The 288,358-nt window shown below is 34.2% G+C and overlaps 1 long non-coding RNA gene across 1 annotated transcript; it reads right to left on the reverse strand.

The window, feature by feature from the left end:
* LOC110260015 lies at nucleotides 19,888–236,225 on the reverse strand. Its single transcript, XR_002342722.1, has 4 exons — nucleotides 235,920–236,225; nucleotides 230,882–231,273; nucleotides 76,869–76,928; nucleotides 19,888–20,229 (listed from the first exon to the last, which is right to left on the reverse strand). It is a non-coding gene; the product is annotated as an uncharacterized LOC110260015 (long non-coding RNA).

Consider the following 288,358-nt stretch of genomic DNA (forward strand, 5'->3'; position numbering starts at 1 on the left):
ACAGCAAATATAATACTCGATGGGGAAAAACTGAAAGCCTTCTCACTCAAATCGGGAACAAGACAGGGATGCCCACTCTCACCACTGCTCTTCAACATAGCTTTGGAAGTCCTAGCCACAGTAATTAGACAAACAAAAGAAATAAAAGGCATCCATATAGGAAGAGAAGAGATCAAACTGTCACTGTATGCAGATGACATGATACTATACCTAGAAAACCCTAAGGACTCAACCCAAAACATACTCGAACTGATTAATAAATTCAGCAAAGTAGCAGGATATAAGATTAACATTCAGAAGTCAGTTGCATTTCTGTATACCAGCAATGAAACATTAGAAAAGGAATACAAAAAAATGATACTTTTTAAAATTGTACCTCACAAAATCAAATACCTCGGAATACACCTGACCAAAGAGGTAAAGGACCTATATGCCGAGAACTATAAAACTTTGATCAGAGAAATCAAAGAAGATGTAAAGAAATGGAAAGATATTCCATGTTCCTGGATTGGGAAAATCAATATTGTAAAAATGGCCATACTACCAAAAGCAATCTACAGATTCAATGCAATCCTGATCAAATTACCCATGACATTTTTCACAGAACTAGAACAAACAATCCAAAAATTTATATGGAAGCACAAAAGACCCAGAATCGCCAAAGCAGTCCTGAGAACAAAAACCAAGGAGGAGGCATAACTCTCCCAGACTTCAAGAAATACTACAAAGCCACAGTCATCAAAACAGTGTGGTACTGGTATCAAAACAGACAGACAGACCAATGGAACAGAATAGAGAACCCGGAAATAAACCCTGACACCTAGGGTCAATTAATCTTTAACAAGGGAGGCAAGAACATCAAATGGGAAAAAGAAAGTCTATTCAGCAAGCATTGCTGGGAAACCTGGACAGCTGCATGCAAAGCAATGAAACTAGAACACACCCTCACACCATGCACAAAAATAAACTCAAAATGGCTGAAAGACTTAAATATACAACAGGACACCATCAAACACCTAGAAGAAAACATAGGCAAAACACTCTCTGACATCAACATCATGAATATTTTCTCAGGTCAGTCTCCCAAAGCAATAGAAATTAGAGCAAAAATGAACCCATGGGACCTCATCAAACTGAAAAGCTTTTGCACAGCAAAGGAAACCAAAAAGAAAACAAAAAGACAACTTACAGAATGGGAGAAAATAGTTTCAAATGATGCAACTGACAAGGGCTTAATCTCTAGAATATATAAACAACTTATACAACCCAACAGCAAAAAAACCAATTAATCAATGGAAAAATGGGCAAAAGACCTGAATAGACTGTTCTCCAAGGACGATATACAGATGGCCAACAAACACATGAAAAAATGTTCAACATCGCTGATTATAAGAGAAATGCAAATCAAAACTACCATGAGATACCACCTCACACCAGTCAGAATGGCCATCATTCATAAATCCACAAATAACAAGTGCTGGAGGGGCTGTGGAGAAAAGGGAACCCTCCTGCACTGTTGGTGGGAATGGAAACTGGTACAGCCACTATGGAGAACAGTTTGGAGATACCTTAGAAATCTATACATAGAACTTCCATATGACCCCGCAACCCCACTCTTGGGCATCTATCCGGACAAAACTCTACTTCAAAGAGACACATGCACCCGCATGTTCATTGCAGCACTATTCACAATAGCCAGGACATGGAAACAATCCAAATGTCCATCAGCAGACGATTGGATTTGGAAGAGGTGGTATATATACACAATGGAATACTACTCAGCCATAAAAAAGAATGACATAATGCCATTTGTAGCAACATGGATAGAACTAGAGAATCTCATCCTGAGTGAAATGAGCCAGAAAGACAAAGACAAATACCATATGATATCACTTATAACTGGAATCTAATATCCAGCACAAATGAACATCTCCACAGAAAAGAAAATCATGGCCTTTGAAAATAGACTTGTGGCTGCCTGATAGGAGAGGGAGGGAGTGGGAGGGATCGGGATCTTGGGGTTATCAGACACAATTTAGAATAGATTTACAAGGAGATCCTGCTGAGTAGCATTGAGAAGTATGTCTAGATACTCATGTTGAAACAGAACAAAGGGTGGGGGCAAAAAAATGTAATGTATACATGTAAGGATAACTTGATCCCCTTGCTGTACAGTGGGGAAAAAATAAATAAATAAATAAATAAAAGACATCCAGAATTAAAAAAAAAAATAAATAAATAAATAAATATTCAATTTTCTTATTTGTTATCATATCACTTTTTCATTCCTTTAATGACATTTTTGAAATGAGTTATTTTTTAGTTCCTTTACTTTTTTATTAATTTGGTAATCACATCTATTTTTTAGTGATAAAAATAAAAATGTTAACTTGCATGTAAAATATGAAATTTGATTATTTTTACAATATAAAATTAAAATTTAGCATTTCCAATGACTTCTCTATAAATATGTTGGTTATTTTTATGATAGCCTTATTTCCTTTGGGTCTATGTTGAAAATTATCTCATCCAAAGTTTATTTTTTTTAAATCGATAAATCTACTTGAGTAATATTTTGAAGCTTTTTTAATATTTGCAATCTATTAAGACCTAATTATATTAAAGTTTATTTTCTTGCTCTTGATAGCACCTCTTCCTCTCCCACCTTTCCCTAAACAAAGCCAAATCTGAAAAGACTAGTTTTCCATCAGTCTTCTTTGTGATGAATGTATTATGAATCACTGAAAGTGACTGCTATTCAGGGATCTTATTTTCTGCTGGTGTCTCCAATTTGGCTTCCCAACTATCCCACTGTCCTGTGCTTATGGTTTTATTTTTTTTTTTAATTCTATTTTTTACTATTTTATGTCTTACATGTGGTCCATTAAATCTGAAACTCTAGGTAGGTCCACACAGGCAGTCTGTTGACTTCACCACATATTTACCTCTCCAAACTTTTTCTTTCCTACCATTTAAATGTATTTATTACTGTAGTGTTGATAAGAAGCTGTCTAGCATAGTTAAAGAGTAATTCAGAGACCCAGATCCCAGCTTAGATGATTGTTATCTTTAATCACTTAACCGGCTCATAATATGGCTTGTCAAGTGGGGAAGAGCATTTTATGAAATCATTTGTTATAGTTCTTTGGAAGAAACTGAAATCTTAAACCATTTTGCTCTATTCTTACACTGATGATACTAGTAAATAGGAAAACATCAATATAGTTTGAAAAGCTCCACCTCCATTTATTTGGAAATTCATTATGCTCTGTATTATGATATTATTTGCATTGTTTTACTAAACCATAATTACATTTGTTTATAATTTTGTTTAATATTTCACCTTTACAGGAGTTGTCACTCCAACTAGCTCATATATTTACCAACAAAAGTGATGAGAATGCTACATCTTCTCATAGCCCACAAGATAATGTATCAAACATTTTACATATTAAAAAATACTTGTAGTTAATTCACAGATTTTAATTGTATTATTTGATATACTTAAAGACTGTATCATCTATCATTCTCTGAAATCAAATGAACTCAACCTATTCAATATTCTCCACAGTATTCCTGTATTAACATATCTGCTACTACTCTTTCACTAGCTTTTAATTTCTTCAAATATGTGGAGATTATAAAAGGGCATCATATTTCAATAACTATAGCAGGATGCTATATATAATAAAATGATTACTTCCTGAATCATAAGATTTTAATTTCCTTCATACATTCCATAATCTTGTTAACATCGTATGCCAACAGCATGACTGATGAACAAGATGTTTTTAGTCAGCAGCCTACAATTTATCAATGATGTTCTTTGGTCAACTGAGTCATTTCCTATAATGACATTACTTTCCTCTCTCATCATTCACCACACACACACATACACACACACACGAACACCCCCCCCCAAAAAACACATCAAACATAAATGTATGGTTCATAGCATGCCAGTCTGATTACGGGCACTTTGTGGTTCCATATTATAAGTGGAAACACCTTTATTTAGAAAGAATAAGAATATATAAAAGGAGCAATTATTTTGGAATTGGTTCTAATACACAAGTAAATAATAACTAAATGAGGAATTAATATGTATCCCTAGTTTCTAACCTTTCTTAAGCCCATTCTAGATCTTCGGAATGAATAATAAATGGCCTTCTAGTGACTCCAGCATCTTTTATAATAAAATGGCGTGTGTGTATATATATTTAAAGCTTCTCTAATCATCACACATACATACATGCTATATATAAAGTTTTGATTTGGTTTAATTTAAAATCAAATTGAAGGTTAATTTAAATGTGGTGAAATTATCAAATGATATTTCTCCTTTGTGATGTTCAAGAAGATTTCAGGTAATTGTATGGCCTGCCAATTAATTTCATACTCTTCATTATTTCAACTAAAATATTGCTTTCCTATTATTTTTTCTCATAAATTATTGCAGTTTCTTCAACCTTCACCTCTATTCAGAGAATGCTGGTTGAGACTAATAAAAGGAACAAAGAATTACCTCTTAGGATAACAGAACCATATATAAAACAAAAGAGTTTCATAGAAAATAAGAGGAAAAAAGAATTCTGAAAAGTAACAACAGTGTTTAACATCAGGGTTGAACAATATAAATATATTAAGTAGTATGAGAATTAGGCACACACAGTTATATTTAGGATTTAGTGACCTTATTTGTAGTCATTTTCTGGGATAATGAGGTAGAAAGTGGAATACTGTCAGCTGGAACTAAATGAGAATTGAACTAAGAGTACTATGTCAAGAGGTTTTGGCTAAAGAAATAATACATAGCAAGGACAAGAAAAATTTGCTCAGCCTTTTTTTAAAGGATTGTATTTGTAGACCTTAAAAACAAAATCCAGAGGGCAGAAAAAAATGAATATTGGAAATAAATAATTCATTAGGCTTGTGAAATGATTAGATTTATGGTGGATGTAGAGGGTGAAGAGAGAGTAAAATGTTACTCTTTTTTTAAAGTGATTTTTATTTTTTCCATTATAGTTGGTTTACAGTGTTCTGTCAATTTATTCTGTACAACAGTGACCCAGTCACACATAAATATATACATTCTTTTTCTTACATTATCCTCCATTATGCTTCATCACAAGTGACTAGATATAGTTCACAGTGATATACAACACGATCTCATTGATTATCCACTCCAGATGCAATAGTGTGAATCTATAAACCACAAGCTTCCAGTGCATCCCACTCCCTCCCCCTTCCCCCTTGGTAACCACAAGTCTGTTCTCCAAGTCCATGGGTTTCTTTTCTGTGGAAAGGTTCATTTGTACCATATATTAGATTCCAGATATGTGTGATATAATGTGGTATTTGTCTTTCTCTTTCGGACTTACTTCACTTAGTATGAGAGTCTCTAGTTCCATCCATGTTGTTGCAAATGGCATTGTTTTTTCTTTTTATGGCTGAGTAATATTCCATTGTGTATATATACCACATCTTCTTAATCCATTCATCTGTCAATGGACATTTAGTTTGTTTCTATGACTTGGCTATTTGTGAGTAGTGCTGCAATGAACCTTTACATGGGGGCATGTGTCTTTTTCAAGGAAAGTTTTGTCTGGATATACGCCTGAGTGTGGGATTGCTGGGTCCCATCGTAATTCTATATTTCATTTCCTGAGGTACCTCCATACTGTTTTCCATAGTGTTTGTACCAATTTAAATTCCCACCAATAGTATAGGAGGGTTCCCTTTTCTCCACACCCTCTCCAGCCTTTGTTTTTTGTGGACTTATTAATGATGGCCATTCTGACTGGTGTGAGGTGGTAGTTTTTATTTGCATTTCTCAGTGATATTGATCATTTTTTCATGTGCTTGTTGGCCATCTGTATATCTTTTTTGGAGAAATGTCTATTCAGGTCTTTTGGCCATTGTTCAATTGGGATGTTGTTTTTTGTGCTGTTGAGTTGTACAGATTGTTCGAATATTTTAGAGATTAAGTCCTTGTCAGTTACATCATTTGAAACTATTTTCTCCCATTCTGTAAGTTGTCTTTTTATGTTTTTTAAAAATGGTTTCCTTTGCTGTGCAAAAGCTTGTCAGTTTGATTAGGTCTCATTGGTTTATTTTTGCTCTTTATTCTGTTGCCTTGGGAGTGTTACTCTCTTTGAAAAGTGGAAAGGGTGGGTGTCATTGCAGATTTTTTTTTTTCTGATTGAATTGGAGGACTTTAAGGAAATATATGTAGAAAATTTTCATGTTTTTGTATATTAAAAGCAGTTTTAACTACTAAAAACTAAGGGTAAGCATGTCTCAAGTTTTTCCTACTGAAATATCTAGAAAACTGCACAAATAATTCTAAATATTTGACAATATATAGTGCTATTCTGTGGTGTTGAGGGAAAAAGGGAAACAGGAGTTCCCATCATGGCTCAACAGAAATGAATTTGACTAGTATCCATGAGGACACAGATTCAATCCCTGGCTTGGATCAGTGGGTTAAGGATCCAGCATTGCGGTGAGCTGTGGTATAGGTCGCAGACATGGCTATAATCCCATGGTTGCTGTGGCCATGGTGTAGGGAAGCAGCTAGAGGTCCACTTCAACCCCTAGCCTGGGAAACTCCATGTGCTGCAGGTGCGGCCCTAAAAAGATAGAGAAAAAAAAAAAAAAGAAAAAGGTAAACAAAGTGAGTCCTTATTTTACTCTAACTTCTAATATGGAAGCACATACTGGATCTCCAAGTAAAAAAGGGTCTGAGTTTTGGAGATGATGATCAAAGTACAGCATATCTGAGGATATTGGAATTTGTAGAACAATGTTAAGATTATATAAATAACCTCACAAATCTACAAAATGGTCCCTTGAACAGCTGCTAAGTACTAAAATGTGCCATGTGAAATTTGAGAGGGTGGACAATGAGCAACCAGGGAACATTATGCTCAACGGTGACTAGATTCCAGAGTTGGGAGACTTTTTATTTTCCATCAGCCAGACTGCAGAATTGCTGATCACTATAGAAGTGCAATCCAGACCAAAGAAGGAAAACACCCTCTGTGGCAGAGTACTATTTATCCTAGAGTAATGTCCTCCCTAGAACTGCCTTTTTAATTTTAATTTTTTATATAAAAATATAGTTAGAACTGCCTTTACAGAGTTTACAAACAGATCTCAGAAGCAAACTGCATTTTACACAGATTGATTTCCTGACAGAATAAAATCTGGTGTTAAGTGATGCCAGTAAAATCAAGATACTTACTAAGTAAAAATGATAAATATCTAGCATCTTCAGAAATTTCACTAGCTATTTGAGGTAGCAGAAAAATGTGATCCATAGTAACAAGAAAAATTATTTAATAAAACCAAGCCTACAGTGACGATGGGATTAACAAATAAAGATGTTATAATAGTAATAATAAAAATCAGCTGTTTAAATGCAAATATGAATGTCATGAAAAAAATATATAAGACACAAGAAAAGTGAAAGGAATGTCTCGATAAAACAGTATTTTAAATCTTAAACAGATGAGTTAAGAGCAAATTAGACACTCTAGAAAAAGTAAAGTGTCAAGAAGTTTGATTTCTGTGTATATTGGTTCTCAGAATGATATGGAAAGTACAAAAACATCTGAATAAATAATTGCCAGTATTTTCCAAATCCATATGAGAACTACAAACCCAAAGATTCAAGACCTCAATAAGCCTCGCCGGAGAAACAAAGAAAATCACAAAAAGACCAACAATAATCAAACACATGAACATCTGTGATAAAAAGGAAATCATAAAAGCACTGACAGAAAAATATACATTACATACAAAATGCATATTAAGAATAGTAAGAATTGAAAAACATCTTTAAATATGTTGAAGGGGAATAAAGTCAAAGTATAATTCTACATGAAGTTAAAATGTGATTCAAAAATGAAGATGAAATCATTATCTTTTGAAGAAATAAATGAAAGAATTCATTAGCATTAAAACTCTGCTATAAGAAGTGTTTAGGAAAGGTTTTACAGCAAAGGAAAATGATACTAAAAAGAAAAGTGGATATGGGAACCTCCATATGCTGCAGGTGCGGCCCTCAAAAGACGAAAGACAGGTTTATTGGCTCTTTTTACTGTAACTCTGCCTTCTCCCACTACCAGTTAGGCAAAGCAAAAATACCAGCATTATCATTGTATAGGTACCTATACAATGGAATGTTATGTAGCAATAAAAAGAAATGAAATACTGACACATTCTACAAAATGGATGAATCTTAAAAATATGCTAAACGTATGACTTTTCTTAGGCTGCTGTAACAAATTACCATTAATTGGCTAATTTAAAACTGCTGAAGTTTTTCTCTTTTAGGTCTCAAGACCAGAAGTCCAAAATCAAGGTGCTGGAAAGGTTGGTTCATCCTGCAGGCTCTGAGTGAGCATTCATACCACGCATCTTTCCTGCCTTCTAATGGCTGCCATAAATTTAATGTGCTTTTTCACTTGTAGATATATCACTTTAATATCTGCTTTCGTCTAGGTATCTTCTGTTCTTTCATAATGACACTTGTCATTCTGGATTAGGGTCCAACCTAATTCAGGATGATCTCATCTTGAGATCCTATATTTTATTTATTTATTTATTTATTTATTTTTGTAAAAAGTATTTTATTCATACTAAGGTTTTTTGGTTTTTTTTTGCTGAGACAAATAGGAAATTTATTCTATACTTTATCCCAATTTTATGGCTTTCATCTTTACTACTTAGTTTTATCTATTACATTTCAATTTTTCTTTAAAAATTAGCATTATATTAAATTGTCATATTATGCAACTAAAATTTATAAAGAAGAAAGCCTTATATACCATTAAATATTTTATATAGCATAGTAAAAAGAATAACTTAACTGGTAAGCGTAACAAAAATAATACACCCTCTGAAAATAAGTACAATATAAAATGCATAAGTTGGTTAAAAAACAGTGTACCTATATAAATATGTCCTCACAATTTGTTCCATCTCATTGATTCTTCAATAAAGGCATTACACCATTCTAGGTGATGTGATAAACAAGACATTATACACTTTACATTGTACCATGGAGAGAAATGGTTATTAATAATACAATTGTAGAACTGTATTATTTAATTGTACAGTGGCATTATTTAATTATAATTACCATAAGTTCTTTTGATGGAGAGGAAATCAGAATCAGATCTAAGAAGACTTCAGCATTCCAAGAATGATGTCAAATGACCCCCTTCATGGTGGATTATGCACTTATCTACTATGAAATATATTTCTTCTCCAGAGATTCCTTGTTTGTGTATCAATTGTAGATTTTTGGTTTGCAGTTATTCTGAAGATTTGATGTAAGAGTCTATATGTATATGAGATTGTTTTAAGTTGTTGTTCTCGTCATTGCAAGTTCATCTCCAGTATCCCACATTTGTACCCACCTCTTCTCATGATTTCTGATTTTGATGGTATAATTGTGCATGGATGATTTCATATCTTTACTGTATATATACCTTTACTGGTGAGCCTTGTCATTTGTGGTATTTTTGTTTCTTGTTGCTGATCTTTTCTTTCCTGCCTAGAGAAGTTCCTTTAATATTTGTTGTAAGGCTGGTTTAGTGTTGTTGAATTCTCTCAGCTTTTGCTTATCTGTGAAGGTTTTGATTTCACCTTCAAATCTGAACAAGAGCCTTGCTGGGTAGAGTATTCTTGGTTGGAGGTTTTATCCTTTCATCACATTAAGTATATTATGCCACTCCCTTCTGGCCTGCAGAGTTTCTGCTGAAAAATCTGCTGATAACCTTATTGGGGTTCCCTTGTATGTCATTTGTTTCTTTTCCCTAGCTGCTTTCAAGATTTTCTCTTTGTCTTTAATTTTGGTCAGTTTGATTATTATGTGTCTCGGGGTGTTTCTCCTTGGGTTTATTTTATATGGTACTCATTGTGCTTCCTGGATTTGAGTGAGTGGTTCCTTTCCCATGTTAGGGAAATTTTCGGCTATTATCTCTTGGAATATTTTTTCTGTCCCCTTCTCTCTCTCTTCTCCTTCTGGCACCCCTATAATACGGATGTTGGTGAGGTTAACGTTGTCCTAGAGTTCTCTGAGACTCTCTTCATTTGTTTTCAATTGTTTTTCTCTTTTCTGTTCTGCATCCATAATTTCTCCTAATCTGTTTTCCACCTCCCTTATTTGTTTTCTGCCTCCTGTATCTGCTGTTAGCTGTTTCTAGTGCATTTTTTCTTTCAGTTATTGTATTTTGCATCTCTTCTTGTTTAAGTTTTATATCGTGTATCTCTTTGCTCAGTGTTTCCTGTAAGTGATCCATCTTTGCCTCCAGTTTATTTCCAATGTCTTGCATCATCTTCAGCATCAACAGTCTAAAGTCTTTTTCCTGGAGGCTAAGAATCTCCTCATGGCTTAGCTGATTTTATGGGGTTTCTCCTTTCTCCCTCATCTGAGTTATAGTTCTCTGTCTTTTCATTTTTATAGGTTTTTGGTGTGGTGAACTTTTTACAGATAATAGAGCTGTAGCCTCTCTTACTTCTGGTGTCTGCCCCCCTTGTGGCTGAAGTCGGTATGGGGGGCTTGGTGTAGGCTTCCTGATGGGAGGGGCTGATGCCTGCCCCCTGGTAGGTGGAGCTGATTCTAATCCCTCTGGTGGGTGGGGCTTAGTCTCTGGATGAGATTAGAGGCAGCTGTGTGCCTGAGGCTCTTTAGGTAGCCTGTTTCCTGAGGGGTGGGGCTGTGATCCCACCTGGATTGTTGTTTGCCCTGGGGCTTCTCAGCACTGACTGACAGGTGGGGCCAGATGTTCCCAAAATGGCCACCTTCAGAGAAAGGCAGCTGCTGAATATTCCCGAGAGCTTTGCCTTCAATGTCCTTCCCTCACAACAAGCCACATTCACCCCTGTTTTCCCATGATGTCCTCCAAGAACTGCAGTCAGGTTTGACCTAGGTTCCTGTGGAGACCTCACTCTGCCCTGGGACCTAGTGCATGTCAAAGTCTGTGTGCGCCTTTTATGAATGGGGTCTCCGTTTCCCCCAGTCTTGTGGAGCTCCTGCACACAAGCCCCACTGGCCTTCAATGCCAGATGCTCCAGGGGCTCTTTCTCCCAGTGACAGATCCCAGCAAGTGAGAGTTTGATGTGAGGCTCAGAACTCTCACTCCTGTAGGTGAGTCTCTGTGAGCCAGTCTGTGAAGCTTCCCACCCGGGAGGTATGGGGTTGTTTATATCATGAAATCACCCCTCCTGTGGATGTGGCCTCCTCTTTTTCTTCTGGAGTATGGTATGGGTTTCCGGTCCATTTGGTTGGAGATTGCTCAGTCTTTAGTTGTGAATTTTGTTGTTTTTAGGAGAGAAGTTGAGCTCCAGTCCTTCTATTCCGCCATCTTAATCCCTGAATCCTATATTTTAAATGGCTGTCTTGTGTCTTATGCGAATCATAATTCAATATGCTTCTTTAAAAAGTAAAAAGATCTATAATAAATGATTGAAATTTCCATCTCAAAAATACAGAAAAATGGGAAAATAAACCTCAGTAAGAAGAAGAAAGGAAATAATAAACATGATCATAGGAGTTTCCATCATGGCACAGACAAAACGAATCTGACTAGGAACTGTGAGGTTGCAGGTTCGATTCCTGGCATTGCTCAGTGGGTTAAGGATCAGGCGTTGCCATGAGCTGTGGTGTAGGACTGCAAACACAGCTGGGATCTGGTATTGCTGGCTGTGGTGTAGTAGGCCAGCAGCTATAGCTCCAATTAGACCCCTAGCCTGGGAACTTCCATATGCTGCAGGTGTAGCCCTAAAAAGCAAAAATAAATAAATAAGATTATAGAAATCAATAAGAAAAAAAGTTTAAATAGGAATAAAAAATCAATGAAATTGAAAACAGACTTGTAAAAGATGCATAATATTGATAAAAACAAAATCAGACCAATAAGAATAAACAAAAGACACAAATACCAATATCAGAAATGAAAGAGGAGATACCACCACTTATCATAAAACATTAAAATATAATAAAAGAATATTATGAAGAACCCATAAATTAGACAATATAGAGTATATGCAAATTCTTTTTAAAAGTTGCCAAAATCCATTTATGAAGGAGTGTCTGAATAGTTCTTATCTAAGAAATAGAATTCATAGTTAAAAACACTTCCATGAGGAAAACAGGGGCTGATGTCTTTCATGAAAAATAACATCCAATAGATAAAGGAGAAATAATACCAACTTGTGCATACTCTTCAGGGAAACATGAGAAACAAACATTCTCTAGGACATTTTCTAAGATTGATACTGACTCTGAAGAAGATTTCAAAACAAAACAAAACAAAAAAAAAAACGAGAAAACAAAACTACAGATGAATATTCCTTCTGGACAGAGACACAAAAATCCTTATTAACTCATTAGTGAATAAAATCTTACAATGTATTCAAAGTTAATAAATCATTATGACGTGTGGTTCATTTCAATAATTAATTTCAGTAATTTTTAACATTCAAAAATGAAACAATGTATTTCATCATATTAATGAATAAAGAAGAAAAATCACATGAGGAGCTCAGTATAGGCAGAAAAAAGCTTTTAATAATGTTAAATATCCATTTGTGATATAACATCTTTTTTTTTTTTCTTTTTTTTTTTTTTTGTCTTTTTGCTATTTCTTGGGCCGCTCCCATGGCATATGGAAGTTCCCAGGCTAGGGGTCGAATCAGAGCTGTAGCCCCCTGCCTACACTAGAGCCATAGCAAAGCAGGATCTAAGCTGCGTCTGCAATCTACACCACAGCTCAAGGCAACGCTGGATTGTTAACCCACTGAGCAAGGGCAGGGACCGAACCCACAACCTCATGGTTCCTAGTCGGATTCATTAACCACTGCGCCACGAAGGGAACTCCTGTGATATAACATCTTAATAGTTTATACTATCATGAAACATTCTAAATCTGATAAATAGCCTAGAACTGGGATGGTTCTAAGAGTGTGCAGATAAATCCTCTTATAAGTAGGATGCAAAAGTATAAACTGTACAAAGGGGAGGCATAAAGGTAAGAGTGGAATAAACTGAGAAAAACCTTCTGCAAATTAGCTTTGATTACAACTCAAGTTAATATTAGAAAATTTAGGAGGCCAGTTTGCCAAATACCTTTTCTACCCACAATTTTACATTCCCCCTTTATATAGTTCCTGCCGCTCTTCCAATGTTATTTGCTGTTTCTTGCTATTTGATCCTATTGAGGGGTGAGGGTTAAGTCAGGGCGGTATTTCTCCTTTGTATAATTCTCAATGTTACACAATGCCATGCTTTAGGTTTTGGGAGTACAGTGTATTCAATGCTCCTGCCATTCCCCAACTGTAAGTACAGTAATCCTCTACCAGAGGTAGTGATTTATTTTTCTGCTTCCTTCTCCAGTTGTAATGGTTTTTCAGCTGTAACCCAAGGGCAAATAACACTTCTACTACTATGACCATCGAAGCAGGTTAAATCTTTTGATCCCTAGGAGAAAGGTTTGGATAGAAATTTGTGTTCCTCCTGCAGCAGCTATTGTCCCTTTACTCTAGGCATGAAAAAAGAAGGAAGTTTTCACAGGACACTCACCAAATGATGTTGTGTGTGTGTGTGTGTGTGTGTGTGTGTGTGTGTGTGTGTGTGTGTGTGTGTCCGCCTTGGGATTTATGGAGTAGTGGAGTTCTCCAAGAGAGTGTTAATGCCACATTTTTTGGGCCATGCCCTCAGCACTTGAAAGTTCCGGGGACATGTACTGAATCTGTACCACAGGAGGGGCCTGAACCACAGCAGTGACAACATGGGATCTTTAACCTGCTGAGCCACCAGGGAACTCCAACACCACTTTCTTATATGTGGCTCCTGAGGGCTTCATATTCTCTCAAAATTCCATACTTAGCCTTAACCATTTTTTTTTTCTGGTGGCACCCCCACCATGTGAAGTCCAGTGCTCAAACCCATGCCATAACAGTGACCCGAGCTACAGCAGTGACAATGCCAGATCCTTAACCTGCTAAGCCACCAGGGAACTCTAGCCTTCACCAGTTTTTAATTATTCTAACTGAAGTCTTCTTGCTGGCATCTCAATGCATCTTCCCCAGGTAAGCATGTGCTCACATCTTGCTGCTCCTTGCAGATGCTTGTCTCTCCTGAGATTTCAATTTAATTGATTACCTTGTGAATCAGACCTCTGATACATCTTTTGATGTCCGTCCATATTTTTGTCATTATTGTAAGGATGGAGGCATAGCTCTCTTCAGCTCTCTGTAACCCTGAACAGAATCCCAAGGTACTATATCATACTGCTATTATTATTTTTTTGGTTTGTTTTTCTTTGTTTTTGTAACCCTACCTGATTACTTCAATAGTTAAAATTAAATTTTGTTTATTTTTTTATGATTTTTATTTTTGTCATTATAGCTAGTTGACAGTGTTCTGTCAATTTTCTACTATACAGCAAGAATACCCAGTGACACATACATGTATACATTCTTTTTTTTTGTGGTTGCCAAAGGGGAGGGGGACAGAGTGGGATTGATTGAGAATTTGGGTTAACAGATGCAAACTATTGCCTTTGGAATGGATAAGCAATGAGATCCTGCTGTATAGCTCTGGGAACTATATCTAGTTACTTATGATGGAGCATGATAATGTGAGAAAAAATTAAATTTTAAATCTTATTTTAACAGCTTCACTACCAAGCATAAGATGAGGTATATGTAGCCCTCAATAAATTTGAGATTCATCAAATGAAGTAAAAGTCTGAAAGGGATATAGTTACATAATTAAGAACAATGTCTTAAACTATTCTTAGCATTGGACTCAATGAATTTTTTGTTTCTTCCATAGGATTAGATTTTATTCTCCTATTGTATCTTTCCCAATTAGACTTATATATGGAATGGTAATTAAATGCCACTGAATGATCCTCCCTATTATGAAAAGCATTTTTGTTCTGGAAAAGCCAAGTATGGTGGAAGGTGTAAAAGATGATTTTATGTAGTTACCCTGCATTCTGCTTTTATCACCTATGTTATTAGCTGCTTTAACCAATAACTGAATCATCTAGAAAGCTATTAAAACACTGACTTGACTCCATCCCAAAAATAAAATTAGAAACTTTTCCATGTGATTCCATCCTGTAGTTAGGAAGGATAACCATTGTACTAATTTGCCCATTAGAAATCAATATCATGTGTATACTTAATTATCACAAGTGCAATCCACCAAAATATGAATGACTAAAACTAAAAATTTAACCAAGAGTCAAAAACTAATTATTCAAAACAATTTTTCAGTCATTGATAAAGTATTTAACAGAATAGAATCTTCCATAAGTTGTTTTAAACACATGATAATATTAGGTTAACCTATCTCCTAAATACTTTGTTGCAAGACCTCTGATTTTATCTGCATAAACTTAGGATGAGGGTGAGATAGAACAGTCAACAATGTAGGTGAACTATGATATTAGTCTTAGTAATATCATTCTAATATCTGTTTTTCCAGGGAAGACCTACACACTCTTACTCCCATTATCACATGTATTCTTTAGTTCCAGTGATATTTTCTAAGTTTCATATAGGATAGGTTAAAATATAGGTTAATTTGTCTTGTGGCAATAAGCCAATCAAAATTTCAGTGAACTAATCTCAACACAACTTTCTCATTCCTACAAAGCCTGCTGCACATCTTCATGATTTTATAAAATAACTGTCCTCTGTACCTATACAGTCAGATATCCAAACTTTAGTGGGTGCCATCATTCTACGGCTGAACTATTTCATACCCATAGTCGATGCACTTGAAATGGCAGAGAATTGGGAATGAAATTTCTGCTCCCTCAGCCCAGAAGTGATCCATGTTCATTCTGCTTATTGTCCACTATATAGTACTAGACACAAGGGTTACCTCAATCACAAGGAATTGGAGAAAATGATATTGTATGATGCTAATCATTTCTTCCCCAAAGAGTATGGATTGTTCACTACCAGGTTTCTAATTCAATTGTCAGTTAATTTTTTTTCTTTGCAAGTGGTAATTTCTCTAATAATCAGGCTGCATTGAATTTGTGTAATTCCATTTCTCTGATGTCTAGGCTTTGTGTTTTATAAATCAAATTTCCATTTGATGATTGCTTCAAATAAAATGAATATACAGCATTAAAACACTGTATAGTCACCTCATACTAAAGTATCTTAAAATATGAAAATTAAATATTCCACAATATTAACTACTTACCACACCTTCTTTATACATATTCAAGCCAAGATCAAACCATAGACTATGGTAATATGAATCAATTGCTAATCATAGAATTAACTTCCAGATTCTGGTCACTAGACCCTTCTTTTTTCCTAAGGTGTCCAACAGAAATATCCATAAAGGTCCTGGTAAAGCTCTGCTGGTTATTAACAATGAAAATTTTAACTGGTGATTAAATGTGAAATATAGAATTTAAATTTCAAAATTATAATCTTAATTTCTCAGGGGTGCTTCTTTTTTTAAAAAGTCATGTTTTTTAAACAAATACTAATCTTTTCTAAATGCTGTGGATTTAACAAATACCATCATCTAAAGCTTTGCAATGTCTATTATGCAGTAAACATTACTTAAACACCAAAATATAGTACCATGTGGCCAAAAATCAAGCTAAAAATAATTACAAACATACTTACTGATAGTGGAGTTAGGTGACCAAAATTAGTATGTCACAGTAAGAATGAAAATGTATACAAAACAGATTAAAAGACAATTATGCCAGAAATTTTGAATTTCTAAAAACAAACAAAGACTATGTAACTGAAAAATGCAATTTATAAAATTAAGAACTCATTATATGGATTTAAATAGCAGATTAGACACAGCAAAAGCCCAAATGAGAAAACTGAAAGACACATCAATGAATACTTCTTAAACTGAAGCAAAGCAGGAACAAAGAAAGTATATAAAAGACTACTAGGGATATATGGGCCAGAGTAAAATAGCCTATTACAGATTTAATTGTAGTTTGAAAAAGAAGGAAAAAAGAAAGATATGGTGCATCAACCATATTTGAAGAAAGAATACTAATTAAATATACTAGCTCATGGATTCAAAAAATTATAAGAACACCAACCACAAGCAAATAAAAAAACACTACAGAAAGGCACAACATAGCAAAACTACTGGAAACAAGACAAAACAAAATTTAAAGGTGTACTCAAAATCCTCCTGAAAAAAGACACACTGCCCTCCAAAATAAATCAAAAGACTGACAGCCAGTAAACAATGGAATAAGACCTCTGTAAAAATAAAATAATCTCTATCTTAGAATTTCATGCCTAAACAATAGCTTTAAGAAGTAAGGTGGAATAGAAACATAATGAAACCAAAACCAAATAACAAATCAGTCAACCAAACAAACAAAATCCTGAGAAAAAGCATCAGCAGCAGAACTTCACTATAGATATACAGAAGGAATTTGTTCAGACAAAAGGAAAATAATTACAGAAATATAGGAAGGAATGAAAACCAACAGAATAAATATATGAATTAATGTAAATAAAGATTGTTATATACACATAAAAAGGTATACAATAAAAATGTTAACTCTATAGACTATTGTAAGAAATAACTGAAATACAGTATTCTAAGTTTTTAGTATTTTCAGACACATTTTAACATTATTAAATTGTATATGATTATAAGATATGTTTAATCCCTAAACTATTTTTAAAAACAGTTGCTCAACAAATATAAAGTTAATGCAAAATTGGTAAAAAGGGATATGGAATAACAACATATAATCTAAAACACAGAAAGATGGGAGAGGAGGAAAAAAACACAAAATAGAAACACAGTAGGTATAAGGTCAAATATATAGTTTTTACATATATTATTATTGTAAACTGAATATCTCAAAGCAGATCTTTTTTTTCTTTTTTTTGTTTTGTCTTTTTAGGGCCACATCCATAGCATATGGACTGTTCCCAGGCTAGGAGTCTAATTGGAGCTGTAGTCACTGGCCTATACCACAGCCACAGTAATGCCAGATCTGAGCCACGTCTGTGACCTACAGCACAGTTAATGGCAATGCAGACCCTTACCCCTGAGCAAGGCAGACCCTTAACCCCTGAGCAAGGCCAGGGATCAAACCTGTGTCCTCATGGATACTAGTCAGATTTATTTCCTCTGACAAGAACTTCTCAAAGTAGATTTTCAGTATGAATACGCCAAATATTTAAAAATAAAAAGATTTAAAATACACTACAAAAATAGTAATCAAAGAAAATTGGTATAGCTACACCATACCATATATATATATACCCACAATATCAATGAATTGTCTAATAATGTAGACAGTAATGTCAGAATTACTAGAGATAAAGATGGATATTTTACAATAATAAAGATTTCAGTCACTCAGGTAGATACGGTGATGATTATAAACATATGTCTCTAGTAGTTTAATATAGATAAGCAATATTAGACATAAATAAATGAAATGAAAACAGTAGCCACATCTATAATTACTGTGGGTGATATTAAAACACTTATCCCACAAAACTTATACAACAAATAAATGTAGTGAAGGTAGAGAAAATACGAGCATGATTAAAAATATGTTTTAGCATGATGATGTGAGAAAAAAGAATGTATATATATGTGTGTGTGTGACTGGGCCACCTTGCTGTATAGCAGAAAATTGAGAGAACACTGTAAACCAGCTATTATGGGAAAAATAAAAATCATTTACAAAAATAAATGAATAAATGCGTATGAAAAAAGTATTCACATCCATGTAAAAACCTATCCAAAAGAGATAAAAACATGTTCATAATTAACATTAGATATATATTTTTATATATTTTGGATCATAAAGTGTATCTAAACAAAATCAGTGAATAAGATCATAAAGTATAATTAAACAAAACTCAAGATATTTTCCAACTATAGAAAAATAAATAACAAAAAGTTAATTAGAAAGTCTCCAACTGTTAGGAATTAAACAACTTACTTCCAAACAACCCATGGGTCAAAGAAAAATTTATAATAGAAATTAGAAAATATTTTAAACGGAAGGGAAATGAAGATAAGAGAATGAGAACATTTGTGGAAAATAGCAAAAACAATGCCTACAGGGATATTTATAACCATAAGTATATATTAGAGAATAACAAAGACTGAAAATCAACAATCTAAGCATCTACCCTAAGATGTTGAGAAATGTATGATAGCAAAGTAAAAGCAGAAAATAATAAAGATAAGAGAATTCAATGAAAGATAAAAATGCATAAAATAATACATTTACATAGATGTGGTTCTTTGAAAATATGGATGATTCTAATAAAATATTAGCAAGGTCAATCAAAGAAAAAATGAAAAAAAAGCTACAAACATCACATACAAAGTCTTATCACTCTGGATCGTATACATATGAAAATTAAAATAAAAAGAGATTAACACATTACACCAATACATTTGACAATTATTGAGAAAAATGTTGGAGTTCCTGTTGTGGTGCAGCGGAAACAAATCCAACTAGGAAACATAGGGTTTCCAGTTCAATTCCTGGCCTCGCCCAGTGGGTTAAGTATCCACTGTTGCTGTGGCTGTGGCTGTGGCTGTGGCTGTGGCTGGAAGCAACAGCTTCGATTGGACCCCTAGCCTGGGAACCTCCGTATGCTGCAGCCCTGACAAAAAAAAAGAAAAGAAGAAAAATCTTTGAAAATTATATTCTGAGACTGACACAATAATAGGAATATGAATATTGCTACATCTACGAAGAAAAAAATACAATTTACTATTTAAATCCTCTTAGTAAAAAGACTACTTCACCAAAAAATTATTTCAAATATTGAAGAAACCAAGCCAAACTTGTAACAGTAGTGTAGATTGTGTGTGTTTGTGTGTGTGTGTATACAGCAGTCATTGCAAACCTTGATACCAAAATCCGAACAAGAAGATTTAATTTTTTTCTCAAGCAACTCTCCATTTTAAAAATTTCTTTACCTGAATATTTTAATCATAATTATTTCAAAGTTTTTATCAGTTAAGTCCATTATCTAGATCATCTATGAGTGAGTCTGTAAATATCAAATAATGATTCTCTTGATTTTTACCTTGATTTCCTCATCCTTGGAACTTCAGGTTTGTTTGGTTGGCTCTTTTAAGTCATGTTGCATAAAAATTGTAGAGGTTCTAGATTACACAGTCTTTCCCCAGCGGAGGCCCACTCTTCCCTTCTGTAGGTAGATAAAGCAGCAAGGGAATCAATTTGATCCTATCTTAAATAGACTTTAGTGGAAGCAGGGTTGCAGTTTTAGGCTCAATTTACTTCTCACAATAAGCAAGTCCTTGGGACATAGATTCCAAAGTTTTCAGGTTAGAGTTTAGTCGACTCACCAGGAGGACTGCTTCTCTGGAACATCCAGACTTTGTATTACCATGTCTAGGATACTTTTAAACATTTCTCTGCTTTTCAAAATATTGTTGTGCCTACCAATCCACCCAGATTCAGAATCTGTCTATTGTCTTGAAAGAGAAATTGGCAGTGTGTCTAAAGCCATTCAAATGTCCAAAGTTGTCTCTTTCGCCCAAGTGTCAGTGAATTGTAGCCCATGAGCCTAATCCAGTTTACTAACTGTTCCATAACCTATGAGCTAAAAAAGGTGCTTACATTTTAAACGACCGGAAAAATAAAAGAACAATATTTCATGAAATGTGAAATTATTCAAAATTAAAATCTCATAGTGCACTGGAATACAGCAACACCCTTTCACATCTATCATCTAGTGCTACTTTGGCTACAGCGGCAGAATTATCTGCCACAGAGAAAAAAAAAACTTACTCTCTGGCCCTTGACAGAAAAAATAAAAATTGTTACCCCCTATTCTAATCTATAAAACCTCCAGAAGTTCTGAAAGTTTCTGTCCAAGCAAGGCCCAGATTCTCATTGAAAGCCTATAGGAAAAAAAAATTGGTTTCAGATTGTAAATTCATCACTCATATTTCTCTCATTCCAAAATCTGTACCCCCAAAGTGTTTTTTTTTTTTTTTTTTTGCTTCAAACATGCTCTGATTTCTTTAAATAGATACATAGTTTTTTTTCTTTCATCTACCTTTTGCTACTTTATCTGGTTTTTCTTGACAGGAGCAATCATATACAACAAACTCTAACACTCTATTTGCAAATGGAAGACAACCATTAATTTTAAGAGCTGGGTTATTGACATTTTTCATTTTGCTTATTATAAGAGGTATCCAGGGGGAAAAGCCAAAAAATACTTAGTCATTGGAGAGTTTCTGGTTTGAAAGGAGCCAACAAATCTGGTTCAATCCCCTATTTTGCAGATTAATAAATCATGGCTTATCAAAAGGTTTGAACAGTTTGTCAGGATCTACCTTTAGATTTTAGTAGTCAGGAGTTGAGTCCTAAACCTCTGGATTTCAGAGACTTTTCTCTGTTGCCCTCTGTCCTTTGTGTGACCTTCACTGAATATGTGCATATGTGTATACAAGTTTAGTTAAAGTAGTATGCTTGCTGAGTGTGAGTATGACTGTGTGTGTGTGTACACTTACCTTTCAAGATCTATGCACATTTTTATTACTAAAACAATTGGATAACTCTCTGACATTTGAAGTTATTGAAAGTTATCTTTAAGCTCTTTTGTTTGTTCTTCCCAAGAGGGAATATTGTCTTCCTACCTTGTTTGGTAAAATAAAATTATCGAGGATGTTTTTAGGTCAGCTTCAATTTATCCAAAGGGATTTAAATATTATTTTTGAAGTAAAAGTGCAAAGTGTCATTTAAAAAATACCGTTAATGAGAAAAATTCTGACAGATTCCCAGCGATAGTGTCACTGCACACTAGCTCTTTATTCAAGGCACCAATTAAGTAAAAAATTACATTGAACTTGTCAGAAAGAAATATTTTAAAAATTTTTATTCAGCTTTTATAATTTTAAGCAGAGTTGATCTTCTAACGCCAAATAATATATGCTTACACTTGCTTCCATATACTTAGTGATCTAAGTAGACTGACATATCCTGTATAGAATACAGTGGAAGCACTAAAATAAATTTATTTCTTATTGTAGAAAACTAACCAAAAAATGAGGCCAAGAATGATACCAAATGTATCTTATACTACATCAACTTTTTCACTGGCACTAAATAACATTTACTAAAAGTATTATGTTGAATATTTTTAGCATCCAAGACAGATGTATCAGACTCTCTTTGCTAATATACTTGAGTACATTTATATTTAAAATTTACACAAATTTTCATATTTTTCATGAAATCCTTTAGAATTAAATATTCTAGCTATTTTTTACTATTAAAATTTATTGCAATAGGGCAGAACTCAGGACTAGGCATAATTATTTTGCTAGTGTTCTCCTTTCTACTGACAGTAATAATCCCTAACAAATATCTATTATTTAAATAAAACCTCTCAGGCTTAGCTAAATATCTTTCGTCTTTTATGCTAATAGTAATTTACTCTCAAGGTTAGCATAATACCCACATGGTTAAACTTAGTGGGACAACAACTGATGGTTTTCCAGTATTTGCCACTTTTACTGTATTGACTTATACTATCATTGAAACAGAACATCTTGTTTATATTTGGATTTTTTTTTGTATAAACAGAAACTTCTGAGTAGATTAAAATAACTTATTACTTCAATTTCTGTAAAAGTTTGTAGAGTCTTATGTGCCCAGTATTGGAAGAAAAAATATCAAGCTTCCTTTTTATACTGATCTTCCTGGAACTGGAAAAGATAGGAGAAATGAAGCAGGGCGCAAGTTTAATCCAAGATAGTCCTCAAAGTAATATAAAATGCACCCACAAGACAGATACAAATGTGGAACAAACATATAGATTCTTAAGTTTACATGAAATTTATTTAATTATTTCCCACAGTCATGAGCATGCTTTAAATACTGATCAAACAATTTTCTTGATGAATCACAATAGCATGTTGAGTAGGCATACAATAAACAGTCATTGAAGGACTGCCTGATTTAATGAATGGAAGCAAAATTATAAAGAACAAGGTAAATATGAAATGTTGAAAAGAAAAAGATGGGATTAGTAAGTAGCAAAGAACCACTTCCTGGTTTTGAATTCTGTGACACATTTTAAATGATTGTTTTATATATATAAATCTCACAAGAGGTTAGATATGATGCAACCAAGAATAATGATCAAATTTTAGTGGCTTAAAACAACAGATCACCATTACTAGCTTATCCTATCTGCTCAACACGTACATGTTGGGAACTTACTATTTCAGGTAGATGAAGGGCTTATTTTGTGTGTTTCCATGATCACCATGGAATGGGGAACAAGGCTATAGGATGCAGCACCTGATGTGAAATGCCTCAGTCCAAAATTTGGTCTACACCTATATGGCTACTCACATGGTCCCACTTAACTTTAAGGGGCAGAAAAGTACAACTATTTGTGTGTCTGGGGGAACTGTATAACAGAGTGAATGGTAATGTCTGCCATCGCAGGGCATTTTCTAAATCAGGAAAGATATGGCACAACCAAAGACTAAGAGCTAGAATTTATTCAAAGTAGAAAATAAACCTCTAAAACAGCCTTCCATCTATCAAGAAAGATCACATGGTCTATGAGAGTCTGAAAATCTGCCACTTATTAATTATGAAGTTAATGGATTTGGACTTGACACAATTAGTAACAGAGAATAGATTTTATAAAATAGTGAAGTAAAAGGATGAAAATATCAACCATTACCATATACGCATTCGGTGATTGATAATGCTGGTATTTTTGCTTTGCTTAACTGGTAGTGGGAGAAGGCAGAGTTACAGTAAAAAGAGCCAATAAACCTGTCACAGTAGTTCAGGTAAGAAGTAAGATTTGGACTTAGGTTTGTAATTCTGTTAAGAAAATGGGGGGAAAAATGCCACCACCACTGCCACACACACAGGAGAAAATCTAGACCTTTTTAATGAATGGAGATATCCAAAATTTGATAATATATTTAATTTTAAAGGAAAAAAAGGAGACTTAGAAACAGAGTTCAAGGTTATACACTTTAGGGGTTGAGAGAAAGTGTATTAGTATGTTTATACATGAGTACAAGAGAGCCAATACAATACAAACAATTTTTTAAACAAATCCAACCATTTGAACAATTTTACCATTAGTGAAAATCATATCAATGTAGAAATAAGGTAAGACAAATGAAGATTCTCTATAGGCTTTGAATAGCAATATGAAATTAAGGGTGAGATAATTTTCTATTCATGGAAGTTATTCTGCTTTGAAATTTACTCATATGCTCAGATATGTTAGAAAGGTAATGCACTCTCTAATGTGGTTTTTAAAATGCACAGCGTGACTGGCATGGTTTAAACATAACGTTTAGTTGCAATATCACCCCAAATTATCTTAGCAGGGAGAGCTGAGGCAAACCACCAATTTTGCCTCCACATGTATTCCAGATATATAAAAATGGATAAATTGGCTTCTTTTGTGCTCTCCTTGCTACATGTCTTTATGAGCAGTGAAATTGTGTAGATGGAGATTTCAGCTCACAGAGAGGCTTCTAGAGCAAAGCCACAGGAGTTAGCAACTCACAGGGCAACCTGGACAGCAAATAGAATCCAGCAGTCATGCTGAAGAAGGTGTGTATAGATTAGAAGGTAGAAGATAGTTATTTTAAGCAGCAAACTTCAAGTATCTGTATTCCCATGGGGGAAAGAGAAACACTATGAATAGTGGGCATTCTAGGAAAGATTAATTTGGATTTTCAAACAGCAGTTTCTCAAAATGTTATCAACAGGTTCCTAAGACTTGATAAGGAGTTATTTTACAGTTTTCTATCATTATAACTGTATGATCTTTAACAAGTCACTTAACCTCCCTGCACCTCAGATTCTTTCTCTGCAAAATAGGAATAATGTCTGAAGATCAGAGAGTAAATCAGCAGATCACATGAGATTTCTCCTCACTTTAGGATGTATAGTTCTACAGTTCACAAAGGCCGCTATCCATGTGGTGCACAAAGGCCTATACCTATAATGAGTCTCCATTATAATTCTTTAACCTTTAACAATATTCTGGATTCTCAGCTAGCTCTGCCCTGACTTGGGGATGGCTAGGAATTAAGTACCTATTTCTTACTGTGCTAAAAGAATTGAATATAAATGGATTAAATTCTTAACCTACTGCTTGATGTATAGTAACTATTCAATAAGTATTAGTGTTGGTGGGAGTGTTGACAGTCACACTGAAATAGTCATTGTGCTAATGGTGTTTTCAACCTTTTTGCTGATCCAATCCAACATAATATACTAATTCTCCAGCCAGTAACAAGTGCCATAAATTTATTGTCCCCAAGATCCTGCCATGCATTATTATTCCTTATCTTGCTTTCCTCTTTTTCCCTTGGTCTCATTTCTTGTATTAGATCCTAAGTTTGACTTACCAGTTTTTACAGGAACAAAGATCTGTGCAAGAACTCTAAGGAGTGTGGTATGGTTGGATTTTTTTTTTTTTTTTTTTTTTTTTTTTTTTTTTTTTTAATGGCTGCACCCATGGTGGCATATGGAAGTTCCCAGGCCAGGAACTGAATCTGAGTCACAGCTGTGACCTAGGCTGCAGTTGCAGCAATTCAGGATCCTTTAACCACCGAGCGGTTAGAACCTGTGCCTCCATAGCAACCCAAGCTGCTGCAGTCGGATTCTTAACCCACTGTGCCACAGCAGGAACTCCTGTGGTTGGATTCTTAATGTCTGCTTCAACCTTACTGATGCAGGTGATCATGTGGACCTCTACTGGCTTGAGCCTGTAACCCAATGTTCTGCAATATCCTCTCTTGCCTCCAGGGCACCATCAATCTCACTCTATCTGTACAGTTTTTACTCTTTCCAGGGAAGCTGATAATAGATCACACTTTAATCCTAATTTTTGAAAAATTCAGAAGAGAAAAGAGAAGACAGAATACCACCTTTTACATGGTGGATGTTGGAGATTTTGGGTTTCAGTAAGAGATAAATGAACTTCCTAACAAAGAACCTCAGAATCAGACAAGCCCAAATGGGAGTAGTTGCTGCTGGAGGAAATAGTATTGAAGAGGAAAACAGTGTCGGGCTGAGCCTGGATGTCCCAAATATGCCAGTAGGAGAAGTGAATAAAGGTGAAGAGAGAGATTAGAAGCAATCTTAAAGGGAAAAGTCCCTCATTGGGGAAGCCAGAAATGGCTCTCTTATAGTTGTCTGTCTTTCCCCTCTGAAGACTGATCTCTACATCTTGGCCACATTTGAACTAAATTCTGTAATAGTTATTAAGACTTTCTATATTTTATTTGTGATAGCAGTAAGGGAATAATGTAAGCCCTCTATAAAACCTTTACTTTTTATGGAATTCCATATTAGAGTAAATGGAAATACAAATTTGTGTTGTTCATAATATGGATTTAGCAAACATAATATTTGGTGTTAATTAAAAACAGACTCTGGAGAGAGCTGAAAGTGCAATATTCTCCCTTAAGACAAAATAAAAGAACATTTATTTTTAAAAATAGGCTTATATGAGTTTGTATGTAAATATAAGAGATAAAGAAAATAATTTTTTGAGTAACAGGCATTTATTCACTATTTGTCATATTTCCCTATGTTATGATAATATCCTTTAAAATATGTGACTTAGGTATCATTTCTGCTGCTTATTTGTCACAGTGTTATGTCCTCTAAGAACTTTTTTTCCTTGTATATAAGATAATGCTGCTGGTCATCATCAAGCACTTTCAGGATTTGAATTCATTAAAATATTTTAATAAGGATGAAAAATATTTCATTTTGAAGTGTATCCTAAGGGTTCCGCAGGGATTGGTGGCAAATAATAAATTAACAGAAAAGGAACTTAATATAATGTCAGGCAGTAAAACAATGCAAATAAATTATACAGGTTTCATCTCTACTAATTATGAGTTAGAAAAATAGAACAGGAAATCTGACAGGACTTGCTTTTTCTTCCCCTTCTGTTAAAATCTCAGTGGCCTTGTGGTGGTGTTGGTGGCGTGTACATCACTTGAAAAGGTGAAGGTGATCTCTACTCCTGCAACTATATTCTTTTTATGCATATTTATAGCCACTGCCAACGTTCCAGAGATGTTTCAGAGGCACACAGGACTCTTGCAGCAATATAATAAGGAGACTTCACTAGGCACTAGTACTGAAAAAAACATGTGCTAAGCAGTTTATGTGGGCATCTCCTTTAATCTTTCAGGTATTCTAACATGGGTACTATTATTAACCCCCACCCTTAAAAAATAACTTTTTGAAAAACAAGAGGTTATGTATCTTTTCAAGAACACACTGCTGAAAGGGTCAAAGATAGGATTTTAAACTCTCGTCTGTTTGGCTTAGCCATCCCCTAAGCCAGTGGATTTCAAAGTATTCACAAGGGGATAAGCAAATAGATATACTAGGGAGTAGATAAAAAACATTAAGAAACATACTTTTTAATTTAATCTCATCTTTTAAATTTTTATTTTTGCATATGCTTTAGACAACAAATGACATTTATTAAAATATTATATACACCTATTTATAAGGTATATATATATAAATTTAGTGTGTTCAATTTTTGTTATATTTTTATTTTATTGATACAGATACATGATAAATGATACACAGAGAATGGGCTAACCAATTAGTTGCATTTGCAAGATTAACAAAATAATTATTCAAGGTTTACCCTACCTCTTTATGCTTCTTCATTTTCTGACATACTCACTTTCCTAATCTCTAGGCAGCCAATATCCTCATGTTATGTGCCAGACATCCACATATGCCTTTGGTGTCCCTTAACAACCTCCCTTTCAGTTCAGGTTTTTCCTTCTCGTGCTATTTCCCTGCCCTGTCCTCAATAATGCTCCCTGGATCTCAGTGTAAAACAAACAAATGATCCATTAATGTAATGACACAGATTGCTGATAAATAATGACATTACCTGTTTAGCACATCTATATTTAAAAGTGAGGTCTCTTATGTAAAGTAAAACTCTTGAAGAGTGGAGGGAAAAAATCATTCTTTTATTCATTTCTTTACCAAAGATATGGATACCAGTTACTTGGATTAGTCAAGGACTGTACGAATGCATGTTTTTGAATGGTATTTTCTTTTTGCAACATTAGTGAAATCCTATAAAACATGCATTTTTTTTTAAAATGAGGTTATCCTAGATGCCGTCTTCTCTCATATTCATCTTTTCTCCAGTTATTTTTCATGTCAAATTTGATAATTTCTGTGTGAACATATAATAATATTTTTAGCATTAAAAAAATTCAAACTGCCAAAGACTCAATGAAGAATATTCTTAGTCATATTTTTTACATGGCAGGAATTAGCTTCCAATCATTTAGGGCTTTAGGAAAAAAGACCTACAATCTCTTCGAGATATCAATGCTATGTCAGTTTGTATTAGTTGTGAAAATGATCACCAGGCTGAAATGAAAACAACTAGATATTTGATACATTTTGGTTCCTATGAATCCTCTTTACTTATAAATCCACGTGCTGGAGAGATACTGAAGATACTACCAGTGAAAGCAGAATTTTTCTGCATTGTCTATGGAGAGAGAGAGTAGAATAAAACAATGGAAACTATGAAAAAAGATTATAAATAATGTGAGTGAATTCAGCTTATATCTGGTAGGATTGTTCAATTATTTGCAAACTCTGATTTAAATGTAATTCCCTTTTCTTCTTTTTGGGAGAAGACCATGTTCACTGCCATGCTTCCAATGATCCATCTCAGGGAGCACTATAATTTAGCACTCTAGACATCATAGATAGGAGAGACAAAGAACTGACAAAACATTCCCATAAGAGGCTGTGCTCAATCCCAAAGGTCTTTTCTATATGTCAGAAAGTTAGACTATTGAGTCAAGCACAGAAATGGGTTGAAAACAACACACATGCAGAGATGTTGAATACTGTATATTAAGGACACATAATGAACATGTGGTGCATTACACTAGAAACATATTTCAAAATGTTATTGTTCTTCCAAGGTTTGTCTGTATCAAAATATGAACTACATTAATCCTATTGGTACATTATGCTACTTAATCTCTTCTGCATCTTCCAAAAGGTCAAATTACTCTCTCAAAAGATTTAAAGCATTGAAGCTATATGCTGACATATTTATGTATTTTTTTACTTTAAAACTTAAAATGTTGAGATTTGAGTTAGGCTATTAATTTATGTCTTAGAAGAGATAGACAAATTTTAACTAACTTCAATTCTTTACAGAATAATTCCTCCTTTTTTGATCTAACACCATTTATCATTAAAAGAACAGTTTGTATGTGTGTGTCTGTGTGTGTTACATAGTTCTGTCTAGATAAATTGGAATAGGAAAAAAATCCTTCTGTAGCCAGTCTCTCTAATGAAAATAGATTTTTCTGTATTTGTTTACTGAATGAGAGGCTAATTATCTCCATGTTCACGTGCCTACAGTTTAAATTTGTTAAATTCTGAGTTGAGCACAAATTTGTAGCCACATTATTTTATACTATCATACTGTTTGTTACAACCTTTTTACTAAATATATTATATGCAAAAAGGGTGATTCTCCTCCTAATTTATAGATGTGCATATCAATAAAAAACAAACTTCGAAAATACAAAGTCATATTGGAAGACTAGTGAAGAACCAATTATAAATGGAAAATCATTGATATTTGTTGTTGGGATGAACATTACTTATTTATATACATTTGTTTTATCTATTTGCATGTGAATCAGGTTTATAAAACCATAATTTATTTAAGAGAATAAGGAGAATCAAGCAACACTAACTTCAAAACATTGATTATTCTATACTTTTGATTGTGAAATAAACCCATGAATCCATTTAATAACAGACTCAGATTTATAAGTTATGACAGAATGGTTTAAAAAGTTTTTCACTCAAGTAAAAAAAAAAAAAAAAATCATTAAAATGTTTTTTCCCAAAGTAAGAGACAAAACTGGTTTACAGGAGACACCTTTAAGATGAGTTTTCTTTTTGTGGGCTTCTGCCTTGGGAAAGAAATGGAATAGCAAGAATCTAAAAGTAAAGGATTTTCAGTCCTTTATAAAAAATAATCTCTACCAATTAAAGGCAAACCTGTCATATTATCTCAATGGGAGGTATTTATGTATTTACTTTAATAAGCCATAAAGAACACTACTGATCTTTTATGAATTTGAGTTTACTTTTCTTGAGTGTATTTTAAAATTATACTTTCCTTACAATTAATGAATGAATACTTATACATTATTATTAAATAACTCCACATTTGAATCAGGTTTCTTTTCTTTTCACTTAATTTTTTCCGCTGATATTTTCACTTAGTTGTCATGTCTCTTTAGACTCCTTTGGTGGTTACAGTTTCTCAGATTTTTCTGTTTTTGATGACCTTGACTGTTTTGAAGAATACTGGTCAGACATTCTATACAATAGCCCTCTATTGGAATTTGTCTGATGTTTTTCTCATGGTTAGATTGAGGTTATCAGTTTTTGAGAGAAAAGCAAAAAAAAATAAACTACTTTTTCATTATATCATATTAAGGGGCCATACTATTAAACATGATTTTTCACGTCTAATGTTATTATGACCACCTTGCTAAAGTAATGTTTTTCAGGCGTCTCCATCATAAAGTTACTCTCTTTTTACCCCCTTTTTCACACTATACTCCTTAGAAGGAAGCTTCTATGCCCAGACCATACTTAAAGACTGGGAAGTCATGCTCTTTATCCTTTAAGGTGGAGTATTTATATAAATTATTTTGAATCCTTCTGTACAGCATATTTTTTTATCTCAGATTTATTTATTTACCCATTTCTTTGTTTAAATCAATATGGATTCACGGATGTCTCTTTTATGCCTTCATATATAATCTAACTAATCTAACACTACTTTATTATTGTTATTTAAGTGTTTTCCAGTTTCATCCATTGAGTGTTCTTTCAGACAGTTTCTGTGTCCCTTTGACTTTCACTCATTGTTGTGTTTCATTATTATTTTGAGAATTTTTTTACTTTCTAGCACTACAATATCTTTGAAACTCATATATTGTACCCCAGTCTCAGAATCAGTCATTTCTCTAAGAAGTTCTTCCTTTAAATTGCAGAATGTTCTTAAAAATCAAACACTGGATGCTGGATATGCTTGTTGTTACTGGGTTTTCATAGCAGTTGAGTCATCTTCACTGACAATGCAAGGAAATACATGTCTGTACTAGCTCTGTATGGTACTATAATGGTGGATATATGATGTTATCCATCTATAAATATTTATATGTAACTGTGTCTAAATAAGCTAAATATGAGCTTATATTGATGTCTCCAACTCTAAACCATCACTATATGGATCATTCTTGCCTCTTCCTCTTGTTTATTTGTAAATTATCATCCTTACAATGAGTAACCTGGCTCCTAGCATCTGCCATCTATTTCTTAATTGTTTGAATTCCATTATACGTATGTAGAGTATCAGAATTGTTAACCCATTCCCAAGTTGGGGGGGGGGACTTCATCACTAAAGAACACTGCTTATGGGCAATTTGTTTTACTTTTAGTCTCACAGATCCCACTCATTTCTAGTTACTTAGATCAGTATCTTTTCTTCCCACTCAATTCAGTAAAGTTGTTTCATGTATTTGTAATACAGTTATATTGTTTTGTCATGCTGAATTTTTCCTGGTATTTACCCAACCTCCTAAATGTTTTTAACTGCATTCAATAAAGTTCACTTTGTAAAGTTCTTTGGATTTTGATGAATGGATAACATCATATATCCACCATTATAGTACCATACAGAATAGTTTCATCATACTGAAACTACATGCTATAAATTTTTTACTGCACTAAGAAAAATTCACTGTGCCTCATTCATTCAAATTTCACGCTCCTGCTTTGAACTCGCAGCACCTCTGATCTTTTTAATACTGTAGTTTTGCCTTTCCGGGAATGTCATGTAATTGGAAACACACCATACATACCCTCCGCAGGTTGGATGCTTTCACATAACAATATATATTTTAGGTTCATCCAGGTCATTTTGTGGCTTAATAGCTCATTTCTCTTTGCTTTTGAAAAACTCCACTGTATGGCTGTACCAGTTTGTTTATCCATTCATCTGCTAAAGGACATCTTGGTTCCTTCCAGGTTGGATACTATATGAATGAGGCAGCTTTAAGTTATAGTGTTTGTGTGATGACATAACTTTTAGAATAGTTCAAATACCCAGAGAAGTAATCACTGGATCATATAGTAAAATTACGTTTGGCTTTGGGAGAAACTACCACACTCTTTTTCAGAGTGTCCATGCATTTTGCATTCCTACCAGCAATAGATAAGTGTTTCTCTTGCTCCATAATCTCATCATCAACAGGTATTATCTGTTTTTTTTATTATTATTTTAACCATTTTAATAAGTATGTAATCAGATCTTATTGATTTTTACTTCAAATTTTTATTTTGAAATTTTCTAATTATAATGAGATTGAGCTTAATTTGTCATATGCTTATCTGTCAGATGTATATCTTCTTTGGTGAGGTGTCTATTCAGATAGTGCCCATTAAAGAAAAAGGATTGTCTATCTTCCTACTGTTGAGTTAAAAGTTCCTTGTTTCTTTTAGGTAAGAGTCTTATACCTGATGTGTGTCTGGCAAAGTTTTTTTGTTTTGTCTTTCCCCCCAGTCATGTCATTGACTCTTGTGGCTTGTCTTTCCATTCCTTAATAGTGTCATTTTCAGAGAAATTTTTATTTTAGTGAAGCCCAATCTAACAGTTTTTTTATTCTTATATTACCCCCATTTACCTAAAAAACTTATGGCCAATGACATACCATTCCACATTTGCACTAGGTGGCTATGACGACAATAAGGAACTAATAGTAGTAATGGAGAAAATATGAAAAATGACAAGTGAAAAATGGTACAGCCGCTGTGGAAATCGTTTGTCCATTCCTTGAAAATTTATACACAGAATTCCATATGACCTAGCAATTTCACTTCTAAGCATAAACTCAAAAGAACTGAAAACAGATACTGAAGCAAATTCTTATACATGAATATTTATAGTAGCATTACTCACAATGTCCATTAACACATACATGAATGAATAAATACAAGTGTCATGTTCATAAGATGGAATATTATTTGGTTAAAAAAATTAATGAAGTACTAACACATTCTGTAGCATGGATGACTGTTGAAAAACATGCTAGATGAAATAAGCCAATTATAAAAGATCATATATTATATAACTCACTTTCTACAAAATATCTAGAAAGGTAAATTAAAAGAAATCAAAAGCAGATTAGTGATTGTAGATGAATGGGGAGTGACAGCTTAACCTATACAGAGTTTCCTCTTGGGATGATTTAAATATTTTGGAACTAGAGATGATGCTTGTAAAAACTGTAAATGTACTAAGTGTCTGAACTATACACTTTCAAATGGTTAATTTTATGCTGCGAGAATCTTGTGTCAAAAAAAAATGAAAGGAAGAAAAAGAAAACAGATTGCCAAATCCAAGATAATTTAGTTAATCTTTTATTTCAGAAATTCTATAGTTTTGTCCATTTTTATTTAGTGAGTTATTATTTTTAAATAATAAATGCCCCAATTTATATACATACCTAGAGCATTCTTCTTTGTTACCTAAGAAAATAATGTAATTTTGTACATTCATTTTAAGAAACTCAATGTGATTTGAACTTAATAAAATACATTTTATATTTAATTTTATTGATCTCTCTTCTTTATTCTAATATATCCATATTTGGTTGTATAATAAATAATTTCAAAAATTATTAAATAAATTCTGCTGTATAGCACTGGGAACTGTATGTAGTCACTTATGATGGAACATGATGGAGGATAATGTGACAAAGAGAATGTATATATCTATGTGTTACCAGGTCATTTTGCTGTAGAGAAGAAAATTGACAGAACACTGTAAATCAAGTATAATGGAAAAAATAAAAATCGTTAAAAAAATAAAAAAATAAGTGGGAAAAAATTTAAATAAAAGGTGAGCTTATAGGGCAATGTATGGAGTAAAAACAATTATATTACAGTGCCTATTATATATTAAAATATACAGAAATGGAAGCTTTATGATTGCCATAATGAAAAAGTTTAACATTTTCATTGATTTTGTTGATTAAAAATATTTACTTTTCTTTATATCTCCCTAATAATTGGGTTTGTATTGCAAGCATACAAAATTAAAATTATGAAGCCACCATCACCCTAATACCAAAACCAAAGATACTACCAAAAAGGAAAATTATAGTCCATTATCTCTGATGAATATAGACACAAAAATTCTCAAAAAATTTTAGCAATCCGAATCCAGCAACATATAAAAAAGATCATACACCATGAACAAGTGGGATTCAACCCAGGTTCACAAGGATGGTTCAACATACACAAATCAATCAACATCATAACCACATTAACAAAAAAAAAAGTTAAAAACCACATGATCATCTCAATAGACACAGAAAAAGCTTATGACAAAGTCCAACATCCATTCATGATAAAAACTCTTACCAAAGTGGGTATAGAGGGAATAAACCTTAACATAATAAAAACCATTTACAACAAACCTACAGCAAATATAATACTCAATGGAGAAAAGCTGAAAGCCTTCCCTCTAAAATCTGGAACAAGACAAGGATGCCCACTCTCACCACTTTTATTCAACATAGTACTGGAAGTCCTAGCCACAGTAATCAGACAAACAAAATTTTAAAAAGTTACCTAAATTGGAAGAGAAGATGGCATGATACTATATACATGCAGATGACATGATACTATATACAGAAAACCATAAGGACTCCACACAAAAACTACTCGAACTGATCAAAAAATTCAGCAAAGTAGCAGCATATGAGATTAACATTCATAAATTGGTGTTTTTCTGTAACAATGAAATATTATAAAAGGAGTATAAAAATAGAACACCTTTTAAAATTGCACCCCCAAAATTAAATACCTAGGAATAAACCTGACCAAGGAGGTGAAAGACTTATATGCTGAGAACTATACAACATTAATCAAAGAAATTACAGCAGATTCAAAAAATATGGAAAGATATTCCATGCTCCTGGGTTGGAAAAATTAGTATCATAAAAATGGCCATACTATCCAAAGCAATCTACAGAGTCAGTGCAATCCCTATCAAATTACCCATGACATTTTTCACAGAACTACAACAAACAATTCAAAAATCTGTATGGAACCATGAAAGACCCAGAATTGCTAAAGCAACCCTGAGGAACAAAAACCAAGGAGGAGGCATAACTCTCCCAGACTTCAGGCAATATTACAAAGCTATGTTAATCAAGATAGTGTGGTACTGGTGTGAAAAGAGACATACAGACCAATGGAACAGAATAGAGAACCCAGAAATAAACCCAGACACCTAGGGTCATTTAATCTTCCACAAAGGACACAAGAATATAAAATGGGAAAAAGTCTTTTCAGCAAGCGGTGCTGGGAAAACTGGTCAGCTGCATGTAAATCAATGAAACTAGAACAAACCCACATACCATGCACAAAAATAAACTCAAAATGGCTGAAAGACTTAAACAGAATACAAGACACCATTAAACTCCTAGAAGAGAACATAGGCAAAACATTCTCTGACATCAACCTTACAAATGTTTTTTTAGGTCAGTCTCCCAAGGCAACAGAAATAAAAGCAAAAATAAACCAATGGGATCTAATCAATCTGACAAGCTTTTGCACAGCAAAGGAAACCATAAAAAAAAAAAAAAAAGACAACCTGTGGAATGGGAGAAAATAGTTTCAAATGATGCAACTGACAAGGGCTTAATCTCTAAAATATACAAACAACTTATACAACTCAACAGAAAAACAAACAAACAAACAAAAAAACACAATTGAAAAATGAGCAAAAGTCCTTAACAGACATTTCTCCAAAGAAGATATACGGATGGCCAACAAGCACACGTAAAGATGTTCAGCACGTTCAACATCACTGATTAGCATAGAAATGCAAATCAAAACTACCATGAGATACCACCTCACACCAGTCAGAATGGCTTTTATTAATAAGTCCACAAATAACAAATGCTGGAGAGGGTGTAGAGAAAGGGAACCCTCCTACATTGTTGGTAGTAATGTAAATTGGTACAACCACTATGGAAAACAGTACAGTGGTACCTCAGAAAACTATATATAGAACTACCATTGGACCCAGAAATCCCACTCTTGGGTAAAAGACTATCCTTATAAAAGATACATGCACCTGTATGTTCAATTCAACACTATTCACAGTAGCCAAGGCATGGAACAATCTAAATGTGCATTGACAGATCAATGGATTAAAAAAATGTGGTATAGGGAGTTCCTGTCATGGTTAACGAATCTGACTAGGAACCATGAGGTTGCCTGTTCGATCCCTGGCCTCGCTCAGTGGGTTAAGGATCCGACGTTGCCGTGAGCTGTGGTGTAGGTTGCAGACGTGGCTCATATCTGGCATTGCTGTGGCTGTGGAGTAGGCTGGCAGCTACAGCTCCGATTCGACCCCTAGCCTGGGAACCTCCATATGTCATGGGTGTGGCCCTAGAAAAGACAAAAAAAAAAAAAAAAAAAAAAAAAAAAAGAAGATGTGATATTGGAATGCTACTCAGCCATAAAAAGAACAAAATAATGCCATTTACAGCAACATGAGTGGAACTAGAGACTCTCATTCTAAGTGAAGTTAAGTCAGAAAGACAAATACCATGTGCTATCACTTATATCTGGAATCTAATATATGGCACAAATGAACCTTTCCACAGAAAAGAAACTCATGGCCTTGGAGAACACACTTGTGGTTGCCAAGGAGGAGGAGGGAGTGGGATGGACTGGGAGTCTGGGGTTAATAGAAGCAAACTATTGTTTTGGAGTGGATAACCAATGAGATCCTGCTGTACAGCACATGGAACTATACCTAGTCACTTATGATGGAACATGATGGAGGATAATGTGAGAAAAAGAATATATATATATATATATATATATATATGACTGGGTCACTTTGCTATACAGTAGAAAGTGACAGAACACTGTAAACCAGCTATAATGGAAAAAATAAAAATCATTTAAAAAAAGAAAAAATTATAAAATTTTTATGCATCAAACCAATTCAAAATAATATTTTTTTTCCAGTTTGACTTTTCTCTTTAAAATAGAAAAGAACCAGAATTCCCGTTATGTCTCAGTGGTTAACGAACCTGAGTAACATCCATGAGGATGTGGGTTTGATCCCTGGCCTTGCAGTGGGTTATGGATTTGGCGTTGCAGTGAGCTGTGGTGTAGGTCACAGATGCGGCTCAGATCGCGCATTTCTGTGGCTCTGTCATAGGCCAGTGGATATAGCTCTGATTCGACTCCTAGCCTGGGAACCTCTATATGCCACTGGTGTGGCCCTAAAAGACAAAAAGACAAAAGTAAAATAAAATTAAAATAAAATAAAATAAAATATTAAAAAAAATTATAAATGTTAAATGGATGTACGGAAAGATCAAAGCCAATTTTCCATTTTACTTTACATTGGGAGCCTGGAAATTAATATTAGGAAATTTGAGCCACCATCAATGTGGTATAAATAAGTCACTATAAATTCATTTTAATATTGATTATCCTTTAGTCATATTTTTTTCTTCTTCAATGTAAATATGTGAAATATCTAAAACATTGTATTTTGATTTTTGGATACACAATTAGGTTCATTAAAGTTAGGAAAGGAATAGAAAAGACTCAAAATAAGGAGCAGAGTAATATTATCAGAGTTAACTTCTTTACTGCATTCTAGCTAGAACAAATGGCAGCCCTTTACTTGATTACAGAGCTAGTTCACTGGGTAATTTGTAATTTCTATTGAAAATTTTATTTGAGACTGGGTTATTTGGGGTATTAGTAGTTTTGACTCAATGCCTGCCAAGTTTTTCAGAAGTCATGAAGATATTAATTTAATTAATTAAATAATATGTTTTTAGTGATATAAGAAAGATACATTAATCTAAACAAGGCTGTTTCATCATGTACAGAGGACAAAATATTTCGAGGAGAATACAGATAATTTTACTAAGAATGCATATGAATGGTAGCTTCAACAACAGGAATAAGGGCAGCTAGCTATATCAGTAATCCTTAGAAATAAAAGATCTCAGAATACCTCAGATTTTTCAGACTCATTATCTATACAGAATTGTGAAGCACTTTCTGGCATGTTGGGCCTAATGAGTCTCACACAGCTCTTTGGCACATGCTATTCTTGGCAGAAATCATATACTATGACCTATGAAAAACCTCAGCTTTGCTTGTTTCCTTGCCTACCCCACCCCCTTCCTTATTTTTTGCTACGACCAGCTTCTCATTTGAATTTAGTAAAACGTCATTCCAAAATTAGACCTGTTTCCTTGTTAAGGTCTGAATATCAAATACACAATGTCTTTATTCACTCTGATCTACCAAAAACAGTAAATTGTTCTCCTATGTTACTCCTTATTTTGTTTGCTGGCATAGTTACTTCATATCAGAGGTTCATGATAAGGAATTAAAATGTGATCAAATCCATAATGTTCGAATCCTACTTTGAACAGCATTCATTTCTGTTTCCAATACATGCCTATTCTTGCTCCAAATTCTCAGCAATTATTGACGTCTCAGAGAGACAATAAATATCATTCTTCTTCTGCTTCATAATTTTAAAGTAATAGAAAGATGAGGTCATGAGAAGAGACTATTTTCCAGATGAAGACATTTCCACTGCCACCATTATGCTTGGTTTTAAGAGTATACATTAAGCTTGGCCTGATGTAGTTGGATCTACTGTGATGACTAATTCTGGCACTCAGGCATTTCTTAAGCTGAAAGACCACATGACAATGCAATAATACAGACTAACCCTTTCAGGGCAGCACAAAGCAAAAGGTTCAGAAGTAGCAATGTGAGTGATCCAGGCACTTAGAGTTGGGAGTAGTTACTAGCTTCCCCTTTGGGTTAATTACCCACCAGCCTAGCCCAGCTTTACTGAATACTGTGAAAAAGAAAGACTGAACATCACACACCCATAATGTCTTCCTGCATTTTAAAAACAAAGGGAGAGATAATCTGATTTTAAGTGGGTTACCTCCCCTTTTCAATAAACTGAATATATAACACAATCATAAATTTGAATCTCTCACTTTGACAATAACGAACTAAGTGCTGCTTGTACTAATAGGAGGGAGACAGAGATTTTTGCAAGCCAGAGATCTGTAGCAGGTGTGTCAATGGAACATACTTCCTGTTTCTAATACAGCTGCGCATGTTTCTGGAAGGCAGTTTGAATTTGTGCCCCTCAACCTCAGTGATTTCATCTTGCTTGGCTCTAGATTTTGGCATGTCTGTGCATAAACTGTCAACTTTATTAGAGCTATAAAAGGCCTGAGTGTTAACATCAAGCATGCAGATGCAGAGCTCCCTTAGCCAAGCACACTTCCTGACCACCACAATAGTGCAGCTGCAACCATTGTGACCATTAGCAGTGACATTCTGTAAATCTTAATCTGTTAAACAGTGGCACCATCATGAGTTGATAGAAGGTAGACACTTACTATTCAATTAGCTGATGGGCAAATCTCTAAAACTATGCTTAGAGGCTGTTATATATTTGAAGACAAAAATACTGTTTATAAAAAATAGCTCATTCATAATTGCTTATTAAGCAATAATTTGGTGACTTTTTTGTTAGCTCGTGTCTTTTGATTTATCAAAGTATTTCACTTGAAAAGTGGAAAATTATTTTGAGGGCAGAACTTCTATTTTATCTGTTTCTAATAATACAGAGACTTGCTATCCTTGAAGGCAAAATTTGTGAGTCCTCTTTATCTTTTTGGTTCCTGAAAACTGACTCACATTTCTTCAGATCATTCTGTTGAATAGTGCCATGATGATAGAATCAACCAAGATATGGTAAATTAATATCACTTAATTATAATATAAATACTATAAGATATCAGTGTCTGATTTTGATTAGTAAAGAAGCAATAAGCCAAACATGATCATAATACTAATTTATTTCAGGTATTTACTTAAATATTGATGGTAAGGTGACTGAAAAAGAATACTAATGGCCTGAAGGAATTATGTTCATAAATTTAGAAGTTACTAATACAGAGATATTTAATATGTTAATTGGATACCATAAGATCTGTTATTAGGGCATTCTTCCCCAAACTATTTCTATTTAACTTGATATGTGTTATTTACATACTATGCCCAGGGAATACAAGGATAAACAAAATATACGGAACTTGTCCTTGCTCCTGGAGCTTATATTCAGTCTTATAGTCTACGATGGTTACTAAAATAAACCCTGAAATTCATAGAATGTCATTTCTCTAAATATGATTGTAGTCGCAATTTCTACATCAGTAGAGATTTATTTAAGTTTCCTAATGCTGCTATAACAAATTACAAAATGTACTGGCATAAAACAGTATACACTAATCTTACAGTTCTGGAGGTCAGAAGTCCTAAAATCAAGGTGTCAATATGCTATGCTCTCTCTGGATACTCAAGAAAAATAAGTTACTTTCTTGCCTTCTGTATCTCCTAGAGAAAGCCTACATTCCTTTTCTTGGCTTATGATCTTCCTCCTCTATTTTCAAAGTCAGAGAAGGATAACACCTTTAAATTTCTCTCTCTCTCTCATCTTAGCTTCTACTGTCGCACCTTCTTTTCTGACTTTGGCCCTCCTGTCTTTTGCCACGTAGTTAACATATTTGTAGGTCTCAGGGATGAGGACGTAGACATCTTTGAGAAATTATTATTTTGCCTGTCACAAATTCTCTACACTAGGGTGACCCACTCATTTATAAGTTGATAATCTATATATCATATATTAACATAACAATGTGGATGAAAAGTCAAGTTATCAAAATATTTTTCTTAAATATCTTACAGTCTATAATTTTAGGGAATAACTTGGATGATGGGTTAAAGCTTAATTTTTTTTTTCTCACAAGTTGGCTTATGCAGTGCTCATGCTCTCTCTCGCTCTCGCTCGCTTTCTCTCTCTCTCTATATATATGTATATATATATATATCTTTATAGCTTTTGATATGAAATCATAAGAAAAATCATTGATGACTCCAAAGTTTATTCTTTAATTTTCACAATTCATTATCATGATGCATGAATGTGCCATTTACCTTCTTGCTTACCCGGCTCCTTTTTCAAGGTAGTTGAGTAATAATATGAGGAAACTAAATTACATTAATTTCATTAATACTAGAAAAATCGAATTTAAGTTAACTATTTTAGTTATCTCCAACTGGGATAGTTAACTTTCTGTGTCAAGTTGGATAGGCCATAGTACCCAGATATTTGTTCAAATATTCTACATGTTTCTGTGAGGATGTTCTGAGATGAGATTTATATTACTGTTTTCCATAATGTAGATGAACCTATATTTAAAGAAAGCCAATCAGCTAAAGGTTTGAGTAGAACCAAAAGCTGACCTGTGAGAAAAAGGCAATTCTGCAGCAGACTGCAGCTGAACTTGAAATGCATCTTTTTCCCAGGTCTCCAGCCTGCTGGCCTCCCCTATTAGATTTGGAATTCACCAAGCATCCACACTTATATGAACTGACTCTTCAAAGTAAATCTTTCTATGTATATACACATCCTACTGGTTTTATTTCTTTGGAGAACCCCAACATACCACCTGATATTAAAGTTATCTGTAATATGTGGTAACATTTAAATTATTATAAAATAACATATTAGAGTCATATCTTACTAGTTATATATTGCCACATAACTAAGTATGCCAAAACATGGCAATAATCATCATTGTCATACAGTTTCTGTGGGTTAAGAATCTGGAAGCAGCTTAGCTGGCTTGTTCTCATTTAGAGTCTTTCATAAAGCTATAATCAGGTGTTATATTAGTCAAGACTACAATCATTTGAGGTTTGACTGGGACTGAAAGTGTTCTAAGTTCACTCACATGGCTGTTGGTTGGAAGCTTCAACTCCTTGCTGCTTGAGGCTCACCATATAAATGCTTAACATTTGTCAGCTAGCTCTCTCAGGGCATGTGGTCCAAGAGATAAAAAACAAAACTATACTGCCTTATACAGCCTAGTGTTCTAGTCACATACTGTCACCATGGATTAGTAATTCATTAAAAGTGAGTCACTAAGCCCAGTCCACACTCAAAGAGGGGGGACTACATAAGGGTATAAATATATAAAGGGTAGAAATCATTTGGGGCCATCTCTGAAGTTGGCTACCAATACTTTTAAAGAAGTAAAAGGCTTTGAAATGTTTAATAGTTATGCCCTGTTTTTTATAACAATAATGAACAGCAGTTGGCAAACTATATCTTCAAGCTATTAGGCTTTTTTTTTTTTTTTTTTCTTTTCATTGTTAGAGGGTTAAAAAAATAAGAAGAATATGTGACAGGGACCATATGTTGGTTAGAAAAGCTTAAAATATTTACTATCTGGTTCTTTGTAGAAAATTCTGCCAATCCCTAGTTGTCAGGAATAATATTTGAGGCAATATCAATATCAGCATAGTTATCTGAAACAAGTTAAAGAAATATAAATATGCTAACTATATTATCTTAGGCCCCCATTTCTGTTTTCATTTATACAAGCCGACAATAAACTTTTGTTAATATTGTTGGGGTTTTTTTGTTGTTGTTTTTTAAATGTTTGTAATACCACCTCATATTTGTAATTAAGGACACTGCTGTCAACTAAAAAATGAAAACATTCGTTTTTAGGAAGGCTTTGGTATTAAATTCACAATACATTTCACTATTTCTTCAGCAAGGCTACCTCAAGAGTGGAATAAGCACAAAAGAACCATAACTATTACTGCTCTCTGTGCTTCAGAATTCCTCATATACAGATCAATCCTTCCCCCTAGTCTCTACCACTCTCCTTTGGGGACTACTATGTTCATAGAGTCTTCCTATATTCATTTCTCAGAATGACCATTACACTGTGGATTAGTATTGCAGAAACCAATTTTCATTCCAAAGACATTCACTCCTATTGATCCTAGATGCTGTACTATATGAGATATTTCTCCACTGTATGGAATCAATCATAAGGTCAATCAAAATATATTTACTAAAAACTGTATGTTAAATAATATTTTGTGCACTGCGGGTATCTCAAAGAAGTAAAAGGCTCACAGTGAAATCCATAGGCCAGTAGGAAAGCAAACCTTGCTAATGTAACATCAGCTAATAACCAAGCCAATATGAGTGACATGCTAAGTCAGTGCAACTGAGAAAAAAGGTATAGAAAACATGTCCAGTTGAATCTCTTGTACTTTAAAAGTAGGTCACTGTGTGATGTTTGAGCTCATGGCCACGTTAGAATTTTGTTAAACCCATTAAGGCTGCACCTTCTTTTTTTGTACTGAAGTAGAGGATCGAAAGCTCAATATTTGATTTTGCCTTATTTACCTTTAATGTTTCCTTTACTATCAACAGCCCAGTATGACTAAGAATTTAACTGTCCCAAACTTATTTCCAATAAGTACCTGGTAATTATTCATAACATAAAAATCAAAGATAACAGCTACTGCTGTGATGATACCATGAATATTTTTCTATTTTCATCATCCTTATACAGATGTCCAGCCAACATAATGTTACTGAACTACTGAGAAATTAAACCTCTAGTTGTTGCAGATGCTATGAATGAAGCCATGAGAGACTATCAGAAAGAATGAGAGAAATTATTATTTAAAAATGACTTTGTGTGTGTTTAATTATATTCCCTACATACAGTGGTAAAAATGTCTATGTTGAATTGTTTCCTAAAACAGTAATACAAACACTATTCAGGCTTATAAAAGCTGTATTACTTTTTTTGTTTAAAGTTAGCAAATTTATTTAGTTTCCTAAGGTAGAGCTCCATTATATATTTGATGTGCATGCTTTTGTGAAACTGAACACTTAGAAAAGAGCAAGGAGGTTGCAAGAAATAAAAACTTTTTTCCATTCCTTTCAAAATTTAGTTAACTTTCCTTCCCACCTTATCAAAGCAATTATCTGATACAAGTGAAAGTTAAATTGGTGTAAGTATAAACATATATTCGCAGGTATACCTAAAATTTCTATCTGATTTGAACAGTGGAAATGCTTCAGTAAAAGGTAGATTTGTTTGTGGCCTTCTTAGGAGAAAACTTAATGTCATGCATTTATTTCAGTAGAAAGAATTTTCTAAAAAGAACACTGAAGAACTAAAGGCATGATGAAGTATTCAGTTCTAAAAGTTTCCAGACAATTTGAAAATGTCAGGACACACATTATTCTGTTTATATTAAACAACCTGTCAGCCCAGCACATTTGTGAAAAATAACAGTGGTTATTTGTTAGGTATTTATAATATCTCTTCATTTAACTCAAAATGCCCCTCCTCCACTGAGACCATTAAAAAAATATTCTTTATCGCCATGTAGCACCTTCCAGTCATTTAACACACTAATGTTTAAACTAGAACAAAGCTGGTGATATTGCCCTTACTATAAACTGAATGTTGTGTTCTCCCAAAATTCCTATGCTGAAACTTAATCCCCAATGTGATAATATTTGTTGTAGAATCTTTGGAGGTGATTTGGTCATAAGGGTGTAGCCCGCATGAATGGGACTAGCACTCATACAAGAGTGTTAGAGAAGAGACCTTATACAAGAGTCCAGAGGCTCCCTTACCCCTTTTCTATGTGAGGACACATCAAGAAGACTGATGTCTATGAAATAGGAAGCAGGCTCTTGCCAGTCACCAAATCTGCCAACACCTTAATCTTGGACTTCCCAGATTGCCGGATTGTGAGAAACATATTTCTGTTGTTTATAAACCACTCATACGTGGTATTTTTTTATACGCAGCCTGAATGGACTAAGACAGCCCTGCAACTCAGAGAAGTCAAATAAATGTACAATATGAATAGAAAGTAACATCACAAAATAGAGGATCAATCTGAAGAAAAAGTGGTCTTCATATGACACATAGGGTCTAACTATTGGTAGCGTGAATGTACGCACACTAGTTATTATTAAAATATCTAATCTAAATTCACCTAATAACCTTTTATAATAATGCAGACTGTCTTGTTTTAACTGAACTCATGGGTATATGTTGCGAGACATGTTTTTATAATATTTTCTTAGCCTCTTTGCTGAAAACTCCCTCTTGTCCTTCCTTACTTTGTCCCATCTTCCAGCTTGAGAAACAGTCATGGTGATGGTAAATGACTTAAGCTTAAGAACAAAGACCTAAAGGCATGGGTTATTTGCGGGGTCAGCTGAATGAGGACATAATACAATGGTCTAGGCGCACCAGACCTGTGCGGATTGGCACGCTATTTGCACAAGAATGATATGTCCTCTAAAGAATAAGAGAAAGAGCCTCATGGCCAAGTGGTTTATGAGTGTTCATTAACAGAATATGCATTAGAAAAGAGAACCAAGGTGCAAACCTAGGCACATAGGGTTGCTGCAAATAGGCATGACTTTTGCGGAGGCACAGTGAGGATTCTCTGAAATGCTATGCATAGATAACTAACTCAAATGCTAATGATTCTTAAATGCCTAAAGTCTAGAGTAAAAGTTTAACCATCTACCAGCTAAGTGACTTTTAAAATAATAAAAGAACTTATAAAATAATAAAAAAAACCTATATCCTGCACTACAACCCCCTTTTCACTTGACTTAATCCTCAAGAGCACAATAAAAGCAGTGTGGTTTCTTGAGGCAGGGCTCTTGGTCCCTGAGACCTTGAGTCCCCAGGTTCCCACCTTTGATTAAGATAAATGTCTCTGTGTCTTGTTTTATGTTAACTTTCTTTCCTTAAGTTCCACAGCACCCGTTCTTCAGCCCCATCCTGCTGTGGTCTAGGCAGGTATAATTTTCAAATCAGTCAGTTAAGATGTCTTAAGAGTTATACTCTAGTTAAGACATCATACTAGATAGACACTATGGAGGAAACAGAGGTGGGCTCTTTAAGACACGGTGCCTGGCTTGTCAAGCTGAAATCACTAGAAAATTGAGGAGAATAGAAAGAAGTCAAAAGCCAGGACAGCTGGCCAGCATATAAAGGCAGGAGGTTAGATCTATGATGTTCCTAAGAATTGAGGTTAAAATGAAGGAGGATATAAAGTCAGAAACTGGATTTTCAAAAAATATCTACGCATCATGAACCATACAATATCTTTCGCTTCTTTTAATGAATAGTAAATATTCTGAAATATCCTGCAGGTGAAAATTAATCCTTTGAAAATGGATTTCACCATATTTTACCATATAGCCAGCAGATTTTTAAGAACACAGCTACATTCACAAGAAACTTAAGGGAAACACATAAGGACTTAGGACCTTTGCACTGGTGGCATATAAACAACAAGCATTTATTTTTCTCAGTTCTGGAGGCTAGGAAATCTCAAATTACACAGATATGTTGGGGGCCAGTTTTCTATTGACTACTAACTTCTTAATGTAAACTCAGATGCAAAAGAGAAAGGGATCTCTCTGAGGCCTTTAATAAGGGCACTAATCCTACCAAAACAGAGATGGAAACGAAAACTAGAATGCTAAATTGATTCTAAATGGTTGATTCTATTGTTGTCCAAGTGTCGGGAGACATGTTTCTACAATCTTTTCTTAGCCTCTCTGCTTTTATTTTCTATGCTGAAAACTCCACCTTGTCCTGCTTTACCTTTACACTATATTCCTGATTGAAAAACAGTCTCAGTGCTGGTAAATAACTTAAGCTTAAGAACAAAGACCTAAAGGCATAAGTTATTCATGTGGTCAGCTGAATAAGGACATAATGCTTTGGTCTAGGCATGCCAGACCTGTGCAGATAGGCACACCATTTGCACAGCATGGTATGTCCTATTAAAATAAGAGGAAGAGGAGCCTCAAGGCCCCAGGGGGTTTATGAGCGGTCCTTAGCAGGACATGCACCAGCAAGGAGAACAGAGAATGGAGAACAAGGTGCAAACCTCAACACACTGCTGGCTGGGTTGCCTCGGATAGGCACGTGTCTGCAGAAGCACAACAGTGATTCTTTAGATGCCATGCATAGGCAGCTGACGGCCGGGCTTCCTCAATGCTAATGACTATTAAATACCTAAAGGTCAGAATAAAAGCTTAACCAGCTACCAGCTATGTGACTTTTAAAATAATAAAAGAACTATATCATGCACCTACAGTCCCCTCCTCACTTGACATAATCCTAAAGAGCACAATAAAAGCAGTGTGTTTTCTTGAAGCAGTGCTCTTGGTCCCTGAGACCTTGAGTCCCCAGGTTCCCACCTCTGATTAAGATAAATGTCTCTGTGTCTTGTTTTATGTTAACCTTTTCTTAAGTTTCACAGCACCCATTCTTCAGCCCTCACTTGCTGAGCTGGTCTTGGCATCCAAGGACTTTTGCTAATTCCAGGAAAGCAAGAAGTTACAGCCCTGGGTTTACTATGTGTTTTGTGTCAAGAGTCTTGACCTGAGCTAGCAGGAGAACTGAGCTGTTGCTTCCAAGTTAAGCCAGAGCCATGGAAGCCACATAGCATACTTAGTGAAAAGCAAACTAAAGAATAAATTTTAAAATAGTCTTTTTCCCAGAAAAGGAAGAATATAAAAATCTTTCCTGTTAAAGTTACTTTTTATAGTAAATACTGTCTCCTCAAAAATGACCTGAGAATGAATTTACATGATCTATGATGATTCAAGCTGAGAATGAAACTAAAATGGTTATAAATTGTTGGCAGTCTAGGGAGTCTGGCAAAAATTAAACAAACAAAGCTGGAAATACTCCTGAAAGAAAGTTGACTGCTGGTGATATCAGATATTGGAATTACTGATTAAAAAGTCTAAAATAATTATGGAAACTAAAAAAAAGATAAGGTTCAAAGATTTTAATTCTCTTTCTCAGTAAAATTTTTCACTCTATTGCAAGCTTTCAACAAAGGAGAAAAATCCATCTTATGTATCTCATTTTGGATTTCATTCTTCATAATGCTTTATATGTATTCAGGGACCAGATTTGGAATATTTGCAGGCTAATTTAATAAGCCAATCCACATACCTTATTAGCTGTTTCAGAGTTCATGAAAATGAGCTGGCATTTAATGAGTAAATACAGATTCTGCTGCACTGAAACATCTGGCAATTGCTTCTTGAGGCTCTCTTATTGTTGGAACATATCCCTTTGGTTTTACACTGTGTTTTTTCTTAAATATTTGTTTATATCAATAATAAAATGGTATTCTTTCTTAATCCTTGCTTGGGGCCTTGAAAAACACACATGGTCTTTAAAAAAAGATGTCTTCATTCTTTCACACTTTTACTTTTGCTCTGGTTATGACTGAAATAGTTTGGATTTTAAAAAGTGATTTATTTTCATAAATGCTTAAGGGAAAATACTAAAGACAAAACAATTATTTTATCTTCTACGCAGAATGGTTCACAATAAGTTCATGTATCACAGGTTCTATTGAAAAATAATAAAACATAAGGAAAAAAAAACTACAACCTCTGATGATATCTGAATTTTTACACCAGAGAAGTCATCTGCAATTTTTGGAGTACTTCTACATGCCAAGCAATTTCCAGTGATTATCTTTTTAATCCTCTAATTAATCCTATTGGAAAAGTATTATCATTTCTATTTCATAATGGAAAACTATAACTGAGCAATGTTAAAATAAATTGATGTCATGAACAGTAAGTAGTGGCATGTAGAAACTGATTAATTAATTATGTGTTATCTATTTTTTAACAGGTTTTCGCATTGGGACCATTATGAAATTATAGGTAGCAGAACTTTTTTTTTTCTTATCCTGTGTGTTTCACACAGGGCTTGAAACTTAGTAAATAGTCAATAAACATAGCTTTAGTTAAATAAATGAGATGGATAATTGTCATCTGCTTTAAAATCTGAAAACAGCATATAAGATGAATGTGACTAGAGAAGCAGCAATAATAATTAGATCTTTATGGTAGTACTTTGAGTGTGAAACTGTGAGGAATTTTAACCAAGGTCACTTCAGTGGGAATGGAAAAGAAAGGACATAAATAATTTATAACATTGGCAGCCATATAGGATATCTGTCTGGCTTATACCTCACTGAAGAAAATAACAAAACTGAGCTACTAGTTTTTTGGTACATTGATTACACTGCAATTATTTTGCTATCTTTGTTATATATTGTCATTGTACTACACATAACTTATTTTATTCATCACATCTTTACTCTGAAACTCCCAAAGACTCTCACTTTTCAGCAAGCTCTCAGTCTGGAATATTTTTGTTGATAATGTGGATAAAAATTCTTCAAAGAATTTACTGTGGCTACAAAAAAAAAGATACAAATAGAATTGAGATATGGCTCTAGTTTAAGTCCTGTTGGTATTTCCATGCCTAACATAAAGCCCAGACCTTCAAGAAGCACATTTATTTATTTCACTTTATATTTATAATTCCTGGACATGGTGTGCTGTTTGCAAAATAACTTTAGTTGTTTAAGTGAAGTAATATTTTTGGCTCTTAAAGGGTATTTCTCAAAGACAGCTAATTGATGCAAAACTTGAGTATCTGAGTTAAAGGAAACCATTTTCCTAATATCTGAAGATGTCTGCATGGGAATTCATCATTATCATTATCACTAGGCTGTGTGCTGAGCAACAGAAAAGCTAGATATTATTCACTCTGAAAGCTTTGAGGGCACACTATACATCACCTCGTTGCTTTTTAATAGACTTAAACATAGGAATCGGGTGTGTGGATAACAAGAATTGTGATATTTTTCCATATATTTAGAACTTTTATCCATGAATAGCACATATAAAATAGACACTGCTTTTCCCACCTGATATAAGGAGAGAAATATAAACAGATCCACTTTTTATCATGTTGTCTAGTGTGTTGTCAAGAATATTAGAATTATATTTGAAAGTTAGATTGACTATACTGTTTTGTTGCAACAATGAAGTTAAAATTTAAATAACATAAGTTCCTTTTGGGTGTCCATTCCTTATGGCAGAGTGGACATAAATTTCCCAAGTATTGGTAACATTGGAAAGTAATACATTTTGGAACTAAGTTAATTTTGGAGAAGAAAAATCTGAGATAAATAAGCTATCTGAACAACTTGTCATGACTGTTTATGAAAGTTATCAAGTTACGTATGTTTTGAAACTGGCTCAGGGAACATGATATGTAAACTATGGCTAGCAGTTGATTTAGGAATCATCTTACTTTGCAATATCTTTTCTTATCCCTATATCTGATACTGGAGAAGAAGCTCTGCGGTATTTACTTGAACTCTACCTCACTCCTCTTTTTTTTGGGTTGGTGATTCTGAAACTTTAATGCATACAGGAACCACCCAGGGAGCTTATAAAAATCCCAGTGCCCAGGCCACATCTCATGTGAATTAAATGAAAATCTCTGAGGACAGTTCATAAGAGTCAGTAGTTTCTAATGTTTCCTAGATGATTCCAATATGAAGCTAAGACGGAAAACCAATGCTCTAGATTCTGAATTACCTCTTTCTCAGGTGAACTGTTTGCATAAGAATATTAAATGCTTGATATAAAGCTAAAGGTCTAATTTCCATGTTCAAGTAACATGTCAAAAGCTCTGAATCTTTTATCCAGATGCTCTTGCTCTCACACTCCTCATTTGCCTCATCCTAAGGCAAACTTTTTGCTAGGGGTGAGTTTTTTATTCTTAAGGCATCTGAGATAAAGAAGACACACTGTTCACCTTTCTTTAGTAGAAAAGAATCTATCTGTGTTAGACTTCAACTACAGTTTTTAAGAATTGATTATATCGAAATAAATAAATGAAATGATCATCAACTAATGCCATCTTGAGGCTGGAAAAACCTAATTCCAAATGTATTTAATTTCAAACATATAGCAATTGAAATAAATGCCAAATATCTCTATGTCAGACGCCAGATTGCTGATAACGCCTCTTTCTGTGAATATTAACTTTTGTGTTCAGACTTGAATGAAAATGTAAGTTGCCACAGGAAAAAAAATGTAGAGTAGATATCAAATATGCTCATTCTATTTTTTTAATCTTTTATTACATGAGCACAGATACTCTAGTGAATTTAAGAGTAAAAATAATAATATATGCCTGGCATAAAACATTTCCTAAGTGCCTGGCTGTGTGCTTAAGTGCTTCATATTTATTAATGCATTTACTTTTATTACAATAATAATTTCCATTTTATAGGTGAAGAAACCAATGTTTATAGACCATAAATAGCTTGTCTTCAAGAAATTCTCTGGCAGATCTAGAATCTAAACTTGATGGTGTATAACTCTAAAAGTACTTCTATGTAATCACTATATATATTAACCTTTATTTAAGACAGCCTACTTACCATGAAAAATAGTTTGTAAGTACAAATAGAGGATAATGAAAAAGATGGAAAACTTACATGGTTTTCAATATTCTCCACAATTTTAGGTATTTTTATCTTGTGGGTGTATAAATCCATTTAACAAACATGCATTAAGCATCTATTCACAGGCACAATGTCAGATTTCAGAAAAACATGGATAAATACAGGGCTTTTCCCTCAAAGAGCTTTAAGTTGTGAGGGAGATAAAAGCTTGAAAGAGCTATTGCTCTCATATGGGACTGTTTGGTGTAAAATGAGGACAAATACAATCCAGATGGCATAGCAGACCTACCTTGAACAATTAAAGGTCATTTAATCCACTGGAACTCGGTAGAAGAGGAGAATTTGGGTACAGGATGGGACTCCATAAAACTTTCCCATTATTGTAAGCTATCTGGAGGATAACCATTATTGTCAAATATAACAATAAATACAAAATTCAAAAAGAGGCATGAAAACACACATACATGTATATGGTGAAGTACATTTTGAATATGAAACTGGCCATTTGGTTTAATACACATGAAAAAAATTCTAGAATTTATTTTTTATTTTTAGTTACTTTTTAATCCATGATTGATTGATTGATTGATTGATTTTTGCTTTTTAAGGCCACACATGTGAAAGTTCCCAGGCTAGGGAATCAGAGCTGCAGCTGCTGCCCTATACCACAGACATGCAACGTAGGATCTGGGTCATATCTACGACCTATACCACAGCTCATGGCATACTTAATGCCAGATACTTAACCCATTGAATAAGGCCAGGGATTGATACTGCATCCTCATGGTTACTAGTTGGGTTGGCTACTCCTGAACCACAAGGGGAACTCCTCAATGTATAATTTAAATGTGTTAAAAGTTGTCATTTTGAGTGTACAGTTTTATGAGTTTCAAGAGGTACCAAATCATGTACCACCACCATAGTATTTTTTTTTCAAATTTTTGTAATTTTAACCATATGGGTCTCATTCCTTATTATGAATGTGAAAAAACAGAACAACAACAAAAAGTATTTCCTGCTTTTAATCTAAATCACAGTCAAAAAATACCGTGTGAGTTTAACATGAGGCAAAATTCAATAATTAAGAAAATTAGACTTTTTTGATGGACATAAATTATCATACATGTACTACTTCTATAGAGCTTTTTTGAGACATCAACAAGTTATCTTAAGAGAATACAGGTTCTTTTAAATTAAATCTTCTAAATAAAAGAATATTAATATGAACCAAGAATATGGGGTGTACACATGACCTTATAAAATAAGAACAAAAGCAGAATTTGAAAAAGTAGATTCTAAGTCACTGGCCATATTTTACTTTAGTACTAGACAAGGCCATGGACCTACATCTTAGCATGTGACATTAAAAATCATCTCCACTCCTTGAGATATATACATAACTGAAAACAGGGGGATTGCTGACCATTGCAACATAGACTCATATCCATTTCTGGTCAGTCAAAACGTTACTTCTTCCTTTTGGCAGTCATTAGGATATGCTTTGCTCTTTAGAAAGTAAGTTACTTGTCAGGTGAAAGTCTCTTTTTTAAGTTACTTATTTTTATTGAAGTACAACTGACCTACAATACTATATTAGTTCCAGGAGTACAACATAGTGATTCAATATTTCTGTACATCGAAAAATGATCATCACAGTAAGGCTAGTTACCATTTGTCACAATACAATATATCGACTATATGCCCCATGCTGTACATTTCCAACCCACCACCAATTTACTTTATAACTGGAACTCTGTACCTCTTTATCTCCCTCACTTATTTTACTTATCTCCCCAGCCCCACCCAGGAAAACTTCTCTGATGTGCTTGCTCTTTGACTTTACACATTATTAGCCTCAAATCTTGGTATTATGTATAGATATACCAATGCTTATGATAAGGCAGCCAAAGCTACATTTAAGCTCTTTGAAACTGTACTAACATTAAAGAGATTTGTGATTAAGGTATACAATCTCTGATATGGGCTCCATGGGCCAGGTAAAAAGCTGTAGCCGTGAGGAAAATAAGACCTTAGGGCATAAAATTTTTATTAAAGTATCTTTAACCACTCTGCAGTTTACTAATGCATGCTCTTACAGAAGCAAGAGAATCAACAAAACTATTTACTTGACTTCTCACTACAGCTAGATTTCCCAAATGGAGTTGGAGGCTATTTTCAAATAAGATTTGTCATCCACTCCGACAAATAAGCTAATCATTCTATTTAGCCTCACGACTGTTACTTTTAATTTGCCAGTCAGGAAACTCTGCATTAATAGTCTGCTCCTGAGACTTTGTACCTGCTATTCTTTCATCACAGTGCTTTTAATATCTTTGGGACTCGAGGATACTCCTCACTTTAAAGGGTAGACCCTATATCCTTGCCAAGTAAAAGTGCCAGACTTAGTTACTTGCTCGTAACAAATAGAATAAATGTGTCAAATGATGGTACATGACTTGAGACTAGGACAAAAATGAGTACCTTCTGCTCATTTCTTACTTAGCTTGCTCATTTAGGGGGAAGTCAGTTGCCATATCAGGAATATAATCAAGATATACTGTAGAGGGGCCATATGGAAAGAAACTTAGATTGGCTAGTAACCAGTTCCTTGGTATGTGTGTTGGCCATCTTGCCAACCATACAGCATGTACCCATTTCAAATTGGCTTCTTTCACTTAGTAATATGATTTTTTTTTCTTTTTAGGGCCGCACCTGCGGCATATGGAGATTCCCATGCTAGGGGTTGAATTAGAGCTACAGCTACTGGCCTATACCACAGCCATAGCAATGCAGGATCCAAGCTGCATCTATGACCTACACCACAGCTTGTGGCAATGCTGACTCCTTGACCCACTGCGCGAAGCCAGGGATCAAACCCGTAACCTCATGGTTACTAGTCAGATTTGTTTCTGCTGAGCCACAATGGGAATTCCAGTAATAAATTTAAGATTCTTATATAATTTTCATGAGTTGATAGCTCACTCAAAACTAGTCACTATTTAGGAGTTCCTGTAGTGGTGCAGTTGTTAACGAATACAACTAGGAACCATGAGGTTTCGGGTTCGATCCCTGGCCTTGCTCAGTGGGTTAAGGATCTGGCGTTGCCGTGAGCTGTCGTGCAGTTTGCAGATGCAGCTCGGATCCCGTGTTGCTGTGGCGTAGGCCGATGGCGTAGGCCGGTGGCTACAGCTCCGATTGGACCCCTAGCCTGGGAACCTCCATATGCCAAGGGAGCGGCCCTAGAAAGGGCAAAAAGACAAAAAAAAAAAAAAAAAACACAAAAAACCAAAAAACTAGTCACTATTTAAAACTTATGATATTCTATGAAACTTCATGAAAAATTCATGTTCTAAGGAAAAAAAACTATTAAATTTTGAGACAAACTCATCATGTGTATAGTTATTGACAACATTATTAAAAGAACCATCACAAAATTCCATTATCTCAAAATTCCATATCTTTTCATTTTCTAAAAAAATGGAAAAGGTACAAGTATTTTAATATATGTGTTTTTCACCATTGGTGTAAACATACTTACTAGAAAGTATTGTGTGTGCATAGCTACAAAGGTTCCAAACAACTCATAAGCTGTTCTAGGTGTAAACAAAATACTAAAAAAAAAAAAATCTTAGAAGCATCATATCTCACTGACATAAAATGATGTCACTTTATCTATCACCAAACTAAACTAGTTCTTGAAAGAAATCTCTTTTTCAATTTATGAAACACTTTTATTGCCAGTGGTGACAAGCTACATCTTTAGAGCATTATGAGGATAAAGTTTTAGACAGAGAATTTGGGCCTCATTTTTATTGCTCTTAATTTTTCTCCATCCTTTGGTGAGAACAAATTTTTTTTGCACCTATTTTAACATTTTGTTCTTTTAAAAAATAGACAAATGTTTAAACATTAATGAGAAAAAAATTCATTGTATTCTTAATCTTCAATCTCAATTTGCAAACCCTCATTCACACTCTAAAGCATGAATATTTTTGAAAATCTGTATACTTACACATATACACACAATACAAGGATCACACTAAAATTTTGCCCTAGTTTAAACAATCCCTAAACAGACGTGTTCCCGTGTGTGTGGTTATGTCTATACTAACTGGGTGTGGAGGGTGTATAGTTGACACTGAGGCAGCAAAATACATTGAAAATAGAAATGTAAAATAATTTAAATTTCTCTTTATTTTATAGGTCTCAAGCAGAAAAAGAAGCAAACTCTATACCTTAAAATTTCAAGCATTTTTCATTCTTCTCTAATCTATGATGTTTTTCTAATGCATATTTTTATTTAATTGGTTGGATGTGAGAAAATAACAAGAAAAGAATTTTGACACTGGCAGATCAGAAATAAAATTTCGAAACTTTTCAGAGAGAGAATTTAACACAAATTTCCAAATAAACTAGATTTAGAATTTCAAATATACATACTATTTTCTGAGCTTTGAATGAGATGTCAAACATTTATAAGTACATTTTTTTTTACCAGGTTTATTTTTAGTTTTCACATGGATAAATTTTGTAGTAAAACACTCAGGGACTATTATGTTATGAAAATTACTTGCATTTGTATAATTTCATATGCTTTAAAATGCCATGTTCACATACACCATCATATGATCCTCTCAGTAAATTTGTAATTAGGAAGCAGATTTATACACAAACTTTATACATGGAATAGCTAAGGCCCAGTGGGAAAAAATGGATATGTAAATATGTATTTATAATGTTAACCATTTTTAAAATGCACAGTCTATGGCATTATACACATTCACTTTGTTGAGCAATCATCATCACTGTCCATCCCTAAAGTTTTTTCCATCTTCTCAAACTGAAACTTAGTACTCATTAAATAGTAATATCCCCTGACACTTAACCCAGGTAACCACCATTCCATTTCTTTTTCTATGAATTTGCCTATTCTAGGTCACATACAAAAGAATCACACAATCTTTGACCTTTTATGTGTGGCTTATTTTACTTAGCATAATGTCTTCAAGGTTCATCCATGTTGAAGCATAAGGCAGGTTTTCATTCCTTTTTAAGGATGAATAACATCTCATTATATGTATATACCACATTTTGTTTATCCACTGATCTGTCAATGGACACTTGCATTACTTCCACCATTGGCTATTGTGAATAATACTGCTATGAATATGGGTAAACCAGTATCTGTGTGAGTCCCTGCTTTTAATCATGGATATATACCCAGACATGGCATTCCTAGACCACATGTTAATTTTCCATTCAATTTTGGGAACCACTGTATTGTTTTCCACAGTGGCTGCACCATTTTAGATTCCCACCTGCAATGCAAAAGAGTTCCAATTTCTCCATAGTCTTGCCAACATTTGCTATTTTCTGGTTTTGTTTTTGTTGTTACCAGTCATTTTTCACAGTGGGAAGTGGTATCTCACTGTTGTTTTGATTTACATTTCCCTAATGATTAATAATGCTTAACATCTTTTCATATGCTTATTGTCCATTTGCATATCTTTTGTGAAGAAATATCTAATTAACTCCATCTATTATTGAATAAGGTTGTTTATTAGGGTTTTTTTTTGAGTTATAGTTCTTTATTCTGGATATCAATTTCTTAACAGTTATATGATTTACAAATATTTTCTTCCATTCCACGGGTTGCCTCTTCACTCCATTCCTTCGAAATACAAAGGTTTTTCATGTTGATGAAGAACAACCAATTTATATTTTCTTTTGTTGCTTATATTTTCAGTCTCATATCCCAGAAATCATTATCAAGTCCAATGTTATAAGGATTTATTACAATATTTTCTTTAAGAATTTTATTGTTTTGGCTCTTAATTTTAGGTCTTTGATTCATTTTGAGTTAGTTTTTGTATATGATGTAAGGTATGGTTCCAAAATGATTTTTAACATGTGGATATCCGGTTTTCTAAATCATTTGTTAGGAAGACTTTCTCTTCTCCATTGAATGATTTTAATACCTTGCTTGAAATCATTTAGCTATATCTGCAAAGTTATTTCTGAGCTTTCAATTCTCATTGGTTTATGCTTGTCTTTATACTAGCACCACACTATTTTGAAATCGAATAGTAAGTTTTGAAATCGTGAAGTGTGAGATCTCTACCTGTGTTATTCACTTTCAAGACTGTTTTGGTTATTTAGTTGCTTATATTCCACATGAATTTTAGGATGGGTTTTTCTACTTCTGCAACAGATGTCATAAGAATTCTAAAAGGCATTGCACCAAATCCATATGTCACTTCAAATAATACTGACATCATAACAGTATAAAGTATTCCAACCCACGTACATGTGATGCCTTTCCATTTATTAGTGACTTTTAAAATTTATTTCATCAATATTTGTTTGAATCATCCTTATATTTAAAGAGTAAATCCACTCTAATCATGATGTATAATCCTTTTGATATGCTGTTGAATTCATCTGCCAGTAACTTGCTAAAACTGTTCATCAAATTAATCAGGAATACTGGTAGTTTCTCTTTCAGTTTCCTTTTTCTGGCATTGGTAATAGAGTAATGCTGGCCTCATAAAATGAGTTTGCAAATGTTTTTACCCCTCAATTTTTTTTTTATTTTTTATTTTTTTTGATAACTTAAGTATAGCATACACAATATTTATTTATTTATTTATTTTGTTTTTTAGGGTTGCACCCACAGCATATGGAGGTTCCCAGGCTAAGGGGCCAATTGGCGCTACAGCTGCCGGCCTATACCATGGGCGGCTGGATCCTTAACCCACTGATTGAAGCCAGGGATTGAACCCGCAACCTCATGGTTCCTAGTTGCATTCGTTTCCACTGTGCCATGACGGGAACTCCCCCTCAATTTTTAAAGATGTGGTACCTTCTGCATTTATTTTCATTTGTCTCAAAGTACTTTCTAATCTCCCTTATATGTTCTTTTATCCATTGGTTGTTCAGAAATGTGTGGTTTAATTTGCAAGTATTTGTAAATTTTCCAGTTTTCCTTTTGCTGGCGATTTCTACTTTTATTACAATATGATTCCCAAAAGATATTTTGTATAATTTAAATATTTTGAAATATTTTAAGACTTCCTTTTTTGCCTGACAGTTGTTTAGTCCTTGAGACTGTTCCATGAGCACTTGAGAAAAATCCATATTCTGTTGTTGGTGAGTGAGGTGTACTATATATCTTTTAGGTCTAATTGGTTTATAGTGTTTCACTAGCTTTTTATTTCATTATTAATCTTCTTTGAGGTTGTTCTACCCACTATTAAAAGTGAGGTGCTGGAGTTCCCATCATGGTGCAGCAGAAACAAATCTTACTAGGAACCATGAGGTTGTGGGTTCAATCCCTGGCTTTGCTCAGTGGGTTAAGGATCTGGCATTGCCATTAGCTGTGGTATAGGTTGCAGACACTGCTTGGATCCCATGTTGCTGTGTCTGCGGCATAGGATGGCGGCTACAGATCCGACTGGACCACTATCCTGGGAACCTCCATATTCTGCGTGTGCAACCCTAAAAAAAGACAAATAGACGAAAAAAAAAAAAAAGCGAGGGAGATCCCATCATGGCTCAATGGTTATCGAGTCCAACTAGGAACCATGAGGTTATGGGTTCAATCCCCGGCCTTGCTCAGTGGGTTAAGGATCCGGCGTTGCCATGAGCTGTGGTGTAGGTTGCAGATGCGGCTCAGATCCTGCGTTGCTGTGGCTCTGGTGTAGGCCAGTGCTACATCTCTGATTTGACCCCTAACCTGGGAACCTCCATATGCCTCGGGAGCAGCCCTAGAAAAGGTAGAAAAACAAAAACAAAACAAAACAAAAAAAGTGAGGTGCTGAGGTCTACTATTACTGCAGAAATGCCTACTCTTCTTCAATTTTGTCATTACTTGCTTCATACATTTTAGAGCTCTGATAGTGTATATACACTTATAATTGTTATATCTTCTCAGTGATTTGCTTCTTTTCTCCTTATATATGCTCCTTCTTCGACAATTTTTTTTTTTTTTTTTTTGTCTTTTTGTCTTTTTGTTGTTGTTGTTGTTGCTATTTCTTGGGCCGATCCCACGGCATATGGAGGTTCCCAGGCTAGGGGTTGAATCGGAGCTGTAGCCACCGGCCTACGCCAGAGCCACAGCAATGCAGGATCCGAGCCGCATCTGCAACCTACACCACAGCTCACGGCAACGCCGGATCATTAACCCACTGAGCAAGGGCAGACACCGAACCCGCAACCTCATGGTTCCTAGTCGGATTCGTTAACCACTGCGCCACGACGGGACCTCCCTTCGACAATTTTTAATAGTTTTTGACTTAAAGTCTATTTCCCACTACTAGTACAGCTATCTGTGCTCACTTTTGGATACTATCTGCATGGAATACCCCTTTGCATTCTTTCAGTTTCTATCTATATAAATACATAGATCCAAAATGATCTTTTTTAAACATCATACGGTTGGATCATATTTGTTATCCATTCTGCCAATCTACATTTGATTGGGAAATTTAATCCATCCACATTGAAGTAATTACTAATAGGGAAGTATATACTTCATAATTTTCTTATTTTCTGTGTAACAGCTTCTTTGTTCCTAATTTTCTCCCTTACTGCCTTCTTTTTGGTGTGTTGATTTTTTTTTTGAAGTGACATATGTCCACCATTGAGACTGTCTAGTAAATTCTTCATTTCACTCACTCTATTTTTCATCTTCTGTATTGCTGATTTTTTTTTCTATAATTAATATATAACTGTTGATAGTGACATTTTCTTCATGTATTTCAAGAATTCCTTTAGGAGTTCCCATTGTTGTGCAGCGAAAATGAATCTGACTAGTTACCATGAGGTTGCAGGTTTGATGCCTGACCTCACTCAGTGGGTTAAGGATCTAGCGTTGGCGTGAGCTGTGGTGTAGGTCACAGATGCAGCTCAGATCCTGCATTGCCGTGGCTGTGGCATAGGCTGGCAGTTGTAGCTCCAATTTTACCCTCCATAGCCTGGGAACTTCCATATGCCATGAGTGTGGCCCTAAAAATTAAAAAAAAAAAAAAAAGAATTCCTTTAGATCTTTATCCGTATTTTTAATTCTTTGAGCATATTTAAGACAGTTGATTTATATAAATTTTTCTCTAATAAGTATTATATATATATATATATTCCTTCAGGGAGTGCTTTTGAAGATTTATTTTGTTCTTTGGAATAGGCCATGTTTTCCTATTTGTATTTCCTGTGGTGTTTTTTTAAAAATTATTAGGCATTTGAAAAAACAGCCATCTCTTCCAGTCTTTTGCAGACTGACATAGAAGACCTTCACTTTTTAGCAGACTCCTAAGCTTTGTGAGCAGTCTTGAGTAAAGACTTCAGGTCTTCCATTTGGTACTTAGTGTGTGATTTATCTATTTATTCATCCATTCATTGTTTATTTACACAGGCTTTTGTTAATTTCCTAATTTCCTAATAGTTTTACCCCAGCTTGTTCTCAGTATCTTAGATGTTATATTGTTTTACACTTCCTAGAGTTTCTTGCTCTTAGGTGTCAATCACTCTGCCATCTTTCTGCAGTTTTGACAGAGCTCATGCCCATCAATGTTTTCTGTATTTCTCAGCTTAAAATTCCAATTATACCTCCATTCATTGACAGAGTTCAAGTCAACTAAGATAGAATCCAGTCCTGAGGTCATTCCATAGTTTAAGAACATTTCATACAAATACTACTCAAGTCTTTCTATCTTAAGGGAGAGAACTAAGAACTAGTCAACTTCAATCAGACAACTCTACGTCAGAAAGAAATAAGCAAGTGTAGATAAAAATTCTATGAAAATTTCTACAATTTGAAAGCAGATTTTTTTTTAATTTGTTTTTGTGTAGTGGAATTTTTGTCTTTTTTTTCCTTCTAGTTTTATTGAGACATAATCGATATATAGTACTGTATAAGTTTAAGGTGTACAACATGACATACATATCACAAAATGGCTATCACAACATGCATAATTTCACTGATACAAAATTAAAGAAACAGAAAAATATTTTCCCTGTGATGAGAATTCTTAGGATTTACTCTCTTAACAACTTTTATTTGTAACATATAGTTGTGTTAATTATATTACCATGTTATACATCTCATCTCTAGTACCTATCTTATATTGAGAATTCATATCTTTTGACTGCTTTTCCTTCCTTCCTCCCTCCCTCTCTCCCTCCCTTCCTTCCACTTTTAAGGCTGCACCTGCAGCATATGGAAGTTCTCAGGATAGGGGTCGAATCGGAGCTGCAGCTGTTGGCCTACATTACAGCCACAGCAATGCTGGATCCAAGCCGAATCTGTGTCCTACACCACAGCTCACGGCAACGCTGGATACTTAATCCACTGAGCGAGGAAAGGTATGAAACCACCATCCTTATGGATACTAGCTGGGTTCATAACCCGCTGAGCCACAATGGGAACTCCCTTCACTACTTTTCTATAATTCAACTGTCCCTCCCCAAACCGTGCCTCTGGTAACCACATCTGACCTCTCTTTCTAATGACTTTGTTTGTTGTTATAAGTATAACTTACCTACAACACCAAGTTAGTTCCTGCTACACAGCATAGTGATTCAGTATTTCTGTACAAAATGTATAAATTTCCGTATTTCTATACAAATGCACAAAATCACCATACAAAAATATTACATAATTTTGACTCTATTGCCTACACTATACATTTCATACCCTTGACTCATTTATTTTGCAACTGGAAGTTTGTATCACTTATATCCCACACCTGTTTCTTTTCCCCTCACCTCCTTCTCCTCTGGCAACCATGTGATTATTATCTGTATATGTGTTTCAGTTTCTGTTTTGCTATGCTTGTTCATTTATTTTATTTTATTAGATTTCACATATAAGTGAAATAATATATTTGTCTTTTTCTGTATGGCATATGTAATTTAGCATAGTATCTTCTATGTTCATCCATTTTGTCACAAATGGCAAGTTTTCATTATTTTTTTATGGCTGAATAATACACCATTGTATATAAACACAACCTCTTCTTTATCCATTTATCTACTGATGGGAATTTAGGTTCCTTCCATATTTTGGCTATTGTAAATAATATTGCAAATAAGAGATGCATGTCTTTTGCAATTAGCGTTCTTTTTTTAAAAAAAAAAAATTTCTCTGGATAAATAACCAGGGATGAACTTGCTGGATGATATGGCAGTTCTATTATTAACTTTTTAAGTAATCTGCATAGTGCTTTCAATGTTGGATGTACCAGTTTACATTCTCATCAATAGGAGTCCCTTTTCTTCACATCCTTGACAACACTTCTTACTTCTTGTCTTTTTGATAATAGCCAATTTGACAGGTGTGAGGTGATATCTTACTGTGGTTTTGATTTTCATTTCAAATGAAAAGTGATGTTGAGCTTCTTCCATATGTCTACTGACCACCAATATGTCTTCTTTGGAAAAATGTCTATTTAGATTTTCTACTCATTTTTAATTAAGTTTTTTTTTTATATTCAGTTGTATAAAGTCTTATATTTTGGGAATTCCCACTGTGGCTCTGTGGTTAAGGAACCCGACTAGTATCCATGAGGATGTGGGTTCAATCACTGGCCTTGTTCAGTAGGTTAAGGATCTGGCATTGCCATGAGCTGTGGTGTAGGTCACAGACCTGGCTAGCATCCTGCATTGCTGTGGCTGTGGTTCAGGCCAGCAGCTGTAGCTCTGATTCGACCCCCAGCCTGGGAACTCCATATGCTGTGGTTGTGACCCTAAAAAGACAAAAGAAAAAAACAAAATGCTTATATTTTGGATATTAACACCATATCAGATATATTATTTGTAAATATCTTCTCCCATTTAGTAAGCAGCCTTTTAATTTTGTTGATAGCTTCCTTAGATGTTCAAAAGCTTTCAAGTATGGTGTAGTCCCACTGGTTCACTTTTTGCTTCTGTTTCCCTTGCTAAAGATACATAACCAAGAAAGTATTACTAAGAATAATATTTGAAAGCATGTTACCTATGTTTTATTATAGAAGATTTATGGCTTCACATCTTACATTTACATCTTTCATCCATTTTGAATTTTTATGCATGTATGAGAGAGCAGTATAGTTTGATTTTTATATGTAGCAGCCTAATTTTTCTAACACTATTTATTAAAGACACTGTCATTTCCTCAGTGTATATTCTTGTCTCCTTTATCTATTTATTGTTCATATAAATGTGGCTTCATTTCTGGGTTCTCAATGCCACCAATTCTTTTTTTGCGCCAATAACATACTGTTTTGGTGAATGAAGATTGGCAGTATAGTCTGAAATCAGGAAATATGAAACCTCTTGCTCTGTTATTCTTTCTCAGATTGTTTTGGCTATGTGGTGTCTTTTTTGTCTTCATACAAATTTTAAAATTATTTGCTTTAATTCAGTGAAAAAGATCACCTTTTTAATTTTGATACAGATTGCACTGAATGTATAGATTATCTTGGGTAGTGTGGTCATTTTAGCAATATTAATTCTTCCCATTCATGAATATAGTACATTTTTCCATTTGCTTGTGTGGTTTTCAATTTCTTTCATTACTGTCTTATGGGTTTCTGAGTGCAGGTCTCTTACTTCCTTAGATTTATTCCTAGATACTTTATTCTTTTTGATGAGGTTGTAAATGAATTTTTTAATTTCTTTTTTGCTATTTCATTGTTAATGTATACAAATAACAAAATTTTGTATATTAATTTTGTATCCTACTGAATTCATTGAATAATTCTATCATTTTTTGAGTCATCTTTCCGATTTTCTACATATATCATCATGTCATCTGCAAACAGTTAGAATTTTACTTCTTCAACTCTAATTTGCATTCCTTTTATTTCTTTCTCTTCTCTAATTGCCATGGCTAGGACTCCAATACTACATTGGATAAAAGTGGTGAGACTGGGTGTTTTGTTTGTTTGTTTTTTTTTAGATGAAATGCTTTCAGCTCTTCACCATTAAGAATGATGTGAGCTCTGGTCTTATACACTGGCTTTATTGTGTTAAAGTATGTTCCCTCTATACCTATCTGTTAAGAGGTTTTTATCATAAATGGATGTTGAATTTTGTCAAAAGCTTTTTTTTTACATCTATTGACATGATAATATGATTTTTATTCTTTGATTTGGCTAAAATGGCTTATCACATTTCTTGATTAGTGGACACCGAACCATTCTTGAATCGCTGAGCTAAATCCCATTGATTATGGTGTATGAACACCTTTTTTGTGTGTGTCTTGTTAGGGCCACACTCATGGCATATGGAGGTTCCTAGGCCAGAAGTCCAAGCAGAGCTGTAGCCACTAGCCTATGCCACAGTCATAGCAACATGGAATCTGAGCTGCATCTACGACAGACCACAGCTCACAGCAATGCCAGATCCTTAACCCACTGAGAAAGGCCAGGGATCAAACCCACAGCCTGATATATACTAGTTGGGTTTGTTAACCACTGAGCCACGACAGGAACTCCAGTATCAACCTTTTAATATATTATTAAATTGTTTGCTAATATTCTGTTGAAGATTTTCTGCATCTATGTTGATCAATGATACTGGCCTGCAGTTTTCCTTTTTTGCGATATCTTTGTTTTTTGTAGCATAGTGATGCTGGCCCTATAGAATGATTTTGTAAGTATTTCTTCCCCTACAGTTTTTAGAATAGTTTGAGAAGGATAGATGTTAACTCTTCTCTGGCTTCAGAACTTTGGGGTTCCCAGTCTTAGAGGCTCTGGGGCTGATGCCTGCCCACTGGTGGGATGGCAGTCTCAGATCTAGTGCCAGCCCACTGGTGGCCAGAGTCTCTGGGTGCAGGAGTCTTGTGCATGGTGCTGGCACACTGGCATGTGGGGTCAGGTCATACATCCTTTGGTGAACCAATCCATGTTCTAGGGTGGCCGTGGGCTCATACAGTCTTAAGGTAGCTGCCTACTGATAGGTGGGACTCTGTCCCCACCCAGGTAGTCACTTAACCTAAAACATCCCAGTACAAGTGCCTACAGGCTGGTGCGTGAATTTGGATCTCTAGACTCATAAGACAGAAAAAAGCTTCCAAATGGTTGAGTTCCCCAAAAATGATTTTGCTAATGTCTATGACCACATGATAAGCTCCACTTCCCTTCTGCCTCTTCAGGATACTCTCCAAGAACAGCAGACCCCTTTCGAATTACTGACTATGCCTTGGTTCCTGGAACCTGTGAGATTTTGTGTTTGTCCTTTAAGAGCGGAGTCTATACTCCCCATACTCCTCCATCTATCCTAAAAGCAAGTATTCCTGGCTTTCAAAGCCAAATGTTCTGGGAATCCATCTTCCCAGTGCAGAACCCCTAGTTAGAAAGGCCAGTATGGGGCTCAGGTACTTTACACATTGGGGAAAACATCTGCAACTGTAATTATCCTCCTGTTTGTGGTTGCCACCTGAGAGCACTGGTCTAGACTAACACATTTCCACTTCTATCCATCTTGTTGTGGTTCCTTCTTTATATTTTTAGTTGTAGAAGATCTTATCTGTTCCTCTTCCAGTTTTTCTCATCAATAGCTGCTGTGTAAACGGTTTTGATTTTGTTGTGCTTGTGGGAAAAGGCAAGTTCAAGGACTCCCTACTCTACCATCTTGTCCATTTTCAATTGTGTTTTTTTCTTCATTGGGTATTTGCTTGATTTAGGTAGGACTTTGTTTTCCAGTGTCCCTATAAAGTTTTTATTTATTTATGGTTGTCAGATATTTTTATGGAAGAACAAAGACCTGATACTTTTTAGCCTACCCCTCACACACACACATACATTTATAGATGAACTGAAGTTTGGCACTTGCCATCTGACTCTACATGGATTAAAACATGGGCCACTACAGCTGCTGACCTGAAGCACCCCTGAGTAGATCTCAGGGTGAGAACCAGGAGAGAGGCACTCTGTGCTCTGGGAAAACTGGAAGAACAGGTCTTCAGACAGCTGGATACTTTTAGGAGAAGATTTTATCAGTCCAATTCTTGCATCTCCTCATATCTAAAAAACACTTTTAAGTCTTTCATGATGATGTCTGCTCCTTGTGACTAGTAATAACCTTCATGAGACCATAAGCAAACTTATAAAACATCTGCATGACTGCACGCACCTTCCCCTTCACCACATAATCATGTATACACTGATATTATTACCTCCTGCCTCTGTGGAGTAGTTTCTCAGGGCTATCTGAGAAACTGTCTCCAAAACTTAAGTCCTAATTTTGCCCTATACAAAACTTAACTGTCAATTTTTAGGTTGTGCTTTAAAATATATATATATATATATATAATATATATACATAAATATATATACATAAATATATATATATATAAATAATTGGTATGAGAACAGAGTGAGAATCTTATATTCCTGAATTTAATAGCCATAGAAAATACAAAGAATTTTTTTTTTTTTTTGTCTTTTTGCCTTTTCTAGGGCCGCTCCCACAGCATATGGAGGTTCCCAGGCTAGGGGTCTAATTGGAGCTGTAGCCACCGGCCTGCACCAGAGCCACAGCAACACGGGATCCGAGCTGCATCTGCAACCTACACCACAGCTCACGGCAACGCCAGATCCTTAACCCACTGAGCAAGGCCAGGGACTAAACCCGCAACCTCATGGTTCCTAGTCAGATTCATTAACCACTCCGCCATGACAGGAACTCCAAAGAATATTCTTAAGTTTTGAATTTGAGTGTCTTTTATGTCAAGGAAATAGTTATGTTTTAAATCACAGCCTAGCTCTAAGTTTTATGCCAAATACCATAACCACATCCTGATATAAATAGGTACATGATGTTTTAAAAATCTATAAATCTCACTTTATGCATAGGTGAGTGATTAAACATTAGGACTTCTACACCAAATATCTATTACCCAGAAACCAGTAGCTTGGTATATTTGGCATTTATATATCCCAACAGTCCAAATGTTTTCAATTTAGACTGTGATCATCTGGTCAGTGTTTCTGGTGTGGCTGTGTTCACTCAGATATTGTTCTGTCTTAAACTGTAGATTACCTTACAATAGATAGATGTTGGCTGATTTTGGTTGATCCTGGCTGGGACCAGTTTTGTGATTTGGCTGTGTTCCATATAGCTTTCATTTTTCAGCAGATTAATCTGGGCATGCTCTCATGATGATGGCAAAGTTTCAAGGAAGAAAAACTTGGCACAAAAGCTAATATACCATTGGAAAAAGCAAGTCACACAGTTGAATCCAGTGTCAAGTGATAAGGCAGGCCTCTTCAATCTCAAGGGTAAGAGACTATGAGGTTATGGGGGGAAATGATGGCTAAAGGAAAATGAAAAACTGAGAATATCATTGCTATCACTCACAACCTGAGAAGAGCTTTCTTTAACAGTAAGCTACCTCAAAAATGAATTAGTAAACTTTTCAACTATTGAAATATTTTTGGTATATCATCTGGTTCCATTTGGTAATCTAATTAGCTTTAATATTCTTAATCTGAACTAGTAGTTTAATTCCCTATCTTGGTCCCTTAGCTCATAAAAGCAATTATTATTTTTCACTAATAATAATACATAAGTAAGTAATGACTGGAAAGAAAAGGAGTCAGTATAATATTTGTCAACAGTCTGTCTTTCATCCACATAATTCTCAGTTCACATTTTAATTCAGAAATGTATTATTGATTTTTGTTATTTGCTTTAGATTAATTGTGTACCCAGTGAACAGGAATACATGATCTTCCTTCATCTTACTTCTTGACTCAGGGACTAACCTACATGCTTACATTTACTATGCCCATGCATTGACTATCATACAATGTGGATGTCGTGTTTAACCTTGGAAGTGTTCTCACTGAGATAGCTACTTCATTAAGGAAAACCTTATTTTTATATCTCCTGAAGATGTCATATATTAAAGAGGAATAATGTAGCTGAAACTAGTGAAAGTGAAAAGCATGTAAAGTATAACAAAAAATATTCTATGGATGCCTGATCAATTGAAAATAAACAGTTATTTATTCTGCATTTTTTTCTCTGCCAACACTGTACTGTCAGAAAACCGTACTATATTAGAAGAAAAAAAAACATACAACATAATTGAATTGTAAACCTAAAATAAAATTTGTATTTCATTTTTATTAGAAGAGCTTATTTTCTCCTTCAAAGAAAATAATAAGCAGGAATCAAGCTACAAATGAGATAAAAGTAGAGAGGCTTTTTGAATCTCTACTCATTCAATTTCCTTTTACTCAATTTTCCCCATGCCAGGACTCAGAACAATTCAGCAAAACACAAGTATGAGTAAAATGCAACTTAAAAAAAAAAAAAAAGGAAACATAGAATCTGTTGTGGTGTAGATAAGAAGCTAAGTAGTAGAGAAAAGATTAAGTGACCTAAATTAGCAGGGCTATTTACTAATAGAACTGGAAATCAAAGGTAAGGTATCTAACTCTTGCTTGTCATTTATTAAGGAATGCTAAAAGTACATTGATGCTTTTATTTGGTTTTTGTTTTATTGGCCATAACTGTCATTTCTTTAAAGCTTCTTTTCTGAGAGGTAATTGCTATGAGGTTGTTCCGAGTAACTTAAATTATAGGACTGCTTGAATGCAAACTAGAGTAAAAGCATTTCATATTTCAGATTATTTGTTGATTTTTTTCCCATATGAATTCTCACTTAACTATAAGATCTTTGGTTGGGTTGACAGCATTCTGGCTGACACATACTTCACTCTACAAATTGCTGCTCTATACCTGGTTACTGACACAGTTGAATGAATAGAAAAACAGTAATGTTCTGTCCTCCTTCCAGGTGTCATTTCTAATTTGTACTCTAGATAAATTCTTAATTCCTTTAATAGCTTTGTTTTACATTAATTCTGATATTTGAAACTGTGAAAATCAGTAAATAGAAACAGACTAGGAGTTTTGAACTCAGTTACATTTTACCTAATTTGCTCTTTTTGGAGAAAATTTATCGTCTTAGAAAGCACCTGTTTATCAAAGGATGTTCCATATAAGAGGAGAATATATGACTGATATGATACTCAGCATAACAGTAAAGCCTAGATGAAAATGTTATCACTAAAGTTGTAGTGGAGTCAATTATGACCCAAGGTTAAACTGGCAAGTTGTGAGTAAAGTGGATAAAAAGATATTTTCATAGAATGTTGTATTTAATACACATATAAAAAATAAATAAATGATAAATCCAGCAAAACAAGAAGCAAGACTAAATAAGGAAGCCTTTGTAAATGAATGATCCTAAGAGGTAAAACCACTTAGAATTTGAATTGAGTTTAGCAATTTAGAAATTTGCACAATAGAATAACTGTAAAATGAACAGTATAGACACAAAATCAAGATATAAGGGCAGGGTGTTTGGAAGGGTTGTGTGTGAATCTCTATCATTAAAAGTATGTATATATTAATAACCAACTATGTTAAAACATTAGTTTATCAAGTACTCTAATCCCTAATTATTTTCATATTTTTTCCTAAATTTAGAGAGTTTTTCCTTGAGAAAAGAAGAAAAATCACTAAGTTATTCTCAATCTATCATTTTTTTAGTTCAGTTTTTCTGTTTTTCTTTTTAACAGTTTGACTGAAATATAGTTGATTTATAAGATTGTGATAATTTCTGTTGTACAACAGTGATTCATTTATGCATATATACACATTCATTCTCTTTCAGATTCTTTTCCCATGTAGATTCTCCCAAAAGAGTGGGTTGAGTTCTCTGTGCTATACAGCATGTCCCAACTTATCTGCTAGAGCTCATCAATGAATTGAGTAAAGTTTCAGGATACAAAATTAATAAACAGAAATCTATTGCATTTCTATATATTAACAATGAAATATCAGAAAGAGATATTAGGGAAACAATCCCATTTTCCATCACATCAATAGGAATAAACCTACCTAAAGAGACAAAAGAACTTTACTCTGAAAACTGTAAGACACTGATGAAAGAAATCAAAGATGACACAAATAGATGGAAAGATATACTGTGCTCTTGGATTGGAAGAATCAATATTGTCAAAATGAGCATATACCCAAGACCATCTACAGATTTAACACAATCACTATCAAATTACCAATGGTATTTTTCATAGAACAAAAAATTTAAAATTTGCATGGAAACACAAACGACCCCAAATAACCAAAGCAATCCTGAGAAAGAAAAATGGAGCTGGAGGAATTAGGCACCCTGACTTCAGACTATACTACAAAGCTACAGTCATGAAAACAGTATGATACTGACACAAAAGCAGAAATACAGATCAATAGGATTGGATAGAAAGGCTAGAAATACACCCAAGCACCTATGGTAAACCAATTTAAGATAAAGGATGGAAGAACATAGAGTGGAGATAAGTGATGCTAGTAAAACTGGACAGCTGCATGCAAAATAATGATATTAGTCCATTCTCTAACACTATACACAAAAATAAACTCTAAATGGATTAAAGATATAAATGTAAGTCCAGATACTATAAAACTCTTAGAGGAACACATAGGCAGGACACTCTCTGACACACAACAATATCTTCTTAGATATACCTCCTAGAGTAATGAAAATAAAAACAAAAATAAACAAATGGGACCTAATTAAATTTAAACATTTTTTTTTTGCATAGCAAAGGGAAACCATAAACAAAATGAAAAGATAATGCACAGAATGGGAGAAAATATTTGCAAATGAAATGACTAACAAGGAATTTTAATCTCCAAAATATACAAACACCTCCTGCAACTCAATATCAAAAAATGTATTTTAAATTCAAGATAATATTAACCTAATAACTCTAATACTACATATCTAGAATGATCCTTTTCTAATAAAAACAATTTCTCTCCATTTATTTTATAGCCATAAATAAACTAATAAAGAGAGAGACATCAATAGAATTCTGGAATCAGGTGTGCCACTTGTTACAACAGCTTTCTCACAGTAGTCGGTTTAGGGGCCATTTTTTTCTATGATTTTTTTCCCTTTACAGTACTTTGCATTTTAAATAACTGTCACAAAATATTTTTAACATAATTAAAAAACACTTCTAAATCACTAAATTTCTTTTTGTCAGAGTCTACTTCAAGTTAATACTGTATGGTTTGAAGGCACAGTCATCCAGACTGCCAAGTCTGCTCAAAGCTTTGGACATTAACTTCAAGGAGTTACTGTACAAATACACGGTTAAAAGGAAGAGTTCACAATAGATGACCATCACTTATGACAACAACTTTAAATTCATTGGGAGTGTGTGCGTGGATGCCAAAAATCATGCTCAGCTTTGAAGCTTTTATTTTCTCAGGAAATGTTTCCTAATGGAATTGATGTTTGATGATATGCATGGAAATTCATACTAGCTTCAATATCCAGTTATTATTGGAGCTTTATGGTGGTTTACTGCCCACATGGTTGAAGTAACAATCAACTGATAAATGCGACCCAATATCCCTACCCTAAATCACATGGTTGTTTTTTCTGACATGGCCAGTGCCACCCTAAGACTGTCAGGCATAGTCAACTCTCACTCTAAATCACATTGTCACTATATACCCTAAAGATTCCCAGGAAAATCAAGATTACCTTCAAGGAGATAGGGCAGCTCTCCGTTTGGAGAAGTTCACATTATTTCCTGCACAGAGCCCTACTTTATGAATCACTTAAAATTTTTACTTCTCCAAAGAACTGCCTATACTTAAAATCTCCAATTATTCATCTCCCTTTGACTCATCTAATTATAAAATATAGCTTGTCATTATTCACCATCACCATCATTAGCATCATTACAACAATATATACTAAACAAGTAATGCATACCAGACAGTGATCTATAATTGCTAACTCAAAAGTATCAATTTCCCAATAACCTATAAATTATTATTACACCATTTTACAAATGAAGAAACAAAGAAAGAAAGAAAGAAGTTAAATTACATCATTAGTCACATAGCTGCTAGATGACAAAGCCAGAATCAAAATCCAAAAGTCTGACTCTGGTGCATACATACTAACCTATACACATTAAACAAATGGGATAAAATAACATTTCCAAACGTCAATAGCATTCATGGTACTAAATCCAATATGCACTTCCATTTCTCAGTTTAGTTATTCTTCTACTATATTTGGTATGCGCACATGCACACGCAGGCACACATACACAGACACACACAGACACATACACACACTCAGGCTTTGAACTCAAATCGTCGGGTTTTAATATTTATTCTGAGATATGCTAAATGACTAAGGAGAAATCCTGTAAGTTCTCATATTTGTCACATCAGATTTCTGTGAGAATGAAATAAAAGATTACTGAATTTCATCCATTCTATATATTATTTATATTCCAAATCTTTCAACAAGCTCTTCACCTCCACCTCTATACCATGGGCCAAACCACCATTATCTCTCACATGACATCCCTCAATTGCTTTTTCTTATTCCTATTCCTGTGTGGCTCTTTCAGAGAAACTGATTGCACTTTATTAAAAATAACTACATATAGGAGTTCCCGTTGTGGCGCAGTGGTTAACGAATCCGACTAGGAACCATGAGGTTGTGGGTTCAATCCCTGGCCTTGCTCAGTGGGTTAAGGATCCGGCGTTGCCATGAGCTGTGGTGAAGGTTGCAGACGCGGCTCGGATCCTGTGTTGCTGTGGTTCTGGCGTAGGTTGGTGGCTACGGCTCCAATTCGACCCCTAGCCTGGGAACCTCCATATGCCGTGGGAGCGGCCCTAGAAAAGGCAAAAAGACAAAAAAAAAAAAAAAAAAAAAAAAAAAACTACACATAAAACACAAAACTTATCATGTTACAACTCTGCTTAAGTATTTTCTTCAAATGCTTTCTTTGGCTATTAGAATAACATGTCAAGTCCTTAACATAGTCCACAAATTTCCATCCTATCCAGCCATGGCTACTTTCCCAACCTAGGATATTCTTTACTCTTTCTGTGCTTCTGACATACTTGTCATTGTTAAGATCTTTGAAAGTGGCAAGGTCTGGCCAGTCTAATGATTGTCACTCTGAGTATGATACATGCTCTCCCCATTTACCTTCATATCGATAATGCTGATTCACTATTGAGATCTCACTATTGAAAGGTTAGTATTTACTGCCTCAAATATATATATATATATATATGCACACATATGTTCATGCACATATATGACATCTACAAAATAAACATATATACATACAATATACATAAAACACTATATATATGTATATATATATTTAAACAAATAACTGCAAAAATAATTATAAATAATTCCTCTTAGACCAAGATTTCTCTAAGGGGGTAGAAAACATGTCAATTTTTTTCATCTATTAGTTTGTAACACATATCAAATAGTACATGATTAAAACAGTTGTTAAATAAATAAATAAATGTTCACAAAAAAGATGACAGATAATTCTCCATTCTGTTTGGGCTCTAGTAAGAAAAACAAAAACAAACAAAAATCTGCATATCCCAGATCATCCCAGATTTGGGATGCATCCCAGAGGAGGTGGGAGTGGTGGCTAATGAATGAAAACATACATAAAAAGTCATGGAATCCAAATATCTGATTTGGGATTTTAGAAACTTTCTCTTTATAGCAATTTCTATTGGCTATATCCTATATTTTACAAGTATTCTGAGACAATATCTGGTAAAGATGAAAAGCAGATGCATAGCAAGAAGAATGGACTAGATGTTCTTTATAAAAACACTTTCTGCCATTTCTGACCCACTCGGTCCTTTACTTTCTGACAGAAAGCTATCGTGTAGTTAAATGGCTACTAGTTATTAGCTGCTTCTGTCAAACAGAGGCAGATACTATCTTCAGTTTGTAGAACAATAGGGCTGGTTTTACTGCAAGATTTATAGATTTGAGATAAAATCATATAATAAAATACAAAAAAATCTCTTTTTTAATTTCTTAACATTTTAGGCTGATTTCTCTTGTAGAATATTTATTATCCTATTTATTTCCAGAGACTTCATGGAACTAAAGTGAATAGATACTATCTACTTAAAGAGAAGCATTTCCAAGTTGTTACTACTAGATTGTTACTAATAAATACTAAATGTATTTATTAAAAAGAAAATTACAGAATTGGGTGTCTAATTTGGTCACTATCTTTATAAGTTAATGCAAAATGTATATTCACTGTTAAAAAACTAAAATTGGTGCATCCATGACAAAAAAATGCCAGGGTAATCTTGGCGTTTGTTAAAAATTAAAAGCCTATGGTTAAGGGTTGGGCCAATTTATATCTGGGCCTAAACTTAAAGAATTTTTAGTTTAGTAATCTGTATACTCACAGCAATATCACCAAGAATCACCAGATCCCTTAATAAATTAGTAAGCTATCATACTAACTTATAAATGCTTATATAACACACAAGATCATCAAAACAGCCAGTGAAAATAGCAGTTAAATACCCTCCCGAATTTATATATTTCTTATTTAACCAATAAAATACTGCAGAAGAACACAAACTCACAACATGGAATGGGCTATACACAGTTTATTGGTAGGCTACTTCATGTTTCCTGATGATTCAAGTAGGACTGTTTTTAACACAACCTTATTCCCCTTTTTATTATTTTTTGGAGAATTTTTTTCTCAGTTTCCCACAGCTGATATTTGTATTCTAGTATGCTATTCATTTCCTGTTTTTTTGTGGGGACAGCAATACCCTGATTTTTTATTTGGATTTCTATGCCATCTTCATGAAATTTGTGTATTCCTAGAGAAGCTGCCCTCTCCCTGATGTTTCAATCATTCAGCACAATCCTTTACTAGCTGCAAATGAGTACATAATGACACGGACTAAGGAATAGTTCAGGTAAGTTTTTATAAGTTTGTGTCAGCCTTTAATTGTATAGTTTGCACTCTAAGTATAAAAAGATTACCTACATTGCACATATTAAGAGTTTTTATATTAAGTGTGTAAGGGTAGAAAGTAAACCTATAACCCTTAATTCTAAAGTAAAATATGAAAATACAAATATTAACTTTAATTCTACAGGTAAATCTAAATTTATAGAAATTTATGGCAATGCTGGCAATTAACTATAATAGAATTATTCTCATCAGAGGACAAAACAGGCTTGCTCATCACTATGCTGGCTCTAAGCCCTCATAACTTAATGAATGCTAAAATATTAAAATCTCATCCAGTTTACCATGGAGCCATAATTTACACGAATAAATGCATAATAATCCTTTGGACTTCAGAGGTAATTTATGAGCAATATTCTCACAGAGGATGATGATAATTCACCCTCAATTAGCCCAGCTTGATTTAAATCAGTGATTGTCCCATGTTTAATAATAATTTAGTAATAATGAAATTAATACCTCTTATTTTTGGATAAAATTATTAAAGGATCCATGGTGAAATTTACCTTTAAGCATGAATGCTTGTAAATATCTTCTTGCAACTTTTTTATTTAGGATTGGTTTCTCCTTTCAGGTACTGAAAACTTTATAGGAAGAGTTTGATTTCTTTGAAAATGTTGATAATCTAGGCATTAAATCATGTCCTATCCCTGTATTTAAGATATTCCCAGATGTTCCAAGATCAGGTCTTCAAGGGTCTGATTCTTCCAAAATTATGACCACAATATTCACTTTCAGGGATTAGAAAAAGACTTTGGTAGCATTAGCTATTTTTTATGATTTGACATTTTCAAAAAAAGGAAACAGTTTACAAATTAAAAAATAATAATTACAGTATATTTTGAAATGATTATAATCAATACCAGTTTCACAGATATTATTCTTATTCTGATGAAATAGGCTTATTAAATAACATATATTCAATAATTTTAGCAAATGAAAAATTATCAAAAATGACAATATCTAATGAGATTGGATTCATTCTAGCTACACTATGGATTTTATTTTTCATTTTTTTTTTTTTTGTCTTTTTGCCATTTCTTGGGCTGCTCCTGCAGCATATGGAGGTTCCCAGGCTAGGGGTCTAATCAGAGCTACAGCTGCCAGCCTACACCACAGCAACACAGGATCCAAACTGTGTCTGCGACCTACACCACAGCTCATGGCAACGCTGGATCTTTAACCCACTGAGCAAGGCCAGGGACTGAACCCGCAACCTCATGGTTCCTAGTCAGATTCATTAACCACTGAGCCACGACGGGAACTCCTGGATTTTAATATGATGTTTTCTTTTGTTCACGGTTTGAGTACTAATTTAGAAAACACAGATATAACACATTCTATCTGTGCAAGTGAGGTGACGTCCCTTGGTTCCATATTTTCTTATGAGTTGAGACTGAGGAAAATGCTATTATAGCCCTATGTAACAAAGGAAATAAACCCTGATGGTTACTCAGGTTTGATTGGGAATATCACTTCCAGAATAAATTTTTGCCACAATCCCTGTGCTTACCTGATAAGTTTGACAGCCTCAGAACTTCATACTTGATTCCTCTTTAGAAAATTACAATGCCTGTGGAAAAATACAAAGAGAATAGTAAAATAAGAAAAAATAGGAAAAATCAGAGTGCAGTTATTTTCCCTTACCTGGAAGCCAGTTAGCAATAGAGAGGAAAGAAAGATCACTGCATAACGTCACAAAACACTTGAGTTCGTCTCCTGTCAAGAAATTCTCCTCAGGGCATCAGTTGCTTTTTATAAGGAGTGGAAGGAGGTGGTCAAAGAGAGCAGAATTTCTCAACTAGGAGCATGCATCAGTATCACATTTTGAAATTAAACAAAATGCAAGTGTTAGAACTTTACCACAAACATACTGAATTAAAAACTATATGGCTAGAATTAGATAAGTTGTATCAAAGCATACAATTGTTATTTCTGAACACACCTGTGGAACACATAAATCCCTGATGTTCTTTCTAGCCCTGGTTTTTTTTTCCTTCCTATAATATTAATAATTTTAATTAATAGGGTAGTATAATCTGAAGATAGTAACTAAACTACAAAAAGAGAAGAGATAATTAACTCTGTAACAGATACTCTGCTAGGTGCTGCAGATAAATACATGAAATATTAGAAAGAAACACAGGAAATTATTTTCTACTCTCAATTAGTTCAGTCTACTTGAATGACGAATATAATAGACAATCATGGAAGAAATTGTTAAAATGACAGGTGAGGCACAGCAATTTAGAAGATGGTGGCACATCCTGTTGTTATGGAATTCAGGAATGCTGTTGCAAAAGATTAGGTGGAACTTTTTTCAGGCAAAAATATAAAGATAGACTTTAGGTGTAAGACGGTTCTGGCCAGGCAAAAATTATACAGTAATTGGGAACATTTAAAAAAAATCACAGGAGTTTCCATCGTGGAGCAGAGGAAATGAATCCGACTAGGAACCATGAGGTTACAGGTTTGATCCCCAGCCTCGCTCAGTGGGTTAAGGATCCAGCATTGCGGTGAACTGTGGTGTAGGTCACAGACGTGGCTCGGATCTGGCCTTGCTGTGGCTTTGGCGTAGGCCGGCAGCAGTGGCTCCGATTAGACCCCTACCCTGGGAACCTACATTTGCTGCGGGTATGGCCCTATACAGACAAAAGACAAAATAAAATAAAATAAAATAAAAAAATTACAACGTTGAGAAATGTATCTCTATTGATATTCTGAGGGACTTGAAATCAGTGGGTAAAATTCAAACCCTGGAAAATTGTTGAATATTTTATTATAAAATATGGAATCAGCATTAAAAATGGTTTGAGGGTATTAGCTGGAAATTAAAACAAGAAACTTAATTTCTTGAAAGTTTACTATATGCCATTTTCTGTGAAAACTTGGGGTGTTTTTGTTTATTTAATACGGCAATCATTTTTGGTTGGTGTTATTCCTCCAGTTCCCTACTGAGGTTCAGAAAGAACATAATTTCATTACAGTGAATCTAGCTATACACAGACTTTTTTCTATTTATAAATCTAGCAGTAACTTACCAAGACTTTTTTTTATGTTAGAAACATGTCCATATTTAATAAAACTAACATAAATTGTTACTTTAAAATCATTTTTTTTTTTTTTTTTTTGCTATTTCTTGGGCCGCCCCTGCGGCATATGGAGGTTCCCAGGCTAGGGGTCGAATCGGAGCCATAGCCACCGGCCTACGCCAGAGCCACAGCAACGCAGGATCCGAGCCGCGTCTGCAACCTACACCACAGCTCACGGCAACGCCGGATCGTTAACCCACTGAGCAAGGGCAGGGACCGAACCTGTAACCTCATGGTTCCTAGTCGGATTCGTTAACCACTGCGCCACAACGGGAACTCCTAAAATCATTTTAAAATTATAACACCCTTTCAGTGATCTCATCTATTCCCTTGGCTCAATAACCATCTTATGCTAAAGGTATATACCTCTCCTCTTGAAATATAAGAAAATAAATTATCTTTATTTAGAAATGTAGAAGAGCTAAAGAGAAAAGAAAGGAGGTTCCTTGTCCTAATTCTCAAAATAGGGCTCCTGATATCCAGTCAAGATAGGGAGACTCTCAGGCATGCTTCTTAAATGAACTTCCACTGTGTTTTCCTAGGGAACACTTTCTGTAAGAGAACACTGTCACACTGTGTGTGACAAACAAAATCCACAAGGTCAGAGTCTAAGTTTTTTTGTTAATGACTGTGTTCTTACAAACTAAATGCTTATAAGTGCTTGGATGCTAAATATATAACTAACTACTGAGATGAGATATATTCCCATTCTCAACCAGGCTATTTCATCAATTAAAAACTAAATTTTTTTTTTTTTTTTTTTGCTTTTTTTAGGGCCACACCCGCAATTGCATATGGAGGTTCCCAGGCTAGGGGTCAAATCAGAGCTATAGCTGTTGGCCTACACCATAGCCACAGCAATGCCAGATCCAAACCGCATCTGCAACCTACGCCACAGTTCATGACAATGACGGATCCTTAACCCACTGAGCGAGGCCAGGGATAGAATCCACAACCTCATGGTTCCTAGTCAGATTTGCTTCTGCTGTGCCACAACAGGAACAATTTTTTTTAAAAAACAAAATATATTTTCAATCTCCTTTTCTTTTTCCTTCTGGAATCCCTAACATTATACATAGACAGGCACATTTTATGTTATGCCATAGATCTCTTATATTGTTTTCGTTTCTTCAAGAAATACAAATCAAAACCATAATGAGGTACCACCTGACACTGGTCAGAATGGCCATCATTAATAAGTCTATAAATAACAAATGCTAGAGAGGGTGTGGAGAAAAGGGAACCCTCCTACACTGTTGGTTGGAATGTAAATTGGTACAACCAGTATGAAAAATATGGAGTTTCCTCAAAAAACTAAAAAATAGAACTATCATATGAACCAGCAATTCCACTCCTAGGCATATATACAGACAAAACTTTTATTCAAAAATATATGCACCCCTATGCTCATAGCAGCACACAACAGTCAAGAAATGGGAACAACCTAAATGACCATCAACAGATGAATGGATTAAGAAGATGTGGTGTGTATATACAATGGAATACTGCCCAGCCATAAAAACGAACAAAATAATGCCATTAGAAGCAACATGGGAGCAACTAGATATTATCATACTAAGGGAAGTAAGTCACAAAGTGAAAGTAAGATACTGTATGATCAATTTATGTGGAATCTAAAATATGGCACAAATGAGCCTATATACAAAACAGAAACAGACTCACAGACATAGAGAACAGACTTGTGGTTGCCAAGATTAATGGCAGGCAGGGGGAGGGAGTGGGATAGACTGGGAGTCTGGGGTTAATAGTTGAAAAGTACCACATTTAGAATGGATAAGCAATGAGGTCATAAGGTCATACTGTACAGCACAGGGGACTATATCCAATCTCTTGGGATAGACCATGACAGAAGATAATATGAGGAAACAATTGTGTGTGTATGTGTGTGTGTGTGTATATGCCTGGATCACTTTGCTATACAGCAGAAATTGGCACACCATTGTAAATTAACTAAACTTTAATAAAAATAAATAAAATAAATGCATTACTATAAAATACTAAATAAGGAACATTTTTTGTTGTTGTTAATTCATAGATACTGATTACCTCATGTCTTAAATGAAATTATAAGATTTGGGGATACATTGTAAAGAAAACGTTCAGGGTTTTTACCTTCACAGATCATATAATCTAAGGAAGAAACATATATTAAATACGTTAATACAAAAGAACAGTTATACAAAATTTAGTGAAGAGAATAAACAGGAGAATAAAATAGAAAGTTGATGTCAGAAATGGAATGACGTTAGTTACAGTACTTTGTCTTTTTTTGGCGGGAGGGCACACCCACAACATATGGAGGTTCCCAGGCTAGTGGTTGAATCAGAGCTGCAGCCATTGGTCTACACCACAGCCACAGCAACAATGGGATCCGAGCAGCTTCTACAACCTACCCCATAACTCATGGGACCACTGGATCCTTTAACCCACTCCACGAGGACAGAGATCAAACCTGCATCCTCATGGATACTAGTTGGGTTTGTTACAGCTGAGCCACAAGGGAACTCCAGGTAGAGCAGTTTGAAGATGGAAACTTTTAATTAAGGTGTGGATGATATGAATGAGCTCAAACTTACAGGCATGGAAACAGGGCATTCTAGTCAAGTATACAGTTTGTAGGGGGGAAAAGTTTGATGTTTAAATAACAGAAAAGGAGGCCTGAAATGTAGTTCATAAAGAATGTAATGCTATAGGGCTAGATTGGTAAAGAAGAGTCATATCACACGAGGATATACATCTATCTTAAAGAATTTACATGTTAGTCTGAGATCCATGGAAAATCAAAGGCATTAAGCATGGTTTGAGTTATGAGTTAAACATATAACTCTTCCTGTTGTACAGTGGATGGAGTATAGTTTCATAAATAGCAGCAGGGCTAAAAGTCCAAGTAATCACAAGTAGATGACAGTAATTTGGACTTGGGTTAATATAATATAGCAAACTCACAGAGAATGACACCTTCCTTTGGCACTAACCATATTCTGGTATAACACAGAAAGATTTTCTTTTTTTTTTTTAAGCAAAAATCACTCACGTTTCACATTTCATACTAAGTAAATCACCTTTTGTTTCTTTCCTATTTTATTTTCCTTAAGCATAATACATGTTTATATTAAAGGAAAAATCAAAACAGTATAGTAAGTTATATAATGAAAGGTGACTCTCCCTCCTAACTCAACTAAATATATTCTGATTTTACCATGAATTTCATGGAATCACTCGTAAGCTGTCCCTTCTGAAATAATCTATGCTCTTCTAGCCTTCTCTCATGAATCTTTACTTATAACTCAATTTGACATGAGCCTATGATATATTTTCTCATTTTCTGGTTGTAATACAATCTGAAAGTTTATTCCATGGCTTTCTTATCTGGAAACTTTCTATGTCCTTGGCTTCTGTACTATTCCATTGTTCTAATTATTTTGTGATTATTTTCTGTTATCATTTTTTGATTAATTTACCTCCTTTAATCTACACCATCAACGAGATCATTTTACTATTTTCAGTGCCTAACTATCTTCTATCTTCTCTTTCAATCTTCCACATTTATTTCTACACTTAGTCACATCCAGAGTTCTAGCTTACATTTCAAACTCTTTCTGGATATAATTTAAGTTCAATATGTTCTCAAATTAGGTTCCTCTAAAACTTTATGTTATAGGTTGAACTGTGTACCTCACCAGTTATATGTTGAAGACCTAACCCCCAGTATATCAGAACGTGATTGTGTTTATGTCAACTGGGGCATTTAAAGAGATTTAAAGAGATTAGTTGAAATAAGACCCTTGGGTGGACCATAATCTAATCTGACTGATGTCCTTATAAGAGATAGCAGATGAAAGTATACAGAGAGACCACTACTTGAGGACACAGGGAGAAGGCAGCCATCTGCAATTTAACAACTAAGGTCTTAAAAGAAACCAAGTCTTCTGACATCTTGATCTTGGACTTTAGGAATCTAGAACTCTAAGAAAATAAAATTCAATTGTTTAAGCAATTCCGTATTTTGTTATGGCAGTCCTAGTTAACTAACACAACTTGCAATACAGAGGATATAGGATTGTTTACGACTACTCATTGACAAGAAGTTTGCTCCTATGTCAAAACATTTATGAATCAGCAAATACATAGTAATAAATATATAACACTGCAGCAAATAAACCTGGTTGCATGTATCAGAATTATGTCCAAACTGGCTGTAGTTCCACTCCAAGGAAGTTAGAAAACTAAAGTTAGCTTGTGTAATTATACAGTATTATTGTAATTATTCTAGGAAAACAATTTTGAGTACAGAAGATGCCAGGTATATCCCTATCTGGAATTTTCTGTCAACAAATTATGATCTCACCCTGATGAGGCAAAATACCATTGCATCTTTGTGAGAAAATCAGGCAGATACGAGAAGCCATGTTTTATGAACATACCCTAATATGATATGATTGTTATCTTTTGCAAAATTGTATTCCATTGTATACAAAATAGAGCTTCTATATATGTTAGTTAGCTAATATTCACCAATCTTCAAACCCTTTCCTCTGTATGACAAATTCATGACTGTAAGATTACATTTTACCAAAGAAGACTTGAAACAAGACAGTATCCAAATTGAAAAAAAAAACGCATTATCATTTTCAATTCACATCTTAATCAATTTCAGGTAGAATAAAGATCAAACTGTAAAAGCGAACCTTAAAACATTTAAAAGAACATACGAGATAATGGCTACATGACCACCAAGTGTAAACGTTCTTAAGAACAACTCTAAATTGCAAAAGAAATGCTTGAAAAATTCAATAAGAATTATACATTTTTGCTTAGTAAAAGGGACAACAGAAATTATAAACATGAGTCACAAGCTGGGCAAAGATGTTTGATATTATAAACCAACACTGAATCTTCATAATATAAATTGGAATTACACAAATAAAAAGAGGAAAATAGACAACATGTAAGAGAGGAACAGAGAGTTTAGGCTGAGCACATACTCTGGAATGACTAGGCTAAAGATTACTACTCTAAGAATCATAAGATTTTCTGCTAGAACACTGAAGAGTTTACAAAGAAATTTCAGGAAAAGTTACTCATGGACTAAAATCTGCTGTGATTAATTTCAACACACTTTAACAGACCCAAAACAGTGGATATCATAAAACCTGTACTTAGAAATGGAAATGTATTTGCTTTTGGCAATTACATATTTTTATTTTTTTTATTTAATCAAGGTTGTTCTGGATAACATAGAAATTATTAAGCACTTAAGACATTTTATACTAAAATTATTGAATTCATTAAATTTCTTCTAATTGAAGAGAATGAAATTATGGAAGATACTCAGATTCATTTTCTTATGTCTATTTTTTTGTTGTTGTTGTCTTTTTTAGGGCCGCACCCATGGCATATGGAGGTTCCCCAGGCTAGGGGTCCAATCGGAGCTGTAGCTGATGGCCTACACCACAGCCACAGCAATGCCAGATCTGAGCTGTGCCTGTGACCTACACCACAGCTCACAGCAATACCAGATCCTTAACCCACTGAGAGAGGCCAGGGATCAAACTCACAATCCCATGGTTCCTAGTCAGATTCGTTTGTGCTGTGCAACAATGGGAACTCCATATTTCTATATTTTAAGTTTCTTTTATCAAGAATGTCTTGATTTTGCAAACAAAAAAATAAGGCTTTAATGAAATCTTTAACAGTAACTGTTTAAAATGAAAACTAATAAAAATATAAAGACTAATTCTAAGTGAATTCATGCATATTAGAGTTTAGTAATTAATTTATAAATATGTAAGCCAACATTTACATAATTACCAACATTTCTGCTGAGGTATTCATTTTTTTGTGCATGTTCTGTACAAAATTGTCATTACAGTCAATATCCTCTATATGTAAATGAAAACATCTCTGTTGGATTATTAAATGAAGTATTTCAAATGGATACTTGGCAGTCTATAACTGACACTATACATGAATATATTTTACTTATAGCATAAAGGAAACATAATGTCAAAAATTATATTCTGAGAAACTAAAGCATATAAATGAGGAACATATTCCATATAAAGAACAAAATATTGAAACTTTTTTTGATTAAGGTAAACACCAACAAAATGTGAAACAATGAATATTTACAACACAGAAGCACATGCTAAGGTGGATAAATTAATCAATTTAGCCAATGTGTATTCCATATAAAGAACAAAATATTGAAACTTTTTTTGATTAAGGTAAACACCAACAAAATGTGAAACAATGAATATTTACAACACAGAAGCACATGCTAAGGTGGATAAATTAATCAATTTAGCCAATGTGTACCTAGATCACATTAAGGTTCACATTTATCAGTAGCCTTCAATAAATTTAAGATAAATTATTACTTAGAGGAATATCTTCTATATGTGTGTAATCTAAGCAAAAGAAGATTTTGCTCCATTCAGAAATCAAGACAAGTAAATAACAAAAGTAGTCTTTGTCAAAATGGACATATTTGAGATTGATAACCTCTAATATTGGACTCTGTTCCTTTAGTCTCTTTCTAAGTTTTGTGTTAATGGATAAATCATCCCTGCTAAAATCATGAAATCAGAACACATGGAGTGCATTTCAAGCTGGCTGCATGATTTTCACTTTGTTTCATATAAGTCTGTTGGAAAGTTTAACATAATTTATTTTGCAAACAAATTTCAGGACAAGAACTATGTTTCTAGTTATTCAATCATGTCCCTAACCCTATTTCCCATGGCTATGATTACCCATGAGCTTGATAGTGGATGACTACAGGATGCAGTGTTCACAGTAACTGGGGGGAAATTCTGAACTGCCAAAATGCCCCTTAAGTAGAAACTATTGAGTAATTGTCTGTAAGAAAGGAAAAAAAAAAAGGATCAAAAATTAAGTATTGAAATCCAGAATTTCATTGAATTTTAAGGATCCAGATTTTATGGTATCAAAATATTCAAGAAACATAAATAATGTCTTGATAGTATTCATTGTGCCCTTTTGGTTTTGAAATCTATCACTGCAATCACTGGTAATGCATTTCAGCAAACTCTGTGTCATGTATTCATCTATTATTTTCCTATTTTTGTTGTACACCTACTATATTCCATACACTGTCCTAATTATTGAGTATGCAGAGTTGAAGCAAAAGGAGATGGATGACCTCTGCCTTTGATAATAAAGTGCTATCAAGAAAAAAGTAATGGTGCTGTGAGCTATCAAAGAGAATAATTACATAAGTGGTGACAAGCAGGGATAATATTAACTCAGACTGAATATCAGTGAGGGACTCTCTAAGGAAAGATGCAATGTTAAAGCCTAGATATAAAGAAAGGTAATAGTTTTCTAGGGAGACATTCAATGTATAGGGGCACTATGAATAGAGTTTCAGGTATAGAAAATAATTTGGAATGTTTTAGCAATTGAAATAACACATGATTCCTTTAACATAATGAAAAAGCAGTGAAATGAAAACAAGCTTAGGTTGAAGTAATTCATAGAAATTGGTCAGAGAAGGCATTTTTAGACCACATTTTCATAGTGTGATAGATAGCCTTCAAAGTATTTAAGAGATGTGGTGAGTAACATTCAACTTAGATTTTTAAAAAAATCACTCTTGTATGGAAAATCAATAAGAGGGAAGCAGAATGGAATGTAAGGTGTTTATTTAGGGAGAATGTAAAGTGTTTAGTTATTTAAAATTTCAGAGGCAGTGGTGAGTGATGACAGTATATTTCATGTTACTGAATTAGAGGTAAAGGGGAGGGGTTAGCAGAATTCTGGAGGTAGACTTTGGCCACATATTGCATTTTGGTAATGCTGGGTGTAAAGAGGAAGTAACCCAAGTTGCCACCTGAGTAACGGAGTGAATAGAGATTTTGAAGACTGAAGGAAGATAATAACTTGGTAAATAAAATTAAGCATTCAGTTTCGGATGTTTTAAATTTGAAATTTGCATCAGACATCCAAGGAGAGATAACAAAATCTGTTGGTTACCTTAGGTTTGACCTGAGAAAATAATTTTGATATAGAAGTAGAAATTTTGGAAATGGTGAAATGTAAATAGTATTTAAAGCTGAAGATGTATTATATATCTACTTTATAAAAAATTCCTGTGTTCAATGTCCTTACAATCATCAGGGGGATAATGTGTGCACATAGAGAGTTAATACCAGCCTAAGAGAACAATTCATAGCTCACTATTGATTTCTGATTGCTTGTTAGGAATACGTTTGTTTCAAATAACAAAAAGTTGTACTACTACAGCTTAAAAAGCTAGAGGCTTAATTGTCCAATACCACAAAAACATTAGGTAGAAGGAAATCCAAGGATAGTATTTTAGCCCAATACACCAACAGTGTACAATACTTTCCAATCCAATGTACCTCAAAATGTAAACCTTTAAAATAATACTACTCAACTCAACATTATCAAATGGTCATTTAACATGCAGGGGTCATGTCTGTATTTCTTTCCATAATTACTTGAAAAGACTAGTCTTATAAGGCCATTCTTAGATACACAGGAGCCTGCAACACTAAGCATGTTTAAATGAAACCCATTAAAATACTATGTTTTATCCATAAAAATGAAAGGGAGGAACTTCCATTGAATAGATAACTTGTAGTCACTAACACTGGTATAGTCTATGGTATAATACTGTTAAAATTTGAGGATCATAATTCAATTCTATTTTAGTACTTTTAAGTCATTTCCATAATATTATTTCTACTCATTTGAATTTTTCTCATACTTTGTACTTTTCATTTTGTAATGAGTTGGAATATTCATGAAACTTATTATCTGATTAATATATTATAGAATGTTGTTGCTTTTCTATAACAACTAAAATATATACACCAATGCTGTTCATATGCATTGAATAAGTGTGACATTATCTTAAAAACTAAAAAGGATCTAAATTTCTACCAGTGAAAAACAAATTAATGTATAGCAATGCAGAGTGTAAAATCAAATAAATTAAATGACTAAAATATATATATATATATTTTATATGCTGACCTAGAAAAACACTAAAATGACAAGAGTTAAGTGAAAAATGGAAAAATATAAGCCACAGATAATTAAGCAAACATTTTCTGTAAAAGATCAGATAGTGGATGCTTTAGGCTTTACAATTTACAGTTAGTTGCAACTACTGAACTCTATCACTGTACCATGAAAATAGTCATAGAAAAAATATAAACAAAGTGGGACAACGGTTTACCAATAAAACTTTATTTATAAAAACTGCATTTAGCCCACAGATGGTGTTTTGCCAACCCCCAATGTAGAAAATGATTCTAAAAGGAAAAAAAAATTCAATAAAAATGGAAATGATAGATATAATTATTGATGACAGACACATTTAGTGAAAGAAATAAGGAAAGACAGAGAAGAAAATTGGTTTTCTTTTGCACTGAAGAATTAAAGGAGTTCTGCAAAGAGAATGGAGAGTAAGGAAACTAATTTTTTTCACTTCTTAATTCATATAAAATTTTAAATGATAATATGTAATTTTTATTTGTGCATTCATTCTTTAAAAATAAAAAGCTCTTTTAAAACAAACATGATTTTTGAAACTATATTTATGGCTTTACTTGAAAACAATGGACAATAAAATTAGTTATCTGATGCTTTCATTTGAACTACAAAATGAGATCTCTAAGTTCAAAATTGATAACTAACAAAAATAGTTTTTTTCCTTAGTTTTTCACATAGTTGTTATATTTGTAGTTGATGTACAGTACTTGTATAAGAATATATTATACATGTTATGGAGTAAACATTACTTACAATTCAAGTGTAGAGGCACAAAATGAATTCATAATGAATGATAACAATACATTAATAAACATTATAGAATCAAGAACAAAGTGAATTATGCATTTCTTCTTAATACTATCACGGACGTCAGTCCACTGGCAGCCCCACACTTTATTCAGTTAGCAACATCAGACTTCCTGTGCCCCCTATGGCCTTGTTACTTGAAAATCTCCTATAATTCTTACTCTGTCTCTAGGATCTAGATCTCAAATTGATTATTCCAATCAATTTTCATCTTGTATTTTACATCTCATTTTGTATTGTCCTTTTCCTACACCCCTTGAATACTCATGAATTCAAACAAATTATTAGTGACCACTAATTCCCCTATTAAAATGGCTATTGTTACTCAGTATTTACTCTGAGTGAAATACTTTGCTAAATTCTTTATATGCATTCTTTTATTTCATCTCCACATAACCCTGTGATATAGACACTCTCATTCCACTTCTGCACTCAGGGAATCTAGAGTTTAAACATGGTAAGTATCTTGCCAAAGTCACATAGCTAGAAAGTAAGAGCAAAAATCTGACCCAGAACAGCAGGATTCCAAAACACATTCTCTTCGTTGCCCATACTTTCTTGCTCATACTGACACTTTGGCTGAGAAAAATCACTCAGGCCTACAACATATGGTTACACAAATCATGTTTTTTAACCTAACTGGACCTTAAGGCCACCCAGAAACCTTTTACTATCCAGCCAACTTCTCCCTCTTAGTTTCTACAACCATCACTGTAGGCAGGTCTTGTCCTGTCTCCAATTCCACTACCCTCATGCTGAGACATTATTGTCTCTATTTTACAGAAAAAATAAGGAATGACAGGTGGAATTTCCTAATACTTTCTGCTCATCCTCATGTGAACATCTTATCTGCAACAGCATTTAATTTCACTCCTTTTTATTCTGTCATGATATTGTCCTCAACTTAAATTCTTCCATCTCAATTTAGGATTCCTTTAACTTCCAAAGGAAGTTCCACAAAAGGTAGACTTTGTTCCCTCTTCCTCCTTACTGGTTCTCACCTCTTGGGCATAGGATTGGTGATACAGTCTTGGATTAAAATTCTAGCCTTGTAAAATATAACAGGTTTTTAACACCTCCAAGCCTAGCATAAAAAAGGAATGGACAGAAAGCACATAGCAGGCCTCATTAAGAAGGCATAACGTTCCTCCAGAAAGTCACCTAACAAAGTCAACATATGATTGGCTTATCATCAAAATTCACTTACATGGCAGTTCACTGTAGATGATGTTTTGCTAAAGGTGGTATTTGCAGAGGGAGATGTAGAGCCAATAACTCTTTTGTGAAAGTTAGATAAAATTTGTAGTCTTGTTAATGGTTCTTTTTTGTTCTCTATGTTTTAATTTTTTTGACTAGAGATTTGTTTCTGCATTATTAAGGTTCTTTTTACTGTGTTGTGGCAAATAAGCCACTTTTTAGCCTTGACATTATTTGGCTAGTGGAATAAGATGATTAGAAAATGTTTCCTAGTTTTGAAGAAAAAAAAGGAAATAAATTTATTTCGAAGAGGAAAGCTGGCCATGAAATGGACTACTATACTTGGGCACCCAGCCCAGCCCCTTTTTATTGGGCTCCCAGATAAATTTCTTCTCTAGAGATGTGTCCTTTTGATATCATTACATTTCAATAATTATGAAACAAATCAATAAGTTAGTTAACCATTTGCTATTTATTTACTTTAATTTATTTAATTTTCTTACATATTTTAATACCAGTTTCATCAAAGCTTATATAATACCAAAATTCTCTATAAAATATTTCCAATACAGAAGTAAAATTAATCACATAATATGAAGGTCAGTGGGTGAAGATTTCTGTATCTCATTTGGATAACCAGTCTAGGAAAGCTCTTTTTATTGAATTGCTAAAGGGAGAAATATAAAATTCTGTTTCACAAAAATTATAAACATATTTTATTTCACATCTTACGCATCAGTTAATCATTCAAGGCTCTCCTCAAACCAAATTTCTCCCATGAGCACACCTTCACAGACATGTCCAATAAAAAAATCATCTCATCCTCCAGTGTTTTCACATTGCAAAGATTACTTCTCTCAATAATGGTCTGCCTACTGAAACCTTGTATTTCCCATTAGTAACTTAGATATTTGGCATTGTGTAAAGACAACTGCATATCCTATATAGTGTCTAACACAATGTTGTATTTGTAGTAAATACTAAAAATCATGATGACGGATGACTAAAATACATTAATTTTGAGTATGTAAGACTTAGATTTAGGTGTTGAGAAGCAATCATTCTAGCGTGCCCTTTGAGCACCTATCAGTTGATAAATCAGAGAGGGAAAAACTTCTAAGGGGGTGATTTTGGCAGTAGAATGAATGAAGGAGTGTACACTTGGGTTGTATTTTGTTTGAAACCGTAAGAGATATTTTTTATAGACATCTAAGTTTTTAGTTGCCTCAGTAACAAAGAAGCTTTTACATAATGAGTTAGGTATACAAGCACTGCAAATAATCTGCATTGTTAAGTTGGACTGATAACGCTCAGCAAGAGATGGAATGAAAGTATTTAGAAATCTAATTACCAGTTAGCAGTGGAGTGTGTCTGATCTGCAGACTTTATAAGACAAATGTATTATGTAAAAGTACCATGGAGAATCATGCTTTTATGGCTTCAAGCACCAGATTAAAGTACTTCTTCTAACCTCAATTAAGAGGTAAATGTTTATAAAATTTCTATTTATATAAAGGTAAAAAGATATGAACGTCATGGTAACATGAGGGTATATTTCCTGAATTTCAGCTAACAGATTTCAAACTAAAACATGGGCTTACAGGTGTTCTTTGGTGTCAAAGAACATACTTTAGAAAAACTACTGTGACAATATGAAGGCAACAGTTCAGATTGGTAACACCTCCTTTCCAGCCTAGACAACCTATCTCTGTACTCTGAATTAAAATGATAAGCATGTAATGTATACTTTAAATTTAGTCTGGCAGGGGGATAAAGAAATTATGAAAAATAAAGCATGAAAACAATACAGAAAGGGGAAAAAATGAAAGTAGAACTCTACCTTACATCACACACAAACACACATTCACAAAACTTAAATGTAGGGTTGACAAATGTAGTAAACAAATATAGAAAATACCCAGTTAGGTTTGAATTTCTGATAAGGACTTTAGTGTATTTATGTCCCAAAAAATATCTAGAACATAATTATATAAAAAGACATACTGTCTATCTGAAATCAAATATACCTAGGGGCCCTGCATTTTATCCAGCCACCAATCTTAAAATGTCAAAAGGAAAATACTGGAAGTGACATCAGAATCATAGCAGCACAAGCTATTTCTCACTTTTGTTGTTGTATCTTTCTTCAACAACAAAAATTTGGCATCTGTCATGAACAAAAGTGGCTCTGATGGAGCTGTGGGATCTAGCACCACACAACACAGGACTGGGAAGGAGTCTTGTCTACTTGTATATCAAAGCAAACAGACCTCAGTTCTGGCTGTGGACCCTGCAGTGGCTCATGAACAGGTTGAATTTCTTTTGTCTGCAATCTTGGAGATTCTGAAAAAACTGTCCTAGACAATCACCCATGGGTGAGAAAGGCTTTGAGTAAGTACAGTTTTCCAGAGAATTTTCAGCACACCATTACAGCACCATAGAAATAAGATGGATTTATAAAGACCGGAACTACTGTATGTACTAGCAATCCAACTTCTGGATATGTATCTAAAGGAAATGAAAACAATCTCACAGAATATCTGCACTAAAATGTTCACTGCAGCTTTATTCACAATAGTCAAGTTAAGGAAGTAAACTAAGTCAATGGATGAATGAATGAAGATGTGTAGATGATGTGACATGCATACATGTGCACCAGTGCACACACAATGCACACATAAATATGAAGTGATTAATATTTATTCCATTATAAATGGAATATTATTCACACATAAAAAGGAGGAAAACCTGTCATTTGATTTGTGATAACATGGAAGGTCCTTAAACACATTATTGCTAAGTGAAATAAGTCAGAAAGACTAAGATAAATACTGTATGATATCACTTACATGTAGAATCTTAAAAAAATAAAACTCATAAATAGAGAAGAGTGGTTACAAGCGGTTGGTTCATAGAAGAATTGGAGAGTTATTGGTCAAAAAGTAAAAAATTTCCAGTTAAAAGATGAATAAGTTCCGGGGATCTTGTGTGCAGCATGGTGACTAATGTTAATACTATATCACATATTTGAAAGTTGCTAAGAGAATAGATCTGAAATGTTCTTACCACAGAAAAGAAATCGTGGGGTTCCCACTACAGTGCACTGAGTTAAGAAACTGACTACAGTAGCATGGGTCACTGCAGAGGTACAGGTTCGATCCCTGGCCAGGGGCAGTGGGTTAAAGGCTCAAGCAGGTTGTCAGTTGCAGCTGCAGCTCAGATTCTATCCCTGGCACAGGAAATTTAAGATGCTGTGGGTGAAGCCATAAAATTAAAAAAAAAAAAAAAAAAAAAGAAAGAAAGAAATGGTGATAATGTGATGGAGGTGTTAACTAACACTAGGTGGTAATCATTTTGCATACGTCGATCAAATCAACATATTATATGTCTAATACTTACACAATGTCATATGTTAATTATTTCTCAATAAAGCCTGGAAAAAAAGAAAATATTAAAACACAGGAAAATACATGATGTTTTTGAATGAAGGTTTTGAAAACATTTCTTAAAGTGTTTACAAAAAGAACCTAGAAAGATTGATAAAGCTGATTTAGTTAAGAATGATGTTTGAGCAAAATACTTAATATAGAGGGGAAAAAATAAGTTAGAAAGAGGGAGAGGAGTGCCTGCTGTGGTGCAACAGGATCAAGGCCCTCTCTGAGGAGCCAGGATGTAGGTTCAATCCCAGCTGGTACAACCAGGCCAGCAATACACAGCAGTACAGCTATGCTGTAGCTGTGGCATAGGTCGCAACTGTGGCTCAGATTTGATCCCTGGCCCAGGAACTCCATATGCCGTGGGGTGGTCAAAAAAGAAAAAAATAAAAATAAAAAAGAAAACAAAGTGGGAGAGGGTCTTTTTAACATGTATAAATTACAAAGTTTTAAGGAAAGATAAAAATGGACAGAAGACATAGTCTTTTCATTAGAGAGGAAATACATAGGCTAATAAACAGATTTAGTCTAAAACATAATCAAGAAATTTTAATAAGCAAAATAAAATACCATTCTACCTTATCAAATAACAAAAAATGAATTCTAAAAATACTAAACGCTGGAGAAAACGTGAATTATTAAGTTTTTCAAATAACTGCTGGTTTCAGCAATCTGATGGAAGAAAATGGTTTCTCAGTATTTTTTTGTCTATTATTTTTATTTATTTTTTTATTTTTTATTTTTTTTTTTGGTCTTTTTGCTATTTCTTGGGCCGCTCCCGTGGCATATGGAGTTTCCCAGGCTAGGGGTCGAATCGGAGCTGTAGCCACCAGTCTACGCCAGAGCCACAGCAACGCGGGATCCGAGCCGCGTCTGCAACCTACACCACAGCTCAAGGCAACGCCGGATCGTTAACCCACTGAGCAAGGGCAGGGATCGATCCCGCAACCTCATGGCTCCTAGTTGGATTCGTTAACCACTGCGCCACGACGGGAACTCCTGTCTATTATCTTTAAAAATAATTCTGGGAGTTCCCGTTGTGGCACAGCCAAAACGAATTGGACTAGGAACCATGAGGTTGGTGGTTCGATCCCTGGCCTTGCTCAGTGGGTTAAGGATCCAGCATTGCCGTGAGCTGTGGCATAGGTCACAAACACAACTTGGATCCTGTGTTGCTGTGGTTTAGGCTGGCAGCTGCAGCTGTGATTTGACCCCTAGCCTGGGAACCTCCATCTGCCGTGGTGCGGCCCTCAAAAAGCAAAAGACATAATAAATAAATAAATAAATAAATAGAAATAATTCAATTATTGTGATTGAACTTGAATATTTTTTCAAACACTTAAGGGTTGATTACATACACACAAACCCACACACATAATGCTTTAAAAATTGTCTATTCTTGTCTTTTTTTTTTTTTTTCCGGTTTTCCCCCCACTGGCTTCCAGTATTTTTTGCTTAATTTTTTGTTCATATGAAATCATACATTTAGCCACTGATCTCCAGGGACTCTTAAGCTCAAAACCAGGTTGTAGACAGATCAATCTTTTTAGAAATTCCTTTTTTCTTCTTGTAACCAATTAAAATATTTTTCTAATAACCAATTCCCAAAAGATATATTCAACTATAAATTAACTATGGTATTCTGAAAAACAAACTAAACAAAAAAGTGACCCACATTTATCTGCTTTTTTCCCTGCCTTTTCAACTTGAATTGTTATCTTACACTGTAATATCTGAACACTCTGCATTGTGCCTTAAACATTTCCTGCCTTTCAAACTATATTTCATGTTATAGAACAGTCTTCAAGCTTTAGGTGTTTGAGATACAAATTTGAATAATGAGTTTTTGCATGGCCAGCTAAAGGGAGTTATATTGTAAGCAACAGTTTGAAAAAATAAGTTTAGACACTATTGCAAATACTTTTCACATTTATTGCGTTTTTCACCTGGTCACCATTCAGCAGTATATTACCTCTGAGTAAAATACAGTTTTAACTTGCCCTGTACTTCCTTACATATTAATAGAAGTATTTCCTGATTACTGGTTGATCTCACATTTTGCAGAAAGTTCTACTTCACCATATCCTTGTATTAATGGCTTAATAAAAATGTATACATTGTTAAAAAATTGGCTTTAGGAATTTCTGTTGTGGCTCAGTGGGTTAAGAACCTGCTAGTGTCCATGAGGATGTCAGTCTGATCCCTGGCCTCACTCAGTAAGTTAAGGATCTGGCATTGCTACAAGTTGTGGTATAGGCCACAGACGCAGCTTGGATCTGGCATTTCTGTGGCTGTGGTATAGGCTGCCAGCTGCAGTTCCAATTCAATCCCTAGCCAGGGAGCTTCCATATGTCAGGGGTGCGGCAATAAATAAATGAATTTATACGTATTTAAAAAAAAATATATATATATACATATATATAATTGGCTTTATACTTGGGAAGATTTTGCAAACAAAGTAAGTCTAACTATTCTAGGAAACTAGAAGATATAACCTACATTTTCTGGCCAGAAGGACTTGCTAATGAACTGTATACTGGGAATCAGATTAGAGAAAGTGAAAAATAATACCTCAAAAACTATTTCACATTTCCACTATATTTTTATGTCGTTCAGCATTTTTTTGTTTGTTTGTTTGTTTTTGTTTTTTGTCTTTTTGCCATTTCTTGGGGCATTCCCACAGCATATGGAGGCTCCCAGGCTAGGAGTCTAATTGGAGCTGTAGCCACTGGCCTACGCCAAAGCCACAGCAATGCGGGATCCGAGCTGCGTCTGCAACCTACACCACAGCTCACGGCAACACCAAATCGTTAACCCACTGAGCAAGGGCAGGGACCAAACCCGCAACCTCATGGTTCCTAGTCGGATTCGTTAACCACTGCGCCACGACGGGAACTCCAACAAAAGATTTTTAAATAGGGAGTTGGAGAGTTTTGTCCTGTGTGAGAACTTGAGTAAAGTCTCCAAGGAGCAATAGTATTTGGAGAATTAGGAGACACAGTGCACTAGCTGGATTCGTTAACCATTGAGCCATGACGGGAACTTCAGGTTTTTTTTTTCTTTGTTTTTTTTTTTTTTTTTTACATTTTATGTAATTATAGTCAATTCTCATTTAGTTCCTCATAATCAAGTTTTAACCAATGTATCTCTGTCTTTTTTAGGGCCGCAACCATGGCATATGGAGGTTCCCAGGCTAAGGGTCCAATCGGAGCTATAGCCACCAGCATTTGCCACAACCACAGCAATGTGGCATCTGAGCCTCATCTGTGATCTACACCGCAGCTCACTGCAACACCGGATCCTTAACCCACTGAGTGAGGCCAGGGATCGAACCCGCGTCCTCATGGATGCTAGTTGGGTTCGCTAACCGCTGAGCCACAATGGGAACACCATGATTTCTTAACGTTGTTTCATAGTTTGCATATATCCTCTTCTAAGGAGGAAAAAAAAAGGTGAATATTTAAGAGATATTATTAGCTTTCAGTGCAGCTTCAATGATCAGTTTGATAGAACTGTGAAATAATATTACCACAAATGAAACAGTAGCTATGACAGTGGAAATATCTCTTGGAAAAAAGAAAGTATAAATAGAAAACATAATGTTAGATTAATCTTATGTAAATTGGCATTCAAATAATGGTAGTGAAATTTTAGGAGGTTATTTACCTGCTATGTAGCAAGCATTTGTGCTTGTGTTAATATATTTTGTATATTGCTACTGATTTTAATCCTTAAAATAACATTTCAAAGATAAAACTGTCCCCAATTGACAGAAGTGGAAAATGAATGCAGGAATATTAAAATAACTGACTCAATGTCATATTGAGTCTGCTAAAGGAAGAGGTAGGATTAAAAGCTGTAAACTCAATGCTATTTCTATCATAACTTGCTGCCTCACTTAAATAAGGACATTTATTTTTATTAAGCACAGGTTACAATGAGTAAATGGCAAATTCTGATAGCACAGGCACAGTTTGGGTACGAGTAAGACCAGAATCAAGTTTATTTTTGAAAGATTATATGTTCAAGTTAATTAGGTAAAGTAAAGAATCATACTGAAATAATTGACCTTTTCTGAAATAATAGTTAATTTTATTTGCTATTAAAATAGTATTATTTATGTTACTTTGAATTACAGTTTACATTATAATTTACAGCTTTATGAAGCATTTTGTAAAGATATATCTGTAATTTTGAACTGGGTATTCTTTGATACTAGGATATGCAAATCTGAGTCTGTCAGATAGTTTATTCTTTGTTATCATATAACTGACAACTCTTCATGACAGAAGCATGCTAAATTAGCCTACATGTGAAAAGACGGTGAGAGTCAATATAACATCTTCACAAAGGGTACAAAGGAATGACAAGGAAGTTATATCCAGGCACCTGGACTTTCCTATAATTTCCCCCAGATATCCTTGTTAATAAAAGAGGCCCTAGATTAAGATAAAGGACAATATTAACATATCACTGGGAAGAACCTGTTTCCTTAGCAGCTCTCTGAGCAATCAGCAATCTATCACTCTAAACTTAAGGGATGTTCAACACAGACCAGGAAAATTAAGATCGTTCAAAGAGATTTCCTTTCTATGAGGTAGCCCTGAATTAGACTCTCATAGAAAGGTAGCCCTGAATTATTTGGTTGAAAATTTCAACCAAATAATAACTGAATTTTCAACCAAATAATAACTGAAACCACCTTGTCATAGGGATGACATCTTCCTTGTCTCCAACTGTTTATGAGAAGCACAAGTTTCACAGAATATAATTTTACATGAGCAAACACCTTTGAATGATTTGTAAATTGAGTAAGCAAGAAAAGAGAATAGCAGTGGTTATTTTTAGACTGGTAGTATTAGTTCCCAGAAATAACATCTTCTAATTAGGATGCTACAGGTGAATATTTAGCACAGTTATAGAAAGCAAAGTGAAAATATTTGTAAACATTTGCATCATTCAGTTGAGAAAACTGAAAATATGATTTACAAAAAATTATGTAGTCTTTTTATGTTAAGATTAGCAAAAGTATTTAGAGAACACTATACCACAATGGAATTCACAAACAACAGAAACAAAAGTTTCATTACTGGAAGGAATGTAAAACACAAGCTGGGTAAAAAGTAAATATTCAAAGACTTAAAGGGAAATGTTCCCATTATATAAGTGAAGCAACTGAGGCTGAGAGAATTTATGTAATTTCTTATCATATAAATATATATATATGCAGCAAGTTAGAATAAATGACATAGCTTTTGTTGTTTCACACTCACAAAGCTGGTGACCAGATACTGGAAAAGAAATTTGACTAGTGCCTCAACTTACACCTGCCTTCCAACATCCAGAATACTGAAGAATGGATGCTTGAACATTGCTTTGAGAACACTTAATTCTTCATATTTGCATGACAGAAGAAAAAAAGCTAAAAGGATAGGTAGATACCCACTGTCTCACTTCTATTTTCCAAATGCTTGCACAAGATCACCTGATTAGCAATTCTGATATCCACCCAGAAACAAAGCTATGAAGTTTTAGTCCTGGCTCTGGGGATCTGTAACATTGACCTTACCCAAATAACTCAGACTTAAAGAAGCACACAGATGAAAGAGATGTTCAACCATGTTTTTCAACCAGTTAAAAATGCCGTGCAATTATGAAATATTAGGATGTATTTAATGCAATTCCTATTCATCAATGATTATAACAAATCAAGACAACAGTGATAACAGCAATGATAATGATGAGGCAATGTCAGCAGACAGCAGGAAAAAGCTTTCCTAAGACCCTTTCTTTTGGAGGATACCAAAAAATTTCCTTTTCCCCCAGTTCTTTCTAACTTACCACATCTGCTTCTTCAAACTGCTATCTTTTTTTTTTCTCTTTACATGTATCAACTCACTGAACTAATATAAAAAAATAACAAAAACAAGCAAATAAGCAAACAAAACCACTACTAATTAAATGTCTCCAAATTTAGCTGATCTTTTAGCTCTGACAATTCTTTAAACTGTTCTTGGTCATTGCTTTCTTTCCCAATATCCCTAGTAATTTCTGCAAATCTTAACAATGTATCTCCAATCTGTCTCCATTCTTTCTAAATTGATGACTTTCTTACAGCTTTATGGAAAAATACAGGACATTAATAGTGATTATTCATATTGTTCCACCTTTATAGGCAACAAATTTATTACTGGGATCAGGTCCTAACAGCTAAAAATATTAAGTCAGCCTTCAGGGATTTTTTTTTTTTTTTTAATGATTTTTGACTTCACATAGAAGTAGATATCCAAAAACAAATGGAAAAAATTTAAAACTTTTTCAGAAAACTGGGAAATTAAATAAAGTAGTATTTACCTTTTAAATTCATTCTACTTTCAAAGTAGAATGCATTCCAACCCTTGCTCATTCCTTACCTCTCCTTGAAGCCAATCCATGTAAACATTTTGGAGACCTGCTTTCTTTGTCCATGCTGACTCTCTCTTCTGTGAACTCAATACTTTCTGAGTCTACTTGAGGGCTTCCTGTTGTCCCAGCCAAGGGTTACAACCATAAAAGATGATACCCCTCTAGCTCTGTGAAAGATGGCCAGATTCCCAACACCCCTTTAAGACCAACTAAAATAGAAACAAACACCTGGTCAGATAGAATAATCAAGAAAATATCCATAATTTATCTGCCTGACAGAGCAGCACAATGTTTTCAGAATCATGTGAAAGGAATTCTGAACTTGCTTTTCAATATAGGAACCAATATTCAGAAAATGTCATACACAGAGGGCCCGGGGCAGCAGTGGGGGCAGAAGAATGTGGAACTTTATACTATTTCTTGTGGAAATAACAATGCCATACATATTTCTCTGTTCCTTATGATCTCTGTTGATTCACTCATAGGCCTGATTATTCCTGCTCAAAACATTGGGGGGAGTGGTTATTTTCTCATGTCAGATCCAAGTCACATCTTTGGCCAAGCCATAGCTGTGGCAATGCCAGATCCTTAAGCCAGTGTACTGGGGGTCAAATCAACACCACCACACAGGCAAGCCAGATCATTAACCCAATGCACCACAGCAGGAATGCTTCCTTCCAATTGATTTAGAGAAATGTACTCATTCCACTCTGTCTTTCTATGAATTTATTCCTTGCCTTTCTTTAAATGTGTGAAATGAATGACAGTTGTGTTCTTCTTAGATATACAGCACCCCCAGACCTAACATGAACCAATCTCAATAGCTGAAGACAAGAAAAAATAAGTAGATGAATAACTCTGAGAAAACAAAACATGATGTGGTTGTAAAATAAATGCTTTTTAAGGAAATTCCACACCCTAAAATTTCATAGGATATTACATCAAATCTTCAAATAAACAGATAATTTCTTTAATATTAAAAGCATTATATGGCAAATAAAAGATCCTGAATATCTTTACAAGACCTAATTGTACTTACAGGAACTAAAAACTAAATGAAATGCACATCCTAATTAAAATAACAGGAGAACGTTTCTTAAAATCACAATGTATTACACACAAATTAGGATCACTTCCATTGGCTGTTTTAGGTCATCTTTTATTAGAAATACATCATAAGGTAAAGGGAAAAATCCATTTTCACAGAGGATATCTTGTTTGATTATGTTTGATATTCTTTCCTAGTGAAAACATGTGATAAAATAGAAATTTTGAAGGGAAAATTCAAAAATGGCATAAATATCATTTCTCCTAAATTTTATCAATTACATGCAGTATGAATCAGAATCCTAATGGACTATTGGGGAGTTGTGGTAATTTTCACATTATGAGTAATAAAACATGACAAATAGATGAACAAGTAATTATCAGATTACTTCCCTTCTAAAGCATCATTTGCCTCATAATATGATGCAATAGGAAATTATGCAACATTTCCATTAAAATATCCTTGCCTACAAAATTGAACTAAAGCTAAACTTCTACATAATTATCAGAAGAACAAGTTAAATGACACCACTGTTTTGAATTGTCTGTCTTGGGTCCTAGGAATATGTTTTTGAATCTATCTAGTCATGTAGGGGGAAAAAAAAGCAAAAATACATAGATGGGGCCTAACCAAATGTAAAAGCTTTTTCACAACAAAGGAAACTGTGAACAAAACAAAAAGCCAACTTACTCAATGTGAGAAGATATTTGCAAATGATATGTCTGATGAGTTGGTATCCCAAATATATAAAGTACTCATACAACCTAATATCAAAAAGCAACCTGATTAAAACCTGGGTAAAGGACATGAATAGGCATTTTCCCAAAGATACAGATAGCCAACTGGCACATGAAAAGATGCTCAACATCACTAATCATTAGGGAAATGCAAATTAAAACTACAATGAAATACCACTTAACATCTGTCAGAACAGCTATTGTCAAAAAGACAATAAATAACAAGTGATGGCAAGAAAAGAGAACCCTACTATATTACTGGAAATTGGTGCAGCCACTATGGAAATCAGTATTGAAATTCCTCAAAAAATTAAAAATAATATTACTGTATGATCCAATAATTCCTCTCCTGGACATTTATTCAAAGAAAACAAAAACAATAATTCAAAAAGATATATTTACCACAATGTTCACAGCAGCATTTAAAAGAGCCAAGATATGGAAGCAACCTAAATGTATATTAATAGATAAATGTATAAAGATGTGATTGTTGGGGAGGAAGACATTTTCTTTATCTTTCTACATTCTTCTGACTGATCTAAGAATTAAATTGACATGAGACAGACTAATAGGAGAAAATCAAAATTTAGTAACATGCATACATGTGAAAGATGCAAAAGAACTGAATACATCACCAAAATGGCTAAAAGTTTTACCTTAAATAGTATCTTCAGCCAAAAAGAAAACAGTATGTTGGGGATATTGGTTTGGGACCTCAAAGCAGAGGAATGAATTCACATGAGGATGGAAAAGCTAATGTTTGGTAAGCAAATATTTGTGGACTTGCCAGAGTCAATGAGACACAGAGAGGAATTTTAACAAATGAACTTTGCTTGGCCCCTCTCTGTCTACCACCTAATTCATATAATAGTTATGCAGAATGAAAGCTTCATTCCTGGAACAGATCCTCTATCCATATTCTTTAGGCAATTAGGTGGAATGTCAAAGTTTCTTCCTGAGTCTTCTGTGCCTTGACTGTTTTCAGCTAAAAATAATCTCCATGCTAAGATATTTTGGAGTGGCAAATTTTATTTCCCTATATCATATATATGTAACTATCATTTATACTCTTATCTTATACAAACACATACACTCATTCACATGTACATACATATGTATACTCCAAATGCATACTCTAATCTCACATGTTTCTCCAGCCTTATCACTAATCCCCTGCCTCTTCTCCTTTAAATTAACTGTCCACATAAAAACTACAGGGCTATGTCTGAACTGCAAATATGATATCATACTCCTAACCAAAATCCTCCAATTCCCTCACCCACCTACAGGATCCATCTACTTCACATTAACAGTGATGATCTGCATGCTCTTTTCTTTTTCTCTTTCCATTCTTGCCTCATGTATTACTCTCTAGGACTACTGAAACTCTACACAATTTATACTTCCTTCCACATTGTCTTTTTTGGATTAGTCTAGTCAGTTTAGAATTATTTAACATTTTTCCTTCCTTTCTTATATTCCTCTTTCCCTTACTCTAATTGGAGATTTCTATTCGTTTTGTTGTTGTTGTTGTTGTTGTTTTGTTTTGTTTTTGCTTTTTAGGGCCGCACTTGCAGCATATGGAGGTTCCAGGCTAGGGGTCTAATCGGAGCTACAGCTACCAGCCTAAGCCACAGTCATAGCAATGCCAGATCCAAATCTGAGCCATGTGTGCAACCTACACTACAGCTCACAGCAATACCACATTCTTAACCCACTGAGTGAGGCCAGGTATCTAACCCGCAACCTCATGGTTCCTAGTTGGATTCATTTCCACTGTGCTAGGATGGGAATGCCTATACCACCTTTTAAATTTAGCTGGTTGATCCTAAATTCCTTGTCTGTTTCTTTAAATGGTGGATGTACTGAATTTTATAATAATAATCTTCTGGGGTTCATCTTTTGCACTACATTTTAATTTCTTTATAGACTAGGTCTCTGCCTTATCCTGTTCCATGGGAAACACATGGAACATAGAGGCTTTCCAAATAATCTTCAAGCTCAATAAATTGATTACTGGAAAAATCTAATATTTCTAAGTGATAGCTTTCCCAACTTGTAAAAAGATATTGTTAATAACATCCTTAGAGAATTGTTTAATATAATCAGTACCTTCAAGCTATTGTGGTATCTAACTCATATAAGCAGAAAATAATATTAGCCCCTGTGGCATATTACATTTTCCAAAGATGGGCACACCAATAATACTCCATCCTATATGCCTTCCTTAAATATAGGAGTTGGGAATCTCCATTAAGAGGTGAGATCTATGTGAAAATGAGAAATTATATTACACAAAACATTTGGCTTCTGCATACTAGAGAGATAAGTTACTTGGAGAGCCTATAAGCCCCAATTCCTTAGCTCTCCCAGCTCCAGTATTTTGGTTATACTAGCTGAAATTCCAGATACTGTGGATCAGAGATGTTTTGTCTCTGCTATGAACTAGCCAAATACCTGAGCCACAGAATGTATGACCCTAATAAATCTTTACTGTATGTTACTGAGTTCTAGAGTTCTAGATTATGTGGACATAGTATATGAAAGAGTTCTTCACTCATTTTCATTAAACATCACCTCTTACAAACAGCTAAAGGATTCTCTTTCAATGCATAAAATCATGCCCAGTTGTTCATTTAATATGTAAATTCTTAGGCTACGACCCAGACTACTGAATAAAATCAATGAGTATATAGCACAGGGAAATCTACTCAATATTGTGTAAATACTATATGGAAAAAAAAATCTGAAAAGGAATGGATATACATACATATGTATGTGTACATATATATAATGTATTCACTCTGCTGTATACCTGAAACTAACACAACTTCCCAAATCAACTATACTCCAATAAATTTTTTTAAAAAATCAATTATAGATAAGGAAAAGTAACAACATTTTAACAAGCAATTAGTTACTTCCAATATTAATCGCCTATATTGTATATTATACAAACACTGAGGGCGGTAGTTTTGACTTTGTATCTCCGTTATTACATAAATAAAAAATAGACTAGCAAAGACTATCTGAAAAACTGGATTAGAAACACATTTCTAGTAAAGTGGATACAAATCAGTATACAAGAGCATTAACTTTTTTTAAAAAGTTACAATTGGGAGTTCCCGTTGTGGTGCAGTGGTTAGCGAATCCGACTAGGAACCATGAGGTTGCGGGTTCGGTCCCTGCCCTTGCTCAGTGGGTTAAGGATCTGGCTTTGCCGTGAGCTGTGGTGTAGGCTGCAGACGCGGCTCGGATCCCGCATTGCTGCGGCTCTGGCGTAGGCCTGTGGCTACAGCTCCAATTCGACCCCTATCCTGGGAATCTCCATATGTCATGGGAGCAGCACAAGAAATAGCTAAAAAGACAAAAAAAAAAAAAAAGTTACAATTGACCTACACTTTAGAAAGATATGTATCCCCAATGACATTTTGATAATTAGAAAGCTAATGCTCAAATGCTTAAAAGATTAATTTTAGTAGAATCTAGTATTCTTTGATTATACTAAATAATGTATTATTATCAACTGAGCACTGGTTACTACTTGATATAACATCAATTTCAGTGAATTTTCAAATCATTAGTGAGGAAAATGTAATAGTGCTTCAACACAGTACTAATTTTATACCCCAATATATCTAAAAAGATAAATAACTCTTTTATAAAATTCACTCTGGCCAACATTTGCAAAGAGGGCTGAAACATTTTGGATTAGCATCTGAAAAAAATTTCAAAAAATGAAAGTTTTTTTCAAGACAAACAATGTAACTCTTGAAAAATAGATTTATTCCATGGTCGTCTCCAGACCACTGCAGGTAAGGATTCTTACATTCATGCAAAAAAACAGGATTTGGAAGTCTCTACTGATCTATTTACATGAGAGTATGGAAGACAAATGATAGAAAACTGGTGGGAATGCCTAAGAGAAACCCTGTTTGAAAAATCTGACTTTGTCCCTATTCTAAATTAATGTGTTGCCAACAACCTTTAAGGATAATTCGCATCAACTGCAAAAGAAATGTGATTACAACTTGTATAATGACGGTTTCGATCATATACCCAATGATCTAAAATAATGCATTTTTACAAGGTAGGTGCTATTTTCAGACATTTTATATTAATTTTGGAGAATTACATTCATGTGAGTAAATTTTCCTGTCAAGAATCCTAAAATAAAAACACAGGTACATTGCCAAGGAATCACAGCACTAAGGCAACATTAGCAGTTCTTTGTCTTTTCCCTTTCCTAAAATAAAACCATTCTTAAAAAAAATCTGTACTGCTTTAAAATATTCTTTTGGTTATTTTGGGAAAATGTTGAGCAAATTCTCCTAACCTTAGAGAACATGATTAAAAATGAACAGTTTTTATTTTCATAATTTTAAGAATGTTCACATTTTAAAATTCTGTTAATTAACTAGCATCCTTTATGTCTTTCCTTCTTCCTTCTTTCCTCACCTACTCCATTTTATCTCCTTCACTTTCTCCTTCTTACCATCCCTCCTTTCTCTCTTACTTATATTTTCTCTGTCTGCATTCACAAGAAATTGTGGAGATTTTAAATGAATCCTTTTAATATAATATAAAAATTAGGCACTGGGTCCATAAAAGTTGGGAGATAAAATAATATTTTATTTTCAAAAACTAAATTCAGGTCATAATATCCACTACTACTATTGTACTTAGAAAAAAATACTACAGAAAAACTATTAAGATTATTAGAATCAAATATATATGTAATTGCATGTATACATGTATAATCTCTATACAATTATATATAATTTTAATATATAACTGTCTAGAAGCAGATGTATTTTTTCTTAACATTCGCAAACTTTTTATTGAACAGATCTCTACTGCCCAAAGTTAAATGATTACTACAAAATGGGAAACTAGGTAAGTATACATACTATACACACTGTTACACAATGAGAAGGAGGTGTTACCTAATATCATGGTGACAATTAGTTCGCAATAGTGACATATTTTGTACCTTATGTTATTGGTTATATGCCAAATATATCTCAATAAAACGGGAAATAAAGTTTTTGTGTGGACATTTATTTTTACTTTTCATAAGTAAATAAAATGGGATTTATTAGTAATGTGGCAAATGTATATTAAACTTCAGGAGACACTGCAATACTGTTTTCCAAAGGTGCTGTTTAATTTTTCATTCATATAAGTGGAATCATGTAATATACAGGCTGTTTTGTTTGACTTCTAGAAATGTATCTGGATTTACTGTTTCTCACCATAAGCAAACTATGGTCTGTCTGTCTGTCTCTCTCTCTCTATACACACACACACACACACACACACACACACACACATTTTTTTGCTATTCTTACTTGTATGTAGTAATATTAAGTTGTAATTTTACTTTGCATTTCTCTATTCACTAGTGAATATTTTTTTGAGATGTATGTGAACAAAATTTTGCCTATCTGAAATTGTGTGTATGTATGTGTGTGTCTTATTATTGAGTTATTAAAAGAAATATAGGACTCACTGTAGAAATGGCTGATATAATGGCTGGAAAAACAAAAATGTAAGATGAGCCTGAAGCAAGGAAAAAAGTGCTTAAAAATCACATAATGTTAGTATGTTAAATGGAGGCAGAGATTAATCTGAAAAAACTACCAAGGGTTAAAGCTGGAGAATGTGGGGGGGGGGAAACACATAAAGAGATTATAACCCAATGTATTAAACAAATATACAAAAATTTAAATGATATAAACAAACAAATAAATCAAGAACTGACAATGCTTCTTTACAGAAAAATTCTAAATACTGTGTATAAATATGCCCTCTCAATAATTGAGAAATCAAATGTTTACTTGCAGATGACATTTATATTGGCTCATTCAACTAATATATACTGAATAAATTTCTCATCTTATATGCCAAGAAAATAAAAAATAATGAGATAAAGCCCCTGACCTCATCAGGAAGATGTTTCCTTTTCCTTATAATTTTTACACTTATGCCTTCTATTTTTTGAAAAGTAACTGAGGACCAAGAAGATATTTTAGTTAATTTTTAAGTCTTCAGCATTTTAGTGCAAAGCTAAGCATGCTGGCTCAGCAAATATTTGACAATAATTCACATAAGAGTGAGAAATGAACAAAAAACAAAATTATTTCATATCTCTGGTCTTGTCTTTTCACAGTATAAATTAAGAAAGAACATGAATCCTGATTTTGGCAGATATGCAACATACTGTGTATTCAATAGAATTTCTGCTAAGCAATGAAAAAAAAATATTCCTATTTAAAGGACTCTGTAATTACCTTAACATTATTAATATAGCTATATTCCCCTTAAAAACTCCTTCATATATATGAAGTCCCATTGGAATTTGTTCATTATTTATTTCTCCAGAAATGATAGTATTAGATCCAAGACTAGGTATACAATATCCTGTTATTTTTAAGAAATAACTGCACTTGACTGAATTCTGAAACTAAATTTTAATCTATGATTAATTTGAATAAGTATAACACATTTGAGAGAGTATATATCTGTATTTGTTCTCTTCTTGAATTTTGTGATATTTCATAACATTTTAAGAATTGATTTGACAAAACATATTTTTTGTTTAAAACTAATGATAAATAATATTAAAAAATGAGATTCCATAAGCTATTTGATTAGTAAACTTTTCTACCAAAAATGTACTGTAATCTCCTTATTTGGTGAAATAATTTCATTGTATTTTTATTTTCCATTGTAATGATTTTTTATTAATTAAATATATCTGTTTCTCTCACTTTTATGATTAGTACAAGTTAGTCTAAACCCTAAACTAATGAAGGATCATACATCTCTATTCCTTAACTATCAAAACATTCTTTCTGTTAACTAAGTACACATCAAAGCATTTTATTTATGTGCTTGTATTGCATGTATGTATGTATGTGTCTATGTATTTTTTTTTCATATTCTCCAAGAATGTTTCTTACTGTACTTCAGATATTTTAGACTTTTTTGAGTATGGAATAGATGCATGTAGGAAGTAAAAGTATTTTTTTAACTGTTATTCATTCAAAATTATGACTTTCACAAAGATGTTCTTCCCCAAATCTTATCTTTTGTAAGAAAATTAAATATTGCAACCTTTAAAATGACATTTATTCCAGGACTGATAGAAAGGAATTACATATATCTGATTTTGTTGCCTTTCACTGAAGAATAACTTACTAAAATTTTTCAACTTACATTTTATCTTTTAAAAATGAAGTGTAATATTGTTTATAGCATTTTTTTCTTGTACCCTTATATTTATCATACTTGGCAACTTCTACTTTCTTTAGCAATTTCATCTAATATTGTCAGCATCACTTTTCATAGAAAGGGAAGGGGCTTCTAATATTCTGCCGATTTTCATTTTGATATAAGTTTGACTCGAGCGATTTAACCTAGCTGTCTAAAAGCATGAGTTCACCTGTTGTCTAATATACATTCCTTTTCAATGATTGAAAAGCTTTTTCTGGTAAGTAAATAGACGGCAGAGCATTTTATCTGTTGGCTGCTAGAATAAAAATAATTAATTTCCCAAATAACCTACTATTATAAATCTTTTTAAAAAATTTATAGCATTTCTCATACATTCACTTCTTTATTTTTTATTGCCAAACTGTGAGCTTAGCCTGATACTGTTTTCAGGTAATTTCAGCATTTTCCTTATTTCTACCCCAATTTTGAAGGTTGTTTTTGACAAGCAACATTTTTTTTTTTTTTTTTTTTTTTTGGCTTTTTAGGGCCGCACCCAAGCTAGGGTTCAAACAGGAGCTGTAACCTCTGGCTTATGCCACAGCCACAGCAACGCCACATATGAGCTGTGTCAGTGACCTACATCACAACTCATGGTAACGCCAGATCCTTAACTCACTGAGCAAGGCCAGGGATTGAACTTGTGTCCTCATGGATACTAGTCAGATTAATTTCCACTGAACCATAATGGGAACTTCTTTACCATAAATATTTAAAAGAGAATTTGGCTATGTGAACATTAGCACTGCTAGAAAATATTTTTTTTAATTTTTTGAGCATATAATGAATTAAACTTCCATCAGCATTCATATATATAGATTTTTGTGTGAATATAAATTTTCTCTATGATAAATGTCCATTATGAAAACTGCTGTGTTGTACATTAGTTACATTTTAATTCTTTAGAAAACTGGAAAACTGCAGAGGGACTCTATCATTTTATATTCTCACTAGCAGTTTGAGTGTCCAGTTTCTTTACATCTTTGCCAGAAGCTGTTGTTGTCACTACTGTTTTTTTGTTTGTTTGTTTGTTTTTGGCTTTTTGCTATTTCTTGGGCTGCTCCCGTGGCATATGGAGGTTCCCAGGCTAGGGGTCGAATCGGAGCTGTAGCCACCGGCCTGCACCAGAGCCATAGCAACGCGGGATCCAAGCCGCGTCTGCAACCTACACCACAGCTCACGGCAACGCAACGCCGGATCATTAACCCACTGAGCAAGGGCAGGGACCGAACCCGCAACCTCATGGTTCCTAGTCGGATTCGTTAACCACTGTGCCACAACGGGAACTCCCACTACTGTTTTTATTTTAAGCTCTCTGATGGGTGTGTAGTTATCTCCCTTGTGATTTTAAGTTAAAATTTTCTTAATGGTTAATGATGTTTAATATACTTTCATATGTTATTTGCCCCCCCTAGTTTACCTATATATTTCTTTGAAAAATCTATATACATCTCTTGCCTGTTTCTCATATTGGATTTTTTTTTTTTTAACTGTTCAGTTTTTAAAGTTCTTTCTGTTTTCTAGATATAAGTTCCCTGCTAGGTAGGTGATTTGCAACTACACTGTTTTAGGCTATAGCATGTCTTTTATCCTTTTTACAGGGTTTTTTGGAGAGCAAAGGTTTTAAATTTTGATGATGTCCAATTAATCAATGTTTTCTTCTATGGATTATGCTTTTGGCATAAAGTCTAGTAACTCCTTTCCTGGTAAAATCCTGAAGATTTTCTTCTACGTTTTTCCAAAAATTTTCATAGCCTTATATTTTACATTTAAGTTGGTGATTCAATTTGAGTTCACATTTGCATAAGGTGCAACACTTGGTTTAATGTTTGTTTTTGTCTGTGGATGACTAATTGTTCCAACATCATTTGTTGAAAATGGTAACTTTCCTCTACTGAATTGCTTTAGTACCTTTTTCAGAAATGAGAAATTCCATTGATCTATATGTTTATCCCATCATTAATATATCAATCTTCATTATGAAGGCATATAGAAAGCATATATTAGACTGATTCCTCCTACTTTATTCATCCTCAAAATCATTTGAGCTACTCTAGTTCTTTTGCTTTTTTGTATAAATTTTAGAACAATCTACATCTACAAAAATTCTCACTGGGAATTTGAAGGGAATTATGTTAAACCTGTATATTTATTTGACAACAACCAAATAACCATATTTTTCCAATCTATAAACACAGAACTACCTCCCTTCTTGATCTTTTTTGGCCACTACTTCACAGTATAGACCTTTGGAAAATGTTTATGCAGTTCCTATTATATTTCAGACATCATGTTAGCCCTTTTCATTTGTTACCTCATGCGGTCCTCAAAAATACTTTCAAATTATTTATTATTTCCTCTAATTTTCAAATGAGAAAATTAAGGGTAAATGATGTCAACTAACCTGTTACACAGCTAAGTAGCAGAAAAAACATTTCAAGCAATATTTGATTCATTCTGTATTTCATGCTTTTTCTATGTACCAAAGATATCCTTGGAGGAAACTAACTTCTTATAATATATCCAGGATATATCAGTTATTCTCAGTTTTTTTTTATTGTTCCTAACAGTCTTTTCCCCTCATTTAGAATAATATATTTCTCCACCTGGACCAAGCCTAACCATACATTACTGCTTAGAATGTTTCACCAATTACATTAATATTTCTATCTACTTGACCCAACCAAATCTCTACTTTTCTGTGATCTAATTTTGTCTCCAATAAATATAATATATAATTTAGAAGTTATTGAGCATCAAATGACCTTATTTGTTTATTTTGCATCTAATTGGATGCTAAGAATATTAAGGATAAAAACAAGTTATTAATTTTCACTTTAATACCCAACCTCCTCCACCTGGCACCAGAAACTGGTATTAAAATGATAAAGTCTCAGCACCAAAAGTGATTTTAGCAATAGTCCTCATATTATTGCTGATTTGTGTCCATAAGATCTATGTCAATCCTGCTGTCATCTTGTCATTTCCCCTAAATGTGTGCTTATGAATTCATTTCATGCTTCTCCATTTTGGGCCAATGCATGCAATAAAAGACTAAACGAAACTGGAAAAACCTGTAAGATCTTTTTTAACAATTAAAGAGCATGAGAGTAAAATTATCTGAGATGTAACAAAATAATGAATTCTTTAGGCGCTTGAGAATATATGCACCACCATGAATTTTGTCATCACTTTCAATAACAGTTGTACATGTGGCTACATAAAACACTACTGGTTAACTGTTTATGTGAATTTTTTTGGATTTCTTACACTCCCATATGCTAAATGCATGAGGTTTTACCTGATTTTCTATAAAGTTTTCACCCTTTCACCCAAGTGCACACCTTTATGTTTAAAATTCCATTATTTATTGGTTGAATAGTGTGCGATACTCAGTTTTGGAAACATTATATATGTTTTAACTTTTTACCATTTTTACAGGAATCTTAATTTTCCCCAAATTAGTATTTTATTTGCAGAGGGAATAAAATTGCTTCTTGGTCCATTCCCTACAAAGTGTAAAGTATACAGCTTACTATTCAATTGGTAAGCAGAATATCTGATACCTTACACATATTTTTCATTTTGAACAGATTAAGCAAAAGACCAGTGTTCATACTGGAATGGAATTGTCGTACTAAATCTTATGGGGACTTAGTGCCAAGGAAACAGGTCTGTTAATATGCATGACTTTATTGGAGGGAACTGAAAGAAAAGCAGGATGCTAATTAACTATCTTCAAATTGATGTATCACCTCCATGTGCCTTTCTATGAAAGTTTGCAATAAAGGTGAAAGTTAATGACAGTCCAACCAGGCATGAATACTGGCATAGATCAAGAATGCCATTTAGCAGCAATGAACCACAACTGCACCAAAGGATTCCTTGAAAAACAAGGATTTTAGGTTTGGGAGCCTCAGAAAATCAATTTGACCATGTACTTTACTGACCCCCAAGGAACTAGATAAAAAAACAGTAGAAATACAGGAAATTATCATTTACTTTATAAGTGTTAACCTCCTACGCTCTAGAGGGAAGAGCAAATAGCAAATGAACATAACAACATTTCTTTAATCTAGAAGTCCAAGTAAGAATGGTAATTAAGAAAGCTGAAAAATCTAGTAAAATCAAAATTACTTTCACTTTAAATGGTAATTTAGACATTACCTTTTGGGGAGATTACATATGATATGAGTTCATGGGTTTTTTGGAAACAAGAAAAAGTCAAATAGAAATATAAGTCACTTGCAATAGGACATATGTATTATAGAATTCAAATTACAAAATTGTAAACAATAAACATTTAAAAATATTAATACCCACTTTTGTTATTTTCAGTGCATTAATAAATATCAAAAGAATACACAAGGAAAGGTGATGACATAAAAAAAATCATGAGAATGAAATTTAAAAATGGGAAATAAAATTAGAAGAGCATGGAAGAGGAGGGTGAGATGCCTATACATGAGGGGAAAAAAAAAAATAAATGAAAATGGAAAGGACAACTACAGAAGATAAATGAAAACTTGGTATTATGAGCCATTAGTAGTCACTTTTGTTAGTTCCCCCCATTTCACTGAATTATAGGTTACCCTGTATTAACACTTCTTATCTTTACCCTTTGAAAATATAATAAACTCAGCCACACGGCTCTACAACTGTTCTCTATCTTTAAACACATTTGCAGGTCCCACATTGAATAATAAGGCTATAAAACTTACCACACTCTCTCTAGTTTTGAGTTTATAATAATTTCAAAGTGTTTATATTTAATGTTAAATGGTGATTATATTTCTCTATAAACTATTTATTCACGACAAAATTTCATAAAAAAGGACTATAATTTTTGTAGGTACTTTTAAAATTTGAATAAATTCTTAGTTAAAAAATATTGATAAAAAGTATACAACGACTAATTAAAAAAAGTATATGGAAAAATGACATCTTCATCTCATTTAACTGTAACTAATTCCCGTGAGTTTTTATACTAGGACCGTAATAAAAGTGTCTAACTACTATTGAGCATTTATGTGCTTTACATATATTAGCACATTTAATCCACCACAAGTTTAGGAGGTAGGTATGACTTTTGTTTTCATTTTGTAAAGCAGTACACTAAGACATAAGAAGGTTTAATAACTTAGCCAAAGAAATGCAGTGGGAAAGAAGCAGCCTTAGATTGTGCAGTTTCAAGATCCTGTGCCCTTAATCAAAGAAAATCATTATCTTAAAATTTCTCAACCTAATTAAATAATAAACATTCTGTTCTCTATTTTTTCTAACATAGGTGTTTGCTACTCTATTTCAAATTATTTTCTTTCAGTCCATGAGTCAACTAATTTATTGTGAAAAGCCTAAATCGTAAAAACAGATTCTTCACTGAGGATACTGGGATCCATGCAGCCACAGACAAATAACATATATGCACTGTATATACATTATCAGTGTTTGATATTAATATTTTACCATAAAATTCAGATAGGTGGGTTAATTTCAATATACCACAGAAGAGCACTTAACCTATGTATATGAGGCCTAAAATATATATTTAGATCCTCAGCTAGCCTACATTAATAAAAGTAATTAGAACTGTTTTATATTGGAAAGGACATTCAACACAAAGTTATAAAGTCCGAGTTTTCTCCCCATGTCTGCTAGCATAATGTTGGATATGCCAGGCACATACCCCCCCATCTCTCTGTTTGCTTATCTCTATTTTGAGGATAACCCTGTACAGTAGTATCCATTCATACTATCTTTCTGAGCTCTCGTGATTATCAACGTAAGAGTTAGCCTCTGAAAAAGAATGGCAGTTAACTTAAAAATAAAATTTTAAAAACATTATCTATAAAAAATAAAAGCAGTGATTCAGAAAGATATGCACCTTAAAGTTAATAGCAGCATTATTTACAATTGCCAAGATAAAGAAGCAACCTAAGTGTCATCAACAGAGGAATGGGTAAAGAAAAAGTGGTGCATGTATACAACAGATATTACTCAGCCATAAAAAGAACAGAATTTTGCAATTTGCAGAAACATGGATGGGCTTGGAGGGAATTATGCTAAGAGAAATAACTCAAACACAGAAAGACAAAAATGTGTGACATCACTTACATGTGGAATCTAGAAAAAACAAACAAACTAGAGTTTATAACAAAAAAAGAAACAGACACAGATATAGAGAAAAAAAAACTAGTGGCTTCCAGTTTATTTGAGAGAGATGATACAGGTGTGGGGGACTGAGAACCACAAACTACTGGGTGTGATTTGGCTCAAGGCGATATTATACAACATAGGCATTATAGCCAATATTTTGTAATAACTCTAAATGGAAAGTAACCTTTAAAAATTATACAAAAATTTAAAAAAACCCTCAAAAATAGTCAAATCCTAAACTAAAAGCAAGGTTTGATTTCAGAACCATATTAATTTGTATTTATTTCTGTCCAAATTATATAATTCCATGGTCTGTCTCAGTTGGGTTTAATTCATACAAATACCCTGTATAAAACTGCTCTTATTATTCAAGAAAGAGTACCTTTATGAAATAGGAATGTTAACAATCCCTTTGGGCTTCTCTTCAGTGAAGGAGAAAGATACGTGTTCAGAGGTAGCTTGAGTGACTCTTAGAAGTGGAAGGATAAGCTAATAAATCTAAAATTAAATATTTATTGTTGCCTTATTGGCAACAGATAAAACTTATCATCACGGTATATAACATAGTTGCTAACTGAATGCCTGCTAACACAGCTTTCTACTCAGCAACAAATCAGAATAGGTAGTCAATGCATATCTACTGCCATAATGATGACTTGTTTCCATGAGTCATGATTTTTATATAATTTCACTTTTACAAATTATTTCCCTATGTTTTAATAGTATGTAAAAATTTTTGTCTCTCAGCTTAGTGATTTTAAAAAATCACTTGATGTGAGTGATTTAAATTTAAGAATTTCTTCTTACGGATTTCATTATTGGGCTTTTGTTGACAGATTAGAGGAGTTTTTATGCTTGGTGAATTTTGTTTCAAATACATTTAATTACAAGAAAGTGACTTTCAATTCATCCCAATGCAAAGTATGCTTGGGACACCAGGGAAACTGATGGAGAAGGAGGAGGTAGCATGCAAGCTCTGTCATACAGTAGCACCTAGGGAAATCAACTTGAGATAAAAGCAGAAACTGTATAGAGTCTGTAGGAGCACCATGGGTTTGTAACCCTTGATTTGAGAGGCTGCTTCAAAGGTAAAATTTGTAAAAATAGAAACTTCCATAAGGACTTCCAAAATTAAAGGGAAAGGACATAAATTATATGCATATTTAATCCTCTCCTTCTTTCCTATAACAATTTAGAGAATCTTTGTCTCCTAGAAGCTTTGTCAGTTAATAATTTTTATATTTTAGCAACTTGTCAGATTTCACAGTACTCGTTGGTTGAGATGGTGGGTAAAAAGAGCACCGGAGTAAGCAGAATAATATACAAAAAGGAGGGGTAAATTACAGATATAAAGAATGTAACATGGAGACATAGAGGGTAGGGAAATAATTTTTGCTAGGGAAATCAGAAGAATTTTTATGAAGTGTAAATTTGAGCAACACATGGAAGGGTTGGTGAAAACTTTTCAGGCTGAGATGGGTGTGAATCAGCTTTGTATAAAACGGAAAAACTTAGCATATAATAGCCATAAATCAAATTCAACTAACAGCCTACAGTTTATATCTTATCATCTGGCTATGTCATTTCTTTAGTTACATTTCCACTTATGTAACAAGAGATGCAACCTATGATCTTGCACCTTATTTTTGAGTTTGACTACTTGTCTAGCTTTGGCCGACTGTTAGCAAATGCCACATAAAAAGTGCTTGGGAAAGTGTGTGTCTTTCTGGAGAAAGCAAAATCATTATTGTTTGCCAATATATCTTTCAATTAATTATATTTCAGTTTTATATTTGTACATTCTTATGTTTGGTTGGTTTGAATTCTCAGTAAGTTTGGAGTATATGCAAAAATATAATATATTAAATTAATTCAAAGTTTGTAAGCTTGTACTTAGGTTAAGGCACTGTTCTGGATGCTATGGACACAGCAATGAATAAAGCAAAGTTGCTGTCTCCATTGATTTTATAAGAAACTTGCATCAGAGCAGTTATTATTTTCTTAGAGAGAAAAGAAAAAAAACATATCTGAACAAAATCTGACACAAAGGCATAAAATCAATGTAAAGGATCCAGGGAATCTATGTTCTCTTGCCATGTGCTGTCTATATTTCATCTATAAATTTACTTGTTTAGAAGGGTAGTGCTACTCAAGCTTTACCATTCATGAAAATCAGTAGGTCTTGGATGGTGCACCTAATTTCAAATTTCTAACAAGCTCCCAGGTGATGGCCTTACCTGAGATGGAATAATTTACTAGGCTTTTTTATGATTTTAACTATAACAAAATATATATAGTTACAAAATTAAATTTAGGCAACAGACCCATATTCATCACACTTCCTTCACAGACTGTCTGTTAGAGGTTTTCAAACTTATTTTTAAGATTCCAAGAGTTATTGAAATGTGTGTCTCACTGCTGATTATGACTTGAAAAAAAAAGTGTTCCTTGGATGACCACTTTAGAATCAAATGTTGTTAGGTGTTATCAATGCCCATGTTTCCTTTGCCCTCAAATTTTATATCTAAATCTTGGACCTTTCTATCAGCCTTGATGCCTCGGCTTTTGCCTTACCAATCTGGACTACCCTCATAAAATAAATGTAACTTGGAGCATGTAATTTATCCATTCAAAACTCTCCAAGGTCCTCCCATTTCACTTGCTATTACCTACATACTACTGCATCACCTGACCTTTATCCCTTTTACTTCATCATCTACTACTCACCACTTGCTCACTCTATAGCAGTGTCTCTCTGTTACAACTCAAGCAATGGCAGTAATAAACTGTAGTCTCAACTACCTTTTCTTCTTCCTAATACAGTTCTCCCTCTTATCCCCTTGGGATTCTGACTCAAAGGTCTCCTTTTCAATAAAGCCTTCCTTGACCACCCTACATATAATTTCAATGGTATTTCCCAAACACTCTTTATCCATCCCTTATCACTGCTTTATTTTACTCCAAAGCAGGCATCACCTTATAACATACTATATTTTTAGTTTAATGCCTTAATATCTGTTATCTCTATAGAAAGTAAGCCCTACAAAAGCCAGGATTTTTGTGTTTTTGTTCACTTGTTTCCCCCTAGTGTACTGACTAACATAACATAGTTTTTTTAAAAATACTTTTATGTAATTTTTGGCCATCTGTATATCTTCTACGGAGAAATGTCAGTTAGATCTTCTGCCCTGTTTTATTGGGTTGATTGTTTTTTTTGTTTGTTTTTTTTTGTTTTTTTTTTAACTGAGATGTAGGAGGTGTTTGTATATTTTGGAGATTAATCCCTTGTCAGTTGCTTCATTTGAAAATATTTTCTCCCATTCTGTGGGTAGTCTTTTTGTCTTATTTACATTTTCCCTTGCTGTGCAAAAACTTTTAAATTTAATTAGGTCCCATTTATTTTTATTGTCATTACACTACAAGGTGGATCTGAGAAGATATGCTACTGTTTATGTCAGAAAGTGCCCAGTCTATATTTTCTCTAGGAGTTTTATAGTATCCAGTCTTATATTTAGGTCTTTAGTACATTCAGTATTTTTTGTGCATGGGGTTAAAGAATGTCCTAATTTCTTTATTTTGCATATAGCTGTCCAGTTTTCCCAGCACAATTATTGAAGAGACTGTCTTCTCTCCATTGTATATTCTTACCTCCTTTGTCATAGATTAATTGACCTTAGGTGGTTGGGTTTATTTCTGGGCTTTCAATCCTATTCCATCGGTCTATATTTCTGTCTTTGTGCCAGCACCATGCTGTTTTGATGACTGTAGTTTTGTAGTATAGTCTGAAGTCAGGGATGCTCAACATCACTAATTTCTAGAGAAATGAAAATCAAAACTGCTATGAGGTACCACCTTGCACAAGCCAGAATAGCCGTCATCAAAAAGTGTACAAATAATAAATGCTGGAGAGGGTGTGGAGAAAAGGGAAATAGTGAAATGTATATTGATGCAACAGCTATGGAAAACAGTATGGAGGTTCCTCATAAAACTTAAAATAGAACTACTATTTGATTCAGAAATCTCACTTCTGGGCATCTATCCAGAGAAACCATAATTTGAAAAGATACATGCACCCCAATATTCACTGAAGCACCTTTTACAATAGCCGAGACATGGAAGCAAACTAAATGACCATCAACAGAGGAATGTATAAAGACGACTGGTACATATACACAATGGGATATTACTCAACCATAATAATTAATGAAATGACATCACTGGCAGCAACATGGATGGACCTAACGATTATCATACTAAGTGAAGTAAGTCAGAGAAAGACAAATATAGTGATAACACTTATACGTGGTATCTAAAAAAATAATACAAATGAACTCATTTACAAAACAGAAATAGACTCATGGACATAGAAAACAAATTTATTTTTGCCAAAGGGGATAGCGGCAAGAGATATAATTTATAAGTTTGGGATTAACATATATGTACTACTATATATAAAATAGGTACAAAACAAAGAGCTACTGTATGCCACAGGGAACTACACTCAATATCTTGAATAACCTATAACAGACAGGGATCTGAAAAAGAATAAATATATCTACATATATACATATATATATACACACACACACATACATATACATGCACACATATATATGTATATAACTGAATCACTTTTCTGTACTCTTAAAACACAATATTATAAATTATTCTACAGTAAAAATTTCAGAAATGCAACTATTTGTGTGTTTCTTCAAAACAAACAGCAATAAAATTTTATTTGACTTGAATTTATATCTCATTGATACTCATATTCTTTTGTATTGTTTACATTTTTGTTCTGCCTTCAGATTTTTTTAGTATTTTTGAACCTCTGTGCATCAGTAAACAGGCATCCTTGAGAGGATTCTAGTCATCTTATGGCCTTATCTGTGACTTGCTACCAAAAGGAGCATTAAGGATCAACCTGTTATAATCTTTTTACTTAAATGGTTTTCAAATAATTTTGGAGATGAGTTTCCATTGTGGCTCAGCAGAAATGAATCTAATTAGCATCCGTGAGGATTCAGGTTCAATCTCTGGCTTCACTCAGTGGGTTAAAGATCCAGCACTGCTGTGTGCTGTGGTGCAGGTCACAGGTGGCTTGGATCTGGCATTACTGTGGCTGTACTGCAGGCCAGCAGCTTCAGCTCTAATTCAACCCTAGCCTAGAAATCTCCATATGCCATGGGTGTAGTCCTAAAAATAAAAGACAAAAAAAAAAAATTTTTTTTAAGAGAGCTAAATTGTTTAACATTTAAAAAAATTTTTCAGGTTGTATTCTCTTTTCTTCTCTTGTTTTAAAAATTTCACCTTTTGTGGAGTTGGCTATTAATCATCTCAGGTTTTCTGGCAAGAGACTAATTATTTGTTTCCTTTACAGAATATACTTTATCTTTCTCACTTATTCTTCTCTATTGCTTTGTGATTTCTGTTTTCTTTTTTCTTCCATGTGTACGTGTATACATTCCTTTAAATGGAAAAAATACTGTTTTAAGTCAATGGAGTGAGCCAAAGTGGGCAGAATCGACTTCTCATCCTTCCCCCAGCCTGAGATTCAGATAGCTTTTTAAACTGTTCGTTTAGGGGGAAATATCCCTCCTTCTCTTTATTTCTGCTACCCTGTGTGGTATGTGTGTGTGTGGGGGGGTGTAGGTGTGTGTGGGAGAGTGAGTAGAGGAGAAGGCAGGAATTAACCAGAGAAGAATTGTTTTAGCCATAAGTCTTGTTCCCATAGCAAACATTATTAGCAAACTGTTTCTCCTTAGGTCAGCAAAGAATTTCTAATGTAATTTCCAAAAGAAAGTGACTTGATGAAATCTGATTTTTTAAGATGTGCCAAATTTCTAGTCCATACCATCTGCTAAGCCAATTGGTAGCAAGGAAAAATACAGTTGTGAAAATGAATATTAATACTGATTAATTAACCTCCAGGCAAGTGCATTGAGACCTTATGACTTTTTCCTATTATTAGATCTAACACCACAGCCCTTTTTGTACATGGTTGTCATAAAAGAGTTGAAATTCTTTACTCTTTCCAGCTCTAAAAGGGGCCTAAAAAAGTTTCAATGGAAGGCTAATTTAAGCTTAATATTCCTACTAGATTTACGGAAGAAGATAGAAAATAATTTAGTTTCACATGGTTCTGTAATTAGGATGATAGGAAATAACTTTTCTTCCACAAATAATTGACACCTCCTTCTTTCATCTTTTTTTATCAGAGCTACAATTATGTAACTTAAAGAACTGAAAATATGATGAAAATGCATTGACTCTGTATAACACTGAATACATTTATTAATTAATTTAATAAATTGTCTGGGGAATAGTAAATAAGTCATCAGCTATGGACAGTGGTGGTTATCTAGTTTATTTGATAAAGTATAGAGATATTTCATTTATTCCATTTTGTAAAACAGGTCAGATCACTGTGGTTGTTTAGATAATAATTTGTCATAGCATGGGGAAATGTCTCTTAGTACTTGTTCAATGCTCTATTTTGGGACATAATTCTTAGTCTCCCACAACATTTGTTTATCAAGCTTACTGTAACTTTTGTTTCTGATTATTCCCTTTTTTGTTGTTGTTGTTGATCCATCTCCCTCTCTCTCTGTCTCTCTCATTGAAACTCACTGTTTGTCACATAGATTAGTTTTCATAATTGCTTTTGTAAAACTTCCTAGAACTCTGGAATAGCCAAGTCATAGGACATCTTACATAATTTAGTTCAAGAACTCTTGAGGAATGCGAAGTTCATAGCATTTAAGTTAAGTATTTGCTGAAAGTGAGAGACTATTTAGTTATCTAAGATAGCATAAAACAAAACTTAAAAATATAATAGTAAAATAAAAATTATTAGTATTGTTAAAATCAAACACAAATGGAGATCAAACCTAAAAATTCTTTGGGCATTAAAAACTAGGTTAGTCATACAAGAAAAGCTTAATTTAGCTTATTTTGCAATGTGAGTTAGGTTAACTTGAGTCACAATCTTGCTTCTGCTGCTGAACATCATAAGTGAAACTTAAACTGTTCTTCAAAATTGATAAATGGTAACCATTAACTAATTCCCTTTCATTTAAGAAAATTCCAATATTCTAGCCAATCACTGTGAAGAATAATTAGTCGCTGCCTCCACACAATATAAGCTGCTCATCTCATTCCATGTTTTGGTTTGAGTGCTCCCAGTTTACAAAGTGATTTTGTAGTGTCTGTACAATAAACTTTCACTAATTACTAGTTCAGTGATTCACTGGTTTTACTTCTGCTTTTTTCTGAACTCTTGATGAACTCTTGGCAATACAAATAGGACATCTTATTTGACATGTTACATTTATCCTCAAATGGTTATTTGGGAAAAAAGCTATATCTATGCATAAAAAGAGAATATTTGCGGTGCAGCAGGTTAAGAATTCAGTGTTGTCACTGCAGTAGCTTGGGTCATTGCAGTGGTGAAGGTTTGATCCCTGGCCCAGGTACTTCCACATGCCTTGGACATGTGCTCTTGAGAAGAATGCATAATCTGCTGCTTTGAGATGGAATGTTCTATAAATATCCCAAAGCAGCAGAATATACATTCATCTCAAGTATACCTGGAACATTCTTCAGAATAGATCACATCTCGGGCCACATATCAAGCTGTAGCAAATTTTTTAAAAACTGAAATTATTTCAAGCATTTTCTCAGATCACAATGCTGTAAGACTAGAAATCAACTACAAGAAAAAAAAAAAAACAACAAAAAACACAGACTCCTGGAAGCTAAACAATACGCTACTAAACAAACAATGGATCATTAAAGAAATTAAAGAGGAAATCAAGATACTCAGACACAAGTGACAATGAAGATATGACAATCCAAACTTATGGGACACACAAAAGCAGTTGTGAGAGGGAAGTTCATAGAAATAAAATTTTATCTCAGGAAACAAGAAAGATTTCAACTAAACAACCCTTACCTTACACCTAAAACATACTGAGAAGGAAGAACAGGAAAAACCTATAATTAGTAGAAGGAAGAAATCATAAAGATCAGAGAAGAAATAAATGAAATAGAGACAAAGAAAATAATAGAGAAGATCAATAAAACCAAAAGTTGGTTCTGTGAAAAAATCAACAAGAATCATCAAGAAAAAAGGAACAGGGTTCAAATCAATAAAATTAGAAATGTAAAAGGAGAATTTACAATTGACACCTAAATACAAAGGACTATAAGAAGATTACTATAAGCAACTATAAAACAATAAAATGCACAACCTAGAAGAAATGGATAGATTCTTCAAAGGTACAATTTACCAAGATAGTAATAAGAATAAGAAAATATGAATAAATCAATCAAAAGTACTGAGATTGAAACAGTGATTAAAACACTTCCAACAAACAAAAGTCCAGGAACTGAAGGTTTCACAGGCAAATTTTATTTAGCATTCAGAGAAGACTTAACACCTATTCTAATTAACTCTTCAAAAAAAACTGAAAAGAAGAAACACTACCAAGCTCATTCTATGAGGTCATCATATAACCCTGATACCAAAACCAAAGATACTACCATAAAAGAAAATTATAGGCCAATATCACTGATGGACATAGATATAAAAATCCTCAACAAAATATTAGCAAACCAAATCTAACTATATATTAAAAGGATCATACACCATGATTGAATGGGATTTACCACAGGATGCAATCATTCTTCAATATCTTTAAATCAATCAGCATGATCCTCTATGTCAACAAAGTAAAGAATAAAAATCATATGATCATCTCAATAGATGCAGAAAAAGCTTTTGAAAAAATTCAACACCTATTTCTAATGAAAACTTTCCAGAAAGTAGGAAGAGAGGGAACCTACCTCAGTATAATAAAAGTCACATATGACAAAATCACACCTAACATAATTCTCAATGGTGAAAAACTGAAAACATTTCTGCTAAGATCAGGAAGACAAAGGTGTCCACACTTACCACTTTTATTTAACATAGTTTTGGAAGTCCTAGCCATAGCAATCAGAGAATTAAAATAAATTAAAGGAATCCAAATTGGAAAAGAAGAAGTAGAATTATCACTGTTTGCAGATGACACAATAATATATCTAGAAAATCATAAAGATCCTACCAAAAAGCCATTAGAACTCCTCAATGAATTTGGAAATGTTGCAGGATACAAAATTAATACACAGAAATGTACTACATTTCTATATACCAATGATGAAAGATCAGAAAGAGAAATTAGGGAAATAATCCCATTTATCATCACATCAAAAACAAAAAAACAAAAAAAAACTAGAAATAAACCTACCCAAAAGGACAAAAGACCTGTAAACTAAAATCTGTAAGACAGTGATGAAAAAAGTCAAAGATGACACAGAGGGAAAGATATACCATCTCTTGGATTGGAAGAATCAATATTGCCCAAATAACTATATATAATCTATATATTCAATGCAATCTCTATTAAATTACCAATGACATTTTTCATAGAACTCTGACAAAATATTTCAAAATATCTATGGAAACACAAAACACCCCAAATATCCAAAGCCATCTTGAGAAAGAAAAACAAGACTGGAGAAATCAAGCTCCCTGGCTTCAGACTATATTACAAAGCTAGAGCCATTGAAAAAGTATCATACTGGCACAAAAACAGAAATATAAATCAATGGAACAGGATAGAAAGCACAGAATTAAACCCAAGCACTTATAGTAAAGTAATCCATGACAAAGGGGTTAATAACATACAGTGAAAGGAAGATAATCTCTTCAATAAGCAGTACTTGGAAAACTGGACAGCTACACATGAAAGAATGAAATTAGAACATTCTCTAACACATAAGTAAACTCAAAATGGATTAAAGACCTAAATGTAAGGCCAGATACCATAAAACTCCTAAAGGAAAACATAGGTAGAATGCTCTCATAAACCGCAGAAGTATCTTGTTTGATCCACCTCCTCGCATAATGACAAAAAAACAAAAAATAAACCAATGGCACCTAATTAAACTCAAAAGCTTTTGCACAAAGAAAGCATTAAAAAAAAAAAAAAAAAAAAACCAAAAAGACAACACAGAGAATGGGAAAAATCTTTGTAAAGGATGCATGCAACGGACAAGGGCTTAATCTCCAAAATATAGGAACAACACATACAACTTAACTACGATGACAACAACAACAACAAAACAACTCAATCAAAAAAGTGGGCAGAAGACCTAAAGAAATATTTCTCCAAAGAATACATATGGATAGCTAATAAGCACATGAAAGATGCTCAATATCGCTTGTTATTAGAGAAATGCATATCAAAACTACAATGATATAGCTACTACTGGACATCTGTCCAGACAAAATCCAAAATTCAAAAAGATACATACACCCCTATGTTCAACGCAGCAATATTCACAACAGCCAAGACACAGAAACAACTTAAATATCCATGGACCATGGATAGATAAATGGAATAAGATGTAGTACATATATTACAATGGAATACTACTCAGGCATAAAAAAGAATATAATAGTGTCATTTGCAGCAACATAGATGCAACTAGTGATTCTAATTCTAAGTAAGTATAAAGAGAGACAGATACCTTATGATATCACTTACATGTAGAATCTAAAATATGGCACAAATGATCCTACCAACAAAACAGAAATAGACTCACAGACATAGATAACAGACTTGTGGTTGCCAAAAAGAGGAGAGGGGAGGGAGTGGATGGATCTGGAGTTTGGGGTTTTATAGATATAGACTATAACATTTAGAAAGGATAAGCGATGAGTTCCTAATGTACTGCACAAGGAACTATCTCTGATCTTTTTAGACAGAACATAATGGAAATTAGTATGAGAAAAATAACATATGTATATATGTAAGATTGCATCCATATCATACAGCAGAAATCGGCACAACAATGTAGATCAACTATATTTCAATTTAAAAAATATATAAAACTAATTAATTAATCAAGGAGAATATTTCTGATGCATGATCAACTCAAATTTTTGTTTCTCCTAGAGGATCATGTTATAGGAGAGAAAATTATAAAGAATAAACAAAAAATAAAAGTATCATTACTATATTAATAGCACATAAAATATTTTACATGATTCTGCTATAAACTTTGTGATTAAAATTGGCATATCAATTTATCTATAGTTTTTATAAAGATTATTTAGTACCTATACTAGTTTTCTAGGGCTGTCATAACAAAATACCAAAGACTAGATGGCTTAAACAACAGAATCCATTTCCCCACAGTTCTGGAGTTTGGAAGTACAAAATTAACGTATTAGTGGCTTCCCTTCTGAGGCTTTTCTCTTGGCTTGAAGATGGCTGCCTTCTTCTTGTATACTCACATATTTTTTTTTCTCTGTGTTCATGAAGCCCTGTCTCTTAGTATATTCAAATTTCCCCTTATAAGGACCCCAGTCTTCCCCTAAAAGGCCTCATTTTTAACTTTAAAGGCCCTAGACCAAATGTAATCACATTATGAGGTACTAGTGTATAGGCCTTACTACATGAATTACATAATTCAGTCCCTAAGAATATCCATGACAACTTGGAGAAGAGACTTGTGGTTGCCTGATGGGAGGGGGAGGGAGTGGGAGGGATCGGGAGCTTGGGCTTATCAGACACAACCTAGAATAGATTTACAAGGAGATCCTGCTGAATAGCATTGAGAACTATGTCTAGATACTCATGTTGCAACAGAAGAAAGGGTGGGGAAAAAAACTGTAGTTGCAATGTATACATGTAAGGATAACCTGACCCCCTTGCTGTACAGTGGGAAAATAAAAAAAAAGAAAGTGAAAAAAAAAAAAAGAATATCCATGACATGATGAGTAAAACCAGAATGGAAGAGATAAATTAGAGGAATGCTAAAATAATGGCTTTTTTTAAAAAAAATAGTATTAACTATTAAATTCCAATAAAAATTAAAATGTTAAAGTTTTCATAAGAAGTTAAAATTTGGAGGAGAGGGAAACTTAAAGTAGCTGCCTGTTCTTTTTATAGTCAAAAATTGGAGAATGACCTGAAAGGTTCTACAAAACTCCTCTTTGTTGAAAAAAAGACATTTTTGTATCTAACTTATGACTTCTCTCATTGGCAGCATATAAATGCAAACAGACATAATGGTTACCTAAATATTTCTACATGTGCTGTTCCCTCTGTAAGAAAGTCCTCTAAATAAAGAACCTAGTTATTAGGTGAGGGGTATAGGATATCTACAGATCTTTAAATATGCCTTAGTCTTAGCCTATAACCAATAAGGGTAGGGCAATAAAGATAAATTAACTGCCAACAGATTCAAGAGATTCACATTTTAGACTGCTTTTCATGAATGGAAAGTGACTGAATCATCACTATGAAAGGAAATTCAAAATGGCATCAGCACTGTTAAGAGTTATTTATAAAAAGGAGATGAGAGGCAATGGAGGAAGTGCAGTTTATGTATATCTTAGGAGGAATCTGAACACTGACCACCTTTTACCTTAACATGGGCATCCAGAACATCTGTCCAATGTTCCAGAAACTCAAGATACTTATTGGACACTTACCCTAAAATAACTCCTGACAGTCTATCCCTTATGGGCAAATATTTATTTTCTTGAATCAGAATCAAATTACAATTCTTAAAAAACCTTTATATTTTTGCCTTTATAACCCCATAACTCTTTTTCTTCCTAGGAACATTTTTTGTTTTACCTGAATCTATGTCTCCCGAATTGTAATTCTTAAAACCTCCAATAAAGCTCTTTGTTCTTTGCAGCCTTGATTCTGATTGTTCAACACCATTCAATCACTATTTGCATAATATTGATATCTGAGTTTATACACTGGTCTAGACAATATTTTGCTGCATAATAAAAACAGCTGCATTTATCATAACACAGAATAATCACTACGAGCAATTAATTCTTTTTTGGAATACCATTCCCACCTTGGCCTCCCTGTTGTCCTTCTTTACTTCTGTTTGTTCTTTAGGACTCAACTTGTACCTCATCTCCTTAGGGGTGTCTACCCAAGCAGTATAAGGTAATAAGTTCTGTTTGGGCTAGTTTTTAAATAAAGAAAGTATCCTGGGCATCTCACAGAGCTTTAAACACCCTATTCCTATATCTTTCACATGAGAAAAAAAGTATTATATAAACTTTCTTGACCCTGGCCTCAACAAATTAGCTTAAGAATATTCACCTCTGATTATGAGGTAGAGAAACTACCTACCTCATAAGACTACCTATCTCTGTAGAAAGACTCTCCCTAGTATGAAATGCTATATGAAATGCTGACTGATTCATCCAATCAGCTCATTAATTAAGGGATTATGAATATTAAACTCACAGGAAAAGCAATAGAAATAACAAGCAGAAAAAGTATAAGCAGAGAAAAGTCCAAAGTTTGAGATAAAATAAGAAATATGAAAGAAGTAGGGGAAACTTGGGAATGAAGAATATCCACCTTTCAGAGAAAATTCAAATTGCATTCTTGCATTGAAACCTAAAGGAGCTTTGGTAGCAGAGAAAACACACTCAAATGTGAGAGTGAGGATGTTACCAGCCCAACAATACAATGGAATAGACTCAAAGTAATTGAAGAAACAGGAAAAAGTATAGGATATTGTATAACAATCCATTGGAATATGTAAATAAAAACTTTTAGTACCACTGTTATAGGAATAGAGTTGAACTTGCCTTTGAAGCTATAGTCAGTGATTTTCCTTGGAAAGTATTAATTTTAGGAGATGATCGCAAGAAAAAGTCTACTCTTTAGCCACTGTGGTACTTAAAGTAATTACTTTCAAGTGTGGAACAAGAACTTTTGTGTATAGACACTAAACTATTAAAAAAAGGGAAACAGTGTTGAATTAGTAATTTAATAATGGAAGTAATCAACAATTTTCAACATCAGTGTAAATTTCTATGACATATCATCATGAAATATCAAATCAATACTACCTCCAAATTTTACATATCTAAATTAAATAAGCCAAAAGGGAAATTGCTTTTGGTTCAATCTTACTTCAAATGGTTTAGCACCTGGAGAAGAGGAGCAGATATAAAAGGCTTTTTATCCCAAAGATCCCAACACAGTTGAATAAGATTATTATTTCTTAGGATTCATGTTCAAAATTTCTTCATCTTGCCATGGAAGAAGGAATTGGGAACTGCCATCATTAAATATTATTGTAATGACATTTTATCATTAGTTAATATTATTTCCACAAAATCATACGATTTCTCCTGAAAGCTTGTTTTTAATCAACCATAACATGTATCAATATGGAAATGGTTCACTAATGGTGTAGAGAAAAATACTAAATATAAAACAATTCTTTCAGGATTTGGATGAAACACATAGTGAAAAAGACACAATATTGAAAATGAATAAAATATGATCTAAGTAAAAATATTTCCCATTTGTTATGGTACCTCATTAAGAAGAATAAGTAAAGTCTACCAAATGAAAACAGTAAACGTTCTGAAGTAGAGCCATCAAACTATTAGTAAAGAGGGATGCTACAGGATGGTTTAAAAAGGACAAAAGTTGATACTTAATGTGTGTCATTTGAAATGAATAATGTATAAATTGGTTGTGTAATTAATTTTTAGAAGATCTTTTGAATCTTGTAATTATTCTCTTCTCCCTTTGCTACTCCTTCTTAGTATTCTATGTCTCATCATCTCTTACCTGATCTAGTGCAATGTTTTCTACACAGCTTGCTGCCTCCACTTTCTCCTTTCAGTTGTATCTTCTATAGCGCTGTGTTCATTTTGTTTCTTCCTGAACTGCTTCACCAGGCCTCCCACCTCTATCACAGAACCCAGTTTTCTTTGGCACCTATTAAACTGATGATGCTCATCTTTTATGATCCTGTTCAAATGTGTTGCCTGATACTTCCCCGTATATACACAAAATCCATTTCTTCATTCTACTTTTGTTGCACTTTGTACACATATTCATCATGGCATTTATTCAAGTTGATCCATTTATCTTTTTCTATCAAACTAAAACATGAGCTTTTCAGGGAGCGTGAGTCATGATTTATTCATTCTTTGATGTCTAACACTTAAATGAGATTACTCATTATAAATATTGGCTGGCTGGCTGAATGGAAAAGTAGATGGATGAAAAATGAAGGATTGATAGCCGGCTCTTGCTTACTAAGAAAGCGACTACATCAGAGTTGGGACACACTGTAAGAAACATGAGATCAAATAATATCTATCCCTATAAATAAATTATGTCATGTAATACAAATTATAAAATATAAAACAAAGAGCTTATCTAGGTTCAGAAGACTGATCTAATCTCAACGAGTGTTAAGACATAACAAGAACTGGAAACTCAGGTTTGTGCTTACTTGCCTAAGAGGCTCTTCTTCACTTATATACAGAATTATAATTTTTTTAATGAACAAAGAATGAATATTGTAACCAAAGAGAGTAAAAGTATTTAGACATCTCATAAGCTGTGTGCAATATCTCAAATTGGGGAAGAATTATATATTATGAAAAATCATAACACTTTAGCTTTTGAAAAGGGTTAAGTCATCTAGCTCAATTCTCATATATTAAAGTATAAAGCATTGCATAATGGCTAAGTACATTGACTCTGGTTCAATTCTCAGCTCTACCACTAAACATCTGAATGACACTGGGCGAGTTATTTTACTTTGCTGTGTCTTCCTTCCTTTTTTAATCCCTAAAAGTATGATATTAATAGAACTTGCCTCACTGGGTTTTTGTAATGACTATGATAAGTTAAGTTGTAAGTACCAAATGAGTGTTTTCAATTTTAATTACTTATGAGTAAGCCGATGTTTATAAATGTTGAGTGATTTTTTTCAAAATAATACCGTAAGTTAGTGTCTTAGTTAGGAACATAAGTCATTCATTCAGCTTTTGTCCAGTGATATTTTAATGTAAGTACTTGAGCTTTCTTTCCTACCTCTTAGGTATGCATTTAAAAACTTCATTTTTGAACTAAAGAACCATAAACTGCAATTAAAAACTAGTTTTACAGATAAGATATAATTAGATTCCAAAAATTTGATTTCTTTTTAGCAATTTGTTCTCATGCCAATTTTACAGTTATAAGAATCAGAGACTATGAGCAATCAAAAATTAATGTCAGGAGTAAAGAACAGTGGAATTACTTCTTCAAGCACAAGATAAATATTAAGATAAATATTAAGATAAATGTTTTATACATTTTATTTTTCTGAATTTTTATTATCAATGCTTCTTCCTTTTGTGTCTTGAATATATTAGCAATAACACAAATACACACACACACAGAATTTTAAGATCTTTGAAATTACCTGTCCAAAATTTGAAATATTACATACAAAATAAATTCTTATTCTACAAAGACCACTATAAATACAACAGAAGCAAAGGAGCCAGCTTGAAGACCACCAAATTACATGAGAATCTCTTAAAATCAATTTAAAACAAATCATATGGAAGAAATCAAAACCCCTAAATCATATAGGCTAAATTTAAAAATTACAAAATATACTAAATTATATTCGTGTCAAAGGATGCTTACTTGGATAAGTTGAGCAAGCACTTCAATTGTTAATACATTAAATAGAACTAAAATATTTCTGAGTTTCCATAAGCTTATATTCTTCTAGAGGAACAGCTATATTTTTCAAAAACTCTACATATTAATTAACATTTAAATATTGTTGATGAGAGAGGATTAAGATGGCAGAATAGAAGGATGGAGCTCAACTTCTCTCCTAAAAACAACAAAATTCACAACTAAAGACTGAGCAATCTCCAACCAAATGGACCGGAAACCTTAAAAAAGATACGCTACTCCAGAAGAGAAAGAGGAGGCCACATCAAGAGGTAGGAGGGGTGATTTCGCGATATAAACAACCCTATACCTCCTGGGTGGGAAGCTCCACAGACTGGAAACTAACTGGTTCACAGAGAGAGACTCACCTACAGGAGTGAGAGTTCTGAGCCCCACATCAAACCCTCACATGCTGGGATCTGTCACTGGGAGAAAGAGCCCTGGAGCATCTGGCATTGAAGACCAGTGGGGCTTGTGTGCAGGAGCTCCACAAGACTGGGGGAAACGGAAACCCCATTCTTAAAAGGCACACACGGACTTTCACGTGCACTGGGTCCCAGGATACAGCAAAGGCTCCATGGGAATCTGGGTAAACCCTGACTGCAGTTCTTGGAGGACCTCCTGGGAAAACAGGGGTGAATGTGGCTTTTGTGAGGGAAGGACATTGAAGGCAAAGCTTTTGGGAATATTCAGCAGCAGTGCCTTTCTGTGGAGGTGGCCATTTTGGGAACATCTGGCCCACCCATCAGCGCTGAGAAGCCCCAGGGCAAACAACAATCCAGGTGGGATCACAGCCCCACCCCTCAGGAAACAGGCTACCTATAAGACCCCTCAGGCACACAGCTGCCTCTAATCTCATCCAGAGACTAAGCCCCACCCACCAGAGGGATTAGAATCAGCTCCACCTACCAGGGGGCAGGCATCAGCCCCTCCCATCAGGAAGCCTACACCAAGCCCCCCATACCGACTTCAGCCACAAGGGGGGCAGACACCAGAAGTAAGAGAGGCTACAGCTCTATTATCTGTAAAAAGTTCACTACACCAAAAACCTATAAAAATGAAAAGACAGAGAACTATAATGCAGATGAGGGAAAAAGGAAAAACCCCAGAAAATCTGCTAAGCCATGAGGAGATTCTCAGCCTCCAGGAAAAAGACTTTAGACTGTTGATGCTGAAGATGATGCAAGACATTGGAAATAAACTGGAGGCAAAGATGGATCACTTACAGGAAACACTGAGCAAAGAGATACACTATATAAAACTTAAACAAGAAGAGATGCAAAATACAATAACTAAAAAAAAATATTCAGTAGAAGCAGCTAACAGCAGATACAGGAGGCAGAAAACAAATAAGGGAGGTGGAAAACAGATTAGGAGAAATTATGGATGCAGAACAGAAAAGAGAAAAACAATTGAAAACAAATGAAGAGAGTCTCAGAGAACTCTAGGACAACGTTAACCTCACCAACATCCGTATTATAGGGGTGCCAGAAGGAGAAGAGAGAGAGAAGGGGACAGAAAAAATATTCCAAGAGATAATAGCCGAAAATTTCCCTGACATGGGGAAGGAATCACTCACTCAAATCCAGGAAGCACAACGAGTACCATATAAAATAAGCCCAAGGAGGAACACCCCGAGACACATATTAATCAAACTGACCAAAATTAAAGACAAAGAGAAAATCTTGAAAGCAGCTAGGGAAAAGAAACAAATAACATACAAGGAAACCCCAATAGGGTTATCAGCAGATTTTTCAGCAGAAACTTTGTAGGCCAGAAGGGAGTGGCATGATATACTTAACATGGTGAAAGGAAAAAACCTCCAACCAAGAATACTCTACCCAGCAAGGCTCTCATTCAGATTTGAAGGTGAAATGAAAACCTTCACAGATAAGCAAAAGTTGAGAGAATTCAGCAACACTAAACCAGCCTTAAAACAAATACTAAAGGAACTTCTTTAGGCAGAAAAGAAAAGACAGCAACAGGAAACAAAAATACCGCAAATGACAAGGCTCACCAGTAAAGGTATATATACAGTAAAGATACGAAATCATCCATGCATGATTATACCACCAAAATCAGACATCATGAGAAGAGGTGGGTCCAAAATGTGGGACACCAGAGATAAACTTGCAATTAAGAGACCAAAAACTTAAAACAATATCATATACATATAGACTCTTACATCAAAAATTCAGAATAACTGCAAACCAAAAATCTACAATTGATACACAAACAAAGAAAAATCAACTCAAATACAACACTCTAGATGGTCATCAAACCAGAAGAGGAGGAAACAAGAGAAGAAGGAAGGAAAAAAGAGCAACGAAAACAATTCCAAGGCAATTAAGAAAATGGCAATAAGAACATACATATCAATAATTACCTTAAATGTAATGGACTAAATGCCCCAACCAAAAGACATAGACTGGCTGAATGGATACAAAAACAAGACCCATATATATGCTGTCTTCAAGAGATCTACTTCACTTCTAGGGACACATACAAACTGAAAGTGAGAGGATGGAAGAAAATATTTAATACAAACAGGGATCAAAAGAAAACTAGAGTCGCAATACTCATATCAGACAAAATAGACTTTAAAATGAAGAATATTTTAAGGGACAGAGAAGGTCATCACATAATGATCAAAGGATCAATCCAAGAAGAAGATATAACCATTTTAAATACCTACGCACCCAACATAGATTCACCACAATATATAAGGCAACTGCTAACAACCTTAAAAGGAGAAATCAACAGTAACACAGTAACAGTGGGGGAATTTAACACCCCACTTACAGCAATGGACAGATCAACCAGACAGAAAATCAGTAAGGAAACACAGGCCCTGAAGGATGCATTAAACTAGATGGACTTAATACATATTTATAGGACATTCCATCCAAAAGCAACAGAATACACATTCTTCTCAAGTGCACATGGAACATTCTCTAAGATTGATCACATCCTGGGCTACAAATCCAACCTCGGTAACTTTAAGAAAATTGAAATCATATCAAGCATCTTTTTCGACGCTATATGACTAGAAGTCAATAACAAGAAAAAGTCTGCAAAAAAACAAACACATGGAGACTATATTAATATATCATATACATCACAAAACATAAAAAGATAAATAAAATTTAAAGACAAATACTATGTTACCACCTATTTGTGGAATCCAAAAAAATAAAACAAACTAGTGAATATAATAAAAAGAAACAGATTCACAGAAAATGAACTATTGATTACCAGTGGGGAGAGGGAGAAAGAGGGGCAAAAAAGGGGTAGAAGATTAGGAGATGCACACTAAACCTGCAAGGATATATTGTACAGCACAGGGAATATAGCTGATATTTTATAAGTATAAATGGAGTATTTATATTTTGAATCACTGCATTGTACCCCTGAGCTTCATAAATCAATTACACCTCAATTAAAAAAAAAGGAAAAAAAGAGGCAAAGGCCGCTAGACAATCTTGTTGACTCATTTGATCCCTACTTAAGACTCTTGACAATTCTGCTTATCTTAGAATTTATAGACTCTGATTATATATTAAAGAATCACAATTTTGGTTGCAAGAAAAGAAAAATAATGTCATACTAAGCACCAATTTAAACAATTAGGTGAATGTTGGAGCCCCAGAGAAACCAAGAAAGGCCAAGCCTGGACCAGCAGCCAGATTCAAGGCTTTATAAAATACGTATATGCAGGTCAGCATAAAACTGACACTAAGACTACAGAAAACAGGGAATTTAGTAGGTTTGACGGAATCACAGAGAAGAAAAAAAATTCACATTTTAACAACGGTCAACTGATATTCTCTATACCCCCAATTTTTGCAACTTATGTACATTCAGACTTACTCTGCTTAGGATATGCATTCTAACCCATTGAATGCTATCTTACTAACTCATGTATCTAATCCACTTCTGTCAGTATGAAAATAGTAACTATGCACACATTCACAGAGCTAATAGGTAATGATGAATTAATAGTTCAAAAATTTAAAAATTAAACTTATAGATCGATCTTTGTGCACTTAGTACTGTTCAGTATCCATTTAAATTTGTCTCACATACAAAATAAAATAAACAATGAGAAGAATATTTACAGTAACGTCATAATACTAGTCATAAAACATATCTGAGAAAAGAATGCCTATGTCAACTGGTCAGCTGCTCTTCATTGTGTCCCACCATTGTCTCTACCGTCAAAACTCTCTACTGAAAATGCTAATGAAGTCATTCACTCCTCTTGCTTTAAAGCCAACAATCTTTGATGTATCCAGATATTACTGAGCTTGCCACAAGAATATGTAGAATGTCCTTTTCTCTAATGTGCTTCCATAGTTTGTTATACTGGTCTCAAATCACCATGGACATTATTCAGAATTTCCAAAAGTAGCTTAAAACAATAGTGTCTTCTTCCAGAAACTGACATCTTTTGGAGTTCCAAATCAAAAAGGCAGATTAGAAACAGTTGCCATGTCATTTTATAATCCTCTCCCTTTTCTTGCATTTCCAGTTACCTCTGCCGTAAATTAAATGCACCACAGATACATGTCAGAAGCAAATTCTCAGATGAAGGTTAGCACACATCAGGTTTACTTATTTACTTATTGTGCTTCTTAGGGCCTCACCTGTGGCATATGGAAGTTCCCAGGCTAGGGGTTGAACTGGAGCTGCAGCTGCTGGCCTACGGCAGCTGCTGGCCTACGGCAGCTGCTGGCCTACGGCAGCTGCTGGCCTACGGCAGCTGCTGGCCTACGGCAGCTGCTGGCCTACGGCAGCTGCTGGCCTACGGCAGCTGCTGGCCTACGGCAGCTGCTGGCCTACGGCAGCTGCTGGCCTACGGCAGCTGCTGGCCTACGGCAGCTGCTGGCCTACGGCAGCTGCTGGCCTACGGCAGCTGCTGGCCTACGGCAGCTGCTGGCCTACGGCAGCTGCCACGTCAACACCAGATCTGAGCCATATCTGCGACTGACAACACAGCTCACAGCAACGCCAGATCCTTAACCTACTGAGTGAGGCCAGGAATCAAACTCACATCCTCATGGATACTAGCTGAGTTGTTAATACTGAGCCACAACAAGAACTCCTGCATTGGGTTTATGAAGTAAATGCTATAAGCAAAAAAATTTAGGAGTGTAAGGGAACCAAGCTAAGAAAAGGGAAGCAGCCAAGTAAATGTCTGACTTCAATTAAAGCCTCATTCTGATTTCTTAGAGTAGCTCTGGGTGTAAACTGTACCTCAGTGTCTTGGTTAGAGTCTAGGAAGAAAGGTTTTCATGATCCCACAGGGGTCAGTTACTGATGAAAGGCTGCCTTGGCATGATGTAAACTCCAAGGAATTGCTGAATATGTGGGCACAATGGCTCTAGTAGTAACGTTCCCAGGTGTAAGACGTTAGAAACAAAAACACAGGAAAACTAGGTAAGGGGTACTAATAGTGTTCACGGCATCCCTTTTGTAGGCCAAGAAAATTAAAGTTCTTTATGTATACAATTCACTCAAACTCAAGCTTGTGAAAAGAGTGCTTTTTAACTCCACTTGCACTGAAACCACAGCTTTGCCTCCATTAGACATCCTGGCAAACAAGATGCAAGAAACCTAACTATAGTCTGTTTCATGGGAGATTTCTATAGATATTACACTATTGGATATTTTTAATTATTGCTGTTGGCTAATAAAATCTTCCTGAGATAGACTGGTACCCAATTTATTCTAGAAAATACAATGATTACACATTCATCCACCTCATTTTCCTTCTCTAACTTTCTTTCCATATTTGCTTACTATATTCAATAAATGGTCCCAAAAGTATACTAAAGACAGATTTCTACTTATCACACTCACAGATGATTATTACATGGATGCATTTGATCCTTTACCGTTTATTTTCAGTGAAAATAAATATTATTATCTGAGAACATTTAGTGCTAAATAGTCAGGCATTATCTTCAATTCCCAGGGATTATTGAGGCATTAGTAAAGGAAACTACGGAATGGCCAATAGGCACTATATTGGCCTTGAATGATCAGTTTTCACTCAAGACTTGGCTTCAGATGTTGATATCAGGTAAAAATAAATGTTCATAGCTAACTCATAAATATAATAATTTAACAGAATGAGATTATTTTAGTTTAAATTACTCTACGCTGCTTTACTAGTTAAATCAGCCTCATATACATAAAGTACTGATCAGTGCCTCATATTTGTGATTTAAATGATCTCTTTAAGTATTTATGATGTTTAATTAAGACTCTTTTAAAAATAAAATGTGCTTAATTTTTGTTAATTTTAACCCAATTTTTAAAAAACATATGGTATAAACTCTATTTCATGCAAAATGTAGAGGATCTTCCTATATTCAGTGATTTCATGCCAACTCCCTAGATATGAAACACAATATTTAACAAGCAATGTCTTATCATGCTAGATGCTACTCCAAGCACTAAGAAATTCTGAAGGTACCGCTAAGGAATGGTAGAGTGGAGGAGACTTAGAACTGGAGAAGACATCATTGTTTTAATCAAAAAACACTCCTTATATAATTTGTTGCATCCTGTTAGAGAAAGTAACTTACCATTCTGAAGTCCAGAGACACCGATATGGGGGAAATAGCTGGTCAACAGAAAATTCAAATTGTTTCTATTTCTCTATATTTGGTAGGTTGGTTACTATTCCCAATTTTGGAGAGGTGGCACTCTGTAGATGACATCATTTAGTATCAGCACAATGGTGCATTAGGCCAGTTTCTATCAGGGGTGGTTGTGGGGTGTTTGAAAGTTAGTGTTAGTCTACTGGTTAGTGAGGCATGATCCAGCATTGGGATGGCTGAGGTGTACAAGATATCTCAGAACTGGTTCTAACTCACTGTTTGGGTGGGGCCCTGGAGCTGGTGTCAGCCACTTCTTGGTGGGTCTGGGATCCAGGGGGTTCTATGGCTAGTGCTGGCTCAATGGTAGTTAGAACTAGGTCCCAAATTTTCTGGCTGGAGGGTCCTGGGGCTACTGGAGATGGTGTCTCAGCACATTGCTGGGCAGGACCAGTTCCTAATACAGCTTGCTGCAGGATCCAGGATGTGCTTAAGGTGATTACTGACCTCTAATTGGTGGGGCAAGATCCCAGGGTAGCTGCATGAGAAAAACAATCTTAAGAAGGAAGACCAAACTGGAGGTATCATCACGAGACATGTTTCTACAATATTTTCTTAGCCTATTTGCTGAAAACTCCATATTGTCCTGCTTTACTTTACCCCATCTTCCTGCTGGGAAAACAGCCACAGTGCTGGTAAATGACTTAAGCTTAAGAACAAAGACGTAAAGCATAAATTATTTATAGGGTCAGCTAAATGAGGACAATGCTTTGGTCTAGGCACTCTGGACCTGTGCAGATTGGCACACGGTTTGCACAGCATGATACATTCTCTTAAGAATAAAAGAGGAGCCTCATGGCCCCAAGGGGTTTATGAAAGGTTGATAGCAGGATATGCATTAGCAAGGAGAACCAAGGTGCAAACCTAGGCAGGCAGGGTTGCTGCAGATAGGCACGCCCTCTGCAGAAGCACAATGGTGATTCTCTAGATGTTATGCATAGATAGCTGATGCCAAGCTTTCTCAAAGGCTAATGATTGTTAAATGCCTAAAGGTCAGAGTAAAAGCTTAATCAGCAACCTGCTATGTGACTTTTAAAATAACTTAAAAAACCTATATCCTGCACCTACAACCCCCTTCTCACTTGACGTAATCCTAAAGAACACAATAAAAGCAGTGTGGTTTCTTAAGGTGGTGCTCTTGGTCCCTAAGACCTTGAGTCCCCTGGTTCCCACCTTTGATTAAGATAAATGTCTCTGTGTCTTGTTTTATGTTAACTTTTTTCCTTAAGTTTCACAGCACCTGTTCTTCAGCCCCTCCTGCTGAGCTGGTCTGGGCAGGTATCACACTCCCCAATTTCAAACTATACTATAAAACTATAGTCATCAAAACAATATGGTACTGGCACAAAAATAGATACATAGATCAATGGAACAGAATAGACAGCCCAGAAATGAACTCACAATTACATGGGCAATTAATCTACAAATCAACAAAGGAGGCAAGAATATACAATGGGGAAGAGACAGCCTCTTTATAAATGGTGTTGGGACACTACACAGCTACAGGCAAAAAAATCAAACTGGATATTCTCTCACATCATGCACAATAATAAATTCAAAATGGATTAAAGATTTAAACATAAGACCTGGAATCATAAAACTTCTAGAAGAAAATGTAAGCAGTAAATTCTTTGACCTTGGTCTCAATCTATTTTTTTTTTTTTTAAACTCCTCAGGCAATGGAAACAAAAGTGCAAATAAATAAATGGGACTTAATTAAACTAAAATACTTCTGCCCAACAAAGGGAATTACCAATAAAATTAAAGGGCTATCTACTAAATGGGATAAGATATTTGTAAATAATATAGCTGGTGAGGGCTTAATATCCAAATTATAAAAAAAAAAAAAACCTTCATACAATAGCAATAGATACAAAAACAAACAAATTAAAAAATGGGCAGAAGAGCTGCAGAGGCATTTTTCTAAAAAATATATACAGATAGAAAATAGGCACATGAAAAGATGTTCAATGTCCACTAATCATCAGGGACATGCAAATCAAAACCACAATAAGATACTATCTCACACCTGTCAGGACAGCTATTACTTAAAAAAAAAAGTGTTGACCAGGATATGGAGAAAAGGGAATGCATAGGCATTTTGGTGAGAATGTAAACTGATATTGCTACTATGGAAAAGGTATGGCAATTTCACAAAAAAAATAAAGTTAGAACTACTACACAACCCAGCAATTCTACGAATTTACATGAAGAAAACAAAAACAATAATTAGAAAGATATTTGCACCTGTGTTTATTGCAGCATTATTTTATATAGCCAAGATATGGAAGCAATATTAAGGGCCCAGCAATAGATAGATGGATAAAAATGATGTGGTGTATATACAGAATGGAATATTACTCAAACATAAAAGAGAATGAAACATTTGACATTTACCAACAAGGATAGATCTAGAGGGTATTATTTCAAGTGAAATATGTCAGGGAAAGAAAATAGTATATCACATCACTTACATGTGCAATCTAAAAAATAAAACAAATGAACAAATTTAATAAAACATAAACAGAGTTATAGATACAGAGAGAGAAAAAAACAGTTGCCACAGGGGATGGGTATGGAAGGAGAAAAGGAATAGGTGAAGGAGATTAAGAGGTACAAACTTCCAATTGCAAAATAAATGAGTGAAGAACATGAAATATTCACTGTGGGGAATAAGTCAATAATTATAATATCTGTGTATGATGACATATTGTAACTAGACTTCCTATGGTGATAATTTTGAAATGTATAGCTATATCTCATCACTGTGTTGTGTAACAGTAGCTAACATAAGATTGTAGGCCAATTATAATTTAACACTGGTGTATGTTATATAAGAAAGTTAAGAGGATAAGTCCTAAGAGTTCTCATCATCAGACAAATTTTTTCTATTTCTTTAATTTCTTATCTATATGAAATGGTAAATGGTCACTAAAACGCACTGTGATAATCATTTCATGATGTATATGTTGCAAATTATTATGCTGTACACCTTAACTTCCACAGTGCTATATATAGTCAATTATATCTCAATAAAACTGGAAAAAAAAGAAGTTGGCTTTTAAGAGACTATCATTAAAGTCTCTAGAATACCCATTTGGCAAGAGCCTCCTGGAAGTTGCTGGAAAAGTATAAAGGACTGAAGGAAATTACTAGTGGAAATAGATTTAGGAGTGATCCTCAAATGATCATAGTATAAAAGACACAAAAGAAAAGAAAGAAGAAAAAGCTTTGGAAAAATATCTCTAGGAAACCAAATATCATAGAATAGAAAAAGAGGATCCATACACATAAAAAGAGAAACTAGAGTCTCTAAGAAAACTAAAGTGTCATGATGGTGGAAGTAAACACAGAAAAACTTTTATATGGAGAATGCAATGAGTAGCCTATCTGGTGAAGCCTGATTTTCTTTCTTTTTCATTTTTTTAGGGCAGCACCTGCAGCATATGGAAATTCCCAGGCTAGGGGTCAAATTGGAGCTGTAGCTGCTGGTTTATGCCACACCCACAGCAACACAGGATCCAAGCAGCATCTGCAATCTACATCACAGCTCAAGGCAAGGGAGGATCCTTAATCCACTGAGCAAGGCCAGGGATTGAACCCACCTCCTCATGGATACTACTCAGGTTCATAACCCACTGAGCCATAAAGGGAACTGCCAAGCCTGCTTTTCTTAGTGTTTATAAGAAAATGCTGAATGCTATCAGTTGCTGTATTTCTTTTTTCTTTTCTTCAACAAAATAAAAACTGCAGATGATTCATCATGCCTCTACTAGTAATGTTCTCTTTTCTATCCCTTGTCCTATTTTCCTTCTCCTCTGCTAATAAGTTATAGCCATTGTTTATGACAAGAAGTTACTGAAACTGGAAGAAACTTACATTGTTTTGTTGGAGGAAATGATGCCATATTTTTTGTTTATTAACTGTCTGAGAATAATGAAATTTCCCATTAGACCATGCTATAATAAAAATGATTTAATAAAAATATATTACTGAACTATCGATATGTATCAGGAACTAATTTTGGCCCTGGGATACAGAGGTGAAGAAGATATCTTAACTATATATTGGGTATAAGGATAATATGGAGAACTGGATGAGATTAAATGAGGAGATAAATTAGGAGAACAGAATTATTGTGATGCACATAGGCTTTATTTTTTTTATTTTTTTATTTTTTATTTTTTTGTCTTTTTGCTATTTCTTTGGGCCACTCCCGTGGCATATGGAGATTCCCAGGCTAGGGGTCAAATCGGAGCTGAAGCCACTGGCCTACGCCAGAGCCACAGCAACACAGGATCCGAGCCGCGTCTGCAACCTACACCACAGCTCACGGCAACGCCGGATCGTTAACCCACTGAGCAAGGGCAGGGACGGAACCCGCAACCTCATGGTTCCTAGTCGGATTCGTTAACCACTGCGCCACAACGGGAACTCCCACATAGGCTTTACAATTTTTTTTTTTTCTTCAAGGATTCCCAAAGGACTCATCAATAAGGTAAGGAGTTAGATCTTGTCTAACTCCAGGAATAGGTCAAAAGTAAAAGAAAATATTTCACCACATAAGCATGCATTAGTGCTAACAACTGACCCACCAATTAACCAACTATGGATGATAGTTTAAAACGGAGAAAGATATGCCCCTAAAGGAGAGCTGAAGTATCAAAAGTTACCTAGAATATCCCCTCGGATAGTATCTCTGAGAGTGGCTTGGAGTTGTAGGGTAAAGTGGAAAACCACTAAGAAAAGCTTATACTATATAGTTCTATAAACATAACAATAAACGAGCCCACAAGGCATTGTCATCATGGAGCATAATTCAAAGTAGTGCATTCTAGTTCCATATTTTGATGGCTTGTGAGAAGAGTTATTTCTTTCAAAATAGAGTAGTGGGGATAACAGAATTAGATTGGGTGGCATTTTTTCCTAAAATTTAGTTTTCCTTTTTATATGCCTTTAGGCTTACAAATTTGTTCCTGTGAGTTGTTAGACTTCTAAATTCTACGAATATGACACCCTAAGAATTAGAAATCAAGAGTTTGATCCTTTCAGAAAGAAAAATAATATTATTCCAGTTAAAAATACATTTTATGTGTACATATAGCAAAATTACAATAATACAAAATAAAATAAATTTTATGAACTTCTTTCTATATATATAGTTTACTTTTTCCTTATTGGAAACCAACTTCATGTTTCAGAAAGGCTGACTCACAGTATCTCTATGCATTATGCCTTGTTTTATTCTAGGTCAATCATTATCTCTAGATTATCTGTGCTTGTGGATCTCAATTAAATTTCTATATTTCATAAACTGTATACAAGACTAAATGTCTTTACTATGTCTTACTCTGACCATATCTTTTTAAAATGTAACAAAATTTGTATCTCAAAACTTTAAATATACACAAAAATATTTAAGGCCCACAGGGAAAGGAGATCACTGTGTGTATATGTTTTGATGATTTCTGCTGCTTAAGAAATTAAAAAATGAAGCATCATTTTTTACCTAAATATCTGAATTTAGTATAGCTTACCAGTCAGGTATTAACTAAGAGTGCTATTTGTTGGATCAAATATTTTTACACAGCAGCCTGGAAACCCTAGATATACTTTTTGTCTAATTTGGAAACCAACCTGCTCCCCTTGTAAATCCAGCCCTGTTCTCTAACATAGTTATTTGAGTTCATAAGTATGATAAGCAGGCATTTTAAGAAAAGATGAGTTTTGGAATTCCCGTGGTGGCACAGCAGAAACAAATCTGACTAGTATCCATGAAGATGTGGGTTCAATCCCTTGGCCTCACTCAGTGGGTGGAGGATCCGGCATTGCCGTGAACTGTGGTGTAGGTTGCAGACATGGCTTGGATCCCGTGTTGCTGTGGCTGTGGCGTTGGACAGCAGCTACAGCTCCGATTTGACCCCTAGCCTGGGAACTTCCATGTGCCACGGGTGCAGCCCTTTAAAAAAAAAAAAAAAAAAGATGAAATTTCAATAATCAGCAAAGATCTGGGGAAATGAGAGTAATTCTTGTTACTGTATGCCGTGTGTGTGTGTGTGTGTGTGTGTGTGTGTGTGTGTGTGTGTGTGTGTGTGTGAAAGAGAGAGAGAGAGAGAGAGAGAGAGAGAGAGAGAGAGAGAGAATGAGAGGGATTAATTCTTCTCTGGATGTTAAGGCTCTATGATCTTGTTTTTGCCATCTCCTAGACTTTATCTTCCACTGTGTTCCCACAGATAAAATTCTCTACCAATGCTGGTTTTCTTACTGGTCCTTTGTCATAGCAAAGTGGACCCTACTTCACAATATTTGCAAATACTCTTTAAAGTTCCTGGAATCCTTTCCTTCCATTATCTTTATGGCTTGCTTACTCATTTCCTATATCTCCGACCTTACCTCACCATAGTCTCCCGATATAAATTAAAAAATCCTCACCACCAGGCTCTTTAAGTATGTATTTATTATTCCTCTTAGTAGCCTTTAATATAGTATTTGATTTTTCTGCACCACCACTCAAACTCACAACAATGTAGCTCTGTGAAAACATAATTTTGTTTTGTTTCGTTTTGCACAGTGAATGCTAAGTATTATGTTAGAATATAAATATGAAGACTGCTACTAAGACAATTCAGAATAAAGTAAAATGTCCCAAATAGACTAGGAGGCTTTTTTTTTTTTAAAGGCAATGATATCTCTATACTTGTAACAAATTCTATTGTCTCTCGTTTTTTATTTAGATGCTCATTTTCATGGCAATTTTCATGGCAAGTTTCATAGTAATGAATCAGAGGTATTCTGGTTTCTTAGAATGTTGTCAGTATCATTATGTTTAAAGTCATTAATGTGTCTGAATTTTAAAAGATGCATAAGCTTTCAGTCTTTGAGGAAAAAAAAAGAGTCACTTGCCACATACCATAGCTAAGTGGGCATCAGAAGTTTTGCTAGTGTCACAAAATTTGGGCAATTGGGTGTGATATCAGATCAAAGATACAATTTATAGGTTGGAAATAGTAGGGTAAAGAATAGCTCAAGGTTGGTAAGGAAAAGAAACAATTCTTAAAATAGGTCAACAAAAAGTGATAATTATGTGACAATTAATTTACTGTAAGCATCTGTTATGCTCACCAAATCCAGTGGAAAAAGTAAAAATTTGCATGGGTTAGAAGCTGATAGTTTCAATTAATATGGATTATACACTGATTTTTTAATATGTAGATTAAGATTTATCTGGACCACTGAAAACTAAAATTAAATATCCCAAACCTTTGCCTAAATAAGGGCACATGCCTAAAATGTCACCAATGGGACAAAAAGTACTGTTATATGTAAATTCCAATAATAGTTCTAAAGGAGAGTTAACCTTATTTTTGCCCTTTATTCTCTTCTGTTTTACTAAGAACATGTTGGTTTAGCTTTGCTTTGCAACTAGAGATCCTAAAGATATGCCAGTTTACATTTTAATTCCTCTGAGCTCCAAATTCATCCCTTCTTTGCATACTCTATGGAAATGGATTGATTTCTTTTAAATATTTTTTTTTTTCCTTTTTCAACTGACTCAATATTAAGCTCTGTTAGAATAGTGCTGGAAAGATATTGCAGGTGTTTCTGTGGTTGTGGCACAGGTCAGCAACTCCAGCTCTGATTTGACCCCTAGCCTGGAAACTTCCATATACTGTGGGTGCAGCCATTAAAAACAAACTAACAAAAACAAACAAACAAACAAAAAAGAATACCAGAGGCAGAATAATAAATAAGAGAGGAATAAGAGAGGTGGAAGACAGACTGATGGAAATCACTGACATAGAACAGAATAAAGAAAAAAGAATGAAAAGACATAAGGCATAAAGACAGTCTAAGAGAATTGTGGAAAACATTAAAAATACCAACATTCACATTATAGGGGTGCCAGAAGGAGGAGAGAGAAAGAACCAGAGAAAATATTGGAAGATATAAAAGCCAAAAACTTCCCTAATATGGGAAAGAAACTACTACTGAAATCCAAGAAGCACAACAAATACCACATAGAATAAACCCAAGGAGGAAAACCCTGAGATAAATATTAATCAAACTGACAAAAATTAAAGACAAAGAGAAAATACTGAAAATATTAAGAGAAAGCAACAAATAGTATACAAGGGAATGCTGATGAGTTATCAGATGGTTTTTCAGAAGAAACTCTGCAGCCCAGAAGGGCATGGCACGACATACTTAACAAGATGAAAGGGAAATACCTTCAGTCAAGAATACTCAACCTAGCAAGGATCTCATTCAGATTTGAAGGAGGAATCAAAAGCTTAACAGACAAGCAAAAGCTAAGAGAATCTGACACCACCAAACCAGATTTACAACAAATGGTAAGGGAACTTCTCAAGGCAGAAAAGAAAAATCCACAACTAGAATCAAGAAAATACAAATGAGAAGGCTCACCAGTAAAGGCAAACATGTAGTAAAGGTCGGAAACATCCACACACAAATACGATATCAAAATCAGCAAGTCCGAGGAGAGTATGAATGCAGGATATTGTAAAGACAACAGAAATTAAGAGAGCAGCACTTAAAATAATCATAAATATATATATACACACTGCTATATCCAGACCTCATGGCAACCACAAACCAAAAATCTACAATAGATATACAAACAAATATTCAAAAGTAAGTCAAACACAACACTAAAGAAAGTGATCTTGTGGCTCAGTGGGTTAAAAAACCGAGTAGTATCCATGAGAATGCAGGTTCAATCATTAGCCTCCTTCACAGTGGGTTAAAGATCTGACATTGCCACAAGCTATGAAGTAGGTTACAGATGAAGCTCAGATTCAGCATTGCTGTGGTTGTGTCTGTGGTCGGCAGCTACAGCTCTGATTTGACCCCTAGCCTTGGAACTTCTATTTGCCACAGGTGTGGCCCTAAAAAGAATAAAAAAAAAAAAAGAATTTGCATTTATGGGGCTTTTATTAAAATAATTTAATAAAAAGCCAACATTTAGAAATTATTCTTTATTTCACTGTCATCAGAGAATATGGTTTACAAAATTCTTATTTTTAATAAAAAATTATTTTTAATTTTCATGCATTCACATGAATATTCCATGCAATTAAAAAAGGGGATGCAGCATTCTCTATTTTACGGTTGTAGATTATTTTTTATTTTGCTTTTATTGAGATATAATTGACATACAGCACCATGTAAGTTTAACGTATATGGTATAGTGATTTGACTTAAAACATCACAAAATGGTTACCATGGTAAGTTTAGTGAATATCCATCATCTCATACAGACACAAAATAAAAGAAAATTTTTTTCTTACGATGAGAATTCTTAGAATTTTTTCTCTTACCAACCTTCATATACATATAGCCATATTAATTATATTTATCATACTGTACATTACTTATAACTAGAATTTTAAAACCTTGATTCAATTCCCCATTTCTTCACACTCCACCTCTGATAACCACAAATCTGATCTCTTTTTCCATAAGTTTGTACATTTATTTGTTTTTAAAGTGCAGTTGAAAAAAATTAAAACATAAAGTTTGCCTACCACACTATGTAGTTCCTGATGTACAACACAGTGATTTAATATTCTTTTACATTTCAAGAAGGTCACAAAAAATATAGTCACCATTTTTCATCATAATATTATACGGTTATTGACTACATTCTCCACATTGTACATTTCATATCTGTGACTCATTTATTGTGCAACTTCAAGTTTTTACCACTTTATCTCCCTCATCTATCTCTCATCTTCCCACCTGCCTTGCCCTCTGGCAGTCATTCATTTGTTCCTTACACATATGGCTCTGTATCTTTTTTGTTATGTTTGTTCATTTGTTTTGTTTAGATTCCACATATAAGTGTAGTCATACACTATTTGTCACTCTCTGACTTATTTCACTTAGCATAATAACCCCTAGATCCATCCAAGCCATAACAAATGGAGAGATTTTTTTCTATGTCTGAGTAATATTCCGTGTATGTGTGTCTGTCTGTCTATCTCCCACAACTGCTTAATTTATTAATCTTGATTTGCACTTAGGTTGTTTCATAGCTTAGCTCTTGTAAATATTGCTGCAGTGAATACAGGGCTGCACATATCTTCCAAATTAGTGTTTTCATTTTCTTTAGATAAATATCCAGGTGTGGAATTGCTGGATTGTATAGTAGCTCTATTTTAATTTTTTTTGAGGAAACTCCATACTGCTTTCCATAGTAGCAGTACCAATTTACATTCCTACCAACACTGCCCAAGAGTTCCCTTTCCTCCTTGTCCTGGGCAACACTTATTTGTTGTCTCTTTGGTAACAGCATTCTGACAGATGTGAGTTGATATCTCTTTGTGAGTTTTACCTGCATTTCCAAATGATACGTGATTTTTTTTGGAAGTTCCCAGGCCAGGGATCAAATCCATGCTGCATTTGCCACTTGTGCCACAGCTGCAGCAACGCTGATCCTTAACCCACTGTACCATGAGGGAACTTCTTGATAAGTGATTTTGAGCATCTTTTCATGCGTCTGTCTGTTGGGCACCTGCAGGTCCTTTTTGGAAAAATATCTATTCAGATCCTCTGCCACTTTACTAACTGAGGTTTTTGTGTTTTTTGTGTTTTTTTTGATGATGAATTGCATGAGTTCTTTGTATATTTTGGATATTAACCCATTACTGGGTTATATTATCCCTTTAGTAGGTGACCTTTTGTTGATGTTTTACTCACTGTGCAGAAGCTTCTTAGTTTGATGAGGTCTCATGTGTTTATTTTTGCTTTTGTTTCCTTTGCCAGAGGAGACAATTTCTAAACAAATACTGCTAAGAACTGATGTCAAAGAACATACTCCCTCTACTTTGACAATAGTCATTTTAACAATATTAATTCCTCCAATCTATTTCTTTGTGTTGTCTTCGATTTCTTTCATTTGTGTCTTATAGTTTTCCACATACACATCTTTTACCTCCTTAGTAAGCTTTATTCCTAGGTATTTTTTTTTTTTTTGATGAAAATGTAAATGAAATTTTTTTAAATTTCCCCTCTGAGAGTTAATTTTTAGTGTATAGAAATGTAATTGCTTTATGTATTAATTTTGTATCCTAAGTCTTTACTGAATTATTAGTTCTGAGCTTTTTGGTAGAGTCTATAGGGTTTTCTATATATAATATCCTGTCATAAGCAAACAATCAAAGTTCTGCTTCTTCCTTTCAAATTTGTATGCCTTCTTTCCTTGTCTGATTGCTGTGGCTAGGACTTTCAATATTATGTGGGATAAAAGTGGCAAAGTGGGTATCCTTGTCTTACTCCTGAACTTAGAGGAAATTACTTCAGTTTTCAACTATCTAGCATGATATTAGATGTGGATTTGTCATATATGCCCTTTATTACATTGAGGCATGTTCCCTTTATACTCACTTCCTTTGAAAATATTTATCATTAATGCATGCTGGATTTTGTCAAATGCTTTTTCTGCATCTACTGAAATATGATATTTATCCTTCTTTCTCTTAATGTGATATATTACATTGATTGATTACAGATGTTAAGCCATCCTCATATACCTGGAATGAATTCCACTTGATCTGGTGTATGATCCATTTAATGTACTATTGAATTTGGTTTGCTAATATTCTCTTGAGGAATTTTGGATCTATGTTCATCAGTGATATTGGTATGTAATATTTTATAGTATCTTTGTCTCATTTGGTATCAGGTAATGCGGACCTCAGAGAATGAGTTTTGAAGTGTCGTTTGCTCTGTTATATTTTGGGATAGTTTAAGACGAACAGGTATTTGGTCTTCTATAAATGGTAGAATTTACCTGTTAATTCTGGTCCTGGATTTTTATTTGTTGAATTCAATTCTTTCTGACTCAATCTTAGGATGTTGTATGCTTCTAAGAATTTATCCATTTCTTCCAGGTTGTCCAATTTTTCGGCATATAGCAATTGTACTTATCTGTTACTTTACATATTTGTGGTGTTAGGTCTAACTTGGCTTTCATTTATCATTTCAGTCTTTCTCTTTTTTGTTATTGATTAGTCTAACTAAAGGTTTATTGCTTGCATTTATCTTTTTAAGAGAGTCAGCCCCTAGTTTTATTGATTTTTACTAGTGTTGTTTTAAGATTTATTTAATTTAACTCAAATTTTTATTATTTCATTTCTTCTACTATGGGTTTTATTTTTTCGTTAATTTAGGTATTAAGTTAGATACGTTATTTGTGTTTTTTCTTGTTTTCTTTTTTCTTTTTTGTGCTTTTGAGGGCCACACTTGCAGCACATGGAGGTTCTCAGGCTAGGGGTTCAATCAGAGCTGCAGCTGCTGGCCTATGCCACAGCAACATAGAATCTGAGCCGCATCTATGACCTATACCACAGGTCACAGCAATGCTGGATCCTTAACCCACTGAGTGAGGCCAGGGAATGAACCTGCGACCTCATGGATGCTAGTCAGATTTGTTAACCACTGAGCCACAATGGGAACTCCGATTTTGCTTGCTTTCTGATTCAAGCTATAAACTCTCTTCTTAGAACTGCCTTTGCTGCATTCCCATGGATTTTGAAATACTTTGTTTCTATTTTCATTTGTCTTAAGGTGTTTTTTTAATTTCCTCCTTGATTCTTTCAATGACCCATTGGTTTTTAGTAGTATGTTGTTTAGTTCCATACATTTGTTTTTTCCACCCAGGTTTCGTGAGGTTTGTGGTAGTTATACCTATTTTCATAGCATATACCATTATGGTCAAAGATGCTTGATGTGACTTTTTTTTTTTGTCTTTTTAGGGCTACACCAAGTGGCATTTGGAGGGTCTCAGGACAGGGGTCGAATCAGAGCTGTAGCCACTGGTCTAGGACACAGCCATAGCAACACCAGATCCAAGCTGCCTCTGCTACCTACACCACAGCTCACAGCAATGCCGGATCCTCAACCCACTAAGCAAGGCGAAGGATCAAATCCGTGTCCTCATGGATGCTAGTCGGGTTCGTTAGCTGCTACACCATGATGGGAACTCCTGATTTTAAACTACTTAAAAAAAAATCTTAGGACTGTTTTGTGGCTTATCATATGCTCTATCCTGGAGAATGTTCCATATGCACATAAAAAAAGAATGTTAATCCTGCTGTTTTGTGTGGAATGTGCTTTATACCAATTAAGTACCTCTGGTATAATGTGTCATTTAATGCCAATGTTTACATACTGAATTTCTTTCCGTGTTATTTTTCCACTGATTCAAGTGGGGTGTTAAAGTCCCCTAAAATTCTTGTATTGTTGTCAATTTTCCCTTTATTACCCAACTGTAATCTGGTTACAAGAAACTCACTTCAGAGATAAAGACACCTACAGACTAAAAGTTATCATTAAAACATTCTTTATGCAAATGAAAATGACAAGAAAGCAGGATGGCAATACCCTATCAAAGTAGATTCTAAAACAAAGTCTATAACAAAAGATAAAGAGTGGCATTATATAATGATAAAGGGATCAATACAAGGAAATGTAACATCTGTTGACATATATTCACCTAATATATATAGAGACAGAAAGAGAGAGAGAGAAAATACAGTAATAATGGGAGAAATTGACAACAATACAACAATAATGAGACTTTAACACTTCATTTACACATATATAATCCAGATATGAATCCAGGTCATCCAGACAGAAAATCAGCAAGAAAAGAGTGGTGTTAAATGACTCACTAGATGAGGTGGACTTAAAAGATATCTACAGGAAATTCCATCCAAAAACAGAATAATACATATCATTTTCAAGTACACACAGAACACTCTCCAGGACAGATCACACAGGAGGCCACAAAACAAGTCTCAACAAGTATAAGAGAATACAAATTATATAAGAAATTTTTTCTAAACATAAAGAAGAACCAATACCCATCCTTCTCAAATTATTCAAAAAAACTGAAGAGAATGGAATACTCCCAAATTAATTCCATAAAGTCACTATCACCCTGATATCAAAACCAGAGAAAAATACTACAAAAATAAAAAAAAAAAGAAATAAGAAAATTACAGGGTAATATTTCTGATAAATACAGATGAAAAATATGCAACAAAATATTAGCAATTCCAGGTGTAAAATATATAAGCAAGAATCATATACCATGATGAAGACTGATTTATTCCAGGGACACAAGAATGGTTCAGTATTTTCAAATCAATCAATGTGATACACTGCATTAACAAAAGGAATGATAAAAATCACATGATCATCTCAACATATACTGAAAAATATGAAACTACCATAGACACCATAAAGTCAAAGCATCTTTGAGAAAAAAGAACAAAACTGAAGTTGTCACTTTCCCTGACTTCAGATTATACTACAAACTAAAATAATTATAACAGTATGGTAATGGCAGACAAACAGACAAGTAGATCAACATAACAGAGTAGAGAGCCCAGAAATAAACCCACACACTTAATGTCAATTACTCTTTGACAAAGGAGGCAAGAATGTACAAGGAGAAAAAGGCAATCTCTTCAATAAGTAGCTCTGAAAAAACTGGACAGCTACATGTAAAAGACTGAAATTAAAACATTTTCTCACATAATACATAAAAATAAACTCAAAATGCATTACAGAACGTAGATAGTAAGAATAGAAATCATAAAATCCTAGAAGAAAACATAGGCATATGTTTGACATAAATTGTACCAATATTTTTTGGCTCTGTCTCCTCAGGCAAAGGAAATAAAAGCAAAAATAAACAAGTGGGACCTAATTATAAGCTTTTAATTTAAAGCTTAAAAGCTTTTCATACATGGAAACCACTAACAAAACAAAAAGACAACCTACAAAATGAGAGAAAATATTTGCAAATGATATGATCAATAATAACAGGTTAATATTCAAAATATATCAACAGCTCATACAACTCAAAATAAAAAAAAAACAAAGAATTAAACAAAAAAGAACCCAACCAAAAATGAGCAGAAGATCTGAACAAAAATTCTTCAAAGAGATGGCTAACAGGCATACGAAAAGGTGCCCAATATCACTACTAGGGAAATACAAATCAAAATGATGAGATATCACTTCATATTTGTCAGAATGCTTATCATAAAAAAAAAAATCTATGGATGACAAATGTTGACAATTTAGCAGCCAGTATGGAGGTTTCTCAAAACACTAAATCCAGCAATTCCATTCCTAAGTATATCTCCACAGAAAACAAAATCACTCAAATACAAGCAACAAAAATGTTCACAGCAACATTATTTATAACAGTCAAGATATGGGAGCAATCTATGTGTACATCAATAGATGAATGGAAAAGGATGTATAATATATACACAGTGGAATATTATTCAGCTATAAAACAATAAAATTTTGGTCCATAACATTGATGGACCCAGAATATTTTATGCTTAGTGAAATAAGTCAGACATAAGAAGATGAATACCACATGATACTACTTACATGTATAATCTACAAAATAAAACTAACAAATAAATATAACAAAACAGAAAAAGACTCAAAGAGAACAAACTAGTGGTTACCAGCGGGGAGAGGAAAGGGATGACAGGTAAAATAGATGTATGGTATTAAGAGATACAACCTACTATGTATAAGATAAATAAGCTATAAGGATATATTGTACAGCACAGGGGATACAGCCAATATTTTGTAGTAACTTTAAATCGAGTATAGTATTTAAAAATATTGAATCACTATGTTGTACACTTGAAAGTAACATAATTTTGTAAATCCACCATACCAAATATTAGAAAGGTGCGAAGAAAGGGAGACAATTTTGGTTTAGCTTCTCCCCCACTCAAATTTAAACCTATTAATGTCAGATTCATATCAGCTGATTTTCACTGCCATCAAACTTTGGTTAGCTTCCAAGGCTGCATAATTGGTAACTTAAGACAATGATAATTGTTGGTCAGCCTACACAAAGGTGGTAAATTGGTAAATTTTCAGACCAACTCATATTGATGGGTAGTGCCTAGAGCCATTATGTACAAGAGGATTTTGAGTCCATATCCAGGTTCAGACAGAGTGCCATGATTATAAGTCTTCTTAATTTTCATGAGTTCAAAATAAAGAATAAGAGAAAGCCTGTGACAGTGGTTTTTTTTTGGCCATACTTTGCGCTTTTTCCCTAGATTAAGAATGTCATGATATTTTATTTACCCATTTATTTACTTACTAATTTAATAAACTTTTCCTAAGAACCCACTACATGGTAAGAAGTAGTGATTTGCCCCAACTTCTGTTATTTCACAGATTAATATTCATTTTACATTCCCCCCAATGCTAAATTATATGGTTTTAATAGCATGTTAAAGAAAGATGCCCTCACCTACGGAAATCTTTCAGAAAATGCTTTAATATTTTCCAGTTTTAAAGGTAGCTGGCTTCTATCTTATCCTATTTGCAATATTTACATGTTAGCATCTTCATTACAGTAGTATATAAGTGATTGTGAGGTGGGAAACTGGATGGTATGTTTTTTGTTTGGTTGTTTTTGTTTTTTGTTTCTGTTTTGGTTTGTTTGTTTTCTGTCTTTTCTGGTGCTGAGAAAAGGAAGACTCTCAGAACAAGTTACTGAAAGTTCACCCTATGTAAGAGTACCGAACAGAACTGTTCCCTGAATTATTTGCCCTTTCATGATCTTTGTGAGATATGGTAAGCTTGAAAACACTGCATAGATTCAGTTTTAAGATCAGTGTTCATTTGTTTGGGGGAGTAAGGTTAATGCTGTTTTCCATTCATTTTTACAACATATGTTGATTAAATACCACCTAAACGTCAGTCAAGGTGCATGGTACCAAAATAAAATAATGAGCAGAGCAGGTATATTCCTTCTCTCACAAAGCTTACAATCCCAAGAGACTACACACTTCGGCTGTATTAAGTGTTATGAAGAGAAGGCAAAGGATGCTTTGAAAAGTAAAAATGCATTACCTGACTTTGTATCAGAGGCAGTATGGCTTACGCAGCTATTTCTGTGCAGAGATAATATTTGAACTCATATTTGTATAATGAATAAGAGTAAATTAGACAATGGTTGGTTGGAGAAAGAAAAATGGCCCAAGATAAGACATTGTGTAAAAATGACTCTGATTGGAGGGATATATATTAAACTGACTGACCAAATGCTAGAAAATCTGGGGTTCAGGAAGTCAAAGAAAAGGTAATGGAAATCAAGGTATAAAATGAACAAATGCTACATATTTAAGTCTCAATATTCCCTAGAAGAATTCCTGAATTAATTTTAGTGCTCAGAGCATCACTTTTACTAAACACTATTTTTACACTAGGATTACTGTTTTCTGTCCAAATTTCTTAACATGACAGAGTCATTATGATTCTTTGAAATACTAAAAATGTAATGTAATATGAGGTGCACTAATACATTTCAAAATGATCATTGCTTCAGAGCCATTCTAAAAAGAATACTAAAAAAATACATGGGGCCTTTCTTTAAAAATTATTTTATGCATACTGTTTCTTTCAATGTTGACTCATTGTATAATTTAAAAATTTAATGATATATTAAAAAAGTCTCTATCTCTTCCTGCCTGCTTATCCAAAAACATCAATCTAAGTAATCTAAGGCAACTGTCTGAATTATCTTTTAGGTTTTTTAACCTTCAGCAAACCTATAATCATTTATTTACTCACATATCCACTTTTTGTTATTTGTTTTATAAATGCAGCACTATTTCTATGTATTATTTTTAAACTTGCTCTTTTTAAGTAACAGATTATCATCAACTTCTTCCATGGTCAACATCTGTATCCATGCTATTATATTTAATGGATGCCGAATGTTTTATGTAGGATGTACCATACACATTTAGCTATGTCTCTTTTCATGATTATTCAGATGACTTCAGTCTTTTGTATGCATATATATACACACACAATACACATACATATTTGATTTTAACAAACAATGCTATAATGAATGTCCTTTCATAGGAGAAAACAGTAAAGCTAATTTAAATAGCAAAATTTAAATTAGTATAGTAATCCCCTCCTAGGGATGTTGGGGTAAATGGGAAGATATATTTATTATTAGACAATGGTTGATACATAGAAAAATTCAATTAAATGCTATAGTTAGTAATAGATAGTATAGTTGTAATTAGATCTTTAAATATTGATTCTTTTTTTTACAAGATAAATATGTGTTCAGTTTTTTCTGAGCCTATAAATAATAGTCAAATTTTATTTTGTCATGATATCAAATTTCTTAGTTGTTAAAAATGTATACGTATTTTCACTGACTGCCTAATACAGTGAATATTTCCTCACATTATTCTATAAGTGAGACATGGATGGGAGAAAATGGTTTTATTATTTTTTTATTTCATATACCTTATTATTAATAAATTTGCTCATGTTTTACATAATAAGCTTATTAGTAAATTTATCTTCTACTGCAAACATGTCTTTTTGTATTTTTTACCTTTCAAAACATAAAATACTTGTGGTTAGTGTGTCTTTGTTTTTAAATTTTATTTATTTATCTATTACTCAATGAATTCTACTACATTTATAGTTGTAGAATGATCATCACAACCCAATTTTATAGCATTAAATGTGGTCAAAATTATGCATTTGAGTTTCATATGTTCCATTTTTTTCTAATATTTGTCATAGTTTTTATACTTATGTCTTGTTTCTGTTCATTTTATTGTTGTTCTTTTTCCTTTTACAGTCACACCTGTGGCATATGGAAGTTCCCAGCTAGGGGTCGAACTAGAGTTGCATCTGGGGCCTACACCACAGCCACAGCAATACCACATCCAGTTGTCATCTGTGACCACAGCTTGCAGCAACACCAATGCTTAACCCATCAGGTTAGTCTAGGGATCAAACCCATATCCTCATGGCAACTATGTCAGGTCCTTAACCAATGAGCCACAATGGAAACTCCCATGGTTTTAATCTTTAAATTTAAATGTTCAATCCATCTGAAAATTATCTTTGAGGAACTAACTCTAATCCTTATTTTCCTTCAAGTTCATAGATAATTGTGTCTTCCCAATTTATTAAATAATTCAACTATTTTGCAATTACTTGAAACAGGACATTTTCATGCACTAATTTTCCACATGTATAAAGGTCAATTTCTGGATTCCATTTTGCTCCAAAATATGTTTATCTATTTTTGTTTATGAGATAAACTCAACAGATCAATCCTCCTCCTTTTGTTAGGCAATCAATGACCTCAAAACAGTGTTCCTCTCCCTTTGAATATTCATAATAATAGAGGTATAATAGCCATAGATTATCCAAAATAAGAGATGAACCCTGCTGAAAATAGAAAACAGGTAATTATTTAATTATGTGTGCAGGAACCATACTACAGGGATTTTCCATGTATTCTTGTTTTGGTTTACTCTTCAATATAAGAAGACAACAATTTCCTCAAATACATAAAGACAAAATCAAAAGAGACTGAAACATCACTACCCTTTGTATGCAGATGATCTGTTATGTTTACACATCTTTTGTTAATTTTGCTCAGATAATGTTGTTCTAAGAAAAATGACAACAACAACAAAACCATCTCTTAATGTTTTAGAGCATTTCAAAAAAAAGCAGAGACTACACCATAAAGCTGAGTTGAACTGTGTCCAGAGAAATCAATGTATTTCAGGGAGGAACATGTTTCACAGTGTCTGATTAATTGAGTAGGAACTGAGGAAAGATGAGACAAGGAGATTAGTTTGAGCTAAACTCTTCAGTTTCTCAAAGTGAGGAGACAGCAATATATTTGATTAAAAGTTACTTTTTTCTTTTTTAATTTTATTGTTGTTATTTTAAACTTAGTTGTAAAGAATGAGAATGGGAGCTTAGAAGATTCCAAGTACTTGTTGCTCCTAAAACCATGCTTGAACCAAAAGCATCATTTATCTTTCTAATGTATTCATTATGCCATAACCCTTGATGAATGGACACTAAGATAATACAACATGATGAAAATGAAGTTAGCTAACATCAGGGAAGGTAAAGGTGAATATATATTCAATGTATAGTAAATTGCATCTTTAACAGTCAGTTTCCTTAACTGTCAGGCATCCTTAACTTTATGTATATTTCTGAAACCTCTCTGTTCATCTGAAGTTTGAAGATATGATTGTATTTCTCTGTCTGGGGGTGGTGGAATTGGATAGTCGGGAAGGAGTGTGAAATAAGTTTTTGGGTGTGAGGAAATAATAAGTCAACATTTCTTTCAGCTACTCACTGGTTGACACTAAGTACTTAACATATAGTACCTTATTGGATCCTCATAACTATCCTCCTAGAGAGACTGTATAATATTTCCATTTTACAAATCAGGAAAGTGAAGGTGAAGCAGAGAGAAATTAAGGTATTTATGCATGATCACAAAACTAACTGGTGAAGTCAAAATTCAAAATCAACAACCTAAAGAGTACGAATATTAAGATAAAAGATGGTGGTAATCACTATGTTTCAACCTCAGCATTTTCAAGCATTTTCTCCAACTCTAGTTATGTCTCTTTAATCTAAATCGCTTGAAATGTAAGAGAGCTACAGTTTTTATCACCTTGATTTTGTTTGGTGGGCATTTCTTCAATTTTATTTATCTGCAAGCTCCCAGTTCAGGGCATCATCAAGAAGCTAGAAATATCCTAGGTATTTGGGGTATGTAATATCAAAGAATTATACAGTTCTTTAGGTACTGAGTCCCCTTTAATTTGGGAAGGGTTAATCATCATTTCTAATGTAGGTGTTAGGTGACATTTCTATGGATAACAGTGAGCTATATTTACCCCATAAATTCTTTCTTTTGAAATTTAAAACCATAGGACACAGGTTCTGAGAATGTATTAAATTGGTGGTCATTGAAGCTGAGTCAACCTAATGGAATCAAGAGAGAGGACATATTATCAAAGGTCTCATTTGATAACAGATTCTAGAAATATGCTTATTCAAAGTATTTTTTGTATGTCTGAGAGTATTCCAGAGACACATTTTATTGCTTTAACTGATGTTACACTTATGTATTTTGATCACAAGAAAGAAGTCATAATAATTGGAATCATGAGATGGACTGCAAAAACCATCTAAGTTGAGTTATATCTTGAGTAGATTGTGTGTGTGGCACATGCATGCACTTTGTATGGATGGCATTTCAGTTGGCACAGAGACTCAAAAGCTGATAAATACTGAAGGTGAGGCTCCATCATTGAGGATGCCCATATGTCTACAGTTAAGAATTTACAGAGGAACACAGATTTTAATAAAATTTATAGGAGAATATAGATTTTTTTATAGGGGCCAGACTGTGGAGGATTTTGAATGGCATTAAATATCACTACATCTTTAAAACATATCACTCAGTATTTATTAGTGTAGCTTTAACATGTGTATTCCCCCCTTAGGATTACTTTGTGTGCTCTCACAAAAGTCCTCTAAGGTAGTAGTTCTAAGCTTGTACAAAGGTCAGGTTTCCCTAGGAAAGAGTTATGTTAAAGTTAAGTGTCAATGCATGCTATAAAAAAGCCATAGAAACAGACTGTGTGCCAAAGATTATGCATCTTCTTCTTGAAGGTTTAACAAAAGGGACTGTCCTATAGCTTCACTCTTTACCAAGTAGTCTGTGTAATGTATTCTGTCACTTGCAAATGCTTCAAAAAAGTCATGCTAACCTGAACTTCAAACTCTGAGAAATACTGTCTACACACAAAAACTTTGTATTTAGGAAAACAAAAAAGAATAGCCTTTTAATGACTTTTAGGAAGAAGGAATATGAAGCCAACCAATCACAGTGATTCAAAATGCACATTTATCAAAATTAGTCTTGGCACTTGGTTCAATTTTGATGTTTCAATCTCTTGGGTTTATCATATTAATGAGAATATAGTGCAAGTATTTAAAAAAAATCTCCTAAGGGTCTTTATGTTTCTGAAACCAGGACAGGATTACAAATACTTAGGGTACACTACGGCCTTAGTTGGGTTTTATTGTACTGCCTTAGACGAATTGATTAATTTATAGAATAAGATGATTTGTGTGTCTAATGCAGTTACATTCATTCTGTACCAAAGAAATAAATTACTCCTGGGATTTATGTAATAGTTCTAATTAATCCCACCATGCTTTGGTAGATAATTTATGGGATAGTAACAGAGCCCAACAATCTTCCAATTACACATACACATAGTAGTTACTTAATACACTATTTAAAGATATACTTCACTTTCTTAAAGGTGAAGAGATGTTTATAAAGAATAATTTATAAATTAATGTAACAGATTTTCACAAAATAGTATTTGTGGGAAAAAAATCAAAGGATCATTTGAGGAAGGTAAGATTGTATTGTTTGAGGATGATACACACCCATATTGAAATACTGAAAGAAAAATATAATTGAAAAGCAGATTTTGTTTTATTGAGCTTTAAAGATATGAAGGAGAGTTATAGTTTTAAAGTGTCTTTCTAGATTTCTGTTGAAAAAATAGATCAACAAATGCAGTTTTTTTGTTGTACTAGAATATTAAAAAAATCTATATATATTTCCAGATCAGGACCTATGAGTAATTCTAGATATTTCACTAAAATTATTAAAAGGAATTGAGATCATTAACTTTCTAGCTATTCCAGGTATTCTAAAATCAGACAGCTAATCTCACCCACACCCCTCACACCAAATCAAGCAAAAATTCAAAAAACTCTTAAAAAAGCCCTGATTCTCTTTTTTATTCCTTTTGTAAAAAGTGACTGTTTATGTAAATTTAGATGATAAAATGTCAAGGGACTCTGAAGTCATTTTTGTAGAAAGAGATGAGAACTGTCAAAGCATTATGACACACAAGCACTGTGATATCAATGGATAAGACAGAGGATCATTAATGCTTTGCTAATATTAAAGTGGGCTGAATATTTTTTGAATCACCTTAAGCTCACTAATCCTGGATTTCCAATAAATGGAAGCTAATGTATAGTTTAAATATAATTCTCATTCACAAAAGATTGCTTATGACATACTACCATATTTAGTCTATTTCTAATGGTTTAAATGACATACTGAGTTATAAAATGAAGAAAATTATATATAAATCAATAGGAAATATTTTAAAAATGAAAATTTCTTCAAGTTCTAAATTACACATTGACAGGTTTCATTACAGTCCATATAGATTTTTAAAAAGTAACTCAAGGAACATAAAATTAATTATACTTTTAAAAAAGTGGGTATTTTAAGTTGATTGAGCATGTTTCAGAAAAAGCCAATAGCAGATGTGTTGCCAATCAATTGGTATTTTTTGTTTGCTTGTCTAGTTTTGTTTTACATGAAAACCAATGAATACTTGAAGGAATGCTTAAAAAAATTTAAATGGTAAAAAGTAAAAGTTCCCCAGTCAACTCAGACCAACTCAACAAACCTCCTAGACATAGCTATGATTAATCGTTTGGTGTATATTTACTTATTCACATATAGATACACACATACCCACCTGTAATCTATCAGTACAGGTAAGTAAGACATATTCATTTTAAAATATTTTTAATTCAATGGGATTATATTGTCCATATGCTTTTCAGCGTGCTGTTTTTTTCCACTTACCAATAAGAAAAAGGGAGATCAATCCATATAATTATCTTTAGATCTGCCTCTTTTTTAATGGCTACATGATATTCTGTAGAGTAAAAGAGTATAACTAATTTAACTGTTTCTAATTTTAACCTTCATAAAAAAGCTACAATATTTTGAATATCTTTGCTCATACATAACAGTATTTTTCTAAAATAAACACATATAAATAAATTTCTGAATATAAAATTATAGTAATTTTAAATTTTTGAAAAATTTACCCTCAAAAGAAACTTGACTCTTACAGATCCACCAGTAGAATATGAATACCATTTTGACAAATACTTCTCAACACTAGATATTATTAACCTTCTAATATTAATAAATCTGTTAAATTTATTAAATATTGCATCTCATTTTAGTTTGTACATTCGAGATCATTACAAGCTTGGTAATATTTTAGTTTGTCAACTGCATTTTTCTGAAATGCATAAACATTTCACCTGACATTTACTTAGGTTATTTGCATTTCTGGTACTATTTTTACAAACTTCTAAATTTATTTTAATATTTTATATTATAAATTCATAAAAGTTTTTATGGTTGATCACTTTGCTAAATGGTGTCTTTCTCACAATGAGTTTAAAATATGTATGTCTTTCCTTTATGGACAGCTTTAGGGTTTGTACTTTGAAAAGCTTTTGAAAAATCAAATTTTACATATATACTACTATGTTTCATTATAGTTTAATAAATTTTGATTATGAGTATATTTACTAAATCTAGGCCTTACTTTTTTTTAAGAGGGTGGTATGCCTGTGGCATGCAGAAGTTCCTGGGCCAGGGATCGAACCCATGCCACAGCAGCGACAACACGAGATCATAAACTAACTACTTAAGGAACTCTTCTAAACTTTATTTTAAATAATATTGGTCACATTCATCTAATTTATTTTCCCCAATGCATAGTACCTTATTAGCCTAACCTTTCCACCACTGATTAAGAATGACATTTATCACTTGTGAAATACATATATATATATAGTCCCATATGTGTAATCACTCATCATATTTAGCAAACATTTATTTAGTATACACTAAAGGAACTATGGATACAGTTCTGAACAAGACAAGAGACATCCTCTTGTGGAATTTCTTCCTATTTCTCATGTAAACAACAAATGATATATATACATGATACTTGATAATATACTTATGTATGTAGATAGAGATCACTATGATATTATCTATCAGGAAAATGAGGAAAAAGTTTCAGTAACACTGGTGGCAGAAAAGAGTGGACAAAAATCACTGTTTTATGGAGTTCCCGTCATGGCTCAGTGGTTAACAAATCCTACTAGGAATCATGAGGTTGCAGGTTCGATCCCTGGCCTTGCTCAGTGGGTTAAGGATCCGGTGTTGCTGTGAGCTGTGGTGTAGGTCGCACACAGGGCTCAGACCTCGTGTTGCTGTGGCTGTGGTATAGGCAGCAGCAACAGCTCTGATTCGACCCCTAGCCTGGGAACCTCCATATGCCACAGAAGCAGCCCTAAGAAGATCAAAAAAAAAAAAAAAAAAAAAAAAAAATCACTTTAATATTAGGTGGACATTAAACTATCTTTAAGGAGATTACATTTGAGCTGAAACAGAAATAAAAGAGGAAATAAGACATACAAATTTTAATAAGGGTAAAGAAACGCAAATGCAAAGGCCCTGAGTCAGGAGAATATGTGCATTAACAATAAGGAGGCAAGAAAGGCTGTAGTGAGGGAGGGAGACCTATCTGAATTTATAGTTAACGAGGCACCTGAAGAAAGAGGGCAGTATAGGTCATGTTGACTGTTCTAAGTGTGAGAGGAAAACACTGCAGTCTCTCTTTTTTTTCCTTCAAAACTTTGAGGAAAGAGTGAAATTTGATCAGAGCTGCAGTTTTCAAGGATCTACCTGGCTACTATTTGGAAAATAGACTTTGCAAGAAGTAGAAGGTGGGGATGAAAGGACCAAGAAAGGAATTTAAAAAAAAATTAATAAGCCACTGATGTAGGCCAGGCAAGAGATAGAGGTGGTTTAGATTAAGGGAATAAGCATTAAATGAGTGGCTGTCAGATTCAAATATATATTGAAGTAAAGGCAATTAAGATTCACTGTTGGATTTGATATAATTTATTAAATAATGAGTTAAAAATGACTATAAGAATTTTGGCTTGATAAAGAGAGTGAATGAAGTGCCACTTACTGAGGTTGGAAATATAGATCTAAGGGGAAAGAGGTACAGTAGAATAAAAGTTAGATTTTAATCTTAATACAATGACATAATTCCTAATAGCTTTATGATGTTTATTTTAAATCAAATAGAAATCCACCCAAACAACTGTTTTCCCCATTTTCTATTTTATTTTTCTAAATAAATTATAGAATGATATATTCAATATTCACTTACAAAGATAAAAACACATAAAGATGTGATGTTGAGAAGAATTTAATAGCATAGCAATGAGCATGTAAATGAATTTCAGGAGAACTAACATATTTGTTGAGTAGTATTATATAAAATCATGGTATGCAATTCCATTTACAGTATTTCACTGCATCTAGGACATCATCAATTGTAAAGCATCTATTTTAAAAAAATGTTAAAATGTGAAAAAAGAGGAATGTTTTGGAACAGATGATATATGACAATAAAAGAAGAAATAAAAGAAATGAGCCATCACGCAAAAAAAAAAAAAAAAAAAAAAAAAGAGAAATCTTAAATGCCTACATGCCAAGTGAAAGAAGTCAACCAGAAAAGACTACATATTATATGACTCCAATTATACGATATTTTGGAAAAAGCAAAACTGTGGAAACACTAAAAAGATCATTGATTCCCTGGAGTAAGCAGGAGGGAAGGAATTAATAGATGAAGCACAGTTTTTAGGGTATGTATGATACTGCAATAATAGTAGGCAGATGTCATTTACAACTGTTAAAACTTCCACAGAATCAGAAGACCCTGAAGGATATCTTCTAGAATTTAAAATAAAATGCACTGAAACACAAATATTATTCTAGGTTATTATTAACTGTTTTTAATAAAGTGTTTCTCTATAGTGTTATTTCCAGGAGGGAAAACCAGTAGCTTGGGCTGATTCACTTCTTACTGAGAGAATTAGAGGTGGACCCAATCGGCTTCAGTAGCTTCTATACATTTATCACTATTTCTCTTCTACTCTTAGTACTTTTTCTTGTTTACAGAATGTCACGGAAAAATGCAAAAATAAGAACATTTTCTTTATTCTTCTAAGGGCTTAGGAATATTTATGTTCAGTAAGCTCTCTTCAGAATAATTAACCATGTATTTATTTTTAAACTTTTAAAAAAAATGCAACATCAAATATACCTTTTAACATAATTGATAATTTTAGATTTCCACATTATTGGCCTTCAGAGGTAAAAATCTGCATATTTCATTAAATTTACTTTGATATCAGGTAGATGTCTCAGGACTAAAAATATTCTACCTATATAAGAATTGTTAATTATTATTCTGAATGCTGTAAATTTTCAGCCTATCATTAACTTGATATATTACATATTGAAATTTATCATTTAATAATCCTGCATTGTAGTTGATTTAATACTTTTCATACTTATGGTTTCTTTATTTTCTTTTTTTTATTACTTAATGAATTTTGTTACATTTATAGGTATACAACAATCATCACAACCAAATTTTACAGGGCATAGTTATAGTTTCAAAATATACATATTAGTCATAAATGCTACTAGTCTTTACCTGCTAGCACCTTTGATTTTAGCACTTAATGTAAAGAGATTCCCTTTATCATATATGCAAATGAAATCAAGATTTATATTTATGAAAAGAACTCATGTATATCGAAATTAGTGAAAATCACATGAGATTTTTAAAAGGGAGAACACATATTACACATATAATGTGGTATACTGATTATCATAATAGTCTGTCTACTTGGAACATGATAATCATTCTAGAATATTCCTTTGTCACTGGGAATCACTATCTTATTTCCTTCCTGCAACTATCTTTCCCTACTATCCAAACTCACTATTCCACAACATGAGTTGTTACAGGATCAAATCACTGAGTTGTTTTTCTGATGCTTATCTCTACAGCTAGGTGGAGAAAAAACAATGTTAAACCTTAAATAAGAAAAACTAGAATATAAGCAATGTTCACAAAGCCTAATCCAAAGATACTGCTGACTTGATTTTTTTTCTTATTTAAATGCAAATACTTTATCTTGCTGAAACATTCACTTTTCATTTCAGAGGCAATTACTGACTGTGCACAGCTGTGCCCACCCCTCCAATTGTCAATAATGTACTATTTCAGCCATAGGAAAAATTATTCTTTAACTGTTGTAACCAGACTATTTTTGGATATATTACCATCGTCCTCTACCAAGTCACAGGCTTCACTGCACTCAATTCCAACTGGTTTTGTGACCGCTATGGTCAGTTTTACTTGTGGTACCAGACCATAGATAAGGTTCCTAAGGCAAGAATTTCAGCTATGAATATTCTCTGTCCACTTCAAGTTTTCCCCTCCACTTGTCCAAAACTTGAGTTTTTCCACCATCTGTCTTTAAGCTTTGTCAGTGCTTTCCTCGGGGTTCTCAGGGAATGTGATGCTCTATGAAGTATATATAGCATTTACTTAGTATAAAATTCATTATATGTCTGGGATTTAGGAAGGGGGAAAGACATATTTAGAAAGAGTATAAATGTTTTGAGATAGTGTGCATGATACAGCTTTTATATACAGTTCACAACTATAGCCTTCTCAAGAATTAAATGATTCCAAGCTTCATTAGATAATTAAGGGATGAAATCAGCTAAGGGATTTACAGAGTCCTCTCTTATAAGCTGAATTGTCAGAAGACAGAAATGTAGAAGAGAACAAAATAGCTTCTCTTCAAACTTAAAAAGAAAAAGCTTGAATTTTTGTTTTTTCTTCATCTTTTTAGGACCATACCCACAGCAAACTAAAGTTCCCAGGCTAGGGGTCAAATCAGAGCTACAGCTGCCAGCCCAACACTGTGGTTGTATTTTCATTATCATTTGTCTAACTGCCCTATTGAGTCATTTAGGATCTCTGTTGCCTTATTTATTTTCTGTCTAGAGGACCTGTTGATTGATGTGAGATGTTAAAATCCCCTATTATTTTATTACCATCAATTTCTCCTTTTATGTCTATTAGTATTTGTTGTATGTATTTGGGTGCTCCTGTATTAGGGGTATATATATTAACGAGTGTAATATCATCTTGAATTGATCCTTTAATCATTTAATAGTGTCCTTTTTCTTTATAACCTTTGTTTTAAAGACTATTCTGTCTGACATAAGTACTGCAACTCCTGCCTTCCTATAATTTCCATTTGCATGAAGTAACTTTTTCCATCCCCTCACTTTCAATTTATATGTGTCTTTCTCCCTAAGGTGAGTCTCTTCTAGGTAGCATTCTGTAAGTTTTTTGTTTTTTGTTTTTTTATTAATAGTCTGCCACTCTATGTCTTTTGATTGGAGCATTTAGTCCATTGACATTTAAGGAAATTATTGATAATTATGTATTTCTTGCCATTTTAAACCTTTTCCAGTTGATAATATGTTTCTCCTTTGTTTCTGTAATTTTTTGATTGAATGGTCTCCTTTCATTTTATGCTTGGGTACTCTTCCTTTTAGTTCTTATGAATGTATTTTTTTGGTTTTGATTTGTGGTAGTCCTGTTTTTCAAGTATATTAACCCCTTCCTATATCTGTTTGCTTTAGCCTGAGTCATACGGGCTCAAACACTTCCTAAAAAAAAAAAACCCAAAAAACAAAAAACTAGATTTTCTTACTTTCTCACATTTTATGATTTTGATGTCCTTTTTCACATCTTGTTTATCTTTTTGCTGTTCTTTCTGTTACTGTCACTTTAACAATTTTTTTTCTTTTAGATCTCTATACTGGCTTATTTAAGTGATTACTTTCCAGTTGTGATTTCTTACACTCTGTATCTTTTTAGATCTTTCCTATTTAGAGGAGATCTTTCAGCATTTCTTTTAGAATAGGTTAGTATTGCTGTATTCTTTTAGTTTTTGTTTGTTGGAGAAATTATTTCTCCTATTTATTTTTAATTTTTTAATTTTTAATTTTTTTGTCTTTTTGCTATTTCTTGGTCTGCTCCCGCGGCATATGGAGGTTCCCAGGTTAGGGGTCTAATCGGAGCTGTAGCCGCCAGCCTACGCCAGAGCCACAGCAACGTGGGATCCGAGCCGCATCTGCAACCTACACCACAGCTCACAGCAACGCCGGATCATTAACCCGCTGAGCAAGGGCAGGGACTGAACCTGCAACCTCATGGTTCCCAGTCAGATTCGTCAACCACTGCGCCATGACGGGAACTCCTCTCCTATTTTAAACGTTAATCTTGCTGGGTAGAATATTCTATGCTGCTACTTTTTCCCTTTTAGAACTTTGACTCTATCTTTTCACTCTCTTCTGACCTGTAATGTTTCTGTAGAGAAATCAGCTGATAGCCTTATGGGGGTTCCCTTATAATTAACTCTGTTTTTTTCTTGCTCCCTTAAGAATCCTCTCCTGATCTTTAACTTATGTCATTTTTAGTATAATATGCCCTGGTGTGGGTCTGTTTGGATTCAACTTGTTTGGGGCCTTTTGTGCTTCCTGTATCTTGATATCTGTTTCCTTTAGATGTGGAAAGTTTTCAGTCATAATTTCTTCAAATACATTTCCAATCCCCTTTTCTTTTCCTTCACCTTCTAGAATCCCTGTTATGCATAGATTGGCCCACTTTATATTATCCCATACATCTCTGATATTGCTTTCATGTTTTTTCATTTGGTTTTTTGTCTGATGTCCTGATTGGGTGATTTCCATTATTCTATCTTCCAAGTCACATATTTGTTCCTCATTATTCATTCTGCTCTTCAGTGCCTTTAACTCAAGTTGAAACTTTGCAAATGAATTTTCTAATTTTTCTTGGCTCCTCCTTATATTTTCTTGTTTCTTGCTAATGTAATCTGCATTACTGTTCATATCTGCTCTTAATTGCTTCAGTATTTTCATTATCTCCTTTTGAACCCAGTGTCTGTTAGACTGCAGGGGTCTATTTCATAGCTTTCTCCTGTAGGAGAATTCTCCTGTTTTCCTGTTCTTTTAACTGGGAATGGTTCCTGAGCTTCTTCATTTTGCTTATATTTCTCTTATTCTGTGAGTTTAGGGAAAACAACTACTGCAGTATTGGAGGAATATTGCTTTTCTAAGTACCCCAGGGTAGTTTGTAGGGCTTACTATTTTTTTTTTTTTTTTGTCATGAGGGCTACCTTTGGTTTGGATGCTTGTGTTCCCACAGGAGTGAGGGCAGTGGTGATGCTCGGTTGTAGTGCCCTCCTCTGCAGCAACCCCACAGGTGACTGGGGCCATACGTGGTGCTTGTTCATGAATCCCTAGGGGTGGCTGGCCAGGCCCAACTCCAGAGTCTGAGATGCCTATGAGGGTTTGCTCTCCACTGCCTATAGCCCATGCAAGAGGCTTCTCACTGCCTGAGAGCCCATGCATGCACAAAGAAAGATATTTCTATGGCGATCCCACAACTCTTCCTCTGTCTTCCCCAACAATGGAGACTTGCTTCTCCTCAGGGTCCAAGCCTCCACTTGCATACCGTCAGCAGTGTGACTTTGCTCCCCTGCCACAGTGTGCCACATCCTAGCCCCTCAGGCTGTCTCTACACAGTCAACCCTAGTTCCCTCCTTGGAACTGAACTCCAAAGCCTGAGTCTCAGTGCCCAGCCCCCACCCAGGTGTCTCTGGCTGTGGTGTCCAGGGGCAGTGGTACTGATGGTCTGTGAGGCTCTGGTTCTCCTTTGCCCATTTCAGTTCAGCTACTCCCCTTTTCTCTGAGGCTTTGATGTCCTCCACCTCCCTCCCCAGGACTGTGGCCTCCCAGGGTGCTGATTCCTTTCTTTTCACAGCTCCTTGTCATGATTGCTAGTGCCATCTTCATTCTTTTTTTTTTTTTTTTTCCCTCTTCTCTCTCTCTCTCCTTTTGTTCTTCCCAGTTATGTGGAGGTTTTCTTGCCCTTTTGGGAGGTTTAATATTTTCTTCCAGAGTTTAGTAGATGTTCTATGCCAATCATTCTATATGGAGATGTTTTTCTTAATGTGTTTGTGGGAGAGGGTGAGTGCCATGTCTTACTCCTCCACCATATTGATCCCTCTATCCAGCCCTTCCAATATTATTTTGAATTTGCCACTTTATTTTTTATTAGAAAAGAACAAACAAAAACAAAAACATAACTACCGCAGATAGGATTGGTTTTAATCTGAAACTAACTAGTGCAACCAGTGCTACCAGAATTGGTCAATTTAAACTAAACTTGGAAGTTCAGCTGAAACCTCTGCATGTCTCAAATCTGTTATTCTCTAAGTCAACTATATGACTGGTATTCAGAGAACTTTCAGAATATGATGGGATCTTACCAAAGCACATGCTGTTCCCATCTTTGAAAACATTTCCTGTTGTTGAGGAAATAGGTTCAGATTAGACATACTTATTTTTATTTATTAGGCATAAGAGGAGAATAAGCAGTTAATAAATAGTCTCACTAGAAAAAAAAAAAAAAAAAAAAAAAAAAAAAACCTAAGGCCAGAAGATACAAAGGATAAATTATTGATTAGAACTTGACAGAAATATTTGAGAATATAAGTTTCAACACTGATTAAAGAGCAAATAGAGGGAAATAAGGAGGGAATAAAAATAAAAGTAAGGGATAAAAATATGCATAGATAGAAAGACAAAGTATTGACTTCAGTTGCTCAAATCAACCATTGCCCTGAAAACAATGTAAAAGCCTAGTATGTCTGCGTGTGTATGTGTGTGTTAGTTTGCAAAATGACCTCAATCCTTCAGTTTTCCCTATGTCCACAACTTTACACATACCTTTGCAGATTCCCTAAATACACAGGATCTATGTCCCTGTCACTTCAATCTGGGATGCTATAAGATTTGCTTTGGCAACAAAATGCCACAAAAGTGTAAAAAATACTGAAAATACTGGAAATGAATGAATGTCAGGACAACTATTACAAGAAATTCAAAGCCAGAGAGGTAAACTGACTATTAAAACAGAAAGCCCACTTTTATTAAGACAGTATGGGATGATACTGACCAGTTTTGGTATTACAGGAAGCCAGGATCACATACATTATGGCTCAGGACCCCACAGAAGAATAATCATCTAATATACTCTCCACCTTAACTGAACAGCCCAAATATCTACAACCTCAGAGTAAGTATAAGACCTAAAAGTGTAACCTTCACACTCCCAAAACTCAAGGTATTATGGAAAAGGGTATCCAGCTCTAACCTCGTGTATCATGTTTGGCAAGTATGCATACCAAAGCAAGTTTGGATTTTTTCAGCTGAAAACTTGATTGAATGGATCAGTAGGCACCTGATAGAACTAACACAAACTATTTCTACAAGAGAGCACATTCATTCTATGACTTAAAAAATATCCATTTATAGTATATGAAGGGCAATGTATAGTAAATAGGCCAAAGATATATAAAAAAAGAAGAATGAAAAATGAGGAAAGTGAGCAAGAATAGCAAATACAAGTGACAGTATAAGTAGTCACAAATATCTCAGATACTATGATTAGTCAATATGGATTATGTTTAATTGAAGAAATAATGTTAAGACTGAAAATAACTAAGTAATAGTTAATATAAAATGTGACATATAAAAGTACTAGAAGGACCAAATAAATCTCCCATATATAGAAAACAAAATAACTAAGATTTAAATATTAACACAATATATTGACAACACACTGGACAAAGTAGAAAAGAGAATAATGAGTGGAAAATACATTGGAACAAAATAATCCCGAATACTTAAGAGATAAAAAAGGAAAATACAGAAGAGCATGTAATAAATGAGAAGTGTACAATGAGAGTATGTTGAATTGATAACTCAGAGAATTAGGGCTGGATGAGATCTAAAAGATACATTTAAAAAGACAATGGCAAAAAATTTTCTAATACTGGTGGAAAAAAAAATCAACAAATTACTGATTCTTATTGAATCCCAAGGATGATGAAAAAGGAAGTAGAAGAGGAGAGCTCCCTGGTGGCCTAGAGGTTAAGGATCTGGCCTTGTCTCTGCTGTGACAATGGTTTGATCCCTGGCCTGGGAACTTCTGCATGCCATGAGCACAGCCAAAAAGAAAGAAAAAAAAGGAGTTTCCACTGTGGCTCACCAGGTAAAGAACCCAGCACAGTCTCTGTAAGGATGTGGGTTTGATCTCTGGCTTCATTTTGTTAAGGATTCAGCATTGCCATGGTATAGGCTGCAGATGTGGCCTGGATCCAGTGTTGGTGTGGCTGTGGCGTTGGTCTGCAACTGCAGCTCTGATTCAACACCCTACCCCAGGAACATCCATATTTCCATATGCCACTGGTACAGCCCTAAAAAAATAAAATAAAATAAAAAATAAAAAAGAGGAAGAAGGAAAAGAATAAAAAATGAGGGAGGGAAGGAAAGGAAGGAGGGCCAAAACCTATGTATTTTGAAACTGAAAACACACTAAGAAAAATAAAATATGGTAAAAGCAGTGAAAAAAACGAAAGAACAAATAATTTGAAAAGAATGGCAGCAACACCAAAAGTGTTCTTCATAGTAGCAACCTACAAAGCTAAAGACGGTGTTTACTGAGCTAAAAAGAAATGAATGGCCAACTTACAATTCCATGCTCTGGAAAATATTTTTCAAGAGTGAGAGATAAAATAAACATTTTCAAGAAAAAATGTTTATTAACAATTGATATTTATTAAACAAAATCTTAAAGATTTTGTTCGATGGAAAGTCTGAAATAAAAAAATGAAAGAAAACTGTAAAAATGTTAACAATCATAAACGTATTTTATATAAAATATTATTAATCATATATAGTATTTTAAAAAATCAAGATTAATATGACAGGATAAAACACTGGTTAAGAGTGGGCAGTTGGAAATGAAGTGTTTTTAAATACTTTTTATTTAAGATAAGAGATAAAAGAGTTATTAACTTTGAAGTCCCATAAAGTAAGCATGATGGTGTAATTAGTAGATAAAGACTTAGAGACAGAATAGAATTTATAGCTCTTAAAACCATGGAGAAAAAATTAATAAAAAATACCTAGTATACCTAGTAATTCTTTTTTAAAGAAGGATAAAGAAACATAATCAGTGCAACAAATACATAGAACAAATAAAATTTTAACTCCAAAATACATTTAAATTAAATGAAAAAGAGAAAGGTTATATGCTTCAGTTAAATATTAATAAATTGGAGAAAGTAAGTTCTACTATATGCTGTTTATGGGACACTCCAAAAGTGTAGAGACAAAGAAGAGTTGAAATAGAAGAACAGAAAAAAATAGGAAATTATTAAAATTCTTGTCCCTATATTAATATTGTAAGTTAGATTTTGACAATGCATGCTAGACATTACTACAAATAAATAAATTGATTTCATAATGATAAATATTTATAGGGAAAACTATATTACTTTAAGTTCTCCAGAAACTGGTAGCATATACTCAAAAATATAAAGAAAAAAGGTATATAAAACTGAAAAATACCACAAATCTACAAATACAATAGATTTTTTTTTTTGTCTTTGTCTTTTTAGGGCCACACCTGTGGCATATGGAGGTTCCAGGCTAAGGGTCCAATCAGAGCTGAAGCCGCCGGCCTACACAACAGCCACAGCTACGTCAGATCTGAGCCTCGTCTGCCACCTATACCACACCTCATGGCAACGCCGGATCCTTAACCCATTGAGCAAGGCCAGGGATAAAACCTGCACATCCTCGTGATACTAGTCGGGTTCACTAACTGCTGAGCCACAAATGGAACTCCATATTTTTGATCCATTTCTCTAGAAGCTAATAGAAAGCAAATATTTAATAGGAAGATATAAAATTAACAACCCAGTTAACAAGTACGAACTACTGGAATACCCTGAGTAGCGTATCCAACTACTTCAATACACCCATTATTTTTTGACAGAAACACATAGATATCAATCTTATACTAGTCCATAAATAAGTGAAATTTGGTTTCCTTAAGAGTAAAGAACAAAATCTTCATCTACTCTATTTATCTTTATTTAAGCACAGAAAGTTTCAAAACAAAATTTCTTCCTGAAGTCTGGGAAAGTACATTTTAATACTGTTCTTTCACTAAGGGAACTATTTACTAGATCTGTTTTATTGAGCCTTTTTTGGTATTACTGCATTTTACTTTAATTTTCCCTTTTTGTTCAAGTGCTATTGCATATCTATTATAGTATGTGGTATCATTGTGAGGAAGAAGTGTGAAGACCACTAAGTGTAATCACTGATAAAGATACTGTCACGGAGCTTCAATTTCATGTTAATTTACAAAAGAATGTCCTGCAAAGCCTGCCAACTTGGTTTTGAATCATGGTTCTGGTGCTTCCTAATCTCTATCATGTAGTCTACTTTGTCATCTCACTGACCATCCTTCTTTAGTGTTATTTGTAAAATCTGGATAATAATGTTTCTCTTTCTCTTCCCTCTTCCTTTTATGTGAGGGTTTGGTAAGTAATATGCATAACACAGTTGTGTATATCATATTATATACAGTCACGTACATTTGTTGATATTAGATATTTCTATCATTATAAAAACATACCCCGGTTATGTTAAACACATTTAATTTTAAATATTAAATATAATACATTTTATTAAGTTATAAATTTAGTACCAACTTGAAACTTAGAAGAAAAAAGTAAATACATTTTCAAAAGTAAGAGTTCAGATAGATTCAGGGTTTTCCATCTCTTGGGTCATTGAAAATAGCCATTTTTAGACATTCTAATCAATGCAGGGTAATGTGATTCTATGTTGTCAAGGAGATGAACAAAATAGCCTAAACGACCTATCTTAGGTCTATCTCTATGACCTTCAGTTATAAGAAGTTAAAGAAAGTCTTTTTTCCTTTTGTTCTCTTTACCATTTCTATTTATCAGATTTCAATGAGAATTGTTAGCTTTAAATTTTTATAGCTTATCTATTTAATCTTAGTCTAATATACTCTTTCAATATCAATTATTTCCCATGCTGTTTATTTATTTATATTTGTCTTTTTAAGCTGTACCTGAAGCATACGGAGGTTCCCAGGCCAGAGGTTGAACAGCTGCTGGCCCACACCACAGTCACAGCAGCAACACTGGATCCGAGCCGTGTCTGGTCTGTGACCTACACCACAGCTTGTGCAACGCCAGATCCTTAACCCAATGACCAAGGCCAGGTATCTAACTTGCATCCTCATGGATGCTAGTGAGATTCATTTCTGCTAGCCATGATGGGATCTCCTTCCAGGTTATTTTACAGAGAAGTTGGTTTTTCACTCACTTCCCAAATTAATACAAAATCTGAGAAGTAAAATGAACTGCTATCATTAAAAATAAATCTCCAAGTTGCATCATATTAATGTTATTTCTGTGGGTTCAGCTGAACATGTAGTTCCCTCCAGTTTGTACATGAGACTAGGCTGTGTGACCTTTTTCCATGTGTTTAATACCAGGTATTTAACTTCAAACTTTTGGTAGGTTTCTTCAGGAGCTGGCTTTTAAAATAATGTTAAACAAAAGTTCCACTACTTCCTGTATTTCATGGTTTACCATCTTTAAAAGGCACCTTGATACAGAAATAATTCTTAGGTGGAAACTAAAATGAAGGCCTAAAAAAGAGTATGTCCGCATGATTCATTGATCCACCCTGACCCAGACCTGCAGTCTTACCTTTATCTGACCTCCATAGGGAAACCACCAAACCCATGAAGTGGTCAACTTCCAAAGGACAAAGATAGTCCCAAGGAGAAAGTTAAATTTTATACCATGATCTCAACCACCACCCCAGACCTATAGAACTCAGCACATGACATGACCCCCTGCCGATAAAACCAGATGCTCTCCCAAAGGTGGGGGGGCTCTTAGTTCCTCTTGCTCAGTGCTCCCAGCAACTCTACTGGTCAATAAATCTTGCTTGAGATCTCACTGCTGCAGTCAACTGTTTTTCTTTCCCTGGCTCTCTAACAATAAACTAAGAAATTTAAGAAGTGTCAACTAGAATAGCATCTTCTGATTCTAGGAGACATCAGAAAGCAAACATTTTCTGGATTTCCCACTTTTATCCCTTCTAACAATCCTGCAAGGTGATTGTTTCTACTTTCATTTTGAAGATTAGTAAAAAAGAGAGAAAATACACACATTTTGTTTAGTATGAAACCGGAGGTATCAGCAGGGATCATGGATAGAAAAGTAGAGAGAATTTTATTTTTATATGAGAATGAGAAAGCCACTTCTGCTGCTCAACTCTTTGGGCTAGCTTTTACCAGTTCTGTTCAGGTTCTACACTCCTGCTATTTATGATGCATACATTAGCTTTTGGATGGAGTAAAACAGTATAATTTTTACAAAAGAATCCAATGAATTATTTACACTTTGCAGATGAGTTGGATCATATTAGTACCACAGCACACCTACAATGAGTAGTTAAGGAAAAAGAAATGTTCCTCTTTCCTTTGAGAAATAAAATATTGCCTGCCATATCAGTAAACAAAAGATGACAATTATCACCATTTGCATCTACCTCCAAGGGTAAGCAGGTGAGCCTTAAGGGAACTCAGGAAGGAAAAAAAGAATACCTGCTCTCTAGCAGCCATCAGACTGCGGCCACTCCCAAAGGTGAGCACAGAGGAAACTCAGGTTGTGAAAACACAGGATAATGGCCCCAGACAGCTGAGGTCCATCTCAAAGTAATGAGTAGGTGCAAAGCTCAGACCTTTCTATCTACCTATATATGGTTTTCTTTTATTAACTGTAATCTTTTGTTCCTACTACCTGGTCTTTTTCTGTTGTAAAACTCCTATATATTCTAGCTTCTCTCTTGCCTCCTCTGAGTGGTTTTCTCTCAAGGTTACTTGAGATGTTGTCTCCCAGACTTGGCTTATGTTCTCATTTTGCCCCAAATAAAACTTAACTCAACTTTCAGGTTGTACATTTATTTTTTGAGTCCTCACTTTCTAGGTTCTTCCATAAGGTCTAAGACTTAAATTTACATGAGACATATTAACAGGAGAAAATCAAACAAACTTTCCTAAAAAAAACTGAGTAACCTGCCAAAATGTTTGAAAACCCTCACCTTTAAGGCCAAGGTCAGCTAAAGACAAAGGAGGATATTGGGGTTAGTAGTTTTGGAAGAGATGGAGTAGGCACAGGTAGCTGTAGAAGTCCCAATAAAGGATCATAGACAGAGAGGGAAACCTAGGGGACTTTGGGAGACCACTGTAAGTTAATAATTGCTCAAGAAAGCTAGCAGAACGAGGCAGGCTTGCATGACTAATGGAAGCTGGAGAAATGCCTCAGGTTGTTGGGTGGGGGATGGGATGAGGCCTGCATTCAGATTCAGACCAAGGGCAGGAGGCTGAGGACCACCCTTCTGCTGATTTGAATACACACCTTACTGGCTACTAAGGAGGAGCTATTAATCAAAGAAAGAGGAAGAGGTAGTCTTTTCCAACCCCCTCTCCCCGTGGATGAACTATAGCCCACCAGATCTGAGGGGGTGGGGGATAGAGCCTCCTTGTCTGCCCCCTTGCATCTATCAAAAGTGTCCTATCTTAATAAATCTATTTCTTGCATATCACTTTGTCTCTCTCGCTGAATTCCTTCTGCTTGAAGGCATGAAAAACCTGAACCTTAGTAAGTCCAGACACCGGGTGAGTGATTCTAATTTAAAACTGTATATTTAAGTCTCAATTTGGGTCTGGGCTGGGTTCAAGTCCTGGCACATGGGTTCAAGTCCCAATCTGCGTTCTGGCTAGGTTCAGACCATTACTGCTGTCTTCAGTTTGGGATTTCAAAGGGGAGGAAGGAAATTCACATGACAATGAAAAACAAATGTTTGGTAAACAAACATTTGCTAAGCCCTGAGGAGACAATGGACATGGACTGCATCTCCAGGCCCTGCCAAGTTTCCCCACAACTAACAGTCCACATTCTTTACAGACAACTCTGGTTACCACTCTACTCTGGGAAGAGGTTCTTGATCTAAGGGAGAGTAAAAAAAAAGACTTCCCAAGTTTTAGTTCTTAAAAAATGATCAACCTGTATTAATCCTCGTACTAAAAAGACACATTTTGGGTAACAAATTTTGCTCCCTCATAGTATAGTTTAAGAAAAATAAAAAAATTGCAGTTCCCATTGTGGCTCAGCAGATATGAATCTTTTAGTATCCATGAGGATGCAAGTTTGATCCCTGGCCTCGCTCAGTGGGTTAAGGATCCAGCATTGCTGTGAGCTGTGGTGTAGGTCACAGACAAAGCTGGGATCTGGCATTGCTGTGGTATGGCACAGTCAGGCAGCTGTAGCTCCAATGTGACCCCTAGCCTAGGAACCTTCATATGTTGTGGGTGTGACCCTAAAAAGACAAAAGAAAAGAAAAAAAATTCAAGTTACATGTAATTCTATAATAGTATACAAATAAACATATACAAATAAAATATAAATATAATAAATATATATGTGCACACTGTAACTGAGCTAATGCCCTGTGGGGCTTCTACACATACAAGCCTTTCTGTGTCCGCTATCACTTGTTTTTAGGGAATAAACTTCAGTCTCCTTGACCTTCCCTGGGTTTCAAAGAGCAGGATCAAACAATTGCTAGTCAGGGAAGGGAAGGGATGCAGAAAGCTGAGAGGAGCAATTAAGAAACAATAGTGTGGGAGTTCCCGTCGTGGCGCAGTGGTTAACGAATCCGACTAGGAACCATGAGGTTGAGGGTTCAGTCCCTGCCCTTGCTCAGTGGGTTAACGATCCGGCGTTGCCGTGAGCTGTGGTGTAGGTTGCAGACGTGGCTCGGATCCTGCGTTGCTGTGGCTCTGGCGTAGGCCGGTGGCTATAGCTCCGATTAGAACCCTAGCCTGGGAACCTCCATATGTCGCTGGAGTGGCCCAAGAAATAGCAAAAAAAAGACAAAAAAAAAAAAAAAAAGAAAGAAACAATAGTGCAGCTTTGGGGGCAGGGTCTTGGTCCCTCCTCAAGGAATATGGATAACAATATCTTCGACTTCTACAAAAGTAAACCCCCATAGAATGGAAGATGTTAATGAAACATTCTTTATTCCAGAAAGAAGACCACTAGATCACTGAACATCAGCGTTGAAAACAATGCTAGCTTGCCTCTACCCGATCCTCATCTGCAGCCCTATTTTTCACTCCCAAAACTAAACCCACCCTCCAATCTCTCCTAAAAGGGGCACATCTTTAGGGCATTATTAGCCTGCTGTGACCCTCCTTTGCCCGGCAAAGCAATAAAAGCTATTTTTTCTCCTTCACCCCAAACTTTATCTCTGCATTTCTATTTGGTACCCATGACAGACTGAGTTCTGGCAACAATACTAGATATCTCCATGGCTAGAGACAGATAGTAGATATACAATATATTGTATCTGTATAGATAGATGGCATAAATAGATCAATGGCAGGTGATCTATAAACTAGTATTTCACTGGTGTTATACAATACCATAAACCTAAGTCTGACCATAACTAGTCATATTTCCTTGAAAAAAAAAATCATTGCAGTATCCTGTATATTTAAATTGTTATACCTATCAATAATTTGTGTAAAACTATTCATTAAGCCTTTCCAATACACTCTCTGAAAAACCACATACAATGAGATTACTTTTAAAAAAGTCACCTTTGAGAGTTTGCATTTCTACGGATTTTATAATTATTTACTATTTAGCTTGTTAAATGTTTCTATAAAGGAAAAACTTATCAAGGTCTTGGCATTCAACAAAGGGAAAAAAATTTTCTAGGTTTCTCATACTCTAAATCATTCTCTTAAATCAAATCATTCTCTGAAACTGCCTAATAATAATGCAGAAGACTATAAATTCATGAATTCATTCATCTAATTTTAACAATGTTTGAAGATGAAAGTGTATTTAAAATCCTATTATTTTGAACTCCTTAACCCCAAACATTCTTGAAAGCCAATTTCTTAAATAGGCACCCAATCAGGAGCCAATCCAGATTTAGAAACCTCCAGGTTTACATAATTGAAAGACCCTTTTTATGGAAGTAAATATAAAATCAGGCACAAAAGTACATATTAATTCAGTGACAAAAGGTTAATAAGAAATTATAAATTATAAAAGTTCAAGCACTACATCACAAGACCGAAAATACAAAAATCATATAGATTTTGTATTATCTACTTCATAATTCTATAATCTATTTTCCCTATATTTTGGGCTGCATGACCTTTGTTCTTATAATCTTAATATATCATGTTATATAAAAAAGAGAAATATTCTTCCTCTGGCACTGTCGATCAGAGTGCTTTTTTCTAAATTTTCTTTTCTTTTTTTTTCTATTTTTGACAGTTTGGAAAAGTTTCATATAGTATCTATAAAATCATGTAAATTTTTAGAAATGCAGTTCAATTTGGAAATGGCTATCAATTTTCTTGTTTATATGAACTGTTAGAGTCATGCATATACTCTTTGTATTACCTAAAGTTTTATGCTCTAAAAAAAGAATTCTAATAAATATTATTATGCATGTGCCAACTGGAGACTGGCACTTGCCATCTGCCTCTACAAGGATTAAATTATGAGCTGCTGCAGTTGTTGACTTTCAACACTCCCTGAAAGAGTTCACGGTGGAGATCAGAAGTGAGGCACTCTGAGCTCCAGGAAAACCAGCAGACAAGGTAGTTAGATATTTTCAGGAGATGATTTTATGAGCCCAATTCTTGCATCTTCTCCTATCTAGAAAAGAACTAAAATCCTTCACAATGATGTCTGCTCCTCATTACTAGTGGAAATCTTCCGCAAAATATGTGCTTGATGGCATGTGCCTCCCCTTTTACCAAAATCACATATATACTGAACTTCCCCCCTTACTTCTTTGGAGTGGTTTCTCAGAGCTATCTGAAATGCTGCCCTCTGCCTGCGCTACATACCTCATTTTCCCCTAAATAAAACTCAATTCACAACTCTCATGTTGCACAATTTTTTTTTTCAGGCAACATATGATATCTTCAGTGGCTTAAATTGTTTCCCCCTAAAATATATTCAAGTTGTGCACTCATTTTGCAGAAGATTGCTGCTGGTCTAATCCCCAATACCTGTTAATATAATCTGTGAATTTGAAAATGAAAACACTAGACTTAACTAAAATGCCAAATAAATAATAAATGATATTCTAAATATGCTACAAGCTCTGATTACTATAAAAATAACTACTGCAGAAATGAGCATGCCAATTATTTGTTAAGACTCATTTGCTTTTAATTGTTTTCTACTGAATGATGAAATGTAGAAAATAGAAAGTGCCATCTGCTAGTTCATATTTTTAAGAAATGATAAAGAAATGCCAACTACCCCCTTTTCCTACTGCTGACTCAGCATTAAAAGGTGCATGATTCCAGATTTTCGTAGTAAGGAAAAAGACTGTTAAAGGATAAAAGAGCAAATTAAGTTGTCTTTTTTCTCTTCTCTTGGAGAGTACAAAAAATGTACAAATATGTATCTAATAATCTAGGCAAATACTAATATTTGAGATAATACAAAGATTCAAATAAAGCTGTTAGCCAACTTCCATTTTACCTAATAAAGTGTTTGGAACCTGTCAGTCCTATTCAAACAATACGGGGGAAATCTGACTACAGAATTTAAGTCACAGGGCACATGATCATTCCAAACACTGGAGAGACTGGTAAATAAAGAGAATCACAATTTACTGTGAGCAGAAGCAACTGGTAGAAACAGAAAGATGTTAACTGATGAGCTGCTGGATGTTGAGTATAAATAAACCTGACAAGTAAAATCTAGGGGCCCAGACTTTGGAGGTGGATTTGTACTTTGCTGAATTTTACTTTCAGGAGGTCTACCAGGTTCTCATGGCAAATATTACATGAAAATCCCCATGTGCTTTGGGCAGAGTGAGGAGAAAGTAGCCATTCTGAAGTAATTCCATGGAAAATAGCAGTCATTGTGAAACACATACAAAGCATTCTGTGGCTGGGGCTGCCTCATTAAAAAAGAGAGAGGTTTAATCACACATTACAGAATACTTCTCAATATACCATACCACTAATTCAGCAGGATTACACAATAACATGAATTACAACTAAGAGAGTTGTAAGTCACAAACTCTATTTAAGAAGGAGTTTTCATAAAAATCCAAAGAAAACAGAAGGGCAAAAAAAGATGTCAGAAATTGAAGCCTCCAGTACCTACAGCCATAGCAAACATTAAACACAGCCTAACTCTTAGCTAATTGAAAACAAAACCACACACCAAAGGCCTTTTTTACTTAAGTTCCTATTACGATGATCATGTCTAGCTTTCAACAAAAATGAAAAGATTTGCTAAAAGGCAGGAAAAAAACATGGTATGAAAATGGAAAGCAAATATCAGAACTAGACTCAAGTTGGTTAGAGAATTATCAGGCCAGGAATTTTAAATCACTATAGTTAATATGCTACAGGTGCTGATGAAAATAAAATGCTCAACATGCAAGGTTAGATGGGTAATTTAATCAATGAGATGGAAACTAAGAAATAATCAAAATGAAATGCTAGAAATCAAAAAAAGTGTAGGCAGTTCCCCTGTGGCTCAGTGGGTTACGAACCTGACCAGCATCATGAGGATATGGGTCCATTTCCTGGCCTCACTCAAGGGGTTAAGGATCCAGTGTTGGCGTGAGTTATGGTGTCGGTCACAGATGCAGCCTGGATCCTGCATTTCGGTGGCATAGGCCAGCATCTGCAGCTCTGATTCAACCCCTAGCCTGGGAACTTCCAAATTCTGCAGGTGTGGCTTTAAAAAGAAAACAATAACAGCAACAAAAACAATGTAATAGAAATGAGCTTCAGTAGATTGGACAAAACAAAGGAAAGAATAAGTGAACTTGAACATACATCAATAGAGATGTCCCAAACTGAAATGGAAAAAAAAAGAAAAAAAAGCAAAACAGAATATCCATGAACTGTGGGGCAATTACAAGTGGTGTAACAGAACCCAATAGGAATACCAGAAGGATAAAAAAGGAAGGAGCAGAAGGAATACTTGAAGTAACAGCTGAAGATCTCAAAACTTAATGACAGATGCCAAACTACAAATGCAGGAAGCTCAGAGAAAACTAAGCAAGGTAAATACCGGAAAACCTACACATGGCCATATCATTAAAAATGCATAAAAATACAAAAAGAAAATTTGAAAGAGGTAAGAGAATAATATCTTTCCTACAGAGGATAAAGGCTAAATAACAGGTAGGACACTTCTTCAAAAACCACATAAGCAAGAGAGAGCAAAGTATTAAAGTGTTTGAAAAGAATTATGTAGCCAGCAAAATTATCCTTCAAAAGTGAAGGAGAAATACACTTTCTCACAATAAAAACAAAAACCAAGGGATTTTGTTGCCAGTAAACCTGACTTGCAAGAAATGTTAAAAGAAGTTCTTCAGAGAAAGAAAAGTATATAGATCAGAGACTTAGAATTAGGTAAGAAAGGAAAAGTGTTAGAGAATGAACAAAGGAGGTAAAGTGTTTTACTTTTTTTATTCGTACCTATAGCTTATGGATAAGTGAAATGCATGACAACAATCTTATAAGGGATTCACAGAGGGACTGGGAACATTGTGCTGTAAGACAGCTATGCTACCTCTGAATGTGGAGTGTTGATAGTGGACAGAGATTACACATAAATATATACTGGAAACTCCAGATCAAGCAATAAAAATAACTTAAGGACAATAACATATGCTAAGAGAAAAAACAGAATCACATAAAATGCTTAAATAAAAAGACCTCTGATCCTTCAAAAATAGCAACTTATAAAGATTCAGATAGCAATAATGCAAACTACTTAGATTTGTTCAACATAAATGAGAGTAAAATTGAGAGAAAAACAGTTTTTATAATGTCTCTATAACTTAATTCTTTGTAGTCATTTCCATTAGGATCATTTCCACTTTCTAACAGTAAAAATCCTGGCTCGGAAAATACCAAGAAAAGATGTCTTCTAGTTCTTAACTCAGTCTTAATACTGATTCATAGCTTTCTGTGAACCCAAATCTATTCCCAAGTGGAGAAGATCATGGAGACTATCTTTTGAGGTATAATGTTAGTATCTGGATAATATGTAATAGATCATGCACAAATCTATTCCTTTTTCTAAACTGCAGATCAATTAGGATATTTTATATAAAGATGATGCAGAAATAATGGTTTACTCTACACACCTTGAGTGACTAAGGAACTATAACTGGAACAGGGACCCAAAAGTAAAAGAAAACAATCTCATATAGTTATTGGTTATGAAGCACACACACACACACACACACACAAGACGTACAAAAACACTTTATATACAACCTTCCCATTTCTCAATCTGGAGTTTCCTAATACAAAAATGAAAATAAATGGGGGAGTTCCTATCATGGTGCAGCAGAAACGAATGTGACTAGGAACCATGAGGTTTCGGGTTCGATCACTCAGTGGGTTAAGGATCTGGGGTTGCTGTGAGCTGTGGATTAGGCTGGCAGTTGTGGCTCTGATTAGACCCCTAGCCTGGGAACCTCCATATGCCACAGGTGTGGCCCTAAAAAAACATAAATAAATAAATTAATTAATTAATTAAATAAATGGGAAGAATTGTTACATACACAAGGTAATACTTTATGATACTATTTAAAAACTTCCGTTCAAAATCTTCAAGGTGCAATACTTTTGATTTTAGACTTTGAACATTAGAAAAAAAGTTTATTAAGAAGAAATTAGAAAGAACTATGGCAATTACAAACTGATTAGCAAACAATGAATACCAAGCTTTAACGTTTCTAATTAAATACTGATTTCAAGTTCAGCTGTGGGCATGCCATCAGCACCACTACTGTGATTTCAATTTAAACTCCACTTTTCCAAAACCCAGCTGATTCCCTCCACATTTCATCCCAATAAACACAGGTTTGACTGTAATTCTTAGCACTGCATTCAATCACCACATACAATGAACTCCATGGTACATTATTATGGTCAAACAGAAGGACTGGATAGAATTTCACATTCATGATTATTTTATTAAGGCTATTTAGATATTTGCATTCAAGATCACAGGGAGGGTAATCTAATCACATATTTAAAAGTTCTGCTAGAGGGCTACTGTTGAAGAACGGATTGAATGTTTTCTTAGAATTAGCAGTGATCTGCACTGTCTTAAGCACTATTTGCTTTGCCCTCAGCATTACATCACTATCTAGTTTGAATACAAATCAACCACATTAATTAATAGAGATATAGGTCAACCACATTAATTGTTTCTGAAAATAATCTGTCTCAAAATGTTTCATTTAACTTTAAGCTGTATTTACTGGCCATTTCCACATGAAAAACTTTTCTTTCCACCTCAACGTCACCATCTTCTACCTTAATTCATCAATTATGTATTGAGTATTTATGTTCCACTTACAATATAAGCACTAAGCAAACCATACTTTCAATGACTAGTCCAAACAAGAAATACTGATTAGGTAGTTTCATTTGGTATTGCAACTCTTTTTCCTTATACATAAAATAAGCACAGTTTTTGTAGCCTTGAGTATCAATATTGCAATTAGTTGTTTTATGTATCCCTTCTGTACTATCCAAAGCTCTAGAGACATTTTTTTTTTTTTTTAATTTTATGGCCACACTAACTCACTGCACTGGGCCAGGGATCAAAAACACACCACCACAGCAACTGGAGCTGAGGCAGTTAGGTTCTTAACCCACTGTGCCATGGAGGGAACCCCCTAGAGACAATCTTAATAACTAGTTCCTAATAACTGCCTAAGACAAGGGTCATTATCTAACTCTCTTATCAAATGAGAGGGGTTAAAATGTGTGGGCGGACAAAGTCCAATAGTACTCAAGGGAGAAGGAATCTCTATACCTTGAGTTCCCAATAAAGTCTTCAAAATAACCCCTGTGAAAGACTTCTTACTGCCTTCTGCCTGTCTCATTCAGTCTCTCCTGGGCAACTTCAAACTAAGTTTCTAAAGTTAAACACAGTCTTCATGGGAACTATGATGTTTAAATGCTTTTTGTCATGCACATTTCCTCCACAGTTCAAATTTTCTTTGGATAATACAGAGTTGTAATACTCTCTTATTTTGATACCTGGCTCTCACTAATCAAAGATACCAATTACTCCGTTTCTGTTCAAATTTACTTTTAGCTCATGAGTTGATCTTTCAGTTTATTCATCCCCACTTTCTGTAATTTTTAGGAATTAACGATTATTTTCCTTGCATTCAGAAAGGTAATTTCTGGGACTTTCACTTCAAATCAATTCTGTAGAAAGTTCATATATTTTCCCATGCAAGGAAAGAAGATGATCCATTTCCAATTAACTGAATTGTTCAGCCTCTATACTACATAAAGTAACTGGGTATTTTCAAGGGGTATAATATTTAATTTTTAAAACATTTTTCTCAACAAATTGGAAACTGATTCTGTAATTTAAGATCCCCCCCCCTTTTTTTTCCTTTCAGGCTTTAAAAATGTTCTGTTAAAAAATTAACTGCCTTTTCAAAAATTACTGCCATTTCTTTTACATGTTCAAAGATGACAGTCTTTTAGCAAAAACATTTTGGCTGAGGTGAATTTAAATACTGGTTTTTAAGCTAGGTTTCATCAAAGGGTAAATTTTTTAAACTATTAAGTGATACATTTAGAAATTTACTTTTCTGTACGGTGGTTCAGTATTTTGACAAATTCAAGAGTATGTCAGGTATGAAATAACATACATATTTTCCCTGGAATTGTGTATTCTATCTTTCAGTTACCTGGAATCAACTTGATTTCATTGTGAGCTTTATATGTGAAACATATTCTTTGGTTGACACAGTAGTATTTGGCAATTTAAAATCCAGGACTGGTGATACTTTTCCAAAGCTCCATCCTGACAAAATATCAATAGAGACAACTGCTTTCCTGTGGACAATTTCTCTAAGGATAACTGTCTAAATCAGAGAGAAATTTGTGGTCAAAATAATTTATCCTTACGATTACATACTTTTAAATAATAACCTTAGGGGCAAAGCTAGAGGGAAATTTCACTTGCACTTCTAATTGCTTAATAATCAAGCTTTTATTACCTATCTATACTTCCTTTTATTCATCAAATATGTATTGTATCCCTACAATTTTTAAAGCTCTTTGTAGTAATTAAGTATGCATATCTATCTCAGATGTGGTCCCTGCCATTGCCTCTTTGTTCTTTTCAAAAAAATTTAGTAGCTATTTTTTCTTGTACTAAAAGTGAAAAGATTTTGTGCTTAAAGAATGAATAAAATAATTCTATCATCAAAAAGCAATTTTTAAAAAATTGTGATAAAATACAGAAACTATGTAAAATACTATGTAAAATTTAACATCTTAACTTTTTTTTTTTTTTTTTTCCCTTCTTTTGGCCATGCCTGTAGCATGCGGAAAGTTCCCAGGCCAGGGATCAAACCTGCACCAAGCCACTCCACTTACAACACTGGATCCTTAACCTGATGTGCCACAGGAGAACTGCTTACTCATCTATAGGTGTACCATTCAGCAGCATTAAGTACATTCACATGGTTGTGCAAACACCTCTAGAACTCTTACAAAACTGGTCTCTACCCATTAATGACAACTCTCCATTCTCTCCACATCCAGTCCCTGGCAACCACTGTTTTACATTCAGTCTATGAATTTGACTCCTCTAGGTATCTCATATAAGCAGAATTATACAGTATTGGTCTTTTGGTGACTGGCTTATTTCACTTAGCATACCGTCCTCAACAATAATCCATGTTGTAACATAAATGTCAGACCGAGTGCAATTTTTGCTAGGATTTTCTTTGACTTCTTTCTAGTCATATCTGTGTACTCTTAATATTTTTTCATATAAAGATTTTGTTTCCTGCTTTTTCACTTAACCTATGAAGTTTTTTCTTATGTTTAAAAATGTCTTGGGGAGTAGGAGATAATTCCTTTAAAAAAAAAGTTTTGGAGAAGTTCCTACTATGGTACAGAGGGTTAAGGACCCAGCATTGCCATAGCTGTGGTATAAGTTGCAATTCCTAAACCAGAAATTACCATATACCATGGGTATGGCCAAAAAAAATTAAAAAGTATTGGAAGTATAATTTTAAACAAATGCATACATACTTTTATAGCACATGACTTTGCTATTTTTCCCTTTAATTTTTCTTTTTTTGCCTATTTATTTTGAACAAGCTTGATTCCATGACTTTTAATTAGGGATATCAATGTGTACGTATCTTAGCACAAACAAGCTTTTGGCATATGTCTATCAATTAACTCATTTTATTCGAAACATATACTACATATCAGGCACTTGATGGTACTAGAGATATAATGGCTAGGAAATAATATTAAAAAATTTCTGCTCCCCTTGTAATTATAGTTTTATAGGGAAGACAGATACATAAAATTACTATCTGAATAATCTAAAAGTGTAGCTATGGCAAGGGGTAAAGGTAAAGGTAAAAGGTAAAGTTAAATTAATATGAGTCTTATAGTAGAGTTATAGTAAACGCCGAGATCAGAAAAAGCTTCTCTGAGAAAATGAGACCTGGGTTAGTATCTAAAGAGTGGGTAGGAGTTAGATGAAAGGGATAAAGGAAAATATCTCAAGCAGAGGAAATAGCATATGCAAAGACTTTTGGTGAGAGAAAAGAGAAAGTAAAAAGAACTGAAGGCAGGTTGGTATGACAAGAGAGCAGAGAACAGAGAGCATGAGGTAGAAAATACTGGAGAGACAAGGAGGGATTACTGACTGCAAGATTTCAGTCATGGAAAGCCACTAAAGCATTTAAAAAAAAGGGTTTAGATTTTGAATTTATAACATGGGAAGCTAATAGTGATTAAGTGATGGAGAATGAATTGGAGGGCACCCAGAGTGAATGCAGAAAGTTTAGTTAAAAAGCTATTTTTGTAGTCTATAATATAGGTAATGGGCTCCTGTATTGGTGGTAATAATGACAAAGATGGAGAAAAATGAACAGAGATAAAAATTCATAACGCTTAAAACTAGATGGTTGGGGAGAGGGAGCTGCCAAGATTGAATGTTTGGATTTGTTATTACATTACTGCTTGGATGATGGTGCTGTTTGTAGGAAGATTTTGGGATAGGTTTGTAGGGGGAAAGGTCATAGGTTTAGCATGGGACATGTTGAGTTTTAGTTTTCTTTGACACCTCAAATGTGAGATGGACAAAAACACAGTTGGTGGTACAGAGCTAGATCTCAAACATACTGTATTATCTTAAAAATAACTGTTTTTTGTTTTTGTATTGTTTTTTTAACTACTGCTGTTTTGCCATGTAAGATATCTGGATTATATAATCATTTACAATACTTTAGAGCAGTGATGAGCAATCTTTTTCTAAAAGGGCCAGTAATACATATTTTGGGATTGTGGGACATATGGTCGCTGTGCAATAACTCAACTCTGTTCTGGAAGCAGAGTAAACAAACATAGTAAGTAAATGAATATGATTATGCCTCAATAAAATCTTACAAAAACAAGAAGCCAATGATAAATTGTGGTTTGTTGACCCCTTAAAAAATTATCATGCTTTAAATTTTTTATGCTAACATATCTACATACATAATCTATGGTTCTTCAGGTGTTGTTCTTAGACCAGTAGCCTCACCATCTAATTAGAAATGCAGATTTTCCAGACTATCCAGACTTACTGGAACAGGAACCCTAGGGATGCAGTCCAACAATCTGTGTTTTAAAAAGCCCTCAGGGGGTTCTAATACCTGCTAAAATCTGAGACCCATCACAGTAGAGGAGCAGTTCTCGATCCTGGCTACACAGAGATTAAGAAAGTTTGAAGAAAAGTCTAATCACAGAACACTTCCTAGAATAATTTAGTATCTGAGAATGGAGGCCAGCAAATACTATATTTAGAATGTTCTCTGGTGAATCTCACATGCTGCCAACATTTAAAAGATACTGATTTCATATGAATATCCAAAACTAGGTTGAAAGTGATCAATTTCTCCTGAAATTTAAATTAATTTCAATTACAACACACCTAATAAGGTAGTAGCATCAGGGGAACTTAAGTGAAATGTTAGTAGAGTTATCCTAACTTGACAAATATGTATAAAATTCATTGCATGGAAAATAGTTTAGTTAAAAATAGATTACAGATAAATTGAAACTAATCTACAGGCTATCTTATAACTTGTTTTGTTTAATAAGGTCTATAAATTCATTCAAATTCTGGCAAAATTTTAGAGAATAAACTTAAAGTCCACCTCCTTAAGCCATCTGAAATGTATTAGAGATGATTTTTTTCAAACTTAACCTTAAAAAAATAGATGGTACAATGTATTATTTCATATTATTTCTCCTCATTTATCACAAAATTGTGCATGTGCTTTATAAATACTGCCACAGAGTTTGAGTTTTTAAAAAATGAAGAAGTGTGTGGTCATTATTGATGATTGTACAACTTTATAATTCAACTATACACAATCATATTCATATTTACTGACAAAATCTCAACAGAGGAGACTTGGCATTCATTTTACTTAAATTGACTGTTTTACAGAAAATGCTAAAAGTTTCAATGGTAGTCATCGTGTTTTCCTGAATTTGTGAAATAAAAACCTCTTAACGTTTTATGGCTAATAAAATGCTGAACAGACATTTTCCACATGGATCCTGTCATTTAAAAGGAAATATTTTTAACTTTATATTTTGCATCTTGATGTTAGCAGAGTTTCAATATATGCCAATTTAAAATACATTCCAAACATATTTTTTTCAAAAAAAGAGATTTTGATTAAAAATCTTATTGATTTTTACAGGAAAAAGATTTCACAACCTCGACAGTTTCCATGTCACAGTGGCTCTAAGTGTTATTAGCTCCATTTGAAGCTTTGGCTGCAATAATGATGGTTTGTGTAAGTTATTCAGAAATCCCAAATTACCAAACTTTTTTCCACTTTAACATATATTTATCTTGATTGAATTTAAGGCATTCATGGAACACTGCAGACAAAAAGTTAAATATTTGTGAAGCATTATAGATAACTGGTCAAAGATCACCAACTTGTAATGAATTGAGGGATCTGCTGGAGAAAATGGATTAATAAAAACTCTTCAGATTAACTGCATCATCTTCATCCAGACCAAGTGGAGGCATTAAAGGACAAACAAGTTTCTGTGCTATGGGAAGTGACATTAGCAAGGTAACACTCTTGTTAAGATCATTTGCATCATGTAAAATCCAGGGCATTAGAGCAACCAATAAAGAAATTCCACTCTGATCAATTTCTTATGCTTCTTCGCACATGACAAGTAAAAACACTCTTTGGTTAATCCCTTGAGATTCAGCTACACTGTTTGATTTTTAGCTATATAATCTAAATGCTCATACTTTATTAAAGAATGAATACCATAAATGTAGGCACACTTTCCACTTCTGTTTCTACTACCCACTAATACTGTTGAACAACTTCAAAGAGTATGAAAAGACTGCTGGCTAAGAGAGTATTTCAAATACTCTCCTGCTTTGTATCTAAGTCTCTGCCAAACATAACTGATAGCGCTGAATTTGATTTCTAGCAAAATCTGAATAAATGGCCTCCGTTTGTTTTTATTTGTGTGGTCCTTGTATATTTCTATAATTTCATCAATTACTAGCTGTTTGATATTGGGTATGTTAAATTTTCTGTGCTTCATTTGTTTCATACATAAAACTAAGGTAAAAATAGTATTAATAAATTATTACAATTTTATTCATATCTTAATTTTGTTTAATTTGTTAGCTTTATAAAGGATCACTGTAACTAGTATTCTTATGGTAATATATCTGTGTTTTGTAAAATTATGTTGAAAATATACAACCTATTAGGAAACACAGAAACTACATGATAAATTCTCCCTTGAAACCAACGAAATCTTTGCCAGTAAATATTTAACGAACTTGAAAAGATTTTTTTACAAAAAATGTAACCCACCTAAACAAAGTTGTTTCTATTTTTGTAACAGCTGCTGAGAAACTATTTCTGCATCTCTTTAAGGTTTTTTTCTTAAGTGGTTTTGTCAGTGTCATTATTTGATAAGCTACCTCAAATTACTTTTGAGATAAGCAAAGTAACTAATTATACAAGAAATGCATGTTAAAAAAGTAAACCATAAGGTGAGAATAAAGTCCTTTCTGATTACCACCCCAAATCTCCATGTCCTTTCCATAGGTGATCACTAATATTAGTTTGATATGTGAACTTCCTACATCTTTCCTATGAATTAATAAGCATACATACATTGCTGAAGTCTTTTTACTGACATATTCCATTTGCTCCTTGGAAAAATACGCTTGCCTTAATATTCTGTTCTTTCCTGATTACTATCTTCAGTCAGTAAGTATACTATTTACTGAGATTTTAAAAGAGAGTTTATGGATTATCTAGATCTATGATCATTTTAACTAGCTCAAGATTATTTGAAATGTCTATTAAGAAATATCACTGATCGAGACTGCTATGAAAATAGTAGTCCACAGAGATGTCTGGGCCCTATTTGATATTTTTCCCATAGCAGCAGAGATGATATAGGAACCAATTTTAGCCCTGTAGGAGTAACAGATTAACATATAAGTTTTTAGAAAGAAGAATGTATACCAGGCGAGCATGAAAGATCACAAATGGTGGCTGAATTTAGCACAAATTAACTTCAGTCATTCACTAAGCAAAACATGTATAAAAGTAATGGCTAGCATTTATTAGTGCTTATTCCTTGTTTTCTAAGTATTTATTAATGTAATCTTTTTATCAATCTCATTTTATAGATGAGGCAACCGATATCTAGAAAAACTGAGTGAATTCCCCTGCTTACACAGCTAGTGAACAACAGATGGGATGCTATACAAAATATCCACATTCAGAACTAAACTCTTAACTTCTACATGCTGCTGCTTTTCAAGGAAAATATATATTCTTCCCAAAATGAATACCAATAAGAAAAATGAAAAAACATACATGAAACATTTATACATACATACATATGAAAAACCAGTGAGAATTTTCACCCTTGCCATAGGAAATCACCGTTCTTGTGTGGCTGGGGAATACTACCCCTTTTGTCAGTAGCTCTGCAGTGGATTGTAGGTCATATTTCCATAGTTAATATGACAGCCGTTTTGTTCTCCTTTCTCCTGACTATATAATATAGACTTGCAGCTGTAGAATTTCAAAAAATAACATTCTTTTTTAATCTGACTCATAAAATACATGGTAATCTGCATGAAAATGAGCAGGACTGAATATGGAATACTCTTAAGCAAAAGATGGCAAGCATAACAGAAAAAGCTCTCTTAATGCAGTCTGAAATTAACATTTAATTTTGGAATTATCTCCAAAAGGGCAGGCTGATTTTTCTACAGGTGCAAGCAATATGAATCATTAATGCCACACCTCAAATCTCCTAAAAGGATCACTGGCCAGTATTAACTATATTCATGTTAGACTGAAATGAGATCATATCTGATATTCAGTTTTGAAGCTACAATTATGAATGATGTGATTCATATATGCATCTGAAAGATGTTATCATTTCCTTTTGCTTTTAAAAACAGCTTCAGAAAGTCAACATTGCATTCTCTTGGGGAGAAAGGAAATGCTCTCATTAATCCATGAACAGGAATCACGTAGACTGTTAAAACTGCAGTGAATGTGGAAAAAATTGGGCTCAATAATGACATTTGAAGTAAAACAGAAAGATCTACAATTTATTTGCCATTGCTGAGCACCGAATGCACAGTTAAATTGCAGTTATTTGGAACATAGGGTCTTTTCAAAAACAATTGTTTGGCATTGAAACCATTTCCAGACTTGAATTACGTGCATCAAAGATATTTTCCAACTATTTTCTGTACAAAGAATGGATTCAAGCTACAGTTGTTCGAAAGGCAAAAGGGCTCCTAACTGCCAAGTTCAATTTCCAAGACTGTGGTAAATAGAACAAAAGAGACCCAACTGGAATTTCACCTGAGTTTTAGTGACCTTGCAGAAAACCTCTTTACAGCTTTGAATATTATATAATTTCTCTCTTATTATTTTCTCCATATTATTCCATAAACTTCATCAGGAAGCTGATATGCCAAAATTCACTAGGAAAAAAACCCGATTCCAGTTCATTTATCTGAAATCAGTGCAGACCAAAGAGGTTTGTTTTCTGATTATCTTTAAGGTGAGCTCTCTCCTACATTCAAATGGGAATCTAAAAGGAGCCATTGTGTTAGTCTTGGTCAATGGTAAAGTAAAGCTTGTAATTTCTCTTATTCCTATAAGCTATCCCTTGGCAGATAAGGATATGATGATGATATTACTGACCAGAATAGTTTTCTATCACTGGGAACAGATTCATATCATTCTAAGTAAATATGAACAAAAGCTAGTAATTACAAAACATCTGATTGTGGCATGATAAATTCTTTATCTGCAAAATAGGGGAAAACTTATTGAACCACCTGAGGCCCTAAAGCACAGTGTCTTCTCTCATCTCTGAGTTTCTCTGCCCAACTAAGTTAGTTAATTACAAATAACCACTAAAAATGACAGATTTTATTTATCTAAGGCCTTTACTTCAGTGATGTTATTTGTGTCATCTCCTTAATTTACTCACTTATAATAAGGTAACTGTTATACAGTCATCAATACTTTTATAAGAGATTTACTGATATATGTGTTAATTCAAAAATATTTGAGACAATTCTTATGTTCCAGAAATTGTTCTATATGCTAGCAAAGATGTGGTATTAAGTGTTTAAAAGAAAATGTAACAGGGTACAGAAAATAGAGTGATTCTGGCAGGGCTACTTTAGATTAATGTCAGGAAAGTCTTCTCTGAAGAACTCAATAGAAAAGATATTCCTTAAAGAAGGAAAAGTTAACTTTGAAGTAACTGGCATGAGAACAACCTCATCAATTTGGGGGAATTCAAAGGACAGAGTATGTAAAGTATAGCAGGAGAAGGTAGAAAGACAAGAGATTAGGCTGTATAGTTTTTTGGGGGAAAGATCTTATATGGCATTGGAAACTTCGGGGAGGAGTTTGGATTGTATCCTAAGTGTAATGGGAAGGCAGTTAGGGGAGTGACAGGATTTGATTTATATATTCCAAACATCACTTGGGTTTTGGTTTACAGAACAGATTTGGTGGGGGAAAGCATGAAAGAAATTCTATCAATTATGAGGTGTAAGGAGAGAGGAAATAGTATGAAGTAGTCATTTGGGAAAGTTAACCAAAAAATTATTAGTAGGTGAACAATTCATGCTGTGGTGGTTTAATAATAGAGGCTATAAAATTAAACGGGTTTGAGTCAGTTTATCTAACTGATTTAATAGTAGAGAAAAACTGAGAGAAACAAACAGCAAATTGGGTCTAAGTTTATAAACTAGCTTGAGTCAATAATTTCCTCTCTTTTCCTCTGTTCCTCTCCTAGGTGATATCAAGGAGGATAGGGTTAAGCCTTACCTGGAGATGTGGGTAAGTGGCAGGTATGGCCCTAGCTCTGTTCTGTGTTGGGTTGGGAGCCAATGAGGTGCCATCTGTCTTTTCAAGTGTTTGATGGCATTCACTTCTGAGTTTAGACATGACTAAAGGGAACTGGCTAAATACTTCTTATACTTAATGGCCTATGCGCTTTAATGTCAGAACCCTGCTAGTTCACTGTTCCTCTCAGTGACTTCACATTCTTTCACTAGGGTTCATGGGAACACATGAAGAACCTGCTGGTCCCATAGTTTTGTAAACAAAGAATCCTGACTCAGGAACATTTATCAAGCTGCCTCCCACACACACTTTCAATTCCATTGCTTTTGAGACATATTTTGTCATATCATTTGGTACATATCCAAATGCTGGGAATCAGCAAGGATATGCAGCTTCCCCGCACTATGTCTGACAAAGCAAGCAACTACCTTCAATTGACTTTGACTCATATATATATATATATATATATATATATATATATACAAAAATTCTAACCTCCTATCCCCCAAAGTGCAGTCTTATGGAAGGGTGATTTTGGTGAGGATTACAGCTGGTGGCAAGAATACTGGCATTTACAAAATCACTCTTCTTCACACTGGCCTAAAATAAAACTCAGTAATTTAGTTCACCAGACTGGTCCCTTGAAATGTTAATGGAATAACAAAATTTTAGAAGTCTTTTTTACTCCTCTAAATAAACAAACCAAAATAAGTGGCTTTTAAGACGCTTGTTAAAGATATTTAGAAAATCTGCTCTGAACTCTGAGCTGGTTAAAAGTCTTTTTGTTCCATGTCACATAAAGCTTGTAGATAAAAATATGTAAGAAATGATGATTTCAGTGGGAAACAAAAAGTTATTCTTGCAAGAACATAAAAACTGAGATAGTTTCTCAAATGGTAAGCTAAATGGTAAAAGGAAAAAAGTTGGGAAAGAGTTTCTATTTTCTTGTCCTAGATTTATTTTTTTGGCTTTCTGGGCAAAAAAAAAAAAAAAAAAAAAAAAAAAGCTTATTTAATTATCTGTAGTTGCTGACTGAATGAGTATCTAAATTTTACACACTTGTGGCCAAAACAGATATAGGAAGAAGTTAATGTTTTGTAAATCAGACACAAAGGTTAAATATATTTTAAAATTAAAAAAATACAGCATTAAAAAAGAGACCATGCAGTATATAGCAACCCAGTCTTCTAAATCAACTTCTTTCATATTCCAGCCCTGTAGTTTATTAACCATGTGATTTCATCAAGTTACTTCACTTTTCCTGAAATAAGTTCATTAAAGCTCTGAGAAACCATACTGGTACTGTGAAGATTAAATGAGATAAATAAAAACTGTTGCCACTGGTGTTGCTATTCTCATTATTATTAATTTATTACAATTTAAAAGACCCAATATACTATTGAACACTGTGAACTTTAAAAAAGATATTTAGTCAAAATATGTCTTGAATAAAATATCCATCGAATGAGATACAAGAAAAGAGTTAACGGGGAAAAGAATTTAAGACTCGCAGGTATAAGACATAGCCTGGTCTGAGACACTATCTTAATAAACAATCCTCAACATGTTCAAATAGAGCTGGCAAGAAACTTTCACAAAGAACTATAAACTGATTTCAAACCCATAATGCTGCCAGATACACTCTTCCTCATGTAAGGGAAAAGAAATCAAAGGACAAAAGCTTTTCTTCCCTAGCAACATCTGAGCTCTGTTTTACCCATGCCCCATTTATTCTCTTAAATAGAAAGTCAGAGGACTGCTACTTTCAGGCAAATGCACCTTTGGCCAGAGTTTTTGCAGCATAAAAACTACGGCACATGAGAGCTGTAGTTATGTGGCATTTCCTTAATGACTCTCCCTCCTCATTATTGTTGACCCCAATCCTCTCTGACTTGAACCTTTATAAATAAGCCCCACTAGCATCAAAATCCTTTCTAACAACTATCTCCTTCCTGAACTCACACAGCTTTCACTTTTGTATTCAGTCATGCACTGGAACACATATGTGCTCCATGGGAATGTGTCCCGTTACTCTACTTACATGGAATATTATCTTTTAGAGATTTCTGTCTTTCAGTATATGACTAAGAGCTGAGTGCCTATAATGATTCAAATATATTTTATTGAGCAGGCTTTACTGAACCATTATTAATTTCTTTACAATCCACATCTGACCTAAACATCATCTGAATTGGTGTTTTACCTATCTTTCCAGTTAATAAGAGAGTATGCTGTGGAACAACTCAGTTTTGTTTTATTTTTTTTTAAAGTTCTTTCTTTGCCACTACAAGCATTCCAAACACAATTAATTTATGAGCACTAGGCTTGGGGTTTGATGATTTTAAAACAGATCAGCAATATGTCTGCACCGAAACCACAGCTGCTATAGCTATGCATTTGCATCTGGACTTGTCTCAACCAAACCAAATTTGCTGCACCACCAGGCTCATATGAAATCTCAGTCCTATGGGTGCTGGTACTCAAATTAAAGTCACCTGAATAATCTAAATGAACCCCCTAAAAAGGAGTTTACATGTTTCCATGTAGCCCACAACAAGGTGAGTACATAGTTTAAATGTTATTCTATGACAAGTGTATGTTCTTGTTCAGTTCCCTGACATCTAATTGTCAAGGTGATTAATTATCTTTCCCATGTTGATTATGAGACTACGATATTATGTATCAGAGAACTTTAGGTTTATCGGCTTCTTTTTGCAAAGGCTACTCTATATTTACATTAAACACATTTAAACATAAAAAACTGCATTTTCAAATTGTGAACATTCAATATACCAAAGGAGACATTCTTCAAATACATGGAGGAAAGAGACATCAGTCAAAGGAAAGGCACACACAAATATATACACACAACTCATTTCTTGTAGTATAATAGTAGTTCAAATTAAACAAAAATGTTTCCTTAAGTAAACTCCAACCCAATCATTCCACTCTTCGAATGAACAGTTTTTCTCAATGTTTTATGTTCAGCAAAGAGCAAAGTGAGCTTATCTGTTCAGAACCAAAAACCAAGGAGTATTATTGGATTTATTTGTGCATACCACATTTTAATAGAGACATTAACACATTAAAATAATACTGACATACTGGAGAAAATCGAGAGGAGACCAGTCAGGGCTAAGTAGCTGAAATCTGAGCATTGTATTCCAGGAAAAGAGAAGACTAGGTAGGGGCATTACAGCTGTCTTCACATATCTGAAAGACTAGTGAGGAAAAAAGTAATTACCTGGTTTTATCTGAATTCTGAAAGAAAACCTAAGAACAAACATGTAAGTGTTAGAATAAGGCAGACTTGGAGTAAAAATAATAAATGCTTTTATAATCAATTAGAATCATCTGATAATGCAGTATAAAATGAAAAGACATTGAGCTTCTTGTCACTGGTACCTCAAATTTGAACTTGTGGAAATGTTATGGAGTACATCCAAACACTCTAATGGGAAGCAAGATATTTTCTCCTGCCTCACATGACCCTGATATTGCTTATCTGGCATGGATCCACTTAACCAGTTTAATAACTTCCTGGACTATTGTACCCTTCTGAAATAGTATTGTTATTTTAACCCAAACATATTTACTGACCAATTATCCCATCTGGTCTGGAACAGACGAAGTTTATACCTCTTCTAGCAGAATTATTAATATTTTAAATATTGTCAAAGTTTGGACAAAACATTACATGGTTGCACTAAATATATTGGCCATTCTTTCAAAGGGTCTGAAACATCAGTATTCCAAAAATACAACAGATACTTCTTTTATATCTTCTGATATCTATCATGTTAATAAAGAATAGACAAACATAACACAAAAATTAATCAATAATTCCATTAACAAAAAAATAACACACGCAGTCCCCATGGTGGCACAACTGTAACGAACTTGACTAGTATCCATGAGGACTCAGGTTCAATCCCTGGCCTTGCTCATTGGGTTTAGGATCTGGTGTTGCTGTGAGCTGTGGTGTAGGTTGCAGACATGACTCAGATCTGGCATTGCTATCACTGTGGTGTAGGCCAGCAGCTAGAGCTCTGATTCAACCCCTAGCCTGGGAACTTCCATATGCTGCATGTGCCGCCCTAAAAAGACAAATATATATAAACACACACACACAAACACACACACACACACACACACACACACACACTTGTATACTACTAAAGGAACTAATGACATTAAACTTAATTCTCTTAAAATCTCAAGTTACATTTTATTTTGTTAAAAAGTTTTAATGTGCAGAAACCTCCCTGGAAAAAAGATCAGGAAAAGAGAAAAACAGTTAATATTTTAATTCTAAAATAAGAAAATTTGCAAAGTACTTAGAGGAATGTCCTATAAAAGATTCGTCTAGAAATAGTTTTTGGATGAATGTCTAAAAAAATGGACATGTTTTTGTGTCCAAGAATTTCTATTTTTATCATATGCTACAAGGATTTAAGATTTATTTAGTCTCTACAGCAGATGTACTTATAAACAGCTGACTAAACAATTTTTACTCCTACCACAACAACTTCATTCATTTCCTGATGGCACAATTTTAGCATTAATAATGTAGAAGAAAGCTGCAAGTATTATTTACAAAGCATGGATGGCTGACTAAAGAATCAATTGCCAAAAGGAACTGGAAGATCATTTGATAATATTAAAAGTAGAATTGGTGTAACTGTTGGAATAAAATTTAGAAAGTCATTTTTAAGGAAAATAATGGTTTCACTCTGTGCGTAATTTCTAATACCACAAAATTAGATACTTGAAGTTTTATTTATATGATACCTGTGATTCGCACCTTTTCTAGAGGTTATATTTCTCTTCAAAAAATTACAAAAGAGTAATGATGAACAAGAAGGGCCCTCCTTCTTTAAAAAGTCTTCATGGAATAATCATATCAATTCTTTCCATTTTTTAATTTAGTCACTTAACAATATTTATTTCATGTCCTCCACGTACCTTGTAGTGTTTTATACAAAGTAACAGCTGAATGCTCTGTGACATTCAGTGGCAGAAGTAACTTACATCACTGTTCATTTCTTTTTCATGGCTGCAATTTCACAGAGATCAGGCTATGGTTCTGAGTACTTTTTCAGTTTCTCTTAAAATTTCATATATGTCTACACCATTTCCTTAAATATTTTATTTTCTTCATGAATGGTGGTAACTAATGTTGTTTGGTGGCTGTATTATGTGATGCTAATTTCCTTGTAAAACATGAAGTATTTGGTTATATTTTATAGTGAAAAATAGAAATGCCATATCAAAATGTCTGTAAACAAGTACGATGTGATATATTTTTTGAGTACGAAGTAAATAAGGAGGGAATCTCTATCAAAGGGAAGAAAAATTTCCAAAGGTTAGAATGAAAGAACTTATTACTGAAAATATAAGTATTATAATGAGCTACATAAATAAAATCTTGGTATATACCTACCATATAATAGTTTTTCAACATACCCAACAGTAATCAAACTTTGCTGAGAAATCATATCTAATAACTAACTATAATTATATCCAATTATGATTCCATTCCCTAAAGACAAGAGTGAGATTATGGGGAAACAAATTTAAAAAGAGAATATATTAGGCATAGAACTTACTGTGTTTGGGATTATTATATCTGCCTATGAAGGAAATGACAGAGTCTTTAATAAAAATGTGACCAACTGAACAGGCAGAGAAAGAACATATCACAGTATGAAGTATTTATTAGTGAAACTTTCTTGATTGTGATGAAATTGGCAGGGCAGTAATATACATATATATAGCATAGAAATTTGGGTTGTTAGGGAAAAATGTAAAGTGTTAGGGGGAAATAACATAGGGAACTAATCTGGCAACAAATATCAGAGGAATAATTCAACAAAGGAAGTGAAAAGAGCTAGTGTGGGTAGAATGTAAAGAACAAGAGGAAGACTGGCTTGCGATGAGCTGGTTAGATAAGGGATTTCAGCTTTACTTTAATGAAAAGTCATGTTTAAATAGGTGTGTAAAGGAATCACTCCACATTTATAGCAATTATTCTGAGCACAGTTTATGGAATACTAGCGGTAGGAAGTAAGAAGGAGAAAAGATATATGAAGATAAACTAACTCAGATGTAATTATAATATTCTAAGAAAAGAATGTTGCAATCTAGCCAAAAACAAACAAAAACAACAACAACAAAAAAAAACGGAGTAAATGTACCAGGTTTGAGAGACACATAAAGTCTTTCAATTAAAAAGAAATAATAAAGTAGAGTTGTTGGAAATAATAGTGATAAGTCTGGAAAGAAGGCTTCCAAAGAGACTAAGGGCTATAGAATGAAGAGTTTTGAAACATATAGTCAAGAAAAATGGGTAGGTGGTTGGGTGTTTTATAAAATAATTTTTCATTTTACAAAATGAATTCCAGTAAGTTTTTCTTTCCTGAAAACCACTCTTTTATTATGTTACAAAATTCTATCTGTGCACCATGAGGGCAAAGTGGTGTTCACCACTCCCTTATTCTCTATTCCTGCAACAGGTCACCAGAGGTTTAGAGGGTAATCACGACCTAATGAAACTCCAGCAACAATTCTTTTAACACATGAATTATCACTATAGGGCGTAAACTCAATGCTGACCTGAAATTGCTCTGCCTTTTGAGTCTCAACTCGATTATATCTTTAAATGATATGGTCCTAGGACCAATGCTTAGAAAAGGAAATTGAACACATTTGAAACAGGGTAGGACAGAGAGGGAAAGTGGAAAGTGTTTGATGAGAGAAATATAAATAACTGGAATAATAACATAAAAAAACATTATCAGCTGTACAAACCATAATTTCAGGGGATTTTTGTTGTTGTTTTAGGGCCACACCCATGGCATATGCCTGCGCCACAGCAACAGAAAGGCTAGATCCAAGCCACGCCTGGGATCTATACCACAGCTCATGGCAAAGCTGGATCCTTAACCCAGTGAGCAAAGCCAGGGACTGAACCCATATCCTCATGGATAATACCCAGGTTTCTTACCAGTAAGCCACGACAGGAACTCCAATGTCAGGGGATTTTCAGTGACCAAGTCTAACAAGGAAAGTCTAAAGGAAAATATCAAAAGCTTGCTTCACTTCTGGCAGTTGACAATGACTATATATTAGAAAACAAAAAAAAAGATTAAGACAAAGAAATAAGTGAAATATAAAGGAAATGGACTTGTATATAGTATTTCAAATTATTTACTTATTTATCTTAGAAAAAGGAGAACTTTGCCTGAAATGAAAGACAAAGTCTTTATTTTACCATTGGATTTCAGGTAAAAACTACACACACACACACACACACACACAATGGGAGGTTTACCTGTTTACTTGGGTTCTGAGTTTAGTCCACAAAGTTTCTAGCCTCAGCTATTTCTCTTTTTGCTTTTGAGAGTGACATTTTTGATTAGAAAATTTAACTACTGTATTACAGCTCTGAATAAATCACTCTACAACAGCTCAGTAAGGAAAATAAAAGATCAAGATTGTGCTGATAACATTAAGCTAACTTTGGGAGTCAGTCTTCTAAACTTTGTGATTTTACCCATAATTCAAGGACAATAATGTCTAACCAAAGTAATTTCAAAGATAGGGGAATAAAAATGTGTGAAAAAGTCACTAATTCCATGAGAAAACAATGTTGTGTAAAAATGGGAGAGATTAGTTCAAATGTAAGTTTTTTTCTTTAATACATATTTTTATGACATTATTGAATCTAGCTTCCAAAGTATACTATCTTTTAGCTCCCTTATATCTCTGAATTCCCATCTTATTCTCGGTTCAACCTTGTCTCTGTTCCTACCAAACCAGTCAAAATCATCATCCGTCACTGGACTACTGCATAGTGCTTCCTAGTTCTTTCTAAAAGAAGAAAGATCCAGGTTTTGTAGAGCCTGAGTTTATACAATTCAGAATTTGAGGTCTTTAAGAAAATAATATACAAAATTAAGTATTAAAATAAGATTTACTTAAAATGAAAAACAAATTTATTAAAAACTCAAAATTTCAACACACTGACAAATACCACAAAATCTTTTTTTTTTTTTTTTTTTTTTTTTTTGCTTTTTTTAGGGTAGCACCTGCAGCATATGGAAATTCTCAGGCTAGGGGTCAAATTGGAGCTGCAAGTGCCAGCCTACGTCACAGTCACAGCAAAAGAGGATGTGAGCCACATCTGCAACCTATAGTACAGCTAACGGCAATGCTGGATCCTTAACCCACAGAGCGAGGCCAGGGATCAAACCCACATCCTTATGGATACTAGTCAGGTTCATTGCTGCTGAGTCAGGACAGGAACTCGGACAAAATCTATTTTTAATTGAATTAAATGAGTACTTGATATGCCTCTACTATATGTTTACTTTCATCATTTGCCAAAAACCTTGTAATAATTTTCCACAAAAGAGGACAAAAAGTAATCAATTCTCTCTGGTATGGTTTAGAAAAATTTGTTTTTTTACCGTTAAGAGTTTTGAAGCATAAAGTATGTTATTTCACACCCAAATACACTGGATATTAAATGCTACTATATTGGGCCCTTCAACTACAGTAATTTTGATATAGCTTTTACAAGTGCCATCAAACACATACAGACACATGACATTTAAATTTTATATGTTTCATTATCAATAAATTTCCTTCAAGGATGGAACTCTTGTTTTTTTACTTAGAATCCATAAAAAACAAATATTCTAATTACAATTTGATCCATACCATGACTGAAATAATTTCCCATGGACTGGCTTTAAATACTGCAAGTTTTTAATCTTTTCCTATCTACTTAAGTCAGAGGTGGGCACCATAGGGTACATTTATATCAAGATAGAACCTTTGACCTTGCAGCGTTATTTAAGATGCAAATGAGTCAACACAGTGAACATTACGGAGAGCTATAGGAAGCTGTATCTATATTGGACTGCTAACAACAACCTGACTTTATTTGGTAATGATAACAAACCACATATGTATGTTTCACTATACAAAAGCCAACTACACCTACGTTAAAAACTCCCCTTAGCTGGATCTCCAAATGCCTGGAGTCACTTCAATGGCACCAAAGATAAAGGGAAGTCTGAGTGGAAAGTTGAAGTCAAAATGGAAGGAGAAGAAGTCTTCATTAATTTCAGCTAAAACAGTTTACCACAACTAATTTAGAAAAGAATATGTGCGGGGTTCCCTGGAGGCGTAGCAGTTAAGGATTCAGCATTGTCACTGCTGTGGCTAAGGTTCGATCCCTGGCCTGAAAACTTCCTCATGCCATGGAGATGGCAAAAAAAATATTAAAAATTAAAAAAAAAAGAATGTGTGACCATCTAAATATATTTCTGTGATGCTACAGCACTCCTAAGTCTGTCAAGGAACTACTGCAAATTAGGGGCCCTGAAGATTAAGTCTTCTTAGCTTTCAGGTAAAGCCCTCTCTGCTTCTAAGTTTCTTTAGAAGTGTGTTACTAGAATTTTAGGCTCAGCAATTCTAAAATTGTATGGTGCTTTCTAGGGCTCTTATTATCCTTGACCCTCATGAAATTAAATACCAGCAGCACTTCTTCCCATCACATATTAAGTAAAAAAGATGTCCTCCTCCATTTCCAAATGCAGACTGAGGGAGGAGGCAGTACCTCCTCAGGATGGTAATCACATTTCCATCAGTAGATTGAGTAATTTTTAAGAACTCTGCAGTTCATTATTTGGAACATACATTTTCAATATTAAAAAAAAAAGAGAGATACAAATATAAAATCAAGAAAGTTAAACAGGGAGTTCCCGTCGTGGCTCAGTGGTTAATGAATCCGACTAGGAACCATGAAGTTGCAGGTTCGATCCCTGACCTTGCTCAGGGGGTTAAGGATCTGGCCTTGCTGTGAGCTGTGGTGCAGGTCACAGGCATGGCTAGGATCCTGTGTTACTGTGGCTGTGGTTGGCTGGCAGCTACAGCTCCAATTCAGCTCCTAGCCTGGGAACTTCCATATCTGCGGGTGCAGTCCTAAAAAATAAATAAATAAATAATAAAGGTCTAGGAAGGGAGCTGTGCCATTTCTGTTCTCTATTACATAACCAGTGACTAGGACAGTGCATGACACATAGAAAGTATGCAATAAGTATGTTCTGAGAGAAGAAACAAAATATAATTTTAAATTAAAGAAGAAACATTTGTTACACATACTTAAATGTTATATACAGCTAATGACAAACTGATCCACATAAAATGCTTTTGGAGGTGAATGGCTTCACCTCTTGCATTTCCCTATAACCTAAGTATCATGTTGACATCATTACAAAAAGCAGTCAGGTCCAGTAAAATGTGGACATATCTTTCTACATCTCGGTACTAAGTTTTAACATAAAGGCTTAAAAATATATTTAAAAAATTTTTGGAGATACATTTCATATTCAATTTTGAACCCATACACATTTTGTTACTTCCCTATATTTTAAGGACTGAACACCAACATGAAGTTATGTAACAGAAGTTATTTCTAAACATACTTATCCAAGAGTCCCCATTGCAGCTCAGTGCTAACAAACCATACTAGCATCCATGAGGATGCGGGTTTGATCCCTGGCCTTGCCCAGTGGGTTACAGGATCACAGTGCTGCTGTGAGCTGTGGTGTAGGTTATAGATGCGGCTCAGGTACCACACTGCTGTGGCTCTGGTATAGGTCAGTGGCTATAATTCTGATTCGAATCCTAGCCTAGGGACTTCCATATGCTGTGGGTATGGCCCTAAAAAGATTAAAAATAAAATAAAATAAAATTTTATAAAATGAACATACTCATCCAGACTTGCCAGAAATTTAAGTAAATGGAAATGGAAGAGGCCTCTTGGCTTCAGTAAGGAATAGACTGAAGACTACCACAAACACTCTTTATTTCCCTTTCATTAATAGGTTTTTGTGAATGTGGCTTCAGCTGAGGCAAAGAATCATTCCTTGTTTAGCAAAACTGGGCCTACTTGGCAGAGATTTTTGTTATGGGGAACTACTAGATACTAGTTTGCTGTTTTTGAAAATGGTGATTTAGAGTGTTTCTTTTCCAGGAGTTAACAATTGGGATACTTATAGAAGAGGGAGGGGTAAAATACAGGCTACCCAATACCATCTCACAAAAGAATTAAGAATCATGGAGGAGGGGAAAAAATGGGACAGGAAACTCTGTCACATTAATAATTATTATCTTTGCACTTAAAAAAAAAAAAAAAAAAAAAAACTCCTCCATTGTCATAACAAGGAGGGATTGCAGAGGAACTGAGGCAATCTTTACAAAGACATTCATCTTAGTTTCCTAAGGGGCGGGGGGGAAATCTGAAGGAAGTTCCATATAGTATAATATGATAGATAATTTATTTCCGTTCAAATGATCTAACTAGACCTTCTAGAGAGTATGACTTTCTGGAAATAATTATTTTTTTTATTGTTATGAAAATATGAACTAAGTGTTCAAAGTAGAGCAGCACTACACTTGCATTTATTCCTGTATCTGACAGTGTATTTTTTCCAGTTTAACTGATGAGTAATCTTCATAAAATAATATTTATCCATTTTAAATATATAATTCAAATTATTTTAGTAAGTGTATATAGACACATAACAATCACTACAATAAAGACGTAGAATAGTTTCACTGTCCTAAAAAGTTTTCTCCTGCCCATGGGCAATAAATTTCCTCACATTACCTTAGCCCAGGTGAACACTAATTTATTTCCCATTATAATAGTACTGCCATTTCTAGAATTTCACAAATAGAATTACACAGTATATAGAATTCAGTTTCACATAACACAATATATTTGATGTTTTTGATGTTCACATATGTTGCAGCATATATCAGCACTTTATTATTTATTTTATTGATGAATAGTATTCAAGTATATATATCAAGTATATCTACTATATATAGAGATCCACACACATACATACACATACGAGTGTGCATGTACGTGTGTGTGTGTTTATTCTTTCGCCAGTTGATGGATATTTGGTTGTTTCAAGTTTTTGATGATTATGAATGATAAATGCTCCTTAGAACAATCATTAAAATGTCCATGTGTGGATATATGCTTTCTTTTCTTTCTATAGAGTGGAATACCTGAGTCATATTTTAAATGTATTTAACTTTAAAATGCAACCATACTCTATCTAAAATGACTACCGTTTTGCATTTTCACCAGTAATGCTGGTTTCATAATATGAGCTAGGAAGCATTCCCTATTTTTTTTTTAATTTTCTGAAAGAGAATTTGTAGAATTGACATTATTTCATTTGTAAATGTTTGGTAGAATTTGCTAGTGAAATCATCTGGACCTACAGTTTTCTTTGTTGGAGGAGGGGTTAACTACACATTCACTTACTAATACCTATATCTACATATATGTGGGTGTATTTCATTTACAGATGTTATATATAATATCTATAATCTCTCTGATTATTTGTGAGTGCACACATGTGCACACATTGTACCAGTAATATGATATGGTTCTCTCTCTCTCTTCCCCCTGCCTCCCCCTTCACTCTCCTTATTTTCTGGTATTCTATTTATTCTTTATTAAGTTTTTCATAATTTAGTGTCTTTTAAAGAACTGAATTTTATTTAATTGACTGAACTGAAAGGTATGGATATTTTTCTTAGAATTCTCTTACTATCCATTCAATGTCTATAATTTTAGTTGTGAAATAGCCATTTTTTGGTCCTGATTCAGAGATGTGTTTCTTTGCCCTACCTCCCTCTAGTCCCCTGGCCAGTCTGTTAGGAAGTTTATCATTTGCATTAATTTTTAACATAGTTTTAAGTGTTTTTCTCTATTTTTTTGTTGTTTTCAATTTCATTAGTTTCCACTCAAACTCTTATTATATACTTCTTTCTGCTTTCTTTTTTTTTTTTAGGACATTTCCATTTCCTTCTTTAGTTTTTGTTTTTTTGTTTCGTTTTGTCTTTTTTGTCTTTTCAGGGCCACACCCACAAAATATGGAGGTTCCCAGGATGGAGGTTGAATCGGAGCTACAGCTGCTGGCCTATGCCACAGCCACAGCCACAACAATGCGGGATCTGAGCCGTGTCTGCAATCTACACCACAGCTCACCACAATGCCAGATCCTTAACCCCCTGAGCTAGGCCAGGGATTGATCCCGCATCCTCATGGATACTCATCTGCTTTGTTACCCTCTGAGCCATGACAGGAACTCCTTCTTTAGTTTTTAAAGTGGAAACTTGGTTACTGACTTTAAGTCTTTTACTTTTTCTAACAGCATTTAATGCTATTCTCTCTAAGCACTGCTTCTAAGTCCATTGCACCAATTTGATATGGTGGGTTTTTCAGTTTTACTCAGTTCAAAATATTTTAAAACTGACATTCTGACTTTCTCTTTGTTATTTAGAAATGCATTATTTAATTTCCAAGTACTACTGCCTTCCAAATATCTTTCCGTTATGGATTTTACAGTTATTTCCATTATAGTTTGAGAATATACTTTGAATGATCTATTCTTATATACATTTAAGACTTGCTTTACCTCTTATAATTTGCACTTAATGGTTGGAATTTTATAACTGTAAATCAGATCAAGTTGACAGATTTTTTTTTTTTCCTAGATCACCTATTTGTCATTTTTCTGCCTATCTGCTAATTATTTAAAGGCAGGTGGTAATTCCTTCTAATGTAATTGTGGTTTTGTTTATTTCTTCATTTAGAACAGCTTTTGTTACATGAATTTTTAAGCTCTATAGTAGGTGTGTGCACATTTAGGATAATAATATTTTCTTTAAAAATTGTTCTCTTTATCATTATATAATATTTCCTTTATTCCTGATAAATGCCCTTATTCTGAAATGTTCCTTTTCTGATATTAATATAATTACTCTATTTTCCTTTTGGTCAGTGTCTACATGGTGTATCTTTTTCTCACTTTTTTTAAAAAATAATATTTTCGGAATTCCCATCGTGGCTCAGTGGTTAACGAATCCGACTAGGAACCATGAGATTGCAGGTTCGATCCCTGGCCTTGCTCAGTGGGTTAAGGATCTGGCATTGCCGTGAGCTGTGCTGTAGGCTGCAGACGCGGCTTGGATCCCAGGTTGCTGTGGCTCTGGTGTAGGCTGGCGTCTACAGCTCCGATTAGACCCCTAGCCTGGGAACCTCCATATGCCACGGGAGCGGCCCAAGAAATGGCAAAAAGACAAATAAATAAATAAATAAACTTTTCTTTTGGAATGATTTGAGATTTTCACAAAGTTTCAAAGGTAATATTGATAGTTCCCATGTATATCTCATTCAGCTCCACTTATGTTATCAACAATTTCTATTACCATGGTTCACTTTTTAAAGTGACACCAACATTCTCTACTTTTCTACTGTTTTTCCATCTCAGGTTTCAATCCAGGATAGTATATTTATCTCATCACCCTATCTCTTTAATCTCTTATGGTCTGTGGCAGTCAGTCTTTCCTGTTTCCCATGTAATTGCCAGTCTTGAGAGATTGATGAGTCCTTGTGAAATATTTGCAGAATGCCTCTTAATTTGGGTTGGTCTGATATTTTCCTCTTTACTAGATTTTCATAATGGGATTTAAGAAAGAAAACTGCAGCAGTGAAGACACCTATCTCATCTCTTCATATGAGGGAGTATATGACATGACATATGGCATATCACCAGTGATGCTAACCTTGATCACTTGGTTAAAACTGCCGTTTGACAGGTTTCTCTACTATGTAGTTATTATTTTTCCATTTTCCCTGTTCTGTTCTTTGGAAGCAAGTCATTAAGTCCATACTCAAGGCTGGGGCTGGGTTGATCAAATTTCATTTTCTGTAGGGGATCATACATATATGATATATATCACAGGATATATTTATCATAGAATCTGACATATATGTGTGTGTGTGTGTGTGTGTGTGTGTGTGTATATATGAATCTGATATTTTAGATTACAGAATATGAAATTCTGTGAGATTGGTTTGCCCTCTATCAATACTCAATATTCATACCAACTGACCTATCAGTTTATTCTGACTGATTACTGTGTGTTCTGCAAACAAATGATTCATTTCACTAGACAGTTTCTACATTTCTCTTTGCTAGTTGTTATTGGTGCTTTTTTTAAGAAATCTCAAATTTTAAAAGTTGAAGTACCTCCAGGTTCAATACTCTACAACTCTATAGAACTCAGTCCCAATAACATCTTCAAGTACTTAAGCATTTAACATCATATTCCCTACATGTTTATAATTCCCAAATTTATATAATTTGGATCCTGCTTTGAATGCTATACTCAAATCTCCAGTTGCCTACTTAATATTTCTATTTAAATGTATAATAAGCTTCTCCAACTCAACATATACAGAAACAACATCTTCTTTTTCTCTAGCTGCCTTCTTCTATTTCTCAACTGGGAAAATGGTCAGTCTAGTTTTCCATGTACATAGATAAAAATGTATCATGTCTTCTCTCTTTCTCCCATACCTCAGGTAATCCACCTTTAAATCTGTTAGTTCAATCCTCGATAGATAAAAAAAAAAATACTCTCTTCTTTTTACTCTATCACCAATATCATCTATTTTCTGAATTAATGCAATAACATATTAAATACTTCCTTTGTGTACATTCTTTGCCCCTTATACATTTATTCTTCACAGAGCAAACAGAATGATTATTTCATAATAAAAGCCATACTGTGTTGTTTCTCCTTTCAAAGCCATCCAATCACTAATCGTTTCACTCAAATGATCCAAAATACATATAGTCACCTATGAAACCTAGATGTTTAGGCCTCTTAAGTATCTTATAACCTTATATACTAACTCTTATCTCCTTTTCCACTCCAGTCAAGCCATACTAGCCTCAATTCACTTTTCAAATATGCCAAACACTATACAAATTCAGGGCTTTGGCACTTGATTTTTGCCTCTGATGAAGAGTTTTTCTCCCAAATATCTGCATTAAGTTTTCCTTCCCTTATCAACCGTCTTTTTAAAGAACCTTATAAAATATCAACACCTTCTTCCTTATAATCTCTTTTACCCTCCAGTATATTTTTGGTTATATCATATATTGTTTGCTGTCTATCTTCCCATTAGGATGTAAGCTCCTAGAATGAAAATACGTTGTCTATCCTATTTATTACTGTATTCCCCTTGCCTAGAAGCAATCTGACACATAATGGTTACTGAATCAATAGTATGTATGCTGAATGAGTAAATGGATGAATAAACCCCAGCTGTTTTACAGTCCCCAAAATGTTCTTCCATGGACAGCTCTATATATTACAGTGGCTTTTTGACTAGAGGCTAGATCTAGATTCCTCCAGTTATTTATAAAGATTTTAACCATCTTTTTATGTGTTCCCTAAAGGTCATTTTCTGAAAACCTCCAAGTAACACAAATAAGAGAATATTGGTCTACCAAAAACTTAACCCTCAATAGGCTGAGACCCACTAAACTTACAGAAAAGCTATATATATTTGTACATATGGCCAGTGGCTAATGATTGCTTTATAGACAAGTAAATATTAGCACCAATAGAACTAGGACTTGGAAAAAAATTCTGAGATTAAATCACCTATTGCAGAAGGAGATGAGATTTAAGGTGTATTTACTATTTCAGAATTGGATCTAAGGTCACTGGCAATATAGGGCCATGACCAGTGAAGTTAAAATATCTGGTAGGACTGACATTTAAAAAAAAAAAATCCTGTAAAATTTTATTCATTTTGTTGTTATGAACATTTTACATTTTTGTAATTCTATTCAAATAAAGGAGACATTATTGGTTTTGGTTTACAGCCAAAAGAGAAATCGAGTCTTTAGCCAGCTTCTAAATCTCCATGCCACGAACACATTCTTTAGTTCAAATAAAAGAGCCCTTTTGTTAAACCTTGTATTCTAACCATCTATCATCAAACACAGTGAAATTAGAAGGTCAAATAAAACTTCTAATTAAACACATGGGTTAAATACTTAGATCTAGAGCCTGGATTTAAAAGCTAAAACTGCCTTAGAGTCACAAAGCACAAAGAATTACAAATTGAAGGCAAGCACATTTAAAATGTACAGTGCATGCACACATTTTATCTAGCAGCCACAGCTAACTGTGACCCTATCCTACCACAAGTGCATGTGTCAAAGAATTATACCAGAAACACACCCAAGAGAAATTTTTGCCAGTTAATGAAGGAAGATGTGTAACTCAGACTATGTTTATCATTTAGATTTCAAGACAATAATGATATCCCAATATTGAGACCTTCAAGTTCTGTCTATGATAATAGAAAATGTTTCCAGAGTTCACACTGTTCTTGAAACCAGCTGCAAATATCCCCTCAGGAAATTCTGTATTACTGCCTAAAGTGTCAGCAATGAACTCAGTTCAATCCTACTCAAACACTGTGATTATCTACTATAAAGAACATCAAATTATTAAGTGCAAATACTATGATTTCTGCAACTGTGTTTAGGTCTGGATCAGGACTGCTCCCTGCAGAGCTACTGCACTCTGCTATCTGACATGCTGGTTCATTTCTCTTACCCAAATTCTAAAGAACAAAAAAATAAAAAATAAAACCTTGGATTATAACAATGAATCTTTTCTCCTTTACTTTTTTCACAGATCCTATGAAATGACAACCCAATAATTTTATAATTATACAAATCAACTCAGAAATCGGTAATACTGAAAAAATAGGTAGAGGACAAGGGGGATCTGTCTCAAAATATTTCTATAACAAGGAAGATAAAAATAGTATTTGTGTAGTTAGGAAGGAATAGAAGAACATGATTTATAAATGACTTTCCTACTTGCCCTTTTAGTGATTTTAAAAAAGCAAGACTGACTTTATTACAAAAGACTTTTCATATGCCATGGTAACTTTCTTTGAAGTATTACAAAATGTTATCAATAGAAAAATTTAAAATTCAAACACAAATACATTTTTCACCTTTTCAGTGATTCCTTCTTACCTACCTTAAAATCTGTCCATCTTTTTCCAACATCCTCAGTTAACGTCCTTTCTATTGGATTATTTTCATCAATATTCTATGAGTATTCAAATAGTAGTTCTCAAAAACAAAGCAAAACAAAATCAACTACTATTCCCAAGACCCCTTATTTTTTTTCTTCCCCAGCAATCATCCCATCTCCATGTTCTTTTCACAAAATTCTTATAGTGTTTCCTCTCCTCATTGTATCTATTTTCCAACTTTCAATTCTCCCCTTAATCTGGTCATCTTCTGTCTCTACTACTTTCATGAAATTGTTCTTTTTAAAGTCATCAATGACAAATTAAACTATTTTTAACTTCTCTTTTTCCCATAATTCATACCTTTGAACCAAATGAAACTTCAGCGGACTCTAACTCCAGAACATTATCAAAATCTCTATTTTCTTCTGTATCATAATCACCCTGGTCAAAACCATCATAATCATTTCCTTGTAATTTTCCCAGTCTTCTCTTTGATCTCCCTTCTGTTATTCTGTCTACTCATACAATGGTCAAAATAAAATGTTAATCATTGTATGTGCCTCCCGTGTTTTATTTTACACCTTAAATAAAATCTAAATTATCTTATTATGTCCTATGGGCTTTATATTAGCTGGTTCCTGTCTATCTTTTGGCTTCTAATTGCACCAAAATATCTTCTGTTTACTATGCTCTAGCCACAGAAGTCTCCCTCTGTTTCTTGAAACACCAAGGCCCTCTGAACTGGTATTACTCTGCGTATGCCCCATTCCTCAAAGCAAGGGTGGATACCTGAGCAGCTGGCCAGTTTCCCTACCCAGTGGTTGAACCTGGATCTATTGAGATAAACTTATACTTGGAGAAGTAAGATTATGAGGATAGATTTGTGACTCTGCCCTACCATTTTAGTTAACCTAGAGTCCTGAAGCATAATACTTTAATTCAATGGATTCTATTTTGAATAGGAATTTAAGACCAACTAGAGAATACAGTTTAACATTTTAACAAAGGTCTTTCTTTGGAACCCTGAAACTAACATCTGCATTGCTAATGGGTGAACACCTACCTTCCCTTACATAAGACAGATAGAAGTGAATGAACTAGGGGCCTTAAGCTTCCCTTGTCTGCTTTCTTCTCTCTACTTTCTTCTTTGGAACATATATTCAGTCTCTCCACTCTCCTAGCTTTCCAATGCCAACCTCCACCTCTCTCCATCATATCAGCATATCCTCTGGGAAGTCTGTGATGTAAAAATCTGTTTTATTTTATTTTTTGTCTATTTAGGGCCGCACCTGCAGCATATGAAGGTTCCCAGGCTAGGGCTGAATCGGAGCTACAGCTGCTGGCCTATGCCACAGCCACAGCAACGTGGGATCTGAGCCACGTCTGCAACCTACACCAGAGCTCATGGCAATGCCGGATCCTTAACCTGATGAGTGGGGCCAGGGGTCGAACCTGCATCCTCATGGATACTAGTCAGATTCGTTACCTTTGAGCCAAGACAGGAACTCCAAAAAATCTGTATTTTGATACTCACTGACATAGGAGTGCTTACCTTTGCCAGATATTTATATTCTAAAAATATCTGATATTTGTTTCTGATATCATAAGTTTTCCAATATAATTAAAGCTGTTTTTTGTTTGTTTGTCTGTTTTTGTTTTGTCTTTTCTAGGGCCGCATCTGTGGCATACGGAGGTTCTCAGGCTCGGGGTCTAATCGGAGACTGGCCTTCACCACAGCAACTTGGGATCTGAGCCAAGTCTGTGACCTACACCACAGCTCACAGCAACACCAGATCCTTAACCCACTGAGCGAGGCCAGGGATCGAACCTGCAACCTCATGGTTCCTAGTCGAATTCATTAACCACTGAGCCACAACGGGAACTCCTAATTAAAGCTGTTTTAGAAAATATTTTAAAAGGTAAAAGGATTGGGCTGGTAATCAGACAAAAAAGGAATACACCAGATCCCATCGTGGCTCAGCAGTAACAAACCTGACTAATAATCATGAGAATGTGGCTTGATCCCTAGCCTTGCTCAATTTCTGTGAGCTGCAGTGTAGATTGCTGATGTGGCTCAGATCGGGCACTGCTGTGGCTGTGGCGTAGGCTGGCAGCTACAGCTCTGATTTGACCCATAGCCCAAGAACTTCCCTGTGCGGCCCTAGAAAGACAGAAAGAAAGAAAAAAAAAAAAGGAATATGGTGAAAACACTATTTCATAAACCTGAAACCACCCTCTGACAAGCATGGCCCTGATGCAAATTGCTTTCTTTTCTCCCAATGATATTATGGTAAGAATATTTCTTCCCCCTCCTCTTCTCTCCTCCCTTTTTTTTGACCATGCACACACATGGCATGTGGAAGTTTCCTGGCCAGGGACTGAACCTGTACTTATAGCAGTGACCCAAGCTGTCACAGTGACAACCCCAGATTCTTAACCCATGCACCACAAGAGTACTCCTCTTCCTCTATTTTTCATTTCTTTCTTCTTTGGTATTCTGTCATGTTTTAATTTCAGACCTTAGTCAAGGCCCCACTAGAGTTAGAGCAATGGCTCCAAATTTTGCTCAACCCTATCATCTTTGATATCATGGACAGGAAACCTTAAAAAATATGTGAGAGGCACTTGGAAAATATGTAATATTCAAAAAGTCAGCTCACGGACCTATGCAAAGTTCTTCAATATTCTCCCATCATCTTCAGATTAAAACGTAAATCTTTTAAAGCCATCTGACCCTGGCTACCTCAAGTTTTTTTTTTAATCCTGACACACCCCAAGTACTTAAAGCTCCAGGCTAAGAAAATCATGTTTCCCCCCCCAAAATGACCCCTCCCCCATGTCTCCAAGACAAATACACAAGTGAATAAATTCTTTTTTTTTTTTTTTTGTCTTTTGTCTTTTTTGTTGTTGTTGTTGTTGTTATTGTTGCTATTTCTTGGGCCGCTCCTGCGGCATATGGAGGTTCCCAGGCTAGGGGTCCAATCGGAGCTGTAGCCACCGGCCTACGCCAGAGCCACAGCAACGCGGGATCCGAGCCGTGTCTGCAACCTACACCACAGCTCACGGCAACGCCGGATCGTTAACCCACTGAGCAAGGGCAGGGATCGAACCCGCAACCTCACGGTTCCTAGTCGGATTCGTTAACAACTGCGCCACGACGGGAACTCCAATTCTTTATAAGAAGTTATTAGGAGGGAATAAGATCCAAAGGCAGTAGAAAAGCTGGACACAAGAAACTGTTTCCCATGCAAAGCTAAGTTGAAATAAATTTCTCAGAGAAGGTGAAGCAAACTGAAGAAAATAATCTACTAGGACACATAGCTCCTACTAATCATATTTACATGTGTCATGATATGAGAATGAGTTCTATGTTTCCTGCTCTGCTCTAACAGAACGATTTGATAAAAGGAGTTTTAAATAATCCAAATGTATATAGATTACCTGGATCTACACTATCACAATAATTCAGTTAGAATGTGACAAAATTAACACTGCTAGAACTAATGGTAAATTTATAGAAAACAGTGACCTTTATAAATTCTAAAACTTTGAAAAAAATGATACAATAGAATCACAACCCCCTTTGCCCAAAGGATTTTGATTTCACTACTACACCTTTGACTAAATAGCTTCTTTAAGATACCAAGTAGATTGATACAATTAGAACTTAAATTTATATCACTGGTCCTGAATATACAGACACTTAAAAATTGCAGAAATATCTTCCCAAGTAACACAGTAACCACATAGCCCAAGAGTAGAGATGATGATATATGATTCATTACATAATTAAATTTGTATTGTCTAAAATCACTGAGCAAAAGGCAAGGGAATTCATAATTAAGTGTCACTTTATCTTGATATTAAACCTATGTAACAGGTACTATCACCACCATTTTACTTCGGAGGAAATTGAGACTAATGGAGTTTAAATAACTTCCCAAGGAAACATGGATGGTAAGCAGGAGAACTTGGACTCAAGCCCAGAATTACTATTCCTAATTTCTAAATGCAGATAATAATAAATATCTTACAGAGTTTCTGTGATTGTTAAATGAGATAGTATATTAAAGCTGTCCCTCATAAGGTTAGTTCACATTACATGTTAGGGGAAAGGATCCTCCCTGCCTAGTTACAAGGATGTCTCCACAGGCCAGGGATTTCAAGAACTTTATAACAATAATCTTGCAAATGTCATACATATTATAGACTTTTACTTAAATTCTACAACCTTGGGGTTGTAAACTTCAATGCCTCTTAGTGTAAGAGTAAAAACAGTAATTTGCTGGCTTACAGAGCTTGTGGAGAATCGGAAAGTGCATGCCACAGGTATAGGTAAGAAATTTAAAACAAAACAGTACACCTTAGCTGTTCAAGCATAAAGGCAATCTCTGACACTAAGCTCAGGGGCCAACATTTGTGAACTTGACCTACTTGCTGAGGACAAAGCAAGACAGACCCCTGTTAGCTTGGCCTGGAATCCAGAATCATAGAGCTGATACTATATCCCTATCTCTTTTGTCCTTAAAGTTAACCTCATTTGGTGCAGAAAAAAGTGCCCATAACCTCTGACATGCAGCCATAATATTTTCTTCTAATTTCTCAATCTTTGCTATTTCGCAGAAAGACAGATAGACCAATGATAACACCTAATTTAGAGTCAGAACATTATTTCCCTAGTTGAGAGACAATCAGTTTCCTTCCCATGAAAATCTAAACTGACTGATGAGACTAAAGTTGGTCTTTCCTAAGCATTCAAGCAGGATGATAAGGTAGAATTGGACTTGAGTTTCTGTAATGGCATTCCAAATCCACAAAGGAGAAAAATATATGGGAAAGCAAAAACTACAAGTAAAAGGAGCTGACAGTGAAAGGTGAGCAGAAAAGAGAAGACTCAATGCAAAAGAGAGATAAGGATGAGAGTGAGAGTGAATGAGACCCAGATGCCACATATCCTCTCAGAATTATAGGGATAACTATCCTATGGCTCCAGCCCTTTTGGGTTTGATCTTCTTGAGCTTTTCTGAAGAGTAGCATCCAAATTACTTTTCCATGATGTTCACAACTTTACAATACACCACCCATTTGATGTGAATGTATCTGAGTGTATTTTTGCATCTTGGAGCCTAAGGAAACTTGGTAAAAAAACCATTATTTATTCTCCCATTAGATGCATTTTTGTTTCATTCCTACACTATAAGATCTATAAATTTCCTCTTTGAGAAATTTTCATTATATCTATGTCAATGCTTAGGATAAAGAATTACTTCTTACATTTTAATATTTATTTATTTATTTATTTAGGGCCACACCCTCAGCATATGGAATTTCCAAGGCTAGGGGTCGAATCAGAGCTGTAGCTGCCAGTTGATACCACAGTCACAGCAACGCCAGATCTAAGCCATGTTTGTGACCTACAACACAGGTCACCACAATGCTGGATCCTTAGCCCACTAACGGACGCCAGGGATTGAACCTGCATCCTCATGGTTACTAGTAAGGTTCGTTTCTGCTAAGCCACAATAGGAACTCCCACTTTTTACATTTTTGAAATTTCATGTAATCCTGAGACAATAAACCAGATTGATAGGTAGAGTACAAAGATTACCTCTGGATGGTGAACAGTGCATCTAGAGATGTATAATTGTTTCCTTTTTTTAGATATTCCAAAATGTCTTTCTAAAAGCACTACAACCACTGAGAAATGTAGTATTACAGCAGTTTTACTGAAAGATTGCTGGTACTGAGAATATTTTTAATTGCATGAGAATATTAATGTACAATAAAGCAAAAACCAAAAAGTGCTACTGGTGATTTTTGGTTTTGTTTTTGATATGTTAATATAAACAAGAATGAAAAAGATTTAACTTGGGTACTTCTGGAAGAGAAGATTCTTTAAGTGTTTTTATTTTTTTTATTTTTATTGTTTTAAGTGTTTTTAAAGAGGACAGTGATATAGATTAAAATATATATACACTCTCATATAAAGAAAAATACCCAGATCCTGAAATTAGTCTTGATATAAGTAACTAATTTGTAAAAGACACCTTTTAGCTGTGTACATTAGTGACATATCTTTAACACAAGAATTAACATATATAAGATTTAAATGCTTTTTATTTCTTTTCATTGGCTAACTGCTCTGTTTAGGATTTCAAATACTATGTAGAATAGGAATGGGGAGTGGGCACCCTTGTCTTATTCCTGGTGTTACAGGAAAAGCTTTCTACCTTTCACTACTGAATGATTTTAACTCTAGGCTTTTTATATACAGCCTTTATTATGTTGAAATATGTTTCTTCTTCATCTATTTTGCTGAGGGTTTTTATCATGAAAATATGTCATATTTTCTCTAGTGACTTCTTTTTTTTTTTTTTTTCTGTCTTTTCTAGGGCTGCTCCCATGGCATATGGGAGCAGGGGTCTAATTGGAGCTGTAGCCACCGGCCTAAGCCAGAGCCACAGCAAAGCGTCTGCAACCTACACCACAGCTCAAGGCAATGCCAGATCCTTAACCCACAGAGCAAGGTCAGGGATCGACCTGACCTCATGGTTCCTAGTTGGATTCGTTAACCACTGAGCCATGATGGGAACTCCTGTCTAGTGACTTTCTCAATCTGTTGAAATGATATGATTTTTATCATTTGCTCTATTAATGTGCACATCACACTACTGATTTGCATATAATGAACCATTCTTGCATCTCAAGGATAAATCCCATTTGATCATAGTGTATAATCTTTTTAACGTGCTGCTGAATTGGGTATGCTGGTGTTCTGTTGAAATTTTTGCATATGTATATTTTTCAGGGAAACCGGCCTATATTTTCCTTTTTCTGCAGGGTCTTTGATTTTGGTGTCAGGGTAATGCTGGCTTTGTAAAATGAGTTTGGCAGTGTTCCTTCCTCTTCAATTTCTGGAAGAATTTGAGAAAGACTGATATTCACTTTTCTTTAAATCTTTGATAGAATTCATAAGAGAAACCATTTGATCCTGGGCTTTACATTACTGGGAGTTTTAAAATTACATTTCTCCAAAGAAGACATATGGATGGCCAACAGGCACATGAAAAAATTCTCAACATCACTGATAGAGAAATGTGAATCAAAACTACAATGAGGTACTACTTCACCCCAGTACCTGGATCAATTTGCTATACAACAGAAACTGACAAAACATTGTAAATCAACTATAGTAAAATTTTTAAGTGATTTAATATTATTATTGTACTGCTTTTTTTTGTTGTTGTTGTTATTTTAGGGCCACACCCATGGCATATGGAGATTCCCAGGCTAGGGGTCCAATAGGAGCTACAGCTGCCAGCAATGCCAAATCCAAGGAGCATCTGTGACCTACAATACAGCTTATGGCAATGTCAGATCTTTAACTCACTGAGCAAGGCCAGGGACTGAACCCTCATCTTCATGGATACTAGTCGGGTTTGTTAACCAGTGAGCCACAAGGGGAACTACCCACTGATATTTTTTTAATTCTTCATATTCAGTCTTGGTGTGTTGAATATTTCTAGGAATTTTTCCATTTGTTTTAGATTATCCAATTTATTGGTATTAATTGTTCATAGTCTCAAGATTTCTTGTTATTTCTGTGGTAGCAATTGAAATCTCCCCCTCTTTCATTTCTGATTTTGAGTCTTCTCACTTTTTTTCTTATTTAGGCTAAGTAAAGTTCTGATAATTTTGCTTTACTTACAGCACTTGGAATTGAACTTTTATTTGTCTGATCTCTATTTCATTTCTTTCTGCTCTGTTAGTTACTTTTGCTAAGTTTGGGCTTAGTTTTTCCTCTGCTTATTCTTGATGTGTAAATTTATATTATTTATTTGACATCTTTCTCTTTTTCTTAATTAGGTATTTATCACTATAAATTTCCTTTTTAGAACTGTTTTTTGCTGCAGCCTATAAATAAGTTTTGCATATTATATTTGCATTTTTGTTTCCTGATTTTTTTTGATTTGTCTTTTGATTTGTCTTTGATTCAATGGTTCTTCTAGAGAATACTGGTTCATTTCCAATGTTACATTGAACTTTCCTATGAACTCCTGGATTTCTACAAAAGTGCTTTATTGTCTAATGCAGAGTTCTCCTGGGGCTCGTGGGCCATGCTGACAGGGGCTGGGAACCAGTTTACAGGCTACGGCATGTTCTGCAAGTAGGACTATGTTTTGTATGTGTTGTCTGATGCATGGGTGGGTGAAAGTTCTCCTAAGTCCCTTGGTATATGGTGCTGGATCTCACAGCTCTCACAAAGGCACAGTTGTTTTTGTATGAATGACCAACAGTTGTTGAGGGGTGGGACACAATGAGGGATATCTCATTTGGCCAACTTGCTGACATCACCTGAAAGTTCAGTTTTGAATCATGTTAACTACTGATTATATTCTAGTAATCCAGGATTGCTTGCCGATTTATAGCCAAATATCTGAAGCAAACTTATATCTTATCCAGAACAGAATTATATCATTCCGTTCTTTATCTATCAAACTTAGTCATCAATCAAAAGTGGTTTGACTTATAAGAAGACCAAATGATCTGACTTAAAAATCAAGAGAGGAGTTCCCATCACAGCATAGTGGAAATGAATCCGACTAGGACCCATGAGGTTGTAGGTTCAATCCCTGGCCTTGCTCAGTGGGTCAAGGATCCAGTGTTGCCATGAGCTGTGGTACAGGTCACAGACACAGCTCAAATCTGGTGTTGCTGTGGCTGGTGGCTACTGCTCTGATTAGACTCATAGCCTGGGAACCTCCATATTCCACAGGTGCAGCCCTAAAAAGGCAAAGAGACAAAAAAAAAAAATCAAGAGAATGAATATAAGTACAGAATCATAGAATATACAGATAATAGAGTTATTAGACATGGATTTTGAAACAACTAGGCTTAATATATTTAGTCTTTAAGCTTTTTTTTTTTAAACATTTAAAGGTCTATAAAAACAAAGAAATGAACAATAATGACAATGATGATAACATAATGACAATTACGGGACACAGCATATGCAGCCCACTAAGACTGAAACACCTACTGTCTTGCTTTTTGTAGAAAAAGACTGCCAACTCTGTTTTAGGAAATAAAATGCATTATTATTTCAGCAGAAAAGTGGTAACTTTAAGGAAGCACAGGGAAATTCTGAACTTAAAATGCAATATCTGATGTTTAGTAAATACCAGATGGGTTTAACTGAAGATAATATATAGCTAATGAGAAACTTGTTAAACTGGAGGAAAGATCAGAAGATAAAACCTTGAAAGCAAAAAGAAGAACAGATGAAGAAAAGAGAATTTATGTAATAAAGAAGGATAATTGAGTTAACTGCTCTGTAATATTTAGTGGAGTAGCAAACGCAGATTGGAAAGGATGGTAACAGAAGAAATGTGGGAAAAGATCATAGCTGGTAATTTTTCAAAACTGATGAAAGATATACAACCATATATTCAAGAATTGTTACAAATACAAAGAAAATCAAACTAGGCACAAAAATGTAAATGCGCTAAAAAAAAAAAGACACAGAAAGAAAATCTTAGAATACTATTTTTTAAACAAAAGGAAAAGTACATACTACCTTCAGTGACTTAGTAAACATGACTGCTACACTCTCAATGCAACAATTAAACAATTTATCTTCTCAGTGAAACCTTCTGAGTTGGAAAACAATGGGATAGCTTCAAGTTTTGGAGGTGGCATAAATGACTGGCTAACAGTCTTTATCCAATCAAATTTTCCTCAGGAGTATGGATAAAAGAATGATATTTTATATGCACAACAAAAAATTAAGGGACATTATCATAACCATGCCTGAACTTAAGGAAATACTAAAGGTATATACATCAAGTGTAAGGGAAATTATGCCAAATTATAGCTACAAGATGAAGGATAGAAAGACTCCAAAATTAAAATGAATACTTTTTGCAGAAAAGTAGTAACAACAGTATCTTCTATAGCTCAAAACATATATGTAATTAAAATGTACACAACAAACATGCACAAACTTGATGCTGAATACTATGAAGAATGCAATTTTGTGTAAGGTCACCTCCTGAATGCAAAAGGAAGGACAAAAGAAAACAACACATATTATGCTAGATGTTGAATCAAAGTATCTGTGAATTTGAAAGCACTTGTCTTAACACAGAAATGTGGAAATTAAAAGTCTAAATCAGGCATATAGAGTTATGTTTTTTGTTCCTGGGGGAAAGGATATGAAAAGATCTCCTAAGATGTCTCATAGACCCTGGTCATTTCCCAGGTCAGTCTTACATGCCCAGAAGTTTTTTGCTAGCAAAATGACAATAGAGTTTTCTATCAACTGAGACTCTTATTTACCAAGATCGTAAGAATGATGTATTAGTTCATAAAGCCAAATTATTAAATTGTATACTTATATCTCAAAATTTTCAAAATACTTCACCTATTTGACAATCCCATATTCTCCACATCATAATGTTATTTTTCTATAAGAATTATCACCAAAAATGGGCCCGATAGAGTTTTTGAATAATCAGACTAGTCTCATTGTATACAGATCCATTTAGAATAAAACTATATATCAGAACCAGGCTTGTTCACAACTTTCTCATTATATGGAGTCTCTGTCAAAGAGCCATATCCCTCCCAGTCCATTAGCTGAGGCCACTACCAATATTTCTACGGACATACCATTTTAGTCCATCCATGGATGCCAAATCATTGAGTCATGTGCCTCCCTGACTCATTTCTATGTTTGAATACCTTAATTTATTCAAATTGACATTGGGATTATTATATTTCCTGAGGTATTTTGCATATGTCTGCTCTAATTTATTAGGGGTTGACTTTACATTTTTAAATTACAGAGAATAATAAATTCTTTTATTTCTAACATTTTTGATAACTTCACCTATATATTGACAACAGAAAAAATTACTGCTCTTATTAAGTAACTAAAATAAATAACTAAAAATGCATCAAATATGCAGGTATGCATGTTATCTCAATTTGTCTCTGTTGGTTACTGTTACTCTAAAAAATTCTGATGAAAATTTTAACACTGATTTTTCAACTTACCTGGTGAGCAATGACATTTTTCACACCATTTGCAGCTTCATAAGACTGACAGGCAGTGCAGAATGCATAAATGGATCTCTTTGACGTGTTATAAAAACTGACAATCAGTTAAGGTTTATGGGGTGGAACAGTACTATACAAAGTAAGAAATATGTTTAAAATGTACTCAAAAATATGAATACCACCGAAAAGTCTCTGCACCAAAGAAATAAGGAGAATCTAGATAATTTGAAATTAATGGAAAATGTGACAGTAGCCCTATCTGGACCAGAAGACTGGTTAAATGAAGCCATATAGATAGATGGTCCTTGATATATATCATAGTCCTAAAACTGTAAATGAATTGTAAATAACAGATAATAGATATAGTAGTTAGGTATGACCAAATAGATAGGAAGACATAAATGAATGATAACAGAACATGATGAATTTAAGATTTTTGTATTCTAGGAGTTCCTGCTGTGGCACAGTGGGTCAAGAATCTGACTCCAGTGGCTCGTGTTGTATGGAGGCACGTGTTTGATCCCTGGCTCAGGGCAGTGTGGTTAAAGGCTGTTGCATTGCCACAGCCACAGTGTAGATTGGCAGCTGTGGCTCAGGTATTAAAAAAAAATAAAGACTTTCTATTCTAGAGATCTTGGGATAATGTGCTATGTTTGTATTCCTGACTTGCCAATGACTGCATTGTAACTGTTAACTGATATCTCTGCTTGAGCAAACTCTTTCAAGATAATGCCCCATTAGAGAGAATGAAGCTTCTCTAGACCAGAAAAAAAAAAAAAAAATTTACAGATGAGGAAACTGAAATCAAAGAAACAATCTAGCTTATTAAGGTTACAAAAGAAGAGATTTATGTAAGCATTTACACATAAATAAACTAGCTGAACATAAACAGGATGAGTGGGATGAAGCTTTAAGAGAAAACTGTACATTAAAGACTTAATGGTATCAAGTGACAAGTTTTGTTAAAAATAGCATTATGAGATGATCATCAAATAACCAAATGAAACATATTTTTATAAAGGAACTGCACATTTAGAATATAGTTTAGCAGACTTCTTCTAAATTCAGCACTGTCAATCCAATTCTGCTATATTTTATCCAAATTTTAGCACGATCTCTCAAGCATGACTCTCAGACTCCTTCTCTTCAAAAAGATCATGGCTTAATAGACATTCAGGTGCTACTGTCAAAGGACTTTCAACAATTGATTATAGTAAAAAAAAAAAAAGTCTTAGAAAATAGCAGAAACCAGTATCTATTTATTAAAGTCAAAAGAAAAATCAAGGGTAACCACAAGAACTAGGCAAAAGTAGACAAAAATTAGGATCCTACTTCCCTATGTCTGTTAACAACTCTTAAATTAGAATCTGGTTGGATCTAATTATACATATATATATACACACACATACATACATATATATGTATACATACACATATATGCATATATATACATACACACATATTTATTTATTTATATTTATTTTCAGAATGGTTTGTTGGCCTCACTCTTTAGTCTCACATTAGGATGCTTTCTTATTAATTTCTATTTTTCACTGAATAGTTTCTAATTAAAGCTGAATGCAACCTAGGTAGACAACCTAAATTGATCCAATTTAAAGTAACACCGAGTGAAACACAAATTTCACTGACTAGAGAAAAACTATTTTCAAGAAAAAAGTTATAGGAATTCCCATTGTGGTTCAGTGGTAATGAAACCAACTAGCAACCCATGAGGATTTGGGTTAAATCCTTGACCTTGCTCAGTGGGTGAAGGATCTGGCCTTGCTGTGAGCTGTGGTGTAGGTCACAGATGTGGTTTGGATCCCAGGGTGCTGTGGCTGTGGTACAGGCCAGCAGCTGCAGCTCGGATTAGACCCCTAGTCTGGGAACTTCCAAATGCCACCTGTGCAGCAATTAAAAAAAAAAAAAAAAGGTTTATGTGAAAGGGACTTAATCAATGACATATGATAAAAAAGAGAAGTGACTGGAAAGCTGTTCAATGGTTCCCAAACTTAGTGGATTATCAGAAATCACATTTCCATGCATCATCAGCAGAAATTTCAATTCTATAGTCTTGTGGTGAGTCAGAAAACTGCAGTTAACTCGTGACCACATCCCCAACACTCACACACACAGGCACACATAACACTGCAGGTGAATATAATAATTAGCTAGGTTAGGGTTCATTATGCTGAATAATCATGAGTGTTTCACTTAACCTCACCTGAGGGCCGAACCCACAGCACATGGACGTTCCCAGGCTAGGGGTCAAATCGGAGTTACAGCCGCTGACCTACATCACAACTCACATCAACCCGGGATCCTTAATCCACTGAGCAAGGCTACGGATCGAACCTGCGTCCTCATGGATACTAGTCAGATTTGTTTCTGCTGACCCACAATGGGAACTCCGAAATAATTTCTAAAGGGAATTCTGATTGCAACTTTATATTTCTGAGATACCCTCTTAGGCCAGGAGTTTCTTATTGACTACAGTTGATTCCTCAGAATCACTCAGGGAGGCCTTTCTCTCTGGAGGTTATCTGTTCCATTGTTAAAATCTTCCTATGCTGAGTCAATACTATAGCCTCCAATGATTTGACTCCAAAAGTTCTATCCTTTGTAAAAAAAAAAAAAAAAATGCATTCCTCTGTCCATCTGATAGCCTATCAGATGCTTAAAAAGTGATTTTGTACCTTCCTGCTAAATTTCTTATCAGGTTAAAAAAGATGTAAAGATTATAGCCAAGGCAGAATGCATTTTCTTCTCAAAAAGCCACTTAAAATGGAACAAATTCTCAAAATCAGTAAGATGTTGTTTTACCAGAAAAGAATAAAAATCAGTGAATTTGGAGTCTTCTATCAATACTTGCATTTAGACAAAATCACGCCAAGAAGGCTGAGGAAAACTGTAGGAGTGTTACAACCTACCAGCAATGGGATGTGGTAAATCGCAAAGTGAGGAAAATAATAAAAATTACATACATTTGAATAACTTTTAAACTGTGTAGGCAGTAGCATATTCTTTTAAAATCTTGATAGCGTTTCTACTGAGTAAAAATTAATCAAATCAATGTCCGGATTATTTTTTTACAACATAGGCATTCAAAGAGAACTAAATTTATCTGTAATAAAGTGATCCAATTGCAAAGAATAATCACATAACCACAGTAAAAATAAATTATATACCAACTTCAAGAATGATACGAATAGTAGATTCTCTCTAACAGAGAAAAGAGGCTACTTAAGGATAAATAAAGGCATTCCATTTACAATACACCAAAAGGATTATTAAAATTATTTCAAGGAGTTCCAGTCGTGGCTGGGTGGTTGGCGAACCCAACTGGGAACCATGAGGTTGCAGATTCAGTCCCTGGCCTCACTCAGTGGGTTGGGGATCTGGTGTTGCCGTGAGCTGTGGTGTAGGTTGCAGACATGGCTTGGATCCCACATTGCTGTGGCTCTGGCTTAGGCTGGTGGCTATGGCTCCCATTGGACCCCTAGCCTAGAAGCCTCCATGTGCCGTGGGTGCGGCCGTAGAAAATACAAAAAAAGAAAAAAAATTTCAAGTGATGCAATTACTAGTTGTCTGCAAATGTATTTGTAATCAAAACTCAAAAACCTGCAGTCCTATCACTCTTTTTTTATAATCAAAGTTTTAATGTCTTCTCTAGTTTTTTCTTTATTCCCTACAAACTTACTACTCTGCTCCCCCCTTTTCAAAACTGTTATACACTTTACAAAACTGTTAGGCAAAAGTCCTTCCCCCTCCAAATATGTTGTGGATTTTTTGGCCTCTTGGACATTACTGATTAGTTTTCCTTCTTGATATTTTCTACCTTTAAAATGTCCTGACTTTCATTGTAAGTGTGTCTGTCTTTCTTTCTGGGGGTATTATTCCTTCCTTTGTCCTTCTGTAAGAAGTAAATTCTTTTTTTTTTTTTTTTTTTTTGGAAATACAAAATCAATCATAATCAGTCTTCAACATAAATCTACTTCTGAACTCTCAGTCAGCTTCTAATCTCTTATCTCCAACCTTCTACTTAATATTTCTACTTGGATGTCAGGCTATTATCTTACAGAATCTAAGGGTGTTAAGGTTCCAAATGACCTGGGGGTCATCTAGTCAAATCTCAAGTTTCAGCTAAGAATATAACTTGAAACAGTAACTATGCAGTTACTGAGATCATAGATGTGGGACAAAGACCATCACAGAAGTTCTACATTTTCCAGCCCCCAAACAATCTGTAATACATCACAAGTACCTCTTGTGCTACATTTGCACATGCATGAATTTTATTTGGCTAATATTTTAATTTAAACTCATACATTTTATAAACCATAATTTATTAAAGTAAATTAACTTGTGGGGCAGGGTAAGGGTAAAAACAATAATTTTAGGCCAAACAAATATATGTTTAGCAATATCCAAGGTTGACTCACAAAAAAATTGTCTGTTGGACTAAGAATTCTTTCTGAAGTTTTCAGAACTTGCAAAACAATCTGCTTTGAGTTGATTGCTTCAGTTTTTGTGGGTTGATACAGCTCATGTTTTAACTACCTCTCAAACTTTTGATTCTGCTCCAATAACTGTATTAAGAATGCTTTTATCAAATTTAGATTTCTGGGATGGCAGCTTGAGGAGCTCTGCAGATCCAGTCCCAACGAAACACTAGCTACAAATGGTAAAAAAGGATTAAAAAGATAACCATTTAAAGTCTCTGAAAATCATTCTAAGGACATAGAGAAAATTAAGAAGCACTTATTTTAGAAAACCTACTAAATCTTGTTAAGAACAGTGAGAATCTGTGTCACTTGGACATGATCCGTTCCCTCACTCCTCCATTCTCGCTCCGCCTGGACAGTAAGCACAGACTCCTACCATGCCTGCTCCCTCTCCCAAGTTCCCCTCACCAACAATTTTTCTAGATTCATCTGCAGTCTAGGAGCTGGCCCTGCTTTCTCATTTCCATGCCCTGACCATTAATATGCTTGTTTAGCTTTAATAAAATAAGAAGTCTTGGTTGTAAATACATATATTTTTAAAGTATGATGACAAAAAGCTCCAATCCAGGCAGTGTGACCAATAAAACAGGGTTCCCTTCTCTCCTCACCTTCCAGTCAATGATATGGTATTTCAACAAGAAGGGTAGGCTATCAGAGGTGACAGAGGTTAAATGTCTGGTGAATGTTGCCAAGAACCTGGGGGCTCCCTTCCCCAATCCATCCTTCCTATAGAACAGAGGATCTAGGCTGAGAATTTTCTGGCCCTTATTACCCTTGTCCCAACTCATTCATAGGGCAAAATTTACATATTCAGAAAGATAAGCTGAGAAGGCTATTCTACCCATTCAATACCTTGTAATGGAGTGATGTCATTCAAGGAGAAGGGGGACACTGGCCCTGTCCTCAGTTCTGGAGCAGGTGCTTGGAGATGTTGCCCAGTGGGATGGGCAGTCAATTAGAATAAAGAGCTCCAAAACTCTCCTAAAAGTTACTAAGGATTGAGTGTAATTTGACTGCAGTAGAGCTGGATCTTCCATCTCTGACTGAACTTTATAAGGGGTTCTGCACCCAAATGTTGTCAAGTCTCTACTGAATAATTGTCAGAGTCTCAATGATTCCAGCTCTAGACCCTGAAAGTCAGTTCTGGAAACATACAAACAAAAGTCTCATTCAACCCTCTGTCATGCAAAGAATCTGGTCAAATCACTCAGGGCTCATTTCATTCTAGCTATAGCTAAACTTGATCCTGATCTTTTACATCACAAATTCAGAGTAATACACTAGACTGAAGTCTGGTCTCGATCCTAACTCATTAAAAATGGCAAGCCCTCTCCCAACTCAAATAGCATTTTATAATACTGAATTTTCATGAAATTAATGTGTAAAAGTATGGGGCCTTTTTTCTACAAGGACATAATGATTATGTGATCTATTTAGATTTTAAAAGAAAATAAACCTAGGGGTCGTATTGGAGCTACAACTGCCGTCCTATGTCACAGCCACAGCAACGCCACATCAGAGCCCCGTCTGGGACCTACACCACAGCTCAAGGCAACGCAGGATCCTTAACCCACTGAGGGAGGCCAGGGATCGAACCCATAACCTCATGGTTCCTAGTCAAATTCATTTCTGCTGAGCCACAACAGGTACTCCAGAAAGTAAACTTTATTATATAGGTGGGGGTACATATAATGGAGCTAGCCATTACATCTATTCTAAGCTTTGTTCTTTCTTTCAAATCAAAATATTTTTCCATGAACACTTTCCCTCCCACTCAGAAATCCTTACTGCTGGTCTTCCAAAGATTTCCTCTTAATTTGGTACTCCTTTATATCGCTAAGTTTATCCCTCACACTGCGGGGGAGAGGGGAGTCTGTAAATTTAAAAATAATTATGTTCCAAAAATATTTTAAAATAATGAGAACTACATATTTTCAAAGAAATACACAGAAAAATTCAAGGAAATTTTAACATTAACATTGTCTGCAATGACAGTATCTAAGCCTTATATAAGACATGTACTCCATTTTTTGGTTTTGATGTAAGAAATGCAAATTCACATTCTCAAAGGAAAACGAGGTTCACATGTTTTTCCTCCCCTTCTTCACAAAAGAAAATTCTTGTCATAAGCGCAATTGTCTCAGGAAGACTTAAGATTTAAAATTTCATTAATTTATGAGAAGCATTTAGGCAAATACCTCAGTGTTGAGAAAATATAACTTAAAAGCTATTAATGATTTTTTTTAACCACTTCAGAAGTATAATGCGTTGGTAATTATTTTTCCTGCGGGAATCTTTAACAATTTTTTATATTTAAAAACTGACCTGATGGACGCCCATCTCAGAATGGACTCAGGTTCCTAGGCTCTGGGTGTGGGCCGACCCGGGACAGGTCGCAGTCCGGCGTCAGAGGCTCGCCTGCGGGGCGAGCTTCGGGCGGGGTTCCGGGCGGGGTTCTGGAACGCTAGAGCTTTGCGGTCCGCGCATGCGCAGATGTTCCATGGGCTGATCATGGCGGGCTCGCCTCTCAGGTGATCTCTGGGCAGGAGCCGTTTTGCCAGCTACCTGGGTGTCATGCTGGAGGAGACGCTACTTCACTGTGTCTCTGAGATTGGTGGGGGTTAGGTTTCCAAGAGGATTGAGGTTTCCTTGATTTGTGGCACATGCGAGACTTCTTGTGAGGACTCTGGAAACTTGGTCCTCCGGCATTCCAGTAGCTGAGGTAAATAAAAAATGTATATGTGTATATAAAACTTTGCTTATGGAAGTGTAACATGATGTGACCATTACAGCACTCCTTATACGTTTATAGTGGAACTACAGTTTTTAGAGGAATAGTGAGACAATTATTTTTCATACAAACTACTTGTCAGAGGATGATGGGAATGGTAAAGTGTGGGCTGAAAAAATGCAAATCCCGTGCATTTTGCAGAGTATTGTTTTGATGGATTCGTGTCCCTGGTAAGCAAATTCTGATACAAAGTATTGGGAGAGGAAATTTACCCTGGGTCCTGAGCAATCCTGCATGGTTTTACCTGCTGTGCCTGTAATGTGAAGCCCTGACCCTCTATTTATTACATATTTTTTGGCTGCACTGGGGATATGAGGAAGTTCCTGGGCCAGGGATTGAACCCATGCCACAGCAGTGACAATGCCTAATCCTCAACCACCAGGCCTACATGGAACTCCTCCCCACCCCCCTTTTATAAAGATGACATTTAAAAAAAATTTTTTTTTTCTATTTTTGACAATACTTGCTGCATGTCGAAATTCCTGGGCCAGGGATGGAATGCAGCCCTAGCTGTAATCAGAGCCACAGCAGTAACAACACAGGATCCTTCACCCACTGAGCCACAAGAGAACTCCTATGACCACACTTTAAACAAGACATTTCTCAGGGTCGTATATCTAGAAAGAATCCCTGAGGCATGTAGTGATGTCCCGCTCCATTAAAAAAAAAAAAAAAAAAAAATCAGGCTTATTCACTGCTTATAAAATGCCAAATTCCCTAAGTTCAGTGTTCCTCTTCTGTAAGAGAATACACAGTGTGTGACGGTATCCATCTGGTCCCTTAATTTTGATAGTGTTGGGTTTGGGGTTCATAAGAGAACTGAGTGAAATTTTATCCTTATGCTGCTTGGTTTACTGTGACTAATAACTTCTTTTGGCTCTGAACCAGAAGTCTTTAGTTCTTCTGCTAGCACACGTGAATGGGTAACAGACTAAATTAGATCTGCTGATAACCATGGTTAAAAACAACAACAACAACAAAAAAAAACTGAAACTGTATTTGGGGGTGATTGTGCATAGTGAGTTGAATAGTGTTTCCCACCCCCAAAGAAATGTCTACCTTGGAAGTTCAGAATGTGACTTCTGAATAATAATGTGACTTCTGTAATAATGAAAGGTATACAAGCTACTAGGGACTAAAATAGTAAGGCAAGTAAATGTTTTCTTATTCAAGGTTATAATGATAAATAAATTCATGTATTATAGTACTTAAGAAGGGGTGCCTGGTTTCTTTGGAGGAACACCATGAAAGAGATAGTGCCTAAACTATAACTTTTAAGAGCAAGAAAACATATGTGAGTTCGATACCTGGCCTCGCTCAGTGGGTTAAGGATTTGGCATGGCTGTGGCTGTGGCGTAGGCAAGCAGCTACAGCTCCTATTTGACCCCTAACCTGTGAACTTCCATATGCTGGGGGTGAGGCCCTAAAAAACAAACTAACAAAACGTGTTAAAAGGATTGTTTCCTTCTAGAAGCTCTGAGGAAGGATATGTCCTAAGCTTCTCATTTAGCTCCTACTGAAAGTACACAACCCTTGGTATTCCTTGACCTGTAGACATGTCACTCCAGTCTCTCCCTCTATTGTTACATGACTTTTCTGTGTTTCTGTGTGTCCTTTCTTCTGTCTCTTAATGGAGACTTGTCTTTGTATTTAAGGCACAACCTAACCCAGGATGATGTCGTCTCAACTGATGGTAATTCAAGTAAGGATCTTGAGACTTACTTTAATTACCATCAGCAAAGACTTTTATTCCAAATAAATTAGTTAAGATATGAGTTAAAGAAAAGGTCCTAGGGAGAAAGTTCTAAGCAGTCATGTGAGTAGTACATGTGAAGTAGCACATGTAAGTGAGAGAACTTATTTGGAACCATAAGTAGTTTATCTCAAGTGATGAAAACTGAGTGAAAGGAAATGAAAAAAGAGAAAAAGTGAGATATTTGATTGGGTAGGGGAGATCCTGAGCGAAGGATCTTGATGTGGGTATTTTATTTAGAGGGTGATCTCAGGAAGAGCTATTGGAAAAAAAAAAGGGAGGGTGATTCAATTAAGAAGAAAAAGCTAATGTTTTGTTTCCTAGGGCTGCTGTAACAAATCAGTTTAATATACATTTTAATATAAATGTACAAGTGGTATGAAACATGCTAGCAAGTCACATAATGATGGAGCATGGTGATGTGAGAAAAAAGAATGTATATATGTATGTGTAACTGGGTCACCTTGCTGTACAGTAGAAGACTGACAGAACACTGTAAACCAGCTATAATGGAAAAAATAAAAATCATTATAAAAATTAAAACATTTGAAACTACACAGACTGAAAAATGCTAGCAAAACTTTATAAAACAGCTAATAATGATACCATGTCATTGTATATTTCTTAATTTTACATACTTATAAGTTTTACAGTTGACTTTGGAACAGCACTGGTTTAAACCCCAAGGAGCCACTATTTTACCGGTTTTTATTTACTGAATACCTACTGCAGTACTACACATAGTATGGTTGGTTGAATCCACAGATGTGAAACCATAGATATTGGAAGGGGGCAACTGTAATGTCATATGCAGATTTTTGGCTGCATAAGCGTTGATGCCCCTTACCCTGTGTTGTTTAAGGGTCAACTCTACTCAGTTCTGGACTCATAAATGTTTTAGAGATCAATCAGGTATGCAGTGAGTCACAGACTGATGCTCTGATACAAGCTTCCAGGACATTTTGGTGCAAAAATAACCAGTAGCATAAATACTTTGGGAGCAAACATGCCAATTCAAACCTAGGAAATCCAGGAAAGTATGTATATAAGAATAGCTAAAGAGTTAGACTGTTTCTCTTCACTACTATCTTCCACAAATTTTATAGCAAAGCTGTGTAATAAAGCACTTTTGGAAAGTTGTGGCCCCAGACTAGTGCAAATACATGAAATCTTTAGTTCTAGCCATAACTAGTCCTCAATGAGATAAGAACAAATTCAGAGCATTTTGCAACTTTTATTCAAATTTAACATTCTTTGAACACCTAATTCTATGATTATAGGACTCACCTCATAAACATGTTCTAAATCATTCAAATTAAATGTAGAGTGAACTGGGTGCTAGTATGCTATGAACAGTGTGTTGCTAGGAAGATATTTTGGAGATGTGCTATGACTGGTTTTTAAAAAGAAAGGTTACTCTAGAAAATCTGGGTGGGCCTGAATCAGTCAGTAGAAAGCACTTAGTAGAAAAAGCTAAGGTAGCCCTAATGAAGAAATTCTGTTATGGACAGCAGATAACAGCCCATGCCTGAGAGTTTGCCTGTACTAGGGGATTTTCATTTGCCTAGCTCCACCAGTTTTGTAAGCCAGTTCCTCACAATAAATCTTTTAATCTATATCTGGTTAAATTCTAATTTACTCAGGTGTTATCATACCTGTTTTGTAGAATTGAAAATTTAAATTCCTTTTCCAAGGTGCAACTGCTGGTAAGTTTCTGAATAAGCATTTGTACTTAGATTAGGAAATGGCAGAGTTTATAATCCTTAAAAATCATGCCCTGATATTTTCAGAAAATAGATTGAGAGTTATACATGATCAGTACTTGGATTGGTTTATGATCAGCAGACTTTCCATGTAGCTCTCAACCATCTCTTAGGAATGAAGACGTGGAACTTAATCCCAGACACAGCTAGTTACACGTTCTCTAGGGTGTGTTGAAAATGGAAATCAGTTTATTGAACATAGTTGTCATTAGTGAATGTAGGTTAAGCCACTCTCAACTTTTTGAGGCAAGTCAGATTATCCCAAGAAATGGTATCTATAGATATCTGGAGTGGAAGGATCTTATTCTACTGCAAGTCAATATTTCTGGCAAAAGCTACAGTGAAGGAGTTTCCTTCAGTCATGGTGCAGCAGAAACAAATCTGAGGTTGTGGGTTCGATTCCTGGCCTTGCTCAGTGGATTGGGGATCCGGCATTGCTGTGGGCTATGGTATAGGTCACAGACACAGCTGGGATCTGGCGTTACTGTGGCTGTGGCATAGGACAACAGCTGCAGCTCCGCTTGGATGCCTAGCCTGGGAACCTCCATATGCTGGGGGTGCGGCCGTAAAAAACAAAAACAGAAACTATACAGTGGAAAGACATGTTGCTCTTTTATAACTCTTCACAGCTCTCCATTTTGAATTCTGTCTTTTGGTATGGATATAATGTGCATTTCGCTTTCATAAATATTTTCTACTGCACAACTCTAAGAGATATTTGGAGTGGTTATTTTCTGTTTTTATTAACTATGAAATGTAAGACTTAAGGAAATTTTAAAGACTTGCTTAATGCCACACAGCCAATAAGTGGCTAAATCAGAAATTAAAAGCAGTTTCTCTAACTCCATTCTTACTGTCGTGCTCCACATTTTATCAAACTTCAAGCAGAAAGCCAAATATAGAGGGTTTCTTCCTTTCATTGTTTCTAGGTTGCCCACTCTCCAAGTTTAGAAACAAGAACGCTGCAGAGAAAGGTTTTACTCATTGGTCATACAGCAAAAATAACAGTAAATATATCATTTTCTATTGCTGCACAACAAGTTACCACACACTTACCTGCTTGAAACCATACCATCTGGAGTTCAAGAGTCCAGCCAGTATGGTTAGTTTCATTAATCAGGGTTTCAAAGACTGATATGAAGATGTCAGTTGAAGTTGCAATTCTCTGGGACTTGGTACCTCTTTCCAAAATCTCTGGTTGTTAGCAATATTCACTTCTCTTGTTTTCAATGCGATCTCCCCCCACTTCATTTTCAAGCAAATAGTTGGAGGTTAGGTCTCTCACAAATCACATCCCCACATTTTCCTTCTTCTTTGTATTTTAAGGCTCTTTTGGTGGAAATAACCTTAGACTTATTTGGATTTCATTCTGTCTCTGCAGCCACTAGGTATATAAACTTGGGTGGGTGGGGGAGATATTTTTCAAGGCCTAGTTTCCTAAGATATACAATGAGGACATTGAAGTCTGCTTTTTCTCTGAACAGATTTCCTGACACGTTGGAATCACTGTAGGATCTCTTTCAGTTTTAATTTTGAATCATCTAAACAAGGAGTTCCTTTTTGCGAAATACATAACAAGATTCCTTGATTATGCTCAATAAAAGTTCATTAAATTAAAAAAAAGTAAAAAGATGAATATGAGATCTTTTCAAGTTATCCATATTTCACAAAGGGAAGAAATTAAGCAAAAATAATAGAATTGCTCAGATTCCTGACCTCTCTGCAAGACTTATAAACTTTATTAACTGTTAATTCATTTGAAACCCAGTATCTGATAGTTATGAGTCAGGAACAGCAATATAATTATATTGGTGCCACTCAAAAAGGAGTATGTCCTAATACATAACAGTGATCAGTCATTTCTATAGGAATCTCCCCTCGTGCTTCAATATTGAACTACCAACTTAATGTTTTCAAAGACAAAAATGTGATTGTGTCTTCTTTATGCATGGCTCTATGTATTTAAGCAAATATGAAGTTAATTTTGTAAGTTTTTTTTTATTTTGTTTTGTTTTGGTTTCTTTATTTTTGGGTTTTTGGTTTATTTTATGATATGCTATGGCAAGGATATTAGGTATGAATAGGAAGCTTTGTTTTAAGCTGACATTCCTATACACATGTTGACTTGAAACCTCACCTACCAAAACTGCTGCTTTGAATAAATGATATAATACTTAATCTTTTAAAAAGGTTTATTTAGCAAAATCAAGGCGCATTAAAAGGATTTTGCTCATTGGGAATGTAGTTGTTAATCAAAATGTGCAATCTTAGGGAAAAACTGAAAATAATGCATTATGGAAAAGTATTTGTTAGAGTTTCTAAACAGTTCTGAAATTTGAGAGAGATTTTTCTTTAGCTGTCAGTGAAGAGGCAGAGTCTCTTTATGCAGAATCTATGTTAACAGAGCTGCATCACAGAATACAGATTTCAAGATGGAGAGTCATATGCAGATTTATTGGGAAATGGTCTCAAGATCTGTAATTAAGAAAATGAAGGTATTAGCAGACAGAGCAACATGCTGACCTGCAGTTTACTTACAAACAAAGCCTTTGTAATCTTACATCAGCCAGTCATTGGCACACTCTAGAAGGAAGAAATACCTTAACTAAAGGATTCCATACAACCGAGGGCAGTTCCAGGTGAGAGACATTTCTTATCCATCAGTAGCCAGTATTCCCAGCAGCTGGGGAGCGAGTGCCACATTAGTTTTCTATTGCTGCTGTTAAAAAATCACCACTTGTTTAGTGGCTTTAAACATGCATTTTCTGTCTTATAGTTCTGGAGGTCAAAAGTCTAAAATAGGTATCACTGGCTAAAATCAATCAGCTGAGATGTGTTTTGTTCTCAAAACCCTGGGTAAGATTCTATTTTCTTTTTTCCTCCAGCTTCTAGAGGCTGTTGTCATTCCTTGACTCATGACCTTTTCCTAATTTCAAAGCTAGTGGAGTCTTTCTCATGCTGCAACATTCTTAACACTAACATTCCAACCCCCTTCTTCACTAGGAACTTTGTGATTACATTGGGTCCACATGGATAATCCAGAAAAATATTCCTGTCTCGAGGTTAACCAAGTAGCTTTCTTAATGCTATGTACAACTTTAATTCTCCTTTGCCATATAACCTAACTATTCACAGGTTCTGGGAATTAGGACATAGGCATCTTTGAGGGATCATTATTTTGCCTATAATAGGTGCATTGACTTCCAAAGAAGATATCTGATTTGAACACATAATATATAATCGACAGACTGATGAATTATTTGAAAATATGAATAGGGCCGTCTTTTTTTTTACATTTCTTGGGCGGCTCCCGCGGCATATGGAGGTTCCCAGGCTAGGGGTCTAATCGGAGCTGTAGCAACTGGCCTACCTCAGAGCCACAGCAACGCAGGATCCGAGCCGCGTCTGCGACCCACACCACAGCTCAGGGCAATGCAGGATCCTTTAACCCACTGAGCAAGGGCAGGGACCGAACCCGCAACCTCATGGTTCCTAGTTGGATTCGTTAGCTACTTCGACATCACAGGAACTCCGGCCGTCTTTATAAGTCTTTGAGAAAGGCACTATTTTCTGCCAGGTTGTAGTATCCATTTTTATAGCTTAACAAAGAGTTAACATTTATATACTATAGACTTGAGCATGATAGGCTTACAATTAAATTATTTTTAGTAAATTTATACAGTTATACAACCATCACTACAATCCAGAAGTAAAACATTTCATCACCCATTAGTTGTATTCTGCTTGTTTCCACTCAGTTCCTAATTTCATTAGTCCCAGGCAATTATCTGCTTTTGGTTTCTATAATTTTGGCTCTTCTGAAAATTTCTTAGAATATAACCATACAGTATATAGTGTTTTGCAGTTGGCAAATATAGTGTGAATGTAACACATTCTGTTTATCCATTCACTGGTTAATACACATTAGATTGTTTCCAGTATGGGGATGTTATGAATAATGTCATTGGACATTCATGTTCAAGCGTTTACATGGACATAAGCTCTTTTATTTCTCAAGAAAATAACTAGAAATGGAAAGATAAGGACATATATATATGTGTGTGTGTGTGTGTATGTTGTGTGTATGCATATACATATATATTTTTTAAAGAAACTGCCAAAATCTTTTCTAAAATTGCTAAACCGTTTTTATTCCTACCAGCAATGTATGCGGTCACCTATTTTTCTACATCCTTGCCAACACTGGTTGTTATGTCTTTTGATACTATCCAGGTTGTGTGTATATGGTGGTATCTCATTGTGTTTTTCAATTACATTTCCCTAATTACTAAGGATATTGAGCATCTTACCATGTACATACTAGGTTTTAATATATGATCTTTGGTGAAATATCTATTTGAATCATTTGCTAACTGTTTAATTGAAATTCTTGTCTTTTACATACTGATTTGAAAGATTTACTATTTATTCTGGATACAAGTCCTTTATTACATATATGATTTTCAGATATGGCTTGTTTTTTCAATTTTATTAATGATTTAAACACAGTAATATTTACTGTTGCTGAAATTAAACTGTATTATATTTATTTTATGAATGATATTTTGATGTTGAATATCAGCGCTCTCTGCTTAGCCCAAGACCTTGATGATTATCTCTTAGATTTTCTTTTGGAGGTTTTGTAATGTTAATTCTTATATTTATGTTCATGGCCCATTTTGAGGTAATTTTGTATATAGGGTGAGGGTGGCTTCTAAGTACAATTTATTTTTTGAATATTGTTTCTTTGCCAAAAATAATTAATTTAATAGTTTATTTTGGGATTCATAGTTTTGTTCTTTTAGTCTGTATACCTATTTGTACACCAGTGTAACATTGTCTTTATTACTGTGGCTTGAAAGTAAGATTAAGTATCAGAAAGTTTATGCCCTTAAGCTTTGCTCTTATTTTTCACAATTTGTTAAAGCTATTCCATTTATATATTAATTTGAAAAATCAGCTTGTCAATTTCTACCAAAAATGCTTGCTTATATGTTGGTGGGGATTTTATTGAATCTATAGATCAAATTTAGAAAGAGTTGCAATCATAAGAAATATGGAACCTTCCATTCCAAAATCTGGAATTCTTTTTTTTTTTTTGGCCAGGTCCGTGGTTATGGAAATTCCCATGCCAGGGATCAAACCCACGCCACAGCAGCAACCTAAGCTCCAGGAGTGACACACTGGATCCTTAACCCACTGCACCACAAGAGAGCTCCCAGAATTCTTATTAATTTATTTGGATCTTTAAAAGTTCTTTCAGCAGGAGTTCCCTTTGTGGTTCAGTGGAAACGAATCTGATGAGCATTCATGAGGACACAGGTTTGATCCCTGGCCTCGTGTGTTGGAGATCTGGCATTGCCATCAGCTGTGGTGTAGGTCTCAGACATGACTTGGATCTGGCATTGCTGTGTCTGTGCTGTAGACCAGCAGCTGCATCTCTGATTCGACTCCTAGCCTATGAACTTCCATATGATTCAGGTAAAGCTGTAAAATACACACACACACACATAAATTGTTTCAGCAATCTTTGTACTTTTCATTGTACAAATTTAATTTCTTTTTTTTAATAATTGAAGTATAGTTGACTTACAATATTATATATTAGTTTCAGGTGTACAAGTCATTTAATATTTCTTATAGAATATGCACTATACAGAGTTGTTATTCACTATATTCCCTGTGCTGTACATTACATCACTGTGACTTACTTATTGTATAACTGGGACTTTGTACCTTTTAATCCTCTTCACCTATTTTACTGATTCCCCCATCTATCTTCCATCTGATGACCGCTAGTTTGTTTTTGGCATTTGTGAATCTGTTTCTGTTTTGTTATATTTGTTTGTTTTGTTTTTTATATTCCACATATACATGAAAGCATACAGAATTTGTCTTTGTCTGACATTATTATTATTATTGCTTTTTAGGGCCTCACCCACAGCATGTGGAAGTTCCCAGAGTAGGGGTCGTATTACAACTGCCATCCTATGTCATAGCCACAGCAACACAAGATCTGAGCCACATCTGTGACCTACACCACAGCACACAGCAAAGCTAGATCCTTAACCCACTAGGTGAGGCCAGGGATCAAACCTGCATCCTCATCGATCTTAGTCGAGTTTGTTACTGCTAAGCCGCTATGGGAACTCCCTATCTGACATATTTTACTGAGTATTATATTCTACAGATTAATCCATGATGTTGTAAATGGCAAAAATTCATTATTTTTTATGACATAGTAATATTGTGAAAATGTGAATATACATATATAATGAGGCCTTCTCCCATTTTTTTTGGATTGTTTGTTTTTTTGATATTGAGTTGTGTGAGTTCTTTATATATTTGAGATAGTAATCCCTTATCAGACGTATGTGCAATTATATTCTCCTGTTCAGTAAGTGGCTATTTTCTTTTGTTGGTTATTTCCTTTACCGAGGAAAAGCTTTTTCATTTAATGTGGTCCCATTTGTTTATTTTTGCTTTTGTTGTCCTTGCCTAAGCAGACAGTTCCCCAACACACATCCACACACATAAAATGAATGCTAATACCAATTTCAATTTTAACTTAATTCAAAAGGTGAATTGCCTGTTTTTTAATAAGACTTTTATGATTTCAGGTCTTATATTTAAATCTTTAATCCATTTTCTGTTTATTGTATAAGATGCTAGAAAATGGTTTAGTAAGAAAATTGTTTTGTTTCATTCTTTCATGTGAAGTTGCATAGATTTCTCAACACCGCTTAATGAAGATTGTCCTTTCCCCATTGTATATTTTTGCCTCCTTTGTTTTAGGTTAATTAATCATTTGGCCATGGTATTATTTCTAGGGTGTGTTCTTAAGTATTTTATTATTTTTGATTCATTTTTAACTTAAATTGTTTCAGTTGCCCCTTCCAATAGTTTATTATTAGTGTGTAGAAATGCAACAGAAATTGAATTTCATCAAATGGTTTTACTATGTATATTGATATGATCATGAAATTTTTACATTTCTTTTTTTCATGTGGTATATAGCATTGTTTTGCATCCAGGGAATAAATCCCACTTGATTATGAAGTGTGATTTGATTCTTTTACTATATTATTGAACAGGATTTACTAACATTTTGTTGGGGAATTTTGCCTGTGCATTCATCAGGGATATAGGCCTGTAATTTTCTTTATTAAAGTATCTGGTTTTGTTATCAGGGTAATTCTGGCCTTGTAGAGTTTAGAAGTGTTTTTTCCCTCTTCAATTTTTCTGTAATATTTCAAGAAGGATAGAAACAAATTATTCTTTAATTTATAGAATTCCTCCATGAAGCTGTCTGGTTCTGGAGTTTTGTTTGTTGCAAATTTTTAGATTATTGATTTAATTTCATTACTAGTAATCAGTCTGTTCAAACATTGTTTCTTTTTGATTTACTGTTTGACAATTGTATATTTCAAGGAATTTATCCATTTATTCTATGTTGCTCAATTTGTTGGTGTATAATTGTTTATTGTACTCTTTTATGATTGTATTTTTGTGATATTGATTGTAAATTCTCCTTTCATTTCTAATTTTACTTAGTTTTTCCACTCTTTTTTTTTTTTTTTCCTTGCTGGGTCTGGGCTTATCAAGTTTATTTATTTTTCAGAAAGACGTCTTTTAGTTTCATTAATCTTTTAATTTTTTTATTCTATTTCATTCATTTCTGCTCTGATCTTTATTAATTCCTTCCTTATGTTAACTTTGAGATTTTTTTCTTTCTTTTTCTAATTCATTTAGGTGTCAAGTTAGATTGTTTATTTGAGATTCTTCTTGTTTCTTTAGGTAGACCTGTATTGCTGTAAACTTAGAACTGCTTCTGCTTTCCATAAATTTTGAACAGTTGTGTTTCTATTTTCATTTACATCAGCATTTTTTAAACTTCTTCTCTTTGATTTATGTTTTTTTTCTTTGATTTCTTGACACCTTTTTTTTTTTTAAGTATCATGTTGCTTACTCTCCACTTTTTTTTTTTTTTTTTTTCTCTCGCTGTGTGTGATTGATTTTAAGTTTCATACCATTTTGGTTGGAAAAGATGCTTGATATGATATCAGTCTTAACTTTGTTGAGACTTGTTTTGTGACCTTACATGTGATCTATTCTATAAAATATGCCATGTACACTTTAAAGGAATATGTATTTTGCATCTTCTTGATGTAATATTCTGTAGATTTTGCTTAAGTCTATCTGGTTTAATGCGTTACTTAAGGCCACTATTTCATTATTGATTTTCTATAAGTGGATAATATATTCATTGATGTAAGTGGGGTATTAAAGTCCCCTACTATCATTGTATTATTGTCGTTTTCTACCTTTATGTCTGTTAATATTTGCTTTATGTATTTAAATTTTGCTATGTCAGGCACATATATGTTTACAAATGTTATATCTTCTTGTGGAATGGAATCTTTTATCATTATGTGATACTCACCATTGTCTTTTGTCATAGAGTTTGTTTTAATGTTTCTTTTGTCTGATATTAGCATTACCACTCCAGTCTTTTTTTTTTTTTTTTTTTCATTCCATTTGTATGGACTATCTTTGTACATCCCTTTACTTTCAGTCTGTGTGTTTGTTTTTAGATATGAAGTGAATCTTTTCTAGGCAAAATATAGATGGGAGGTGTTTTTCATTTTCTCTTTCTTTTTAATTAAGTTTATTCAGCCACCTTATGCCTTTCAATTGGGTTACTTAGTGTATTTATATTTAGAGCAGTTATTTGTAGGTATATACTTACTGCTGTTTGGTTACTTGTTGTTTGGTTTCCTTTGTTTGTTTGTTTTTTTGTTTTTGAGAGTTCATCTTTGTTATTTTCTTTTGGTCTCCCCCCTTTTTTTGTTTTATTGACATATAGTTAGTTTACAAGGTTGTGATAATTTCTGCTGTACAGCATAGTGTTCCAGTCTTACATATGCACATATCCATTCTCTCCCAGATTCTTTTTTCACATAGATGGTTTTCTTTAGTATAATGTTTGGGTTTCCTTTTGTGTGTGTGTGAGAGAGAGAATCTATTTTAGTTTTTGGTTTGTGTTTACCATGATAGTCATATGTTTTGACATATGTATATGCATATTATATTCCATCCTGGACTTCCTGAGCTCCTAAATTACTTTTTAGAATATGTGTCACTAACGTTGACTCTATGCTGAAAGGCTTTAGACATTTTGTGAAATACACAGTGTGATGTATCCATAATTACAGTGTCATATAGAATAGCTTCACTGCCCTAAGGAATCTTCTGTACTTCATTCATTTATTCAACCTGCATCCTTTTCTGGAACCACTGATCTTTTTCTGCCGTATCTAAAGTTTGTTTTTTTTTTCCAAAATGTCATATAATTTGAGTTATAGTGTATATGACCTTTTCAGAATAGTTTCTTTGATTTATCAATATGCATTTCATATTCATCCAAGTATTTTCATCTTGCTCGATAACTCACTTATTTGTAATGCAGAACAATATTGTTTCATATGGATATGGAACAATTTGTTCATTCATTCATCTGTTGAAGGACACTGTGGGTGCTTCTAACTTTGGTTGTTTATGAATGTAGCTGCTGTAAACATTTATGTGTAGGTTTTTGCTTAGACACACATTTTCAGTTCTGTTGGGTAAACGTCTGGAAGTGTGATTGCTTAATCACATGGTAAGGCAATGTTTAGCTTTGTAAGAAACTGCGAAACTATCTCCCAAAGTTGTTCTACCATTTTGCATTCCCATCACTAATGAGTAAGTGTTCCTTTTCCTGAACATTGTCATCAGGAACTGCTATTTTCAGGTTTTTGTTGTTTTGTTCTGTTTTGTTTTTGTCTTCCTAATTAATAGGTACTCATTCTCCAAGCAATTTTTATACATAAGAAGTTTTGGGAAGATTTATGAGGTTAGGACAATAAAATTGCAAGACTTAGAGAAAAAGCAATGCCATTTGTTTTCTGAGAATACACTAAACAGTCTTTGTTGATGATATACTTTCTAATATTGGTGTACGTTACTTTTATAGTTATTATTGCTTTTGCTTAGACTCATGCCCATGCTTGGGGATACATTAACTTAGATTTTTAAATTTTTGTTTCATTTATGGAGCTTTAAATTAAAATGGATTACCAAAAGCAGATAATATGTTTAGTGACTAATATGAATGACCATTGTTTTCATGAATATGGGCCTGCTTTGTACGGTTAAAAGTAATTTTTTTTTTTTTTCTTTTTAGGGCCGCACCTGAGGCATATGGAATTCTCAGGCTAGGGGTCGAATCAGAGCTATAGCAGCCGGCCTAGGCTATAGCCACAGCAATGTGGGATTCGAGCTGCATCTGTGACCTACACCATAGATCACAGCAGCACTGAGCCACTAAGCAAGTATCAGGGGTTGAACCCACATTCGTTTCTGCTGAGCCACGATGGGAACTCCCAAAAGTAAAATTTGTTAACAATATAGTTATAGCATAGACAATAATTTTCTTTCCAATTACATAATTTCTAGACTTAATAATATATAGTTTAAATTTATATTTTCAAGGGTATTTTGAAAAGTTAATTTAGTCTACCTAATATGTGTTTAACTTTCATGCTTATATTAGGGAGAAGGCATTTCAAATTAAATGGCCTTCTTGTGTATTATAATCTAAATTCTTATTTCCAGATTGGATGCTCATTAGCCATGTTGTTAAATATCTACTCTTCAGTTAAAAATGCTCAATGTGACATTTACTTTGAAACTAAAAAATATTAATTTTCACTATTTATCCATTTAATTTTGCTATTAAACATGCAACTTTTAAATTTTAAAAGTAGATGCTTTTACATTATTAACTGTCCTACACATATTTTTAAGACATTTTCTCAATTTAGATTTGAAAGTTATGATCTAATTTTTATAAATTGATTTCTCTTTGAACTGATAAAGTTAGATAAGTGTAACAGGAGTCAAATACATGCCTTTCTGTTTAAAAATAAATTACCTTCAATACAGTTTAGAACACATCTGCATATGTTATCCTGTTAATCAGAATTAGTCAAAGCCTAGTGAAACACCAAATAAAGAAAGAAAATCTCACTATATTTGCATTAACTCTGCAAAGGCAGTGAGTAAATATAGGAAAAAGATTGACTTTTATAATTTTTTCTCTAATACTTAGTAAAAGGGAATTACTACCTTCATCAAATGTGCTAGCTTTATTTGGTCCACTTGCACGACTGAGTAGAACTAAACCTGTACGTAATGATATAACAACATTTGTTCAGAGACATCAGAAAGCTGTTAAGACAGCAAGAATTTGAAGTGTCCAGACATCCTGGAAAGGAAGATCAGAAAAATTAGCTGACTATTTGGAAGCACTTCTTAGAGAATCTGCTGATTCAAAAGCAAAGGCTTGAAAGTGAGGAGAATTTTCTACATCTGACATGGACCAGGGAAGGTGAGCATTTGGATTTGGATATTAGTATAAAAGTAGGTCTCCACATTTTCATTTGAGAAACCCAAGGCCAAAGCTAACAAAAGAATACATTAGAAATTGATCATGTTTCACAGTGGCTAAAGCCCAGCTTTAAATCACTTAAACACTTGAGTAGATAAATATACATGATTACCTGTCAGAAACAAAAATTAATCATGTCTTTAGAAAAATAATATCTTCAAAAAATTATTCTATATTTTCATTTTCAACTAATTGTATGACCATGTTTTTTATTAAATAAAATAATAATAAAATGGATCTATAGGCAATGTAAATATTGAACTTGGACTTTCAGTGATCTATAATTAATATGTTTAAGATGATAAACCAAAACATGGAGAGTTCAGCAGTGAAACAAAGTATATTTTTAATAAAGAAATTCTAGAATTGAAAAATACTATAGTTGAAAATAAGAACTCATCAAATGGACTTAATATTAGATTTACACAATATAAAAGGGTAGAAGATTGGAGAACTGAGATTAAGCTTACATGAAAATATTCTAGTCTGAAGCATAAAAAGGCAAAATAGTAGAAAGTATTGAAAAGGTCCCAAGAGACATTAGGGATACAGTGTAAAAGTGCATAATGTTCATTGTGCATATACTTGTCCAAGTAGGGCAAAGATCCCTAATAATGTTGGCAAGTTATATTTGGAGATATAATGACTGAGAATTTTCTAAAGTTATGAAAGATATGAAGCCATATTAAAGAAGTCCTTAAAACAGCAAAATGATAAAATCAAAGCAATCCCCATCTTGGCTTTCATTATAAAATTCCTAGAAATCAAGAATAGAAATATTAAAACTGGACATAAAAAGACATTTTTAATTTTTTAAATTAAAGTATAATTGATTTCTAATGTGTTAATTTTTATTGTACAGCAAAATAACCATTCAGTTATACACACATATACATCATTTTTTATATTCTTTTCCAGTGTGGTTTATCACAGGATAGTGAATAGTTCCCTATGCTATACAGTAGGATCTTGTTGTTTATCCAATAGTCTACATCTACTAATATATAATATAGTCTGCATCTACTAATCCAAATTCCTAATGTATCCTTCCCTAAACATACTACTTTCAAACCAGTAACAATAAGACTGAGAGCTGATTTCTTGACAGAAGCAATGGCAAATGGAAAACAAAAGATACTGTTCTGAGTTCTGAAATAAATACAAAAATAGAAATCTATACTTTAGCTGCCATAACAATGCTCTTCTCAAATCCCCAGCTGCCGGGCATGTAATTGACCAAAGGTCCTGGCTTCTGTGCTCTGAAATCCATGCCTAAATTAGTTCAGAAAGCATACTTCTCACAGAATGCTAATGAGTGAATGTGGCAGGGACACTATGGCAAGCCCATTCCTAAGAGTTTGGAGACTCTTCTGATGGAGTAATTGTGGCTTGAATCTTCCTTCATTGACTTTGTGAATTTTCCCTCCAAATACTGCAAAAACACTTTGAAATAACCTTTCTCATCGTTCTCCCTACTTTCTCTATCAGTCTAACCTGTGTTGCCATCCCAGAACTCTCTCAGCCTTTTATTGCACCCTTCTCATTCTCTCTCACGGGCATTTCCTCTAAACAGTATCTTTCACATCTGCTTCTGTTTGGCAACTGTTTCTTAGAGTATCCAGGTATTAAAGAAAAAAATTCCCTATAAAATGAAATAGGATAGACATGTTTTTACAAGAAGAAAGTAACCTAACAAAGTTAGTAACCGAACTGTACAGAGGAAATAAATAAATGACAGAGTTAGTAACCAAACTGTACAAGAGGAAATGCTAAAGATATCACTAAAAGCAGGTGGAAAATGATCCCATTCAGAAGCACAGTGATGCAGAAAAGAATATAGAGAAACTATGTAAATCTTTAAGTATAATAAATATTGACTATAGAAAATGAAACAATGTCTTAGAAAGTTTAAAAACATGACAATGAACAAAAGATAAAGAGGGTTTGTGATTCTGCTAGGATTCCACTCTATGAGGGTGGGAATGGTAAAGAAGTGGTGAAAGGATTAGCAGATACAATTAAGGTCTCTAACCTATTGCCTTTGAGTTGAGCAAAAAGAGATTATCCATGATGGACTTGACTTAATCAGATGGGCCTTTATAAGAAATCCCAGGCTTTCCCTAAAGGGAGAGAATGAGAGAGGGACCCCCTATCTAGCTTAGATGAAGTAAGCTCCTCTGAAAGGGCCTGATGGCTGGAAATGGAAGGCATCTTCCAGGAATTGAGAGTGCCTTCCACCCAACAGTGAATACAAGTATTAACTTCAGCCCCACAGCTACAAGGAGAGATTGCTGCCAATAACCAGTGAGCTTAGAAAAGGACTCCAAATAGCAGAAGAGGTGGCAGCCATGCCAGACAAACATTTTGAATGCAACCTTGCAAGACCCTTAGCAGAGGACCTAGGTAATCTGTACCCAGATTCCTGACCCTAGAAACTAAAAGATAATAAATGTGTGCTATTTTAATAGCTACTTTTTTAGTAATTTGTAATATTGCATTTAAAAAATTCACCACTCATAGAGCTATGCTGCAAATAGAGTAGATTTTAACACAGGAGTCTTTACTAAAGCAGAATATTTCATAGTATAAAAGAATTAACCCACCAGAAGGACAAATTTAAATATATATGTAACTATAAAACTCTCAATTTATATAAATCAAACTTTAAAAACTCAGAGGTGAAATAAATCCACCATTATTATGAGAGACGTTATCACATCTCTCTTTGAAACAAAACTTTTGTTTCCAGGTCCAAGATACTTTTTAAATATCTTGCTGGAACATTAATATTGTGGCTTTATAGAATTTGAAAAAATAAATTACAAAAAATAAGAACTTGAACGAGGTAAAGGTGACCACAGAAGGCTACATAGATAAATTTTGAAATTATGCTTTGAAGAAAAACATCATTCAGATCTATTCCTTTAGCAGCGATTTAAGCCTTCAGTCTGGGAGGAAACTTCAGATTAGTTGTTTGTATACACGGCTTTTAGGAGTAAAATGCTAATGACATCATTAGTGTGGCAAAATTATTCTCATTATATTTTTATGTCAGTATTTCATTCAACTCATTTCAAGGAATTAGTTAAGTATCTACTTAGATACTATTTTTCATTAGGCAGTAATAAAGCAATATAAAGCATAAATTGAGGGGTTCCTGTTGTGGCTCAGCAGTAACGAACCGGACTAGTATCCATGAAGTTGCAGGTTCGATCCCTGGCCCCACTAAATGGGTTAAGGATCTGGGGTTGCTGTGAGCTATGATGTAGTTTGCAGACTCAGCTCAGAGTTGGCACTGCTGTGACTGTAGCATAGGCCAGCAGCTGCAGCTCATTTCAACCCCTAGCCTGGGAATTTACATATGCCACGGGTGCTGCCCTAAAAAGACAAAATAAATAAATAAATTTATAGCTGAAGTTCATCAATTTCATATTTAAAAATTCAAAAATAACCTGATTGTGCATGACCATATTTTCTTAGGTCAGGCCATTATAGAGTAGTTAGACAAAATAAACAGACAAAATCAAGGCAGAGGGAAGAGTAGTGGAAAGATAATAGAAGCTGCAAACAAAATGCTATTATGAACTTTCAATAGAATGAGTTCACATCCTGTATTCAAGAAAAACATCATAAACAAAATAATTAAAAATAAAGAGAGTAGGGCATTACAATTAGAAAATAGCATGAGAAAAATTTTGATGATGGAAAGCACATGGTAATATTTGGGAAATAGTGATTAGTGTGAGACAAAATGCTCATATAGTATATGTTAAATAAATGCTTATTAAATGAACAAGTTAATGAATAACTGAAGTTCCATTATTTGAGGCTTAGACTTTAGGACCATTTATCTATAAATGTTTTCTTATAAAGGAAAATATTTTTTTAAAAGCATGATTACATCATGTGACTGTGTTCTATAAAATGAATACAAATGTAGGATTATTCTGGATGCACAAAAATAAACTGGAGAGAGTGGGTAGGGAAAGGAATAAAAAGAATGAAATCGAGGAAATAATTACAGAATATATAATGAGAAATAATTGACATCAAGTTTAAATAGAAAAAGTGTAGGTGTAATATTAACATTTTTGAGGGCTTACAATGTTTCAGCACTGTTTTAAGTGTTCTGTTTGTATCTCAGTTACTTTTTACTACCATCATATAAGATAGTTACTATTTTTGCTCTCATTTTTCAGACACCCCACTTGTGGCATAGAGAGCTCAGAGAGCTACCAAATGATGGAGTTAGAATTCAAATATGTACAATCAAATCTGGGCAGACGCTGGAAGTCATGTTCTTAAACTTGATGCTGTGTGAACCAATATGACTGACTAAAGGTCCAAAACTGATTAGGAAAAAAATAAAAATAAAAAAACCCAAAAAGACCCTCACAATAATAGGTTGATTTAAGTTTTATGTGAAGAGGATAATGTTGGTATAATTAAGAATGATAAATTTATATGGTTATTTAAAATATGCATCATCTTATGTAAAAGAGAACTAAAGAAAATAGAAAAAAAAAAATACTGGCCAGGTGTCAATGGGTAGAAAATGACTTTGAATTTGGAATAAATTATTTGAAATAAGTATTCAACTCATTGAATGTCCGTGTGTATCAGGGAGTGCACTTTGCAAATAAATTTAGGGTTGGTTGGAAACCAGAGCCAGTACAAAGTAGAAGGCTAGTGTCATTTTGCATTTAGATACAATAAAAATTTCATGATAGGAGGTGAAGTTGATAAAGAAGTAATATAATCATCTTTAAATTTGTTTATTATGTCTCCTGAACTTTTTATACATTGATAATAAATCAGCGTGTGAAATCATTTAAGACAACATGATAAACTTAAGGAGATTTGTTGTCTTTGGTAGTATCCTGAACGTGTTTCCCTTAATCATATTTTTTTTTCCTTAAGGTTTTCACTCTATACATAAATATATTTGAAAAGAAATATGTATCAAACACACAATTTGTCATCTAAACACTTTTATTATGATATCCCAGCTTTTTTATTTCAAGCAGTCAGAGGCAATAGTTACTTTAAAAAATATCTAGCAAGTTGTATTCCATATATAACTGTTGTTCAACAACATGATCTATAAAATATTTCATAGGTTCTTTAACTTAAAAACCTAATTTTAAGTAATTTACAATTTATTTTGTAATTATATAAATTTTAAAATGATAGCCATTAATGAAAAGAAGAAAATAGTAGTACTTGACATTCAGAAGTTGGACTGACACTCACAGGCATGTTTTTCTCATCAGACATAAATAATCTCAGAATAGTAAGCTCAGAAAATGTTACTTGAGATTGTGATAAAATAAGATAAAGTAGGGCCACCTTATATATTTTTTTCTAAGCAGAAATAAAAAGTTTTCTCTGCCACCCACAAAAATACCAAATGCCCTATCACTCAGCCAAATGAGTGACTGCTACTTCTTTACCAATTACTACTTTACTTGTCTTTCCTTCCTATAGGTAAGATATATTGAAGTACCAATTATAGAGTTTATCTCACTTTCTGACAGCATCCAATCTAGAGTAAACTTCTGCTTATTTAAACCCTCCCCCAAATCACCCAACCCAAGCCTAAATTCTATTAAAAAATGATTTCTAACACTGTTACAGAGAACCCTGTGTTTCCCCATGGTGGGTATTCTCCCTCACTGCAACATACAATTAAATCCACTGTACACCATTGGCAAGTGTGTTCCTGTTTGTCTTTGGTTTGGATCATTGATCTAAAACAGTGATTATTTTTTTCATACATCTGCTCAGCATAATTGAATACATACTAAATGATAAGCATTTTATTAAACAACAAGGATATTAATATGATAAAATTCATGGTCTTTACTATCTATGGAGTTCATAGCCAATGCCTGAATGAAAGGAAAAAAAATATCCAGTGTAATCAGTACTAGCCTGTAAAGCATTAAAACATAGAGGGGCATATATTTATTTCTGGTTTTGGTGGTTGAAGTTATCTTGAGAGTGGAGATGACCTTTACTTATGGCTTTGAAGGATAAGTAGTATTCTGACACAAAGAGAAAGTAATATAGTATTCACCATGGTAATAGAGTCTTAGATGTAATTTTTCTAGAAACTAATTTTTTAAAGAAAGAACTATGCTAACGCTACCTGTTGATGTCATTTCATGATATGTGTATCTTTTAAAGCTGCCTTATACTACTTTTGAAAAATTAATAAATTAATAGATAACTTCTTTGGAGAGAGGAAAAATCAGCAAATTAGTATTATATTTACACTAGAAAATTTCATTATAAAATTTTATTAGGGAAAGTTGGAAACTTAATTGAGAATTTTATTTTCTAGAAAATTTTATTAGAGTAAATGAGTAAATTAGATTGTTAAACCTTAGGTAAAAACTATGTATAGTACGGGATTAATCATTAGAAAAATCAAACCCTACCAGTTGTGTAACTGAAAAGGCAACATTTTTAAAGTATCTCTGCACCTGAAGTTCAGGGGGATGAAAGAAATGTTTTATGCTATTATCAATTTTTTTAATTGATATTTCATTTATCTTAGCAATTACATATATTTTAAAAATTTAGATTAATATACTCCAAGTCTATTTGAGTTGAATATTGGTGCTTAGTTTAGCTAAGAAAATCACTGATTTTTGGGAGTTCCCGTCGTGGCGGAGTGGCTAACGAATCCGACTAGGAACCATGAGGTTGCGGGTTCGGTCCCTGCCCTTGCTCAGTGGGTTAACGATCCAGCGTTGCCGTGAGCTGTGGTGTAGGTTGCAGACGCGGCTCGGATCCCGCGTTGCTGTGGCTCTGGCCGTAGGCCGGTGGCTACAGCTCCGATTCGACCCCTAGCCTGGGAACCTCCATATGCCGCGGGCGCGGCCCAAGAAATAGCAACAACAACAACAACAACGAAAAAGACAAAAAAAAAAAAAAGAAAATCACTGATTTTTGGATTGGACTACATTATCTTGCCACATTTGTATATGCTTAGAAGATATGTCCAGAGAAGGGGTCCCATAGTTAGAGAATTTCTTCATTTTCTGCTTCAATGAGAGAAAATACTTCATTTTTGAAATGAGTCTAAAGGTTCTGACACAAAGAGAAATTCCCTGATATTAGTGAAGTATAATACCACTAGCTTATGCCCCAATGTCTAAGTGTATGTCATTCTTTGAATTCTCTGATAACAATGGACTGATATCCAAATGACCACACACCTAGCTCAGTCATTAAAATTTTGCTTGAAAGTAAGGTATTTCAGAAATTCACTATAGAACAAGAGCATCAGAGGTCACTGTGGATGCTTACAAGATTATTAAACAAGGCAGAAAAAGTATATACATGCAGCCATACACACAATCACTCACTTATGCATATATGCATTTACCATATTCTACAAAAAAATCCGAAAGATTATCCTGATCTTGAAACACTTCCACACTCCCTCTATCAACCTCTTTTATTTATTTTAAATTCCACGGGCAATAGTTACATGAGAAGAAATTTACAGAATCTTAGAGAATTCACTCCTCTCTTTCCAAAAGTTCACCATTTTTAATAATTTGATTTATATTGTCTGGACTTCTATTTAATGGAATTATTATCTTTATGAAATATATATCATATAGTCTAAATGATTTTATTGCCATAATATTATCATTTTATTATTTATAAAATTTTTATTCCTGAATATTTAATTTGCTTTTGATTTCTGCTGTTTTGAAAACCATGGTAATCACTGCTATACATATATGCTTATTCCTTCATCCTCTTATTCCCGAAAGTGAATTATCATGCCAAAGCAGCTTCAACATTTTAGGACTGTTACTGTTTGTTGTCAATTTTACTTATTTATTTAAATTACTTTATTTTTTAGTTTATTTTTATTGATGTATAGTTGATTTAAAATATTAGTTGCAGTGTACAACATAACAATTTGATTTTTTTAAAATTGTATTCCATTTATGATGGTTAATAGAAATTAAATTTTTGAGCATGAACAACCTGTAGGGTATACAGAAGGTGCAATGTAATGTTGTAGATATGAAACTTGTATAATGTTACAAACTAATGTTACCTCAATAAAAATAAATATTTTAAAAAAGTGTACACCATGACCAAGTAGGATTTATTCCAGGCATACAAGACTGACTCAACATCAAAAATCAATTAATGTAATCTATCAAATCAAGTTTAAAAAGGAAAATCACATGACTAAATCAATAGGTGCAGGAAAAGCGTTTGACAAAATCCAACACCTTCTCATGATAAAAACTTTCAGTAAATAGAGGGGAATGCTCTCAACTTGACAAAGACTACCTACAAAAAACCGACAGCTAACATCCTCAATTGTGAGAAATTTAATGCTTTCCCGCTAAGATCAGGAACAAGGCAAGGATGTCCCTTCTCACTTCTTTTCAACATTCAAGTAGAAATAACTACTAATGCATTAAGGCAAGAAAAGGAAGGAGAAAAAAAAGGTATACACATTGGAAAGAAAGAAATAGAACTGTTCATAGATGACATAATAGTCTATATGTAAAATCCAAAAGAAAGGAAAATAAGACTAAGTGATTAAAGTTAGATTGCTACTTATCTTTGATTTAAAATAATTTTATTACTAAAATACAGGCACTAGGATAATATTTCTGAGTCTGTGCTATCATCTTCCCAGTATCTTAGCTCTGTAATTTTGTCTTTTGATTCAACTGAAGAATGAGAATCTGGATCAGAGTGTTATCTTTATCAAATGTCCAGCACGTTTATTTACTTTACCTTACCTTTCCACTCTACTTTTAAATTTTTTTCTTCAATTACATGGGGTTCTAAGTATTTCCCGATCTGTTTCTTTTTCCTAGTGTTTCTATTTAATTTTCTTGAATAGTATTTGATCCAATCTTCAGTTAATATTTGTGTGGTAATGCATAAGTGATCACTAAATCATTTCCTGATTAACAGAGGTAGTCTGTTAATGTGTCTTAAGTTCTCAAGCTCCTTTTCCTAGTATGATGAGCAGTTATTGTAATGTTGTTCTACATTCTGGAAAAACTTGATAAAATAAAAGGGAGAAAGACATTTTCTTTTATCTTTTCCAGTTGCACCGATTAGCAGGCTGGATAGGTTGACATAACTTTTGGATAAAAAATAATTAATGCATCAGAATAATGCTTGTGAACATATTGAAAGGAGTTTGGTTTATGGTTTTGGAACATTTATACAGATTCTAGTTACAATATTATGCTTAAGTTGCATACTATCCAGTAATGTTTAAGATGGAACATAGTAAATAGTGCTTTAAAATATTGATCAAGGTGCAGCCCAACATCAGTTATATCTAAACCAACAAAATTGTACTATAGGAGTTCCCGTCATGGCTCAGCCATAATGAACCTAACTGGGATCCATGAAAACACAGGTTCGGTCCCTGACCTCACTCAGTGGGTTAAGGATCCAGCATTGCCATGAGCTGTAGTGTAGTGCAGAAGCAGCTGGGATCCCATGTTGCTGTGGCTGTGGCATAGGCCGGCAGCTACAGCTCTGATTCAACCCCTAGCCTAGGAACTTCCATATGCCGTGGGTATGGCCCTAAAAAGGCAAAAAAAAAAAAAAAAAAAAAGTGTACTCAAAAGTATGTCTACCACAGTGTGTGGTTGAAGTGGAATAAACAGGTGTGTTGATGGCTACTGCTCAGAAAATTCATCACATTATGGTGATCATCATCGGTGAAAGGTCAGAGATAAAACGAGGAAAATGATGTAAAGACACATTTTAATGGAAATAGGAAAGCATATGTGAAGCAGCGAAGTAGCAAAAAAAAAAAAAAAAAAAAAAAAAAAAAAAAAAAAAGACTCCAAAGGGTATTAGCAAGAAAAGAAAACAACCTTGACTCAATATAATCATCACACAGTCCTGGTAGTTTCTCTAGAATTTTATGCAAAAGTTTGATATAAAGATTCTGTTCAGACTATGTAGGAACTCAAGTGCTTCATTCTGAAATAGAGAAAAGTAGGTTTTCAAAAGCAGCAGGAAAGAGGCAGCATCTGTCACTTTTCACTTGATGTTTCTATATAGGCCCAGGAAACAGACTGAAGCTAAGAGCACCTGTGTTCCTCAGAATGCCATAAACTGTCTCATTTTTTTTTTTATCCAAAGCTTATTACTTTCTATTTATAACCCATCATCAGATTAAGACTTATCATTATTATTTACATCATGATTACTATTATGTATCATTAGATTTTCCATTCCCAACAAGTGATCATTATGTCTTAATTTTTTCCCCCTGATGCTTCAACTGTTCCCAAATGTACATGTTTATTACTACTTCAGAAGGAGACAGCCACTGAGCTTCATTCAGGAACTTGTCCAGGCTTCAAACAGCTCTGTTTGCATTCCCTGCTGGCTGCTTTAAAGCTAAAACAGATGAACAATGTAGATTTAAATGGAAGAAAATTCCATTCTTAAGTTTATATTTGAATAGTTGGAGTAGGCTTTAAGCAAAATGTCTGCAAAGAATGTAAAATCTTGGTGGAAATAGCACTAAAACCAACCACTGTGTAAATTCCTTATTTCAACTGGTAGAGAGAACATGGTGCAATGGAAATAACCCTAGATTCAGACTATAGTAGTAGCTTCGGGATTGTGTGTCAACTTGAGCAAAGCACTATTTTTTTCTGAGACATTTGTAAAATGTTAAGGTTCTTGATGTTGAACTTTAAGGTTATTCCTAATTTTTAAATTCCACCATTTTGGGGTCAGGGACAATGTTTTGTTTTAAAGGATTCAGGTTAAAAACATATATATATATATATATGTTGATGCATAAGGATACATAAGGATTTGACCAAGCTTGGGATTGTAATCTTTTTTTTTAGTACATGTTTTAAGGAGAATCTATTTCATGTAAAAAGAAGAAAATGATCTGAACTCAGGTAATTGGATTTTGAATTACAAATTGATGGTAACTAAAAGCTTTAAAGAATAAATGTTAATAAAGTGAGTAACACAGATAATTTTGGTTGGTTTCCTACTAGGCCTGTAAAAATACATTTGAATTGGCCATCCATTCAAAAAACCAAGGTTACATCTTCTGACAGGTTACATCTTTACTTGGCTATTTTATAGGCTATGATTGTGATAAAAACAAAGAGCATCTTTAAACTATATGCACCAAAACTATATATTAACCAGTTATTTTTATATATTAAAAAAACTTCAGTTGCAAGAGCTGTTTAATTTTCATTTTTAGTTTTATGAATTATAATTTTGTTTACCCAGATTAAAATTAATAATTATCTGTGATCGTTTAGTCACATGAATTCTTTTGTAATGAGTCATCTACATAACATGATAAAATCTTCCTCTATAGTACAAAAACAAAATCTTTTTTCAGGAATACCATGCTTGTTTTTTTCATCATGTCCAAAATTTGTTTCAACTTTTCTTGGGTAGTTGTATTACAGTAAGAATGGAGCTTTAGTGAATATGTAAATTCTGGAATTATTTTATGGACAAACATGGATATTCTCTTTGAGGTACCTTGACAGTATGGCATGATAGAGAAAATGCAAATTAAGAACTATGTGTTCATTTTAGAGCTGATGTTTTTTAAACATTTTAATAGTGCCTTAGTCTTTCTGAGCCTCGGTTTCTTTTTATACATAAGGTGAAACGATGAAGGGAAAATTAAGACCTCTTCCAGATAAAAATCATTATGGTTTCTCTCATTAGTCAACCAATATTGGATATTTTTCCCCACTGAAATAACAGCAAAGGAATCAGAAAGAGACTGAGCAAAGTTTAAGTTGACTTAGAATATATTCAAGGACACTTTGTTCAGTACTGAGTAATGCTAGTGATCTAGCTTTGGAACATTCTGCATGAGAAACAAAGCATGTAAATGAAATATGTTATCATGGTGTTTAAGGGGACAGTTGTTCCCAACATTTTTTTAATTTATTATCAATTGTCAATACATTCACATCTGCAACTAATGTTATCAAATGTTTCCAATTGTTTATCTCTTTGGACTTGACCAGCTGAAGCCACATATCAACATTAGAGGAAAAAACTGTATAGTTCGTGGACTGTGTACTGTTAATCAAAACTTTCATTAGACGAGCTGCTTAAACTAAAATGTAAGATAAGACAATCAACAGTGGGGATAGAGGAAAACAGACCAAATTATATATACTATATAAAATTTAGAATTTGTATAAAGATCTTTTATAAAGTTATAACATAATTAGAGACAAAATAGACAAGTGAAGAATTATTTCAGCATTAATTTCCATAAAATGTTATAATTAGCAAACAAAAGGACAGTTGCTAATCTTCATTGAGACATATAGGTATTTTTCCTTTTCTTAAATATACCTATATGTTTGTTTAATATGATTATGTAGATTATATACATGAATATATAAATATATTTCTTATAGTAGAGAAAAGCATATATATATGATTCTGGAGAAGAGTAGGAATTGGAATTGTCCAGGAATACAAAGAACCTACAACTATGATATTTACATTGATAATTAGGTTGAAAGAAGATCCAGTACAGTTTCAGGATATACAGTCTTTAAGAGAAATTGACTTAAGAAGATGTAACCTTCTTTCTCCTAAGAGAAGCAGCTCTGGATTGTATTTTTAGTTATAAGGAGACGCTAATTTAACATGAATGAAGTGTAAACTGGAGTTCCCGTCGTGGCTCAGCGGAAAAGAATGTGATTAGGAACCATGAGGTTGTGGGTTCGATCCCTGGCCCCGCTCAGTGGGTTACAGATCCAGCATTGCCATGAGCTGTGGTGTGGGTCGCAGATGCAGCTCAGATCTGGCATTGCTGTGGCTCTGGCGTAGGCCAGGCGGCTGCAGCTCAGATTCAACCCCTAGCCTGGGAATCTCCATGTGCCACGGATGCAGCCCTAAAAAGCAAAAAAAAAAAAAAAAAAAGTGTAAACTGACCTACAGCATATGGGATATACATGAGAGAAGAAAAGAAAGGTGTGCCAGGCCAGGAGCTAAAAGTCAAGAAGAGGTATTGAGAAGGAAACAGTGGGAAATGAATAGGACTTTAACCATGTCATTGTGCCTTGGTCAAGGGATTGCAATGTGGTGTAGGATCTAGTTAGTAGATCCTTTCAGATCCTCTCTAGCTTGTTACTTGGAATGATGATCAGTAGCATGTAGGGTGATTAGGAAATGATTCTTCCGAATAAATTTAATTATAATTCAGTGATCTCAGTTGTATATTGACATACTCATCGACTTGAACTTAAGATCCTCATTCAAATTAGAGTTAAAAAGTTTTAATGTAGAAAAAGTAAATATAAAACTGCCATATGATTTAGCAATCCCACTCCAGGGCCTATGTCCAGACAAAACTGCAATTCAAAAAGATACATGCACCCCTATGCTCATTGCAGCACTAGTCACAATAGCCAAGACATGGAAGCAACCTAAATGTCCTTTGATAGATGAATGGGTTAAGATGTGTACATATATACAATGCAGTATTACTCAGCCATAAAAAAAAAGAATGAAATAATGGCATTTGCAGCAACATGGATGCACCTAGAGATTATCCTACTAAGTGAAGTATGTCAGAAGGAGGAGGACAAGTACCATATAATATCACTTATATGTGGATTCTAAAATATGGCACAAATACATTGACCTACAAAACAGAAATAGGCTCACAGACATAGAAAAAAGACTTGTGGTTACCAAGAAGAGTGGGGGGGGGTGCAAGTGGCTTGGACTAGGAGTTGGAGTTAGTACATACAGACATATTTAGAATGGATAGGCAATAGGGTCTTACTTTAAAGCACAGGAAACTATATCCAGTCTCTTGCATTAGATCATGATAGAATATAATATAAGAAAGGCAATGTGTATATATATGTAGGACTGGCTCAATTTGCTATAAAGCAGAAATTGACACAACACTATAAATCAACTATACTTTAAAAAAGAATTGTTAAATTCTGAAAAATAATGTGTGGATTGTAGAAGACTCAGGAAGAATCTCATAGACAAAGCTTAATTATCTACTCACATGGAGCTTTTTGAGGGCATTCTATATCAAGATCCTAGATTTTCACTGCTCTGGCTCCTAAAGCAAATGTGGAAAGTAGGGGATCATTTTAATAAATTGAGAGAGTAAACAAAAAGTATTTCAGTGGCTAGAATTCCTTCCTTCCTCATCAAGATATACTTTTAAAATTATGTTGTTAAAAACCATTTTAAAATATTTCAAGTAGAAACATTATTTTTAGAAAAAGTTATAATTTTAGTAGATTGAATTATATGGCTCTGCTACTTTGAATTATTATAGGGGAGCAAATATCCTTAATAATAGAGAAATTGGTCCTTTAGGTCAGACTTGATTGGATTGGACATGGGGCCATTTGCCTTACTTTGAAATTCCTGACCATAGTTCATTCTAGAAGATAAACAATCTCTAAAGAAATTCTTAGACTGTGGTAGGTCATTTAATGAATGCTAATCTTCAAAAATGCTGTTGATTCAAACCAACAAAACTGTTAAAAAAAAAAAAAACTTTAGACACTGTAATGGCTAATTTTTTTTTTGCACCAACTTGACTGAATCATGAAGTTCATGGTTATTTGATTAAGCATTATTTCTGGATATGTTGTTGAAAGTATTTTCGGATGAGATTGGCATTTGAATCCGTAGAATGAGTAAAACAGATTGCGCTCTCCAATGTGAATAGGCATCAACCAGTGCTTTGAGGGCCTGAGTAGAGCTAAAGGCAAGGGTAGGGAGAATTCTCTCTCTGCCTCTCGCTCTCGCTTTCTCTCTCTCTCTCTGTCTCCTTAACTACTTGAACTGGGATATCTGTCCTTTCCTACCCATACACTTATGTTATTGGTGTTCTGGTTCTCTAACCTTTGAACTCACACTGGACCTCTACCACCAGCTTTTCCTGATTTTCCAAATTTCAAATAACAGGTTATTTGAGATATAATAGAAATATTGATATAATTATTGGAGTATAATTGATATAAACTACTGCACTTATTTAAGTGTACAATTAAACAGATTTTGTCACACACATCTATTCATTTGCACACACACACACAAACACTAGTAAAGCCATTATTAAATTTAGGATGATAAACATATCCATCACTCCCAAAGTCTCTGAATATACCATTGTAATTTCTCCCTCAACCCCACACACTAATCCCAGGTAACCATTGATCTGCTTCCTGTTATGATAAATTAATATGCATTTTCTAGATTATAATATATACTCTTCTGTGTGGCTTCTTTCACTTAGTATATTTTTTTAGGTTACTCTGTATTGTAGTGTGTATCAATATTTCATTGCTTTTTCTTGCTGAATAACACTCAGCTATGGATACGCCACAATTCATTTATCCATTTGCCTATTGATAAACACCTGAGTCATTTCCAGTTTTTGGATGTCCCAAGTTACTGTGAATATTCACGTACAAGACTTGAATGGATATATACTTTAATTTCTCTTTGGTAAATGTCTAAGAGTTTTATGGGAAAGTCGTATGGTAGATGAATGATTAACTTTTTGACAGGTTGCCAAACTGTTTTCCAAACTGGACATATAATTTTACATTCCTGCAAGCAGTGTGTGAGAGAGTTCCAGCTATTCCATATTTTCATCATGTTATTTGATCAATCTTTAAATTTCAGCTATGAGATTTCTGTGGTATTTCATTGTGCATTTATTTTGCAATTTTCTAACTGCTAATGATGCTAATCCCCATTTTAGGTCTTATTTGCTTATCTTCTTTAGTGAAGTACATGTTCCAATTCTCTGCTTTTTTTCATTGGGTTGTTTATTATAATTGAGTTGTATTATTTTTAAAATATTTGTGTTTCTTTTGTGTTAGTTTCTTTATATATTCTAGATATAACCCCTTTATTAGATAGATGATTTGCAAATATTTTCCTCATCCTATGGGTTGTCTTTTGTATTTTTCTTGCTTTATTGAGATATTATTGACATGTGACGCTAAGTTTAACATGTACAACATATTGGTTACATATGTTTATAAACTGTAAAATTATTACCATGCATTCTCCTTGGTGATATTAGGAACTATTATTGGAGCTTCGGAGGTCATTCTTTTAATACTTTTCTCCTATCCTTGTGTAATTTCTTCTTCTGTATGCATTAATCTGTACTTACCCCAAACCTTGAGTGAGACCTCAGTTGGCTTTTTACTCTTTCTCTGTTCAGCTTTATCCTCCCTAATGTTCTAAAAACCCTAGCATACCCTTCACAGACTCCCAGTTACCTTTTCCAAACTCAAAGAGACCCTTGAGCATTGCTAGATTACTTCTTATTACATCACTGCCCAAAACATCTCTTTTGTCAGTAAGGTTGGACAATTATAGGCCCACCTTATTCATTTCTCCTCACTCAGGGAAAACGATCCATCTTTCCCTAATGTCTTGAAATCAGTTGTTTCTTAGATTTTTGTCATTTTTTTTGTTGCTGTTGTGAGAAGGGTAAATCTATTCCCTGTTACTTTTTATAGATGATAAATGGAAACCACCTGGTAACATAAGCTTTAAACACTTTTGAAAAGAAGGTAAATGCTACATAAACACATAAATAAACAAATACTAAAAATAATTATATTATAAATATATATAATTGCAAAAACAAAAATAAGTAAATTATCTAACATTATTAATATCTAGTAATAGGAGATTAAATAATTTATATTATTTAATGTTATATCCTTTGAACACAATACTTGTGGAGGACAGAGTTTGGTGTCAGTTAGATGTTAATGTGACTCCTGGCTCCCTAAAATTTGAGTAATAATATGTACCCAAAGAGTGTTTGTACAATGTATATCTCCCATCACAAAATATATAGCATGTAGCAAACTGTCACTTTACCTAATATTTAGTGTCTTACAGGCATCTTCCTGGATCTATCAGGGATGTGTGAGATGCTTAACAAAGAAGTGTAGAGCACAGGGGGATGTAATTTAGATGAGCCAAAGCAGGTTTTTTTCCATTGCTGATGTTATAGCTTCTCTTGATTTTATTTTCTGTACCATTACTTCACCATCTCACCCTTGCCATATAATAGTATGAACCATATCACTTTGGGTGAATATTGTCCTCAGTGTAGCTGCTTTTCCTCTTTTACATCCTGCCTAAACAACATATTCACAATCCTTGCTACTTCCCCTCGTGATTACTTGAAACCAGTTATTGTTGATCTCTGACAGTATTCATTGAATAAGAGTTATGGCAATGCATATAATCAGATTTTTATGTTGTAAAAATGCAGAAGCAAATACAATGGAATATTATTTTCCCACATTAGCCCATCAAATATAAAGAATACAGTGATTGTATAGTGAAATTCCTGCAGAGTCATTCACATTATACTCATTATTGGAAAAAAAAAAAATCTTGTCTGGGTATGAAACCCCTTAAGAGGTATCTGAAGTGAAGATAAATCTTTTGTTTGTTTGTTTTCCTTTCCACTACCAAGATTTCTTACAGTGAGCTTTTGGTTTTCTTTAGAATAAAAATTAAAGAGGGGAAAATGAATCAATTCTTTAGTTATCTCTGAGTTGATTGTAAGTTGCAAGCAGTGGCATTATGGATCTTTCTCTTTTGAAGACAGCAACAGTGGCAATGACAAAAATAATAATAACTTTATACCTTGCACTCTCACATAGTCTTTATTACAGTTTAGAAACAGAAATTAGAGTTTAAGATAGTTTTGAATGTTGTATGTTAGGATAACCATTAAGTCCTCTATAGGGGTGAGCAAATGAAGATGTAGTATGACCCACACCCTTCATTCTCTCTGTTTCATGGCCTGCTTCCCTACTGAATAAAAACAAAGAGTTCAATGATCAGTGTAAACTTGCAAAATGTGTATTTCTAAGTAGAGTTACTAAGAAAATTTGTTTAAAATGATATAGAATAAAAGTTATTTTTAAAACTAGAAATTTGGGCAGGATAGCATTATCTTTCTCTTTAAGTCTTTCCTAAAAACCCAATTTATAATCTTACTTCATCCCTAGAAAACCAAGGAAAATAATATATGATTTTACCCTGACTTCCTTTTATAACTAATTTATTGTTGTTGTCTTGTTAAGTATGTTATGATAGTCTAATTGGGGGGGACAAGACGTTAAATTTATTTTTATATAAATAACTATTTTTAAAACTATGTATACATTAGATGCTTATTTGATTAGCAATTCACCAAATATTTACTTACTGCCAAATAACTTTAAGGAATTCAAAGAAACCAAGCTAGAAAAATTACTTTGGACATCCTTTAATTACTACACTTCATTTTTCTAGCAATTTCAGAGAATGAGAAAGGTCTGTGAATGTGTGTTTTTGATATTTGAAAATTTCCCTTTTGAGACCAGAACTTTTATTTAGAAGAAACTGTATTTGATGGATCATAAAACCCAATATATTTTCCAGATTGTCAAGGGAATTGAGAACATCCAGATAATTAGAAATTTCTTCTTTAGAAAGCAGAGTTCTATTTTATAATAAACCCTAGTACATAGAACATCAGCTTTATAAATTAGATTGTGGTGTTTGTGGATTAGAAAACTAGATGTGTCTGCTGATGTGACAGGGGAAATGAAACTGTCCAGACATAGGAATGAGTCCAGAGTTGATTGCTTGTCACCAGGAAGGGCAGCAAAAGGGAGAAGAGGGATAGTATAGCTAAGCATGGTGTTGGAAGGTCTAGTAACAGATTCTTGGCATTAGAATCCTAAAGACAAGAACATACCTCTCCGGTGATAGACTGCCAACATCACTTGTAATAATCTGCCAAATATAAGTTTGAAATTAATCTCTTTGTTAAACTAATTTTTATTTCTTTGATCACTAAAAAACATTTATTAGTAATTTTATATCATCTGTAAGTTTGTGTCTAATTGAGCTCAGTGTTTCTTTCATCAGTTTATTCACTGTATATCCTATTTGACAGATATTTTTCTAGTTCATGGTGAAATTTTTTAATATTGCTTGTATTTCTTTTTTTTTTTTTTTGTCTTTTGTCTTTTTTGTTGTTGTTGTTGTTGCTATTTCTTGGGCCGCTCCCGTGGCATATGGAGGTTCCCAGGCTAGGGGTCGAATCGGAGCTGTAGCCACCGGCCTACGCCAGAGGCACAGCAACGCGGGATCCGAGCAGCGTCTGCAACCTACACCACAGCTCACGGCAACGCCGGATCGTTAACCCACTGAGCAACGGCAGGGACCGAACCCGCAACCTCATGGTTCCTAGTCGGATTCGTTAACCACTGTGCCACGACGGGAACTCCTGCTTGTATTTCTTAAGTAATTACATCTATTAATATTTATTTGATTATTTTTATACTCAGAATTATGTCCCCCCAACTTATACAAAATATAACATGAATTAAATCTATCAAATATATAAGTGAACACTTAACCCTTTAATATATCCAAAACTTGGAGGAGGGTTATAGTTTGAATTGAGGCTCCAATTAAAATTATTCCTCCCTGAAAGTTTATTTTTTATGCGTTTTTTTGAATAATCCCTTCATTTCTGAGTGTATTTATATCATAAAATCAATGTCATTGATATATTAGAGCTTGTGCTGTAATTATTCCTCTTTATTAGTAAATTATTTGTGTGTGTATGATTACCATGTCACACAATTTTAAGTATTTTTGACTTAAAAATGTGTTTTAATATCAGCTGAATCATGTAGTATTAGTCATGATACTACATGATATCTTAGTGCTTCTGGAGAAACAGAAGCACTAAGATATTAAAGGAGATTTACTAAGAATTGACTCAGAAGTTATGGAGGCCTAGATATCCTACAATCTGTTATCTGCAAGTTGGAGACCCACGAAAGCAGGTGATGTAATTCAGTCTGAGTTTGAAAGCCGGAGAACCAGAGGAACCAGTGATACTTAATCCCAGTTTAAGGGTAGCAGTAGATGAAATGAGATGGCCTAGGTCAATAGTGAGGCAGAAAAATGGGGGCAAATTTCTCCTTTCTCTGTTTTTTGTTCTAAGTCATCAGTGGATTGGTTGATGGCCTAACACTTTGGTGAGGTCAGTTTACTGAGTTCACTCAACAATTCAAATGCTAATCTTATCCAGACACACCAGAAACAAAGTTTAATATAGGTACTCTGTAGCCCACTCAAGTTGATACATACAGTTAGGTCATTACAAGTTTCAGTTAATTTACTCCTTTATAATATTTGGTCTTCTAATGAAGAACGTGATGTCTCTCCAATTTTTTAAAATTCTTTCAATCTTTATAGCAAAGTTTTGAAGTTTCTTAGTTTTTTTCAACTTTTTACTAGTTACTTTTAGGTATGTTATGTTTGTTTACATAATGTAAATGTAGATAATTTTTAATTAAGCTCACTTGTTTACTATAAGAACTTGCGTCATTGTTGGTGTTGTTCACAGCTAATTCCCCAGTGTGCTTTGCACTTCCACTTTGGTCAAGGGACAAAATACTTTCTCTATCTCCCCAATACTGTATTTACCCTGAAGTTCAGGGAGAGCTTCAGTGTGCAGAACTGTTAAATCACAGCTTAATGCAGAAGTCAGCAGGGGCATTCTCACTCAAGGGCAGCTGATCCTCAATGTTGTCTCCCCTTTGTTCTCTCTCCTGAGTTCTCAGAAGTTTCTGTCCCCTTCTTGTTAAGGGACAATCAGTTCTTCCTTTTTTATTGAGTTATTCATCGCTCTCTCTTACCCTTGTTTGGGATCTTTCTTTTCTAGTCAATGTATTGGAATGCTCTGAAGAGAGTTAAGTAGTAGATGGATCTTCAAATCTTAACTTTGCCATCATTGGTGTGGAGAAGCAAAATGTCTGTCAGGGTAGCAAGAAAGTAAAAATTGGTGAGTGCAGAGAACAGTCTGATTAATACTTGAGAGTTAAAAGTTTGTTTTATAGATGTATATTAAACATATGGTTTTTGCCTAATCCTCAAAAATGATTGAGTAAAAGTTCTAATGATGTTTTAATTGATTTTCTTGGATTTTCCTGGTATTTTATATGCAAATGAAGATCACTGTCCACATTTCCTATAACTTTTCAATTTAATTTGATATACTTTTCCTACTTTAATTTTGATGAGTTAGTTTTGTGATAAAGCATTAGTAAACTTGTTAATGTAAGGGTTCAAAGAATGAAAACTTAATGTGATACATAAATATATTTATCAGCTATGTTCTCTTAGCTGCACTTTTGTTGCCAGAGATGACCACTATTAGCAGTTCATTGTGTCCTGATATTGCTGTTTCAGCAATGTAAACATAAACTATTTAACTATTACAGTGTAATCTTGAATATGCATATTTTATTTAAAGATTTAAATATTTTATAATTTTTGAATATTACAACATTGTTGCGGTAATCATTCATGTAGTGGATATGTTTTGTCACAGAGCATGCGTTTTGGTAATTTTTTTATAAAGACTGTCAGATTGCCTTCCAAATTGTCTATTCCACTTTGTGCGTATAACAGTACTCTATTTTTCTCATGTGTTCCAATGATGGGAATTTTATTTTCTCTCTTTCTCTTTTTAACAATTGAGGTTAATATGTATGGAATAAAATTAGGCAGGATACTTGATTTATGACACATTCTCATCATTGATCATCACTTATTTTTGATAAATATTATTTATTTTAAATAGCTAATAATACAGTAAGCATCTGTGAAGTAATTATTTAAAACTTATGGTCTGACCTTGGCAATAACCTGTGTTTAGTCAGTCTTGCAAATGTGACAAGTGAAATATTGTATCATACTTGCATTTCCCTGACTGCTTGCTTTTCTCATGAGATTTTTTTCTGTTAACAATTTAAGTTTCTTCTTTTATCTGTTAGCTGTTCATAAGCTTTACCCATTTTCTTAAGTTCCAGTTTTTATATTATTTATTTGTAAAAGTTCTCACATATATATCTGAATAGTAATACTTTTAAAAGATAGCTCTTTTTTTCTTATCTTTTAAATTTAATTACAGTGTTTTAAGTCACAGTTAACTTTTACTGCAATGTAATACATTTACTAATTATGGCAAATGTATTCACCAAAACTATATTATCTTTTTCCTATGTTTTACAGTCAGTCTTATAAGTATGTATAGCGGCATGGCTAAACTCTAGCCAATGGTTATATACACCAAAAACAGACCTTAATCAAAACATCCCATCTAACATCTTACATATTAATTTTCTCTTACAGTTAGCTAAAATAGAGTCTACTCATAGAGTGGACTTGGGAGCCTCATGACTTTAGAGCAGATCTACAAGAGAAAGAAACAGGAAATCCTAAATCAGCTCTTGAAAGAATAATAATAGATTTTAACTTGAGCAAGAATTGAATGTTATTTTCTTATTCTTTTAACATTTGGGGGTTTGTTACTTCAAGTAGCATTAGATAGATCCTTAGCTACTACATAATCCTTTCATATATATTTTGTATTTATTTCTCATATTGTGATTATAAATACTTTAAAAAGAAAGATTTTAAAGAAAAGAGATAAAATGTGTTTATATAGACTTTGTAATACTGTTATAGTTTTGTTTCTTGTTTGATCTTTAATCAATCCAAAATTATTTTTTGTTCATGTTTAAAATAAGAATGTAATTATAAATCATTTCAGTGGGTAACCAATGCTCCCCATACTGCTTGTTAAAGTCCAGTATTTTTATATTAATTTCATATGGCACTTTGATATTGATATATTTACAGTATTTATATTTTCCATACAAATATGTGAACTCTCTTATTGGGTAAAATTATAATAATTTTTATGATAATGATAATATACATTATTAGTTATATATGTTGTTAGGTTTCCATTTTTACCTAATTTTTATTTGTGAACAAAAACATCCATTCTTTTTTAGGAAAACCTTAATTCAAATTCATCAATTCATATAAAATGAAATTTTCTAGATTCTATAATTATTTTAATAATTTTCTGTTGTGAGTCAATTTTAGTGTTTAAATTTAGCATTACAAAATGATTAAAAATACTAGAGATCTCCAGGTATTAATATCTTATATAACCATTGTACAGTTATCAAAATTAATAATTAATTTTGATATATTAATATATTTGTATAATCCAGACTTTTTTCCAATTTCATCAGCTTTTCCAGTAGCCTTTTTTTTCTTGTTGCAGAATCCAAAATAGGATCCCACATTGCATTTAGCTATCATATGTACTTAGGTTCTCCATTGTTCCAAGAAATTCTGTCTTTCCCTTTCTTTCTTGACTTTGGCATGTTTTTAAACAGTACCAGTCAGTTGCTATGTAGGAAAATTCACAGTTTGTGGTACACAATTCTATGGGATTTGACAAATGTATAGAATTATGTTTTTACCACCATAGTCATGTAAAAATATTATCATTCAAAAATATTTCTCATACTGCTCTTTTGTAGGTAACCGGCCTCTTCTTCCTTCTCTGCAATCCAGTAATTTGTTTTTGTCCCTAGAGTTTACCCAATTCTGCCTGTCATATAAATAGAATTGTGCAATATGCAGCATGTGAGGTCTGATTCTTTTACTGAGAAAAATACATTTAAAACTCATTCATGTTGGAGCATGAATGTTTGATCTCTTTTATTATCAAGTACTGTTCTGGTATATGTATGCACCACAGTTATATATTCACCATTTGAAAAATAGATGTCTCACTTGTTTGAAAACTCAGTGATTAAGAATAAAGTTGCTACAATATTTGTGTATGTTTTGTGAGAACATAAGTTTTCATTTCTTATGAAATTGATGGGTCATTGACTTTATATAAACCACCAAAAAATGACTGCATCATTTTTCATTCCCACCAACAGTACATGAGAATTACAGTTACTTCATTCTTGTAGGAATATTATATTTTCAATTATCTTAAGTTTAGTCATTCTAGAATATGTGGATATATATCTTGCTATTGTTTGATTTTGAATTTTTCTAATGATTAATATTTTTGAAGTTTTTTTTCCCAGTAGAATTATTTGCCATCTGATTATCTTCTTTGGAGTGATGTCTGTTTTTTTTTTTTTTTTTTTTTTTTTTTTTTTTTGTCCATTTATATGTTCTGACCTAATTTCACAGGTATTTATTTTACCCAATACTTGGCTGTTAATTGGGCTAGGCAAAGAACTCAGTTTTGAAAGTTATTTTCTCTCAGTTCTTTTCAAATGCGTATACATTTTCTTCTTGCATTACTTTTGCTAGTGAAATTTATTTTCTGATGCCAATCTCTTTCTTATTCTTTGAAGATTTTTCTTTTGTCTCTGAAGTATTGGAGGAGTCTCCATTTATTACTGATGTTCTTAAATGTCACTGCTTTATGTTGAGCCATGTATGTGTGTATGTGTATATGTTTGTGTGTATGTGTTCCTCCATGGTACTTAGTAGACTCTTTAATATAGGAAATGTTTAGGGGGATGGGTGTTGTTTTTTGTTTTAGTGTTTCTGTATCATTGTCACTTGCTTCTTTCCTACAAAAACTCTCGTATGTGAATATGAAACTTCTGGATCTGGTCTTCATGAGTTTTGATTTGTATCTTGAATTTACCAGGCTGTTACACAATTTTGACATTCCCAGATCATTTTAACTTTATGTTATAATGTTCCATTCCATTCTGATATTCTCATACATATGTTTTTCCATATATGTATATATAAATATTCCATGTATATACATGTCATATATGTGTATATGTCTCCTTGACTATATTTTTCATGTACTTTCATCACATGTTTGAGTTCTAATTTTAGAAGTTTGAACTGGCATTTATACCTGATAGAGGAATTGAATGAGAATAATATTCTTACTTTCTACATTTTCCCTTAGAAACTTGTGTGCTTTTATCCATGGAATTGAAAATTATAGCTGTAGCATACTGAATTTGAACAATATGTTCACTTCAACTTAACTTCAGATATTCATATGTAGTATCATATATTCTAAGACTAAATTGCAAAAACAGAAACATTCAGGTAAATTCTAGTGCTTTGTGTGTTCATCATAGTAAATTTTTTCTGTTTCTATCCTTAAAATACTGCATAGGCCTACTCTTAATAACACTGCATTTTTATACAGAAGGAGAGGTTTATCTGCATCTCCATAAATTATCTGGAGGGAATGAAATCGAGGGAGGAAAATTGTAATCCTGAAAGGATAAGGGTGTTGAACAAGATGGTTTTTGGTGAGAAAAGTATCGATGAATAGGAAGAAACCATCAAATTCTGTCTGATGGTAGGGGAGAATCTTAGGTTATTAAGGTTAAATTGAGGCTGAATTAGAAAACTGAAAAAAATATTCAGAATTAAATCTGAAATTCCAGGGAAGGCTGCCCTGAAATAAGCAGAAGTTTTATAAAATGTGTAATTTCAAAAAATGCTTAGCCAAAAGAAAGACTAAATGTGATAGATGCCCTTTAAAGTGTGAGTGATGTGATACATGAAAGGTAGTATATTGTAGTATTTCAGAGTTTGGGCATAGCTGCCAGGAACTAGTCTGCCAGTGGGTGAATCCTAGCTCCATGATTACTAGCTTCTTTGAGCCTTGGTTTCCTTGTATATAAATGGTTCTAATATTCAGTACTTCTTTTCATGATTTTTATAAAGATTAAATTTGATAATGCATGTGAAACACTTAAATATCTTGCTAACTTGTAAATACCAAGCATTACAATACAATAAACATTTAGAAAGTCATATTGGTATATATCCATTTTTTTTACATGACAGAACAGTATGTAATGATAATTTTTATTAATCTCTTTCTATTTTCTATAAGATTTTCTAGCATTATCTAATTTGATGTTCAAACAATCCTGTAAATTAAGTACTATTATTTAACTCCTTTGTTTGGGTAAGGAATCTGAGCTTTTGGGTAGATGAGTGTTTTCCCAAATTTATGGGAAAGTCTAAGAACTAGGGGTTTGGCTGTGTCCAGACCTTCAGAACTTTCTACTGTGCTAGGGTTCTTAATGATTAAATCATTAGATATTTGTATAGGATATCAAAACAGGTGGATGGTTATTGATTTGAAATTAACTGAGGGCTGTGTTATTTAATTTGTAAAATAGTATATGTTCATAATTGACAATTGTATTTTAACAGACCGCTATTCAGACTTACTGAAAGAGAAAGAATGTTGATCTTGGAGAGTAGTTGAGTGATGGGAAAAGAGGAGATTCCATCCCTCAAAAGCAGCTCAACATCACATCTAAAATGTTCCCAGTGAGTTCCCTCATGAATTAAGGATTCGGTGTTGTCACTGCTGTGGCTCTGATTACCACTGTGGCACAGGTTTGATTTCTGGCCCAGGAACTTCTGCATGCCTCAGGCATGGCCAAAAGAAAACAAAAAACAACAGAAAAAAACAAAACGTTCCCAGAAAAATTCTGACGCTCAACTTAACCCCTTTCCATCTAGAGTTTATTATTGTAAATAAAGTATAGGAAGGAAGATAGTATTTGATACTTCCTATAGAACTCAAGGGTTTGAAAGGTGCCCATAAACAAGATGTGTAACTGGTTCCTGAAAATTAACCCTGTATTCTCACTAAGCAAAGAATGCGAGATCTGTACCTGCATTCCCTTCTTTTTTTTTTTTTTTTTTGGCTGTACCCACGGCATATGGAAGTTCCCAGGTCAGGGATCTAATCCAGTCTGCAGCTGTGACCTATGCCAGAGCTGTGGCAACACCAGATCCTTAACCCACTGTGTGAGCAAGTGATCAAACCCGTGCCTCAGCAGCTTCCCAAGCCTCTGCAGAAACACTGAATCCTTATCTTGCTGTGCCATAGTGGGAAGTCCCTGTCCCTACATTCTTTTTTTTTTTTTTTAACATAAATGCCAGTTTTTATTTTTCTGCAGAATTGGCATTGGTTAACATTTTTTTAAAATTGTTATTTCCCCAATAAATTTTTTTTCTACTGTACAGCATGGTAACCTGGTTACACATACATGTACACATTCTGTTTTCTCATATAATCATGCTCCATCATAAGTGAATAGACATAGTTCCCAATACTATACAGCAGGATCTCATTGGTTATCCATTCCAAAGGCAATAGTTTGCATCTCTTAACTCCAAAGTCACAATCTATCCCACTCCTTCCCCCTCCCCCTTGGCAACCATAAGTCTATCTTCCAAGTCCATGATTTTCTTTTTTGTGGAAAGATTCATTTGTGCCACATGTTAGATTCCAGATATAAGTGATATCATATGGTATTTGTCTTTCTCTTTCTGACTTACTTCACTCTGAATGAGAGTCTCTAGTTCTGTCCATGTTGCTGCAAATGGCATTATTTTGTTCTTTTTTATGGCTGAGTAGTATTCCATTGTGTATATATACTACATCTTCCTAATCCAATCATCTGTTGATTGTCCCTGAATTCTTGATGTGTTCTTTAAATGGGAAAATTTCATCACTCACATATTATATGCATCAAGGCAGACTGTTTTTACAAGACAAAGGTTATGATCAATTTGAGAGGCAGCAAGAATAAAAAGATGGCAGTTAGTGACATGATTATGAACTAAGAATTTAGCCTAATGTAAATTTATCATGTATACTTTTCTGTGCTATTTTTGTGCTGATACCTATTTTGAAGACAAGTACCATCTCATTATAATAAATGCACATATAAAAACACATATAATGTAATCTATTGCCTCCATGGGTCTTACTGCCCTTCATTTGTAACATATCCTTCTAAGATGATGCCTGAAGTTCCATTCTTGTGCTATCTCTTAGAATCCCACTCTTTTTAATCTCTTAAATGTGGATTTCAATATATATATGTATTTCTAGTATGTATTTACATATATATTACATGTTTATTATAAGTTAAATAATGCAGAAGAACCGAAGATACATAATAGAATAATTTCCCACAGCTGCCTCCCATTGCCTTCAACTCTCTAAAGTATCACTGAGCATCTTTCTTTTTCTATGCCAGGATATGTTCATTACACACACACGATATTTATGTACACACATTATATACAACATTTGAAAGTGGAATCACAAGGCAACAACAATGCAATGACATATATCTGACACATTTGCTTTAATAACGGTATAATATTTGCAATATACATGTATCATAATTTATTTAACCTCTCCCATTTTGATGTGCTACACTAAAAATGCTGGCACATGTATTAGTGTTACTCACGTTTGTAATACTCTCCACCCCTCCATTCTTAAAATACACATTGATTTTGATTGACTCTCTAGTGTGTGAGTGCACATTAGATTTATTCAGTCAGTTTCTTTATGTGAAAATACAGTATTGGCACAGATTCCCTTATATACTATAATATGAATGAGGTCATTTAAAGAATAGAACTGAGATGTAGTCTCATCTATGAATTGTCACCAATAATCCCCAAGCAGGTTTGTACATTTATGTATATATCTATGTATAAATATTCTTGGGTGTGACTGTATAGATGACTGTCTATGTATATATGACTACATATGGTTTTATACATATTCAAAATTTAAATGGAGGATTCTACTTGTTAAAATGACACATTATATAGACTCAGTATTATAAAGTTACATAGTTTCATTATATATAAAATTATACATATTTAATGGACAACATATTTTATATATAGTATTTATTATGTAAAGAATGTATATATATGTATGACTGAGTCTCTTTGCTATACAGGGGAAATTGGCACAACATTGTAAATCAACTATAGTTTAATAAAAAAGTCAATTATAGAAATCAGCCCATCTTAAAATTATACAGATGGTTTATAAAATTAAGTTCTTGAATCTGTTCTTCATACTGGGACCATATAGTTTTCAAAAATGTATATAGAGGTAGAGCTAAATAAATATATAGATACAGATAATAGTGTTCTCAGATTATGTGTTCTTATATCTGTCATTACCATTCTTAGTTAACTCGGGACAAAATAACCCATTACCTTTGACTCTTTAAGGAAAGCAATTTCGTTTTTTTTTTTTTTTATTATCCAGATAATTTGCTACATGTTCAGAATTAATTCTGACACTCAGAAAAGAATAACCTTAGTAATTCTTTATGGATTCCATGAATTACAAACATTATCTTTCACTGTGCTAAGAAGGAATAGTGATGTTTTGTGAAGAGAAAAATGTGTCTGCTGAAGAAAGCTGGTTAGTAAGCTTAACAAGACAATTTATTTTTCTGGAAATAGTTTTAAATCAAATGTGCTCAGTGTAGTCCACGCACTGCAGTATGACATGTGAAGAGGATCACAAGATTAAAATCTTAGGACTAGGCTAGGCTTGGACAATTTTCCATTACAGCCAATGTTGTGAGAATGGATACATTTTATGCACTTCTGTTCAGTATGCATTTTTCATAAAGGGGAAAGTAGGTAAAAGAACAATTCAGCATTTTGATTACTTCCAAATACTGTGTTATAATACAAAAGTCAATATGTTTTTTTAACCCAAGAAAAAGTTCTATTAGACATAATAAATTTCTCCACAAATTAATATATCTAACTGGCACCTGTGCTTTGAAAAGTGCTATAATGATTATAAAGTTGCATTGCATCAAAATTTTGCTTTTGTATATATTTAATGTAAAATGTATAAAATTGCATTTTATTACACTCATACTTGTTTTGATAAAGATACCCCATTGTCTAAAATAGTAGCCTTAAAAGTATCAGTTGTATTAATCCTACATAATATGAAAACCAGAAGTAGGCAGTTTAGAATTATGTAGCAATTCAAAGATCCAGTGCAGGATCCTAACCTCCTCCTCACTTCTTGCTCTGCAACTTCTGTCTCCATGGTCATAATATGGCCCTCTTTCTCTGAAAGTTTTCTGGGCAAAAAGAAACAGAAACTGAAAGGAGTGAAATGCGACTGCTTAATGAATATTCTTTTTCAAAATGCTTTCCCAGAAGAATGAAACCATGTCTTTGCCTTATATCCCATTAGTAAGAATTGTCACATGGCTTTTATCTATAAACGATTCTGAGAAGGCATTTTGTCTGGACACATTGCCATTTGTAATGGGAAAAGAAAATGAATATGGGGAGAGCATGCAGGCTGTTTGCCACAGTGGTGTATTTGTGTATTATTTGTATATATTTGTCATAACCATGAACTACAAGTTTTCCCAGCACAATTTGCTGAAGGGATTGTCTTTTGCACAATTTATGTTCTTGCATCCTTTGTTAAAGATTGATTGACCATAAGTGTCTATGTTTATTTCTGGGTGCTCTATTCTCTTCCATTGATCTGTATGTTTGTTTTTGTACCAATGCCACACTGTCTTGATTACTGTAGCTTTGTAATGTTGGCTGAATTCTGGGAGGGTCATGCCTTCAGCTTGTTTTTATTATGTTTTTTTGTTTTCTCCCTCAGGATTGCTTTGGCAGTCCTGGGTCTTTTATGGCTCCATAGATTTTTGTATTATTTGTTCTAGTTCTGTGGAAAATATCATGGGTGATTTGATAAGTATCATATTAAATTAGTAGATGGTCTTGGATAGTATGGCCATTTTAGCAATATTAATTCTTCCAATCCAGGAGCATGGGATAGCTTTCCATCTCTTTGAATCCTCATTAATTTCCTTTAGTAATGTTTTATAGTTCTCAGCATATGTCTTTCACCTCTTGGTCAGGTTTATTCCTATGTAAATTATTTTTTAGTAGAATTTTAAAAGGTATTTTTTATATTCATTTTCTAATTTTTCATTGTAAGTGTACAGATATGCTACTGCTTTCTGAATGTTAATTTTGTATCCTGAAACTTTGCTAAATTTGTTTGTCAGATTGAGTAGTTTTTGTGGAGTCCTTATGGTTTTCCAGAAGTAGTACCATATCATCTGCATATAGTGACAGTTTTATGCATTCTCTTCCAATTTGGATACCTTTTATTTCATGTATGTGTGTGTGTGTGTTATTACTATGGCTGTAACTTACAGTTCGATGTTCAGTAAAAGTGGTGAGAGTGGGCATCCTTGCCTTGCTCCAGATTTTAGCAGGAAGTCTTTCCAGTTTTCCCTGTTGACTATTATATTGGCTATGGGTTTGTCATGAATGACTTTCATTATATTGAAATATATTCCCTATAAACCCCCTTTGATAAGAGTTTTTATCATGAATGGATGTTGAATTTTGTCAAACATTTTTCCTGCATCTACTGAGATGATCATATGGTTTTTTACTTTTCTTTTGTTAATGTGGTCTATTACATTGATGTGTGTATGTTGACATCCTTGTGAACTTGAGATTAATCCTATTTGGTCGTGGTGTATGATCTTTTTAATGTGTTGTTCGGTTAGGTTTGCTAAAATTTTGTTGAGAATGTTCACATCTATAGTCATCAAAGAAATTGGCCTATAAATTTTTTTTTGGTAGTATCTGGATTTGGATTAGGGTGATGGTGGCTTCATAGAAAATATTTGGGAGTGTTTCTTTCTTCTTCAGTCTTTTGGAAAAATTTAAGAAGGATGGATATAAATTCTTCTTTGTATGTCTTCTTTGTATAAATTCTTCTTTGTATGTTTGTAGAATTCGCCTGTGAAGACATCTGGTCCTGGGATATTGATAGGGAGTTTTTGTTCGTTTGTTTTCATTGTTTTAGAATTTTTTTAGATATTTTTTATGTATTCAATTTCATTTCTAATGATGGGTCTGTTCAAATGATCTGTTTCTTGATTCAGTGTTGTATGTTTTCTAGAAATTTGGCCATTTCTTATAGATTTTCAAATTTGTTGGCATATAATTATTCATACTATTATTTCATGATTTTTCTTTTGTATCTCTATAGTATCTGTTGACATTTCTCCTTTTTTATTTCTTTTTTTGAAGTTAATGCTTTATTAAGATAAATAGAGGAAATTCACACCTCTGTTGGTGTTAAATTGTTTCAGGTTGTCTGGCTTCATAGCAATTTACAAGAAGCAAGTGTATTTATTTTTTAATGATTTTTATTCTTTCAATTATAACTGGTTTACAGTATTCTGTCAGTTTTATACTGTATAGCAAAGTGACCCAGTCACACATATATATATTCTTTTTCTCACATTATCTTCCATCATGATCCATCATAAATGACTAAATATAGCTCCCAGTGCTCTACAGCAGGATCTCATTGCTTATTCATTCCAAAGACTAGAGTTTGCATTTATTAACCCCAGATTACCAGTCCATCCCACTCCCTTCCCCTCCTCCTTGGCAACCACAATTCTGTTCTCCATGTCCATGAGTTTCTTTTCCATGCAAAGTTCATTTGTGCTATATATTAGATTCCAGATGTAAGTGATATCATGTGGTATTTGTCTTTTTCTGACTTAACTTCATTTAGTATGAGAGTCTCTAGTTCCATCCATGTTGCTGTAAATGGCATTATTTTGTTCTTCTTTATGGCAGAGTAGTATTCCATTGTGTATATACACCACATCTTCTTAATTCATTCATCTATCTATGGACATTTCTGTTGTTTCCAAGTCTTGGCTATTGTGAATAGTGCTGCAGTTAACTTTTACATGGGTGCATGTATCTTTTTCAAGAAAAGTTTTGTCTGGATATATGCCCAAGAGTGGGATTGCTGGGTCATATGGTAGTTCTATATTTTGTTTTCTCAGGTACTCCATACTGTTTTCCATAGTGGTTATACCAATTTAAATTCCCACCAGCAGTGTAGGAGGGTTCCCTTTTCTCCACACCCCCTCCAGCATTTGTTATCTGTGGACTTATTAATGATGGCCATTCTGACTGGCGTGAGGTGATACCTCATAGTAGTTTTTATTTGCATTTTTCTACTAATCAGTAATGTGAGCATTTTTTCATGTGCTTGTTGGCCACCTGTATATCTTCTTTGGAGAAATGTCTGTTCAGGACTTTTGCCCATTTTTCAATAGGGTTGTTGGCTTTTTTGCTGTTGAGTTGTATAAACTGCTTGTGTATTTTAGAGATTAAGCCCTTGTCCTTTGCATCATTTGAAATTATTTTCTCCCATTCTGTAAGTTGTATTTTTGTTTTTTTTTTAATGGTTTCCTTTGCTGTACAAAAGCTTGTCAGTTTGACCAGGTCCCGTTGATTTATTTTTGCTTTTATTTCTGTTGCCTTGGGAGACTGACCTGAGAAAACATTTGTAAGGTTGATGTCAGAGAATGTTTTGCCTGTGTTTTCTTCTAGGAGTTTGATAGTGTCTTGTCTTACATTTAAGTCTTTAAGCCATTTTGAGTTTATTTTTGTGCATGGCATGAGGACGTCTTGTTTTAATAGTCGGGTTCTTCCTCCTTATAATAGAGCTCTTCTTTCATGTAAGAATCCAACCTAGGTATCTTAGTTGGGGCTGAACTCTCACTCAGGGCCATATAACCATCATCACAAGGATGTGTAAGTGGATGGGCCACGCCAACCAGAGTTCTGCATTTCTTTAATGTCATTGTTTTTTTCAGAGGTGTATATGTGACCTCAGCAAAACATATCACAATCACCTTCAGGAGATTCTGTCAGAACTTTTGGGAAAGACTGTTCTTTTTGCTGAATTGCTTCCAGGGAGGTGGGGGCAATAGGTGGAGTCTGCAGACTGTTCCTGTTTTCTGGGCCCCTGGTAATGGTGTCACCTCACCGGGAGGCAGGGGCTCCAGGCTTGCCTGGTTGCAGGGCCTTAGGCAGTGGCAGCGACCTCTCAGAGAGGTGGGGCATCCACCCAGGACCCATGGTTGCTGCAGTGATAGGTGTTTGTGTTCCCAGGGAGGTGGCAGGCAATGGGTGGCACTGGGTTTCAGGCCCTTCCACAGCAACAACCCCTGGTGCGACTGGGGATACAAGTGGTGCTTAGTCATGGGAACCTTAGTTGTGGTGGGCTGCATTCATCTTGAGTTAGAGATGGCTGTGGCAGCTTCTGCCCCTGTAGCCCAAATAAGAGACACCCTTCTGCCTGAGAGCCTGCTAGTGCACAAAGAAAGAAGTTTCTGTGGCAGTCTCGCCACCACTCCCTTCCTCTTGTACTCCCCAGCAATGGCTCCTTGCTTCTCTGGAAGGCCCAGGCCTCCTCCTTACTCCCTTGGGTGTGTCACACTGTTCTCTAGTTTCAGGCTTTTTTCACACAGTCAACCCTAGGCCTCTCCAGGGACTGACTGCCAAAGCCTAAGATTCAGTGCCCAGCTCCCATCTGTGTGTCTCAGGCTTTGGTATGCTGGACAGTTGTACCAGTCCTCGGTGTGGCCCTTGCTCTGCTTTTCTCTCCTCAGACCAGCTGCTGTACTCTCCTCCAAGGCTTTGAGGTTCCCCTTCTGTCCTTGATGTTGTCCTTGATGTCCTTGTCAGTTAGGTTGCCTCCTTCTGTACAGATTAAGACTACTTTTCTCTTTCACATCACCTTTTGGAAGTGTTGGTACCATCCGGAATCCTTTATTTTCCCTCTTCTCTCTCTCATTCTCTCTTCGTTTTTTCTTCTTTTGTTTAACCAGTTATATGGAGGTTTTCTTGTCCTTTTTGAAAGTCTGAGGTCTTCTGGCAGCATTCAGTAGATGTTCTGGGCAAATAGTTCTACATGTCTTTCTTTTTTTTTTTTTTTTAATGTGTTTGTGAGAGAAGGTGATCTTGTTCTATTCCTCTGCCATCTTGATCCTGGCTCTAATTGACTTTTTAACATTTTTTTGTATTATGGAAATTTTCAAATTTTAAAAAGAGTAGTATTATGTACCTATTGCTTGTATGGAACAATTAACAAGTCATAGCCAATGTTGAGTCGTCTATATCCCATTCGCTACCCCTTCCTGTATATTTTATGAACAGTTCATCTGTAAATATTTCAATGTTTTTTTGAAAAACATGTACAGATTAATGTTATATTTATAAATAAAAAAGCAATCCCATAATATCCAGAAATATCTAGATAGTGTTCAAATTTCTAATTGTTTGACATTTGTGTTTTTTTGGGTTTGTTTTTTTTTTGTCTGTTTGTCCTTTCTGGGGCCACACCTGCAGCATATGTATGTTCCCAGGCTAGGTGTCAAATCGGAGCTCTAGCCACTGACCTATGCCAAGCCACAGCAACACGGGATCCAAGCTGCATCTGCAACCTGCACCACAGTTCACAACAACACCAGATCCTTAACCCACTGAGCAAGGCCAGGGATCGAACCCACAACCTCATGGTTCCTAGTCGGATTCATTAACCACTGAGACACAACAGAAACTCCTGTGTTTTATTTTTAAACAGATTTTTTGTTTTGTTTTGAATCAGAATCAAAACAAAGTTAATATGTGTATCATTGGTTTAGAGATCCAATCAGTCTCTTTTAATATATAGCCGTGTTCGCTCTCTCTCTCCGTTTCTTCTTTCTTCTTATTGAGGAAACTGGGTAGTTTGAGTGTTCACTACAGTCTAGATTATACTGATTGTACCCTCTTTATGTTGTTTTTGTTTTTCATGCTCCTGTGTCCCTTGTCCCTCTAAATTTTCTATAATTTAATTGCTGGAAGTAGAAGTTTAATTATATTTAGGTTTTAGCATTTACAAGCTCATTTATGGATGATGTCGTGTTCTAATTCATTTTGAATGTTTATATGTAGTGTGAACTGTGATAAATGACTTTCAAAATTAAATTTTTATTTTAAAATACAGTCTATTTTCTGTAATATTACCACTAAATCAAGGAAGTGGGTTTTTTAATTGTTATTAAACATTCTATGGCTTTGTTTCTTCAACATGGCTGAAGCAAGGAAAAACACCAGTGGTATCAGTCTCTGCACCACTACAGGAATTTTTCAATCCTCATAAGTTTTAATTTACAAATTTAAAATTAAAATTTAATTAAATATTTAATTACTTTATCAATTAAATTAGATATTTTCAAATTTACAAAAATTACTTTAAAAATAACAATCTTTTGGAGTTCCCATCATGGCTCAGTGGTTAACAAATTTGACTAGGAACCATGAGGTTGCGGGTTCGATCCCTGGCCTCTCTCAGTGGGTTAAGGATATGGTGTTGCCCATGAACTGTGGTGTAGGTTGCAGACACGGCTCGGATCCCCAGTTGCTGTGGCTCTGGTGTAGGCCGACAGCTACAGTTCTGATTAGACCCCTAACCTGAGAACCTCCATATGCCAAGGGTGCGGCCCTAGAAAAGACAAAAATAAATAAATAAATAAATAAATAAATATCTGTCATATGCTATCTCATGTAATCTTCACAACTAATGTTTGAGATTTGTGTTATTTTTATTTTATAGAGGATGAAACTGAGCATTAGAGTGGTTAAATATCTTACCTAACAACACATAGCAATGACACCAGGTTTGCTGTCACACAATCTTATCCTCAGCATCTGCTTTTAACTGACAAACTGTATACTCTCTTGAAGACAATGGTAATGCTACATGGTAGTAATCTTTTCCATAGAGTGATTTAATACTTCTGGAGACTCTAAGCTACAGTGAAATATACAGAATAGGAATGAAACTGATTTGATGAAATTAATAATTGTGCTCTCATGTCTCTGCTGTTTTTTGGAGAAGCATATTGGGACATATGATATAGAAATTATGAAATAATTATTGTAAAATGAGGAAACGATTCGTCTTGATATAAAATATAGTGCTAAAATGTATTCTTTAGCATTCATTTAGCTAAAATGTAAAATTGCAAGTGACAGTAGAAATCTTTAATCTTCTCCACATCAGGTGGCATCTGCTTACACACACACTTTGAGCAATAGTTTACTGCTATGTGTGTAATTCCATTATTGGGCACCTCTAACTTAGAAGGTTTTTCAAATATGACGTTGAATTCAGTCTTCCTAGAATTTTTACTTATTTTTTGACAATGAATTGTTACAGTTGAAATTGGCAGTCATTGAATGAGACTATCTTTAGTCTTTAGTCATTGAATCAGACTTCTGAATATTAGCTCTTATCTTTAGTCATTGAATCAGACTCCTGAATCAGCTCTTCAGGTATTAAGGCATATGGTGCAGGAAGCTTCTGTGTATACAATAGCATTTCATTCTTTCAACTTAGTCACAGATCAGGATTTCTTTTTAAAATAAAGCTTAAAATGGTTTTGTATATGTGTGACACTCCTCTCTAAATCAGTCTTCTCCGATTTTTTTTTTTTACAAATTTGAATTATATTGTTATTTGATTTAGTGTTTAATATCTATCTTACTAAGGTGTATGCTCCATGATGACAGCACATGCTGTATCTCTTTGTTGTACTGCTGAATTCCATGGGTCTAAAATAAAATCTTATAAAAAGAAATAATTAAATGCATAAATATAAATAAGTAAATTAATAAATGATCTGTTTTCCTGATTACTCTCCATCTGAACTGTCTAATGAGTCAGGTTTTTTTCTCCTGACTTTTGAAAAACTCATGTATCAACAGTGATCATTAATATAAAATGAACAATATATTTCAGATAAAATTTAGCCAATGTAACATTTAGTGAACCATTCATTTCCTTGATAGTTATAGTTGTATTAGTGTGAATTACTTGGGCATGTACTGGATTTTCAATATTTTTTTGGTTCTTTCTTCTAACAGCTATAAAAAATTTCATCTTGTTATTTTCTCTGATCATTTCAATTATCTGGGTCTTTTTAGCATTTTGATTCTGTCACTCAGTGTACTCACTATCATTCAGATAGTTTAACCTTTTGAAAATTGAGTAGGTAGTTCTCAGTTTAATTCAGCTTCTTGATTAAAACATATTTAATAATGTGTCATGATAGATTAAAATAGAAATTTTTGAGCTTTCCACTTGAGGATTTCTTTACAGATTGGATGATTTTTGGTGTCATCTCTCAACTACGTAAAAAATATCCACAAAAATTTTGCCACCCACCCTATCATTCTCTTACCCTCTTCTCTTTAAGGGTAATATGACTTTGTTAAGTATCTTGGTGAGATTGTAGGCAACTTTTACAGAGTCTTTCTTTCTTTGTTCTAATAATATTATAAAGTTTTTTTTTTTTTTCAAAATTGCGTTTGCTGAAATAGGCTCTCTGTATTCTTATTTAATGCAGGTGAAAACCAGCTCCTAGAAGTTTTGTATGAATTTAAGTTATTAGTATTTTTTTATTTGCAACAACAGAACTGATAATAGCAGTATTAATCTACTCACAGATTCATGATTATGATGATGATGATGATGCTATTGATAGTATCTGTAATATGCTGAAGAGAATATTTTCTATAATCAGAGAGAAACAATGTTTTATTTATAAAAGGATAATAAGAATGGATATATTTGTGAAAGGAAAAGAGTAAAGGTTAGTTCATGAAAGTTGGCTGAAGGCTCACAGTGTCTTTTCTGTAGTTTCCATTCATTGTTCTAGAGACTCTCATACAAGAGCTTTTGAGAGTAGTTAGATAATAACAAAACTCCCAATCTCTATTGGTTTTCCCATAAAGCAGAAACTGATATAGACAGTTTCTGAGTTACTATTTTGTTTTGGACTATAAGCCCAGGGAACACCAATGAAGGACCAAGGAAATGAATTTGGAAGAAAGAGAACAGATACAAGGAGACATTTACAAGTTGCCTTCTACCAAGGACAATTTATTGCTCAATCTCATGGAATAGGTCCCTAATAAGCCTAATGAATTTCAATAGCAGTAGAGGTAATGGTGAAGGGAAGTTGGAAAAGAAAGGAAATAATTTATACACCATCTCCCAAATCTCAGTTTCACTCCATGGCCTGCATTTCAAATGGGCAAGTATTTTTTCTGTCTGTGTTTGAGAGGAAGCACATGGAAAGAGAGCAAGAGACTCTGCCTGGACATGATTTTAGTTGCTAATGAGTGAAATTTGCTTGAAAGTGCTTAAAACCAATGGAAAAATGGCTGCAGAAGCAGCACCTAAAACAAGAGAATAGGCAAGGCTAAGAGGATCAAGATATCTGATATATGTACCAAATAACACAATTTAAAGGTTTTTCTCTTTCAGTGTAAAATTCCCTAAAATAAACTTTTTATTCTCGTGCTTAGAATGTGGGCAGCATCATGAAAGTCCAAGGGGTATGGATGTAAACATAACTATGTCTCTACCTACAAAGATCCACAATGTAGTGAGAAGAGGGAAACAACTGATGGTGTACAATGTGTCTGTGTAACATGCCAAGAAGTTTAGAGTTGGGTAAAATTAATTTTGGATTTGGGGAATGAAATTTTGAATAAGTTGAACAGAAATAAATGTATTGGTCTGACACTTGACACATGACATGCTATGATACAGAGAGGTGCAGTTCTGACCAGTATTAACAGTCTGAATAAAAGCACTGAGGTTTCAGATTATGAAATAAAGGTTCAGGGGTGGATTGTGTGCTTGGCTATGGGTAAATGAGAAGCAGAAGACAGACCTGGAGCATAGCATTAGTGAAATCTCAGACTGAGCCTCAGTATCCAGTAGAGTATCAGGAATAAAGAGTATTTAGTACATATTTGTTGAATGATTAAGCTTTATGAGAATGTTCTAAATTTTTACATATGGCTCACAAAAATGGGTTTGAGGTTGTGCTTAGGAAACTCTGAGTAAAAGATGGAGCAGGATTTCTTGTTGGACTCTTAGGGGATTTTTTGGATGAGAAATCTGACTGATACCTAGTAAATTTAAGATTATTTTAACATGGAACTGATTTTTGTGCCAAATGCCTTGTGAGATTCTTGTTCTGTGATATATCTTAGATGATGGTTTACTAGAATATAGGGCATGTCTGAGAGGAAAAGAGATTATAATCAGTGAAACCTTAAGTGAAAATTTATTAATAGTTTAAATGGATCATTTTCAACAATATCTTATTTAAGGAAAAGTTTGGAAAAACTATTAAATCCCTGAGTTATAGCTCTGCTTATTTTCTGATTTTTGTGTATTTTAAAATTTATAACAGTAATATGAAAATGCATCCAATCTTGCCTCAAATAATAAGCTTATCGTTTAAGGTCTCATCACTTGTATTCAGTCCAGCTCTCAACACTAGTTACTCAACTGATGCTGGACCCATCTTTTCTTATTTGACAAAGAAAGTAGGAATAATATAAAGGAGAAGAAAGAGAGAAGATGAAGGGAAAATAAAAAAAGTAAATAATTTATAAGTCAGAAAAAAATGAAAGAAAATGGAAGGAAAAAAGGGGAAGAAAGCAAAAAGAAAAGAAATTAGAGAAGGAAGAAAGAAGGAAAAAAAAAAAAAAAACTTAGTGGAACTACAAAACTCTTAAGGCTGATCTCTTTTAATACTGGTGTACTGGGACCCTGAACAGATCTGTCTACCTCTGTGGTAGTCAGTTTATTTCTTTGTGGAATGTGATTTGTAGAGGTTGCACTATGAATTTGTTATGTAATTCTCTGATTTTTAGGAATCACAGATAAAGCCCTAGGGATTGCACAATTCTCTAGAGCCCAGAGGCAAATAACAAGGGTAATTAGCTTGTTATGTACTACAGAATCATTCAGAAAGCAATTTTATCTGTCTTGAGGGCATATTTTATATAATTACTTATATGGTCTCTTAAATGAAAAGCCACACCCAAGTAATTGTCCACTTGGTATTATGTTTCAAGTCTATGGAAATATTTTGACAGCCAATAGAGATTTACTAAACATAATTATACATATTAACATCCGCTTTTCTCTTTAATGTTTCAAAAAGAGGAATTGCTTTAAGGGAATATATTTCCAGTGAGTGGATTATCTACTCATGCCTCAGTTCAGAGAATTAAACTGCAGATGAAGTATTAGTATGAAGACCTGATATCCTTCCGGAATTTCCATTCCCTACTTCTAAGATACAAATGCTGAAAATTCACCATTATTAAAATTCTAACTATACTAAATGTATTTCTTCACATATTCAACAAAATATAGTGTCACTGGCTACATCATTTTTAACATAAATACATAAATATTAATATTTTAGCTTTTAAGTTTTCTCGGCATGTGTAATATGTTGAAATATAAGTTATTTGTCTTAATTATTATTGATTTGTGGAAAGGAAGCTCAGCTTTTGACCAGAGATGCAACTTAATGCATTTGCTAAGACATATAATAAGATATAAGTAATGTATACATGAAACATTTCAAAGAAATGAATAGCTAATATCCTGCTAAGCTTCCACTTGTCAGAATTTGTTTCTAAAAAGGTTACAAATGTTAGCAATAAGAATGCTAACTGTTTCTATGTCCTCAATAACACATTCTAGTCTATCACACAGTGTATGAGCAAAGGATCAACACATATGGGTGATGAATGATCAAATAAAAATTCTTCCCAATTTTAGATCAGATATTTCTCACTTTATGAAAATTTATCTATTCACTATTCTATTACATTAACCACTGTACACAAGACATCTAAATTCAAATTTGCAAAAAGCTACAATCTTAGAAGTTAATTTTTTTAGCTCTTCTCTTTTCCCAGTATTAATAGTAAATTAGGTGAATAAATCTTAAATTCATAACATTAATGACCTCATGGATATTTTCTAAGATCAGTCATGAAGTGATTTGGAAACACACACACTTTTTCATAACATAGTTAAAATGGGACAAAAATATTTGGATGTCACAACATGTATGTTATTGCATATATGAAATCACAAGAATACTGGAGGACAGAAATATTTCAAGCTCATTTGAAAGCAGGAGATTTTTAGGCTTTTTTTTATGTCAATCACACTTTTTTGATTGATGTATACCCACAAGGGAAGATTTAAATCCTCTTTTTAAAAATTGTGTAAAATTCACAAGTATCCCAGTATAAAACTTACTGATTTAATCGTTTTTAACTGTACTATTCAGTGGTATTAAGTACATTCATGTTGTTTACAAATGTCTCTTTGGTCTTTCACTTTCTTTGGATATACACCAAGAAATGGGTTTCAATTATTTTGGACATACACTTAGAAGTGAATCATATGGTGATTCCATTTTTGCTTTTTGAGGGACTACCATACTGTTTTTTGTAA

The sequence above is a fragment of the Sus scrofa genome, chromosome 3 (assembly GCF_000003025.6).
Source record: "Sus scrofa isolate TJ Tabasco breed Duroc chromosome 3, Sscrofa11.1, whole genome shotgun sequence".
Taxonomy (NCBI): domain Eukaryota; kingdom Metazoa; phylum Chordata; class Mammalia; order Artiodactyla; family Suidae; genus Sus; species Sus scrofa.